At 43.6% G+C, this 256,313-nt stretch overlaps 1 protein-coding gene across 7 annotated transcripts; it reads right to left on the minus strand.

The window, feature by feature from the left end:
- Positions 1-26,300: 26,300 nt before the first annotated feature.
- ELAVL4 (ELAV like RNA binding protein 4) lies at positions 26,301-161,079 on the minus strand. Of its 7 annotated transcripts, none has more exons than XM_063939572.1 (8): positions 160,818-161,079; positions 100,095-100,335; positions 77,371-77,457; positions 41,995-42,098; positions 35,775-35,928; positions 33,385-33,610; positions 31,044-31,082; positions 26,301-28,710 (listed from the first exon to the last, which is right to left on the minus strand). In XM_063939572.1, exons 1-8 carry the CDS (start codon positions 160,863-160,865, stop codon positions 28,383-28,385), a joined length of 1,227 nt encoding a protein of 408 aa, XP_063795642.1. In that variant the 5' UTR covers positions 160,866-161,079; the 3' UTR covers positions 26,301-28,382. The 7 variants fall into 7 exon arrangements, with proteins under 7 accessions (XP_063795642.1, XP_063795639.1, XP_063795644.1 ...); XM_063939569.1 differs by lacking the exon at positions 160,818-161,079 and adding an exon at positions 160,272-160,777; XM_063939574.1 differs by lacking the exon at positions 160,818-161,079 and adding an exon at positions 154,689-155,060.
- Positions 161,080-256,313: the final 95,234 nt, after the last annotated feature.

The following is a 256,313-nucleotide window of genomic DNA, read 5'->3' on the forward strand; positions in this document are numbered from 1 at the left end:
TCACACCAGTAGGTGAGGCATTGTACTGGTAGGCAGTCACAGTACCAGCAGGAGGATCCTGTCACAGGAGATCAAACCAGTGGGTGAGGTATTGCACTGGTAGGTAGTAACAACAGCACCAGCAGGAAGATCATGTAACAGAAGGTGGAGATCACACCAGTAGCTGAAGTATTGCACTGGTAGGCAGTCACAGCACCAGCAGGAAGATCATGTCACAGGAGGTGGAGATCACACCAGTAGGTGAGGCATTACACTGGTAGGCGGTCACAGCACCAGCAGGAAGATCATGTCACAGGAGGTGGAGATCACACCAGTAGGTGAGGTATTACTCTGGTAGGCAGTCACAGCACCAGCAGCATCACAGGAGGTGGAGATCACACCGGTGGGTGAGGCATTGCACTGGTAGGCAGCAGTGGTGCAAGTAGAAATATTTTCTTATGGGTACTGAGTGACAAAAATGTTGTGATGGGACATGGCCACATGCTGCTAGTGGGAGTGGCTACATGAAACTAGCGGCGTGGCCACATGACACAGCCCCTTTTTTCGGGGATTCTGGAGGCAAGGCTAAAAATATATAGTAATGCCTCCAGTATAATAGAAATATATATGGGGCATTGCACTGGTAGCCAGTCACAGTATCTATGGTAGCTACACCCCTATATATATATATATATATATATAACATTTGTAACTGTGACAGGGAGGGTGGCCTCTCTAAGCTCTGGGCCCCATAGTAGCTGCCAGGGGCTGATTGGGATCGAACACCAGCCAGGGAAATTTATGGAAGCAGCCCTAATGAGGGCGGAGTCTGTTGAGGGGGAGGGGCCTGTCAAGAGGGTGGTGTCCTGATTCTGAGATAGACACAGTTGGGGCCTCCATTGCTTTACGTTATACTGTTGTTTACCTGTGACTGTGGCCCTCATTCTGAGTTGATCGCTCGCTAGCTAGCTACTTTTAGCAGCCGTGCAAACGCATTGTTGCCTCCCACGGGGGAGTGTATTTTCGCTTTGCAAGTGTGCGATCGCATGTGCAGCCGAGCGACACAAACACATTTTGTGCAAAACAAGACCAGCCCTGTAGTTACTTATCCTGTGCGATGATTCTAGCAACGGAGGTCCCGGAATTGATGTCAGATACCCGCACTGCAAACGCCTGGACACGCCTGCGTTTTCCCACTCACAGAAAACGGTCAGTTGCCACCCACAAATGCCTTCTTCCTATCAATCTCCTTGCGATCGGCTGTGCGAATGGAATCGTCGCTAACAGCATAGCACAACAACGATGCTCTTTGTACCCGTACAGCGTGCGTGTACATTGTGGCGCATGCACAGTTTTGCCGTTTTTTTTACCTGATCGCAGCGCTGTGAAAATCGGCAGTGAGCGATCAACTCAGAATGACCCCCTTTATGCATATGCTGCTACAATGCCCTTCCCTGATGCACATCTGTACGTCTAAATATACAAGGACTGATATGCCCACTTTCACTGTCTACTGACACTGCAGTCATGCCTTTAATCTACTTCTGATTTTATTGATTTTTCATTCTACAAACCCCTTTTTTCTCTAACGTCCTAGAGGATGCTGGGGACTCCGTAAGGACCATGGGGAATAGACGGGCTCCACAGGAGACATGGGCACTAAAAAGAACTTTAGATATGGGTGTGCACTGGCTCCTCCCTCTATGCCCCTCCTCCAGACCTCAGTTTGATACTGTGCCCAGAGGAGACTGGGTGCATTACAGGGAGCTCTCCTGAGTTTCTCTGAAAGAAAGAATTTTGTTAGGTTTTTTATTTTCAGGGAGCCCTGCTGGCAACAGGCTCCCTGCATCATGGGACTGAGGAGAGAGAAGCAGACCTACTTAAATGCTAGGCCCTGCTTCTTAGGCTACTGGACACCATTAGCTCCAGAGGGAGTCGGAACGCAGGTCTCCCCTCGCAGTTCGTCCCGGAGCCGCGCCGCCGTCCTCCTCACAGAGCCGGAAGATAGAAGCCGGGTGAGTATGAGAAGATAGAAGACTTCAGAGGCGGCAGAAGACTTCAGATCTTCTCTGAGGTAACGCGCAGTGGTAACGCTGCGCGCCATTGCTCCCACACACAACACACATGGCAGACACTGATGGGTGCAGGGCGCAGGGGGGGCACCCTGGGCAGCAATTTTAAACCTCTAGGATTGGCCACAGTATATATATAGGCTCTGTGGGCTGTATATAGGAAACCCCCGCCAGTTTTTAAAGAAATTAAGCGTGACCGAAGCCCGCCGCTGAGGGGGCGGAGCTTGATCCCTCAGCACTCACCAGCGCCATTTTCTCCACAGCACACCGCTGAGAAGCTGGCTCCCTGGACTCTTCCCTGCTGAACACGGTGACAGAGGGTTTTAAAGAAGGGGGGGAGCACATAGTTTGGCGCAGTGAATATATATAATAAAAGCGCTATATTTATCTGGGAATTTTTTCCAGGGTCTTTGGCGCTGGGTGTGTGCTGGCATACTCTCTCTCTGTCTCTCCAAAGGGCCTTGTTGGGGAACTGTCTCCAGATTAGAGATTTCCCTGAGTGTGTGGGGTGTCAGTATGCTATGTCGGCATGTCTGAAGCAGAAGGCTCTTCTAGGGAGGAGGTGGAGCAAATGAGTGTGGTGTCTCCGTCGGCAATGCCGACACCTGACTGGTTGGATATGTGGAATGTTTTAAATGCAAATGTGAATTTATTACACAAAAGGTTGGACAAAGCAGAGTCCAGGGAGTCAAGTCCTGCCTTTCACTATGTTGCAGGGACCTTCTGGGTCACAAAAGCGCCCACTATCCCAAGTAGCAGACACTGATACCGACACAGATTCTGACTCCAGTGTCGACTACGATGATGCAAAGTTTCAGCCAAAATTGGCTAAAAGTATTCATTATAAGATCATTGCAATAAAAGATGTGTTGCATATCACAGATGACCCCTCGGTCCCGGACACGAGGGTGCGCATGTATAAGGAAAAGAAACCTGAGGTTACTTTTCCCCCTTCACATGAGCTAAATGAGTTGTTTGAAAAGGCTTGGGAAACTCCAGACAAGAAACTGCAGATTCCCAAGAGGATTCATATGGCGTATCCTTTCCCGGCTAAGGATAGGATACGTTGGGAATCCTCCCCAAGGGTGGACAAAGCGTTGACACGCTTATCCAAAAAGGTAGCGCTGCCATCTCAAGACACTGCAACCCTCAAGGACCCTGCTGATCGCAGGCAGGAGACTACCTTGAAGTCAATTTACACACATACTGGTACATTACTCAGACCGGCGATAGCGTCGGCTTGGGTTTGTAGCGCTGTAGCAGCGTGGATAGATACCTTATCTGCTGATATTGATACGCTGGATAAGGAAACTATATTATTGACCATGGGTCATATTAAGGATGCGGTCCTATATATGAGGGATGCTCAGAGAGACGTGGGACTACTGGGTCCCAGAGCCAACGCTATGGCGATTTCTGCTAGGCGAGCCCTATGGACCCGACAATGGATGGGTGATGCCGACTCGAAGAGGCATATGGAGGTTTTGCCTTACAAGGGTGAGGAATTGTTTGGGGAAGGTCTCACGGACCTGGTTTCCACAGCTACTGCAGGTAAATCATCTTTTTTGCCTTATGTTTCCTCACAGCCTAAGAAAACGCCACATTATCAGATGCAGTCCTTTCGGTCGCATAAGTCCAAGAGAGTACAGGGATCTTCCTTTCTTGCCAGAGGTAAAGGCAAGGGGAAAAAGCTGCCAACTACAGCTAGTTCCCAGGAGCAGAAGTCCTCCCCGGCTTCTACAAAATCAACCGCATGACGCTGGGGCTCCGCTGAGGGAGTCCGCACCAGTGGGGACACGTCTTCGACTGTTCAGCCATGTCTGGGTTCAATCACAGGTGGATCCCTGGGCAATAGACATTGTTTCCCAGGGTTACAGGCTGGAATTCGAAGAGGTGCCTCCTCGCCGGTTTTTCAAATCGGCCCTACCGGCTTCTTCCCCAGAGAGGGAGGTAGTTTTAAATGCAATTCAAAAATTGTGTCTTCAACAAGTGGTGGTCAAAGTTCCCCTGCTCAGCAGGGGATGGGGTATTACTCAACCCTGTTTGTGGTCCCGAAACCGGATGGTTCGGTCAGACCCATTCTGAATTTAAAATCCTTAAACCTATACTTAAAGAGGTTCAAGTTCAAGATGGAATCGCTCAGAGTGGTCATCGCCAGCCTGGAGGGGGGGGGGGGATTATATGGTGTCCCTGGACATAAAGGATGCGTACCTTCATGTCCCCATATATCCTCCTCATCAGGCGTTCCTGAGATTTGCTGTACAGGATTGTCATTACCAATTTCAGACGTTGCCGTTTGGGCTTTCCACGGCCCCGAGGGTTTTCACCAAGGTAATGGCGGAAATGATGGTGCTCCTGCGCAGGCAGGGAGTCACAATTATCCCGTACTTGGACGATCTCCTAATAAAAGCGAGATCAAGAGAACAGTTGCTGAACAGCGTATCACTCTCCCTGAGGGTGTTGCAGCAGCACGGCTGGATTCTCAATCTACCAAAGTCACAGTTGGTTCCAACGAACCGATTGCCTTTCTTAGGCATGATTCTGGATACAGAACAGAAAAGGGTTTTTCTCTCGATGGAAAAGGCCCAGGAACTCCAGAACTTGGTCAGGGACCTGTTGAAGCCGAAAAGGGTGTTGGTGCATCAATGCACTCGAGTTATGGGAAAGATGGTGGCGTCTTATGAGGCCATTCCATTCGGCAGGTTCCATGCGAGGACCTTTCAGTGGGACCTTCTGGACAAGTGGTCTGGGTCACATCTACATATACATCAGATGATCAGCCTGTGCCCAAGGGCCAGGGTGTCTTTCCTGTGGTGGCTGCAGAGTGCTCACCTTCTAGAGGGTCGCAGGTTCGGCATTCAGGACTGGGTTCTGGTAACCACGGACGCGAGCCTCCGAGGATGGGGAGCAATCACACAGGGAAGAAACTTCCATGGTCTGTGGTCAAGCCAGGAGGCTTGTCTACACATCAACGTACTGGAATTAAGGGCCGTATACAACGGCCTTCGTCAGGCGGAGAATTTACTTTGCGACCTACCGGTTCTGATTCAGTCAGACAACATCACCGCAGTGGCTCATGTAAACCGCCAAGGCGGAACAAAGAGCAGAGTGGCAATGACAGAAGCCACCAGGATTCTTCGCTGGGCGGAAAATCATGTAAGCGCTCTGACAGCAGTCTTCATTCCGGGAGTGGACAACTGGGAAGCAGACTTCCTCAGCAGACACGATCTACATCCCGGAGAGTGGGGACTTCATCGGGAAGTCTTTGCAGAGATTACAAGTCAGTGGGGGCTGCCTCAAATAGACATGATGGCGTCACGCCTCAACAAGAAGCTTCCGAGATATAGCGCCAGATCAAGGGACCCTCAGGCGATAGCAGTGGACGCCCTGGTCACACCGTGGGTGTTCCAGTCGGTCTATATGTTCCCTCCTCTTCCTCTCATCTCAAAGATATTGAGAATCATAAGACGAAGAGAAGTACAGACAATTCTCATTGTTCCAGATTGGCCTCGAAGGGCCTGGTATCCAGATCTACAGGAAATGCTCACAGAAGATCCATGGCCTCTTCCTCTCAGAGAGGACCTGTTGCAACAGGGGCCCTGTCTATTCCAAGACTTACCGCGGCTGCGTTTGACGGATTGGCGGTTGAACGCCGGATCCTAGCTGAAAAGGGCATTCCGGATGAGGTAATTCCTACTATGATAAAGACTAGGAAGGAGGTGACGGCGAAACATTATCACCGTATTTGGAGGAAGTATGTTTCTTGGTGTGAGTCCAAGAATGCTCCTCCGGAAGAATTCCATCTGGGCCGTTTTCTTCACTTCCTCCAGACTGGAGTGAATTTGGTCCTAAAATTAGGCTCCATTAAAGTTCAGATTTCGGCCCTATCCATTTTCTTTCAGAAGGAATTGGCTTCTCTCACCCAGAAGTCCAGACTTTTGTGAAGGGAGTGCTCCATATCCAGCCTCCTTTTGTGCCTCTAGTGGCACCATGGGACCTTAATGTGGTGTTAAGGTTCCTTAAGTCTCACTGGTTTGAGCCGCTTCAAACGGTGGAATTAAAGTATCTCACTTGGAAGGCGGTCATGTTGTTGGCCTTGACTTCTGCCAGGAGAGTATCTGAGTTAGCGGCTTTGTCTTACAAAAGCCCCTATCTGATCTTCCATGTAGACAGAGCTGAGTTGAGGACTCGTCCTCAATTTTTGCCTAAGGTGGTTTCCTCTTTTCATGTGAACCAACCTATTGTGGCGCCTGTGGCTACGTGGGACTTGGAGGATTCTGAGTCCCTTGATGTGGTCAGGGCATTGAAAATTTATGTAGCCAGAACGGCTCGGGTTAGGAAAACAGAGGCACTGTTTATGCTGTATGCAGCCAACAAGGTTGGCGCTCCTGCTTCTAAGCAGACTATTGCTCGCTGGATCTGTAACACGATTCAGCAGGCTCATTCTACAGCTGGATTGCCGTTGCCAAATTCGGTAAAGGCCCATTCCACTAGGAAGGTGGGCTCTTCTTGGGTGGCTGCCCGAGGTGTCTCGGCATTACAGCTTTGCCGAGCGGCGACTTGGTCGGGTTCAAACACCTTTGCAAAGTTTTACAAGTTTGATACTCTGGCTGATGAGGACCTCATGTTTGCTCAATTAGTGCTGCAGAGTCATTTGCACTCTCCCGCCCGTTTTGGAGCTTTGGTATAATCCCCATGGTCCTTACGGAGTCCCCAGCATCCTCTAGGACGTAAGAGAAAATAAGATTTTAAACCTACCGGTAAATCTTTTTCTCCTAGTCCGTAGAGGATGCTGGGCGCCCGTCCCAGTGCGGACAAAATTCTGCAAGACTTGTATATAGTTCTTGCCTACATAAGGGTTATGTTACGGTTTTGATCAGTCTCGGGCTGATGCTGTTTTGTTTCATACTGTTAACTGGTTCATATATTCCATGTTATACGGTGTGGATGGTGTGGGCTGGTATGAATCTTGCCCTTGGATTAACAAAATCCTTTCCTCGTACTGTCCGTCTCCTCTGGGCACAGTTTTCTAACTGAGGTCTGGAGGAGGGGCATAGAGGGAGGAGCCAGTGCACACCCATATCCAAAGTTCTTTTTAGTGCCCATGTCTCCTGCGGAGCCCGTCTATTCCCCATGGTCCTTACGGAGTCCCCAGCATCCTCTACGGACTAGGAGAAAAAGATTTACCGGTAGGTTTAAAATCTTAATTTTAACCTTATATGTTTCAAAGTACAGGGAGGAGGAGCACACACTACATACAGCACAGTACAGGGAGGGAGCACACACTACATATAGCACAGTACAGGGAGGGAGCACACACTACATACAGCACAGTGCAGGGAGGGAGCACACACTACATACAGCACAGTACAGGGAGGGAGTACACACAAGTAGTGAAACACAGACACAGGGGACCAGCGCAGCAGAATCTGTCCCAGTGGCCAATCCACCCTGATTACATACATAGCCACCATATCATACTTGCCTACTTTTGAAAAAGCATTTCAGGGAGATTGTGAAAGTAGCACCAATCAGCACAGACTGCTACATCTGAGAGTCGCGTCATAAAAATTACTTACATCCAAACGTAAATGAGCCCCAAAGTTAGTAAAATCTACTTGTTGAAGAAAAGACAGTGACATTTTTCAGGATTTGTTTGTGTATTGTTTTTTACAAGAGCTTCCATATACTGTAAGTGGCCATGAGAAACCTTATTTAAAATGCATGTAGCCATAGGGATCATTGTGCTTTATAACCAATGCAGGGAAATGGCACTGATGAGCCCATTTGAATGTATGTATCTCTGATTTCTTTTTCCCCAAGAATGTAACGGCTACATAATGGGGGTAAGGTACAATGAGGGAGATTGCTGGACTATTCAGGGAGTGAGGGAGATTGCTGCTACTTCAGGGAGTCTCCTGCAGAATGAGGGAGGGTAGGCAACTATGCACCATATTACATGCATAGCCCCAACATTATTACATGAATACCACCACATTATACAAATAGCACTGCATTACACGTATAGCACCATATTACACGTATAGCACTGCATTACACAAATAGTGCCACATACTCTGGGATATACCAAAGCATAATATAGGGAGGGTAACAAATAGTCCAGCAAACAGAAATTCATGCTTAATTACCCAATTTTATTCATTCATCGCAATGCCCCTTCAAGGACATCACTGTCAAAGTGGGCGCCAGCCAAATCCAGAGCATAGTGACTAGAGAAAGTGTGAACAGATGGCCAGTTGGCTACTGTACATGTCTTTCATTGGTACCAAAGCGTCCTTAACCCAGGAAATTGTAACAACACTGGTTGAGTGTGCCTTCAGATTTTATGAAATTTTATGACTACTTTCTTCATACACAAGAATAATTAGCTCCTTGATCCACCTGGCAAAAGGTTGCTTCATGGCTGCTCCACCTTTCTTTATGCCTACATGTAAGGCAAATACTTTGTTTTCCAAAAGTTTTTCACTCCTATCCAAATAGACAAAAAGTGCTTGTCATAAGTTCAGCATATGCAACCTTTCTTTCTTCTCACTTTTAGGTTGTGGGAAAGGAGGACAAAAAAAAAACCTCCTGGTTTAACGCTGACACCATCTTTGGTAAAGAATCTGTATTTGTTCTTTGCACATCTTTATCTGGCAAATATTAAGATATGGGCAGAAAGGCCCATAACACTTGTAATTCACTGACCCTTCTGACTGAAGTTCAGTATCAGATTCAGATCCGATAGGGCTAGGACCATACTTGCCTACATGACCCTCTCCATGAGGGAGAAAATGCTCTGTTCCTGGACTTTCCTGGTAATGTATGATTGCCATCACCTGTGGTGAGCTAGCTAATTGAGGTTAATAAGGTGTTTCACCACGTGTGATGGCAATCATACATTACCAGGAAAGTCCAGGAACAGAGTATTTTCTCCCTCATGGAGAGGGTCAGGTAGGCAAGTACAGGGCCGGCAACAGAAATCTTGGGGCCCGGTACACTGATATCCCTGTGGGCCCCCCCGATATACAAATATAGGGGCGTGACCACAGAGCTCCTTTTACACATTACGTCAGGCAGAGTCTCCCTTTTTACACATTACAGCAGCAGAGTCCCATTTTTTACACATTATGGCAGCAGAATCCCCTTTTTTACATATTAGGCAGGCAGAGTCCCCCATTTTTACACATTATGGCAGGCAGTCCCCATTTTTACACATTATGGGAGGGGGAGAGAGTTATACTCACCTGTAACGAGCCAGCATGCCCCACCATAATGGCCATCCCTACCTTTTCTCGCCCTGCAATCTTCGCTCTTACCTGCAGTAATACCAGGTTTACAGGGCAGATGTAATGCATGCACATGCATCCATGATATGTGCCTGCACGCAGCCCATCCCAAACCCAAAGCCCCAAACTCCTGCTGGAGAGCCGAGTGCACCTGCAATGCAGACACTTGACTTACCAGACACAGCCGCCGGGGCCGTGAATCAACGAGGCTCAGCCTCCGAGTGACCAGCTTGATGCACCCCGCCGCAACAAGCTGCCAGCAGTCCCGCAATCCTGCTCCTGCCTGCTCACGCTCCTCACAGCAGAGACAGGGCGGGCGGGGATGACTGGGAGAGGAGGGGAGGTCCGGAGGTAGCGTTGTGTGACAGCTGACCTGGGGCTGGGCTTGGGGATGCTAAGTGGTGACCACAGATCATGGGGGTGGAGGAGCTGAAAAAAAAGGTCAGTTATTGATTACTTTTAACTGCACAGCGGGCGGCCCGCAGCTGGCGCGATGCCGCAATATATATATAATTATTTAGATCTGTTACATGCTGCCGCCGCTCAGGGGCGGATCCAGAAGAAAATGATAGGGGGGGCACCATGGAAGGGGCAAGTACATTTGCGTGCGGCTTCGGTGCATGGTGCAGTGTGCAGGGGCAGCGTTTGAGGGACAGGGGGCAGCGTGTGAAGGTCAAGGTGCAGGGGGAAATGTGTGTGGTGCTGGGTACAGGGGGCAGTGTGTGAGGGGCAGGGGGCAGCGTAATAATGCCCACAGTAGTAGCACCCCGTAATACACATAATGCCCACCACAGTAGCGCTTCTTATACAATGCCCACAGTTGTAGCGCTCATTATGCAATGTCCATTGTACTGGTAGTGCCCCTTATACAGACCCCATAGTAGTGGTGCCCCTTATGCAATGCCCGTATTTCCCCCAGTAGTAATGTTGCCTGTAGTAATACCCCCAGTCATTTAGCACCCTAGTAGTTATGCCCCCAGTGGTAATGCCCCTGCAGTTATGACCCTAGTAGTTTACCCCCCCTTTAGTTTAGCCTCCCAGTAGTAATGCCCCCAGTAGTTTGCCTGCTTGTAGTTTAGCCACCAATAGTAATGCCCCCCTGTAGTTTGCACCATTGTAGTTATGCCCCCCTTGTAGTTTAGCCCCCAGTAGTAATGCCCCCAGTAGTTTGGCCCCTGTAGTTATCGCCCAGTAGTTTGGCCTCCCTGTAGTTTAGCCCCCAAGTAGTAATGCCCCTGTAGTTACGCCACCAGTAGTAATGCCCCATGTAGTTACGCCGCCAGTAGTAATGCCCCTGTAGTTACGCCGCCAGTAGTAATGCCCCTGTAGTTACGCCGCCAGTAGTAATGCCCTCCTGCAGTATGCCCCCAGTAGTTAGCCCTTTGTAGTTTGCCCCCTTGTAGCTTACCCCCAGTGGTTTGCCCCCTTGTAGTTGGCCCCAGTAATAATGTCCCCCAGTAGTTTGCCCCCAGTAATAATGTCCCCCAGCAGTTTGCCCCCAGTAGATTCCCCCAGTAATAATGCCCCCAGTAGTAATGCCCCAATAGATGACTCCCCCCCAGTAGTAATGCCCCCCAGTAATAATGCCCCCAGTAGTAATGCCCCAATAGATGACTCCCCCCAGTAGTAATGCCCCCCAGTAATAATGCCCCCAGTAGTAATGCCCCAATAGATGACTCCCCCCCAGTGGTAATGCCCCCCCAGTAATAATGCCCCCAGTAGTAATGCCCCAATAGATGACTCCCCCCCCAGTAGTAATGCACCCCAGTAATAATGCCCCCAGTAGTAATGCCCCCCCAGCAGTAATGCCCCTTGCTGCTGCCCCCTCGTCAGTAGTAATGTCCCCCGTAAATTGCCCCCAGTAGGTGCCCCCGCTGCACTAAGAAAGATAATAAAAAAAGGACATACTTACCGATCCCCGTTCCCGCTTCCAGACATCCTCCTGGCGTCCTCTCCTCAGCACTATGAGAGAGACGTCATGACTGACGTCTCTCCCATAGCGCACGCAGCACACAGTGACGGCGCCGGAGGCCGGAGCTCAGTACTGAGCTCCTGCCTCCGGCTGCCGCTGTGCAGGGAGACGGGCGCCCGCTGGTAACACAATCTCAGCGGGCGCCCGTCATTTTCCTGTGCGGCGGCGCGGGGACGGACGACGGAGGGAGAACGGACAGGGGGGGCACTGCCGCCGCTGGACCTTGGGGCCCCTCACAACGTCGGGGCCCGGGACGGCTGTCCCCTTTGACCCCCCCTGTCGCCGGGCCTGGGCAAGTATGGCTAGGACTGATTTAACTTGAGGCCATATTCCTTTTCATAGCTTGACAGAATCCTTTGACAGAATTGTCTTCAGTTTCCTATGCAGCAACATGCTGAAGGCTGCTCTCTGTACCTTAATGGTTGATACAGTCAGACCCTTCTCAACCCATCATATAGAAACTGTAATATTTGGGGTGTTTCAACTCTCCTGACATCAAATTCAGATTCGGCCCATGAGATAAAGGTATTCCAGATCTTATAATAAATTAGAGGATAAATTCTTTCTTGCTTGAAACTGAATAACTTGTTCAGACAATTCTTTTTCTTAATAATTCACATTCAATATCCATATCATCAAATGAAAATTTTTTCAAGTTTAGATAGAATATTGCACCCGGGTACAATAGACCTGGTGTGAGTGGTAACATCCATGGACCCTCTGCTGCCATACTCACCACTGTTAGGAGCCACACTCTCCTTGGCCGGTAAGAAAGAATAATCACTTCTACTTGCTCTTTTCAGTTTTTTTTTCTTTCTTTCTTTCTTTCTTTCTTTCTTTCTTTCTTTCTTTCTTTCTTTCTTTCTTTCTTTCTTTCTTTCTTTCTTTCTTTCTTTCTTTCTTACATGACACAAGCAATAGTAGTAGGAATAAAGGAGGGAACATATATTCCAGTGTGAAATTCCATAGTAGGGAGAACATGTCTAATCCACTTGTTCACAGCAGGTGGTACCTAGAAAAGAAGAGTGTTTTTTTTTGTTTGTTTTGTTTTGGATGAGTGTCAATTAGATCCACCTGCGACCATCCAAACCTTATTACAATCTCTTGAAACATCTTTGCATCCACCTCCTATTCTCCTGGAAACACCTTGTGTCTGCTGAGAAAGTCTGCAACAAAGTTGTCTTTTCCTGGTACATACAGAGCTTACAGAGAACTGAGATGACACTCTGCCCAGTCTAAAAATTCTTGCCACTTCTAACAGCATTTGACTCTTGGTGCCATCTTGTCGATTTAAAGACGGTACCACAGCCACGTTGTCTGAGAATACTTTTAGACAGCTTTAGCGTTCCAAATTGCCCTTATTTCTCGCTGGTTTAAAGTACTCATCTTCTCTTGACAAGTCCAGAAACCCGAACAACCTTATTGCAATAGACGCACTACCAAACCTGTTGCACTTGCATCGAATGTAAATACCAAGCAGTGGTTTTCTGTCAAAGAAGTTCTATAATTAGATCCGGACCTGTTTATCAAGACAAAGTCTCTTTTAGCTTGACATAGCTTTAACTGGTAATTCAGGAAGGTTCCTTCTTGGCTGTACTTCAGCAAGATCTATTGTAACTTCCTCATCCTCCATCTTGCTTAAAGGATATGTCTATGTTTGAGGATATTATTCCCAGCAAACGTAGTCCAGTATGTAATGTCACATGCTTGTACCAATGTGGCCAGTTCTTGAATCTTTCCACATCTCTCTTGTTACAGAGGCAATACATACTGTAGTATCCACTTGTACCCTCAAGAACTGTATTTGTCGAAGTGGATTTAACTGAATTCTCTCCCAGTTTATTATCCTACTGTAATACTGAGGGATCTGTAAAGTTCTGTACACAGCATCATTTATTGTTTATTTTGACTTTTCAACAACATAGTAAGTTGTTCAAATACTGTCAAACCTCTATTCCTTTTGTTCTTCTAAGCATTAAGTGACACAAAGGAGGTTTGTAAATGTGAAGACGTGGACTGAAGGTGTTTTGCCTTGGATGCAGAATCTGAGATATTTTTGATATTGCCTGCATACCAGAACATGAGAATAGGCATCTCTTAGATGTATTGATACTACAGAATGCTCCTCTTGATAAATGACTTGATGGGTAATATCCACCCCATCATAAATGATCCCAAATATATATCATTTTTATTGTGAACAAAGTGACTTGTACAGGTTGAGTATTCCTTATCCAAAATGCTTGGGACCAGAAGTATTTTGGATATAGGATTTTTCCGTATTTTGGAATAATTGCATACCATAATGAGATATCATGGTGATGGGACCTAAATCTAAGCACAGAATGCATTTATGTTTCATATACACCTTATACACACAGCCTGAAGGTCATTTTAGCCAATATTTTTATAACTTTGTGCACTAAACAAAGTGTGTCTACATTCACACAATTCATTTATGTTTCATATACACCTTATACACACAGCCTAAAGGTCATTTAATACAATATTTTTAATAACTTTGTGTATTAAACAAAGTTTGTGTACATTGAGCCATCAAAACACAAAGGTTTCTCTATCTCACTCTCACTCAAAAAAGTTCGTATTTCGGAATATTCCGTATTTTGGAATATTTGGATATGGGATACTCAACCTGTACCACATTTATAACAAACAATAGTAAAGGGAATTGGTACTTTAATTTTAGATTTGACATCCTCAGTAAAACTTCTTAAAACAGTCAAAATAGATTTCAGTGTTTCCATAGGAAACCTTCTCTTCGCCAAGCTGTCTTGAGATACAGATTAGTTCTGAACCCCTGTATACTTTTCTAAAAAGAAATATGAGAGTAAAAACTTTAATTTATCTTGGATGACTTGACAAAATCTCCACAGCCTTTGAGCTAAATTCTGTATACTGTCATAGCACCGTGACTTTCAAATTCACAACTGTAACCATTTTTTCACAAAATGATTCCTTCTTAGAACCGCAGCAATTCCATCCGATACCTTTGAGATACTACATCCTGTACTCATCTGTTCTGCACAGATTCCTGCCAATGCCTGACAAATTTCAGAAGACTGCCCCCTATTGGCACAGATGCAGGAGACCCATAGTAGTTATCATCGATTGCCTCTTCTGAAGGTTTGGCAAAAGGACTGCCTCAGCATTCCTGTAGAATATCTACCACCGTAGTACCATGCTGGCACAAACCGTCTGGCTTCTAAAAAATTGCTGCATAAAAGATGGCATAGGATACCTACTTCCATCCTGAGGTAACTTTCAGCCTGCTACCAAACAGCAGGGAACTTTCATAAGCAAAGTAAGCAGACTATTCCTTCTATGCAGATCTGCCCATAAATGCACCACAGAGCTGTAATTCCAACACATTCTATGAGAAAACATACCGCCATTATATATCTGTATATAAAGTCTTGAAATTTTCTCTTCCAAGACTGTTCATTATAGTCCAAGTCTCAATGCACTAAACCTACAACACCTTGTAATTCCCAGATGGTCTCCCATCCAAATACTAACCATGCCCAACACTGCTTAGCTGCCAGGAACTGAAGAGATTGGGCATGTGCAGTGTATTGAAGCTGTGACAATGAAGCTTTAGCAACATCAGTTTTAGAAAAAAAACTTGCTGTATACAGTATATGTATATTATATTATATATATATCGATACACTTTATTTTTTTATGTTATTGATTTATTTATTTATTTCAATGCTACAATACAGCCCTGCTCTCTGTGGGGGACTGCGAGGACCAGTTGCTGGGATCGGCTCTCCCAGTAGTAGCTTATAAAACAACCTCTGCTGCTGCAGTTTCAGCTTTAGGTATTGTTCATCAGTTTAGGAACTGCTCATCATAAACAGATACATATTATAAATTCTCTTGGTATCACCCAGGCATTTATCAACATTCTGCCATCATAATCAAAGTCCATACTAGCAATGTAGGTTCAGACTTTTTATAATATATTGTACACTGCTTAGCTTCCAAGATCAGACAGATTAAGCATATCCAGTTTGGTATGGCTGAAGTTTGGCATATTTTACTTGATGGACTGTACACATACTGGTGCAGATAAAATTAACAAGTCCAGGGTGTAGCCCACAACTCCTTAATTGGCAATTATCCCAATTAGACAACACACAGAATATGAGGTGTGCTGAATGCACTATGGTGGTCATTCCGAGTTGTTCGCTCGTTGCCGATTTTCGCTATGCTGCTATTTGCTGCTGCATGCGCATGGTACGCAGAGCGCATGCGCTAAGTTTTTTAACACAAAATGTAGCAGTTTTGCTGGTGTTCGTACGACGCTTTTCAGTCGCACTGCTGATTGGTAAATGATTGACAGGAAAGGGGCGTTTCTGGGAGGTAACTGAGCGTTTTCCGGGAGTGTGCTAAAAAACGTAGGCGTGTCAGGGAAAAACGTGGGAGTGTCTGGAAAAACGGGGGAGTGGCTGGCCGAACGCAGGGTGTGTTTGTGACGTCAAACCAGGAACTGAACGGACTGAGCTGATCGCAATCTGTGAGTAGGTCTGGAGCTACTCAGAAACTGCAAAGAATTATTTAGTAGCAGTTCTGCTAATCTTTCGTTCGCTATTCTGCTAAGCTAAGATACACTCCCAGAGGACGGCGGCCTAGCGTGTGCAATGCTGCTAAAAGCAGCTAGCGAGCGAACAACTCGGGGGCCTATACGGAGAGGGACCTTTAACCACTTCAATATAGGTACAGCTTCTTGCATCCTGACTTCTATACACAACACAAATACATGAGGTTTCTTATAAGTTTTCTTCTTAGCTCCAATGCAGGAGACACAATGCAGCTAAGCCGCCGCCCTCTGGGAGTGTATCTTAGCTTAGCAGAATTGCGAACGAAAGATTTGCAGAATTGCGAATAGAAATTTCTTAGCAGTTTCTGAGTAGCTCCAGACTTACTCCTACACTGCGATCAGTTCAGTCAGTTTCGTTCCTGGTTTGACGTCGCAAATACACCAAGCGTTCGCCCAGACACTCCCCCATTTCTACAGACACTCCCGCGTTTTTCCCAGAAAAGCAAGCGTTTTTTCTCATATGCCCAGAATAACGGCCAGTTTCCGCCCAGAAACACCCACTTCCTGTCAATCACAGTACGATCACCTGAACGATGAAAAATCCTCGTTATGCCGTGAGTAAAATACCTAACTTTTGAGTAAAATAACTAAGCGCATGCGCTCTGCGAACCTTGCGCATGCGCAGTAAGCGACTAATCGCAATATAGCGAAAATCGGCAACGAGCGAACAACTCGGAATGACCACCTATATATCCTAACTAACACTATATTAATAAAGTGCCCTCTATGAGGAATTACCTCTTTTTTGGGCACATACAGACTTTTGGGGAGAAGGTACTCTTTCATATTGTCATAGGGGGGTCATTCTGACCCGTACGCTCGCTGCTTTTTGTCGCAGTGAGCGAACGGGTCTCTACTGCGCATGTGCCGGCGCCGTAGTGCGCCGGCGCATGCTAGATGGCCGAAGGCCGTAGCAGGGCTGCGATCGCCTCTGCCTGATTGACAGGCAGAGGCGGTCACTGGGCAGGAGGGGGCGGAACGGCGGTGTTTGGCCGCCGTTTTGTGGGAGGGGTCCGGCCAATGCAGGCGTGGCCGGACTGAACGGGGGCGGGCCGCAGCGGCTGCGTGATGTCACACGCAGCCGCTGCAGGCTGGGTAGCGATGAGTAGCTCCCGGCCAGCACGCTAAAGCTGTGCTGGCCGGGAGCTACTCTTTAAGAGCAAAGGCATCGCCGCTGTGTGGTGCCTTTGCACTTCTGCGGGGGGGACGGAACTGACATGCGGGCGGACTAGCCCTGTGCTGGGCGTCCCCCCGCATGTCAGTGTGAATGATCGTAGCTGTGCTAAATTTAGCACAGCTACGATCAACTCGGAATGACCCCCATAGGCTTGTAGCATAAATTGGAGGGACCAGCAGCTCCATTATTTCTCAGTGCATGGCGCCACTCTGCCTCTGACCCCTAACTTGGGGCGGGCGTACATTCGGACCAACTTCCTGGGACAGCCATCAGCCATCACCCATCACATGCACCTCTGCCGGCTGCTCTGAGGGCCAGGGAGCATAAAAACACATGTGGCTGCAAATGGAGAGAGGAAAACCAGCAGCGATCTGGCTCTGTAAAACATACAGACAGGCACTTACTTGACTGGCCTTAAAAACTGCCGTGCACCAGCCTCTCCCCAGGGTGCCACCCCATCCAGACTGCGGCTACCAAGAGGCACATACGCTGGGTATAGATAATGAGGTAAGCCCTTGGAACAAAATAACAACTACAATGTCCTGCCTAGAAGACAGGAAAAAAGACTGAGGAGGAAGAGGAGGAGTAGCTCTATATACCCTAAGTGGGCGGTCCCTGAAGTGTGAGAAAACATCCTGTCTAGAACTAGGGTAATGGCTGCTATGAAGTAGTGCAGAAGAAAGGTAAATATTTTTGCACAACACTTAAGTTCACTTGGAGAGCTCTCGGTAGCCTTTACACAGCAAATAAGCAGTTGCTGACTATTAAGCTTTCCTTTAATGCATTTAAGAGTCAAAATATATATCTCTGCTTTTCCCTTATTGCTCTCTGAGGGGTTCAGCAATGTTTAGTTCAAGTGACAGGTTAACCTCTGATAATTGAGACACTATCCTCTCCTGACTGGAAATCGGTTGGTTAAATACTTGTATCTGAAATAAATAAATAATATATATATATATATATATATATATATATATATGTATATATATGGCAAATATCACTGACTCATCGCAAATCTACTGAATCATAAGGCTGGACTTCCTTGCCAGTGGCAGTTGCAGAGCAGTCCATTATTTAAATAGGGGAACCACACCAAGCAATGTTTGACAGTGTTTAGGGGTAGCAGTTGATGTGGCTCCCATATTTTAATAATGGACTGCTCTGCAACTGCCTCTGGCAAGGAAGTCAAGGAACAGAGCATTGTGTCCTCCCCACTCCGTGACTTGGCATCGTCCGCACCATGCATTCTTTATAGTCCCAGTGGCCTGTCTTAACTCTCCTCTGTGAGGGGGGAATTCCCAATAATCATCTCACTCTTTTTACCCGTTTTGTGGGTGGAAATATAGAAAAAATCCCTCCTTAGTGAGTGCCTACGTCACAAAAGCAAGCTACTATCCAAATGTAAAGTTCCTAGTTCGTATGGTTCAGGATATTTTGTGATGAGTCAGTGGTATTTTCCTTTTATTATATATATAAAGAAAGTCCCTGGTGAGCATATGTCTGTCTGTCTGTTCATTCTGGCTAATCTCAAGATTCTCTGGATGAATTTTAATGCAGGTTTCACCATTTTATAGAGAATTTATCGAGGAAGGTTTAGGTGTATGAAACATTAATCTATGACAAAAGGAAGCTGAGCAGTGAGGATTTTAGAAAGAGTAACAATTTCAGTTAGAGAAGAATGATAGTGTTCTACACTGCACATAATGGCCAAGAGTGGTACTGCAGTAGCTGTGCTCTCAGAGAAGGCTACAGGCTTGAGAAAATCATCACAGCTCATCCTTCACATATGTCTCTTACCCCGATCTCTCCTTAATGCTCCTTGACCTGCTTCCATGAGTCATAAGTAATATAAGCAAGTCTTTCCCATGAGTGCCTCTGCCCCCTGCCTCCCCAAGTGTGCCTCTGACCCTGCTCCCCATGAGTGCCTCTGCCTCCTACCTTCCCATCATCTTACCTCCCCATGAGTGCCTCTGCCCCTTGCCTCACAAAACATGCCTCTGACACCCTCCCCATGATTGCCTCTGCCTCGTACCTCACCATGTGCGCCTTTCATCTCCCCTCCCCATTTGTACCTCTGCCCCTTGCCTCACCAGGCGTGCCTCTGACCCGCTCCCCATGAGTGCCTCTGGCTCCTACCTCCTCATGTGCACTTATCATCTCTCCTCCCCATATGTACCTCTGCCCCTTGCCTCACCAAGCATGCCTCTGACACCCCTCCCAACCATGAGGGCCTCTGCCTCCAACCTCCCCATGTGCACCTATTGTCCATGTGTGTCGTTGTCCATCCCCCCCCCCCACCCCCCCGCCGGAAGCCTATCTCACCCCAAATCTTACCCCTAGACCTATAGAGCTGAAAACAAATCTGTGAATACGGAAGTACCGTAAGGGCAGTTATACCCACAAGTAAATCACAGATTCTTTGAGTGACCCCACAGACTTATCAGCCACCTCACAACAGCTAAGACAGTTACCTACTGGATTGAGAATCCTCCCCCATTGATGCTTAACTGGATCAATAAATTGGGAGATTTGAAAAACAAACAGTGGTTGCTTGTAAACATAAATTTTAAAGACAAATGTTAACCACTTCATTAAAAGCAACCACTTGATCTATTTTAGAAATTGCATTTGATCTAGGGTACTCCCTTACTGAAATACTGTAAACTCTTTCATTCTTGGCAGCATTTTATAGGAAAGATACTGGAGTAAGTTTGGGGTTGCTGGAATAGGGTTGGCTTTCTGTGGCCTCATCCATGTGTTCCTAACTCTCAATACATCTTATCCTCCAGCCTCCTAGAGTTCTTCATGTCATCAAATGGCAGAATATAAGGGCATCGAGCAGAACTGCCATGATATTTCTGGTTGCAACTACTATGGGCCCTGTAGCTTGTGATGCTTCTCAAGTCCAAGCTCCGTGCAGAAGTAGTAGTGGATATACACAGTAATACAGGCAATTTCTCACCAAACGGGAGCATGTGAATGTTTTATAGTATAAGCTGCTTCCAATTGGTTGCTATAACAACAGAAACAATCAGATCAGTAGAGGGAGCTTCAGTAAGCAGGAGGTGAGTCTTTGTTTCATGTAAATTAGATAATTTCACTATTTGGCCCACAAACGTCTACTTCTACAGCTCAGTGGGTCAGAAACAAAATGACACCATAAGGCACAGCAAAAACTGTGATTAGATCAAAAGAAAAGTGGAACATAATAAGAATCTGCCGTAATTTGCCAAAGTTAAGGCCAGATCCGCCCAAAACGTGACCACATTCTCGGGAGCCTACACCCTTTTTGAGTCTGAGAGTTGAGCCAGTCCAGACGAAATAGGGACTGTTGGGAGTTATGTAATGTATGACTTTTCCAAATACAACAATACTGTATATCCAAACAGAAACTAGACTCTAATACAGTAAAGCCATGGCTTGATATACAGATGTAAGCCTCATAAACTCAATACATCCCAACTGTACCAATGGGACAGTCCCGATTTCAGGGTTCTGTCCCGATGTATCGCAGTTGGAATGCTTGTCCTGATTTGTACTAGGTTAGCAGGTATTTCCATAAACACCCCATAAAAATGTTTCTCTTTTTTTGTGAAGACTTCAACTATAATGCAGTTATGACCCAAGCCCCTACTGTCTGCACATGCTGGCCTAGCTCTATATGGCTACAGAACAGAAGACATGGGGCCTAATTCAGACCTGATCGTGGATGTGCAAGAAAACGCACATCTACAATCAATTTCTTTGACATGTGGGGCAAGCACAGGGCAAGTCCACTCTGCATGCCGAATCCAGCCCCCACCCCACCCCCGCACACATGCAAAACATGTACATTCCCACCATGACCCTAACTGGGTTTCCTCCGGGTACTCCGGTTTCCTCCCACAATCCAAAATATACTGGTAGGTTAATAGGATCCCAACAAAAAAATGATCCCTAGTGTGAATGTGTGTGCGTGTAAATGTGGTAGGAAATAAGCTCCACTGGGGCAGGGACTGATGTGAATGGCCAACTATTCTCTGTAAAGCGCTGCGGAATATGTGTGCGCTATATAAATAACTGCCAATAAATTGTAATAAGAATCACACAGCGGCGATGCTTTCGCATGTTTCGAGTAGCCCTCTGCCTGCGCAGCCTAGCTGCGAAGGCAGATGGCTACCCGCCATGTTAAGGATCGCAGCGGCTGCGTGTGATGCCACACAGCCTCCATGGCCCACCCCTCCAAGGGTCAGGACATGCCTACGTTGTCCACCCCGTGCCACTAAAACAGAGCATCTTCCCACTGCCTCCAAGTCTTAATTTGCGTTCTGAAGAGAACGCAGTTTAGGACCTTGCACATGCGCGTACCGGCAGATGTGCAGAAATTGCTTCATATCGATTTTAGCACATCTGCGACAGGGTCTGAATCGGCCCCATAATTAGACCTGTATTGGTTGTCAGCAATAAACACAATATGCTTTCAGCATGCATGATATATCAATGTAGAATACACTACAGCTATAGTTGGTAATCTGTTAAATAGTGCCAGAGGCTCCAGATTATAATCCAGATTAAGTTAAAATCAAGTCAAAGTAGTCTATGTGCCTATGCACTGAATTTGTTTAACGTCAAGGGGGCCTGTTTATCAAACAGTATTTGTGGCTATGTTCCCGAATATATAACTTTATATCTCATATAAAAGTGGCGGTTCTACGACACCTTTTTTAATTGATGTAAAATAAAAATTTTATACAACTCATGATCTTCTAATGAATAATAAAAAATAAAATGCTCTCTTCTAATGAGTGGTCATTGACCTATGTTTTGGGGTAATTTCTGGGGAGCAGGTATATTCCAGATCAGTATCGGACTTCCAGCCCGCAATAAGAGAATATGTTTGGTGACTCAATAAAGAAGAATAAACCACACGGAGAGACTTATTGAGAGAGATTTATTGGTTTAATTGATAATTATAGTAAAACAGATATTAATTGCAACATACTGGTTTTGTTACATAGCGACCTCTCCATTACAGATGGAGGATCTCTCACCTTATAGGACAATATTGGGGCAGATGTATTAAGCCTGGAAAAGTGATAAAGCAGTGATAAGTTCAAGGTGATAAATCACCAACCATCAACTCCAATATGCAATTTGACATTTAAGAGCTGATTGGCTGGTGTGTTATCACCTTCCACTTATCACTGCTTTATAACTTCTCCAGGCTTATCTACCAATGTCCTAGTGTGATCTGATGCAGGTCAAATATTTGATTCTGCAGGCACTTTAGTCATTGGGACATCACTGGTGCCCCCCTCCCCCCCAACTTATAAATCAACCCGTATAGTGTACTTCTAGAAAACAAGCCAGCCAAGGAAAATGGACAATGAAGTACACCCATGTAAGTGTTGTTTTGGATTTCATGGAGGTATGGGTAAATTAAGTCAATTAAGGTGGTTTCCAAAAGTGATAATTAAAAAGATTTTAACCTCCCACTGTGACATTGGTGCAAATGAACAGTCCCACCTGGGTTGCTGTTCTCCAAATGTATGCACAAAGTGCCTGCACAACGCCCACTCGGAGGTGCAGAATGTGGGCATATGTAAATTAGCCAAACAGGCGACACTAGGCAAAACTACATGTGCTCCTTTTCCACCCCCACAGTTAGTACATCGCTCTTATAAGTTCTTTAGTGAAATTGGACATACAACCAACAGCAGCTCTCCCTACTGATAACTAGCGGAAAGGTGGGGTGTCCCCTGATAATGGTTATTAGGTATCATATCCTCACATGTGTCCTGGTTTTCCAATCACTTATTTTACTAGAATTCTAAATCGCCAGAATTAGCATGATGCATACAGTAGCTAGACTTTCCCATAAATGTATTCTTATGTATGACTTCTATGATGCGGTCAAACGTTATGTCACATGGGTGTCACTGTCATACAGTCAATGATTATGTAAGCCCCGGTAGCCCTACACCCATACCATTACCAAGATGTGGTCCGGCAAATGTTCTATTTTCCAGGCATGTATTCTCTGCATGAAGAACGCATAGAGATGTTAGGATTTAGCAGTACCTGGTTTGATCGCTACAGCACTCGCACTTGCCGGTTCCTTCTCAAGACAGCGGTGCATGATGAACACATACTTCCCCTGCTCATATATCAGTTATGACTGGAGTTTCAAAACATGAATCCTATTAATCATACTAATAGTCAGTAACCACCCATTTAAATTTGAATTGCTGCCCCTCTACACAGTTAACACATAACTTACAACTGTTCTACAATCACACAAGCCCCCGACCCCTGTCACCAAGAACCTTTTACCCTTAAATCTGACTGGACCAATATGTAATACATATAGGGGCGTAGCCAGAACTTTGTGGGCCCCATAGCAACATTTTGAAGGGGCCCCTGTCCCAATGCTTCTAGAGAGACACTTCTCTGCAGCAGCTGTTAATTTTATGCCCTATTAATAGTGCCCTAGTTCATTTTCTGAACCATAGTAGAGCCTTATTTAATGTTATGCCCCATAGTAGTGCCCTAGTTTCTTTTATGAATCGCAATAGTGCTTAAGTTCACCCTATGTCACATTTCAGAGCTGCCAGTACACATTATGCCGCACAGTACCCCCAATTCACATTGTGGTATATAGTGCTCCCTGTTCATATTGTGCCTCATTACAGTGCCCCAGTTCATATTATATAACATTAAAATGCCCTCCAGTTCATTTTATACCACACTACAATGAACAGGTCCAGGGGCACACCTAGATATATTGCAGGCCACAAGGAAAAAGTTTGAAAGGACCCCTATGTACCACACAATGGCGAAAAATGGATATAACATATGTAACTGTGACAGGAATGGTGGGCCCCTCTCAGCTCTAGGCCCCATAGCAGCTGCACTGCCTGTACCTATGGTAGTTACTCCCTTGAATACATATAACAGTTATCCTCATGTATTAAACTCCTGCTATCTAGTGGAGTATCTGTAATAGGTGCAGGGTGTGCAGTACACATGGGCACTCAGGGCAGGTGGGGCCCATGCAGCACACCCAACACAAAAAGTAAACATCATTTCAGTATGTAGGGCAACTGGAACCCCCCTCCCTTCCCTCATATCTGCTACCAGCTCAGGAGATTGGAAATACTATTATATCTGCTGTGCATGCATCATCTTTCTGAAAATATCACCCAAAAGATGGACACCAACGCAGGTGCTGCTCCGATGCATGGAGGAGGACTCAGACTCCTGTATAGGAAAACTCAGCTGTTATCCTATACATTGTAAGTTTGTAAGCAGGGCCCTCTGAACTCTTTGTCTGATATCCAGTGTCGTTTATTACGGTTTGATGCAAATTGTAAAGTGCAGTGGAATATGCTGGAGGCATATAAATAAATAATTATAACATGGAGAGTTTGTGTTAAGAATGAAGAATCTGGATACAGAATTTCTATTATAAATACTACATAGAGTTGTTCATGCTAGATTAACTATTGCATAGCACACAATCTCAGGTATGGTTACAATATCTTAATATACTTGAATGCTTTGATAATGCTACATTTTTATTTTGCAGTTACGGCTTTGAAAACAAATGTTTTTGCTGTGTTTTGTACCGACAGAGTGTAATATGCATTTATTTAGCCACAACCATTCCTATACATAGCTATGCACTTAGTGTAAGAAGCTGATAATATTCAAAACATTTGAAGTTGGGATTTTCTTCCAGGGGGTATATTTACTAAAGGTCGATTTTGTTTGTTTTTGTTCGATTTTAAATCAATGTTGAATCGATTTTATTCAATGTTGGGCTTCCAGGGTAAAACACACATTTACTAGCAGATGATTTTTTATATTAATTTTTAAATGAAAGTAAATGTGTGTTTTAACCTTGGAAGCACAACATCAATTAAAATCGATTTAACATCGATCTAAAATTGAACAAAAACAAACAAAATCGACCTTTAGTAAATATACCCCCAGGTGTGTATTAGTAGAATGTAGCAACAGGGTCAGAATACTATATGTCCCCTTCTAGAAGAACTAAAATAAAAGAAGTGTTTAGTAATTACATAAATCTTCCAAGCATGATTTCCACACTGAGAACTAAAGAATCCAAAAATGATTTTGGTATGCCACTACAGTTTAGTTTAAAGATGTGCTCCACTCATAATATTTTGATCGATGTATGTTGTACATGTGCATTCACTTACTGTGTTATGATTCGCAGTCCCTTCGTCTCTGCAAACTATAAATGCTGAGATGGTCATTCACAAAATAGCACCATTAATTGTTGCATAAATACCATCTACAAGTTGATGAGTGCCACTGACTTCTGAGCTTGAGACTGTGGCATCACAAAATCAACTGATGGATTTTCAAAATTGTAATATTTTTTTTAAATGACAATTTCAGCAAAACTCCCCTATATTATCATATATTTGACTCAATATAAATCATATTTGTTACTATATGAATCTCACTACATTTGAAATGCATTTCTTAAAATTATAGTCTAGTTAAATGTAAAAAAAAAAAAAACTACATCTAAAGTGGCATTTGTAAATATATTTTGCTGTCAAGGGAGAAATATTGATCAAATTATAAATATTTCCATCATTTTAATTTGTATATGTATATATTTGTATATGTAATATATATAATAAATGTTGCAATAAAAAACAAAATTGTTCTGAATAATTATTTTATTACTAGTTACCAGCCCGTCAACATGACGGAACAACAAAGCCATAATGTTAGTGCCAGCTGCTGTGCACACCCGAATTGAATTGCCCCATTGTGCGCCATCTAGTGGCTGCTTGCGCGCAAAAAATTAATTCCCCTCATAGAGGTGAGGAGCAACATTAGCCGTTTATTATATAGGATGATGATGCTTATCATCTTAGTGCCTGTAGGTGTCGCTGCTGCTATTAGTACCAATCAAAAAAGTTTAGTCGCTGACTAAAGGCTTTCCAAAACAAATGATAATATCTACAACTTCATAAAACATATAATTGTATAAATAAAAAATAATTTAAACTATACTAATAAATACAACGTTGTAACGATGATTCTCCTTTCAAACATTAAACCAAATGTCTTTTTTTTTCCGTCTATTATAAAACTTTCTTTGTAGAGTAAAAACATTTGTCCTATTTTTATAAGATGGAATAAAAAAATACACAAAGTAAGCACATTATATATAACCATAACAACGTTTTATTACCATTAAGACTAAACTTGTATTGAAAAGATTTGATATAACAAGACAAGAAAAAGCAATAGCAAATTTTAACTATCAACTAGATTATGCATAGCGAGTAACTTTTCCTAGTACTCGGGGAAGAGCAGAACATTTTTTATTATGTTTTATTTTTTAAAATATAGAACGTTACAGAGCACAAACATACTAAAATTATCAGTGCACTGGATATGGGAGAGCCAATCCTTCCTTCCTCATTTAGACCATAGCTCTGTTCTTGTATCCATCAGGAGAACATTAAAAATAAAGACCCAGTTTGTTGTTTTTGTTTTTTTGTTGTTTCTACTGTGCATTAAGAAAAAATATTCACGACAAACATGACAACATATCAAACAATATTTCTACACAAGTTACCTTGATACGCTTGTCAATCAAGTATTATAAGAAAAACATTTTAAGACATATACAAACAGAACTAGCAAAGGAGTACAACTTAATAATAAATTAACAGAAATTAAAAAAAATAACTTTATATATATATATTTATATTATATATACACGTACACACACAAGAAATGACACAATAATATGCTTCTTCCCATAGTTTAAGTAAACAAATAAATAGACTAGCCAAACCTGCTATAATTGATATTGGCCAAATGCATTACATCAGCAATTAAATAAATACGTGTTGCAAGCAACATAAAACAGTGTTTTAAAATGTGCCAACGCAGCCCTGTTATATTGGAGTGGGCCATAAAGTGAACTCAAACTCTTTTAACAAATTTAAAGCAAATGTTTTCTTTTTATTATTCTAAACACATTACATTTAACTATGATACTAAGATATGTAAATGATTTTGTAGCACCTACTGCTCAAACTAAGGAAGTATTTGCCCCACCCAAAACAAAAAAAGTAAGTTTTCTTTTGTTCTGCAGATATCCCATACTGATGACTGAAAGAAAAAAATTGTCTTGCAATGCACCTCTTGCTTGATTTGGGTTTTGACTGTGGTTGTTTGGGGACCTGTGTAGAACACTCTCCCTTACTCAATAGAATAGTTTGCAATATGCTATGAAAAGATACGAAGACCAACTGTTTTAACCCATCTTTCAAAAAACATTCTACTAATCCAATTTAAAACATATCTTGTTCTCTAAAAAGTTACCAGTGCAGTATGAATGACAAAGTTGTCAATTTTCCCCTAAATTAGCCAGTCAAAATATTATTTTATTTTTTTCTCAAATCCAGATTCTCTTGTAAAAATTCTTTATATTTTATAAAAATAGATTTTTCTGGAAACCCATTTTCAGCAAAGAGACAAACTCTTTGGCAACATTGTTCGTTTATTTAAATTGTTTTGCGTCATCAGGTATTCTGACCAAAGCGGTCCCCTTAGGAATCTCCTTTCAACACTTAGTCAAGAAACAATACAATTAAATGCAAAAGTCATTATTTTTGTTCCCTTTTTGCAAATACATTACTATATTGTTTCTCTTTTTTTCACCCTTTGAGTGTCAGAACCTTTGCTACATTCCCACACTAAAAGGGCTACTGGGAAGGAGGGGGGAAGCAGGTCACCAATCTGAAAGGACTCATTTGTGAACAAAAAAGAAAGCTGAAAAGAAAAGAAAAAAACTTTTTTCTTTTCTTTATTGTGTTACATTTGTAAAAATTGTTTTTTTTTCAAGTTTTTTTTAATTATTTTTTTTATTTTTTACTTCTTCAAATGAACTCATGGTCATCTTAAAAACAGCCACCTTCAAAGAAGGTGTAAAACTAGCCGGCTGGGTTAAAAAAGCCCTGCTCATTGTAATCTATGTATATTATATTCAACGACGACAGCTATGAAAGAACATTCAATGCATCAAAGTTTTTTTTGTTATTTGTTTTTTCTAAGCATTATAAAATCCTTTCCGGTTTATCACAGGATATCCAATGGTAATACTCAGGCAACACTGGCTTATAAAGTCCATGGTTGGTTATAAGCCATTGAGAGTCTGTTTTTTTTCCGTCTTCTTTTTGTTCATGAACAGAATTTTTTTTTTTTAGGTTGATGTAGATAGGCTAGAAATTCAAGACTTGTGGGTTTTGTTGGTTTTAAAGGAAACCTGCAGAACTCTGTCTCCCAGACGGTAACCATTAAGGCTGGCAATAGCCATAGCTGCTTCGTCATAATTGGTCATTGTGACAAAGCCAAATCCCTTGCATTTGTTGGTGTTGAAATCACGGATGACTTTGACATTGTTGACTGCACCAAATGGGCCAAAAAGCTGCCACAGGACACTCTCATCTGAGTCAGGAGAGAGGTTGTAAACAAAGATACACCAGCCGGTACCCGTGTGGCCAGGGATATTCATTCCAACCAGACTCGTCATTCCATCAATGGTGATTGGAGAAAACCTAGGTGGAGAGAGATTGGAGATCGTCAACAACAAAAGAACAAATCTCAATGGAAAAAAGTTTTAAAATAGCAAAAGGAAAAAAAAATATGTTAAAAACATGATAGAACTTTTGTGATGGAAAACGTGTTAAAGAATTAAACAAAATAATAATAATAATAATAATAATAATAATAAAAACAACAACACAAATATAACATGTTTCCACATAATCCCAATAAATGGTCCATCTAATGTTGGTGTTGTATACTGTATGTCCATTGTTTGGCTTGCTGTAACACTTAAATATTTGTTTTTCTGTAATATGCTACAAATGTTTATGAAGTCCATTAAAACCTGCACATACATAGAGGGATATTCAATTGGTTGCGCTAAATTAAATTAATTGACTCCCCCAGGGTTACTCAATTGTCTCCGATGCCTGCAATCCTCAATAACCAGCCCTATAAGACCCGTTTTTTTTTTCCTCGCGAGAACACATTGGTCTGGATCCTTTGTGTTTTCACCCACAAATTTACAAGATTTTCAGGGAGCAAGTAGCGGTGATTAATTGAAATGCCCAAAGCTAAACAGCAGGCAAAAATTGTGATAAACCCCTGTTTTTTACTCCCAAAACATGATCGGGGTCAATTGAATATCCCCCATAATGTTGGATAGCTACATGTTTCTTTTTATCAAACAACACAATAATTTATGTACTTTAATTGGTTAGGCCAATTAAAGACACATCTGATGGGCTGATAAGGAATCAAATATGTATAATTTGCCCTTCACTGTTTGTATTTTCAATTGGATTTACTTAATGTGTTTTTATAGCCAAGTCCCTAAAAACTAAGTGAATCACTGAAATTCATTAATAGTTACAGTAATAAATTGTTTTATGCAGGGTGGATGTTGTAGGTCAAGGTCAGAGAACCTGTTGACCTATGGCGCTCATAACTAAACACCCCACCATGCCATGATATGAACACACATTCATTTATTATTATATAAAATGGACGACCAGCTTGATCGGCATGTTGGACACTATTCTGAGACCACAAAGAGGATATACTGCTGGTCAAAATTTGTGTGTCTCTCTTAAATAGGGTAATAGCAAAAACAGTGGTTTTGTCAGGATACACAGTAAGGTTGGATATATTGTTGTTATAAAGAAACGTGTAAAAAACAAAACAAATGAACCAATATAAAATGTTATAATCATTAAACCTGTAAATGAAAGAAAGCTCTCAGGCAGTTAAGGCACTCATATACACGGATCAAGGTATAGGACTGAGAAATATTTCTCATGTTGTGCTATGTGACAATCAGGGGGAAAAGGACTGTGAAGAAGATGTATCAACATTTGGAGAGTGCTAAAGTGGAGAGAGATAAAGATCTGTCTCCAAGGTTTGCTATATCTCTCCCTATTGGATTTATAGTATAGTGGAAAATAATGTTTTATTGTTTATCGTTATCATCATTATGCAGTAACTATTTATTTGTCTAAGAAAAGATTTATTGAAAAATTCTTATCACCCGTAACATAGATTAAGCACTGCCTGGTAAATAAGAAGCAAAGTAGGCGGTATATGAAACCTTCTAAAGCAGGCATTCCCAACCACGGTCCTCAAGGCACACCAACAGTGCAGGTTTTCGTGATATCCAGGCTGCAGCACAGATGGTTAAATCAAAATAACTGAGCTACTAATTAAGTCAGCTGTGCTGAAGCCTGGATATCACTAAAACCTGCACTGTTAGTGTGCCTTGAGGACCGTGGTTGGGAATGCCTGTTCTAAAGAGTGCAGGGGGAGAAGCTGCTCAAGCAACCAATCAGGTCCTATCTATCAATTTATAGAACCTACTTGATAAATGATTGCTTGATTGGTTGCTATGGGCAGCTTCATTTCTTTAGAAATAGGAATAGAGTGAAACTAGGAAAGCTTATTTTCTTCAACCTGTGCATTTTGGGATGATTCTTATACTCTGTTGAATGTACAGTAATGTACATAGTTATTTGTATATGAACTAAACTGCACAGAAATGCCTCTCAGCCAGTGTAACATATGCACCTTAACTGCAACTGTAGCCCACCTGTGGATAAAAAACAAAATGGTGAAAAAAAAGGAAATGAAACATCACAATGTATTGGCGTCCTCATAAAAGAAAACCAACAGTCCCAACTCAAAAGAACAGAACCTTGCATGCTGGTGGGAAAAAAAAGAGCAATTAAACACAAATAAAGTTAGTGAATTGAAAAAAAAAAAAAAGCAACAAAACAAACAGAATAGAAATAAATTATAGCACCAATCTGTGCCAACATGGACATCTGGCATTCTGTGAAATTCTAATTACCTCTTAACGCCATAGGCCATATTAAGCAAATTGTCCAGCCTGAAAGAGAAGGAGTGTCTTTGGGTTAATGTCTTACAGATGGTAAGAGCGCTCAATGGAGCTGTTATTAATGACGTCCCTTTTCAACAGAAAGACAAATCTTCTACCACTTGATTAGGCTGCTAACGCTTTAGCCTGTAGGAGTCAATCAAGCAGTATTTTATACTCTGACAAACCTCCAGAAATGTTACACGCTGTCTTTTATCTCCCGCTCTCCTCAAATACAGGGACAAAAAAAATCAGAATATACATGTGACCTGTGCCTAAAAGGTCTAACGCCTCTACAGTGTATGGGGAATTGTGATAAGAGCCAAAAAGTCTAACCCGGAATCAAGGACTGCCCCCACAACTGTAGTCAGTCAGTGACCAGTATATATCACCACGGTAGACTAATTAGTGATGGAACTGCATTGTGTCCAACAAACATGTTCTATTGGGAATACAGAAAAATGACAGGTATCTATTCCCTTCATCAATGGTTTGGGGGCGGGGGGTATCAGCCTTTTGAGAGAGATTGGTGGATGACTTTGACCGCCTTAATCAGCGCAATAGCAGCACTGTATGGCAGCCCGGTCTCGCACAAACCTGCTTGCACCCCATAGGGTTCCGAGAAGTGGCGACTCCAGAGATGAGGCCGCAGCACTGTCCAAACTTCAAATAGAGGAGCCACGCCTACTGCCACCAACTGTCATCCCAAACTGACTCACTGGCAGTTGGTGTGGCTCCTCAATTTGAAATTTGGACTGCGCTCAGCCCCACCTTTGGAGCCGCCACTGGTTGCAAGCAGTTTTGTGCGAATTCGGGATTTGGCCGGGTGGGTGAGGAGTGCGAGATGCGATGCAGTTGCATGCATGTAAACACTGCGGCAATGGCAATTTGCACCCTTCGCCTGCAACTGAAATCCCCCCACAGGTGGGCCATAGCACTAGAATTAAGAAAACAACCATCCGTAACCTTAAAGTCGGCAAGATCATCCCCCGTAAACTAAGTTATTAACTGAAAAATATAGTGCATTCCTTCCCCGCATAATTGGATTTGATCTTGGGGTAAGAGGATGATACGAAGAAATACATTGTATTTTCCGCTCAGAGTCCCATTAACAAATGATTGAACTCTGCCATGCATGTATTTGCCTTCCTCTGGAAATACATATTTTACTGTCTAAGCTGCCTTAGTCTTAGTGACACATAATACTGAGCGAATATGCAGAAATGTACAAAACAGACGCAGGATCTGCCATCAGTTTGTCTATTACTTCTCGCAGTCAAAAATGTTAATTATATGTGATGCTTGAATTGTTCCCTGACGGACAGAAAATAATGGTTCATTCATATGGGACCTCAGCTGTCAGGCATAAGATGGGTTAGCCAGTAGAAGGCATCTCTCTCTTTCTGGCACAGTTTCAGATTGCAGAATGTTACATTTTTGGAGGGTTGGAGGAAAATGCGCGAGAGCGGGGTAGGGAGGGGTGCTCGCCGAAAATAGTTATGCATTTAGAAAGAAGGCACGCAATAATTAATCTGTTTTCCCAGACAGTGCATCTACACGTATAAGAATTGCTGGTCAGTAAAGGATTTCAGCGTTTCTGCTCTGCCTAGCCGTCTCTGAAGCACCACAGGAGAATATTGGATAGAAGCTGATCAATACCTTCTGAAACTTGGCAGAAGATTAGTTCTCAGCCTTGAATAAAATGGGCCTTTGAGCAGTTTTGAGTGAATAATCAATCTATCTTACATAGAGATAAGGAGACACCCTCACTTATACTGTATTACCCCCTCCCCCTCCTTCCCCCTTTTTCCGCTGGAGAAAAAAAAAAATCAAAATGAAGCCAATAGCCTTTTTGGCATCAACAAAATTAACCCCTCCAACCCCGGCTGATGAGTGTATTAGCGCTGGGCAATTGTGCAGAGGAAATGAGCTTTTCCATCATATGACAGTGCATTGGCATTCCTTATTGTATAAATAACACGCATCCAGACATTCCGGCCTCTATTTACATATTTTCCAGCCAGCAGTACAGTAAGCAGCCTTTTACCATAAAGATACGGAAAAGAGCCAACTAATCAATGACAAAAGACACGGATAATGATATCAGCATAAACAATGTCTCCTACTGTCGCTACATATGTCTCGCCCAGCTCCCTTTGCTCTCAGACAGGATTTCACATTGCAAGTGATGAAAACAAACGTAACTGATTTATTATCTTATTTATATGTTAGAAAGGAAGAAAGGGAATTAACAAGGACAACACTATCGACGTAATAATAGAAGGGCTCCTTTTATAGACAGGTTTGTATTTACCTGAACCGCTGTGCCTGGTGGTGGAGTGGGCCGGGGTAACGCCTGTTTGGGGACTGATAGAGCTGAGAGAGGAGGGCTTGGCTGGTTTTCTGACTGGGGTTGTTGGCAAATTTCACAGTTATCGGTTCAGTTGCTCCACTTGGCTTTTGTCCATTCAGACCCTTAATGGCTTCTTCTGCCTCTATCCTCTTGTCAAAACGGATAAAACCGACTCCCCGAGACACACCTGCAGAGGAAACATTATGGCGGCCATTTGTAAAACCAGAATAGTTTCTCCCTTTGGCTTACAGTAAATAATACAATCAAAATAACTATTTTGAACTTAGCCTATTTAATGCCATTGAGGCATACATGCCGACATCCTGGCTGCTCTCTCTGGGAGAGAGCAGCCAGGTCGGCTCATCAGGGGGGCGGGGCAGGGCTATGATGCACAGAGGGGGCGGGTGGAGGCAGAATGGGAGCATGGCTACCACAATGCGCCATGGAAGACACGCCTCGGCTCTGTAATTCCGATATTACCGGCATTATACAGAAAGAATCGCGTCATCGCCTGCGCAGACCGCCCACTTTACTCACTAAATGGCCGGCCGGGGAGGGGGGGGGGGGACCGACACACCTTAAAAATCGGGAGACTTTCCTGCTCTTCCAGGGAGAGTAGGCAAGTATGCATTGGGGGTTAGTCAGGTTTGTAAGCAAAAAAAAAAAAAAAAAGAAGCAACTTGTCAAAACTGCAGGTGGGACATATGTAACATGTGCAGAGAGGTTCAGATGGGTGGGTTAAATTGTTTCTGTGCATGGTAAATACTGGCTGCTTTATTTTTACACTGCAATTTAGATTTCAGTTTGAACACACCCCACCCAAATCTAAATCTCTCTGTACACGTTACATCTGACCCACCTGCACTGCACATGGTTTTTCCCATTTGCTTGCGGTTTATTTTGGTTTGTTAACAAACCTGAATAAGTCACATTGTCCCCACAATGCCACTGAAAAGCTGTTATACTGAGTGGAACAGTAGAAAATCTCTTATACTGAGTGGAACAACAGAAAATCCAGCCCTGCGGTGGCTGACAGAAGCTGGGTGTCCAAAGGCAATTGACCTTTCAGGCATGCCCTAAAGCCATGCCCGTTGCGATAACAGATCACTGCGGATGGGAAGAACTTCTGAATGTTTGTTTGCTTCTAGAAAGCATCACTAAGTTTTAGACAATAGACTAAACTGAAATCAAGGTTATTATTTCCAGGACAATGAAGAAATGTAACAAAATATAGAACCATAGTGTCCTTGACAAAACTGAAAGAAAAGAGCTTTATCTGTACATTTTATGTGTTTTACTTAATGCGCTCTCCAGAATATTATACCAGAATATGATTCAATTATTATCTGAAATGAAACCAGTGTTTGTTGCTTGTCCTGCCCTGATTAAAGCTTGTGCAGAACTAAAAATATTTGGCATTAATAATATTTGACAGACAGATACATAATACCAGTGTGGTGAACAATTGGTATCTGGTCGACATGTCGACATTTAGAAAGTCAACATCAGAATGTCAACAGGCTCTGAATGTCGACAGTCACAGGTTGACATGGCCATTAGGTCAACAATCAATCATTTAGGTTGACATGGCAAACGCCTTCAGAATGTTGACATTTAATATGTTGATACCAAAATGTCGACATACGTTTTAGATTTTTAGGGTTAGGTTAAAATAACCAAAAAATTATATGTCAGCATTTTGGTGTCAACTTGTTAAATGTCAAGATTCTTACATGGCCCTATGTGGGCACTGCTATTATGTAGTGTTAGGACTGCTGATATCATAGAAGCCATGAAGTGGCTCAGCAGCTTAAACATGTGTTTGCAAACATGTGTGACTAATTCTCTGAATTTCTATTACCAGATAGGTTCAGGTATGGTTACAGGTAATTTTTAGTGTGCTGAAGGGAAATTTAGGGGTGGGGATTTGCACCCCCGCCCCTCTCTGTCTGTTGTTTGTCTGTGACCCCTCCCCCTTTCCAGCACCTGATACATAATTATCTCCAGGAATGACCGAGGAAACCACCATTGTTTGTGTGTCCTTGTAACCTGGTCGACCTAAATGCATGTCTTACATACGGATTGTTGACCTAATGACCACGCTGACATTCTGACTGTCAACATCCATGACCTGTTCTTACCAAATTCAAAATGATATAAAATGCTGTCACTTAAGCAACTGCAAGCTACTGTCCTTAGTATTTGGTGGATTTTTGGTTTAGGCACAAAGAAATAATATACAAGTTTCTATGATGGAGGAAACAAAACCTTAGTCTACGTAATGACATTTTAATATTAATCTGTTTTATACTGAATTATTATTAAACCTTAGGCTGTACCATCTCACCCACCTGTAACTTGATCCACTAAAATTCTTGAGGTGATGATGCGCCCATACTGCGAAAATAACTGCTCCAGTTCTTTCTGCGTCATGGTTTTTGGAAGGCCGCTAACATATAAGTTAGCATCTCGGATTGATGCAGAACTAGGACGGGCATAGGAAACCTGGCGAAAATTAGGAGCAAAATTGGTCATCAGATCAGTGACAAAGTTAGGACTTATGGGGGAGATGTATCAAACTGACAGGTGAATTTGACCATATTGTAGTAACCAATAAGCTTCTCCCTATCCTTTTATAGAATGTACTTGATAAATGATAACTAGAAGCTACGTAGTTTGTTGTTATTATAGGTAACTTTCCTACGTGTCCTGTTCATAATTTTTGATACACCTCCTCTTTCCAAACAATGCGCCTGAAAAGAAGCAGAAGCTACATGTAGCTTAATTAAGCTGTCAAAACCCAATTGCAATTGCTGGTCTTCTCTCATCATGAGCCTTGTTTAATGACCATACTTTGAAGGTAACAATCATTATACATTCATTGCATATGTTGTATTTTGGTATAAGAAATCCCTTTCCAATTGATTGCTTAATTTCTCAGCTGTAGCAGTATCAGTAAGTTTCATACCAATGGCGTGCGGTGAGGGGAGGCAGGTGATGCAGAGCCTTTCCTGTCATACTAACGTATACGCCAGAGATCTGACTATATAAAGTATATGAAAAATACAAAGAATATATTATAAAATTTCTTCTTTGCCTTATTGTAAACATTTTTATAGCAAAACTCTGGAGTATAAAGTCTATGGCAGGAGAGGCAGTGCCCCCCTGAACTACCTTTTGCTCGGGTTCACTACGATATGCCGGCGGTCGGGCTCCCGTCGACCAGCATACCGGCGCCGGGAGCCCGACCGCCGGCTTACCGACAGTGTGGCGAGCTTTGCTCACATCTCTGATCAAAACTTACCAAATTTCCAGCAGTATGTATTTTATTTATTTATTTTATTAACAGTTTCTTATATAGCGCAGCATATTCTGTTGCACTTTACAATTAGAACAACAGTAATAGGACAAACTGGGCAAAAACAGACAGACATGGAGGTAGGAGCACCAGCACCTGTGTATAATGCCTACATGTATATACTGCTGCACCTGTGTATAATGCCTACATGTATATACTGCTGCACCCATGTATAATGCCCACATGTATATACCTGCTGCACCTGTGTATAATGCCCACATGTATATACTGCTACACCTGTGTATAATGCCCCCATGTATATACTGTACTGTTGCACCTGTGTATAATGCCCACATGTATATACTGCTGCACCTGTGTATATTGCCCACATGTACAGCATACTTGCCTACTCTCTCGGAAGCTGCGGGAGGCTCCCATTTTTTGGGGTAGCCCCCTGCACCCCCCGGTCCGTGGAGGGGGGAAGGGGTTAAAATGACGCAAACCGTATAATTTTAGCCCAGTCCACACATCTGGAAAATGAAGATTCACGGGTCCGCGTGAAGGGGGTGGGGCTAAAATGATGCGATTCGCTTGATGATGTCACAGCCCGGCCCTGCCTCCTGAAGTCTCCTGCAGCGTCTCCTCTCCGGGAGACATTCAAAGTAGGTAAGTATGATGTTCAGTATATACTGCTGCACCTGTGTATAATGCCCGCATGTATATACTGCTGCACCTGTGTATAACATGTATATACTGCTGCACCTGTGTATAATGCCCACATGTATATACTGCTGCACCTGTGTATAATGCCCACATGTATATATTGCTACACCTGTGTATAATGCCTTCGTGTATATACTGCTGCACCTGTGTATAATGCCTACATGTATATACTGATGCACCTGTGTATAATGCCCACATGTATATACTGATGCACTTGTGTATGATGCCCACATGTATATACTGCTGCACCTGTGTATAATGCCCACATGTTTATACTGCTGCACCTGTGTATAACGCCCACATGTATATACTGCTGCACCTGTGTATTATGCCCACATGTATATACTGCTGCACCTGTGTATGACGCCCACATGTATATACTGCTGCACCTGTGTATGACGCCCACATGTATATACTGCCGCACCTGTGTATGATGCCCACATGTATATACTGATGCACCTGTGTATAATGCCCACATGTATATACTGCTGCACCTGTGTATGACGCCCACATGTATATACTGCTGCACCTGTGTATAATGCCCACATGTTTATACTGCTGCACCTGTGTATAATGACCACATATATATATACTGCTGCACCTGTGTATAATGACCACATGCACCCTTGAGCTCATATATTGTGTGTAAATCTGGCTCTAGTCAAGGGCGTATCTAGAGAGGAGGGGGCACGTGTGCAGTCTCCGGTGTGGGCCCCCTCCTCTCCCATCCCGTAGCGCACACACTGCACCCATTATAGATATGCCTTTGGTTCTAGTACTAGCCAGTGCCTCCTGAGCCATTCACAGTACCTCATTATACTGTATATGGGAAGTGTACGGCAGGATGAGGAGGGTGTGGCCAGCTCTCGATTTCACGTAAACCTTTTTGGAGGAGTGATTTCTATAGGGATCCTGCTGAAGTAGAGGAGTCCAAGGGACGGCCCATAAATATAAATACAGGCGCTTAGGTATTGATTCTTCCTATGAAATTTTTGAAAGTGGAAACATCCTCTGCGACGCTTAAAATGGAAATTAGTGATTGGAGTATAACTATTTAAAAAAAAATAAGATTAAATAAGAAATAATCAATTTGCCGCCCAGAAACGCCCACTTCATGTCAATCTTCCTGCGTTCTGCCGTGCGACTGAAAGCTTTGCTAGAACCTGTGCAAAACCACAAAGGCCTTTGTACCCGTACATCGCGCGTGCGCATTGCGGTGCATACGCATGCGCAGAAATGACAATTTTTAGCCTGATCGCTGCGCTGCGAACAACGGCAGCTAGCGATCAACTCGGAACGACCCCCATAGTTCAGGTAAACTATTGAATGGCTGGTTAAGTATAGTATGTCTGTTATTTTTAATCCATTTCCATGTATATTGTACATATATATATATATATATATATATATATATATATATTATTATTATTATTTTTTTATAGCATATAAATATTAGAATTCATTACTAAAAAGATGTACTGTATTTTCATGACATACATCATTTCCGTTCCCCCCAAACATGAATGCTCCGCTTCCTTCTATATCTCCTCTGTGTTTTAAAAATAGCTGTTGACTCAACGCAGAGAATGTGACTAATGTTATATTCAGCAGAATGGATAAAGAGAGACAAACTTGCAGTTTTGTGTGATTGGCTGAATGTGGGTCTTCTAATTCTCTGCTCATAGTAACTGTAAATATCGCTTGTGAAACTCAGTCCTGGTAACATCTATTTCAGATGTCATTTGTAGGTCAAACATTGCTCTGTAATTTCATTGCCTAGTCTGCGGAAATTGCTGCAGTATCAGAGGGCAACGAAAGCAGCAAGCGAGGAATGGGTTAATTTAATGCCTCACATACCGCATTCTTTGTTTAAATGAAAGATTATTGCTCCAGAATTATTGCACCCGCATAGAATTATTTTGTTAATGCATTTTTTGGTTTTAAATATTATTATTTTTTTGAATCATGTTTATTCGCTCTAAAAACTGGATTTGTGTCATAAAACAAAATTGGAACCTCAATTTGGGTTTGGGTTTTTAACATGAATGACAAAAAGGCTAGACAACTCAAATGGTCCTGTAGGCTTCTTAGAGTTCTTAAACTATGGGTTCAAATAACATGGATCATAAGGCCATTCGTACTGGGAACCAGGCTCAGACTGGCCCACAGGGGTACAGGGGAAACCACCGGTAGGCCCCTCTGCCTGGGGGCCCCTCCTCCTCTAGGTATCAGGTTCTAGACTGTGCACTTGAATTATATATTATACATATGTTACCTTATACTGCACAGGATTATGATGTATTCTCTACAGTACATTGCTGTCATTGATCTGGCACATTATCATGCATGCACTAGCATTAATTACTATATAAGTTATCAAGGAGTCCAGACCAGGTACTCTATAATGGTTAGCCAAACCTCTGCGGTGGCTGGCCACACCCCCTTTGGAGGCTGGCCCGGTGGGCCCTTCACACTCCAGTCCGACACTGCTTGGAACCCATAATCCTCTAGTTGAATTTACAGTTCACTGAAATCTAATGCCCTAATTATTAATAATGGTAACATTGCTACTTGCAGTCATATGCATTATATTGTATAACCTACTTAAGTTGCAGACCCGAATGATGTAATTAAAAATAAATTATTAATTAAACACATTAACAAAAGGCTTATAAATTTGTCAGAGCTTGAAATCCCCAAACCCCCATTGTGGTTTAGCACAGACTAGTATACTGTGTTATATAAATTGTACGTTTCATATAAAAGAAGCTTGTTCATTCCTCCTTAGGAACATATTTATGCTGACTAGTAATGATGATGGGCCCCCACAGGAAAATAGGCTTATCATTATGACAGCATAATGATGACCATACAGTCAGCCATAAATTATACATAATAACATTTATTTCAATTTTCTCTACAAAATCATGCAATTTTTCTCCTTTTAGGGAGACATTGGGGTTGATAATGTATGTGGTGTACACGCCCACATGGCATTGGCCACACCCACATGGCATTGGTCACACCCACACATCACTGGCCATACCTACTCTGCTTCTCACTATAGGCCCCGGAACAGTTTCAGCCCCAGGTCCATGTGGCCCTTAATACGTCCCTGCCTTGACTATTGCCAAATTTTTAAGTAAAAAAGGTATAAAGTAAAATAGAAAAATACGTTTCAAAGGTATTACAGTTGAGCCTTACAGAGATCCTAATAGAGACATTAGGAAAAAAATATTATTAATATTATTATTATCATTTATTTATATGGCAGCACAAGGGTTCCGCGGCGCCTAACACAGTACATAAACAAATGAGCAAAACAAGAAAATAATGACTTACAGTACAAGACAATGTAGGACAAATATGTACATGGTATATTAACATTGCTGTATCAGGGGACAGGACACTTAAATAATAAGTTATATTGGTGTAGATATATTAAACTTCGATATGGATGAGAAGTGTCATCTATCCTTGGGGGTCATTCCGAGTTGATCGCTCGCTAGCTGTTTTTAGCAGCCGTGCAAACACTAGGCCGCCGCCCACTGGGAGTGTATTTTAGCTTAGCAGAAGTGCGAACGAAAGGATCGCAGAGCGGCGACAACGTTTTTTTGTGCAGTTTTAGAGTAGCTCAAAACCTACTCAGTGCTTGCGATCACTTCAGACTGTTTAGTTTCTGTTTTGACATCACAAACCCGCCCAGCCACACCTGCGTTTTTCCTGGCACGCCTGCGTTTTTCCGAACACTCCCTGAAAACGGTCAGTTGATACCCAGAAACTCCCACTTCATGTCAATCACACTGCGGCCACCAGTGCGACTGAAATGCTTCGTTAAAACCTGTGCAAAACTACATTGTTCGTTGTGCCCGTCCGATGCGCATGCGCATTGCGCCGCATACGCATGTGCAGAACTGCCATTTTTTTAGCCTGATCGCTGCGCTGCGAACAAATGCAGCTAGCGATCAGCTCAGATGACCCACCTTATGTGCACCGATACCGTTTCTTCTTCATGTATGACAGCGGCAGTGCACGCAAGGTGACAGAGGCGCTATGCACGCCGGTGTGGCAGGCAATGTATGAATGCTCAGCAGCGCTGAATGTGTCGACACCTGCAGCTACCGATTTCAACAGATGCCGTTGCCTATACACCATAGCAGGGATAGTACCATAGCAGGGATGTCCCTGGCTGTGGTGGGTGCCTGGCTGCGAGATCTCGCACACTACCAGTGGAGCCGGCCCGGGGGAGAAACACAGCACTCAGCACTAGGCTGATCTGCTACGTGCACAGAGAGGCATCGCCGGAGGGAGGAGATTTCATTCCCCCTCTCCGGCAGCCGAGATGTTAGTACATCTCTGCGCTTGTGCTTCCCGCTTCCCCTCGTTAAAGAGGCAAATCGGGAAGAGTGATACCGGCACAATATGTACCGGTATCATACATCTACCCCATCGTTCCTTATAATACAGTTACTTTGATACTGCACCACTGTTAGTCCCAGTGTCATAGATGGCATCACTACAGTATGTTATCTCCCTAAATATTACCTCACCTTGATGGTTTTGGTTTGTAGTCTGAGTCCATTTAAAGTGTTAATGGCTTTTTCTGCATCCTTTGGATCAATGTAATTAACAAATCCATATCCTAGGCTCTGCCCTAGATGGGAAAAGAAACAGGCAAATTAAGGACCAATCATCTTATCAGCTGGTGCATGATTTACATAGAAATGATCTTCACCAAGGTCAAAACTGTTATGAAGGTCAGAGGACACTTTTGGTATTAGAGTTAAACAGACGGACACTCTGGCCTACTTATAATGTTATAAGTAGTCTGAAAATGCTGCAGCGATGCTATTGAAGATAAATACTGTATAAGCAATATGGACGTACCGAGCATGTCATATAAACTCAGAAATGATTAACACAATGTTGTCTTTTTCTATTTTGTTTTTATTTTTTTATTTTACTATCTAGAGATGGGGTAGACAACCTGTAGCACTACAGCTGCCGTGCAACTACATCTCCCAGCTTGCCCTGCCACAGTTTTATTGTTACAGCATGCTAAAACTGTGGCTGGGCAAGCTGGGATATATGGTTCTACAGCAGCTAGAGTGCCATAGTTTGCCTACCCCTGTTCTACAGAAAGCTTTCATTCATAGATTAAAATACCTCAAAGCAACCCAGTAGGAAAGCGGTTACATTACAAGCATTTGGACATCTGACAAGCATGCATTGCTGCACATCTTATAACATGACCCATTTCACGCTGCACACATTTCCCAGCTGCCACTGGGGTATATTTTCCAGTAGCTGCAACCGCATCAGAATTAATTGATTGGAAAAAACACCTTTCATGTGAATTAGTTCAGCACAGGTTACTGCAATCGATAGGAAGAAAGAAGTATGGGAGGGAGCCGAGCATCTCGGAGCTGACGTCTCGCTGAGGACCTGAGGTGCACACAGACCACACACAATGCCGAGGTTTACGTAGATGAATGATTGTTTGCTACGCCGCATGTGACAAAACCCCCAGAATACCCATACGACGCATGCAGTACCCTGAGTGTACACACAAAGGCGCTATTGTGTATGGAAAAGGGGTGTAGTATAATAGATCTATAATGTTATGGTCGACAGTCAATGGGTCGACACCAACAGGTACAAAAGGTCGCCATGAAAGGTCAACAGAGGTTAAGACAGTGGTTGATACAAAAATGGTCGACACCTGTTTTTTGTGCCAATTCTTGTATATTTCATGTTCTGTGACCACCATCAGTACAAACGTAGACCCGCTGGCTTTGCTCACCATGCTTCGGGCAAGGTTACAACTCCCAGTAGATGTCCACGTGGATATCAAATCAAGCAATTGTTGGGAAAACATGTGAAAGCCCCAAAAACATTTGTGTGTCAGCCAATTTGTGTGTCGGCCAATGTCACATCGACCTTTTGAACTTGTCAGCCGTAAGCACTGTCAACCTTTCATCTGTCAACCTTTTGTACCTATTGACTTTTTGGCCCTGTCGACCTTATGCATGTCAACCATATGGTGTCGACCTACTGACTGTCGACCAATAAATTGTTGATCTATCATCCGGATACCATTGGAGAGTTGGTATCAGAATTCACAAGGCAAAGTGATGGGCATTACTAGGCCTGAAGTGAATGGCAAAAAAGTCAGTCTCAAAGACTTGTTATGGGAGTGCGGCATGCGTGTCAGTGAAAGCAGATGCCATCTCTGATGCATAGAGGTCATGTTCAGTCAGAGAAACTGCAGTTGCCATAGTGTCAATGGTGCGCATGATGGTGCACAGATGATGTTTTGTCTAGGAACACAAGAAGTGCAAGAGCAGCTCTGGACTCACTATCGGCCAATGTATGTCTAAGTGCAACTGGATTTCCGCCAATGTGCATGAACCTACAGGGCAACATGGTAGCAGTGCGCCGTGAAGCAGTGTAGGCACAAGATTTCCCTTTGTACATGGCAGCAGTGCGCCGTGAAGCAGTGCAGGCACAAGATTTCCCTTTGTACATGGTAGCAGTGCGCCGTGAAGCAGTGCAGGCACAAGATTTCCCTTTGTACATGGTAGCAGTGCGCCGTGAAGCAGTGCAGGCACAAGATTTCCCTTTGTACATGGTAGCAGTGCGCCCTGAAGCAGTGCAGGCACAAGATTTCCCTTTGTACATGGCAGCAGTGCGCCCTGAAGCAGTGCAGGCACAAGATTTCCATTTGTACATGGTAGCAATGCGCCTTGAAGCAGTGCAGGCACAAGATTTCCCTTTGTACATGGTAGCAATGCGCCGTGAAGCAGTGCAGGCACAAGTTTTCCCTTTGTGCATGGTAGCAGTGCGCCATGAAGCAGTGCAGGCACAAGATTTCCCTTTGTACATGGCAGCAGTGCGCCGTGAAGCAGTGCAGGCACAAGATTTCCCTTTGTACATGGTAGCAGTGTGCTGTGAAGCAGTGCGGGCACAAGATTTCCCTTTGTACATGGTAGCAATGCGCCGTGAAGCAGTGCAGGCACAAGTTTTCCCTTTGTACATGGTAGCAGTGCGCCGTGAAGCAGTGCGGGCACAAGATTTCCCTTTGTACATGGTAGCAATGCGCCGTGAAGCAGTGCGGGCACAAGATTTCCCTTTGTACATGGTAGCAGTGTGCCGTGAAGCAGTGCGGGCACAAGATTTCCCTTTGTACACGGTAGCAGTGTGCCGTGAAGCAGTGCAGGCACAAGTTTTCCCTTTGTACATGGTAGCAGTGTGCCGTGAAGCAGTGCGGGCACAAGATTTCCCTTTGTACATGGCAGCAGTGCGCCGTGAAGCAGTGCAGGCACAAGATTTCCCTTTGTACATGGTAGCAGTGCGCCGTGAAGCAGTGCAGGCACAAGATTTCCCTTTGTACATGGTAGCAATGCGCCGTGAAGCAGTGCAGGCACAAGATTTCCCTTTGTACATGGTAGCAGTGTGCCGTGAAGCAGTGCAGGCACAAGATTTCCCTTTGTACATGGTAGCAGTGCGCCGTGAAGCAGTGCGGGCACAAGATTTCCCTTTGTAGATTTATATGTCAAATGAGATAAGAATATTTGTGAGGGGCGTTCCTTAATGTGCATTTTCCGCTCTATAGAGGGACGTATGTGTTGTACCTACTCTAAGCTGGCAGGTTTTCATGTTGTCCAAAACTATTAGACCTATTTTGGCTTCCATGCAGCACTGCGGCGAAAAAGCACATTTTAAACATATGGGTGCCTGATGCAGTGTTGAACCCAAGTTGGCTGCAGCCTCCTGTGATTGTTGCCTGTATGCAGAGGTGCCTCCACCTGTTCGGGCAACTGCCCCTATCCGTGCAGTTATTTTCCATGCGTATCATCTTTTCACAAGTGATATGGCTGGAAACAGCCATCTTGGGACTTCCATCCAACTATTCATAGCCTGTAGTTGCCCTGACAACGCCCTATTTGAACTTTCCTATATGAAAACTTACCGTTACATCACAGTTACACCTCGGTAGATACAGCTGTAGATGTAACTGAAATACATATGATTGTGCATTCTCTGTACTTGCATGCACTTGTTCCCGGAACACGCGCACTGAAAAATCACACAAGATGCACTCCGGCATACATTCAACACTCATCGGCCCTGTGCTGAGCGTAATAAAAAGCTTCATGAAAGTCCTGATGTCCCCACAGTCTTTACACTTATAATGGCCGTGAATGAGACAAATCTGAGCAATATGTGAGGAGTGAAACTGAATTTATTGAAAGCAGTCAGACCTGGATTAAGATTTGTGGGGGGTCCCTGGGCAACTAATTTGCCGAGACCCCGACCAATAAAACTGTCAATATGATATGCTAGCAATGTTATTAAAAGGTATGTGTTAAACACACTATAGTGACCCCAGTTCACATTATGCCACACAATAACCACAGTTCACATTATCATAGTGCACCCCCACCCCACCCCACCCGGGCGAACGCCAAAACTGTCTTTTTGTTAATCCGGCTTTGAAAGCTGTGGCAATATAAAGGGAATTTGACTATGATGGTTCATTTACAATGTTGCAGTGGGCCCCCCCGGGAAAACTTTGTGTCTCCCCACCAGCAGAGGTGCACTATCAGGTTGTGGAAGCACGCCTTATGCATAGACTGTAGGCAAGCCCCAATTCCCAGAAGCATTGTGCAAATCCAAGGCAGCACGATGTTCATAATGAATGTGATTTATAAATGAGCTCTAATGAAGTTAATTACTGTATCTGTGTAAACAAGGAAATACTTATAATGGACTTTTGAAAACATGTAGACGGTCAATTTGTATTATTATAAAAAAAAAATGTGTCAGTTACATGTATTTTTATTTTTCCTCTTATTTTACACTACGCTCCCTCTTTTTAAAATGATGGTGAATAGCCCTTAAGGTGGGTACACACTAGAAAGATATATCTGCAGATCAATTGATCTGCAGATATATCTATAGACGGATCGGGCAGTGTGTTGAGCATACACACTGCCCGATCCGTCGGGGACTGACGTCATGAACTGGGCGGGCGTGTACATACGCCCGCCCAGTTCAGCTGTCAATCACCGCCGGCCGCCGCAGCATGTGTACGGGCGGTCGGCTGACCACCCGTACATACACAGCGACGCGCCAATATATCGGTAGATATATTGGCCGTCGGCTGTGCTGCAGGGCCGACGCGATATGTCTGTGAACGACGGAGTTCACAGACGTATCGGCCGTACACACTGGCCGACGGTCCTGCGATATATCGGCCGTTCAAGAGAACGCCCGATATATCGGCCAGTGTGTACGGGCCTTTAGGCAAAACTGTGACATTTTTGATGCCCAACTTTGTTTACATAAAATGTATTTCCAAAATTTCAATAGACAATCTAAAGAGCATTAATAGAAGAGGACACGAATTAGACAACATTGAAAATCAAATATTTCAATTATGATTTAACAAAAGAAAAAGAAAAAAGAATTCCGATAAGTAAATGCTTGAAAGCAAATATTTAAGGGCTGTGCTCACCACCTTACTTGGGGGGTCATTCCGAGTTGATCGCACGTAGCAACTTTATGCAGGCCATGCGATCAACTAGACGCCGCCTATGGGGAAGGGTTTTTTTGCATAGCAAGGCTGCGATCGCTTGTGCAGCCCTGCTATGCAAAAAAAGTTTTGTGCAGAACAAGACCAGGGTATGAGTTACTTACCCTGTGCGATGATTCCAGCGTTGATGGTCCCGGAATTGACGTCAGACATCCGCCCTCCAAACACCCGGACACGTCTGCATTCGCCGCCCCACTCCCAGAAAACGGTCAGTAGACGCACCGGGACGCCTTCCTCCTGTTACTCTTCTTGCGGTCTCCGCTGCGACCGCTTTCTTCGCTAGCGGCGTCACTGCCTGGCAACGGCCGTCGCCGGGCAACGACACGCCTGCATCATGCGGCTGCAGCACATGCGCAGTTCCAACCCGATCGCACGGCTGCATCGAAGCGCAGCGTGCGATCGGGTCGGAATGACCCCCTTGATACGTTAGCTGCTATGGAGAAAGAAAAGGGTTTCCACACGTCCCTTGGTAAGTATATAAATTGTAAACAGAAAAGAATCTCCCAGCGCTTTTTGACAAGTACTGTAATATAGCCATTGATACTACTATAGATAATAATATTGTAAAAAAAAATTTAATCAATAGAGTAATTTATTTATCCAATAAAATTAAACAAATGGAATGCTCATACACATAAATTGTAAAATATAAAAAAAATGCATTATATTGTATCATATGTTATATTCTAAAAATAATGGCTGTGACTCCTAATACCGGAATACTACACACCACAATTGAAAATACATACATATAACATAAAACATAAAATAGAGTGAAACAGCTAAGTGAATTACTCACTATCCTGGATATCCTGATGAAGCCTGCTTGACAGGCAAAACTAGTTGATCCTCCAGCATACATCAAGTTCTGCCGGCAGACACCCAATGTTTTTTTTTCTCTTAAGCTGCAGCACTAAGAGGTGAGAAGTAAGGGTGTGTACACACGGTGAGATCTTTTCTTCCGATTCTGACTATATAGTCAGAATCGGAAGAAAAGATAGTGCAGATCGCAAGGTGACAGTTACCTTGCAATCACCTTGCGATGCGCGGCCCCGCGCGGTCGGCATCAGCAGAAAAAATAGACTGTGCAGGCAAGTCAATCTTGACTATAATAAGAATTTACTCACCGGTAATTCTATTTCTCGTAGTCCGTAGTGGATGCTGGGAACTCCGTAAGGACCATGGGGAATAGCGGGCTCCGAAGGAGGCTGGGCACTCTAGAAAGATTTATGACTACCTGGTGTGCACTGGCCCCTCCCACTATGACCCTCCTCCAAGCCTCAGTTAGGACACTGTGCCCGGACGAGCAGACATAATAAGGAAGGATTTAGAATCCCGGGTAAGACTCTTACCAGCCACACCAATCACACCGTACAACTCGTGATACTATATCCAGTTTGACAGTATGAAAACAACTGAGCCTCTCAACAGATGGCTCAACAATAACCCTTTAGTTAACAATAACTATTTACAAGTATTGCAGACAATCCGCACTTGGGATGGGCGCCCAGCATCCACTACGGACTACGAGAAATAGAATTACAGGGGAGTAAATTCTTATTTTCTCTAACGTCCTAGTGGATGCTGGGAACTCCGTAAGGACCATGGGGATTATACCAAAGCTCCCAAACGGGCGGGAGAGTGCGGATGACTCTGTAGCACCGAATGAGAGAACTCCAGGTCCTCCTCAGCCAGGGTATCAAATTTGTAGAATTTTGCAAACGTGTTTGCCCCTGACCAAGTAGCTGCTCGGCAAAGTTGTAAAGCCGAGACCCCTCGGGCAGCCGCCCAAGATGAGCCCACTTTCCTCGTGGAATGGGCATTTACAGATTTTGGCTGTGGCAGGCCTGCCACAGAATGTGCAAGCTGGATTGTACTACAAATCCAGCGAGCAATAGACTGCTTAGAAGCAGGAGCACCCAGCTTGTTGGGTGCATACCGGATAAACAGCGAGTCAGAGTTTCTGACTCCAGCCGTCCCGGAAACATATATTTTCAGGGCCCTGACAACGTCTAGCAACTTGGAGTCCTCCAATTCACTAGTGGCCGCCGGCACCACAATAGGCTGGTTCAGGTGAAACGCTGACACCACCTTAGGAAGAAATTGGGGACGAGTCCTCAATTCTGCCCTATCCATATGGAAAATCAGATAAGGGCTTTTACATGATAAAGCCGCCAATTCTGACACTCGCCTGGCTGAAGCCAAGGCCAATAACATGACCACTTTCCACGTGAGATATTTTAGATCCACGGTTTTTAGTGGCTCAAACCAATGTGATTTTAAGAAAACTCAACACTACGTTGAGATCCCCAGGTGCCACAGGGGGCACAAACGGGGGCTGAATATGCAGCACTCCTTTTACAATGTCTGAACTTCAGGTACTGAAGCTAATTCTTTTTGAAAGAAAATCGACAGAGCCGAGATCTGTACTTTAATGGAGCCTAGACTCAGGCCCATATTCACTCCTGCTTGCAGGAAATGTAGAAATCGACCTAGTGGAAATTCCTCTGTTGGGGCCTTTTTGGCCTCGCACCATGCAACATATTTTCGCCACATGCGGTGATAATGCGTTGCCGTAACATCTTTCCTGGCTTTAATAAGCACAGGAATGACTTCTTCCGGAATACCCTTTTCCTTCAGGATCCGGCGCTCAATCGCCATCCTGTCAAACGCAGCCGCGGTAAGTCTTGGAACAGACAGGGCCCTTGCTGAAGCAGGTCCTGTCTGAGCGGCAGAGGCCATGGGTCCTCTGATATCATTTCCTGAAGTTCCGGGTACCAAGCCCTTCTTGGCCAATCCGGAACCACGAGTATCGTTCTTACTCCTCGCCATCTTATTATTCTCAGTACCTTTGGTATGAGAGGCAGAGTAGGGAACACATAAACCGACTGGTACACCCACGGTGTCACTAGAGCGTCCACAGCTATCGCCTGAGGGTCCCTTGACCTGGCGCAATATCTCTTTAGCTTTTTGTTGAGGCGGGACGCCATCATGTCCACCTGTGGCCTTTCACAACGGTTTACCAACAGCAGGAAGACTTCTGGATGAAGTCCCCACTCTCCCGGGTGTAGGTCGTGTCTGCTGAGGAAGTCTGCTTCCCAGTTGTCCACTCCCGGAATGAACACTGCTGACAGTGCTAGTACGTGATTTTCCGCCCATCTGAGAATCCTTGTGGCTTCTGCCATTGCCATCCTGCTTCTTGTGCCGCCCTGTCGGGTCACATGGGCGACTGCCGTGATGTTGTCTGACTGTATCAGTACCGGCTGGTTTTGAAGCAGGGGTCTTGCCTGACTTAGGGCATTGTAAATGGCCCTCAGTTCCAGAATTTATATGTAGGGAAGTCTCCTGACTTGACCATAGGCCCTGGAAGTTTCTTCCCTGTGTGACTGCTCCCCAGCCTTGAAGGCTGGCATCCGTGGTCACCAGGACCCAGTCCTGTATGCCGAAACTGCGGCCCTCTAGAAGATGAGCACCCTGCATCCACCACAGTAGAGACACCCTGGTCCTTGGAGACAGGGTTATCATTTGATGCATTTGAAGATGCGATCCCGACCACTTATCTAAGAGGTCTCACTGGAAGGTCCTCGCATGGAACCTGCCGAATGGAATTGCTTCGTATGAAGCCACCATTTTTCCCAGGACTCGTGTGCAATGATGCACCGATACCCTTTTTGGTTTTAGGAGGTCTCTGACTAGAGATGACAGCTCCTTGGCTTTCTCCTGCGGGAGAAACACTTTTTTCTGTTCTGTGTCCAAAATCATCCCCAGGAACAGTAAGCGAGTGGAAGGAACCAGCTGTGACTTTGGAATGTTCAGAATCCAGCCATGCTGTTGTAGCACCTCCTAAGATAGTGCTACTCCGACCAGTAACTGCTCCCTGGACCTTGCCTTTATAAGGAGATCGTCCAAGTATGGGATAAATAAAAACTCCCTTTTTTTTGAAGGAGTATCATCATTTCTGCCATTACCTTGGTAAACACCCTCGGTGCCGTGGACAGTCCAAACGGTAGTGTCTGGAATTGGTAATGGCAATCCTGTACCACAATCTGAGGTACTCCTGGTGAGGAAGGTAAATAGGAACATGCAGGTAAGCATCCTTGATGTCCAGGGATACCATGTAATCCCCCTCGTCCAGGCTTGCAATAACCGCCCTGAGCGATTCCATCTTGAACTTTGTTATGTAAGTGTTCAAGGATTTCCATTTTAAAATGGGTCTCACCGAACCGGCTGGTTTCGGTACCACAAACAGTGTGGAATAGTAACCCCGTCCTTGTTGAAGTAGGGGCACCTTGACTATCACCTGCTGGGAATACAGCTTGTGAATTGCCTCTAGCACAGCCTCCCTGCCTGAGGGAGTTGTCGGCAAGGCAGATTTGAGTAAACGGCGGGGGGGAGACGCCTCGACTTCCAGCTTGTACCCCTGAGATACTACTTGAAGGATCCAGGGATCCACCTGTGAGCGAGCCCACTGATCGCTGAAATTTTTGAGGCGGCCCCCTACCGTACCTGGCTACGCCTGTGGAGCCCCCGCGTCATGCGGTGGACTCAGAGGAAGCAGGGGAAGAATTTTGATTCTGGGAACTGGCTGCTGGTGCAGCTTTTTCCCTCTTCCCTGCTTTTTTGAAGCCGAAAAGACTGTACCTGATAATACAGTGCGTTTCTTAGGCTGTGAGGAAACCTGAGGTAAAATATTTTCATCCCAGCTGTTGCTGTGGATACGAGGTCCCAGAGACCATCCCCAACCAATTACTCACCCTTATAAGGCTCTATGTGCCTTTTAAGTCAGCAGCACCTGTCCAGTGTCGGGTCTCCAATACCCTCCTGACAGAATGGACATTGCAATAATTAAGGATGCCAGCCGGCAAAATATTCCTCTGTGCATCCCTCATATATAAGACGACGTCTTATGTTCGCAAAATAGTATCCCTGTTTGAAAGGGGTACAGACCACGCTGCAGCAGTCTGCAGGTCTCAGTCTAGTACCTGAGTGTGTAATTACAGACTTCAGGATAGCCTCCTGCTATTTATCAGCAGGTACCTTCAAAGTGGCCGTATCCTAAGACGGCAGTGCCACCTTGACAAACGTGTGAGCGCCTTATCCACCCTAGGGGATATCTCCCAGCGTAACCTATCCTCCGGCGGGAAAGGGTACGCCATCAGTAACTTGTTAGAAATTACCAGTTTCTTATCGGGGAAACCCACGCTTTTTCACACTTCATTCACTCATTTGATGGGGGAACAAAACACTGCCTGCTTTTTCTCCCCACACATAAAACCCTTTGTTTTTAGTGGTACTTGGGTTAATGTCAGAAATGTGTAACACATTTTATATTGCCGGGATCATGTAACGGATGTTCCTAGTGGATTGTGTATATGTCTCAACCTCGTCGACACTGGAGTCAGACTCCGTGTCGACATCTGTGTCTGCCATCTGAGGGTTGATGGCCTTTGAGACGTCTGGGCAGGCGCGGGCTGAGAAGCCGGCTGTCCCATAGCTGTTACGTCATCCAGCCTTTTATGTAAGGAGTTGACACTGTCGGTTAATACCTTCCACCTATCCATCCACTCTGGTGTTGGCCCACAGGGGCGACATCTCATTTATCGGCATCTGCTCCGCCTCCACATAAGTCTCCTCATCAAACATGTCGACACAGCCGTACCGACACACCGCACACACACAAGGAATGCTCCAATGAGGACAGGACCCACAAAAGCCCTTTGGGGGGACAGAGTGAGAGTATGCCAGCACACACCAGAGCGCCACATAATGCAGGGACTAACTGAGTTATGTCCCCTATAGCTGCTTTTATATAATTTATACTGCGCCTAAATTTAGTGCCCCCCCTCTCTGTTTTAACCCTGTTCTGTAGTGTAGACTGCAGGGGAGAGCCAGGGAGCTTCCCTCCAACGGAGCTGTGAGGGAAAAATGGCGCCAGTGTGCTGAGGAGATAGGCTCCGCCCCTTTTTCGCGGACTTTTCTCCCGCATTTTTATGGAATCTGGCAGGGGTTAATATACATCCATATAGCCCTGGGGGTTATATGTGATGTATTTTTGCCAGCCAAGGTGTTTATATTGCTGCTCAGGGCGCCCCCCCCAGCGCCCTGCAGCCTCAGTGGCCGGAGTGTGTGGTGTGCATGAGGAGCAATGGCGCACAGCTGCAGTGCTGTGCGCTACCTTGGTGAAGACTGATGTCTGCTGCCGCCGTTTTTCCGGACCTCTTCTTGCTTCTGGCTCTGTAAGGGGGACGGCGGCACGGCTCCGGGACCGAACACCAAGGACTGGGCCTGCGGCCGATCCCTCTGGAGCTAATGGTGTCCAGTAGCCTAAGAACCCCAATCCGGCTGCAAGCAGGCGAGTTCGCTTCTTCTCCTCTTAGTCCCTCGCTGCAGTGAGCCTGTTGCCAGCAGGTCTCACTGAAAATAAAAAACCTAAATCTATACTTTCTTTCTAAGGGCTCAGGAGAGCCCCTAGTGTGCATCCAACCTCGGCCGGGCACAAGATCTAACTAAGGCTTGGAGGAGGGTCATAGTGGGAGGGGCCAGTGCACACCTGGTAGTCATAAATCTTTCTAGAGTGCCCAGCCTCCTTCGGAGCCCGCTATTCCCCATGGTCCTTACGGAGTTCCCAGCATCCACTAGGACGTTAGAGAAAGAAGAGATAGTCAAGATTGACACTTAGCCAAAATCGCACAGAACCAGGATGTGCTTGCGATACTGGCTAAGTGCCGACCCGGCCCCTGTCGCACAGTGAGAATCGGTTAAGTCCGAATCTCACCGTGTGTACACACCCTAAGTCTACACCTTCTATACAGTGTATAAGACTGTGATTATTTCAATAACTAAGTCCAAATTGAGGACTCTCAGGAATCTGTCGATCTAATTACAAACTATTTATGGATTCTGGATTAATACATCAAATTAGAGTGAGTAATTTGCTTAGATGTTTCACTCTATTTTATGTTTTATGTTATATGTATGTCATACTTGCCTACTCTCCCGGAAGCTGCGGGAGGCTCCCATTTTTTAGGTTAGCCCCCTGCACCCCCGGAAGAGTAGGCAGGTCCAGTGTCGGACTGGGGCATAAAGGGCCCACCGGGGGAATGCAGTGATAGGGGACCATACTTAGGGGTGTGGCCAGCCTCCACAGAGGCATGAATACACAATAGTCTAGTGCAGTTTAATGCAACATATCTACCATGTATAATACAAGTGCACAGTCTGGAGCCTGATTCCTAGAGGAAGGAGTGGGCCCTCAGGCAGTGGGGCCTACCAATGGTTTCCCTGGTACCCCTGTGGGCCAGTCCGACCCTGGGCAGGTCTCCCGCATCCTGCTTGCACCCTAGTGATGCGGGCAGGATGAAGAGATACACTCCCGTATTCGCGAGTCCGTGGGGTGCGGAAGGGGTCAAAATGACGTGAATCGGGGCTTAATGATGACACAGCCCAGCCCCGCCCCCCAAAGTCTCCTGCAGTGTCTCCTCTCCGGGCTTCTCCCGGAGATATTTAAAGTAGGCAAGTATGATGTATGTATTGTCAATTGTGGTGTGTAGTATACCGGTATTAGGAGTCACAGCCATTATTTTTAGAATATAACACATGATACCAATATACTGCATTTTTTTATATTTTACAATTATGTATACGAGCATTCCATTTGTATTATTTTACTGGATAAATAAATTACTCTATTGATTAATATTTGTTTTATAATATTATTATCTATAGTAGTATCAACGTCTATATTAATTGTCAAAAAGCGCTGGGAGATTCTTTTCTGTTTACGATAAGTAAATGCACCCAAGCCTATTTCACATTTACATAAACAATAATACCAATGTCATACAATGGTGCCCTGTTATATTCAGCTGATATGTAATCCGTAACCCACGGATGGGGAACCTTCGGCCCTGCAGCTGTTGTTTAACCGCACATCCCAGCATGCCCTGCAACAGTTTTAGCATCGCCAAATAGCAAAACTGTAGCAAGGCATGCTGGTATGTGTAGTTCAACAACAGCTGGAGGGCCGAAGGTTCCCCATCCCTGACGTAACCTATAAACCAGGCCTGGCCAACCTGTGGCTCTCCAGATGTTGTGAAACTACACATCCCACCATGCCCTGCCACAGTTTTAACTTTCCCTAATAGCAAAACTGTGGCAAAGCATGATGGGACTTGTAGTTTTACAACAGCTGGAGAGCCATAGGTTGGCCAGGCCTGCAGTATAAGGCATTACTACTGCAATGACACTGAGTCAAGCGCCCCCTGCTGACAAAAGCCAAAGTGCACAATACAGTTTATTTTGATGGTCTCAAGGCATACCTCCCAACTGTCCCGATTTTCGCGGGACAGTCCCGTTTTTTGGGGACTGTCCCGCTGTCCCACCCGCGGGCCGCAGTGTCCCGCGGGGGGGGGGGGGGGGGCAGTTGGGAGTCTCTGTGTCTCACTGCCCTGCTCAGCAGAGCAGCGGTAAATAGACGTTGTGCGCATGCGCACAGCGTCTATTCACTGGATTCAGAGGGAGAGGGGTCGTGCCAGCGGCTCACAGAGCGCTGGGCATGCCCCCTCAGTGACGAAAACGGGGGCGTGGCTCGCGATCGCGGGTCCTCTCGCGAAGCCACGCCATTTTCTTTCTTTTTCAGGAGCGCGCGCGCCTTCGCCGCGCGTATGTCCCTCTTTAGGGAACTGTAAAGTTGGGAGGTATGCTCAAGGGAAGGGCACATACAAAGTACTATTATTGAAAATAGAGAGGATTTAGTAAACTTTATATATAAAGTACAAACCCCTTTTATATACTATATTGTATCTAAATTCTAATGTTTTTAAAAGCCGTTGAGTGTTTCTGTATCTTACATGTTAGCTCCATATAAACAATGCACTGATGTGTAAATGTGTTATCTTGACAGTATAAACATCTTTATGAATTATATAGATTGTTCTTTAAAAAGAGGGGAAAACATCTTGTGTACATTATATTAATTCATATAATATATATATGATTCCTGTAACATTCCCGGCGTATATGAGGACTCAGTACAATTTATTGCAGTCTCCACATTTGTGTCTCATTGGCTCCTAGAGTTATCGGTTTCCTAATTAATCACTTTTCAATCAATAGGGACACATTGCTCTTGTCGGGTGAATATGTACATGATGTGTGCTGAACAATCTAAGCTGGCATAAAACATTTTACCCATACCTCCCAACATGACCCTCTCCAGGAGGGACAAAATTCTCTGCTTCTGGACTTTTCTCTTAATTTATGATTGCCAGCACCTGTGTTGAACAGGTTAATGGATAAGAAAGGTGTTTCACCACGGGTGATGCAATCATACATTAAGAAGGAAGTCCAGGAGCAGAGCATTGTGTCCCTCCTGGAGAGGGTCATGTTGGGAGGCCTGATTTTACCTACCCAAGCTGACATAACCACAGGCTATGATGATCATGAAAAGAAAATGCTATTGCATATTGGGGGTAATTCTGAGTTGATCGCAGCAGGATTTTTGTTAGCAATTGGGCAAAACCATGTGCACTGCAGGGGAGGCAGATTTAACATGTGCAGAGAGAGTTAGATTTGGGTGGGGTGTGTTCAATCTGCAATCTAATTTGCAGTGTAACAATAAAGCAGCCAGTATTTACCCTGCACAGAAACACTATAACCCACCGAAATCTAACTCTCTCTGCACGTTATATCTGCCTCCCCTGCAGTGCACATGGTTTTGCCCAACTGCTAAAAAATTTCCTGCTGCGATCAACTTGGAATTACCCCCATTATGCAGACATAGGCCCTCATTCCGAGTTGTTCGCTCGGTAAATTTCATCGCATCGCAGCGATTTTCCGCTTAGTGCGCATGCGCAATGTCCGCACTGCGACTGCGCCAAGTAAATTTGCTATGAAGTTAGGATTTTTACTCACGGCTTTTTCTTCGCTCAGGCGATCGTAGTGTGATTGACAGGAAATGGGTGTTTCTGGGCGGAAACAGGCCGTTTTATGAGCGTGTGGGAAAAAACGCTACCGTTTCCGGAAAAAACGCAGGAGTGGCTGGAGAAACGGGGGAGTGTCTGGGCGAACGCTGGGTGTGTTTGTGACGTCAAACCAGGAACGACAAGCACTGAACTGATCGCAGATGCCGAGTAAGTCTGAAGCTACTCTGAAACTGCTAAGAAGTTTGTAATCGCAAAATTGCGAATACGTCGTTCGCAATTTTAGGATGCTAAGATTCACTCCCAGTAGGCGGCAGCTTAGCGTGAGCAACTCTGCTAAAATCGCCTTGCGAGCGAACAACTCGGAATGACCTCCATAGCACACTACACCCCCTAACATGACCTGACTGCTGGACATGATCATAATATAATTCTATTACACTCTATACAGACATAGGACACTACAACTACAACATGACCTGACCGCTGGACATGATCATAATATAATTCTATTACACTCTTTACAGACATAGGACACTACACCCCTAGCATGACCTGACCCCTGGACATAATCATAGTACAATTCTATTACACTGTATAAAGACATAGGACATTACGGGTGTGGTTCATCAAATCGACAGTGTCTAGGTCGACAATGTTTAGGTCGACCACTATAGGTCGACAGTCACTAGGTCGACATGGATGGAAGGTCGACAGGGTTTCTAGGTCGACATGTGCTAGGTCGACAGGTCTAAAGGTCGACATGAGGATTTTTTTTGTGTCGTTTTCTTCGTAGAGTGACCGAAATCCCAAATTATTGCACCGCGTCCGCTCGCCATGCTTCGGGCATGGTGCCTTCGCTCCGCTACCGCTTCGCTCGGCACACTTTACCGTTCCAATCGTAGTCCACGTGGATCGTTAAGTATGAAAAAAATCAAAAAAATCTGAAAAACTCATGTCGACCTTTAGACCTGTCGACCTAGCACATGTCGACCTAGAAACCCTGTCGACCTTCCATCCATGTCAACCTAGTGACTGTCGACCTATAGTAGTCAACCTAAACATTGTCGACCTAGACACTGTCGATCTTCAGACCGGATCCCGGACATTACACCTCCAACATAACCTGACCCCTGGACATACTGTATGATGATCATTAAAATAAGATTTTAAACCTACCGGTAAATCTTTTTCTCGTAGTCCGTAGAGGATGCTGGGACTCTGTAAGGACCATGGGGAATAGACGTGCTCCGCAGGAGACATGGGCACTTTAAGAAAGACTTTAGACTCTGGGTGTGCACTGGCTCCTCCCTCTATGCCCCTCCTCCAGACCTCAGTTAGAGAAACTGTGCCCAGAGGAGACGGACAGTACAAGGAAAGGATTTTTGTAATCCAAGGGATAGATTCATACCAGCCAGACCAATCACACCGTATAACTTGTGATATACTACCCAGTTAACAGTATGAAAAACAACATAGCATCAGTCCAAGACCGATGAAACTATAACATAATCCTTATGTAAGCAATAACTATATACAAGTCTTGCAGAAGTAGTCCGCACTTGGGACGGGCGCCCAGCATCCTCTACGGACTACGAGAAAAAGATTTACCGGTAGGTTTAAAATCTTATTTTCTCTAACGTCCTAGAGGATGCTGGGACTCCGTAAGGACCATGGGGATTATACCAAAGCTCCCAAACGGGCGGGAGAGTGCGGATGACTCTGCAGCACCGATTGAGCAAACAGGAGGTCCTTCTCAGCCAGGGTATCAAACTTATAGAACTTTGCAAAGGTGTTTGACCCCGACCAAGTAGCAGCTCGGCACAGCTGTAGTGCCGAGACCCCTCGGGCAGCTGCCCAAGAAGAGCCCACCTTCCTTGTGGAATGGGCCTTAACCGATTTTGGTAACGGCAATCCTGCTGTAGAATGCGCCTGCTGAATCGTGTTACAGATCCAGCGAGCAATCGTCCAGGTGAGATATTTCCACTCCACTGTCTTAAGTGGTTCAAGCCAATGTGACTTAAGGAAACTTAACACCACGTTAAGGTCCCAAGGCGCCACCGGAGGTACAAAAGGAGGCTGAATATGCAGTACTCCCTTCACAAAAGTCTGTACTTCAGGTAATGAGGCCAATTCCTTTTGAAAGAAAATGGATAAGGCCGAAATCTGAACTTTTAATGGAGCCTAATTTTAGGCCCAAATTCACTCCAGTTTGTAGGAAGTGAAGAAAACGGCCCAGGTGGAATTCTTCCGTAGGAGCATTCCTGGCCTCACACCAAGAAACATATTTTCTCCATATTCGGTGATACTGTTTAGATGTCACGTCCTTCCTAGCCTTTATTAGCGTAGGAATGACCTCATCCGGAATACCTTTTTCCACTAGGATCCGGCGTTCAACCGCCATGCCGTCAAACGCAGCGGGGTAAGTCTTGGAACAAACAGGGACCTTGTTGTAACAAGTCCTGCCTTAGAGGAAGAGGCCACGGTCTTCTCTGAGCATTTCTTGCAGATCAGGATACCAGGTCCTTCGTGGCCAATCTGGAACAATGAGAATTGTTCTCACTCCTCTTTTTCTTATTATCCTCAACACCTTGGGTATGAGAGGAAGAGGAGGAAACACATATACCGACTGGAACACCCACGGTGTCACTAGGGCGTCCACAGCTACCGCCAGAGGGTCTCTTGACCTGGCGCAATACCTTTGTAGCTTTTTGTTAAGACGGGATGCCATCATGTCTATTTGGGGTAGTCCCCACCGACTTGCAATCTGCGCAAAGACTTCCTGACGAAGTCCCCACTCTCCCGGATGCTGATCGTGTCTGCTGGGGAAGTCTGCTTCCCCGTTGTCCACTCCCGGAATGAACACTGCTGACAGAGCATTTACATGATTCTCCGCCCAGCGAAGAACTCTGGTGGCTTCCGCCATTGCCACTCTGCTCCTTGTGCCGCCTTGGCGGTTTACATGAGCTACTGCAGTGATGTTGTCTGACTGGATCAGAACTTGTCGATTGTGAAGTAAGATCTCCGCTTGACGTAGGGCGTTGTATATGGCCCTTAGTTCCAGGATGTTGATGTGAAGACAAGTCTCTTGACTTGACCAAAGTCCTTGGAAATTTCTTCCCTGTGTGACCGCTCCCCAACCTCGGAGGCTCGCGTCCGTGGTCACCAAGATCCAGTCCTGAATGCTGAATCTGTGGCCCTCTAGAAGGCGAGCACTGTTTAGCCACCACAGGAGAGATACTCTGGCCCTGGGGGACAGGGTGATCCGCTGATGCAATTGCAGATATGACCCGGACCATTTGGCCAATAGGTCCCATTGGAAGGCCCTTGCATGGAATCTGCCGTATGGAATGGCTTCGTATGTTGCCACCATCTTTTCCAGAACTTGAGTGCAATGATGTACTGACACTTGTTTTGGTTTCAACAAGTTCATGACTAGAGTCTTGAGTTCCTGCGCTTTTTCCTTTGGAAGAAAAACCCTTTTCTGGTCTGTGTCCAGAATCATGCCCAAGAAGGGCAGACGAGTTGTAGGATTCAGCTGCGACTTTGGAATATTGAGAATCCAGCCGTGTCGCTGTAACACATTCAGTGAAAGTGATACGCTGCTCAGCAACTTCACCCGTGATCTCGCTTTTATGAGGAGATCGTCCAAGTACGGGATAATTGTGACACCCTGCTTGCGCAGGAGTACCATCATTTCCGCCATTACCTTGGTGAAAATTCTCGGGGCCGTGGAAAGCCCAAACGGCAACGTCTGAAATTGGTAATGACAATCCTGTACCGCAAATCTCAGGTACGCTTGATGAGGAGGATATAGGGGGACATGCAGGTATGCATCCTTTATGTCCAGAGATACCAAAAAATCTCCCCCTTCTAAGCTGGCGATGACCGCCCTGAGTGATTCCATCTTGAACTTGAACCGTTTTAAGTAAAGGTTCAGGGATTTTAAATTTAAAATGGGTCTGACCGAACCGTCCGGTTTCGGAACCACAAAAAGAGTTGAGTAGTACCCCTGCCCTCTTTGAAGCAGGGGAACCTCTCCCACCTTTTGTTGCAGACACAATTTGTGAATCGCATGTAACACTATCTCCCTTTCCAGGGGTTGTTTCGGTAGGGCCGATTTGAAAAACCGGCGAGGAGGCACTTCTTCGAATTCCAGCTTGTAACCCTGGTAAACAATTTCTATTGCCCATGGATCCACCTGTGAGTGGACCCAGACGTGGCTGAACAGTCGAAGACGTGCCCCCACAGGAGCTGACTCCCTCAGGGGAGCCCCAGCGTCATGCGGTGGATTTAGCAGAGGCCGGGGAGGACTTCTGTTCCTGGGAACTAGCTGTGTTGTGCAGCTTTTTCCCTCTGCCGTTACCTCTGGCAAGAAAGGACGGTCCACGTGCTCTCTTGCTTTTATTGGAACAAAAGGACTGCAATTGATAATGAGGCGCTTTATTAGATTGTGAGGGAATATATGGCAAAAAATTTGATTTACCTGCCGTAGCCGTGGAGACGAGATCCGAGAGGCCCTCTCCGAACAATTCCTCACTCTTGTAAGGCAACAACTCCATATGCCTCTTTTAGTCGGCATCACCTGTCCATTGCATGTTCCACAGGACACGTCTAGCAGAAATCGACATAGCGTTGACTCTAGAACCCAGTAGACTAACGTCTCTCTGGGCATGTCTTATATATACATATATATATATATATATATAAGACAACATCTTTTACATATAAATATATTAGTGATGAGCTGATCCGGTTTTACTCGGTTCTCAAAACGGCATCTTATTGGCTATCCAAAACACGTGACATCCGTGAGCCAATAAGATGCCGTTTTGAGAACCGAGTAAAACCGAATCCGCTCATCACTAATATATATATATATATATATATATATATATATATATATATATATATGGGACAATAACATGGTATCCTTATCTAGGGTTTCAATCTCCGCTGATAAGGTATCTGTCTACGCTGCTACAGCGCTATAAACCCATGCCGACACAATCGCCGGTCTGAGTAGTGTACCAGAATGTGTGTAAATGGACTTCAAAGTACTTTTACTGCATGCTATCTGCAGGATCCCTGAGGATAGCTGTAAAGTCAGCGCTACCTTTTTTTGGTAAACGTGTCAATGCCTTGTACACCCTAGGGGAAGATTCCCATCGTATCCTGGCCACATTAGGGAAAGGATACTCCCTGAAAATTCTTTTTGGGAAGCTGCAGCTTCTTGTCTGGAGATTCCCGCTCTTTTCCTTCATGAGAGGAGGGAAATTTACCTCAGCTTTTTTTCCCCTTAAACATGTGTATCCTCGTGTCAGGGACAGATGAGTCATCAGTGATATGCAAAACATCTTTTATTACAATAATCATATATTGAATACTTTTCTGCCAGTTTTGGCTGTACTTTGCATTATCGTAGTCGATACTGGAGTCAGACTCCGTGTCGATATCAGTGTCTATTATTTTGGATAGTGAGCGTTGTGAGACTCTGAAGGTCTCTGTGACATAGGGACAGACATGGGTAGAATCCCTGTCTGTTCTGTAATCTTTTGTGTAATAAATTCATCTTAGCACTTAATTTCACCACACACACACACACACACACACACACACACACACACACACACACATTTGCTCCATCTCCTTCTTAGGAGAGCCTTTTACCTCAGACATGTCGACACACACGTACCGACACACCACACACTCAGGGAATGCTCTTCTGAAGACAGTTCCCCCACAAGGCCCTTTGGAGAGACAGAAAGAGAGTATGCCAGCACACACCCCAGCGCAATATGACCCAGGAAAAACACAGCAATTTAATGTTTACCCCGTAGCGCTGTTATTATTATCTGCGCCGAATTATGTGCCCCCCCTCTTCTTTAAAACCCTCTCTTCTACCGTGGTATAAGCAGGGGAGAGTCCGGGGAGCTTCCTCTCAGCGGTGCTGTGGAGAAAAACATGGCGCTGGTGAGTGCTGAGGGAGAAGCCCCACCCCCTCGGTCAGAGCCGGATTAAGAGCATGGGGGGCCTGGGGCACTTAAGACAGAGGGGCCCCTATTCAAGAGAAGGGGTGTGTGGGTGTGTGGGGGGCGGGTGGGGGGGGTGTCACACATTAGCCACAGCACGATCACACTGCGCTCCTGTCCCCGCCAACCGCACAGACAGCTGAGCGATGGCTCAGCTCTCCAATCATGTATGAATGAAGCAGCCTGCCGCTCAGCCATTGGGGCAGACTACTTCAGTCATACATTATTGGACAGCTGAGCCGTCGCTCAGCTGTCCTGTCTGTACGGCTGCAGTGCGGACGAGAGCGCAGCACCACAGATCGGATCGGAAGAGAGATCCGATCTGTGGTGTGACAGGGGGCCCTTTTGGAAATGGGGGCCCGGGGTACATATCCCCAGGACCCCGCCTTAATCCGGCTCTGCCCTCGGCGGCGGGCTTCAGTCCCGCTAAAAGTATAAAATTGGCGGGGGCTCATGCATATATACAGTGTCCAGCTGTATATATGCTCTCTTTTGCCAAATAAGAGGTTTATATTGCTGCCCAGGGCGCCCCCCCCCCCCTGTGCCCTGCACCCTTACAGTAACTGCCGTTTGTGAGGTGTATGGGAGCAATGGCGCACAGCTGCAGTGCTGTGCGTTACCTCAGTGAAGATCAATGAAGTCTTCTGCCGCCTCTGAAGATCTTTTCTCTCATACTCACCTGGCTTCTATCTTCCGGCTCTGTGAGGAGGACAGCGGCGCGGCTCCGGGACGAACTCCAGGGTGAGACCTGTGTTCTGACTCCCTCTGGAGCTAATGGTGTCCAGTAGCCTAAGAAACAGAGCCCTGAAACTCAGAAAAGTGGGTCTGTTTCTCTCTCCTCAGTCCCTCGATGCAGGGAGTCTGTTACCAGCAGTGCTCCCTGAAAATAAAAAACCTAACAAAAATGCTTTCTTACAGGAAACTCAGGAGAGCTCCTGAAATGCACCCAGCTCCTCTGGGCACAGTATCAAACTGAGGTCTGGAGGAGGGGCATAGAGGGAGGAGCCAGTGCACACCCAGAGTCAAAGTCTTTCTTAAAGTGCCCATGTTTCCTGCGGAGCCCGTCTATCCCCATGGTCCTTACGGAGTCCCAGCACCCTCTAGGACGTTAGAGAAACTAAAATGCTATTACATATTGGGGGTAATTCCAAGCTGATCGCAGCAGGAATTTTGTTAGCAGTTGGGCAAAACCATGTGCACTGCAGGGATGGGGGGGGGGGGGGCGCGCGCAGATATAACATGTGCAGAGAGAGTTAGATTTGGGTGGGTTATTTTATTTCTGTGCAGGGGAAATACTGGCTGCTTTATTTTTACACTGCAAATTAGATTGCAGATTGAAAACACCACACCCAAATCTAACTCTCTCTGCACATGTTAAATCTGCCTCCCCTGCAGTGCACATGGTTTTGCCCAACTGCTAACAAAATTCCTGCTGCGATCAACTTGGAATTACCCCCATTATGCAGACATAGCACACTACACCACTAACATGACCTGAGCGCTGGACATGGCTATAATACAATTCTATTACACTCTATACAGACAGAGGACAGTACACACCCAACATGACCTGACCGCTGGGCATGATCATAATATAATTCTATTACACTCTGTACAGACATAGGACACTACACCCCTAGCATGACCTGACCCCTGGACATAATCATTATACCCTATACAGACATAGGACACTACACCCCTAACATGACCTGAACCCTGGACATAATCATAATACAATTCTATTACACTGTATAAAGACATAGGACATTACACCCCCAACATAACCTGACCCCGGGACATACTGTATGATGATCATTAAACTAAAATGCTATTACATATTATGCAGACATAGCACACTACACCACTAACATGACCTGAGCACTGGACATGGCTATAATGCAATTCTATTACAGTCTGTACAGACAGGGGACAGTACACCCCCAACATGACCTGATCACTGGACATGGCCATAATACAATTCTATTACACTCTGTACAGACATAGGACACTACACCCCCAACATGACCTGACCGCTGGGCATGATCATAATATAATTCTATTACACTCTGTACAGACAAAGGTCACTGCACCCCTAGCATGACCTGACCCCTGGACATGACCATAATACAATTCTATTACACCCTATACAGACATAGGACACTACACCCCCAACATGACCTGACAGTTGGACATGATCATAATACAATTCCATAACACTGTATTAAGACATTCCAGACCTCTAAACCTGACAAAGGACATTTTACCTACCAAAATTAACCTGACCAGCGGACACAAGCCAAATCTAATTCTATTGCATAGGTAAAGGACACAACAACTGACCAACATGACCTGAACTGTGGACATTACTATAATACTAATAGAAAGAACCAGCGCCGGCCTTAGGCATAGGCAATCTAGGCAAATGCCTAGGGCATTTGGTATGCTTAGGGGCACCAGCAGCTTCCGCTGATTAAAATGATATGCAGCATGCCTATATTGTGTGTGTGACTGCGGCTGTATCTACATACGAAATGCTATATTGCAGTGTATTCCTGGAAATCACTGTAATGTAGCATTTCGGATGCAGATACAGCCACAGTCGCACACAGAATATAGGCATGCTGCATATCATTTTAATCAGCAGAAGCTGCTTGTGCATCCTAGCCATATAGTAATGCTAATAAGATGCATTTTCATAAACAAAAGGCGCCCGACAGTAGCAGAGCTGCCAGCTGACTCATGCCAGGCATCTGCTGCAGAACTAGCGGCGGTGCTAGGGGGCACCAGCCAAAATCTTGCCTAGGACATCATATTGGTTAAGGCCGGCTCTGGATAGAACTGTTTTAGAGTAACTCACTACCAACTTAGAACATTACACTTCCCAAAGGCCTAAATCCTGGATATGACTATAATACAATTTTAGTATACTCTAAAAGGACATAGTAGCCAAACATAAGTGACTGCTAGGCATGACTGATGAACATTTGTTTAAAAAAAATAAACATTTTCCACTTTCAGATGACTAAAGATTATAGAGGTCTATGTACTAATATGTCTATGTACTAAGCCTTGAGAGAGATTAAGTGGACCGAGATAATGTACCAGCCAACCAGCTCATAATTGTTTCAAACACAGCCTGTAACATGACAGTTAAGGGCTGATTGTCTGGTACTTTATCTCTGTCCACTTTATATTTCTCCAAGGCATATAGTACATAGAACCCATAGGTTTTATGTACCCCATCCGAGAGGGGTTCACTACGATATGCTGGCGGTCGGGCTCCCGGCGACCAGCATATCGGCGCCGGGAGCCCGACCGCCGGCTTACCGACAGTGTGGCGAGCGCAAATGAGCCCCTTGCGGGCTCGCTGTGCTCGCTACGCTACGGGCACGGTGGCGCGCTACGCGCGCCACGCTATTTTATTCTCCCTCCAGGGGGGTCGTGGACCCCCACGAGGGAGAATAACTGTCGGTATGCCGGCTGTCGGGATCCCGGCGCCGGTATACTGTGCGCCGGGATCCCGTCATTCGGCATACTGAAGACCACCCATCCGAGAGAGTTAGGTAACCACAATTATAACAATATAATATTTTCAAGGAGGACAAATTTCAAACCCGAGACTGTCATTAGAAATCAAGGACTGTTGGTATTTAAATGGGGGAAATGTTTAAAACCTTCCATTGAGTACCTATCATTTATGATAAATGCTAGCTAGATGAGCAATTTCTCCACTCTTTAGAAGGTTTGACCCATTTCCCGCTACATACAGTATCTAAATTGTATAGGGGGAGATTTATCAAGACTTGGAGACAGATAAAGTACAAACCAATAAGATTCTGTCATTCATTTTACAGGCTGTGCTTGAAAAATAACATAAGTAGAAAAACTATCAGCAACTTCTCCAATATAGCACTCTCCAAGATTTGATACATTGCCCCCATAGGCAGGGCTGCCATCAGAAATTGTGGGGCCTGGGACTGACAAAATAGGCAAAAACGTCCCTCCCAAAATGGTCTCCGCTTCAGAGGAGACAGTTATTCAAGATACTAGAGGGCTCCTCTAGTATCTTGAATAACTGTCTCCTCTGTGGCGGCGGCCATTTTGGGAGGAAAGTTTTCTATACAGAGCTGCTGGTGGGGCGGCGGAGAGCAGTAGAACAGCGTGGACGACCGCAGAACGGCGGGGACGGCGGGGGGAGGGGGGGGGGGGGCAGGTGGCTGCATGAGCATCCCAGACCCTCCTCTCTCTGTCAGAGAGGCTGGGCCCGGGACAGCTGTGCCCCCAGCACCTCCCTGATGGCGGCCATGCCCATAGGGCTGTAATATCTAGGTATATAATTAGTGTTGTCCACATGACAAAATAAATAAATAAATTAATAATAATAATAAGTGGATGGAGACATATTGCAGTCATCATTTACTCACTAAGGTGTCTGTCTGTACCCAGCTTTGAAGAGCATAGGTGCCGCAAAGATGGCGCCGGAGTGCCTTAAGGGGGAGGGTCGCCAGGCGGCCCGCGGGCCGGTAGCATGGCGAAAGGGGGGGGGGGTATTCCCATCCCTCCCTTCACACACCGACCAGCAGACCAGCCAGTAAAGGCAGCGGGGGCGGAGCAGCGGGGGGGGGGGGGGGGGAGCATAAAGGGAAAGAGCAGGGGGGTAGGCAGCCTTTGTCCTGGAGAGTGCAGTGCTGAAAATAACGGAAATGTTTGGGTCATAACTGGTTATTTTGAATGCATGTTTAAGATGATGATATTTTCCTTCTTTTCTCTACAGTGTTATTGTATTATTCGAACCATTGGTATATGGTCCCATGTTTGTCACAGTTGGCGGGCAGCGGGAGATAGCGGTGCGCAAGGCATGGTGAAGGGGGGAGCCAGCTGAGGTATGCAGATTCACCCTCGGTGAATGGACGCACGCCCGGCTCCAGCCGTGGACGGTTGGGCCCGTGGGCTGCACGCCAGGCGAGCGTGATATGCACCGCAGGGGCTGGTTCCCAAGGGGGCGTTGCCGCGGTGCCTACTGGGTAGGCAGGGCACGCCCCAGGAAAAATGGAATGAGTGGGTAACACATTCCACCTTGCCCACCACTTTTCTGTCCATGCCCTGCAACCTTGTAAGGTGGTATATTAATAAACTGTGGCCAGTGATTTTACCCAAAGCTTTTCCTACGTGTCTAATTTATTTTAGATTAGAGTGCCGGTGCTTAGGGATGCCGGTAGGTCGACCTCTCCCCCTTAATGGTATCTCTCGGGAGATTGTCTTTGAAGGACCACGGTTGTACTGCAGTGTAGTTGGCTATAAGTCTCATACATACAGTATGTGCTTATATAATATACCTTCATGGTCCATATCACTTGTGTCCATAAGGGCTTGGCATCATATTGCAATGATCGTGTAACGTGTATGACTGTTAGGTCTGTGTCAGGGGAAGCTGTATGGGGCACGTGTTTTCCTACTAGCTCAAAATGTATGTAGCACAGTAGCACAGTAGCACAGTGGCCATTACTGGGATTCTGCTGCACAAATAGAAACAGTTCCTCATGCATAATGCAAACTCTAAGTCATGCAGGGGGAGGAAGCAGATGTGCCTAGAGAAGAGTCAGCAGTGTAATTCTAAGGTTAAAATAATGCAACCCACGGGGATCAAAAGGTAAAAATAACCCTGCACTAATGCAGAGACAGCAGAGTCAGAATCGTTCTGCTGTTCCCATGTATTCTGCTGATAACACGCAGCCCTTGTCCAATGTCACCCAGAGACTGGCAGCTCTGTGCGCTCAACTCCTGACGCTGATAAAGCCGAGGCTGGCCAACGTGACTGGTGCACACTTATTATCCTAATGTATTAGTGTAATAAAATGTCTTGTCTCACCCCTGCTGACCGCAGGACAAAGCCAGAGGAAAGGGGGGAAGGGCTGCAGACAAAGACACGTACCATAATGACTGAGAAGCCTTTACTGTATTAATGGCACTCTAACAAGATCTGCGGAGGGTTTAGATCTGGTTCTCTGGCTAGATCGGGCTGAAATAAATCAGGTTCTGGCTAATATGCAATTGATAATGGGGTCTGATTCTGCGTAGTACGCAAGAAGCAATGCACACAGATTTCAGCATGTGCCAAAGAAATTGGCTTCTGTGCCTGCACCAGATCAGATATTTGTCACAGACGTAAATCATTAGTGCATACAGAATGATCCATCTATTGGAGAACCATGCTTTCCGTGGGGATCCGGTCTGAAGATCGACAGTGTCTAGGTCGACAATGTTTAGGTCAACCACTATAGGTCGACAGTCACTAGGTCGACATGGATGGAAGGTCGACAGGGTTTCTAGGTCGACATGTGCTAGGTCGACAGGTCTAAAGGTCGACATGAGTTTTTCACTTTTTTTTTTCATACTTAACGATCCACGTGGACTACGATTGGAACGGTAAAGTGTGCCGAGCGAAGCGGTAGCAGAGCGAAGGCACCATGCCCGAAGCATGGCGAGCGAAGCGAACCATGCGCGGGGACGCGGTGCACTAATTTGGGATCCCGGTCACTTTACGAAGAAAACGACACAAAATAAATAAATAAATCCTCATGTCGACCTTTAGACCTGTCGACCTAGCACATGTCGACCTAGAAACCCTGTCGACCTTCCATCCATGTCGATCTAGTGACTGTCGACCTATAGCGGTCGACCTAAACATTGTCGACCTAGACACTGTCAATAAAACAAACCACACCCCTTTCCGTGAAATGAGCATTTATTGGCGGCAACCGTGCACAGAACTCTTCTGTATCATGGCAGTGTCATGGATGTATAAGCCGACTTCCTTTCTCGATTGTAACATGCGGACAGAGATAGGATGAGTCCCGATACTAATAAGGACAGTCGTGAAGCGCCTGCGTTTGATTCGCCACCCCCCTTGTTACCTCCCACAAACCCTCACTGGCTGTTAATCGCTTTGCCTCCAAATCTTTTCTACCATCGCCTTTAATCCATAATGGCATATCCGCAGTTCGACTCTGACTAAAAAACATCGGGCAACTGCAAAAACATTGGCAGTACGTCTAACTCTGAATCAGGCCCACAGTTTGCTACTGGCGAGATTGTTAACATACAGATGGAGCCCTGCTCATCTATCCCTCTAATAGGATTAACTGAGCCAGGGCAGTCGGATTTAATCCCCCGCTGTATTGTTCTCTCTGTATTGTATTGCAGCTGAGAACAATAGATGAAAGACAAAATGTAGGTAAGTCTGGCATAAGTCTTTCATAAATCATTGCGGGAGAGAGCATCCAGGTCAGCTCAGAGGGCGGGCAGGGGAGGCTGTGACATCGTGGAGGGGGTGGGCCGGAGGTGGGATGGGGCGGAGAAAGGGTGGAGCAAGGGCGGGGTCACGATGATGCCTCTTTTAAGCCACACCCCCGCTCTGTAATGCCTCGATCACCGGCATTACACTGCAGGGGGCGTGGCTATGATGACGCGATTCAGCAAGAATCGCGTCATCAACTGCCCGGACCGCCCACTTTACACACTAAGTGGGCGGACGGGCAGGGGGGTCCCCACAAATCGGGAGACTTGCCTGCTCTTCCGGGGGGCCGGGAGGGTCACCCGATTTTTGGGAGCCTCCCGGCCATTCCGGGAGAGTAGGCAAGTATGACTTATGCTAATAAGCCTTGGTGCACCATGGCGCAGCAGAGAAGGCTAGATGAGTGAGGATCCATCTGTACTGGTGAAATAAAAAAAAATAGCATTTTACTTTTCTGAATTAAATTAATTGTGAGTGGTAACAAAAAAAAACCCTCTATTGTACAGCCGACAGTGATACAGCGAGCAGTACAGCAGCTAAATTATGAGACTATCAATAGCATAGCATAGATTTCCCTAACTCTAAACTAACTGTACTAACCAGAGATGATTCATATTTACAGTCTCTTGACTGAAATACATAACTATGCTTAAGTCTGTATTTTCTACCTCTTTTACTAACTAAATATTTAATAAAAAACAGTCTATCAACTCATATTTTCTTCCTGCCTCCCAGCCTCCAGCCAGACAGTGAATGGCTGTCAGCATGCTGATTGGTGGATGGCTGCAGCTATCCACCAATCAGAGCGCTGACAGCTGCGGGCCGCAGGAGAGGTAAGATATATTTTTCTTTTATACCCGTGAATGGGTGAGTAGGGGCTCTAGGGGCTAATTTAGACCTGATCGCTGCTGTGCGTTTTCGAACAGCTGGCGATCAGGTCTGAACTGCGTATGCATATGTACCGCATTGCACAGGCGCGACAGTCCGCAGCGATGGGAAGCACCCGGAAGCCACGGAATGGTGCGAAAAATCCGATCGCACCGGCGATCGCAAGAAGATTGACAGGAAGAGGGCGTTTGTGGGTGGAAACTGACCGTTTTCAGGGAATGTCCAGAAAAACGCAGGAGGGATCCGAGTAAGTCCTGAGCTGTGCAGACACTGCACAAACTTCTGTTTGTGCAGCTCTCCTGCACATGCGATTGCACACCAGCACAGCGAATTACCCCTCCCCCTATAGGCGGCAACTACCTGATCGCAGGGATGCAAAATACGCACCCTTCAATCAGGTCTGAATGACCCCCCCTAGTTCATAGCTTTGCCCAAGGCCTACCCTGCAATGCTGCTATGGTGGCTGTGACTGTAAGGGGCCCTACACATTTCACGATGCGCCGCCGAGGTGCCCGACGGTCGATACGGCCGACAAGCGACCCGGCGGCGGGGGGGCAGTGACGGGGGGAGTGAAGTTTCTTCACTCCCCCGTCACGCGGCTGCATTGAAGTGCAGGCAAATATGGACGAGATCGTCCATATTGGCCTGCATGCACAGCCGACGGGAGACCAGCGATGAACGAGCGCGGGGCCGCGCATCGTTCATCGCTGGAGTCTCCACACTGAAAGATATGAACGAGTTCTCGTTCATTTATGAACGAGATCGTTCATATCTTTCAGAAAATCGGCCAGTGTGTAGGGCCTATAAGACACCGTGTGCCTGATGCCTCGGCAAAGTCATTTGTTCCTAGTAAATGGATAGGTTGCATTCAATTCTGTTAGATGCCTGATACTGTAACAGGGGAATTTAAGAATCCATGTTTTCCTAAATATGCATGTATATTTGTGATTTATGTTACCCAGTAGTCCAGTAAAACACATCCATGACATTGAATTGGAGTGAAAATGTTCTGTTTAGAAAAACTATTAGTTATTTCCAGCTGCAATAACTGCAATTTCGAAATTGCATGAAATGTAATTAACTAGCAGAGGCAGGAAGAGGTCTAAGCGGAGATCAGAGCAGGCATATTTAAACCAATCAAGCAGACTCTGTACAGGATACTGTCTGATCATCTGCTCTATCCTGTCCTAAACTTTGCTCTTGTGGCTGTGCACAAGACATAGACAATTAAGGGAGAATGTCACTCAAGAAACTATTTTCCCCCTTTAAAGCCTTGTACAGATGGAAGTTAAATGTAGGCCTTTAATGCACCATGTTAAAGCCTATTAAATGCACATTGACGCTGTACACAGACACACACACACACACACACACACACACACACACACACACACACACACACACACACACTTGTGTACCACCAATGTACATAGCAGTCATCTATTTTTGATTTTTGTTTGAAATTAAGAAATGAAAGTCTCGATAGCATTTAATGGGTAATCATTTTCTCAATCTATACCACATTTCTTGGCAAACTAATCAGCTCTTTCAGATTTCAGTGTATTGGGCTGAATGCCTTTCTGCCATTTCGTCTTGGATGACATCTCGCCACCTTTACACTTAATATTTCCAAAACAGAATTAATTATATTTTTACCGGCCAATAGTAGTTACCAACATGATATCTCTATCACTGTTGACAACTTGGCAATCATCCCTACCCCACAAGCTCGCTGCCTAGATGTCATTCTTGACTCTGAACTGTCCATTGTTCCCCACATTTAATCTGTCTCAAAATCATGTTACATACATCTAAGAAACATATCCAAAATACGACCATATCTTACACAAGACACAGCAAAAACACTAATCCATGCTCTCATTATCTCCTGCATTGATTATTGTAATAGTCTCCTGACTGGTCTTCCCAAACATAGACTCTCACCACTACAATCCATTTTGAATGCAGCTGCGAGGCTAATCTTCCTCGCTAAATGTTCATCATCTGCAGATCCGCTTTGTCAGTTCCTCCATTGGTTAATGTTTTAGATATAAAATACTTTTACTTAAATACAAGGCTATTAACCAAACTGCACCAACATACATCTCTTCACTCATCTCAAAATATCTCCCTACCCGACCTCTCCGCTCTGCACAAGATCTGCGTCTCTCATCCACATGTATTACTTGTTACCATTCAAAATTACAGGACTTTATCCGGGCTTCACCGACTCTGTGGAATGCCCTCCCACGCACAATAAGACTCACCTCTAGTCTCCAAACCTTTAAACGTTCCCTGAATACTCACTTCTTCAGACAAGCCTATCAAATTCCAGACCAACCCACATAACCTTCAGTGTTTCCCTATCTAATTACATCCTCTCTGTACAGTGGGGGTAATTCCAAGTTGATCGCAACAGGAATTTAGTTAGCAATTGGGCAAAACCATGTGCACTGCAGGGGGGGCAGATATAACATGTGCAGAGGGAGTTAGATTTGGGTGTGGTGTGTTCAATCTGCAATCTAAATTGCAGTGTAAAAATAAAGCAGCCAGTATTTACCCTGCACAGAAATAAAATAACCCACCCAAATCTAACTCTCTCTGCACATGTTAAATCTGCCTCCCCTGCAGTGCACATGGTTTTGCCCAATTGCTAACTAAATTCCTGCTGCGATCAACTTGGAATTACCCCCAGTATACATAACATCACATATCTTGTCTTTCTTTATTCTCACACCCTCCTGACCCTTGGCCAACATTGCTGGGTGATCATATCATACAACCCATTAAGAACCTTTGCAATCTGGTAGACTATGCAATAGGTAGCAACTATCCTTGTGTATCAATGCCTATTTACCTATAGATTGTAAGCTTGCGAGCAGGGCCTTCCTACCTCTATGTCTGTCTGTTTTCCCCCAGTTATGTTCTATAACTGTTGTTCTAATTGTAAAGTGCAATGGAATATGCTGCGCTATATAAGAAACTGTTACTAGAAAATAAATAAATAATGCACTTTTCAGTTGCTACTTAACACTGGAAAACTGTATGTACTGTAAAATGATGAATAGTTTTATGTTCCTATGTAGAACTTTAGAATGTTCCACAACAAAATGTCATTAAGGAGTGCTAATAATAGTATAATAGAGTGTACTTGGTAAAAGCACAAAGCATCAAGAGCGCATGAAAAACACATTAAAAGCACATCACTAAAGCACGCGTCCGTTTTCATGCATTTATATCCATTTTACAACGTGTGGCAAGCCGGACTTGTGAATTAGCTCATTTACTAAAAACAAATGAATTGGTCTGTTCATGAAACAGTGAAAAAAAGTGGAGAACTGAGACAGTGGAGAAGTTGTCCATGGCAACCAATCAGCTGCTCTGTATAATTTTATAGTTTGCAAATTATAAATGTTACATCAATGCTGATTGGTTGCCATGGGCAGCTTCTCCACTGGCTCGTTTATCCACACTTTTCACTGCTTCATGAATAGACCCCTAAGTACTTGTACAGTAGGTTTCAGAACTGACCTGGTTATAGTATAAACTAGAAAACAAAAGATCTTTGGAATTGTTAAATAGCGACTTCTTGTCAATCTTATAGTTGCCACATGGACTCCACCCAACAGTTGTTTTCAGTATAGAGGCCAACTTGGTTTAAATAGCATAAATGTGGTGTTTGCCGTAACAGCAAATGAAATATCAGTGCAATAGAAACTAGACAAATAAATCTTATTGGTTGCTAAAGGTTACATAACATTTGTGTATAGATGCTACTGAATCGTTATCAGAAAGTATTTTTAAGCATATTTGTGCTAAAAATAATTATTAATAATTTTCACTTTCTATCTGATTGAGAATTAATTTATTACCATCAAATAGAATATGTCTACGGCTATGTAGTTGTTTTATAAAGCTGGACATGTACTTTCCTTCCTATTTTAAGCATGTCCAGTGAGTGCCCCATATTATTAGATCAAATCTGCCCTAAACACATATTATTATTTTGGCCTATGTAATGTTAATCTCAGTACATTGTATTAAGTAACAGCCAAGTTTATATCTCTCTAAGGGCCCTATACACTAGAACGATAATGCCCAATTTCAGCCGATTTTGGGCATTTGGCCTAATATATATATCGGGGTGAAATTGGGCATTTTGGAGGTGTTTCTGATCCGATCTGATGTGCGTTCCCGTGAGCATCGGATCGGATCGTCCAGATTCGACAGTCAGACGGACATGTCACAGTAGCGCATGGGGCCCTTAATTCAATTTATGATGGCCGTGCCTGGTACAATCTGACTGGATTATTATTGTAACCTTTTCGGCTATTTCATTTTTTTTTTTTTAAATCCAAACCAATCTGATTAAAATAGAAACTATCCAAAATTCTAGGTATTAAATATTCCTTCTAGTACCTTAAATTATATTTAAATTAGCAACAAAAATACAGTACATAATAACTACATTATGTATGGAAGTTAAGGGGCACCGCGATTATGGGAAATTATAGGTAAAATATACTATATATATTTTATTTACTGTACTGCAATAATACATTTTAGGACAAAACTAGTAAACTAACCTAATAAAATCTCACTATTGCTATCGATAGATACCTATCCCCTACAATAATGAAATAAAAAAACAACAACATTAATAGCTAAAAAAAAAAAGACTCACATTTTTTCCTGTGCGTGTCCTAAATATTTTGTTCAGGGGCCTGTGATTGGTCCCTGACATGTGAATGCTCTATAGCTAAAATAAGCGGGTGTGGTTCGTTTTATCGACAGTATCTAGGTCGACAATGTTTAGGTCGACCACTATAGGTCGACAGTCACTAGGTCGACATGGATGGAAGGTCGACAGGGTTTCTAGGTAGACATGTGCTAGGTCGACAGGTCTAAAGGTCGACATGAGGATTTTTTTTTATTTTTGTGTCGTTTTCTTCGTAAAGTGACCGGGATCCCAAATTAGTGCACCGCGTCCCCTCGCATGGTGCCTTCGCTCCGCTACCGCTTCGCTCGGCACACTTTACCATTCCAATAGTAGTCCACGTGGATCGTTGAGTATGAAAAAATCAAAAATAAAAAAATGTGAAAAACTCATGTCGACCTTTAGACCTGTCGACCTAGCACATGTCGACCTAGAAACCCTGTCGACCTTCCATCCATGTCGACCTAGTGACTGTCGACCTATAGTGGTCGACCTAAACATTGTCGACCTAGACACTGTCGATCTTCAGACCGGATCCCAAAATAAGCATAACTGTCTTTCTATAATATGAGAGGCAATTACAAGCCAAGTGAATTATTTAATACATTTACACTAAAGGCATGATCTCAGTATGGTGCCCATGATTAGAACGCCTGAATTAACTCTACACTGATACATTATAATAATGCTGTAAATAGTCTAAAATAATCATCCCAAACGCCTCAAAATTGTACATAAATTGTATTTAATGATGTCTATTATGTGTTAACATTAGGGGGAGATGTATCAAACCTTGAAGAGAGATACAGTGGAGAGAGATAAAGGGGTCTATGCACTAAGCCTCGTTGAGAGATAAAGTGCACGGAGATAAGGTACAAGCCAATCAGCTCTCAGCAGCCATGTTACAGGCTGCATTTGAAAAATGGAGCTGATTGGCTGGTACGTTATCTCCTAGCACCTTATCTCTCTCCAAGACTAGTACATAGACCCCAGAACATCAACATATCTGCTCCTACAGTAACTGCCTGTAAAATGACAGTAGACGAAGCTGATTGGTTGGCACTTTATCTCTCTCTCTAAGGTTTGATACATCTCCTGCCCCCCCACATGGGAAACTCGTAAGAAAACTAGCATAAAGGTAAAAGTGGTGTTGGCCATAGAAGTCAATAATATATTTAATTTTCCAAACATTACTTTCCACCATTTTCTCTTTGCGCCAATTTCATACTTCTGTCTACCATCACAGGGCCTACTGCCAACAACCAGATGACTAGATTTCCTGGTATCCCAATAATACTGACACCTGCGCTCTTTGAGCATTATAAAGTGCCATTCTCAGTCCCCCCCCCCCCCCCCCCCCCACACATTGTCCCCTAAACCAATTGAGTGCCAGGGGGTCTGCAATGCATGAGACATTACGGACCCCTCTAGCACTGAGCTAGAGTATATCAAATAAGCAGTAACAAACACTACTGACCTTTCCCAAAGATAGGGCCCTCTTCAGTAAGGGGTTTCCATTTTGTGCCAGTGGCTAAATCCTTCAAGTGTTCCTCCAATTGTGTGCCTATGGCAAAAATCCTTAGTGAATAGGGCCCAATAATAATTATAGCTCTGTATATTATTTATATATCATACATGTACAATATTAAATTTAGGAGCACAAACCTACTCCTCAAAAAAAAAACACAAAAAAAAAACACAGCAAAATATAAAAGACAAGAGAGCATATTGCAGTAAAACAATTATATACCGTACTAAAACTGCAATTTTCAAAATTCATGCAACTTTAATTTTCTAATTTGTACATTTCTTCCTGTAGCTCATGCCAAATGCATTGCTTTACCACTACGGGTTCCTTCTTTATATTTCACCGACCTTTTCAGAACAATCAGGCAGCATTGTTTATTTTTACTGACGTTGAATATGTCACAGGACTGTTTTGTAATTGCAGAACTGTCCAGTGCACAAAGTGCAGATGATCTATGCCATGTTCAAGGGCAGTGAAGATAAGCAACTCTGCCAGGGTGATAAAAATGGGCTTCCAAGAAGGAAACTAGAGTGAAAAAGCAATGTATAATAGTATACATTGCGCTATATCCTCGGGTTCAGTATGATTTACCGACGGACACAATACCGATGGTCATAATCCCGACAGCCATTGATCTACAGTCAAAATACAGACACGGTCAAAATACCGCCATTCATTATGCCGGCATGTTGAAAATGCCGACATAGTCAGAATACCGACATTTGAAATGCCAGCATGTCAAAATACCGACATGAGTTTTTCTGGGGTTTTTTGTCAATGTCGACATAGGTTGACATGGACACTGTCTAAGTGTACTGCGTCCCCTCGCATGGCAAGTGCGCCACGGTGCCTCGCTGCACTCGGCACACTATTATATTCTCCTTCCAGGTCCACTGGGATGGTAAAGTATGAACAAGTCTGTTTTGGGGCAAAAATCCCTTAAAAACACGTCGGAATTTTGACATTTTGGCATTTCAAATATCGGTATTCTGACTATGTCGGCATTTTGAACATATAGGCATAATGAATGTCGGTATTTTGACCGTGTTGGTATTTGAACGTCGGTCAATGGCTGTCGGGATTAGGACCGTCGGTATTGTGTCCGTCGGTAAATCAACTGCTACCTCTATCCTCTATATGAAAGTTAAACATGAACCAATGCATGGTCTTAAATGTACATCTCACACCCAAAGAACATAATATAAATATATTATTGCATATTACAACGGACATTACAATAGACAACAGATGTGAGCTTCAGGCGTGGGGAAACATTAATTGGTCAAGGGACAAATAAAGAAAAGTATTTACAGACAATAATATCTAAATTCAGCGCATTTATGGGCTCATACAGTAAATTGAAGGATCTTTACTAATGTGCAGGAAGTCATGCACAATGCTACAATTTAAACAATATTGGCTACAATATTGGATGATAGTATACATATTTAGTACAGTTTAACACAAGCTAATTGTGACGCTTCCAATCCAGGAGTATCCAATCACGGTCCTCAAGGCACACTGAGGGATAAATTTACTAAGATGCAAGTTCTATTTAAGATGGGATGTTGCCCATAGCAACCAATCAGATTCCAGGTATTGGGGTCTATTCATGAAGCAGTGAAAAGAGTGAAGAAGTGAGCCTGTGGAGAAGTTGCCCATGGCAACCAATCAGCTGCTCCGTACATTTGTATAGTATGCAAATTATAAATGTTACTTCAATGCTGATTGGCTGCCAGGGGCAATTTCTCCACTGGCTCACTTCTCCACACTTTTCACTGCTTCATGAATAGACCCCACAATTTTCTAGAAGGTGCTAGATAAACGAGAGTAGTATTCCCCGAGGCCAGACAAAAACATTACTGGATTTAGTAAAATCTGCCAAAACTGTAGCCAATTAAGGTCAGATTAACCATTTCACCAGCAATATTATGCCGCAGACAAAAATCCAACCATTTCATATTTTCCCAGGCCCAGTTTCTGTTACAACACATAGAGGAAGATACTTACTGCAAAAGAACTGTTTGAAAAAAATTGACTAAAGTATTTATGCTTCTGCCCAACCATGGGCCTTAATTCTGTTGAAACACCCTCTCTGAATGCCCAAGTATAGCCCAATTCCACCCCTTCAATAGCAAGTTGGGTTGTGAATGCAATACATACAGTTCTGCATTGCACCCACTTGTGCATTCTTGGTTCCAGAGCATACTTGCATACCTGACCCTCTCCATGAGGGAGAAAATGCTCTGTTCCTGGACTTTCCTGGTAATGTATGATTGCCATCACCTGTGGTGAGCTAGTTAATTGATAAGAAAGGTGATTCACCACAGGTGATGGCAATCATACATTACCAGGAAAGTCCAGGAACAGAGCATTTTCTCCCTCATGGAGAGGGTCAGGTAGGTAGGCAAGTATGTTCCAGAGAGAAATAAATGTGTTCTGTAAACAGGTTTGCATTCAACACTGCATCCTGCATTATATACTGTTTAAATGTAAGTTTAATTATTTTGCAGACCTGTTTTATAAATGCTGTTTTATGTACTTCATAAAACAATGTAAGATGGCAGGAACACGCCCATAAACCAAATTCATCTGAATATGGTAAATCCTTTTATTAAAACAGCATCAATGGTAAACACAGCTAAGATATTAATGAATGAACTGTTTTGGGAATCTAGCCATCAATCCTGTTGTAGGATATGGTTTGCTTAGAATAAGGAGACTGTTTGGAGTATTTCTTGAAATAAGGAACATGTATTGCAGCTCTTCGAATTGATTGTAAGGAAGCAGATTCTAGACAGCTGCCACTTCCATTGCAATCCGCTCCGTGCTTTGTGATGTCCCACACATGGGAACAAAACACATTTGATTGTGATTAAGGGAAAAAAGGGCAGAATTTAAAATGCAGAAGAGGGAGGTGTGAGAGCAAGGAAAGAGAAGACGAGCATTCTGTCAATTGTAGCTGCCAATGTGGGCTTCAACGGACGATCATAAACAATACAGCGAGCCTTGCAGGAATTAATTCTTATCTGACGCACTAAGGAACAGATCAACTAGTTTAACTCTTCTGTGGAATGCTGATCTAACTCAGAATGATCAGATGTACATGCTGAACTACAGCAGAAGAGAATAAAAAGATAGATTTAGATCACAACTCTCCATTTCCCAGTTAGACATCGTAAGTACAGACGGTGTGGGGTTTGTATGCTCTCCAATATTGTATGGAGTTTGTATGTACTCTAAATACTGTGTGGAATTTGTATGACCTCTCCTTGTTTGTGTAGGCTTTATCTGGGTGCACCGGTTCCCTGCATTCTCCCAAAAATATAGGTTGGTTAACTGGCTTCTGATTGAAATGGACCTTAGTGCGTATATGTGGGGGGTGGGGTTGGGGCAATTTAGTCTGTAATCTCTAATTGGGCAGAAACTGAAGTGAATTACTAAATATTCTCTGTACAGCGCTGCTTAGTATAGTGGCAGAATATATAAATAACAGATACTTACAATAATAGTGAACTTATTGGTATTTACTGTATAATATACCAATAAGAAGAAACGTAAAATGCTTCATAATGTAAAGGACTTATAAGCTAATTATTGTGCCAGTGCTGTATATTAATTTATTGTTATCAGGCGCATGTTTGTTAATCATTAACAGTTATCAGTTATTTATATAGCACACACATATTCCTCAGCGCTTTCAGAGAATAATTGTCCATTCACATTAGTCACTGCCCCAGAGGAGCTTACAATCTATATTCCCTACCACATGTACACGCACACACATTCACACTAGGGTTAATTTTTGTTGGGATCCAATTAACCTACCAGTATATTTTTGGATTGTGGGAGGAAACCGGAGTACCTGAAGGAAACCCACGCATGTACGGGGAGAATATACAAACTCTACACAGTTAGGGCCATGGTGGAAATTGAACCCATGACGTCAGTGCTGTGAGGAACTAATGCTAACCATTACACCATCCGTACCGCCTGTTATCAATTGCTGATGTACATTTTCCCAGTGCTGGATATTAATTTATTGGTATCAGGTGCATGTTTGTTATTAATGGCTGACGTATTAGGAGATAATCGCTGTGTCTCCTCTAAATCTATAAATATATTCCCATCTAGATGAGCGCTCTGGCTGAATACAGCTCAGTTGTGAAGGGTTGTACTGAGCAGCAGATTCTCAAAATACCGATCTTTTTTCAGTTCCAGAATATGCTGTTTAGAAGGTGATTTTAATCGATCATCAAGCCAAACTATGCCCCTCATAGTTTGCATGCGCTGATATTTAGGCTTTGCCAATTGTGACTGTTTAATATGAAAGTGCAATTGTACAATTACCCACTGCCAGAGCAGCCATTTATGAGGCCTGGCAACTGTGTGTGGTGGTGGTGATGTGTGGTCAGTGTCGGACTGGGGCGTGAAGGGCCCACCGGGGAAATGCAGTGGGGCCCATGTTTAGAGGCTTGGAAAACCATTAGTGTATGGTATGGACCCCTTGATAAATATGTATATAGTAAATACTGCTAGCGAATACATGATAATGTACCAGATTAATAACAGCAATGTACTGTAGTGAATACACCATAGTCCTGTGCATATAAGGTAACCTATGTATAGTGTATAACTCAAGTGCTCAGTCTGGAACCTGATCCCTAGAGGAAGGGGTGGGCCCCAGGCAGTGGCCCACCGTTGGTTTCCCCTGTACCCATGTAGCATACTTGCCTACCTGACCCTCTCCATGAGGGAGAAAATGCTCTGTTCCTGGACTTTCCTGGTAATGTATGATTGCCAACACCTGTGTTGAGCTAGTTAATTGATAAGAAAGGTGTTTCACCACAGGTGATGGCAATCATACATTACCAGGAAAGTCCAGGAACAGAGCATTTTCTCCCTCATGGAGAGGGTCAGGTAGGCAAGTATGCCATGTAGGCCAGTCCAATCATGTGTGTGGTCCATCCACCATGGAGGCCTCCTTTTTTTTCAGCTTGCATGGAGGCCCATGTGAGCATACTGGAGCCAAATGTGGGCTTCCAGTTAACATGTGACAATAATCCATACTTGCCTACCTGACCCTCTCCATGATGGAGAAAATGCTCTGTTCCTGGACTTTCCTGGTAATGTATGATTGCCATCACCTGTGGTGAAACACCTTTCTCATCAATTAACTAGTTCATCACAGGTGATGGCAATCATACATTACCAGGAGAGTCCAGGAACAGAGCATTTCCTCCCTCATGGAGAGGGTCAGGTAGGCAAGTATGCAATAATCCCCTTCATTGCCAGATCTTGCTATGGTGCCAGGTGATTGTGAGTTACGCCCCTGCATAGCAACCTGTAAGATATGAACTTTGATTGATGTAGTCAAAATGAGACATCAACAGCAAATGTCGAATATGTTTGGTTGTCGTGGGATTTTGTAAATTTGCATTTTGTTAGTAAATAACAACATATGTCTCAAAGTGCGTGCAGTCATAGTTGTTTAGGACAAAAGAAACATAAAAAGGAAACTTTCATCAAGATACAAAAAATATCTATTTAATACACTGTGTAAAGTGAAATATGAATGAACTTTTAATTATATACATAAAGGAACAAAGACCAAACTTGTCCTTCTGAGGAGCTTGAGAGAAGCACTGTCAGTGACGCATACCTCCCAACATGACACTCTCCAGGAGGGACACAATGCTCTGCTTCTGGACTTTTCTCTTAGTGTATGATTGCCGACACCTGTGTTGAACAGGCTAATGGATAAGAAAGGTGTTTCAGCACAGGTGATGGCAATCATGCAGTAAGAGGGAAGTCCAGGAGCAGAGCATTCTGTCCCTCCTGGAGAGGGTTATGTTGGGAGGTATGAGTGACGTAGCAGTGTTATCAGTGCCGCCATACAGGGTTCAAGGCCAATAGGGTGCACCATCGCTACCCATTATCACCTGTGTTCACTCTGTGGGGTGCCTAGAAGAACACCCCGTAGCATGTAGAGGTCCACTGTGCACCCTTAGAAGATGCTTGGCTCCTAGCTTTCTGCTATCTGTACCCTCTTCCATAACATTCGGATGTCATATGTGCTGAGGGTGGCAGGGATTGGCACTGAGCCCTCTCACTGGTATGGTACTACAAAGAAGCATACCTCCCAACATGACCCTCTCCAGGAGGAACAGAATGCTCTGCTTCTGGACTTCCATCTTAATTTGATTGCCATCACCTGTGGTGAAACGCCTTTCTTATCAAGTAACTAGTTCAACACAGGTGAGGGCAATCCTACATGAGGAGGGAAGGCCAGGAACAGAGCATTTTGTCCCTCCGTGAGAGGCACCTCTGAATAAAATATGAACTATTATATAACACAAGACAGTTGTTTCCCCCGAGCGCGCACTGAGGAGATGGGGCAGACCTTCTACAATTATTCTATAGATTCCGATCATAGTTTAAAAAAAAAAAAAAAGCATTTTTTCTATGTGTTACAAAAACACCTGAGTTTATGAGTCACCATCACAATGCTATCTGCAGTATTTGATTACCTTCAGTGTAACAGATATGTAGGTCTGTGAAGCATAGTGAAGAATTCCCAGGAGAATTCCGTTATCTGCACCTCTCCTGTGATTATAAATAACCTCCTCGGAAAATCTCAGGTGACAGAAACCGGTATTGCAAAATCAGGACAGAGTGTGTATATATACAGTATGTATATATGTGTGTATGTGTGTGTGTGTATATATATATATATATATATATATATACACACACATATATATATAGCCGGACTGGCCATCTGGCACTTCTGGCTCAGCGCAGCTCTCGGCTCTCTGGTTTGTTCCCTGCTGCCGCCACCCATTGCTAAGCAATATGTGGGCGTTCCGCGAGTCCACGCCCCCTGACTCACGACACGCCCCCATCTGCAGTGTCCGCACGCACGTATGTCAGGGCCGGGTGGACTCCCCAGTCCGTCCCTGTCTACACATGTATAAACACAAAACAGGGAGGATGAATAAATCAATTTTATGTATGACAGCTATATGAAGATGTGCGTTTGATAACACAGTCCTCTTCCATCGGTTTGATATGAGCCTTACAACAATAATGGAGGACGCGACTCCTTCCACTCCGACTCATAGGCATGGTTTCCCTGTTGTCTCTAGTGCCCTCCTTATATCATGGCACTGCCCCTGTCACATGCTCTCAATCACAAAATAGGATAAGTAACCTCTTATCCACAAGATTGGTAAGCATTTCTCCTGAAATACTCTGTGTTGCTGTGGATATTCTATGTATCTCACCAGCTAGAGGTTATTCTATAACTGCCCACTTAAAATCTAATATGTAACAAAAAGCTATCAGACAAAATACAAAATAAGTTTAACAGAAAAGAGAACTAAGCATTAGGGTTGTATTTTTTTTTGTAGGACCTAAAGGGACATTTGTGAAGTGCTGAATAAACAGGAAAGTCTTGAGTCTGTTTTTGAAGGATTCTAGAGTGGGTTCCTCTCGTGGCAGTGAATACCATAGAGTCAGAGCGACAAAACTGAAACCTTGACGCCCAGATGAGTCATTCAACTACAGATAGTAGTAAGCAGGTGGGTCAACAAGGAATCAGAAGCTGCTTCAGCTACCTTAGGTCCTGTCTTGTAGGACTTTGAAAGCCAGTAAACCAATATTGGAATAGATTTACCCTCTTACAGGCAGCCAGTGAAGGGAGTAGAGAATGGGTGTTATGTGCAAGCAGTGCAAATCGTTTGCTGGGAAACCCAGGTAGAGGGCATTGCAGCAGTCTAGGCGTGATGACACAAATACAGGTATGAGTGTAGGCAGATTATTTTAGGAAATGTATTGCTTGATTCTGGCTATGTTCCTCAGATGAGAGAATGAGGATTTGATTGTTGCTGATACCTTAATTGTCAAGCCACTATCCAGGACAACGGCAAGATTCCGCACATGATCAGTGATTTGTAAGGTAGGAGTAGGATTAGGGTTAAAATACTTACCGGGATCCGCCAGGAATCGTATGTCAGGATTCTGACCACCGGAATCCCATAGTTCTATACCAGCCTGTATACTTTTAGTGAAATGCAAAGAAGGCCTTTGCACTGGGCACCTATCTCCATAGAGACTCTGTGGAGCTGGTACAGGTTGAGTATCCCTTATCCAAAATGCTTGGGACCAGAAGTATTTTGGATATCGGATTTTTCCGTATTTTGGAATAATTGCATACCATAATGAGATATCATGGTGATGGGACCTAAATCTAAGCACAGAATGCATTTATGTTTCATATACACCTTATACACACAGCCTGAAGGTAATTTAATACAATATTTTAATAACTTTGTGTATTAAACAAAGTTTGTGTACATTGAGCCATCAAAAAACAAAGGTTTTACTATCTCAATCTTGCTCAAAAAATTCCATATTTTGGAATATTCCGTGTTTCGTAATATTTGGATATGGGATACTCAACCTGTATACGTAATGCCACACATGAGACACACAATTGTGGCAGGTGCCAGCAAACAGAGCCCTTTCAGTAGATAAACTACTCTTATCGGTACTACCTTCAGCAGTCATTTATACAGGGCTGTCTTTTGGGGGGCAACCTGCACCATTAAACATGACCATTCCAATGGACTATGAGGGCACCACAATAAACACCATACATATTTCTGAAGTAATCAACAGGAAATAGAAACAGCTCCATTTTCCCAGAGATTTTGCACATGGACAGTAGATTCTGGCACTGTGTCCAACTGTCCATGTGTTCAGCTCATGCACCAGCGAGTTTCCATACCGGGAGACTGGACTCAGCCCCTTCCTGATAGGAAGCATAACACTGGCTTATTGTGTGTAGCTTTAATAGCTGTTACCTTATAATGCATAGGGCTTTAAAAATGGTATGTGTCGTGGAATTCACACAGTTAATGATTTATGTGATAAAGGCTTGTGGGCTGAGATAGTGTTGGATATACTGTACATCTGTTTGGGTGGCCGTGTTCACGGAAATGCAGGCTCTGCAGGTCTGGATAAAGGGCCTACAGTAATTCAGACCTGATCGTAGCAGCAAATTTGTTAGCAGTTGGGCAAAACCATGTGCACTGCAGGGGGGGGTGGGGGTGGGGGGGGGCAGATATAACATGTGCAGAGAGAATTAGATTTGGGTGAGGTGTGTTCAATCTGAAATCTAAATTGCAGTGTTAAAATAAAGCAGCCAGTATTTACCCTGCACAGAAACAATAACTTACCCAAATCTAACTCTCTCTGCACATGTTATATCTGCCCAGTGGCGGAACAACCGCCAGTGCAAGCAGTGACTCATTACATGCTGCTGTGTGCTGCGGGCCACTACCGCCCGCAGCACACAGCCGCCCCGCCGAGGAGAGGAGCGCAGCGATCACAGGGGAGAAGGAGGAAGAGGGAGATGGAGGAGGGAGCCGCAGCAGCGCTGTGTAATTGGTGGAGGCGCTGCTGCTGCTGTCCCTCTCCTTCACCATAGGCTGTCCTCCGCCGCTCTGCGCTGCTGCGGCTCCCTCCTCCCCCTCCTTCCTCCTCCTCCTTCTTCTCTGCTCGGGATCTCTGCCAGAAGAAGCTGCACAGAGGAGCCTGACTGCCAGCGGAGACGGTAAATATAATCTATTTTTCTTTCTTTCTTTCTTTCTTTCTTTCTTTCTTTCTTTCTTTCTTTCTTTCTTTCTTTCTATTCTGTCTGCCGTAATGTGTAAAAAGGGGGACGCTGCCTGCCGTTATGTGTAAAAAGGGGACGCTGCCTGCCGTTATGTGTAAAAAGGGGACGCTGTCTGCCGTTATGTGTAAAAAGGGGACGCTGTCTGCCGTAATGTGTAAAAAGGGGACGCTGTCTGCCGTAATGTGTAAAAAGGGGACGCTGTCTGCCGTAATGTGTAAAAAGGGGACGCTGTCTGCCGTAATGTGTAAAAGGGGCTCTACCTGGTGTAGTGGTGCTACTGTGCGGCGTAATTTGAATAATGGAGACTACTGTGCACCGTTATATGAATTGGTATTATTTTGTGGCCACACCCCTTCCCCAGGAAGCCATAACCCTATATTTTTTGCGCACTGCCCCTGTTTTACATAGAGGGGGGGGGGCTCCGATGCCGTTTCTTGCACACAGCGCTAAAATGTCTAGTTACGGCACTGTTGCTAGGTATCCATTTCTCTGGCCCTGAGCAGGTCCCCCTCACCAGATCCTCTCCAGGGGTGAGGGGGTGGACTTGGATGGGATGAGGGGGCCCGAAGCATTTTGTCGCACCTGGGCCCACCGCTCGCTAGTTCCGCCACTGTATCTGCCACACCTGCAGTGCACATGGTTTTGCCCATCTGCTAACAAATTTGCTGCTACGATCAGGTCTGAAGTAGGACCATAGAGTCTTCTGCACCTAGTACAGGACAGGTGCAATTACTGACTGGTGACGATAAGACATTTGCTGCACACCCAGATTTGGGCACACATCGAGATGCATACACCTTTGCATATAGGCGCATATAATATATATAATATGAACATTTTTTTCCAGCATCTTTTGACCAATGCACTCCCGATTTACTAACCGCACTGTATCAGGCCCTTTTGCCGGCAGGATTGCACCAATACTGTAAAAGGCTTTAAATAGAATCTGCTTACTCATTATCCAGACAAGAATATGGAACTATATTTTAACATAGAAAGGCTGGCACTTATTTATATACATTCATTTCTTCCCTGCTGCCTGCGAGTGCATCTTGCGGCAGGTACTGTACATGCAGACTGCTTATTAACCTAGATCAGACGTGACTTGCTTTCACTGTCTGTCAATTGAGCTGTTCACAATTTAAAGACTTTTCATCCTCACTGCCACCCCCGAGCCCTAGAGCAGCTCCCTGTCATGTGTGTTTGTGTGTGTCGGGGTTTGGGGGGGGGGAGGGAGAGGAAGGGGGGGGGGGGGGGTTAACAGCTGCCTTCCTTGCCTCCTCCTATGCAAATGATGCTGACTGGCACACATTGCATATTGCTTTATCCGCACTGAGCTAGCGTGGGCTCTCGCTATACGTCTATAGATTCCAATCCCCTGTGGAAAGCAGTTCATTACAAAAACATCAAATAGCTGCAGGTCACCTGTGAGATAATGATCCTGAGAAATGTAATCCAATACATTTGGAGAGGGATTCATAAAATAGTTGTGATTTTATCGAGAAATGCTTTAATGCGACGAGTTGCTCAGCTTTTCATGAACTATTCACAGCAATGTACAGTATAGACAGATAATTGTTAATGCATCTCTTATTGTATACTGTACTTGCCGTGTCTCCTGATATTTCCAGGAGACTGATGAAGATCTAAAAAGTAGACAAGTCTATCTTACCATAATTTATAAGGACATGAGCAGTTGCAGACGATTGCACCAAAGTGGGCATCCTGGCGGTACAATGATTAGTCAACTGCCTCTCAGCATTGAGGTCCTTAGTTCATTTCCCATCAAAGCCCTACCTATGTGGAGTTTGCATGTCCTCACCATGCTTACATGGGTCTCCTCCAGGTACTCCAGTTTCCTCCCACAATCCACTGGTGTATCTATAATGGGTGCAGTGTGTGCGGTGCACACGGGTCTCTGGGACCAGGGGGGCCCACATCGCACTCACTGTTTTAATACTCACCCCTCCGGAGTCCTGTGCCGACGTCACCGGCGCTGTAAAAACCCAGTGTAAACGGCGCATTGGACATTTTCACGGGAGTTCTGCGCATGCACAGTAGAGAAATCACTGGGAAAATGGCTGCTGCGCCATTTTCCTGGAGATCAGCTCATGCGCAGGAGAGTCTGAGCCCTCTAGTGCTCAGACTCTACAGCGCTCCCGGCAGAGAGCAGGGGGCCCGAATGGAGGAGGCTGGACATGGGCATCCTCCTCCTTTAAAGCGCCCCTGCAACAATCCAAAAACGTACTGGAGGATTAATTGGCTGCTAGCAAAAATTAACCCTAGTATGTATGTATGTGTGTGTACCTGTGATAAGGAACATAAGGCCTGATTCATGTTTGTAAGTACAGCAAAAAAGCAAGCAAATGGGCGAAACCATGTTACACTGCAGGTGGGGCAGATGTAATAAGTGTAGAGAGAGTTAGATTTGGGTGGGGTGTGTTCAAACTGAAATCTAAATTGCAGTGTAAACATAAAGCTGTGTAACATTTGTGGGCTACATGCAAAAGCAGTCAGTATTTATCCTGGACAGAAACAATATAAATGTATTTGTTCCTCTTACATGGCAATATGGTTTGTTCCAGATACAAAGTTACTTGTTTTTTTTGCTTTACTTACAAACATGAATCAGGCTCGTAGTTATAGACTGTAAGCTCCTCTGGGGAAGAGACAAGTCCGAGTGACTGAAGAATCTCTGTAAACTGCTGCAGCATATGCGTGTGCTATATAAATAACTTGTAATAAAAGACAGGAAGCCAGCTGACTTTTAACATCTGAGTCAGGTAAGTCCTTGACATGAATACTGTATGCTTTCACAATGAGTACTCATGTTATTGCATCAGAGCTCAGTAATTATAAGCATTAAGATTACAATGCAGGTTTTAAACCAAATGACAGTATACATGCATCAGCATTACTTGTGATTTATCTATCGAGATAAGCCTGAAATCACGATCATTTTAGCAATGAAAAATAAGCACAAATTAGTGATCTAAAATGAGTGACGACCTGATTGATCCCCATTACTGACCTACTTGACCATAGTTAGTACATGGGGTTGGTACAGTATATGAATTAGATTGTAGCTCTGATGAGCAGAGCTGATACTACTCTTTGTCTCACGCCTCTATCTCCTTCAAGGTTCCGGTATAAATGGTCGACCATGTTATGGTCGACAGTCATTAGGTCGACCACTATTGGTCGGCATTGACATGGCTGACATGGACACATGGTCGACACATGAAAATGGTCGACACATGAAAGGTCGACACATGAAAAGGTCGACATGCGTTTTTTTAACTTTTTTTGGTGTCGTTTTTTGCGTAATGTGACTGGGAACCCCAATTAGTGCACCGCGTCGCTTCGCTCGCCATGCTTCGGGCATGGTGCCTTCGCTCCGCTACCGCTCCGCTACCGCTTCGCTCGGCACAGATTACCGTTCCAATCGTAGTCCACGTGGATCGTAAAGTATGGAAAAGTTCCCCAAAAGAAAAAAAAGTTAAAAAACTCATGTCGACCTTTTCATGTGTCGACCTTTCATGTGTCGACCATTTTCATGTGTCGACCATGTGTCCATGTTGACCATGTCAATGTCGACCAATAGTGGTCGACCTAATGACTGTCGACCATAACATGGTCGACCATCTGAACGGATACCCTCCTTCAACGGCCTCTTTTATACGGTGCCTAATCTTATGGGGTGTGGATCATAGGGTCGACCACACTTAGATCGACAGTGTCTAGGTCGACCACTATTGCTCGACAGTAAATAGGTTGACACCCAAAATAGGTCGACACAAACATTAGGTCAACATGAACAAGGTCGACATGAGTTTAAAAATAAATTGGTGTTGTTTTCTCTGTACAGTGACAGGAACCCCAACTAGTGCACCGTGTCACCTCGCATGGTGAGCGTTCGGGCAAGGTGCCTCGATCCGCCACCGCTGCGCTCGGCACAGGTTACCATCCCCAGTTGTAGTCGACGTGGATCGTAATGAAAAAGTAAAAAAAAAGAAAAAAAAAAGTGAAAAACTCATGATGACCTTCTGTCATGTCAACCTAGAGACCATGTCGACCTAGAAACCATGTCGACTACCTACTTACGGGTGGTCGAACTAGAGACTGGATACTGTTCTTATGTTGGCATCTTGCCATTTTTTATATGTCTGTGATGTTACGTTATGTCTTGTTTTATTACTTTTTGTATCCCGTCGGGGTGGCGCAATGCAGTAAGCGGGGGGATGCTTTGCAAGAGGGCGCCAGGCTGGAGTGAGGTATCTTCAACGCCCTGTTGGCTATCCACTGGCTGAGACAACACCCCCAGGTCCCCTCCCCTTATCTATGCTCACTGGCCACTAGCGATGGTCATCGGTGTGTTCACTATCGATGGTTGCCATCGATGGTGAAACTGTGAGTGACCATCGATGGTCACCAACTATGCTATGGGTGACCATCGATGGTTTCACTCATCGATGGTCATCCCTGTTATTACAACTAATGATGACCCGCGGGCCAATCACAGCCTGGGGGCGGGGTTTCATAAGTCTCGGGGGCAGAGCTAAGGGGGATATTCCGAGTTGATCGCTCAATAGCAGTTTTTAGCAGCCGTGCAAACGCTATGCCGCCGCCCACTGGGAATGTATTTTAGCTTAGCAGAAGTGCGAACGAAAGGATCGCACAGCGGCTACAAAATAATTTTGTGCAGTTTCAGAGTAGCTTCAGACCTACTCAGCGCTTGCGATGACTGCAGACTGTTGAGTTCCTGTTTTGATGTCACAAACACGCCCTGCGTTCGCCCAGCACGCCTGTGTTTTTCCTGGCAGGCCTGCGTTTTTTCGAACACTCCCTGTAAACGGTCAGTTGACACCCAGAAACGCCCACTTCATGTCAATCACTCTGCGGCCAGCAGTGCGACTGAAAAGCTTCGCTAGACCTTGTGTGAAACTACATCGGCTGTTGTGAAAGTACGTCGCGCGTGCGCATTGCACCGCATACGCATGCGCAGAGTTTACTTTTTTGCATCATTGCTGCGCAGCGAACATTTTCTGCTAGCGATCAACTCGGAAGGACCCCCTAAGCTCTGTATCCCGGCACCTTGCAAAAAAAGTTTTAAAAAAATATTTGCTTATGCTAAGACATCGATGGGGGAAAACCATCTGGTTCTCTCCCATCGATGGCAAAACCATTCGACATAGACCTTAAACCATCAATGATTAGGAATCATCAATGGTCGGTGGCCATCCATACTGGCCTCCCACCTGCTCCAGGAATTGGGGATTCAGGGGGTCCCCTTATGCTTTGACTCCTAAGAATATATAAAGAAATGGGGCTCTGTTCATTTTAAAGGAAGGTGCAAATGTATAGTTTGCAGAGGGGTGCAAATTACCCTAGTACCAGCCCTGTACCCCGTTGTATGCTATATAATTAAATGTTGATAAGAGAATGTCTATAAATATTTGTGATTCGTATTGTGCATAATCTCTCATTCAGACAGACTGCCACTGTAGAGCTTGGTGACAACTTAAAAATAATAATGACTGTATTAAATGTCAGACTACTGTAGGTATTAGAGTAAGTCCCTATAATTAGCTATGGTACTGTACATCTTACAAAGGGAATGAAGAATGAGCTGTGTGGGGTTAGAGGTTTATGAAATTTTACACCTTGCACCCACTATGTAAAAGACCCTGTAGTTCCCATCCATGGACAATGTACATATAGTATGAGCGTCCGTACGATCCCATAAAGCAAGCTTTAGAACGCATTCTTATCACAGTGGCCTCATTTCACCACCTACTTTCTGCTGAACTGGCAATAAAGTTTCTTTTTCCATCCTGGCCTCTGCAGAGCTGCGATGGTTCAGGAGGGACCCGTTTTACAGTTAATTTAAAAAGCCAGAATTAATTACGATGTGGAAATAAAAGTTATAATAAGCTCACTTTATGGCTACGTTCTTTTTTTTTTTTTCTCGTTCCATCTCTATGTGGTTACAAGACAATAGACGATATGAGTCACATTTACCGACGTCCTATTTGCACAGTATATTTGGCATTATCCTTTGTATTAGTAGTCTGAACATAATGTTTATACGGTTTTGCTGGTGTCACGCTTAGATCAATAATTATGATATCAGTATATGTCTTTCGATTTGCAGATTGTGAATTAAAGGGTATTTATTTATCAATGGCATGAAAGACCAAGGGGCAATTGTAATAGGGTCTGAATTTGCTGAAGGTGCGGAATGCCAGATGGTCTCGGACGTTTTTTTTAAAGCGGCAATCCTTTACAAGGCATGGTTTTCTCTTGTAAATGGTTGCCGCTTTAACAAACCTCCAAGATCGGCCGGCAAGCTGCACCTCCGGCAAACTCGGACCCTTTTACATATGCCCCCAGAAATCATCTGTTTTTGCCAGTGATAGGCCTTCTCCCTGATAGTAAGCCAGCTGGCACTGACAATCGCTGAGCATCACTGGCAACAGAAGGATATTAACAATCCCATGTGGCTCTAGACAATCAAGATGATTTCCAACACTCAGTCCTTTGCTACTCCTTAAGCCACAGTGGACAGTCATCATCTGAAACCTAAATAGCTACACCTGTAACAGTGAAGGTACACCCTCTTCACAGGTACTATCCCTGCCCAACCCTGGATTCCTCGTCCTCTCTATCCGCCGCTGAGACGTAAGGGCTATAATGTTGGCATTGTTGTCATGGTTACGCTTAGTTTTGCTAAACAATGGCCACCAAAACTTCAGATTAGTATTATGTAAAACAGTTTTAGAATGGTTAGTTTATAGTGTGGTGGTGGTGGTGGTGGTGGTGGTGCTCCACTTGGGGTTAATGGTGGGAGGGGGCGGTTGTCAGGGGTGCAGACATAGGGAGATACAGGGAAGGGGCTGGGGATAGTTGGAGGCTACCTATCTGCAAGTAATGAACAGAAGTGTGAATATGAGGAAATATGTACGTCCATGACAGTGATGATCTCAGAGATGATGACTTGAGGCTAAGAGCAGCTGGGGAAGGGTGGAAGTGGGGGTAAATGACCTAACAATAGGCAGGTCTGTGGTTAGCAGGACTGGGAGGGATCTATTCTGGACACTGGTGGACACTGTCACTCAATCTCTCTCAGGCTTCCAGCACAGTGGGCATGCTAAGTCCATCAGTACAGGTCAGCAGGAGACAGCTCCCCTGCTCAGGTCAGCTAGCCCTGTATCACAAGTGTGTCTGGAAAGCCCCCTCCAAGGCTGAATACTCATCACCTTACACAACTCCAGGAACACTTGTAACGTCAATATCTCCCCAGAAGTCTACAACCAAAGATCCTAGGCAAAGATCCAGATTAAAGTCTGTTATTTTCCTGAAGTTCATAATTTCCCACAGGGCTGGTGTGACACATAGCCTCAATTAGATGTGGAAACGTCCTGCAAGATATGGAAACTCTTCCTTAAGCAGAAAAAGAGGGTGTTTACTGTGCAATGAGTTTATTCCCGTATTCTGCTCATAAACCCATAGCTCACCTGGGTTCACTTGCTCACCCGCATTGCTATTGCTTTCGTATATGATAAATGATCCGTGCCTGCCAGCTGTAGCTGGATGATCTCAGTCCCTATGCCTTCCTATGCCCTGGGGCTGGATGAGCACCAAGCAGCTGCCCATATCATCACATCATCAGGACCTGGTTGTGACTCTCAACATCGCGTTGAGAGTTGGCAGAGTGATGGAGCCACCTGCCAACTTTGGTACAGGTTGTAGTTCAGTGGGAGGGGAGGAGGGATGGGGAAAGTGCTTACACTCGGGGGAGATGTATCAAATCTTCAAGAGAGATAAGGCAGAGAAGTTGCCTTTAGCAACCAATCAGCTGCTGTCATTTCGTAGACTGTACTAGATAAATGTTATGCCAAACTTCTTCACTTTAACTCCCTCAGAGGTTTGAAACATCTATCTCCCCTCCAATCATGTACCGCGTCCTAACTTCCAGACTGGTTATAGTCCTTGCCTAGCCTGACATCTACCCAGATTCATAAAGGACGCAGTTAGCATGTACCAAGTTGTCCCAGTCTGTTCTGTCATCCCGAGCTGCCAATCACACAGCGAGTATCAATGCTGGATGAGGGGAATACTGACAGTTAGAACAGTGGACTGTTAGCTAGTTCCCATTGGATTGTTTGGGCTTTTGCCAGATTGTGGGAATGTGGTCACAGGGCCTGATTCAGATGTGGGTGGAAGAGCTATGGTTGCTGCTTACATGGAAGCAGCAGCGATAGCAGTAATATGATAATGCAGCAGAAGGCCTCTAGCATGCATTAGTGACCCGAGGTGCGTCCTAGCGGCAGATGCATCAAACAGGCCAGGAAATCTCCATCCTCTGACGAAGATCCTGGCCTTCTCCCTCCCCTGCAATGATGACAACATGCCTCTGTTTTGGGAAACGGAGGCCCTCGCCGCCCCTTCCCACCGGCAAAAACGGCAACAGACCCGTACTGCACATGCGCAGTATGTGTCCGGCGCATGCACAAAGAACCAAAAACCACAGTAACAACAGGCCTGACATCTATCAGCATTGCAGTAAATCCTAAACTCCTCACCTCAAGTGCAATCCTCACAAATTGACAAGATCAATGAAGGACTAGAACTAGAAGTAGGGGAACTGATAACATTGACCACTGCAGTGTAAACCATCTACAGTAACTGGGTTCTAATCCAATTTTCAAATTCATGTAAAAAAAAAAAAAAATAGGGGGGGGGGGCGGAAAAAAAAAAAGGGTAAGTAATAAAAACAAATCCTGTGTCCCTTCACTTTATGCCGGTTGTTATCAAGGAAATGTGGCTTAATGCATTTTTGTTTCTGGCTTAAAATGTTATAAATAGTTCTATTTCTTCACCCACCTTCCTCTAGCTATTATGAGACTCAACAGATAATTTAAGGGTCTCTGATTTTGGATTCCTCTTTTTCCAGGTTTTGGACCCAGTTTATGTAAAGAGAGCAGTGCTGGGAAACGCGGTCATGAAAGACTGTATTGCTTGCAAAAGCTTTCTGTAGAACTTACTTCCTTTAGGGATTTTACAGATGGATGCTTTTCTCTGTGCCTATGCTCATTCGATCTGAGGTCTGTTCATTTGCATCAAAATGCAGCTAGAACACACCGCCTAATAGGGAACAATTGGGGAGATTTACGGGGGGAAAAAAAGATCCACAGTTCAACTGATGTTGCCCATAGCGACCAATCAGATTGTGGCTGTCATTTTTCGCAACCCTGGTTAAAAAGTGAAAACAAAGACGCAATTGGTTGCTATGGGCAACAACACAATTTTTCTATGCACTAGTTTTCATAAACGTCTCCCATTGTTCCCTATGGAGATAAGCTGGTCTATACACAGCAGTTTTTAATGTTGATGTAGAGTGGCTGCATTCTCTCTTTTCATTGATCCATCACTCCGTATTGGCAATGAAAGCTGCTGTGTAAAGACCAGCTTATCTCCATAGGGAACAATGTTCCATTATTTTGAGGTCAGCATTTTGATGCAACTGAGCGCAAATTGACGGAACACAGATGCAAGCAAAGCACCTTATCCACCTAATATTGTGAATGTTAGATTCTATATTTGTGCACACACAGCATATAGACAATTGGTGTGTAATTATTTTGTCACCTGTTCCATTGTGCTACTAGGCCTTAAGGCGTAAAAAAAAGCAAGTACTGTAACTTTGCACCTGGAAAAAATCACGTTGCAAATGCAATGCAAGGGGTGCAAATACATTTATTGCTTTTGCATGAAGGGTAAATAATGGCTGCTTTAACATGTAGCCCACAAATGCTGGACTGCTTTAGTTTTATGCTGCAATGTAGATTTTGGTTTGGACACGCCCATCTCACATCTATATCTCTCTGCACATGTTACATCTTCCCCACCTGTAGTCATGCCTCCCAGTCTTATTTTTGGTATTGGGAAGGGGGGGGGCTGACATTGTGCCTGCTAGACCACGCCCCCTGCTGTGCAGTTTGGGGGCGTAACTGTGTATCACACTGGGGGCGAGCCCAACACTCCGGCAGTTGCTGGGCTGCCCCCAGCCTCTCCCACCACGCATGTGCACCCGGCATCCATTCACCTCTGCTCTGCATAGCAGATCAGTGGTGGTTGAGTGCACCACGCCTAGCCTGCCCCCAAGTCCTCCTCCCCAAGTGGACACTGCAGCCTGCAGGTAGGAAGATCGGACAATGGCTGAAAAGCATGACTGCCCACCCAAAAATCTGGACGGTTGTGGGGTGTGTGTAGTACAACATGGTTTTATCAAGGTGCAAAGTTATTTGCTTTGCTCTTTTTGTTTCAAAAACAAAACTTTATTTGTTTATGGTTTACAACGTCCCCAAGCGTGGCCAGTAGGCCATTCCTATTTTGTGTGACAGAAATTATGACTGTTGGCAGGTATGATCATTTTCATATTAATAATAATAAATAATGACGCCCCATTTGCTCTGAGAACACGCTAAAATCACAAGTAAATCTAGCCAAACCTTAAAGTAATTTGACATAAAGGGGTAAATTTACTAAAGCTTTTAAACCAGGGAAATCGTGATAATGCCTATAGCAACCAATCAGTTGCTGTCTATCATTTTGTAAAAGGCAATAAAGAAATGATAGACAGCGTCTGATTGGTTGCTATGGACAACGTCACCAATTCTCGATTTTAGAAGCTTTGGTTAATTTACCCCGAAATATGTTACTTTCAGTCCTTTAGGGAAGCAAGTTTCTCTGCACATCTAATTAAGGGGTACATGAACTAAGCAGTGATAAAAGTGGAGAAATGAGCCAGTGGAGAAGTTGCCCATGGCAACCAATCAGCATTGACGTAACATTTATAAGTTGCATACTATGAAAGTATACAGAGCAGCTGATTGGTTGCCATGGGCAGCTTCTCCACTGGCTCACTTCTCCACTTTTATTACTGCTTAGTACATGTCCCCCATAGTATTGGTGCTGGACTCTATTGAGAAAGTCAGTTGTGCAAAACCAAACAGGATTCACCATATGGATATTGGACAGAAAATCTAACTTTTGGGTTTTAAAGTTATATCTACATTAAAAATATGCTTATTTCAACTACAGTAGATATTTATTTCCAATATGCAAAGCTCTTCAGAAATATCATATAAAGGGATAGATCAGTATTTCCCAAATCCGGTTCTCGTGCACCCTAACCAGTTCAATTCTGGATATGTGTCTGGGGAAACAGGTAGTATAATTATAACCCTTTCAGACCACCAGCAATAACCCGGGTTATATCACTTGAATGCGTAGCAACCCGGGTTGCGACGTAGTCTGAAAGGGGCCAGTTGAAATAAACCAGGTTGAGTGACCTGGAATTGCAACTCAAATAGCGAGCAGGGTTGAACACGATTTCATCCCGGCTCTCGCTGCAGTGTGACAGAAAAGCAGGGTCTATGTGACCTGTCACCCGCTCACTGAATAGAAAGAGGCGGCGCTTGGAGAACAGTATTTTGTGCCACTGTGATATGCACAAGTCCAGATTGAGGTATGTGGGGGCCCCAGGGCAACTCATTCATGGGGGCCCATACCAATAATATTGTCAATAAAACGTGCTGGCAATGTTATTATAAAGTATACTATGTAAATGCTCCCAGCACCACAAATGTGTTAAATACACTGTAGCAGCTCCAGTTCACATTATGCTACACCGCATTATGCTACATTCAGATTGTGCCACTGTGCCCCCCATGCTGTAGCGATGTGTGGGGGCCCTTTATGGCGACTACACCAGCTGCCCTGATATTAATCTGGCTCTGGTGATACATACTACAGCCACTTACTCATTGATGATAAATAGAACCTTAAGGGGCAGATTTAACAACAAGTGATATTCTTGTTATCACTTATTACAATGCTCCTAACTGTAACATGTTTGAAAAATGACAGTCAGGAGCTGATTGGCTGGAGCAACATTTATCATTCCTAACGAATCATAACAAGAATATCACTTGTTGTTAAATCTGCCCCTTAGTCGCCAGCTGATTAAACAAATCAAGAAAATGTGAGAGGTTTGATACGTAAGGACTGGATTTGGGGAAAACCGTGCTGGATGAACATGCACGAGACAACATTATTAATTATGCCATTTTGTACATAGCTCCCTAAGGGTATCCGTTCACATGGTCGACCATGTTATGGTCGACAGTCATTAGGTCGATCACTATTGGTCGACATTGACATGGTCGACATGGACACATGGTCGACACATGAAAATGTTCGACACATGAAAGGTCGACACATGAAAAGGTCGACATGAGTTTTTTAACTTTTTTTCTTTTGGGGCACTTTTCCATACTTTACGATCCACGTGGACTACGATTGGAACGGTAATCTGTGCCGAGCGAAGCGGTAGCGGAGCGAAGGCACCATGCCCGAAGCATGGCGAGCGAAGCGAGCCATGCGAGGGGACGTGGTGCACTAATTGGGGTTCCCAGTCACTTTACGCAAAAAATGACACAAAAAAAAGTAAAAAAACTCATGTCGACCTTTTCATGTGTCGACCTTTAATGTGTTGACCATGTTCATGTGTCGACCATGTGTCCATGTCGACCATGTCAATGTCGACCAATAGTGGTCGACCTAATGACTGTCGACCATAACATGGTCGACCATTCATACCGGAACTCTCCCTAAGGGGGACATTTACTAAGCAGTGATAAGAGCGGAGAAATGAACCTGTGGAGAAGCTGCACCATCAACCAATCAGCAGCTCTGTATCATTTTATAGTGTGCAAATTATAGATGTTACTTCAGTGCTGATTGGTTGCCATGGGCAACTTCTCCACATGCTCACTTCTCTGCTCTTATCACTGCTTAGTAAATGTCCCCCTTAATTTGAAATTGATGTACACCACCACCACATTTTTTAAGTAAACCTATGTCTCGTATTTTCCTGCTCTAGATATACAGCTGAAATATTATTGAACAAACTGTATACATGTACCTGTGATTTTATCCCGCACCAGCTTGCAGGACTCTATCTCCCCAATGCTGCCAAACAGACTCCTGAACTCTTCCTGCGTCATGTTTTGCGGCAAATAATTAACTATGAGGTTAGTTTTGCTGTCATCTGTGGCTGCCCCTGTCTGCATCGGGGAAGGGCAGTTTCTACTGTTACTGGATGGTCCATTGCTCGTATTGGAAGTTGGGCCATTCGACACCTGAGGTTCCATGGTGCTAATTATCTGCAAAGCAAAATACAAAAGGATAAGTATTAAACAGAAAATAAAAATAGCCTGAGACAATGCATTTGGGAGACAAGACTCAGCAAATAACATGATAAGATATGACAGACTTATTCAATTTCATATTCATGGTAAAACATCCATAACAATACACACTTAAAGGGCCGCTGAAGTTTACATAAATATGAAGCATGAACGTGTAATACATAATATATTGTTTAGTGTCACTCTGAGTATTTACTGTGCTCAATTGCAGACAACTAAAGCCGTATTGACATCTTTAGGACTATGGGCATATTTATCATAATTTGCCATTTTAATGCGGATGTGAAAAATATTTTTTGTGCAAATCTGCAACATGAAAATGTATATGTTTACTTGAATTTACTATTGTTCTCTTGCTAGGATAAGAAACAATCCTTCGCAATATAGTAGCCCATGGGCTACTATAGGATAACGTCATCTGAAGATGGCGTTATTCTATCTGGGCCAAGCTCCGGAATAGTTTGGTAAATCCGTCAGCACAGCAGCCTCCATATTTGCGCACGACATTGTACAGACCACAGCAGATATTATATTTTCTGCTATCCTTCCATGGTACATCTAGGGGATCCTTAATATTTGTGGGCAGCCCCCTCACCAAATCAGCAAATATTTAATGATAAATAGGTTCCTATATCTCAACAGCAAAATGGCTGCTTCCACTTTGTGTAACCATAGAAACTACTTTAACAACTGTCTACTAGAGATTCACTTTTCCAAATTAATTCATAGTACGCACATGAGCCCCTTTCTAATGATTGAGTCAACACAGTTGTTTACTCATTTGCATATAGTGCTAATTAAGCCAAACAAAAGGAGCAAAGCCTGTTGGAACGGGGGGTGTGGTCTCGTCCGAATCCTTTGGAGGTATGCATTGGCTTTGCCCATGGAAAGTAATTAGTGCATAAACTTTACACTGTTGATACTTTACCGGTATTTGTAATGTAGGGGCCAATTCAGAGGTACATGCCAGTCGGCCACAATTAGATTAGCATTACACGCACGGAACAAAATGCATATGTTCATCTGTACAGTATGCAGAGGTTTATGCAACTATCTGCCTGCCTTGTCCTGACCCATATGCTGGTTTCATAGTCGTCATCAGTATTAGGGTGCACTTGCACCAGTACTACCCTTGGTGCAAGGGATCTGTCTGAAAACAGATGAATCGCCATGTATGCACAACTGGGCTTTGGTCAGAATTCCGTCTACACATACCCCAATGCACTGTCACAAATCTTATGTGCAAGCGCTATGTTACCACTCATTAACATCCATGTAGCCCAACTGGAAAAGCAAAAGGGACACATACAACTTGGAGTTGTGGAGATGCCTGTATTTGCGCATGCTCAGCTACAGCTACGAGATCAGTTCACATAATGGACCCTCGCGCAAACCTGCATCAGCCTAGTGTCGGACTAGGGCATTAAGGGCCCACCAGGGAAATGCAGTGGTAGGGGCCCATGCTTAGAGCCTTGGCTAACTATTAGCGAGTGCATGATCTGGACCCTTGATAAATAGATATAGTAAATACTGTTAATTCATGCATGATTAGGTACCAGATTAATAACAGCAATGCCCTGTGTTAAATACACCATAGTCCTGTGCATTATACTGTCACATAAGTATAATGAATCTGATCCATAGAGGAAGGAGTGGGCCCACAGGGGTGTGGTTCGTTTTATCGACAGTATCTAGGTCGACAATGTTTAGGTCGACCACTATAGGTCGACAGTCACTAGGTCAACATGGATGGAAGGTCGACAGGGTTTCTAGGTCGACATGTGCTAGGTCGACAGGTCTAAAGGTCGACATGAGGTTTTTTTTGTGTCGTTTTCTTCGTAAAGTGACCGGGATCCCAAATTAGAGCACCGCGTCCCCTCGCATGGCTCGCTACGCTCGCCATGCTTCGGGCATGGCGCCTTCGCTTCGCTCGGCACACTTTACCGTTCCAATCGTAGTCCACATGGATCGTTAAGTATGAAACCCCCCCCCCCCAAAAAAAGTGAAATCCTCATGTCGACCTTTAGACCTGTCGACCTAGCACATGTCGACCTAGAAACCCTGTCGACCTTCCATCCATGTCGACCTAGTGACTGTCGACCTATAGTGGTCGACCTAAACATTGTCGACCTAGACACTGTCGATCTTCAGACCGGATCCCGGCCCACAGGCAGTAGGGCCCACCGTGTGCCCCTGTGGGCCAGTCCAGCCCTGTATCAGCCCCATAATATACGTATCTGGAAAATTCTGATGTGGTAGGACCTTGATCCTTGATATTGATCCATAACCGCTCCTTTTAATTCTTCCTATTGTTATATAATATAAATTCAAAGGCCCCTATTTACCACAATTCACAATTTACATGCAACTGTGAGATATACATGCAATTGAGATATATTCACGGCTATTTGCATTGTGATATTGAAAAATATTGCATGCATTTATCAGCGATAGAAATCTGCCCAGCAAATGGCTGGTTGTTAAGTGATATCAACTTTCTGCTGGGTTTGGACCTGGCGCGTGTACTGTCCACATATTGCCATCGGCCCGTTCACGTGTCAGTGGGGGGCAGACGGAGGGGGATCTGGAGGATGCCTCTCTGAAAAAAAATATGTGATAGAGAATACCATAGGCTACTATAAGCTAATGCCATCGTAAGAACGGCTGTTTTTGCTGGATTTCCAACATTATAACTAGAGATGAGCGGGTTCGGTTTCTCTGAATCCGAACCCGCACGAACTTCATGTTTTTTTCACGGGTCCGAGCAGACTCGGATCCTCCCGCCTTGCTCGGTTAACCCGAGCGCGCCCGAACGTCATCATGACGCTGTCGGATTCTCGCGAGACTCGGATTCTATATAAGGAGCCGCGCGTCGCCGCCATTTTCACACGTGCATTGAGATTGATAGGGAGAGGACGTGGCTGGCGTCCTCTCCATTTAGATTAGGGTTGAGAGAGAGAGAGAGAGAGAGAGATTGACCTGAGGCTGTGATACTGTAGAAGAGAGTGCAGAGTTTAGTGACTGACGACCACAGTGACCACCAGACAGTGCAGTTGTTTGTTTTATTTAATATATCCGTTCTCTGCCTGAAAAAAACGATACACACAGTGACTCAGTCACATACCATATCTGTGTGCACTGCTCAGCCCAGTGTGCTGCATCAATGTATATATATATCTGACTGTGCTCAGCTCACACAGCTTATAATTGTGGGGGAGACTGGGGAGCACTGCAGTGCCAGTTATAGGTTATAGCAGGAGCCAGGAGTACATAATATTATATTAAAATTAAACAGTGCACACTTTTGCTGCAGGAGTGCCACTGCCAGTGTGACTAGTGACCAGTGACCTGACCACCAGTATATATAATATTAGTAGTATACTATCTCTTTATCAACCAGTCTATATTAGCAGCAGACACAGTACAGTGCGGTAGTTCACGGCTGTGGCTACCTCTGTGTCGGCACTCGGCAGCCCGTCCATAATTGTATATACCACCTAACCGTGGTTTTTTTTTCTTTCTTTATAGTCATACTAGTTACGAGTATACTATCTCTTTATCAACCAGTCTATATTAGCAGCAGACACAGTACAGTGCGGTAGTTCACGGCTGTGGCTACCTCTGTGTCGGCACTCGGCAGCCCGTCCATAATTGTATATACCACCTAACCGTGGTTTTTTTTTCTTTCTTTATACATACATACTAGTTACGAGTATACCATCTCTTTATCAACCAGTCTATATTAGCAGCAGACACAGTACAGTGTGGTAGTTCACGGCTGTGGCTACCTCTGTGTCGGCACTCGGCAGCCCGTCCATAATTGTATATACCACCTAACCGTGGTTTTTTTTTCTTTCTTTATACATACATACTAGTTACGAGTATACTATCTCTTTATCAACCAGTCTATATATTAGCAGCAGACACAGTACAGTGCGGTAGTTCACGGCTGTGGCTACCTCTGTGTCGGCACTCGGCAGCCCGTCCATAATTGTATATACCACCTAACCGTGGTTTTTTTTTCTTTCTTTATACATACATACTAGTTACGAGTATACTATCTCTTTATCAACCAGTCTATATTAGCAGCAGACACAGTACAGTGCGGTAGTTCACGGCTGTGGCTACCTCTGTGTCGGCACTCGGCAGCCCGTCCATAATTGTATATACCACCTAACCGTGGTTTTTTTTTTCTTTCTTTATACATACATACTAGTTACGAGTATACTATCTCTTTATCAACCAGTCTATATATTAGCAGCAGACACAGTACAGTGCGGTAGTTCACGGCTGTGGCTACCTTTGTGTCGGCACTCGGCAGCCCGTCCATAATTGTATATACCACCTAACCGTGGTTTTTTTTTCTTTCTTTATACATACATACTAGTTACGAGTATACTATCTCTTTATCAACCAGTCTATATTAGCAGCAGACACAGTACAGTGCGGTAGTTCACGGCTGTGGCTACCTCTGTGTCGGCACTCGGCAGCCCGTCCATAATTGTATATACCACCAAACCGTGGTTTTTTTTTCTTTCTTTATACATACATACTAGTTACGAGTATACTATCTCTTTATCAACCAGTCTATATATTAGCAGCAGACACAGTACAGTGCGGTAGTTCACGGCTGTGGCTACCTCTGTGTCGGCACTCGGCAGCCCGTCCATAATTGTATATACCACCTAACCGTGGTTTTTTTTTCTTTCTTTATACATACATACTAGTTACGAGTATACTATCTCTTTATCAACCAGTCTATATTAGCAGCAGACACAGTACAGTGCGGTAGTTCACGGCTGTGGCTACCTCTGTGTCGGCACTCGGCAGCCCGTCCATAGTTCTATATACCACCTAACCGTGGTTTTTTTTTCTTTCTTTATACATACATACTAGTTACGAGTATACTATCTCTTTATCAACCAGTCTATATATTAGCAGCAGACACAGTACAGTGCGGTAGTTCACGGCTGTGGCTACCTCTGTGTCGGCACTCGGCAGCCCGTCCATAATTGTATATACCACCTAACCGTGGTTTTTTTTTCTTTCTTTATACATACATACTAGTTACGAGTATACTATCTCTTTATCAACCAGTCTATATTAGCAGCAGACACAGTACAGTGCGGTAGTTCACGGCTGTGGCTACCTCTGTGTCGGCACTCGGCAGCCCGTCCATAATTGTATATACCACCTAACCGTGGTTTTTCTTTCTTTCTTTATACATACATACTAGTTACGAGTATACTATCTCTTTATCAACCAGTCTATATATTAGCAGCAGACACAGTACAGTGCGGTAGTTCACGGCTGTGGCTACCTCTGTGTCGGCACTCGGCAGCCCGTCCATAATTGTATATACCACCTAACCGTGGTTTTTTTTTCTTTCTTTATACATACATACTAGTTACGAGTATACTATCTCTTTATCAACCAGTCTATATATTAGCAGCAGACACAGTACAGTGCGGTAGTTCACGGCTGTGGCTACCTCTGTGTCGGCACTCGGCAGCCCGTCCATAATTGTATATACCACCTAACCGTGTTTTTTTTTTCTTTCTTTATACATACATACTAGTTACGAGTATACTATCTCTTTATCAACCAGTCTATATTAGCAGCAGACACAGTACAGTGCGGTAGTTCACGGCTGTGGCTACCTCTGTGTCGGCACTCGGCAGCCCGTCCATAATTGTATATACCACCTAACCGTGGTTTTTTTTTCTTTCTTTATACATACATACTAGTTACGAGTATACTATCTCTTTATCAACCAGTCTATATATTAGCAGCAGACACAGTACAGTGCGGTAGTTCACGGCTGTGGCTACCTCTGTGTCGGCACTCGGCAGCCCGTCCATAATTGTATATACCACCTAACCGTGGTTTTTCTTTCTTTCTTTATACATACATACTAGTTACGAGTATACTATCTCTTTATCAACCAGTCTATATTAGCAGCAGACACAGTACAGTACGGTAGTTCACGGCTGTGGCTACCTCTGTGTCTGCACTCGGCAGGCAGTCCATAATTGTATACTAGTATCCATCTCCATTGTTTACCTGAGGTGCCTTTTAGTTGTGCCTATTAAAATATGGAGAACAAAAATGTTGAGGTTCCAAAATTAGGGAAAGATCAAGATCCACTTCCACCTCGTGCTGAAGCTGCTGCCACTAGTCATGGCCGAGACGATGAAATGCCAGCAACGTCGTCTGCCAAGGCCGATGCCCAATGTCATAGTACAGAGCATGTCAAATCCAAAACACCAAATATCAGAAAAAAAAGGACTCCAAAACCTAAAATAAAATTGTCGGAGGAGAAGCGTAAACTTGCCAATATGCCATTTACGACACGGAGTGGCAAGGAACGGCTGAGGCCCTGGCCTATGTTCATGGCTAGTGGTTCAGCTTCACATGAGGATGGAAGCACTCAGCCTCTCGCTAGAAAAATGAAAAGACTCAAGCTGGCAAAAGCAGCACAGCAAAGAACTGTGCATTCTTCGAAATCCCAAATCCACAAGGAGAGTCCAATTGTGTCGGTTGCGATGCCTGACCTTCCCAACACTGGACGTGAAGAGCATGCGCCTTCCACCATTTGCACGCCCCCTGCAAGTGCTGGAAGGAGCACCCGCAGTCCAGTTCCTGATAGTCAGATTGAAGATGTCAGTGTTGAAGTACACCAGGATGAGGAGGATATGGGTGTTGCTGGCGCTGGGGAGGAAATTGACCAGGAGGATTCTGATGGTGAGGTGGTTTGTTTAAGTCAGGCACCCGGGGAGACACCTTTTGTCCGTGGGAGGAATATGGCCGTTGACATGCCAGGTGAAAATACCAAAAAAATCAGCTCTTCGGTGTGGAGGTATTTCACCAGAAATGCGGACAACAGGTGTCAAGCCGTGTGTTCCCTTTGTCAAGCTGTAATAAGTAGGGGTAAGGACGTTAACCACCTCGGAACATCCTCCCTTATACGTCACCTGCAGCGCATTCATAATAAGTCAGTGACAAGTTCAAAAACTTTGGGTGACAGCGGAAGCAGTCCACTGACCAGTAAATCCCTTCCTCTTGTAACCAAGCTCACGCAAACCACCCCACCAACTCCCTCAGTGTCAATTTCCTCCTTCCCCAGGAATGCCAATAGTCCTGCAGGCCATGTCACTGGCAATTCTGACGAGTCCTCTCCTGCCTGGGATTCCTCCGATGCATCCTTGCGTGTAACGCCTACTGCTGCTGGCGCTGCTGTTGTTGCCGCTGGGAGTCGATGGTCATCCCAGAGGGGAAGTCGTAAGCCCACTTGTACTACTTCCAGTAAGCAATTGACTGTTCAACAGTCCTTTGCGAGGAAGATGAAATATCACAGCAGTCATCCTACTGCAAAGCGGATAACTGAGGCCTTGACAACTATGTTGGTGTTAGACGTGCGTCCGGTATCCGCCGTTAGTTCACAGGGAACTAGACAATTTATTGAGGCAGTGTGCCCCCGTTACCAAATACCATCTAGGTTCCACTTCTCTAGGCAGGCGATACCGAGAATGTACACGGACGTCAGAAAAAGACTCACCAGTGTCCTAAAAAATGCAGTTGTACCCAATGTCCACTTAACCACGGACATGTGGACAAGTGGAGCAGGGCAGGGTCAGGACTATATGACTGTGACAGCCCACTGGGTAGATGTATGGACTCCCACCGCAAGAACAGCAGCGGCGGCACCAGTAGCAGCATCTCGCAAACGCCAACTCTTTCCTAGGCAGGCTACGCTTTGTATCACCGCTTTCCAGAATACGCACACAGCTGAAAACCTCTTACGGCAACTGAGGAAGATCATCGCGGAATGGCTTACCCCAATTGGACTCTCCTGTGGATTTGTGGCATCGGACAACGCCAGCAATATTGTGTGTGCATTAAATATGGGCAAATTCCAGCACGTCCCATGTTTTGCACATACCTTGAATTTGGTGGTGCAGAATTTTTTAAAAAACGACAGGGGCGTGCAAGAGATGCTGTCGGTGGCCAGAAGAATTGCGGGACACTTTCGGCGTACAGGCACCACGTACAGAAGACTGGAGCACCACCAAAAACTACTGAACCTGCCCTGCCATCATCTGAAGCAAGAAGTGGTAACGAGGTGGAATTCAACCCTCTATATGCTTCAGAGGTTGGAGGAGCAGCAAAAGGCCATTCAAGCCTATACAATTGAGCACGATATAGTAGGTGGAATGCACCTGTCTCAAGCGCAGTGGAGAATGATTTCAACGTTGTGCAAGGTTCTGATGCCCTTTGAACTTGCCACACGTGAAGTCAGTTCAGACACTGCCAGCCTGAGTCAGGTCATTCCCCTCATCAGGCTTTTGCAGAAGAAGCTGGAGACATTGAAGGAGGAGCTAACACGGAGCGATTCCGCTAGGCATGTGGGACTTGTGGATGGAGCCCTTAATTCGCTTAACAAGGATTCACGGGTGGTCAATCTGTTGAAATCAGAGCACTACATTTTGGCCACCGTGCTCGATCCTAGATTTAAAGCCTACCTTGGATCTCTCTTTCCGGCAGACACAAGTCTGCTGGGGTTGAAAGACCTGCTGGTGACAAAATTGTCAAGTCAAGCGGAACGCGACCTGTCAACATCTCCTCCTTCACATTCTCCCGCAACTGGGGGTGCGAGGAAAAGGCTCAGAATTCCGAGCCCACCCGCTGGCGGTGATGCAGGGCAGTCTGGAGCGACTGCTGATGCTGACATCTGGTCCGGACTGAAGGACCTGACAACGATTACGGACATGTCGTCTACTGTCACTGCATATGATTCTCTCAACATTGATAGAATGGTGGAGGATTATATGAGTGACCGCATCCAAGTAGGCACGTCACACAGTCCGTACTTATACTGGCAGGAAAAAGAGGCAATTTGGAGGCCCTTGCACAAACTGGCTTTATTCTACCTAAGTTGCCCTCCCACAAGTGTGTACTCCGAAAGAGTGTTTAGTGCCGCCGCTCACCTTGTCAGCAATCGGCGTACGAGGTTACATCCAGAAAATGTGGAGAAGATGATGTTCATTAAAATGAATTATAATCAATTCCTCCGCGGAGACATTGACCAGCAGCAATTGCCTCCACAAAGTACACAGGGAGCTGAGATGGTGGATTCAAGTGGGGACGAATTGATAATCTGTGAGGAGGGGGATGTACACGGTGATATATCGGAGGGTGATGATGAGGTGGACATCTTGCCTCTGTAGAGCCAGTTTGTGCAAGGAGAGATTAATTGCTTCTTTTTTGGGGGGGTCCAAACCAACCCGTCATATCAGTCACAGTCGTGTGGCAGACCCTGTCACTGAAATGATGGGTTGGTTAAAGTGTGCATGTCCTGTTTTGTTTATACAACATAAGGGTGGGTGGGAGGGCCCAAGGACAATTCCATCTTGCACCTCTTTTTCTTTTCTTTTTCTTTGCATCATGTGCTGATTGGGGAGGGTTTTTTGGAAGGGACATCCTGCGTGACACTGCAGTGCCACTCCTAAATGGGCCCGGTGTTTGTGTCGGCCACTAGGGTCGCTAATCTTACTCACACAGTCAGCTACCTCATTGCGCCTCTTTTTTTCTTTGCGTCATGTGCTGTTTGGGGAGGGTTTTTTGGAAGGGACATCCTGCGTGACACTGCAGTGCCACTCCTAGATGGGCCCGGTGTTTGTGTCGGCCACTAGGGTCGCTAATCTTACTCACACAGCTACCTCATTGCGCCTCTTTTTTTCTTTGCGTCATGTGCTGTTTGGGGAGGGTTTTTTGGAAGGGCCATCCTGCGTGACACTGCAGTGCCACTCCTAGATGGGCCCGGTGTTTGTGTCGGCCACTAGGGTCGCTAATCTTACTCACACAGCTACCTCATTGCGCCTCTTTTTTTCTTTGCGTCATGTGCTGTTTGGGGAGGGTTTTTTGGAAGGGACATCCTGCGTGACACTGCAGTGCCACTCCTAGATGGGCCCGGTGTTTGTGTCGGCCACTAGGGTCGCTTATCTTACTCACACAGCGACCTCGGTGCAAATTTTAGGACTAAAAATAATATTGTGAGGTGTGAGGTATTCAGAATAGACTGAAAATGAGTGTAAATTATGGTTTTTGAGGTTAATAATACTTTGGGATCAAAATGACCCCCAAATTCTATGATTTAAGCTGTTTTTTAGTGTTTTTTGAAAAAAACACCCGAATCCAAAACACACCCGAATCCGACAAAAAAAATTCGGTGAGGTTTTGCCAAAACGCGTTCGAACCCAAAACACGGCCGCGGAACCGAACCCAAAACCAAAACACAAAACCCGAAAAATTTCAGGCGCTCATCTCTAATTATAACTTAATAATATGTAACAACGGCATGCGTTCTGTAAATTCTTTCCCTCCCCGCAAATTCCTTCCCTCCCCTTCCTCTTAGCGAGGCCTGGACAGAAGAACAAGCTACAGAACGGCAAACTAGACACAAATACAAATACTAGGCTACAAGTACCAAGATATATATTTTTAGTTTAGATGTCCTTGGCAATCTGTGATATAAAGAAATGGGTAGAACCGAATACACAAACCTTGAAGAGTGCAATTGAAAATACCATTTCTAGTTATCTTGTAGCCTTTTGGAATTAAGCCAGAAGAACAGTAATAAGGTAAAATTATGTAAGAAGCAGCATGGGGTTGATTAAATGGTGAAAGACAGAGGGCAACAAATGACCTGCCTGTTCATCCTTGTTTGCAAGCAGCATTTGAGTGACATTTGCTTTATTTAACGTGATAAAGGGCCATGTTTATTTCAACTGCCACGCTGATGTGTTTTTAATACAGTTTTAGGGCTTTAAAGCAAGTAATTAGCCTACTGACAAGCAACACTACAGCATTATTTTAATCCAATTAAAAAAAATAATAATACAGCAAATGCATTTTAATTGTCATTTTATTAGATGCTCAACGGTAATTTTGGAGCATTCTTACATAATGAAGGGTAAATTCATAGACAAAAAAAACAGAAGAGCTGAAAACTATAACAAGCAATGAGATACTTGCTTTCACTGTCTAATTCACTACACTGATGAAAGCGTGTTGCTGATTGGTTGCTTTCAGCTTGGGCATTTTTTGCAGCAATGTTTGCTTATACCCCCATAGAGTGATCGGTTTCACCATAAGTACATACTGTTCAGCACACACAGCATTAAAAAGCTCTTATAGCAATAGGAGGCATCAATTGGAAATCATTTATACCCCTTTCACATCGCACAAATAACCCGGTATCGACACGGCATATTGCCGTGTCGAAACTGGTTAGTGTGCGATGTGAAAGCACTTTGGCCGAGTTAGTGGGTCGCCTGACCCGGTACTTCAACCCGGTAAAAAAGAAGGGTTATTTATTACCGGGTTGAATACCGGGTCAGGCGCAGTGTGAATGGGAGCCGTTTCGATGCGACATGGCTCCCATTCACAGCATAGGGAGAGTCGGCGCAGGAGATGAGCTTATGTCCCAGTGCCGCCTCCACCCCCGCCCCTGCTGCTGCCGCACCCCCCGGCTGCTATGGCAACCGACCCAGTATATTGCCGGGTCGGAAAGCCACCAAAGCAGAGCAAATGCCGGATCCCACCCGGTAAGGACACATTTCTCTTACCGGGTGGGATCCGGCATTTGCGATCTGAAAGCGGTATTAGTGATGACAATGTATCGATATTTCTGCTGAAGCGGATCATTTTAGAGGAAGATCGTATTTTAGATGGGAATTGTAAAAGTTTAATATAATGAAATGAATGTTTGCACTGTGCATCTTCTTAGATTTCTCTGGGGTCTATTCATGAAGCAGTGAAACGTGTGGAGAAGTGAGCCAGTGGAGAAGTTGCCCATGGCAACCAATTAGCATTGAAGTAACATTTGTAATTTACATACTATACAATTGTATGGAGCAGCTGATTGGTTGCCATGGGCAACTTCTCCACAGGCTCACATCTCCACTCTTTGTGAATAGACCCCTCTTTACAAATGTGGGTGTACTTTTACTCAGTGGAGGCGTCTCCTGTGTGCAGAGTAAGGGTCGCACATTCATTTGTGCTGGGTGGACCATTTAGACTCACCAGTGGAAAACCAAGGTGCTATGCGCTGTGCTTCATGAATGAGGTCCAGAGTATTCACAATTGAAGCTGTGTTTCCAGTTCTATGTAGCTGGAAAGAGTGGGGTAAATTTACTAAGGTGGGAGTCTTTTTAGAACTGGTGATGTTGCTCATAGCAACCAATTAGATTCTACTTAACATTTATCTAGCTGTTTCTGGAATAAACAGATAGAATCTGATCGGTTGCTATGGCAAAACATAACCAGTTCTAAAAAAAACTCCCACCTTAGTAAATTTATCCCTGTGTTTCCAAATGAGTGCTGTTATAATGAATATTTTTGCATGCATTACCCAAGTTGGGGCACTGGGACAGAGTTTCTCCCAGCGAAGGGCTAAAAACAAAGCTCTTAGCTACTGCTATCACTTTGCGTTCATGCTCAGGCTTGGCTAGCATATAGCGCTCCACGGACATCGCCATGGGGGATGTTGTTGTGGTCTGAAACAGAGGAACAGCAGCAGATATCGGCTGAGGAACCCCCTTCCTACATCCTAGGTATACTTCATTATTGCTGGTATTTGCAAGGGTATTGCTTGCAAAATTAGGCCCAAATTTACCAAGCCTTGGGAAGAGATAAATTGCACGGTGATAAAGTACCAGCCAATCAGCTCCTAACTGTCATTTTTCAAACACAGCCTGTAACATGCCAGTTAGGAGCTGATTGGATGGTCCTTTATCACTGTGCAATTTATCACTGTACAAGGCTTGATAAATCTGTGCCTTATGCCCTTATTTATCAATGAGTGATAAATTTCACTGTGAGTGGTAAATTGCACCAGCCAATCCGCTCCTAACTGTCATTTTGCAAACCCAGCCTGTGACATGGAAGTTAGGAGCTGATTGGCTGGTGCAATTTATCACTCACAGTGAAATGTATCACTCATTGATAAATAAGGGCATGTGTTTGAAATATTACAGTTAGGAGTGGATTGGCTGGTGCAATTTATCACTCACAGTGAAATTTATCACTCATTGATAAATAAGGGCATTAAGTTTCATAAATGTGCCCCTAAATGAAACTCTCGACGTTGTGTTCTTTGCCAGAAAACTGATTCCTGAATGGCCAGGTGACTGGTCTCTGAGCAAAATTGCTCAGTTATTTGTATTGTTCTAGATCGATCATGGAACTGAAAAGAAATTTTCAGGGGCTATTAAGAATATAATAAAAATGACTATATATCTAGATTATTTTAGTAGCAGCAATTAGCCCAGTCGTGTCTGCGTGAACACTGACTATAAACGGAACAGCTCAGAGGTCCAATTAAACAGATCTCTAGTTTCCTATCCTCTCTAGGTTAATCATGTCTAAGAGCTCTATTTATCAAGCACTTCTGAGCCTAATTTCCAACAAAACTATTGGAAAAATGCTCACTTACCACATTGTCACATTTGTGAAAGGGTTAATGCTGCCTTAAACTACATTCTGTACTTTACTTAACTGCGTAACTGTATTTATCAACCAACGAAAAGCCTAGATTTTCCCCAGTAGGTACAGCCATCTTGAGATGCTGAAAACCTATAATTTACCTCTTCAGCTCCACCAGGGTAAACAGCAATAGTGATGCCCACAGCAGGAAGGTGTACATGGTCACATGGTCACACATTGCTGGACAGGTGAGTATTGATGAATACCGGCAATACTTAGTCATGTATAGCTGTGAGAAGCAGTAATACAGCACAAAGGTACAGCCAGTTATAGTAAAAATAAATAGGGCCATTAGTACGAAGACTATGAAAATGTTTATCCAGAACACAGTAATAAAAAGATGGAGAGAGAGAGAGATGTTGACATTCTGCACGATCCAGAGGGGGAGGGTTAGAATAAGGCTAAGGGAGGGTAGGGTCAGAGTTAGGCACTAGGGGGATGGTTAGGGTTAGGCTATTGGTGAGGAGATTACTCAGGTTAGGGTTAGGCTATGGGAGGGTAGGGTCAGAGTTAGGCACTAGGGGGATGGTTAGGGTTAGGCTATTGGTGAGGAGATTACTCAGGTTAGGGTTAGGCTACGGGAGGGGAGGGTTAGAGTTAGGCACTAGGGGGAGGGTTAGGGATAGGATATTGGTGAGGAGGTTACTCAGGTTAGGGTTAGGCTACGGGAGGGGAGGGTTAGAGTTAGGCACTAGGGGGAGGGTTAGGGATAGGATATTGGTGAGGAGGTTACTCAGGTTAGGGTTAGGCTACGGGAGGGGAGGGTTAGAGTTAGGCACTAGGGGGATGGTTAGGGTTAGGCTATTGGTGAGGAGGTTACTCAGGTTAGGGTTAGGCTACGGGAGGGTAGGGTTAGAGTTAGGCACTAGGGGGATGGTTAGGGTTAGGCTATTGGTGAGGAGGTTACTCAGGTTAGGGTTAGGCTACGGGAGGGGAGGGTTAGAGTTAGGCACTAGGGGGAGGGTTAGGAATAGGATATTGGTGAGGAGGTTACTCAGGTTAGGGTTAGGCTATGGGAGGGGAGGGTTAAGATGGCCACACACTAAAATGATGTGTAGCGGGCCGATCCAACAGGCAATGGGACCCTGCATCGGCAAGTGCATACATATCTGCCGATGAAGGCGGGCGACGGAGCAACAGGGGATGCCATGCTGCATTCGGCAGCATGGCATCGCTAGCAATGTCTACTGGTTGACCCTGCAGCAGGGCCTACCACAAGACATGGCTATTGAACGCGGGAAGGCACACATTGTGGATACACAGTGAACCATCCGTCTTATGTCATTTCAGTTTGTCTGGAAACAACATACTGTATCGGGCGGAGATCGCTCTAGTCTGTGCCCGGCTTTACAGTGAGGGTTCAGGGATATACTTAGCGACTAAAATGCTGCTGGGAGCATCCAGACCCACTCTGAGAGGTGAGTCACAACTAGACCACCAAAGACATTTTATCGACATTCTAATCATGCTGACACTTCATCAATAGCAACATGATAAATGTTGATGTGATCAATATCAATGTACAAAACATGTCGGCATTACGACCATGTTGATATTCTCACGTTGACAAAATATACCACACCCCAGTCTGCATATGTACATACTGTACTGGGGATCCAGTCTTTAGATCAACGGCACTTAGGTCGACACTCAACAGGTCGACTACTATTGGTCGACATGCATTAGGTCGACATGGTTTTTATGTTGATATGGAAAAAGGTCTTTTTGGAACTTTTTCATACTTTACGATCCACGTGGACTACGACTGGGAATAGTAACCTGTGCCGAGCGCAGCGGTAGGGGAGCAACCACCTTGCCCGAAGTTCGCTCACCATGTGAGGGTACACGGTGCACTAATTGGGGTTCCCCGTCACTTTATGAAGAAAACAACACCAATTTTTTAAAACTCGAGTCGACCTTTTTCCATGTCGACCTTGTTCATGTCAACCATATGACCGTGTTGACCTATTTCAGGTGTCGACCTAGTCACTGTCGACCAATAGTGGTTGACCTAATGACTGTTGACCCTGTGATCCACACCAGAGCCGGCCCTAACCAATATGATGCCCTAGGCAAGAATTTGGCTGGTGCCCCCTAGCGCCGCTGATAGCGCCGCCGCAAGAGATGCCTGGCATGAGTCAGCTGGCAGCTCTGCTAACGTCGGGCGTCTTTTGTTTATGAAAATGCATTTTATTTGCATTACTATGTGGCTAGGATGTACAAGCAGCTTCTGCTGATTAAAATGATATGCAGCATGCCTATATTCTGCGTGCGACTGCGGCTGTATCTGCATACGAAATGCTACATTACAGTGATTTCCAGGAATACACATGGAATATAGGCATGCCGCATATAATTTTAATCAGCTGAAGCTGCTGGTGCCCCTAAGCATACCAAATGCCCTAGGCATTTGCCTAGTTTGCCTATGCCTAATGCCGGCTCCGATCCACACCCACTGTACTGATAACCATCCAGTAACTAAACAGCAGCAGTGTGCTTAATTCTGTGTGAAATCTCACAGTTATCTACAATTATTTTACAGTTTATATATTTAGAAAGCTGAACACACTTTATACACAAGTAACTGACAGCGATCCCTGGACTGATATCACACAAAGGAGATTCGGTACATTTCAGTAAATGTCTTCTTTCCCATAAGCCGCTGAGGACGAGGTTCTCTTGTGCCCGTGGTATGCTAAGCTGGTGGTGGTCCTACTGCTGCCTGTGTGTTTTACTGTACTCTTACAATGAAATCAATCACAATTATGAATATATTCTTGAACAGGTGTCAGAAAATGATACGTATAATAACATTCGGATGAATTTTTTAAATCATGTCAAATCCTATAAGAGGATGGAGTTTGAGTGGAGGCCTAAGGCCATATTGTATGAAAGCAAAGTTCCCACAGAAACAGACTGCTCTCATTTCCCAGAAATAGCAAATGTACTCCCCCTCACTGTAATGCCTTGCGCAGGGAAAAGCTTCCCTGGTGCTTCTCACACGATGGAATCTCGGTCAAATTTCCTTAGTTCCTCGGCAAGTCTATTCAAGCCGTTGTGATAATCAAACCTAATGCATACCTACCTGAAAGTAGGGCAGTCACCCCCCCCCCCCTCCCTGGTTCTCCCTTGACCAGCCTCAGTATTTACTGGCGGCCCGCAGTCCGCGTTAATGGCACTTGTGAGGCAACCTCCATTAGTGTGGAAAGAGAAATCTTTCAAAGTGTGTATGACACTGGGTGCCACTTCGCACCTGCTCTGCAGATCTGCTAATTTCACGCTTGCCGCTTCATATCAGGAATCCTCTCAGACAGATTGAGGTCCCTTATCTACCCGTGGTGTATACCAGAGTGGGTCACACGCCCTTGTGAATCCTTTAGTTGTTGCTTCAAATGTGGATTTTAGGTCCATCTTTTAACCCTTTCACTTGACTTGGGAAGCACAGCTTGGTGATGGAGAATATGTGGGTTTCGGATGCCTCTGTAAAATCTGGAGTAGGTTCTTTGTCAGATTGTAAAAGGCGTAGTGGATGAAAATGACAAAAGAGGAATATACAGAAAAATACTGTGAATTCCATAAAAAAAAAAAAAACACCATAATTCTCCTACTTTACATTAAAGTGCGCCCATCGCCTATTGCTGCTTGCGGGCTGAACCAATAAGCATGATATGGCAACCAATAAATTCTTGAGGAACTAGTGACACATAAGGCGCTTTGTGCCTCATACCTCAGTGATGTTACTAGATCCTTATGAATTGTGCTTCATGCCTAAAGATTCCTTGACAACTTAGGTGACCTTTAAAAAAGTTTTTATTAATGTGATTTTCTGTGTTTGCATGTTTTATGTAAATTTGTGTTTTAGCATAATTTGCCTTCTGAAACGTGGTATACTCAGATTGTAAAGTATGTTCCTGATCACCATAGTCCACCCTCTGATACTACTGTCAGCCATGTTTGCTAATTTTGCTCACAGTGGTGCCAAGAGGGGTGGAGAGCGGGTACTAATTACCTCCCCCCCATCCCACCCTCACCTGGCAGCAGCTCTTCTCCTCAGCCCAACACACGCTGCTGAGTGCTGGGCTGCCGTGTGGCCAGGGAGGCTGCTGCTCCTCTGCCTGTACTGGAGCAATCACATGGATGACGCACCCCCCTCCTACATTTTTTCCTGGCTGGGTCTCGACTCTCACTACACCTCCCTGACCAGAGCAAACAGCGTTACACGATGCTTAAAGTACTTTTTTCCTCATATAGGGCATGCCACACCTCCTGCAATTAGGCCACACCTACTAAAAGTACCTGGGCCCGGCTAGGCTCTTTACAGCCCTATTTGTGCAAATGGTACAAATTGATGCTCCAACTGTCATAAAATAAGTGGGTACATGCGTTGTATAATGCAAAATGGATAGAAAAACCATTTTACTCAACTAATCCATCCAGTATGTTTATAAAACACAGACACCTTCTTACCCGAAAAGAATGAAATACATATATATTTACAGTAGCATTAATTATTGTAGAATTGAAACACAGGATGTCTCTTTAAAACATTAGTGCAATGTAAAAGGACATTTAACTAACTTGGTAATTTCCACTTGGGGACCTTGAGAGAAATGAAGGTTCTAGACAATGATTAGAATAGGATGCCCATGTTAATTCACTCCATATGAACGTTCATGCACATATACCATAAAGGCATATTACAGTAATTAAGATTTCCTTCCACAATGAATATTACAGTATAAGGATTATTTACTCCAATTGCATTTAGGTACAACTATAAACTCAACTATAGCACCCGCTCCATGTGTAGAGTAACTTACATTCAGTGTCGGACTGGAGTATGAAGGGCCCACCGGGGGAATCCAGTTATAGGGGCCCATACTTAGGGGTGTGGACAGCCTACAAAGGGGGTGTGGCCAGCCTCCACAGAGGCTTGAAATACGCAATAGTTTAGTGCAGTGTAATGCAACATATCTACCATGTATAATACAAGTGCGCAGTCTGGAGCCTGATCCCTAGAGGAAAGAGTGGGCCCCTAGGCAGTGGGGCCTACCGGTGGTTTCCCTGGTACCCCTGTGCGCCAGTCCGACCCTGCTTATATTACACAGATAAATCTACTTGCTGATTGGTTGACCACATTTTTATTAAAACAATAGCACACGGGCGTTTTAACAGGAGGGTACCCCTGTGCAGACTCCGGAGGGCCCGCTCCCCTGTACGGCACAGTAGTCTCTGGCATTGTGCCAGAGTCTACTACGTATGTGCAGGTCTTTGGAAACATGGCGCCTGCCATGTTCCGGAGACCAATTTCACTACTGGGCATGCACTGTGGCCATTTTGGATGAGATTTTCACCGCTTCTGCAGCGTTCCGACGCAGAACTCCTTAAAGTTAAGTATTAAAATATGGGTGCAGTGTGTGTGGTGTGGGCCCCCCTGGACCCAGGACCCCATGTTCACCGCACGCATTGCACCCATTATAGAAACGCCAATGACAGTATACCGTTTAAACAGACTGAGCAGAAGATTAATGCCAAATCTGTTGGTCATGATGGACACTAGGGTTGAATATATCCCCCAACAGTAACGGACTACCCCATTGTGAGTGCTGCGTGAAAGTTCAAAACAAGTGCTTTGTAGGCAGAGTGCAATATATGACAATTACACCAGGGCAATAGGGAGGCAGGTAACGTTATCAATGTCTGCATGCATTTATTATACCATCGTTTGCCCATCATCGATGAAGATTAATCTGACTCTCCGGCCATAAGAGATTTTAGATTATAAATCCTCTGTAGAAACAAATTGCAGGAGGTCATTAGACCTAGAAGTCCCATATTACAGCTACCTTAGAAACACAGATATTTACAGCCCCGAATGAAGTCCTTTAGGTAATGCCCCATTAAATTCAACCCTTCCCTTAAATTACCATGCCCGTTCTGCATCAAAGAATTGAGAGTCCCTCTAAAATCAAGGGTTGAAGTGTATTCCATTTTTGCATAAGATCCTTGTGTTATCAAGAACTTCTCATTGTTTGTCGATTCAAACTAAAGCATTGTCTTGTCCGTAATATCATTTACCTGTTATCCTTAGAAAGGTTTCTGGGTGTATTGCTTTATAAGTCACTGTCAATACATCAGTTTAATTCCAGCGTATTAAACTAACCTGTCTCAACATTGATAAATTCTCATTCGTCTGCAGACAAAACATCCTCTGATGTGCAGTAATTTTAGTTCACGTTCTTGTTACCGTGATTCATTTGGCAAAATCTGTATATCGGTTAGTAACACTGAGGCACGTAAGCCTGCACGCTGTATACTATCATTACTATTCTCTTCTTTCCACTTTTCCGGGGAGAACGCTGCTTTTCAGACTGAAAGACAAATTATTCTGTGTCTGAATGCCTTTAAAAAAGCAAATTAATTCTAGCAGCTAATGATTTAAATTGTGGCGTGACCCCTATCTCTAATTTACACTTGAATTATTTATCCAGGAAACAGTACAGTCAGAAAATCTGAATCATACCTTTTTACTACTTAAAATGCTAGACTGATTAATTAAGATAAATAAATCAAAATGGAAAAAAAAAGTTACATTAATCCAATTTAGCTGTTGCCAGTAGAGTTTTACAAACAATAAATGCATTTCTGCTCACCCGTGAAACTTCGCAACTTCAGCACGAGAAAATATGGAAAAACAAAGCTTTATTTAGCTGATAAGCCCTTCTCATTGGGCACTGCCCTGTTCTCGCCCCACTTAACTCATGTGGATCAAGGGGCAGAGTGCACGTCCTCCTCTTGGCAGTCTGATGCAGGGCTGTGACAATATATCTCAGCACTGCACTCCCAGCTCGTTACCAACATGGTGGAACAGCAGCCCCATAGATAAGAAGCTGGCAACTGCTTCCCCACCGTGTCAATAGCTGATGCCTACTGACACTGGCGCAATGAATGGTATGTCAAAATGAATAAGGTCACCAGTCAATAGCTGGACCCCTTATGGTCAACATGCCTTAGGTCGACAGGCACAAAAGGTTGGTATGGTCAATATGTCGACACGTAAAAGGTTGACAGTTACAAAAGGTCAACTGGTTCAAATGACCAACATGCCAACGGTCGACACACATATGGTCGGTGCACTTTTTTTTTTCAAACTCTTTCATACTTTACCATCCACGCGGACTATAACTGGGAATAGTAATCCTTGCCTGAAGCATGGTTAGCGAAGCTAGCCATGTGAGGGAATGTGGTCTTTGTCAACGTTTTTTGTGTCAATCTTTTCACTGTTGACCTTTTGACTCTGTCGACCATGTGCATGTTGACCACATAGGATCGTCCTAGTGACTGTCGACCTCAGTTTGCTCTACCTAATGATCCAAACAAGCAATAAAGACACGGAATGAGTGGCATTATGGGGCAGATGTATCCAGCCTTCTAAAGACTGGAGTAGGGCACCAGTGGAGAAGATCCCCATAGCAACCAATCAGCTTAAATGTATCATTTTATAGAATGCACTTGATAAATACTAGCTAGAAGCTGATTGATGAGCAGTCTCTACTTGCCCACTTCTCCACTCCGTAGAAGGCTTGATACATGCTCCTCAGTCACTCATTGAGGGGTTCAGGCTTACCTAAACCATAATGCCTTAGGCGGGTGTGGATCATAGGGTCGACCAGACTTAGGTCAACAGTTTCTAGGTCGACCACTACTGGTTGACAGTAACTAGGTCGACACCTGAAATAGGTTGACCCAAGCATTAGGTCGACATGAACAAGATCGACATGACAAAAGGTCTACATGAGTTGTAAAACAATTTTTGGTGTCTATTTCTTCGTAGAGTGACCGGGAACCCCAATTAGTGCACCGTGTCCCCTCGCTTCGCTCGCCATGCTTCGAGCAAGGTTACCATTCCCAATTGTAGTCCATGTGGATCATAAAGTATGAAAAAGTTAAAAGAATGAAAAAAATTGTGAAAAACTCATATCGACCTTTTATCATGTCGATCTAGTAACCATGTCGACCTAATGCATGTTGACCGATAGTGGTCGACCTAATGCATGTAGACCTAAGTGTGGTCGACCTAGAGGACGGATACCGCCTTAGGCGGCAGATTAGGATCGCCTAGTGGTAGTGTCTGCCCTGGATGCAATACTAGTTAAGTTATTTAAATGCTGGAGTCTAAGGTCATAGACTATTAGAGTGGCAGGCCTATTTGTGTGACCACACCAAATGAAGGAATGGTTTAGGCAGATCTGGAATATTGTGGGCTGAGCAAAGGCATGGTCAATTTGAGAGTGGGAGTGATTCTCAATTGTCCAATGTCCATAAACTGGTCTCACATTACAACACACACAAGTCTCAGTAAGGCTCATGGCCCACAGGGAGGTGTTCTACAGTAGCTCTATATACTGTACAATCCTATTTTATTAGTAACTCTGGATTAAAGTGGACCTGAACATTTTAGAGGTTTCCATACTGTGGTATTGTGGACTGAGGGGTCCATTTAAACCTTGAACGGAGATAAAATGGATGGAGTGGACAGCTCCTAACTGCCATGTCACAGGCTGGGTTTGAAAAATGACAGTTAGGAGCTGGTTGGCTCGTACGTTATCTCTGTGCACTTTATAAACTTTATATAAATAGACCCCTAAATCACTTACAGTAAATAAGAAATTCAACCGAGACTATTCCACAGCGATGTCACAAGATCCCATTAAATTAGTAGGTTGCATTCTGCCCCCAAAATGTATATCTCTATTATATATAATCAGGGTCACTGAAAAGGGGTAGTGGGGTGGCCTCAAAGATGGCATGACCACACCCCCTTCAGCAAATGGCAAAGCAAGTAACGTGGCACCAGTATTCACAAAGCGGTGTGGCCACACACCACATGCATGGACAGTTTTGCACACCCCCCTCAGTACCTGGGATCCGAAAGGCCTTGTCTATAAGCACAATGTAGTAAAAATTGGGTTGTTTTAAAATATTATATATAATCAAAATGGAAAATTAATATGATTAAAAAAAAGAATAATGTGGACAAAGAGTGAGATTCACTTGTTTGAATAGTCAGTTGGATGTCTATCTAATCTGACAGGAAAAAAACACACACCCAACCGACTTTTCAAACATTTGAATTCCCCCTAAAGGGTCTTATTCAGGTTTGTTAGTAAACCAAAAATGCAAGCAAATGTGCAAACCATGCTGCATTGCAGGTGGGGCAGATGTAACATGTGCAGAGAGATTACGATTTGGGTGGGGTGTGTTCAAACTGAAATCCATATTGCAGTGTAAAAATTAAGCAGCCAGTATTTACCCTGCACAGAAACAATATAACCCACCCAACTCTAAATCTTTCTGCACATGTTATATCTGCCTCACCTGCAGTGCAACATGGTTTTGCCGATTTGCTTGCTTTTTTTGGTTTGCTAACAAACCTGAGTAACCCCCAAAGTTTTCTCTGTAGCAATAAAAGGATCAGTATGTCCACTGATCTATGTTCAAAATCAGCAAACACCGGAAACCAAAAGTGGATATTAGAGAGTCAGAAGTTCAGGCTCAGCCGCAGTACACACAATTACAGAATGTGACAGTATACATATTTGAAATGCATATTAAAAAAAGGGAAATACAATTGCGACAATTTTCTTGTAATAATATATTTCAAACCCTGTGGCTAATGTACCCAGTTTAGAGAGGTCCATTTATTACCTGTCTAATTCAATGACAGCACCATTTCATAAAGTCAATTTATATTTCTGTATTTCCTTTCCAAATCTGCAAAATTGTTCCAGAGACAAGTCAGTGGTGACCCAAATAAATGGAGTCATATGACTCCTCAAGCGGTGATCAAATGATTCAACTCAGTGCTACTTAAGAGACCCGGGGCAATCAGTGAGATATTGCAATCACACAATATATATTTGCCCTGATGAAAGTATATTCAACATGCTGAAACATCGGTGAGAACCTTACTGCACATCACAGATCTATGTGGGTGTCTCATTAACATATACCTTGTTAATGTGACCTTAATTGTCCTGAAAGGTCAGATTAAAACACATAAACTTGGTAAACTTGTGACTTGTGCTGGTTCTTTGTTTACAAACACAGATCTATATGGGTCTATATGGGACACATTATTCAGGATTCAGCGACATTTTAACCATTAATTAGACTGAATTGTCCCAGGAGCTCATAAGGGCTCCTGTGATGCATTGCAGACTCGCTGTCAATCACTCACTAGATTTGCTTACAGAGAGATCCACGGAGGAAGATTCTAGCTGAGATGTGAGACGCAGCAGCATTCACTTAACATCATTAAAAGTTACTTGCCTAAAGTTCCGTTAATTAAATGCGGCATGGTAACAATGGACAGGGGATCCTAAAAGTGAAACTAAAATTTTTTTTAATTGGCGTACTTAACAAGCAATCAATTCACTGCTGCATAAATTACTAAACAAAGTTTACTGTGCTGAAAATATATTCGACTGCCGATAAGCCACAAGAGCCTAAAAAACTCCCAAAAATCCATCTAATTGACACACCGACATCCCAGAAGTTATTTATGAAATATCATTAACTTGGATTAAAGTGCTAAAATATAACGATCATTAGTTGGTTCAACCATGTTTTTTTCTACTATCATGTTTTATTTATTACGGTGCCACGAGGGCTCTGTAGTGTCATACATGGGGACTAATTTATAGATGTACGCAGACCGATGGTTTCCGTACATCTCCGATGTTAGCTGAACTGCGCGTGCGCAGGACATGTACTGGGCATATGCAGAAGGAGTCCTGCATCGTCGGATGCAGTGCCCGCTAAGCCGCAGCATGACTGATTGGCTGCGGGGGGTTGGGTGTGGAGAGGGGGCGGCGATGAGAAGCATATCCCAACATGGAGGCGTGTCTTCCGACGCAAATTTACTGGCCATAGCAGCATGAATTCCCCGGCCATCCTGAGTAACCAAGGATTCATCAGATGACGATGTTTACCCGGAGTGATCCGATGACACATCTTCGGGCACAGCAGCGACTCACACAAGCATGCAGAAGGCGTCTATCGACATAAGACGACTCCTGCAGCATCAACATATTTTTGCAAAGCAGCTGTGTCCAAAGATGTCACTATGTGCTGCCGGGTCCATCTCTGAATCAGGCAATTAGTCAGTGGCGTCACTATGGGGATGGAGGGGTGTGGGCCGCACTCCCAGGGTCATACTGGCCCACAGGAGTACCAGGGAAACCACCGGTAGGCCCCACTGCCTGATGGCCCACTCCTTCCTCTAGGGATCAGGTTCCAGACTGTGCACTTGTATTATACATGGTAGATATGTTGCATTACACTGCACTAGACTATTGTGTATTTCAAGCCTCTGTGGAGACTGGCCACACACCCTTTGTAGGCTGGCCACACCCCTAAGTATGGGCCCCTACAACTGCATTACCCCGGTGTGCCCTTCATGCCCCAGTCCGACACTGCGCACCCCTCAGAGGGGTTGACAACAAATTGCCAGCTCCTACGCAGTGACAGGAGCCGAGTGCTGCAGTGTGACATTCTCCTGAAGGCACTTGGGTCCTGTCACAGAGGGGGAGCCAACAGTGCAAGCACCGGTCTCCATGGACAGCTATCATCTCTAGCGATGCTAGGCACTCCCCCCAGAGTGATGTAATTGGGATTCCCCGCAAGGCCATGCCCCCTTTATGTTAGGCCACACCCCTTTTTGGCTATAGAGTGCACACCGGGTGCCACCGGACCCGGTGATGCCTCTGCCCTTAATGTCCGCCATGTTGTATATTTCTTTCTTTCTGATTCAAATAGCTATGCACACAATTTGTTCAATGAATAATGGAATTTCTACAATCGTAAATGTGTCAATAATTTAATAACACTTTCAGTGTCTTAGATGGAAGTAGTGAAGAAAAACATGCAGGAATTATGGCAGATAACAAGAGTACCATAGCGGTTCCGCCCAGTGAGCAAATCGGTTTGATCTGTGATAGATTATAGATACAGTACTATAGTTCGCTCATCTATACCGCAGCCCTAATATGCATTAGACATTTTACTTGTTGAAAGTAAACCGTTCGATAGTTATGTAAATATGGCTGGAATGTTGCACTGTGATAAGAATGAGGGTTCTGGGTATTAAGAAAATCAAATGAAAGTCTTTGTCTGTATAGGATGCAAACATGAAAGGAAATAAAAGATACTTTGCAATCCCACTTGTGGTCTTATCACACAGGTTACACACCTTTACACTAGGCTATGAGCAATCAAAAATGGTAATTAGACTTAAGATAGCTACACACTACACAATTGATGGGTCACTTTACCAATAATTGGGTGATCAGCCCCTTTTATCGTGTAGTATGTATGTATGAGCGTTTTGAAAAACACAGATAAAATGGTCCAAAAACATCCACAAATGGCTCTCATTGTCCGATCGGTCAGTCTTGACAACAAATATCGATCAAGAGGACCTCATAAGGTGCAGTGTGTGACCATTCTCAATCATCTAGCCATATTTCCTATAGTTTATCCTGATTACCTAAACTTCCTTGTGGGTGGGCATATGCAAATTCAGTGTTATGTGGCAGAAAATCGGTACTTATATATACAGATATCTATCTATCTATCTATCTATCTATCTATCTATCTATCTATCTATCTATCTATCTATCTATCCATCTATCTATCGCAGAGTGCCCCTAATGCCGTGCCGATTAAAATATCCAATAGTATGCAGCTAGCTTTAGAGGCATATTTACTAAGGGGTTTTGCAAAAAGAGCTCCCACCACTTATGCTAATCTTAGGGGAGGGGGAAATAACTTTTTTCAAAATGTTGTGGGTTAATCGCCTTTATCCTGAATGTTTTTCTTTGACAACTGGTCAATAATCTTTTGGACCTTGTCAATTGGTCAACTATATTAGAGCTCCACAAAAATCAACATGGACTTATGTTACCAAATTGAGTACTAAAATGTATGCAATTTATATTATTATGTATCTGATATATTTATAGAACAACTTCCATTCTGAATAGGAAATAGACACGTCTCAAATGTGGTGGCCAATAGAACATTTTAGTTATACAAAATCACAGCGTGTGTAGGCCTACACAGACCATCAATTCTAATCAGTGCCAGATGTGGTTGGAAGCTGATGCAATCATACAGTCGTCATGGTAATATAGTAACATAGTAACATAGTATTTGAGGTTGAATAGAGGCAAATTGCCCATTGTGTTCAACCTGTTTTAAGTTGTGATGATTCTACATACTTGCTAAATAATGTTTTATGACTAGTTAGCTACTATAACTCATGTTACCCCCGGATTAACCACGTTGATATTTTAAGTATTATAACCTTGGATAGCTTTTTCATTCAGAAATGTATCCATTCCTTTTTTTTAAATCCAATTACAGAGTTCGCCATTACCACCTTCCCTGGCAGGGAATTCCACATCCTGATTGCCCTAACAGTGAAGAACCCTTTGCTCTGTTGCGTTCGGAACTTTCTCTCCTCCAGTCGCAGCGAGTGCCCACATGTCCTAAACTGTGTTCTTTTAATAAATAATTCCTCTGATAACTCTTTGTGATGTCCCTTTACATATTTGAAGATATGAATAATATCTCCTCTTAGGCGCCTCTTTTCTAGTGTATACATATTCAGCCTAGTAAGTCTTTCCTTATAGTCCAGTCCCTCTAGTCCTTTAATCAATTTAGTAGCTCGCCTTTGAACACTTTCGAGTTCACTGATGTCTTTTTATACAATGGTGCCCAAAACTGAACACAATATTCCAGGTGCGGACGTACCAATGCCTTATACAGCGGCATGATTACATCCGAGTCCCTTGTCTCAATTCCCCTTTTTATGCATGCTAGCACCTTACTTGCCTTCTTTACTGCATGTTGACATTGTGTACGGTTATTAAGCCTATTATCAATGAATACCCCCAAATATTTTTCCAACTCTGTTTTCCCTAGGCGTTCCCCATTTAATATGTAGGATGCAAGTTTGTTTTTAGTCCCAAAATGCATAACCTTGCATTTGTCTGTATTGAACCTCATTTTCCACTTAGACGCCCAGAGTTCAAGTTTAGATAGGTCATTCTGCAAGGACTCCACATCCAATTCTGAATTAATTACCTTACACAGTTTAGTATCATCTGCAAAGATTGACACTGTGCTTTCCAGGCCTATTTCTAGGTCATTGATAAATATGTTGAACAGTAGTGGTCAGAGTACGGACCTTTGTGGTATTCCGCTGACTGCTGAGGACTTTCCGTTGACCACTACTCGCTGTACCCTGCTATCCAACCAGCTGCTTATCCATGTGCAAATAGTTTTTCCTAGGCCAATCTCCTTTAATTTGATCACCAGTCTCCTGTGAGGGACTGTATCGAAGGCTTTTGCAAAATCTAGGAAGACCACATTCACTACTTTTCCTTGATCAAGATTATTGCTCACTTCCTCGTAGAAGCTAATTAAGTTAGTCTGACATGACTTGTCCCTCACAAACACATGCTGGTTCTTGCTAATAATCCTAGCGGACTTTAGATACTCCTGTATGACGTCCCTTAGAATTCCTTCCAATATTTTCCCCAATATAGATGTTAAACTAACTGGTCTATAGTTTCCCGGAAGTTTTTTGGATCCCTTTTTAAATAATGGCACTACCTCAGCTATACGCCAATCCTTCGATACCATGCCTGATCTAATTGAACTATTGAAAATCAAGTATAGGGGTCGTGCTAGTTGTGAACTAAGCTCCATAAGAACCCTCGGGTGAAGTCCATCAGGACCAGGTGATTTATTAATTTTAATATTGCTTAGTCTCTCCCGGACTACTTCTTCGCTTAAACAAGTATCTAACCATGAATCATTACTGTCACAATTGTTATGCTCTGCTCCCACCATCAGTTCTTCACTGGTGAATACTGATGAAAAGAATTTGTTCAGTATTTCCGTTTTTATTTTGTCATCATTTATCAATTCTCCTTATTCATCTTTTAATGGACCTATATTCTCCTTTTTTAACCTTTTACCGTTTATGTATTTAAAAAAACATTTTAGGATTGGTTTTACTCTCTATAGCGATTTGCTTTTCATTTTCCATTTTAGCTGCTCTTATTGCTTTTTTGCGTTTCTTATTACACTCCTTGTAATACTTGAAAGACTCCTCCTTTCCATTAGATTTAAATGCTTTGAAAGTCCGCTTTTTTTTATCCATTTCTGCCTTAACGTTCTTGTTAAGCCACATCGGTTTGAGTTTAATACTCCTGCGTTTACTGCCCATGGGAATAAAGTTATGAATATTGCTATCCAGCAACCCTTTTAAAACATCCCACATTTCCGGAGTGTTCTTGTTATTAAACTCTATGTCGTTAAGTGCACATCTAAGCATACTGAAATTAGCCTTCCTAAAGTTAAAAGTTTTGGTGGAACCCCTGTAGCTACAGTATGTTTCCTGAAACTGATGTGAAAATGGTGCCCTTATGGATATAAATGTGTGGCAAAGGCAGCGTCGTTGTACGAAGCAGCTGTGAGAAATTATGCAAAAGAAGCAGGAGGCGTGGGAAGGAAGAGGGAAATGTCACCTCCCCGGGGGCGGAACGCAGATACCATGGCCAATAAGCTATGAGAGATCTCACAGTGTATGTCCACAATATCTGCAGGGTCTGAGGCATTGATGTTTCTATAATGGGTGCAATGTGTGCAGTGCACACAAACCCCTGGGTCCAGGGAGGGCCCACACCGCACACACTGCACCCATATTTTAATACAGTACTACCTTTCCGGTGTCCCGCGTCGGGTGCTGTATCCGATGCAAAAATCACATCCAAAATGGCCGCCGCGCATGTGCAGTAGTGAGATTGGTCTCTGGAATTTGGCTGGCACCAAGTTTCCGGAGACCTGCGCTTGCGCAGTAGACTCTGCCACATTGACGGAGACTACTGCGCTGTGCAAAGGAGGGGGCCCACCCAGAGTCTGCACAGGGGCCCCTCCTTTGTTAAAACGCCCCTGGTCTGAGGCTGTCAGATAATTTTCGGTCTGACAGGCCTTTTATCTGCATGTGTATGACTAGCATTAGTGTTTTGTAATATAAAACAGTTAGTGAAATATAAGATAAGGCATATTAGGTAACATTCTTCTTGAATCTAATTATAAAGGCAGGAACAATAGATCGATGGAAACATAAAATGAGGAAACATTTAAATAAAATAAACAAAAGTAATATGCATGCCTACTGAATTAATCTTAATATTGTACCTTAATTTATAATGCCCCGGGTGCAGGATTTCAGTGGGTGCCAAGGAGTTACAGAGGAGCAGGGGTTTTTTTGTTTTGTTTTTTTACTGGCAGTGCTGTACTGCTCCAGTGAGACAGCTCCTAGGGCAATGTATCTGACCCACCTGTCTGCCCGCAGCTGGCTTCCGACACTGTGCGGGTGAGCTCCAGTACCTGGGATCTCTCCTATGTCGGCTACTGTCTTAAACTCTCTTCTTTGCCATGCAGTGATGTGACTAGCGTGCGGTGCACCGTACAAGCTATAGAAGCGCACTGTGCTCCAAGTTAGCAGTATCAACCTCCATTTTGCCTCCCAGATGGGGGGATTTTGATGTAGCTTATAGGGTGGTGTAGTGCAGTGATGTAGTGTACCATATAGAGTATGTAGTGTGGTCATGTATTGCAGTATATAGGGGCATGTAGTGCACTTATGTGGTGTAGCATTTAAGGGGATGTAACATAGTGATGTAATGTGGCATATAGTGTATGTAGTACAGTGCATAGGGGCATGTAGTGTAGTGATGTAGTTCAGCGTGTAGGGGATGTAGTATACATAGTGATGTAGTGAAGTGGATAGGGGAATGTAGTGCAGTGATGAAGTGTTATGATATAGTGCAATGTATGGGGACACACAGAGGAGCATGTAGTTGAACACGCTGGCGGGGTATGTGACGCATAGGGCATTTTGAGGCACATAGGGGATATTGTCCAGTAGTATAAAAACGTTTGTTATCTGATTATTTTAGTCTGATAGGGGTTTTTATTTTTTTTGGGGGGGCCCAAATTACTGCCTTGCCCCGGGTGACGAAAATCCTAGTTTCGGCCCTGCAATGAAGCACCCATTACAGTAAGGCCATGCTCTGGAAATTGGGCCATTCTTTACATTACGTTGGTCATTAATGCTTCCATGATAAAATAACTATTTATTCAGTAAGCCAGGGGCAAACGTAAGATTTCTAGAGGGGGGTCTCCAAATGCTTGAGTTGGCCACCCATGAAGAGAGCATAATTTGCTGAATGTTTTTTTTCTGAATGTGGGCACCATTCCACAATGTAAATCCTCATCGCTGCTGATCGTTGAAGTGGCTGAAGAACCTGGACATACACTGTATGTGTACACATTGGTCTCCTTATACATTGAATAGAGTATTTTATACAGTATTAATCATTAACTATATTAATGGTCTATAGAAGTGCACCCTTAACAGTGCATGTTTTCCAGTTGTCCTGGTTGGTGCACATATGTATTCATGAAATGCTGACACATTTTAAAAGATTCACAGGAGGTGCTAATTATTTCATTCGTGATACTGAGGAGAGCAATAAAATATTCGGCTCTAGTAAAATAATAACTATACTATTGTTATTATGGTCATGGTATGGGCTGGATATGGGGGTTTCCAGGCAACTGGAAAAAAACCCCGGCATTTGCCTTTGTAAGCAGCATATATTTATGCAGATGGAGTAATTTGAAATACTGTGGGGATGTCTCCACAGTCAGTACTAGACAGACAACAGTTTTTTTTAACCTTTTAATCATTTTACAACTTTATTTTTACTAATACAACATTTTAGGAGAAATTGGGAGGTATCCAATTAGCCACGATAGTGCCGTGGCAGCGAAACACGGGAGTTTTTCGTGATTTTCTTTTCACCCCTATCCAATTGCCTCTCACAAAAAAACACTTGTTTTTCGTGTGAAAATACATAGGTCCCACAAAAAGTCATGGACCTATGTATTTTCATGCCACTTATCGCCGATTATGCTTTACGTGCTAGAGGCACACAAAGCATAATCCCCGATAAGTGTCAGCATCAAGGATAAGCGCTAGCTTATCTGGGCTAATTGGATAGCCCCCGGTGGGACAATTACCTGCAGTAATTGGATACCCCCCTTAGAATTCATGAATCCCAACTGAACATTACGCCTTGATGACTGAATATTTTTAAATGTTTACCAAGCAGTGACTTTTGAATAAATCACCTCTCAGATGTGGGGTAACCATGTATCAATACTATGTCTGACAAAACAACTGGGTGCAAAAGACAATGGGCCTAATTCAAGGTTGATTGCAAAACAACATTTTCCTCTAATGGGCAAAACCATGTGCATTGCAGGGGGGGGGGGGGGCCAGATATAACACGTGCAGAGAGAGTTAGATTTGGGTTGGTTATACTGTTTCTATGCAGGGTAAATACTGACTGCTTTATTTTTACACTTCAATTTAGATTTCAGTTTGAACACACCCCACCCAAATCTCTCTCTCTCTGCACATGTTACATCAGCCCCACATGGTTTTGACCATTAGAGGGAAATGTTGTTTTGCAATCAACCTTGAATTAGGCCCAATGTGTTGTAACCTATACCAACCAATCAGATTCTGACTATTTTTCTAGCAAAATTTGGAAAACATTTCAGCTCAGTTGCTACGGGCAACCATGCATTTTTCTTGTTCACCAGCTTTCTGTAATGTCCTATGGGGATTATTCAGAGATGGACGCATATCTTGCTTCTGCAGCAAGTTCTGCGTCCATCTACTCACATGCTGGGGGCAGCTTAGCAAAGGGCAAGGCCGCCCAGCATATGTGTGGTGCTGTCCCGCGATGCGTTCACAATGTAATTGCGAACGCATCTATTTGAGGTCGACCACTGCCTGCGCAGCCTGGCAGGCGGTCGGCGACATTTTTGTCTCAGAGCAGCTGCGCGGGACGTCACGCAGCCTCCCCGAAAACTGTCCGGACACGCCTGTTTTGTCTGGACCGCACCCACTAAATGCCGCTTTAACACCCCAGTGATGTCCGCCACTGTCAGTTACCTTGCAGGATGCGTCTGCATGGTGAAGGATGGCGCACTGCGACTGGTGCACATGCGCAGACCTTCTGGATGCTGGTCTGAGTAAGACCCCATATGTTTATACATAAGATATTGTGGGGCAGATGTATTAAGCCTGGAGAAGTGATAAAGCAGTGATAAGTGCAAGGTGATAATGCACCAGCCAATCAGCTCCAACATGTAAATTTACAGTTAGGAGCTGATTGGCTGGTGCGTAATCACCTTCCACTTATCACTGCTTTATCACTGTTCCAGGCTTAATACATCTGCCCCTGTATTCCTTAAAAGCACATTTTAACTTCACATAGTGACATTGTAGACCAGCAGTAAGCAGCCACTGTGGAAAAAAAGATCAGAGCATGAGGATGGCAGGGCATGCTGGAACTTGTAGTTCAGAGCAGTTGCCAAGTCACAGAATGGCTATATGTCTTTAGCAGGGTACTATTATGATCGAATATTTCAGATTTCTCATCCTTTAGTCTTGATTCATGCATCAAAGTTGCCATCAGAGTTATGACAAGGAGATGAGTATTTATAGGTGTCCAAGTGTCGTGTGTATGTAAAACATCACTCTAACAGAATTCCAAGGAAGTTAAATATTAGGGGAAAGACAGAAAACATGCTGTTACCATCCGATTCTGAGAACAGATTGCTATTCCTAGCAGCCTGGAGAAGTCCAAAATATTATCTATGCATAAGGAACTGTTCCCTGCACCTTTGTGCCAGGAAAAGAGATTGTGGTAAATTGCACTCATGAAGTATTCATGAGTTCTGATTTCATATTATTCTGCTATTCATTAAAGAAAACACAGCCTATATACTGCCAAAAAGGAGAGGCATCCACATATACAACGCATATATCGCAACGGTATAACAACGGTTTCAATCCCATATTGCAGTACAGTGGAATGTGTGTCTATCTATCTGTCTTTCTGTCTATCTATCTATCTATCTATCTATCTATCTATCTATCTATCTATCTACATACTGTGTATATATATATATATATATATATATATGTGTATATATATACATATAATATATATAGCATTCCAAATCAGCCGGCACTCCACGCTTCAATACATCTGGTCCCGGTGCCTGGTGCAGATACACATACCCCTCCAAAATGGCACGGCACTCATTGCCATTTTGGAGGGGTGTGTATATATATATATATATATATGTATATATATATATATATATATATATATAAATAACTCATCACACATACATCTATATACACAAACACACACATGCACACACACATATGCATTTTATTGATAATGCAAATAGAAATGTCATACTGTATATTCCATCTGTAGATGTGTGTTCTTATACTTCTCCCAATTCTTAGACTGGATCAATAGCTGCATATTGAGGGTGATACAGAGTTGACTGCAAGTCTGTTCGCAATGCGCAACCTGCGTGTTTTTGCACAGTGTATGCCCCAGAATGGAATTTAAGCACGTATGGGATATTGCATTTCAATCTCGTCTACACTTGAGGCTTCAGCGCGGTTTTCCCATATAGGGAAAGTGTAGTTACAGCTTGAAGATGCAGCTGCAGGCTATGCAGCGTTGGATTTAAGCGCAAAAGCGCCTGTTGGCCAGGAATGGGAAACTAAACAAATTAACGCAGAGAATAACAGTATTCTACAACATTGCTACCCCCCCCCCCTAATTAATGCAGTTTTCTTCTGTCTAAAAAAAACATGCCAACCAGATGACGCCCAAACTTAAACTATTCAAAAATATAAAAACATTTACAAATAGACCTGGATAATCAGGAACCAATAGGATTAGGCATTACATTTAGTTCATTCACACCTACGCTACATTAACTAAAACCTAACTCTGACCAAAACTCTGATTTACTGAAATTTTGCATAATCTACAAGTTGCTTCTGTTCTTAGTTTATGTGAAATAAAAGTGTACACAGTGACACAGTGACATATCTATAATGGGTGCAGGATGTACGGTGAAACTGAACCCTTGTGTCAAGGGGGGCCCAGGCCGCATCCCCTGCATCAATTTCTGGAACACTTAACCCTCTGGATTTCCATGTCGGTGGCAGCAGCAATGCCCGTTTTCCCTGTGTTAGCGCTGGTGCAGTAGGAAAATCACTGGGAAAATGGCCACTGCGCCATTTTCCCGGAGTCCCGTGCATGCGCAGTAGTTTCTTGAACAGTGCTAGGGTGTCCTCGTGACCCTAGTGCTCAGAAACTACTGCGCAGCCAGCTAGAGAGAGGGGGGTCCAGTCGGAGACTGCACACAGGCACCCTCCTCTTTCTTAATACGCTCCTGGGTGTACAGATAAAGAAAAAAAAAATTAAATAGAAAGTACAGGTTTAACAGCATTAGGCCTGGTTCAGAGATGCATGCATTTACATTCACAGTAAAAATGCAGGTGTGTCGTGACCATTTTCTGGGCGTGTCTTAGCCAGCAACTGCGATCCTATACGCAGCTGCAACGGCTTCGACGTGTTGCTTCCTGCAGTCAAGCTGCGCGACCACAGGGATTCTCAGTAAATTTGATAATCAACTGTTCTGCGGGCGTTTGCCACGACATTCTTAAATGAGCGCAAGATGCGTTCTGAAAATCAGAAGGCAAACGGTGTGAAATGTTAGCGCTGGTCTAGCTGCATTTTTTTAACTACTGTTTTTGCTGCAATTTTTTTTCATATGTTTTGTGTCTGTTTTATTGGTGTATTACAATTTACTATGATGTGTCTTATAATCATTTAAACTAAATGAAGAGCCCTCCGTGTTCCCGACAGACTTAATATATGCACAGGGGCACTTTTAATTCACTTGTCAATTTTTCATGCATATAAAAATAAATAAAATGAGCTTTGGGCGGGCCATGCGGGGTGGAACGTAGGTCCGTCTGCAGCTTATCCTGTGTCTGTTTGCTCTGCGGATGCCAATAAAATGGGCGTACGCAGATATGGCAATGCAAGGTCAGGGGCATTTAGATCACATCTAAATGTAGGCAGCGAAAGACAATGGCGGCGTGAATGAGCGTTCGCATTTAAGCAAAGGTCAGGGTGGGTGCATTTACTCAAATGCATCTTATTCAGACCTGGAAGAAAGGGAATATATGCCTGTTAGGAGGTGTAACATTTGCACCCAGTGTAGGGCAACTGTGAGTACTTGATGATGATGACTTGAAGCAAACCAGGTGTACAGTATATTATAAATACACCGATGCAAGTGCATCCTGAGATACATATAGCTTTATACATGTACAAAAACACCATTTTTTTTCGGTGCATGTCAATTTTGAGTAATGTGCCGACAAATTAGTTTTTCAATATTTTGGCATATTAATACTTCAAAAAACACACAACTGGGCCTATTTTTAAACACAGTTTGGATTAACAACCCCCCCCCCCCCCCCCACACACACACACACACACTGGGGGGGGGGGGGGGGCACACTGGGGTGCTCCAGTAAATAGCTACATCCCCGCCATGGGGGGCACTGTGGCATAATATGAACTGGGGGCACTACAGTATGTTTTACAAAGTTATAGTGCTGGGAGTATTTATTATACAGATTCATATTTACATCCCCAGTATGTTATTGACATATTGGTAGGGGCTCACACAGCTGCTCACAAACCTTAATCTGGCCCTGACAGAGAGAATCCATCCATATCTTGGAGAAAAAGGGTGTTTCCCCCAAAGGTAGAGCTTCCTCCTGTCTATCAGACAGTAACTGTCAGAGATACTGTAGCAGTGCTGAGTATGGATCGTCAGATCTACATAAAAAAGGTCTACAGTCAGTAGGTCGACCACTAATGGTCAACATGCATTAGGTCGACAGGGTCAAAAGGTCAACACATGAAAAGGTCAATATGACAAAAGGTAGACAGTAGGAAAGGTCGACAAGGTCAAAAGATCAACACATGAAAAAGTTGACATAACAAAAGGTCTACACAAATAAGGTCGACGCAATATTTTTACAGGGGTTTTTATTTCCACTTTCGCTGTCAAAGTAGGTGGAATCCCAATTAGTGTACCATGTCCACTCGCAGGTTACTATTCCTAATCGTAGTCCACGTGGATGGTAAAGTATGAAAAAGTTTATTATAATGCTAAAACCCCAAAAAGCTGTGTCGACCATATACATTGCCCATTTGAACCTGTAGACCTTTTACATGTCGACCTACTGACCATGTCGACCATTTGACCATGATGAACTAATGCATGTCGACCATTAGAGGTTACCTTTATTAGTGTTGACCTTTTCATGGTCAACCTATAGCCCGGATACCAGCAGTGCTATCACAGGAGGTGACCCCCACCAGAGAAAGATATGCCTGGTTCCAAAGCATGGTGACGACAAGGATCACTGTCAGTACAAATTTTTTCTATCATTAATAGCTCAAGATGGTGACAGCATAAGATTTTCAGTTACTGTAAAAGTGTTTTGTTATTTAAAGTTTTACTAAATATTTTACATTCTATTATCTATGCATAGGTTTTAAATTTATCTTTTTTTTTTTTTTTTACTACAAAGGGGACTGAAAGCCCAAGTCTGAGCTGTCACTTCCATTTGACAAGCATTAGCCAACTAGCCAGTTTAGGAATGCGCATATCCCACTATGCCGTATGTTAGGCTACGGCCACACATAGCGGCCAAGCGGGTTCCGTTTAGCGCAAGGGGACTGCACATGGGTGCCTATGCAGGCGCCCACACATGTGCGTCAGTCCCACCGCCGCCGGATCCAACTGCAGCATGCTGCGGTTGGGCCGGATGGCAGGATGACGGGACTTCAAAATGAACACATACATTTTCAATGTATGTGTGTTCACACAGTGCGGCTGTGCCATACTGTGTGCTCTTGAAATCCCATGTGTCACTGGCCGGATCCTGTTCTGCAGGATCCCGCAGAACAGGATCCGTGTGCACACAAAACCCCCTTCCGGCCAAGTTGGTTCCGTTCAGCGGGACCCGCTTGGCTGCTATCTGTGGCCGTAGCCTTACCTCTTACCACTCCCGGCCAGTATCTGCTGGCCACTAAGTATAAAGATCTCAGACATTTTTTTTTTTTTAGTTACTCTGTACCATAGTTCGTCAATGCTGTATATTGCTCTGCACACTGTGGTCCTAAGATAAATTAACATATTAGAAGATTCTGATCACATTTAAGACATGTTTGAACATGTTAAGACTCATTGCTTGTTAGTAGAATATCTCAGAATAACTAAATAAGCAAATAGAGCACAATTTTCCTGGAAGATCATTTTGGTTTTATGTTTATATAATACTGCTCTACTTTCTGCTTTTATTCCATGATATATAAAACACAAAACTCAATACCCGACAAACAAAATTTAAAAACAACAATTTATGGCACAGGCAATTGTTCTCTCCTCGTACAATGGACCTAAATATGGAAAACTGCCTTTGCTTCTTGTTTTTAGTCTTGTTTTTTAATAATTTAAGAAAAAAAGCATTTCTATCTCAGACAAAGAACATAACGCTGCAGAGATTCTGTCTCCTAAAAGAGTCAGTGTGAGAAATTGACAAAACCAATTATTTTTTTCAGCTTCGTTGTTATTTTTTATTTAGTGTCTCAGAGTGACTCATTTGATACGGGTATCATGCAGCACAATTCTATGTGGAAATAAAAGCAAACTACAAAGCAAAGGTTCAAGGTCAAATACAATACGTGAAATAAGTCAAAACATGCAAATAACTAAACTCGATAATATTCAGCCATTTGGTGCCTAGGCCGGACCGGCTGCCGCCCTCTTCTAGTGTCACTGAGGTCAGTAAACAAGGTTGGAAGATAACTGATACCAAATACAGTCAATTGCCATTAAATATAATTTATAATACTTATACAATACAATGGCAACATTGCAAAATAAAGTACAAATACTAGTAAAAGCATGGAAACAGGTAGAGAGATGAAACTAGCAATTCCCAATGGCCTTATCCATACATGATAAAACCTTTGCATGGTGGTGGTTCACCGGTGTGCTTTAACCATTCGTAATTCCCATCTTTTGAAGCTGGGGGATTGGGACATACAGTATGCAAGCATGAGAAGGGGCATGGTCAAAGGTCACAGGCTCACGACCCACACTCCTGATGCAATGGTTCCTTCCCCTTCTTCTAAAACTATCTCTTTAATGCAGTTTTCCCTACAGCTGGTACACGTAGCACCCGTTACATCATAACCGTTGGGAAGAATGGACACTGCATGCTCCATTCACTCACATTCCCAGTATGTTATGTCATTGTGGTCCTACACTGACATCACCTAAACCTAAGCCAAACATCTTTCTGGCAATGGGTAAGATGTATCAAACCTTGGCAAGAGATAAAGTGGAGAGAGATAAAGTATTTTCTAGCACATCCTGTAAAAGTCAAGAGCTGATTGGCTGGTACTGTATCTTTCTCCACTTTATCTCTCTCCAAGTCTTGATACAACTCGCCCATTAAATATCATAAATGATCAACCACTCTGCCAACTGTGCTTTGTTTTCCTTCCGGAACATGAACATCTAGAAAGCTTAGTGAAAGGCATCTTGTACATGGAGTGATGAGCAGCTGAGTACGTACAGTATCTTTAAATTTAAAAATTACTAGAAAGATTCTAGCTAATGCCAACAAAAATTAAATACATTACTGTTTTTACCAAACTCTATGGCTCTCCCAGTACATAACTGGGTTCAGTATGATATACCGGCGCCTGGGATGCCAGCTGTCAGTATACCGACAATGGCATCCTAGCTGCCAGTATGCCGGCAGCATGGCGTGCGCAAACAGTCCCCTTGTGTGCTCGGTGGCTCGCTGCGCTTGCCACAGGTTCTATTCCTACTCTATGGGTGTTGTGGACACCCACGAGTGGGAATAGCCCCTGTTAGCCGGGATGCCCGTTGGCGGCATTGTCAGTGGTCAGGATTCCAGCATTGGTATCCTGACCGCCGGGATCCCGAATGCCGGCAACCTAACTGCATCCCACATAACTGCATAATGCTTTGTGCTTTGGTCATCCATATAACTTGGAAGCGGCCAGGTGAAGAAGTTGCACAACTGTTCTTTTTTTTTTTTTTTTTAGTAAAGTTTTTACCAATTACTTAACATTTATCTAGCACATTCTAGAAGATAATAGCTAGAATCTGATTGGTTGCTATGAGCAACATCTTCACGTTTAAAAACTTGCTCTTTAGTAAATAAATACTCAAAAGCTCAGCAAACACATTTATTTAAACGGGTAACTTGAAACATAAATGCCCTATGAATTCTTTGCCTACGCTCTCAAATTTTGGACTCCAGGGACACTAGATCATCCTTCAGGATCCTGCCCCCTTCCCCAATCTTGAGACTTTAGGATGCAATTTGTGGTGATTTGCGTTCTTAGCACCATTCTCCACACTGGGGGCGGGATGTACTAAAGGGAGAATGCGTACTAACCCCCGGCTGCCACGTTTTCGCCACTTAGGGTATCGCCATCTTTTTATGGCGATACCCTATAGAAGCCTATGGGCTTCTTACCATGGCTGCCGCATCCCGTCGCTGCCCCGCGCCGCTTATGACCCCTCTCCCCCCGGCATACCTGTGTGTCCTGTGACGGAGCTGCTGCTGGTACGGCCCCCCTCCTCCTTCTCCCCCACAGCACAGCCTTGTCTCCTTCCGGCTGCAGGTGGGAGGAGGAGGAGCCCTGGGACTCCCTGTACACGTCATCAGGTGACGGAGACCCCCGCCGACTCCTGCAGACATCATCGCGGGGGCCTCCTATACCGCATTGCGATACTAATCGCATATGTTAGTACATATGCGATTAGTATCGCTGCGGTAGGTGGCGAGGAGCAGCGATGACTTATAGCGCATCCCGCCCTGGGAGTGGGGCTATGATAGTGCAGTTTGTGGAGCCTTGCACTCCATACCGCCCATCAGGACTACCCCTTCTGGATATGTAAAAAGTAAGCAAGCATGTTATATATTCATTTACAAAGCACAAAAGAAAAAATAGGGATAAAAATGTAATCGATGTTTAATACTGTTATCATTTTTTCTGTTTTGAACTAAAAGATTTATGAATAGAGATGTACCTCATCTGCATATTTACAATGACAGGCTATTATGGGATTGTTCCACAATACAGGGGTAGCAACACATAATGGGCCAATAGCTACCTCCGTTGCATGGTAATTATGGCTTCAGCCAATGCATAACCTTGATTTATTTATTTAAACTTTTAATTAAAGCATCACATCACAAACATCACATTTATAATTTCAGCGCAACCTTGATTTTAATATTACCCACTGATATTCGGTGAAAGCAAGAAATAACTAAATTAAAATTAAAAAAAACTAGCATGAAAAGAACCTTGGAAAAATACATAAAACATAGAAATATTAGGAACACAGTGCTAATTAAACTCTCAGGGGGTGATGTTTAGCATAGTGCAAATGCGTTATAATTGTATAACTGGAGGATGTAATAGAATATTAAGTTGACAAATCACTTCCTGTTTGAGAAAATTTACATAAAATTTACACAGTGACCAATCAAATTGCAGCTTTTATCCATTGGGTGAAAGTCAGTCAAGGGAATTTGTTTTTTCCCCCAATCTGCTTTTTCATTAATCCATGGGTTTTATGACGGCAAAACCATGCCTTGTAAATGACTGCCGCTTAAGGAAAAACTCCAAGATCATCCGGCATTCCCGCACCTACGGCAAACTCAGACCCTTTTACATATGCCTCATATGTTTCACGTTTCCACAGCAAAACCATTTGCTTTCAAGAACTTCTAAAATGGTTTTATAATACGGTATATATCCTGTGCACAGTGTTCTGCTTTTGAAAGTGGGTACTATGGTTTTTCCAGAGTATCATAACAGCTACATGTGAGGAGAACACTACATTTGTGGAGGCTCTCCCCTATAGTGTGCATCTTCATCACTTTCCTTAACATCTGCTGTTTTTAATGAATACAGTAAGGGCGAGCTAGGAGTTGATGAGGCCAGGAACATACTGAGTGTTATTTATTTAGAGAAAAAGACTAAAAATCAGAGACTCAGGCTTCCGTTCCACTCCTGCCTCGTCTTACTTTCCTGTGAATCCTAGATATCCTAATTAGTACTTAGTAAAACATCACATACTGTGAGAAGCTGTCTTTATACACAGCCTTTCAAAATATAAAGATGCGCTTGCACTTATAACATTATATAGCACTTTAGAGAAAATATTACAATAAAAAAAATATTTGGGGTTTAAACCACAATATTTACACAGAGTACAATATGCCAATTCCAAACAAAGATCTCTACTAAAAACGCTCACATTCTAGGTCAGAGACACAAGGTGTAATCAGCAACAACAAAAAAGCAACTGATTGCTCAAAGCGCACACATGTGCATGGGTTTTTGGGCATCAATGGCGTTTTTAGGCTATAAGAGGTAGGTTGTAACTTGTAATAGTCCCTTGATTGACAGGTTGGGTATTTTGCAGAAGCCTAATTTCAGGTTCTTCACTGATTGGCTGGTAAGCAGGCTGTATATTACATTGGAGGATTGTGAGCCACCTCCCTGATGAAGTAAGGTGTCCTGCTGTTGAGAGGAGACCTGGGTGAGACCATTAGTTACTTTGAATCTAGCCCAGTAAGGGAGGGGGATGGGAGGGGGGGGGGGGGGTCGCGACGACACATTCACACAACCTAGTTCCAGTTCGGGGCAGAGGATTGCACCTATATTTTTATGACACATGCATGCTGGGCTGATTGCCTGCAATGCTTTTTCAGTCATTCCTTATTTCATCCCATGGCTTTACAATAGACCATCTAGTAGGTTGGTTGGAATTAATATCTGGCAATGTATGGGAGCAAATGACAATCAGCAATTTGCTCCCAAATGCCAAAACAGACAAAAATGGTTATTCACACAAATTGGTTAAATCTGTTTGATTTAAACAACTCTTCTGAATTTCTGGCTAATTGTCATTTGCTCCCATACATTACTAGATTTTTATTGCCAGTTTTAATGACCTTTAACAGCCAACTATGTTGTTGTGCCATTATTTCGGTGGGGGGTAAAATGGATTTGTCATATTATGTGTTATGCCAGGACTGCTTTGAGCCCAACAGTCCATATGTGGGTAATATAAATGTGGGGGTCTATTTAAGAAGTGGAATCCAAATCAAAGACTCTTTTGTTGCTTCTCTCAATTTAAGAATAGGCTATCCCTAAAGAAATGAGGGATTTCTCTGGTGGTGACCTATTTTGTGCCACTTACTGACATACACATAGACCTCTTCTGTATGGTGACCTTAGGCAATTTATCAAATGGTAATAAGCCTTGGTATCTCCAAATCAGGATGGCGTTGGCTATATCTGCCAATGAGGACCAGTGAATAGGGAGCGCTTTTGATGATTTTCTGGGTCAGATCACTATGTCTAACCCTCAGCATATATGCGCATATACCGTTAACCTGTTTCCAGAAGTGTTCAGGCTCCTCTCTAACCTCTCTAAGATTTTTGGCCAGGTCTCCCAGAGCACCTCCAGCATAATAAATACTGTAGTGAGATCCGACCAGGATCCCGGTGTTCGGTATCCTAGCAGTCAGAATACCATTGGCGGAATCCCAACACTATTTGGAATACCTATGCTGGAAACCCTACATGGATCGCAATGCCGGCGCCGAGATCCCAAACGTCAAGATCCCGAAGGAAGGTATGCCAGGACTGCTGAGAGGTAAGCCATGGGAGGGGGGGGGGGGGGGGGAGGAAGGTTTAGGCTGTGGAAGCAGGGTTATGGTTAGGCTGTGGGGAGGGAGGGTTAGGGTTAGGCTGCGGGGAGGGAGGGTTAGGCTGTGGGGAAGCAGGGTTATGGTTAGGCTGCGGGGAGGGAGGGTTAGTGTTAGGCTGCGGGGAGGGAGGGTTAGGGTTAGGCTGCGGGGAGGGAGGGTTTGGGTTAGGCACCACCGGGGAGGGTTAGGGTTAGGCTGCGGGGAAGGGAGGGTTAAGTTTAGGCTGCAGGGAAGGGGGGTTAGGCACCACCAGGGAGGGCTAGGGTTAGGCTACGGGGGGGAGGTTCAGAAGGGTTAGGGGCAGCATATTTACCTAGTAGGTGTCGGGATCCTGAGCGTCAGGATGCTTTGTCAGTATTCTGACTGCCGGCACCCCAAGCGCCGGGATCCTGATATCATCCCATTGTAGCTGTGGTGCAACATGCTGTATTGCTTAGATATGATACAAAACAAAATATGACTTGCCACAGTTCTATAATAAATAGAGCCCTCAGTTTGAATAGACCACATATAGCTGTGGGACTGGATATTACAGATAACATTTCAATACATCTACTGACAGTCATGTGATAATGTTAGGGTTGCTCCCACAAAGTAGACGCCTTTTTCTTCCACACCTTTTCTTAATCAACCAATGGAAAAGGGCTCTGAAGGATTGACAAGACAGTTTGGCAGTACAGTAATGGCATACATTTAAAATAGCCATGCACACTACAATCTGATCAACCAATTAGGCAGTTTTCAACCAAACTGTCCCGGCGCATGCTCCCCAAACAATCTTGGTTTGGACGCAACATTCTATCTTGGAATGTTACATTATTGGCCATTCAGTATAAACAATTCCCATGCCACATAGTCACTGCCCTAACCATGAAATGACTGGACTGGTGAAATTTGGTTCATTTCACCGTATGTGGCCATGCAGACACATTAGCACATAGCTAGCATTAAGCCTTTCCTACAAATCCCAAAACCCTGCTATGTTTTTATTGCAGAATAAAAACCAGTACAAAATTTTAACAGGCTTTATAAACTATTTAGTTGTGACTGGTTGGCTTGACGGTCCCTTTGAATTAACAATTATTGGCTCATTTAGCATTATCCATTTATCTGTGTTGTAAATTAAGTAAGAGATTTTCAACCATGTTCATCAGGCAATTATTCAGTGGTGCTCTCCTCTGCAAGTTCTAACATCATCTACTAACATTCAGACTCTCCAGAACATAACCATCAAGGCACAGCATTAAAAGGAGTTTGCAGTTTTCATTTATATTTGGAAGACAATTAAAAAAAAAAAACATGCATCACCCTTGATTGACCAGACAGCTTGACTGGTTATAGGGTATAAATATATATATATATATATATATATACACATAAATCTATATATAGAAAAAAATATATAAAATGCAAGTATTTGTACATCGTGGAGAAATGTCAACGTTCGTACAACATAAAATAGGATTTGCTATTTTTGATGTCAAATAACCCTAGTATATTTGTACTGACAGCAGAAAGTTGCCACGTCATTAAACTGTTGACGCTGAGGATCCTGTTACTCCATGTTGTGTTAGTACATGACATCTTTGTGGCCAGTGGGGTTGGAAATCAAGCTCAAATTTCTTAAACTGTTTAAAATAGATAAGTACTGCATTTGTGGGGAGTGATTTACAGTATGTAAACTGGGACTTGTATGTGTGTATATATATATATATATATATATATATTATACAGTGTCTATATATATATATATATATATATATATATCTCCATACCTACCCAGTGCTCTTTGCAGTTCAGTGTCTTCCTATACTGTAGATTGCAAGCTCTAATGATGAGTCGGGCACAACATGCACCTGCACACAAGCCAGCACCCCCACCCCCACCCCCAATTTCCTCCTACTAAGATAAGTGCAGGGTAAATACTGGCTGCTTTTGCAAGTAGCCCAAAAATGACACACACCTTTATTTTTGCACAGCCCCACCTGCAGTGCAGCATGGTTTTGCCCAGTTGCTTGCTTTTTTGCTTTGCTTAATAATAACAACATTTCTATAGAATTGCAATGGAGAATGAACTTACATGTTTAATGACAAAGGTCTTATTATATAGCTGGAAACACAAAAGGTATGTAGAAAAATAAAATAAAAGTAATGTGTGAAATGAATGCAGAAATTACGTAAAGGGATAAACTGTATATGCTGGCTCCACTGTTAAGGAAAGGGTTAACGTCTCTAGCAGGAGAGGCTGTGCAGAGCAGCGTTCTGTTAGCCAGCTCTGCATTTTATACTGTGCTGCAGTCTCATCTTTTGCAAATATGCGTGCACATCCATTTAACTGACCTTATTACCCCCACCCCTTCAGCACACACATTCACACTCGCCATGTCTCCATCCAATTTAATGAAAGATTCTATGTGCTTCCAAACACTTCCTTAGCCTTCCAAGATCACCTGATCCTCTGGGGATACAGAATATTGAAAGATGGTGGAGAAGAACAGGAGGACTGCAAGCTGCCAGCTCTTTAAGTCTTCCAAACAAGTCTGGGTGGAAAATATTGTTGGCCAAAGTATATTAAAGGCTCTTTAACCTTCTCACCAGCAGTAGTGTCCTGCAGTGTAGTACATTGGAGTGGAACGTCTAGGAAAGATTTGGCTATAGACAGGTGCCTTTGTACATTTGTATTGAATAGTTTATAGAAAAAGTGGGGTGCAACACCTCTAACATGACCTGATTAAGGTGCATCTCAATAACGCATCTGCTCATATATAATGTAAATAGGGAACATTAAAGCATCTTTTGTAATAAAGTGACTGATAACACCTAAGCATCATCATGGAATATTCTGTAGACAAAAACATAAAAATGTTCTCTCTCAATATAACTAAAGCATGGATATAAAAACACATGGACTTCTCTTACTGTGAGTTCTAGATCATTATTATTTCACCTCTACATATTTATAGTAGAACGTAGATTATCCAAACTAATTGGGACAGAGGGTAGTTCAGATAATCAGTTTGTGCGGATAATTGGACTTATTCAACGATCTATGTATGTTGATTTGTTTGTCATTTTCTGATCCAATTCAGTTTTTAGGGGCTAATATATCATGATACTACTTTTGTTCACTGTTTGTGTTTGGGTAATTAGTGCCCAGATAATTAGGCTTTTACTGTACCAGCTATGCCTGATTTCCAAGAACTCTAAAAAAAAATTAGTGAAATGGCAATTTTTTGGTACTTTTTTATTTTTCTTGGTTCTCTACGCTGGAGGTAATGCCCAGCATGCATTAATATCCAGTATGGCATATAAATTAATATTTTATTATACATATATAGATTCATATGCCCATTGTCCCTTGAAATACTATATAGTCCATAATAGACACTCAGCCAGCAGCTGAATACTGTGGAAGTGAGGAGCAATGAATGCATTCTGGAAATTCTTTTTGGACACCTGATACTATTGTATAGCTTATGATCTAGCTGTGCATTCTATACAATCAATAACACATGATTACAGTTGAAGACACGGGATTAAGGAAAGTGTGACCTCCAGAAGACATACTGCACATGCTTCTACATGCAAGTGACTTGGGTTCGCTAACTCAAACCACTTAAAATATCAGTTATCCCATTTGAAAAATAATCCTAATTGTAATGAGATGCATTAGGAAATAAGTTACCTAAACAAGTCCGCTGATTGTAGGAATGCATTGTTTTCTTTTTTTTCATACATCTGGTATAATCTTTACATTCCGTGAAACAATGCAAGTAATGAAGAGTAGAAAAAAAATATGCTCTCTATAGAAAAGTTTTCTGGGTTTATTAAAGCGACACAAATGCTATTTGGTTGTCTCCATCAAAGCAGATGTTTCCACCATGACTATTCATTTGACTATCCATTTGTTTATATACGGGATTCGCTCTCGTCAGCCACATTACACAGACATTCACAGATATACTTAAATTTTATTTTAACTTTTTGTTTTGTTGTGTCCCATCCATCACCTGATCTTCTATTCTCATGTGATATTGCTGACCGATCTACAGCTTGCCTTTATCGTGGATTCCAGACCACCTACAGGAGAACTGTTCTTCTACAGTCATACAGTATGTCCCTTATATAATGGATAAAATATTATAAAGAAATATTTTTGCGGTGAGACTTTCTCCATTGAAATAGAGGCCTTAGCTAATCTTGGGGACCATTCATGAAGCAGTGAAAAGAGTGGAGAAGTGAGCTAGTGGAGAAGTCACTCATGGCAACCAATTAGTTGCTACGTATAATTTTATAGAATGCACTTGATAAATGTTACTTCAAAGCAGATTGGTTGCCATGAGCAACTTCTCCTCTGGCTCACTTCTCCACGCTTTTCACTGCTTCATGATTATTCTCCCTCATCTTCGAACAGAGATTAATCAGTTTGCTCCTGATACAGGGGCCAACACAGTGCCATTGCTTACTCCACTAGGCCGTATAAGAATATGGGGGACATGTACTAAGCAGTGATAAAAGTGAAGAAGTGAGCCAATGGAGAAGTTGCCCATGGCAACCAGTCAGTGTTGACATAACATTTAAAATTTGCATACTATAAAAGTATAGAGAGCAGGTGATGGGTTGCCATGGGCAACTTCTCTACTGGCTCACTTCTCCACTTTTATCACTGCTTGGTACATGTCCCACTATATACAGTTTACAAATAATCAACAGAATGCAAATGTTTCATTTGCATCTTAATCATTCCTATATGCTTGGGTTCTTTTCTGCTTTCTGGATGGCTGGCCTCTCCAGTTTACCCTTCATGCAAGAGCCTTTCCAGCCTCGCGCTGATAGCTAATTTTTTTTATAGTTTTGTTTTATTATAGCTGTAAGCGTTCAGCATATTTTTTTTTAAATTTACCCCTTATAATGAACGCTTAAAATGCTCTGTGGGACCGTGCCTGATAAAATATGATGTATCTCAACTGGAGAGCGTTTTCTTCTGAGCGCTGAGGACACTTGTCCAAAACGCAACTGTCAGTGTTTAAAAAAACCAAACACATTTGTGCGATTGAAGCGTGTGACATCCACTCCGTTTTGCTGATAGAAGTGACTGATTTCAGTGTGGAGCGATACAACGTTTCCATTTAAACATGGAAAGAAAAAAAGTCAGCGGTGCACTTACAATGTGTCACAGCCCTGGGTCAGAGGTCATTGCAAAAAATGCACATTTAGAGGTCTCTTGAAATCAATGTAATGGGCAAAAAACTTGACTATGAAATCTTTACATACAATCTGTTCCCAAACAATTGCTGAAACCAGAGATCGGGCTAAAACTAAACCGGATTCTAACAGGATGACTTTATTGTGTATTGTTTATTCAATAATGCATTTATTTCATTGGTACGTTGTCATAGAGGCATTGGGGCAAGAATGTAAGAAATGTGTCATATATCATTTATCCTCTCTTTTGTTAATATTAGCATGGCTTTATCTTATAGGTCGTCTATATATTTACAGCAGTCTTCAAGGATACGTGGGGGAGGTGGATGGACCAATGAAAGAGCAGGTATTGAATTCTGTTGAATACAGTACATAATTCTATTGTCTATTGACTTATTCTGCAAATTCCCTTTATTTATATATTTAACATACATACTTGGAATATATATACATACAAGCTCTGATGTATGATATTGTAAGTGCACACAACAGTACATATAAAGTATATAAACGCACACATGTGCATAATTGTATGACAATAATTATAATAATCAAGTAATATAAAACTATGAAACTTTTTTGATTGACGACCCCAAAACTACCATTTTGCACTTGCACTCCTTCATTTTGATATATATTTCTGTAACTACTTATGAAACTGGTGATAAAAAGACTATTCATGAACAGTAGCTAGTTGCTAGGTGCATAAGTTGTGTTTTTTATTTAAAAAAATGTATTATCCTGATGAAACGTAATATATTTGTTTTGTCAAACATCGAAGCGATGGCACATTCACTGGTTTGTTGGGTATATCTACTTTATGCCTACTTCATGCCTTTTAGGAAATCCAAGGAATCATTTCTACGAGCAGATGAACATCCCAGAGTGAAAACAAAAAGGACAGATCTAGCTAATCGTTTAACCTTCACATGCTTTCACCTTTGTGGGTAATTAGTCTTGAACACATTTGAGAACACAATAACAGGGGGAGGAGTAAATTGAGGATTGGTTCCCCTGTTCATCTAACAGGGAACTTGGCATTAAGCATGCTTTATAATGGTACCCAGCAAATTGCAATCTCTGCCTAACCCTAAACAACCCTAATGACATTGGAAAAAATACTGCATTGCAGTAGTTATTGTACACATCTATATACCCAACTGTCCCACGGACATATACATGTGTGAAAGGTATATTGCTCAGCGAATGAGCAAGTCTGGTGTTATGATGTCTTACTGGGGGATTTATCCCTTTTTTTATTTTATTTCACAGTCCCATTCATATCACTATAAGCCAAGCTAGCTAAAGACACAGGGTGAAAGGACACTTCCTCAACTCAACAGTCCACCAGGCAGGCCCGAGACAATTGGTTGAGGTGCTTAGTGTAGGACATATAAAGATTACAGCGATGATGCTCCATGCATTTGGCAAACAAAGAGGTAACGGAGAAGAAGGAGGGGGGTGATCCATGCAAATCAGCGGCTGCTGAGATACACTGATCTTTTCAGAACAAAGAGAATGAAAGAAATTGGATTTTAAATTCACAAAAGATGACAGATCCTGATCCTATCACTGCCAACAGAATGTCTGTATGTAAGTCTTGGGGCTCAGTAGGAACAGCTATGGTCTGATTGGGCCTTTACAGCAATGACCTAGTTGCTGGACTGTCTGAAACGAGCATCATTCTATCCAGATATAAAAACATTGCTTTATAGCCATGTCCATAGGAAAGCCATTGATACATATATAGTATCGCTTCACATACTGTAACTTGTTAAGGGTGTTCATGGAAACTGTGAGTCTGTTACACTATATAACAATTCACAGGTACTAGAGAACTCGGTAGTAATGTCATATACAGTACATAATGTCCTGGAATTCTTTGCAACAATGTATCACAGTGTCAAACGGACAGTGGGAATTCGTTTTGAATCCGCATAGAGAATACGATGTTACCAAAATAACTGTATGCTGCACAACTGCTAGTACAAGGCACTGTGTATACTGTATAGTACTGTATATCGCACAGTAACAATTCAGATGTATTCTATAGCACACGTATGGCATGCATGGATGGCGGCATTTCTCGCTGTTTTGTTTTCCAGGTTTTCAACTATTCTCCAGTTCTCTAATGGTAAATCCAATGATCAGACCCCATATGGAGCCTGTGATTGAGTGTCCTTTGCACTGGCTGTACACCACAATTATGAGCACACTAACACAGGAGCCAGAGCTGGAATCAAGCAAGCAATTTCCACACAATATCCAATCTCATTTTCAGAGCCATAAAAAACAGCCCGCAATCTCCTGGAAGTAGCCGGTTTTCTTATTACAAAGCGGTGATGTTTCGTAATAAGCATTTCAAGGTATTAAAATAACAGGGTGTCTTTTTTTTTATAGATCTATGTGTTCAAAAGGGAACATAGATCAACACTAAGGATGTATTGGTTATTTTAGCCCAATCTCAGGAAGCTTTGGGCAATGTGCTTTGCAAAAGGCAAACAGGAAGTATCAGTTCAGACATAGCCTGAATAGTAAGTTAATCAAAGCATCATTAAGTTTTCCGGCTTAAAACTGCAAGCGGGGATAGCATCATGCATAATTATCAGCATGAAATAGTCCAAAACACACCTGGAATAAATTAGTTTAAAATAGGAATTGCGACGGTTCTGTTTTTCTCTTCTACTCCTAGAAAGGTCATATAATTTGAAATATTGCAAAACACATCATTTTGTGTGTTTTTTTGTGTGTGTGTGTGTGTGTATATATACACACACACACACACACACACACACACACACACACACACACACACACACACACACAAATTCTTCAGTTATATATCATACCTACAATCACAATCACCAACACACATAACTGCGCAACCATGTGTGAACACACAATTATACTGACACACATCACACACAGTATGTATGTTGGATGTGGCAGTAGCTGGCATGGCATGTATACGTACAGTACCTATTTATTTAATATAGCCAGCTGTATTGTTAACACATACTGTAATGTATCATACATTGCATTATTCACTTCGTAAACAAGATATACACTGTATTGTGTGTGCGCTTCAGTCAAACATGGTTTGATTACAGGGCTTATAAGTCCCCCTATACTGATGTCTGAATGTATTATTTGTTTTCTACTTAACAAAAGCGCAGAAATACAACCATCTAATCACATTTTCCTAACTTTCGACAGCGCAGATTCTACTGCAGTTCAACATCTAAAGCACATGACACATCTTCTTTGCATTGTATAAACTAAAAAAGGTAGTGGAATATAGTACAATATATCAAGTGTTACAACAGTCATCTATAAATGTAGGTTGTGTCGATGGACCAAATGCACAGAATCTAGAACATTTTAGCCATAATGACACTAGGGTGAAAAAAGAAACCTTGGTTCAGTATGGACATTTATACAGCTCCTGGGGCCACATAAATTAAAGTGTAGCCAAACATTGGGCAAAAGGGAATATGAAATGTCCTTCTAAGAAGATAAGAAGGATGGTAACAAGAAGGCTTGTGGGGTTGTTCATTCTCTTTAAAACCAACTGGGATTTTGTTTCATCCCAAATCACTGATCTTAACTTCTATTCTGCATGTATCTGTTTTTTTTAAATATACACTCAACCTAATCCCACTTTGGTTCTGGATAAGACGAAGAACAGCACTGATCAAGAAATCAAGAAAGTAGCTCAAATATATATATATATATATATATATATATATGTTCTATTGTCATTCAAGGTTTTGCTTTCCTTCTTTAGTATGCATAACCGAGATACAGCCTTCTTAGTGAGGGACAGATGCTTAAAAATAGTGTTTAGTAATTCACCATACACCTGTGCCATGTAATTAGCACCTATATGAGAAGGATAATTAAAGTTGTGACTGCTATAAAGAAGAGCAGATAATAGAGGTAACCCCAGTCTTTATTTTTTTTCACATCGCTTGCTATATTCCCAAATGATTGCCACCTGCTCCCCTATCTCGGCTCTTTCCCTAGTTGTTTCCTCGGCAACCTTTCTCTGGCTTCCCCTCGGAGCGATAGCTTTCACTTAGAATGCTCCATCTAATTTTGTTTGTTTTACACCCATCAAAACAAGCAGACAAAGACAATCCCTTAAGAATGAAAGGGTTGGGTGGGGATATAGAAACATCATTTTGAAGGTATGGGGAAGTATGTACAGGTTTTTTGTGTTGTTTTTTTTTAAGGTCCGAGTATACAGCAGGATTAAGGGGTTATATGAAATTGTAGGTACATCGCTCCCCGTGTCCCTGCAGTGTTCCATCAAATGTCATGCAGGTCACGACTGCTAAGAATTCAAGTGAGGCACTTTACACCCATTGTGACAAAACCACACAAAAGGAGAGTCAAGTAGCTACACAGTCTATGTTTTGGGGTATGAAAGGAAAGACAGCTGTACTTATTTAACATATGTGTATTCTGCGGCAAATGCTTTTTTGGGGGGCGGGGGGTGGGATTCTGTAATTTTTTTTTTTTTTTTTGCTTTAAGGCAGAAAGCATTCAGCAGCGGCGTAAAGAGAAGCACAGAAAGGCAGTGACAGAGCCAAATACTCATGTAATTCAAATGAAGATTACACAGCATCAAGTAATTCTGTGGTAGATGTACATTGACATTATAGTTGTCAAGGTACCCTCCTAGATTGGATGTAACAGAGACTGAAGGAAGAAGAGAAAGCTGTTCCAGAAGCTACTGCCTGGAATTCTTATTATTCTCTTTAAAAGCGAGAAGGAGGAACGTCTGTATAATGAAAATAATTGCTTACAGTCAAATGAAAAGATTGGGGGAAAAAATGAGAGAGAAAATTTACTATAATCCACTTACCATCTTCAAGCCATTCCACTCCATCTGTGAGTATTGAGATGGAGCCTTGTAGCTTGTCACAGTGTCAAAACCAAAAAGAGCGTTATGTAAAAGCTGACATTCCTTCTTACAGTACTGCTGGCAAGAGATGCTACGAAGGACACACATGCACACACACTCACAGACACACACACACACACACACATACAGAGTGCGCGCTGAACCACAAGCCAGCCTCCTCCTCTTTTATGAGGTCATGGCAGGGAACTCTGAGATACAATATGCAGCATTTACCAAGCCCCTATATATTAGTCTCATAAAAGATTACCATACTGACCGCTCAGACCAACCAAAATTAGAAGAGAGAACAAAATCATTTCTCTTTCTTTTCTTAAAGGCTTGATCTTTTTTTTTTTTTTTTTTACATGTTTTTCAAGGTTCCAAGAGTCTTTGTGCAGGAACACAATGGCAGAAAAGAGACCTCACAGTATCACAGGTTAGATGAAGACAAATGGACGGAATGCTAAACACAGCATGTGGGGTGTTTTGGGGATTTTTTTTCTCCAAAGGTTGTATGGATTGTTCTATCGTGCAACACAGAAATGACCTTGAAAATAATATGCATTGTAATACAACAGATTTGCATGTGACAAATCACTTAAGAAACAAGAAAAGAAAAAAACCAGCCCATCAATACCATCACTGAAACAACGGAACACACTAACATCCATACTAACGAGAGATGCAGACACAACAGATTTACGAACCGAATGGAACTTGAAAACATGGGGAAAAAAATGGGATACCTACCATCACCATTCTTAAGGGTTAATATTGTCTCGCTGTGTGCTCCGACTTTTCTTCTTGTTACAGTTATTTTTCGGGGGGAAGAAAAATGCTTTATTATATTATTTTTTAGTAAAAAAAAAAGTTTTCGTTTATTATTTTTGTGACGTCTCTTTCCAATCCACGGACTGCCAGTTTAAAAAAAAAAATCTCCACAAATGATTAAAAATAAAATAAATAAATAAATAGTGTAAAAAAAACCTGCGTATCTATAACAAAGCAAATAAATACAAAGAAATAAAAGTATAAATAAAAAAATAAGGAAAGAAAAAAAAAGAAAAGAAAAAAACTGAGAGAGAGAGAGAGACTGTGCTGATGCCTCTCGAAAGTAGGGTGTAGATATGAAAATTGGATAGAGCCTTGCTTGAAAATTGGCTAGATGCATTTATGGGACTATCTGTCAGATAAAGGCTGCATCTGATTGGCTAAGTGGGCTGGAGAAGGTGGGGCTATGCAAGGTGCTATTGAAATTGGCTTCTAACAGACCGGGGAGCTTAACTCCTTGTCTGCTGCACAGGATTTTGCGTCGAGTTCCTTTAACATATGTTGCTGCTGGAGCCTGGGGGTTAAAGGCTTGGTGATGGTCACTGAAATGTCCTTTGTATTTTGCCATTAATGACCAGCTGGGCCATTCTGGCTGAACAATATCAGTTCACAGGTCATTCCCAAGATACAAACTGTACTAATCCAAATTATTGATTTTAACATTACACTCTAAGTTGATTGAAAGGAAAAAAAAATCAGAGCAATAGCTGTATTGCAAGATAGGGAGTCTTTTAATACCATTTGATGATTTCCTCATATGCTAAGTAATATGTACAGAGATCTGTGGACAGCATCAAAACTGTAAATAGATGACCAAGAGTTGGAATGAGACATTAATTACTTTTTTTCTTTTTTAATCATTAACTAGTTATTTTCCAGTACTTTTCTCTGTTTTGGCCTGATTTTGAAGGTTTACTTCTTAAACCTGGGAGTGATCAGCGTGGTAACTTGTGACCATTAACGGGGCGGTTTTGTGGCACCAGGACGATTGATGTCTTGCCTTCCCAATAGGTTCTGCATCAGCCTCCATTCCCATCAAAAAATGTAACCAACCTGGAAGGACCTTGTCCTTATGACCTTGAGGTTTATCTTTTGCCGATCGGAAACGTTGCTAATTAAATAGACTCTAAATTGTACACTACTGCAAGTCCCAGTGGGGCACAAACCGTCCAACTTGTTTCTTTCTCATCTACGGTTTGTATAGGAAAATCAAGTCAGTTTTATTTTAATAAGGTACAAAGAAAAACTGACACTTGACCGCTGCCCACTTTCGTCTTTTCTATAGCGCAATTGTCACCTTCCACTTAGAAAACATAGTAGTCGTATATTCTGTTGAACAAAACAAGAGTTTACTACGTTACACCCTGCTATTTAAAGTTACCTAGATCATACCTGCATTGGTTTAATTGTCTAATTATGGCATTTAGCTTTGTCCTCTTATGCAAATAGTACTTTTTTTTATAGAACCTTTTCCCATGGGTTCTGTATTCACATTCTAAGTTATAATATTCAAATATTCACTAGTTATATAGGTACCAATCTATGGTATCTACTGTGACCTCATTAGGGATGTAGGGACATGCGGTGAGGTAAATAGCTGAGGAGGCACTATTACCAGAGCCAGATTTACGCACAATATATGAGCCTGAGGGCTTATGTGGGCATTATACACAGATGCAGCAGTATATACTGCTGGAAATTTGGTGAGGCTTGATCAGAGATGTGCGGACATGGTAGGCAGGGGAGGCACTGCCTCACCTACCATAGACTGTTTACTCCAGAGTTCTGACTATAAAAATTATTAGAATAATACAAAGAAGATATACTGTATATATGTTCTTTATATATATTTTTCATATACTATATATAGTCAAAACTCTGGCGTATACTGGAGTATGACAGGAATGGCTCTGACTCACCTGCCTCACCTCACCGCACATCACTGGTAGAGATATATGTGTATTGTTTCCCCTGGACTCTGTTAATTCGTCATGGAACACTGTTTTTCAACCAATGATCTTACAACAGTGGGTGTGGCCTGTTTGTTGCATACATATGGATGGACAAACAGTTTATGAAACCCTATAAGTACATCTTGATTTAGACAGGCAACATCTAATTGTAATATAGAAGTGTAATAATTAGCATGTATGTTGGGTTGTGTTTATTGGATGTGTTTCTGCTAAGTCATAGACTCTGTACATCCAAATACAACTCTATATGAGGGAAGCTCTCTGTAAGGTTAGTAGAAGAGCAGGTAGCTTTGCTTCCAGCCTATGCAACATGCAGCGGACGATGGGTGCAGACCATCTTGTTTACAGCAAGCAACTTGATCAGTGAGTGATGTGGAGATCAATAGCATATTGCTTACCAGAAGAGGAATTATAACATTCTCAGCAATTGCTTCTCCTCGTTTCCTGATACATTTGTATTTCATATTTTCCCTAGAGGATCAAAGATAGGAGATATTCCATAATGTGCAGGAAGCATTTAAAGGGATTTTGTCCCTATTGATTAATGTAAACACAGAGAGTAGTTATTACTGTGCAGACATGCTGAGAGTACAGAACGCATCAGCTCAAAAAGTGAGTCCAGCCTGATTGGGAGATACATAAAGCAAATTGCAAGGATTTGTGTACACTGCTATGTCTAATATTCTTGGACCAACATAGGGGGAGTGGTATAGGAGGTAAAATGCTTATTACCCAGTTATTATGGACGGGAAGGGGAAAAAAAAACACCCGCTTTGGGATACAATGGAGATTCTTGCTATGTTTTTTATACTCTTAAAGGTAGCAAGTATTCTTAAACACACCAGTAATCTCGGTCAGCCAACCCATGTTAGAGTAAAGGCTTGAGCAGCCGTAAATGATGTTGATATTTTGTATATATATATATATATATATATATATGTATATTTATATATATATATATATATTATATATATATAAATGCAAGAGACGGCGCCCAGGGTCTTATTGGAAGGATGCATATGTTGTAATCCAAAAACCAGATACATATGATGTTGACATTCCACTGCCGACACGCACCATCATCAGGGCAATTCCAACAGCAGCCTTAACATGTGGTGACACCTGGGTATTGTAGGAATATATATGTGAGTGCCGGTACCAAAAGTAAATATATATATATATATATATATATATATATATATATATTTTATTTATTTATTTTGTATGTTTTGTATTATTTATTTATTTATTTATGTATTTTTCCTGGAGCCGTACATGAATTGGAGCAGTTATTATTAGTTTGTCTTTAAGGAAAATTACTTCTATAGCTGATATATCTCAAAATAACTATATTGAGCGCCGTGATGAACTATTAACTTCACATATAATTGAAATGTCATAATCCAAACAATTCCTAGGCCTGAGACAGTCTATTGATGAATGACATTCCAAATGATCCTACAGTACATCAAAGTGTAAAGTGTAATGGTGGAGTCACCTAAAAGTAAAGTCACATCCAACATTGACTACCGTGGAATTTAGGTGCAGATTTTATTTTGTACTGCACCAACCAATCAGGTACTTGCTTCACCGTCTATCTTGCGCCAGAAAAATAAATGCTAATTGATGATTGGTTGCTGGCTTCCTAATTTGCAGATTCTATTGAAGAAAGGCTTTGGAAGTTTTCCTTCTGAATATTTCTTTTTAACTTCATTAACTATAGAGGACCTATTCTCCATTGCGCATGTTGAGTGCAATATTCGATAACTGTCTTTATTCTGTATGTCAAGTGCAATTCTCATTACCTATCTTCATTTTGCATGTTGTATAATTAAGAATTTATTGGTGGGCATTTAAGATATTTTGGGATATTATATAAACACTACTAGTGGCCACGCAATAATGAAGGTGTATAATTGCCAAGAGAGTGTCTAAACAACACCAACAGTGGCAAAGTAGCCACAGTAATCATATTAATGTGTTGCCAATAACGCAATTATCACATTTCACACAGCTGTTTTTTTATACGCCTTGCTATTGTCTTTTGTTGTTACATGTTGATATTTTAGGCATCCCTGAGTGCCACAATTGCTTTAAGCTCTAGGATTTCAGTCCCTGAATGTGGTCAGAGGGGGCGCTATCTGTCCATTGTCAAAGTTAACAGTTAACCCTAAATTACCTGATAAGCTTATGAAAAAAAATAAAAAATACAATACATACTGTAGTTAGTACAACGTGTGCCATTCCTGGTTATGGAATATCGGCCAATAGATATGCCTGGCAATTCTAATGATCCCTTACATAATGCCACTAGACACATAAAGCCAAGGTTATCCCAAGCAGAAATGATTTTGTCTTGAGCGTATTACGTACACATGCTGCCAGTAATAATACCCCAAAGGTATTTATTTTGTCCTAAACCATCAAACTATAATTTTACATAAGCAATCAGCTTAGTAAATGCTTTCAGTGGTAATATTGTGGGTTTGCCTGAAATGTCACTTTAGGATAATGTGGGCTCCACTTGTAAAATGTATCAGTACAAAATATAGGGGTATAACAAAAAAGTGTCCAAAAAAAAAAAGAAAGTAATGTAATATATACAATATTAATTAATCAGAAAGCAGAAACAATCATTTTATTCTTTTTACCGGTTTACCATTCCCACAAGCATTTTCGTGGTATCCAGTGTCAAAGTTAAATTCACAGAATGGTGTATATAAACAGTTGTATACATGTATATTTAGCTTGCATATATATGCATGGTAATAGAATCACAGCAAGACTATATGTCTTTCAAAATTGAATAAAAAACAAACCAGAAAAGCAATCCAACCTCACAATATTATGAGATTGTTTACTAATTTCAAGGATGTGAAACAATACTGCTCATTGACTGTGAACCATGACAGGCTGCTAACGATCAGTTGAAGTATAAGTATCATAAATGAGGCAACATAGAAAATATACTACTTTTCGTCCTTGGAGCATGCAAATCCATGTGAAAGTTATCTGCAAATCATTTTTTTTTAAATGTCCAACTTTTACCAACAATATACACTATCTACTGACAGTATATCCAGTAAAAATACACAAATCTAGAAAATGTTGTAATGCACAACGCTTTTATTATGCACTATGCAGTAAACCCAACTTAGACCATTTTCAGTGCTACAGTATCTATACCTCACCTTGAATTGCTGAGGTAATCGTCTAGTGCATAATGCATGTTTTGTGGCTTTTGCAAGCCAAGAAAAAACTAATAGGACCAAAATACTCTAAATATTTGCAAACTTGTAACATTCAAGAACCAAAACCCTACTTCTAAACTGAGGGTTCCCCTCTACGTTTGACACTGGTGACAGATTATATATATAAAAAAAAAAAAACTGTTAGGATTCTACACTTGCCAAGATGAGCAATGCTCCAAAACACTGCAAGGTATAAATAGAAGGAAGACAACAAAATAAAGACTCGTGCACAGCCAATTCCTCCAAAATCAAATCAAAAGGTGATTAGATTGCCTTACCCTAAATGAGCAGCCTTGTAAGTCATTAGCGGCAGCAGATGTATGCAAAAGGGACGGATTCATAGTGTATCTCTCAGCCTGTCTCCAGCAAACATCCTTTCCAAACGGTATGGACATCTTAACATCACAAGAAATCTGCAGCGTCTCTTATAGTCCAGATGGGCTACACCACAAGCCAATTCAGCATTAATAAACACCTACTCTGGGCAGCTTGCAAGTCATACTTCGTACTACCATAGGCAACAGCAGGCGACTGACGCACTCATTAACCTCTATGCTGTCAAAAGGACTAGGAACGCAATACACTGGAAGCCCCCTTTGGCTGCAAAGAGGTTTTTAAAATCACAGGAAGGAAGAGAAAAAAAAATCTTGATTTTTTTCGCAAAAACCACAAAACAACAAACCTTTTTTTTTTTTTTTTAAATGTCAAAATCAGGTAAATTTTTTCTTCATTTAGGAAAAAAATTGGAAATAATTCTTCATTACAGCAGTTTAAAGTCAGCACGAAAAATTTTAGCCTCGCATAAGAAAGTGTCAAATTGTTACCTCATTATTTAATAAAGCAGCATTAAGGGTCCTGGTGATTTCAAACATCTTGCCAGAGAGTAACAAAAAGGAGCCTTTGCTATGCTACTTCGGCAAAGGGTCTGTCCGAATTGTTCTTTTCCAAGAGAGTCAATAGGAAGATTCCCTAGAGTTCACACATCAGAGCTCCCGTTCTGCTTGCTAGATTTTTCCCCTGATCAAGCACACACAGTACAGATGGATAAAGCTGCATGGACTGCTCCCTTGCAAGGTTACACTGCTACAAACATGGCTGGTGTTAAAAGTATTCTTTCAAAGTAACAATTCAAAGCATCACCACCAGGTGGTTTGTGAGCACAAATGCAAATAACCTTGGGAAGCACAAGAGATCTGGAGCTTCTCGGTTGGATGTTCTAAAGCAGGTATATTAACAGCTTGCACCCATGACTGCTGTCCCTCCAATCACCCCTTGTACACTCTGTTCCTTGTCACTGCCCACTAAAACCCCCGTTCAATCAAGAAATTGCTCACAGTCCCAATAGATTCTGGAGACTACTTCTATGGAGTGCATAAATGCATCTCATAATATAGCTGCATTCTGCTGCTCTCCACTATTAAACTGATAAAACATTAAAGCCAAACAAGAACCCAAGAACCAACAGGCTATGGCGTTACTTCGCCCTACTTCGTAACGTAAAGCGATGAATGCATTAATAGTGCTGTTAACGGAGGAAATGCTGTTTTTATTCCCTCCCGCATTTGTTGCAGTCTTATATTCCATGCAGGAATTAGGAGAGCATGTTTGTAATACAGAGATGCAGTTCTTGCCCGGACGCAGATAAAGCGTTCTATCGGCTGAAGTGCTGCTTCGGATGGATGCTGAGATTTCAAGTTGATATCATGAATGGTATAAATAAAGCTGGGAGATGAAACCGTGCATTTTACCACTTCACTTTAATGGAATGTTTAATTGAAAAAAACATTCTGCAAGAGCGCTCAGTAAAACACATACAGGGAAGAGGTTATGGAAATACTGAACTGAGATGCAGATATAAACTGTTGTGTTAGAGCAGTAAAGCCCATTTTCCTACCAGCTTTAAAAGTTGCACTCCGTATTAATCTACAGAGCACTCTAAAAGGCTGGATACCATGGTATCAGTATAGCCGCAGCACTCTAATTAATTATAGCACTGTGGCGCAATATATAGTACATAGCTAATAAAAATCACAATTACCGGGCTATTTAAATCCCAAAATGAATGAATTTCCAACAAGCTAACATTAGCAGTATTATACTAATTTCATTTCTGTGATATTACACAAGTAGGATGTGTAGACTCTGATGCGGAAACAACCGCATGTTGGAAACCACATCTTCTGCATTCGTTTGATGGGACTCTTGCATCACCAGTCCGTGGATCCATGGCCTCACTAACACGAAGACACAAGTGGACAGGTCACTGCCTTGCACAAGAGCAGCACAGTTGTATCCTGCTGCTGTGAACATACTGATGGTTTGATTTTTAAGGCAAGATTGTATCTGCACACACTCAACTTTTTAGATAGAGAAATGGAACTAAGGCTCCAATAGAACCCCAATTTAATTATTGGTATCTACCATTTATTGTGGGGGTGCTACCAACTACAGTTATGGTAAGTACAGTAGAACAAGAAAAAAGGCTGTATTGTCGGTGCACAAAAGGAAGAGTGACCTGATACTCACATCTACCTCAATACTCATAAAATTTAACTTTTAATATTATTGAATTAAAACAGTGTGACAATGACTAACACACAGACTACAGGTATAGGCGAAACATAGAGGTTAAAATTTAGACACATACAAAACATTGAATAAGTGCATGAAAGAAGTAAATGTGATTAAAGATTTAAAAATGGTTTGATTTTTAAAAAGGGAGGGCATATAATGCACAAGCATTGGATGAGGTTTGAATATAGTATGTTAATGTTCTTAATCAAACGCATTACAAAGACCAATTTTTTTTAGGATCAGGCAAATAGCAAAGCCCTCTAAAAATGGTTTGGCTGAACACTGATGGAAATTGATCTCTAACATATTTCAATTTAGCAGAACAGAACTCAATGATCTATCTCATATGTGAGTACACCTCTTTTAGAAGCGATAACTTCATACCCTCTGCACTAAAATTGATGGGAAACTTGCTGGGACTTGAAGTAAAATTACTGGGTTATTTAACAAACAAACAAAAAAACACACAAAAACTTAAATCCTGCACCACAACGCGTTGATATGTATAAATAAATAATAAGATAATACAACATAAAAAATCCTGGAGATATTTACAATGGGTGGTAGCAGGTCTTAAAGTGGTCCTGGTGAGGTGGAACTCATGGAGGAGGACCATGGAGGCACCAGGACCTGAGGAAGGAGTAGGTGGCTGCAGCTCATCAGTAACACTAGTGCCGCCTGTATCATCGATTGACGCAGATGATGGGGCGGGCTTTTCTGTTAGAATTACTGTGCAGGGCAATGGAGATGGTGGAACTAGTTCCCCCTACCATTACAGGTGGTGGAACTCAGTTCCACCTCGTTCCCCGCCACTTTAACCCCTGGGAGGTAATCAATTTACAGGCCTTCAGGATCCCGGCTGTCAGGATACCGATGCCTGGAAACCTGACACCTGGTGAAATACCAGCTGTCAGAATCCTGACCGCCAGCTGGAATCCCCACTTGGGTGGGGTCCACGCTACCACCTGAGGGGGAATATTACTCCGTGGTGACCGAAGGTCGTCACCGGGCCAGAAGCGTGGCAAGCACAGTGAGCCCACAAGGGGACATGCTGCGCTCGCCACTGGTATCCCAGCTGTAGGAATCCCAGTGTCGGCCTCCTGACCACCAGGATCCCGACAGCCAGGATATCATACTGATCCCATTTACAATACCCATACTATTTTGCTACTATATACTGTACATTACAGTGTAGCAACAGACACACAATACCACAGCAAACGTATTTTTTTATCTTAGACAAACTTATCTTACAGGAATACTGTACATTGCCCTACGCACAAAGGGGGACATTTACTAAGCAGTGATAAGAGAGGAGAAGTGAGCCAGTGGAGAAGTGGCCATGGCAACCAATGAGCACTGAAGTAACATCTATAATTTGCATACTATAAAATTATACAGAGCTGCTGATTGGTCGATGGGGCAATTTCTCCACTGGCTCACTTCTCCACTCTTATTACTTTTTAGTAAACGTCCCCCCAAGTGTCCAGTATTTTCTCCAGTCTGGCAGGACCCTAATGGTTTCAATTATTCAATGACAATCACATCAATGAAAATTAATTGAGGAGCGGATAAAAAACACTACTGCCTGTTTGAAATGGGCTGGTGGTAGTAGAAGGGAAGGCCTTGTTTGGGCCATCAAACCTTATCTGGCACCTTCACTTTGGAGTGAATCCTGGACCTTATATACTTAGAATTTTGTGTTCTATGATAAATTTACTGAGTTTCCTTTTGACAACCACAAAGAAGAATTTCCAACATCAGTGCATCCTGCTTCCCAATGAATCCTCAACAATATTAAGGGATGCAAACTGTAAGGCTGCATTTCATTGACCATGGCAATTTAAGCCCCTATACTGTGAATAATTCTCCTGACAGAAAGAATCACATGAACAGTATGGCTTCCCGGGAAATGACTAAAGTATGATGCTGGCGGTGGCCACTTCCCTATGTAAGCTATAATTATTATATGACATAAGCTATATGCCTCTAGTCAGCTCAGACTGTTACAGATTCCTACCAGTACTTACCACTTGAAAGGTCCAGTAAATACTGGGCATGTAAAATTAGAAGAACTGTTGATTAGATTAGGGGTAAACTGTACCGATCATTTGAATATTTTGTATAACACGATTTTTGTCCAGCAAATATGATATGATTCAACTTGTATAGTTGGGCTGTGTGTTCCACATGATCCTAAACTAAGGACTGTACATTATGCTGTTTTATTATATGCAAAATAAAAATGATCAACTGTGTAAATTTAAGCTTGAGAAATTGCTATTGGGTGATGACTAGTTATTACTACAGACAGACTAGAGGTTAATAACCAATAATTATATAGGGAAGACAGATAGGCACAAGCAATCTGCAAGTTTGTTAGTTGAAGAAGACCAGCTACTATAATTCCCATATAATATGGGACTACTGTAAAGGCCATGTGGAATGTATTATAAACGCTGTATGAAAGATCCTATTCACACAATAACACATTTCTCCTGGCGAACAATACAATATAAGCAGCAGCATCACTGTGATCAAGGACACCAGGTGTTCCGCATAAACCCCCCGCAGGTGCTGAAGACGCACGTGTCTGGGAAGGGGGTGTGACATTTGGGTCTATTCATGAAGCGGTGAAAAGTGTGGAGAAGCTAGCCAATGAAGAACTTGCCAATGGCAACCATTCAGCATTGAAGTAACATTTATAATTTGCATACTGTACAATTGTATGAAGCAGCTGATTGGTTGCCATTGGCAACTTCTCCACAGGATCACTTCTCCACACTTTTCACTGCTTCATTAATAGACCCCATTGTGTGAAGAGGGTGTTGCCTTGATGGCACATCCTAGTTTTTATCACTCCATGGGCATGCCCAACATTCCTGAAGATGCCGAGCAAGCCCCAGGAGACTCTGCACTGTCTGCTTCATGATAATGTTACACTACAGCACCAATCTCACTGAGCTGGAGCCGCATCTTTGTGTCACCCCCTGAAAGGGTGACAATTGGGTGAGGCCTGCACCCATAGTGATGCCAGTGCAACTCCGGGTGAGGATATAAAGTGTAACCATATGATAACCACACTACTGCAGCATCTACAGGCTACAGTGCACTGATCATTGACCTGGAAACAAGGCTTGAGGTCCGATTATCACTAGACTTTGTGAAAAGCACTTTTATAGATGAACACCAGGTTATAAAGGAAGCAGCAGATTGGACCTTATATAAAATCACACTATAGGAAAACAAGCATTTTTTAGATGCAAGAAACAGGAAAACAGACCCCTAAAGAAAGATGGCTCAATAATAAAAACCGAGCAGCGGAGAAACATTCCAAAGAGAATGCTGATATCAAACTGACTTGTGCAGAAATCAGTGGCATAGTATTTTCTAAAGAAACAGAAGTTTATCCATCCCATTGCTGGTGCATACATTTGTTGGCAACAAGTCACATGACAAGTGATGGAAACTTTTTCACAGAACTTTACCTGCATCACAAAGAGATCATTGGTCTAATACAGCAGGCATTCCCAACCTCAGTCCTCAGGGCATTCTGAGGAACTAATTCATGCTCAAGCATGGATATCATGAAAACCTGCACTGTTAGCGTGCCTTGTACACCGTGGTTGGCAATACCTGCTATACAGGCTACTCATGTACAATACAAATGGAAACAACCTGACAGTACAAATAAAGTATGTGCTATAGTAGAGTGACCATTTTATTCCTTTTACCTGGGATGCTCATGGATTACACAGGTTCTGTGGCTGATTAAAACCAGCTGAAATGTAGGCTTGAAGTCAGCCAGCCACAGAACCTGTGTAATCCATCAGCGTCCCAGGTAAAAGGGATAATATGGTCACTCTAGCTATATGTTTCTAGCTTAGAAGTTGGACTCCTGTCTGTAAGGTGCATGTTGGCTGAAGTACTAAAGGGTCTATCTACTAAGCCTTGGATGGTGATAAATTCGCTGGAGATAAAGTACCATCCCATCTGCTCCTAACTGTCATTTTTCAAACACAGCCTGTGACATGGCAGTTAAGAGCCAATTGTCTGGTACTTTATCTCCAGCGACATTATCTCCATCCAAGGCTTAGTAAATAGACCCCTAAATTCCAAGATGGCAGTGTATTATCTTTAATGGGAGAAAGGTCAGAGTCAGAGAACAACCATACTTGCTGACTATTTGGGGGAGATTCAAATGTTTGAAGAATCAGTTGGGTGTCTGTTTTCTCCTGTCTATTAGATAGGAAAAATCAGACTCCCAACTGACTTTTCAAACATTTGAATCTCCCCCAATGTGTCTCCTGGAAAGGAGAAGCCCGGAGAGGAAACACTGCTGGACACTTTGGGGGGCAGGGCGGGGTTCTCAGGTCATTATGCCATGCCCCCACAACAACATTTATATGTCATACAGATACCTAGACCGCAGACACCTGGAACGTATACAAGAACTTCATTCCGTACATTGTCAGTATAATTGTGCCCATGGTTGTCTTTAACGAGGACCTCCCTCGTTTGTACATGTTGAGACGAGGAAGGGGGTCGTTAACGATGCGCGTAAGTGCGCATCGTTAACAATAATGAGTGTACACACTAGGCCAGGCATTCCCAACAGCGGTCCTCAAGGCACACCAACAGTGCAGGTTTTAGTGATATCCAGGCTTCAGCACAGATGGTTAAATCAAAATAACTGAGCTACTAATTAAGTCACCTGTGTTTAAGCCTGGATATCACTAAAACCAGGACTGTTAGTGTGCCTTGAGGACCGTGGTTGGGAAACACTGCACTAGGCCCTTTCGGAGTGATATTGTTCACAATATCGCCTAGTGTGTATGGGGCATAACACAGGAGATATCAGAGATATTGCCTGCTATAGGCTAACTAACGGGGCAGTTCCCATTATTCGCAATGGGAATACAGTTTGGCTATGAACCCCTCCCCCAGCAAACCCCACTCATACAGTCTTCATTATTATAGTTCAGCTCTGCTCCTTTAGGCTACAAATCTGCCTTATGCAAATACTGGATGTCTGGCTCTAAAATACTAGACCACGTATTGATATAGCAACACTGATGTCAGACAAATTCTTTATCCTCAACACAAATATCCAACTTTCTTTCTTTACAAATATTAATAATATTGCGTCTTCAACAAGCACATTAAGCACAATGAAATATGATGTTAGTGTTGCAAACAAGCTAAAGAAGTGAGTTAAAGCATTGCCATGCTATTCATGTAATAACTAATGTATTAGGTTCAGTCCTAATAATTCATTTTGGCAGTGGGATTATTATCGCAGGGAGCAAAGAGTTACTACCCTTTGATACAAAAACACACACACACGTACACACGCAGTCTTCCACTGTTCCACACCAGTCCACCCCTAGGATGCTTTATCTAATCAATAATAACCATTCCCCATTGACATTACACCATCTGCCTTGCTGTAGTGCTAAGTGCAACTCAACTGTTATAAAGAGACTTTTCTCAGCCTCTTAAAGTCACAGCCCCACTTAGCAAATTGTACGTAAGATACATCAGTTTGAAAGGATGCCTCCCTGTGACACCAGGGTCATGGACTTATGATACTGTTAAAAACAGTGGCACCCCATCCTTTGTCATTGTCTTTCAAGTCTAATGGAAAACTTGCTTGACTTGTAAAAGGCTCCAGCTTGACAGTTACATTTCTGAATACAGTAGCATCTGGCAAGGTAGCATGAAATTAGCTAAATGAATGGCTTATATTGGTAACTGACTTACGATTATTTTATATATATATATATATATATATATATATATATATATATACACACAAAGAACCCATACTCCAATTTTAGTATAACCATTTTCATTTTGTTTTATTAATGTAGCACAAAGACTGACATCACAACACTTTCAGCCACAGTATGATATGACGTTAGCTAGAGCATGTTCAAGTTTACTTCTTTAAACAAATAATTATTATTGAAAAATGACATTTACATATAAGTTAGCAAAGATGTATTTTCCATAAGGGTACAATAAAGCACACATTAGGAACATTTATCCAATCATAACAGAAAGTATTCACATCATGTTGTTTCTAGAAGTGACCAGTAGGGAGGCCCATCCATCCTTTTGACTCCCATCTCCACTCCTTTTTCAAATGTAATATTTTTAATTCCCTTTATTTGGAGCTGGCCAATTTGTTACATTGCTCTGGGCCACAGCCGGGACCCCCATTTGTTACAAAGAAACATAGAAACATAGAATTTGACGGCAGATAAGAACCACTTGGCCCATCTAGCCTGCCCCTTTTTTTTTATCCTTTAGGCAATCTCCACCCTTTTTGAACCTTAATTCTTTGTAAGGATATCCATATGCCTATCCCAAGCATGTTTAAATTGCTCTACAGTCTTAGCATCTACAACCTCTGATGGGAGGCTATTCCACTTATCCACTACCCTTTCTGTGAACTAATTTTCCTTAAATTTCCCCTAAACCTCCCCGTCTACAGTCTCAGTGTATGTCCCCCCTTTCCCTTCTCTCCTCCAAACTATACATGTTGAGATCTTTTAGCCTTTCCGGGTAAGATTTGTGATGTAGGCCATGCATCATTTTAGTCGCCCTTCTTTGTACACTCTCTAATGTATTTATATCCTTCTGGAGATATGGTCTCCAGTACTGGACACAGTATTCCAGATGGGGCCATACCAATGACCTATACAGTGGCATTATCACTTCTTTTTTCCTGCTACTGATTCCTCTCCCAATGCTACCAAGCATCTGACTTGCCTTTCTCATTGCTTTATTGCATTGCTTTCCTGCCTTCAAGTCACTTGAAATAGTGACTCCTAAATCCCTTTCCTTCTCTGTAGTTTCCATTATAGTACCCTTGATGCCATATTTAGCCTTTGGGTTTTTGAGACTTAAGTGCATGATTTTGCATTTTTTAGCATTAAACTGTAGTTGCCACATTCTTGGTCACTTCTCAAGCTTACCTAGGTCATCAATCATTTGTTTTACCCCTTCCAGTGTGTCTACTCTGTTGCATATCTTTGTATCATCTGCCAAAACGCATACTTTCCCTTCAACACCATTTGCAATGTCACCAACAAAGAAATTACAGAGAAGTGGACCAAGTACAGATCCCTGGGGTACTCCACTGGTAACATTTCCCTCCATAGATTGCACTCCATTTACTACAACTGACTGTTTCCTATCCTGCAACCAGGTTCTTATCCATTTAACTGTTTTGTTCAGATTAGATATGTTAAGCTGGGTAAACACCTATTTGATCCTCAGCTTAAATGCTCCTGATCAACCGAGCAATATGTTTCCAGCCGTAAAATACTGTGAGGCAGCAGTAGTGAGGTTAAGAGGCTCCTCTATGGGGACCAGGAGGTTGGCTGTGTAGCGCATAAGATGCGACATCCTGGTACCGAATGTTGCAGGAGCATTATAAGCCATTTATCAGCTAACGTACCTGCATCGGCACCATAGGCGTTTCTATAATGGGTGCAGTGTGTGCGGTGCACACGGGCCCCTGGGTCTAGGGGGGCCCACATCGCATACACTGCACTCATAGGGTGTCATTCCGAGTTGATCGCTCGTTGCCGATTTTCGCAACGGAGCGTTTAAGGCTAAAATGCGCATGGTACGCAGTGCGCATGTGCTAAGTATTTTAACACAAAACTTAGTAGATTTACTCACGTCCGAACGAGGAATTTTCATCGTTGAAGTGATCGGAGTGTGATTGACAGGAAGTGGGTGTTTCTGGGTGGAAACTGGCCATTTTCTGGGAGTGTGCGGAAAAACGCAGGCGTGCCAGGATAAAACGCGGGAGTGTCTGGAGAAACGGGTGAGTGGCTGGCCGAACGCAGGGCGTGTTTGTGACGTCAAACCAGGAACGAAACGGCCTGAGCTGATCGCAATCTGTGAGTAGGTCTGGAGCTACTCAGAAACTGCTAAGAATTTTCTATTCGCAATTCTGCTAATCTTTCATTCGCTATTCTGCTAAGCTAAGATACACTCCCAGAGGGCGGCGGCCTAGCGTGTGCAATGCTGCTAAGATCTGCTAGCGAGCGATCAACTCTGAATGACCCCCATAGAGTATACTTACCCCTCCGTAGTCCCGCAGCAACAGCCCTGCAGTGCGGGCACAATTCACTTGGAAAATGGCTGCCACAGCCATTTCCGAATGATATGCGCATTGGAGATATCTGTGGGAACAAGGTGCCATATTCCTGGAGACCTGCGCTTGTGCAGTAGACTCTGTAGAGTCTACTAACTGCCAGAGAGGAGGAGGCCCGCAATGGAAGCTGCAAACAGGTCACCTCCTCTCTTGAAATGCCCCTGATCGGCACTGCATACACAACTATACTATCGTCAGCCATTCACTTGATATCTGGAGAACGGGCTGACGATTGTATAGTTGTGTACCCAGCTTATAGAGCAGTCTTCAGTGGACCAACATTGGACCAACAGCTGTATATTGCCATTTCTAGTAATGTCTATGTGCAAAACATTTTTCACTTTGCCATGTATGCATTGGTTTTTCCTAACTGTACTAAATGTTTGGATATTCCAATAAAAAATAGTTTTAAAAAATAAAATAAGTGACGAGTGCGGTACAAGGGCAAGTCTAACTCCTGAGACTCTCCTCACAGCCCATTCTCCCCCAGCACATATGACATCATAATGTCCCCACAGAGGAGGCTGGAATCAGGAGGTTGGGCACCCAGAGCATCCTATGCTCTCCAAGTATTGCTGTACCCATCCAGGTCCATCACAAACTGGAGACAGGACAACTGGAAATATATACAGTAGCATATGTGCAGAAGATAACAACGGCATGCGCCAGCACCACACTGATGCACATTATATCAGTATCTTTGGGATCTCCCCCAAATGGGGCAATTTAAAAGCAATAAGTATAACAGGTTGATGGATGGAACCCTCTTGGATAAATGCATGGTGCATGTCCAAACTCGCACCTATATTTCAAAAGCTGTCAGAGAATCTCTCCACTCAGCAGTCACAGAGAATAGTCAGATATGTTTGCTATAACGTATAATGCTTGTTTATCATGCTGTATATACTGTATAGTCTGCTGATATGTTATTATAGATCATTGTTACTTTCTTTAATTAGATATGTTGTTTTCACTTCTTACTGAGATCAAGAGTAACATACTGTATGGCCACTTTGAAGGTTAGAGGACCCCACAAATGCGAAGCTTGAAGTATGGGGGTCATTCCGAGTTGATTGCTCGCTGCCGATTTTCGCAGCGCAGCGATCAGTTAAAAAAATGGCAAAACTGCGCATGCGTATTCACCGCAATGCGCAGGCGCGTCGTACGGGTACAAAGAGGATCGGTGCTGGGCAATGGATTTAATGAAGAATCCATTTGCGCAGCCGATCGCAAGGTGATTGACATAAAGAGGGCGTTTATGGGTGTCAACTGACCGTTTTCTGGAAGTGTTTGGGAAAACGCAGGCGTGTCCAGGCGTTTGCAGGGCGGGTGTCTGACGTCAATTCCGGGACCAAAAAGACTGAAGTGATGGCAAGGGCTGAGTAAGTCCAGAGATACTCTGAAACTGCACAAAATGTTTTTGCACCGCTCGGCTGCAAAGGCGTTCGCACACTTGCAAAGCAAAAATACACTCCCCCGTGGGCGGCGACTATGCGTTTGCACGGCTGCTAAAAGTAGCTAGCGAGCGATCAACTCGGAATGACCCCCATGTCAGGTAGGTTGCCCATCGCGGAATTAGAGCATACATTTATAAAAAGACAACAATATAGCGTTACTGAAAAGAAACAAGCATTCTTGGCAACTTAATAATAATAGTAATAATGATGATGACGATGATAATTATAGTAACAATAATATATAGAAAGCTTGACTTTATCAATTAGTAAGCAGCCCACCACTGCCCAGATTCACACTCTCACACCCTGTTGTTTCTGATAGTAACCCTTGCACAGCCACTGTACGAGTCTCCTGCTGGAAGATTAACTATGCTCCATGCACATACTAATGGCCTATCTGTGTGGTAACTAGCAAGTCAATAGCCTCTCTGTAACAAACTATGATAAATAGCAGCACACTTTCTGTCTTAGTGTTAATACTCAAGGGGGCATGTTTTTATTCATGGAGAATTTCATCTGTATGGAGAAAAATAGCAGCACACTTTCTGTCTTAGTGTTAATACTCAAGGGGGCATGTTTTTATTCATGGAGAATTTCATCTGTATGGAGAAACAAAGAAAGTAATTCTTCATTCTTAATTTTCATTGATTGTTTAAGGATAGCAACTTGTGAAGTGACATGGAGAAAAGGTGTAAGAAGGACAGGTGAACTTTTATGTAAGCCGTGGAATGTACTTACTGTATAAACCCATGATATCAGGGCAGGTCCCGTGTGCCGGCTCTGTGTGGGTCCCTCCTCTAAGGAGGCACAGTAGACTCTAACTTTGGGCCATAGTCTACTGTGCATGCACAGGGCTTCAGGAACATGGCGCCTGTGCTATATCTCTGGAGACATCTCTATTGAACATGCACAAATGTTTGGGAAAATGGCTGCCGTGCTCTGGAGAGGTAAGTATGATTATATGGGTGCAGGGTGTGCGGTGTGGGCCTACCATGGACAGAGGGGCCTGTGTGCAGTGCACACCTTGCACCCATTTTAGAGATGCCAATGCATGATATATAGCCAGACTCAGAGGTGTCCTGTGATAGCACACACTGTCCTCTACCTTTGGTGAATGTGATTTCATGATCTCACAGTACAAATGCTGGAGTGAGCAGGAAGAACTGTGCTAGGCATGTTCTAAGGGCATGCCCTGCACATTTCTATGTAGCAGGGTGCCTCCTAAGGCTCGATGCAATCTGGAAATGGGTACCATTGGGCAGCTGCCCACTTGGCTTTGTGCAATGGGATGCAACATCGAATGCCAGGGTTGGATTGGCCCACAGGGGTACAGGGGAAATCCCGAGTGGGCCCTACTGCCTGAGTGCCCAGACCCTCTTCTAGGTTTCAGGTTCCAGACTCTGCACTCAAATTATACAGTGCATCCGGAAAGTATTCACAGCGCTTCACTTTTTCCACATTTTTTTATATTACAGCCTTATTCCAAAATGGAATAAATTCATTTTTCTCCTAAAAATTCTACGCACAATACCCCATAATGACGTGAAATTTTTTTTGTTGAGATTTTAGCAAATGAGAAATCACTTGTACATAAGTATTCACAGCCTTTGCTCAATACTTTTTTGATGCACCTTTGGCCACAATTACAACCTCAAGTCTTTTTGAATATGATGCCACAAGCTTGGCACACCTATCTTTGGGCAGTTTCACCCATTCCTCTTTGCAGCACCTCTCAAGCTCCATCAGGTTGGATGGGAAGTGTCGTGCACAGCCATTTTCAGATCTCTCCAGAGATATTTAATCTAATTCAAGTCTGGGCCCTGACTGGGTCACTCAAGGACATTCACAGAGTTGTCCTGAAGCCACTCCTCTGATATCTTGGCTGTGTGCTTAGGGTCGTTGTCCTGCTGAAAGATGAACCGTCGCCCCAGTCTGAGGTCAAGAGCGCTCTGGAGCAGGTTTTCATCAAGGATGTCTCTGTACACTTCTGAATTCATCTTTCCCTCTATCCTGACTAGTCTCCCAGTTCCTGCCGCTGAAAGACATCCCCACAATATGATGCTGCCACCACCATGCTTCACTGTAGGGATGGTATTGGCCTGGTCATGAGTGGTGCCTGGTTTCCTTCAAACATGATGAAAAAAAGTGAGATTTCTGCGCTAATTATGACCCAGGTATGGGATATGGTTGAATCAACATACACCACTCTTATAGTTAGTAAAAAAGGTTCATTCCTAAATAGCTATAATTCAATACATAAAACATATATCTAAAATGCAGACAACACAGCTGTATTAATAATTAATCACGAAATGTCAGTTGTAACAATGAGTATCCAATGCGAATGCCAGAAAAATAAAACTGAAAAATTTAACAAAAAAATGAACATAAAGCTAAAAAATGAGAGTAAAAAATAAAAAATAAAAAATGGAGAAGAAGTAGACAAGTGCAATATCCCTTTAAGAGATCCCTTGTACTGATGTACAGTACTCGTTAATGGTATGCCTCCTTTAAGAAATCTAACCAGTGTGGAGACCAAAATGCTTTATCTAAATAAGTACAGTCTCTGTTAAAAAGCTCTGCTTAGTAATACTGTCCATCGAGGGCTTAATTGCAAATACGCTTTGAATAAACAGCGTGTGTACTGTGTAAGGGTCTTACCCATACGGCATCAAATGCTCCAGCTACCGCTCACAGGCAGTGTCAGACTGGGGCATGAAGGGCCCTCCAGGGAATGCAATCACAGGGGCCCACTTAGGGGCATTGTCATATGCATGAAGGGGTGTGGCCACGTGACCAGAGAGGAGTGGCCAGCCATTATAGGCACCACCTAGCATAGTATATAAAGAAAAAGAGCTCTTCCTCTCTGCCCACTTCAAGCTGTTGTGTATGTGCCTTGGTTACACCGGGAGAGAACAGTAGTATACGTGCCTGGGTTACATCGGGAGAGAGCAGAAGTATATGCACCTGGGTTACACCGGGAGAGAGTAGTAGTATACGCGCCTGGGTTACACCGGGAGAGAGCAGTAGTATATGCGCCTGGGTTACACCGGGAGAGAGCAGTAGTATACGCGCCTGGGTTACATCGGGAGAGAGCAGAAGTATATGCGCCTGGGTTACACCGGGAGAGAGTAGTAGTATGCGCGCCTGGGTTACACCGGGAGAGAGCAGTAGTATATGTGCCTGGGTTACACCGGGAGAGAGCAGTAGTATACGCGCCTGGGTTACACTAGGAGAGAGCAGTAATATACGCGCCTGGGTTACATCGGGAGAAAGCAGAAGTATACACGCCTGGGTTACAGCAGGAGAGAGCAGTAGTATACGCGCCTGGGCATGTTTTTATTTATGCACAGCTTCCATTTTATAACAAAATATAACCATTATAATCATATTTACAATTATATACATAATAAATAAATAGAGATCATTACATCATGATATTTACCGTTTACATAACTCAAATATGTTTTTCATCACTTTATCATACTTTAATTTTAAACATTTTCCTTGATCCACATAATTTCTGTGAATCCATTTCAGGGAGCCCCCCCAACATTTCCCACTTAGCTGACTCAACATTTAACACACATTTATCCATCTATCATAAACCCTCCACCTCCATACACTCCCACATTTATCCACAATCCTACCTTCATTCATACCTTTCACCCTCCATACATACCGGACTACCAACAAATAATTATAACTAGAGTAACATATCTGCATATTTTAAGGTGTATGCAAACCCCTTCTTTAAAAAAATGAAACAACAAAACCTAATCAGCTGAGAAAAAGTGACCAGGACAGAAAAGAACCTGAGACTGAAAAGAGGATATCTTCCACCACCCACTAAGGGGGTTTCAACTGGCGCCACAATCTGGACCAGCTGACAGTGTCCAATCTATTCTTCTCCAGATCCATCATCCGACTCACCTCATGAAGAATACGACCCACCACCTCTTCACAGGGAAGGACTTTTCCTCTCAAACTAACCAGACACCGTGCCTGCCACGCGTGGAACCTAACCGCTAAGCTGACTAAAAAAATTGTGCCTAAATCAAAGCCCCCATACCCTTTGAATGCCCCGTAGACCCATTCCGGGTAACTGAGCCCCGAAAGGCAAGGGTTCCTATGGCACCCGACACTGTTTTGTAAACCTTTATGTTAAAGGGACATCTACAGAAGAAGTGGTCCATGGTCTCCTCCTCCCCTTGACATTCCTCCCGTGGGCAAACACGTTCATCGGCACTTCTAAATTTGATGTTTCCCTAACATAAAGCCTCCCTTGAAAAGAGAACCAGGCAATATCCCTAAACTTCAGAGGTACCCTCTGGGAATTTACCAGATTCAATCCTTCTGTGAGAACATTACCTGGGCAGTCTTTCAGGGCCAATGGGACATAAAAGTGGGAACACAAGACCCTCTTCCCCAACTCCTTTCTCGAGAGATCTCTTATATCACCCACCTGCAGGCCCCATCACCTAATCACTTTCAGACACTGGATCACATAGATCGGGAGGTAGCCTCTCTGAGCCCGAAAAATTCTCAGTCTGCCATCCTGTAACCATACTCTAATAAAGGGAGACACCCATTCCCTAAAGCCATTTACCCACCGAGGGGGCGTCTCTAAGCAGAGACCACCGACATTTAGCTTTAAAAAAGCTGTTACAAAGAAGACTACGGGGTTTACCATATCCAAGCCCCCTTCTGCCCTCGGTCTGTAAGTGATACCTCTTTTCACAATGTTCATCTTGTTCCCCCACAAAAGCAGAAAAAACAAGGAATTCATTCTAGTCCACAAAGATTGTGGCAAAAAACATACATAGCTGACATACAAAAACATTGGGATCAGGTAAGTTTTACACAGGTCCACCCTTTCCCTCAGAGAGAACTTCCATCCTATCCAGCTCTTTACTTTACGGGTTGCACCATCCAGTTTCCCGACCCAATTTGTACTTGCATAGTCACCATGATCAAATTTGATGCCCAAGATTTTTATACATTGACTGGCCTTGGGGAGGCTGTCCGGAAGATCAAACTCGTTGCCTTCCTCCCCCATCCAGAAAACTTCACACTTGTCCTGATTGATTATGGAACCCGAAGCACTTGAATATTCCATGATCAGTTGGTCTACATCACGTGCCTCTGCCACCTCAAAGGAAACTCTGGGTTCAGCTGCACCCCTTCAAACATGCCGCCCTCAACCCTTCTTATAAAAGGATCGATTGCGAACACGTACAAAAGAGGGCTCAGGGGACACCCCTGACGAACACCAGAGTCTACTGGAAATGCAGGCCCTACCCAACCATTCACAAGTGGGAAGCTCTTGGCCTTTTTATACAAAACTTTCAACCAATTTACCGCCCTTATAGGGAAACCATACCTTTCAAGTAAGGCCCACAGGTACTCATGATTGACCCGATCAAAAGCCTTAGACTGATCCAATGCCAGCAGAAATGTATTCAACTTTCCAGCCCTGCACCTGTCAAGAGCCTCCCGGACACCAAGGACAGCAGTAAAGGTACTGCGGCCCTTTACAGTACAGTGCTGGGAAGGTGAAAGTACAAGCTCTGAAAATTCCCTTAGCCTGTTGAAAAAGATTTTTGCCAGAATCTTTCTGTCCGTATTGAGAAGAGCGATGGGGCGCCAGTTCTCAATATGGACCGGGTCCTTACCTTTGGACAGCAAAATAAGAGCTGACTGTCTCATGGAAGGAGGGAGTTCACCCTCACCCAGGCTAGTATTATATACTTCCGTAAGACGAGGAGCCAGTATATCTGAGAATTCTTTATAGAATTCAGCTGTTAAACCATATGGTCCTGGAGATTTTTTGGGAGTTAACCCGCCAATTGCCTCTCTGACCTCCTCCACACCTATTTTGCTGTTCAAACAGTCAAAAGAAGCATCTGGCTCCACAAGACCAGGTGTCTCCCTCAGAAATGCCTCCATCGTTTCTCTGTCAAGTGCCTTCGCAGACAAGAGTTCAGCGTAATAGGACCTGATGACTTTTAGGATGCCTTCCTCACCCTTCTGAAGCACACCCTCTCCATCAACAAGCCCTCTTATCTCTTTAACATCAATCCCCCTCCTACAACTCTGGTAGGGATCCGGCAAGTGGTACTTTCCGTAATCCCTCTCCAAAATCAAAGATGATAGACGGCTATACTGATGTTCTCTTATCTGTGATTTCACCCGGGAGATTTCCCCACTATCCCCCTGTTCAGAGATCAGGAAATCTAATCTCCTTCTTAGAGTATAGTAGGTATTTTTTTTAAGCAAGTTTCTTTTGACTACTAGCCTCCTGAAAAGACTTCGGGCTCTCTTTTTTACTTCTTCCCACCACTCCGATCTACTCCAACCAGCCTCCAACAGTGACTCCTGCGCCTGAAAAAACTCCCTGAAAGACTGTCTCACTTCCTCTTCCTTGAGAAGCTCAGCATTCAGACGGCACAGACCCTTTCCTTTCTGGAAGGATTGCGAGGCATTCAAAACAAAACTTAAGTACCCGTGATCTGAGAACTCTACAAACTTTACCTCTGAAGGTAAAGTGCTTGAGGACTCCTTAACAAAAAACCTGTCTATTCTAGATCTGCGCTGACCACAAAAGTAAGTGTAACCCGTGAGGTCTGGTTGATGTTTAATGTGTACATCAACCATACCTGCCTGACTAGCCATACTAACTAAAAAATTCTCATCATAGCCCAGCCTCAGTCCTCTGGAACCTCCCCTGTCTTTTGGCCTAATGATGGCGTTGAAATCGCCCCCAAAGATGACTTGCTGGGCCGTGAAAAGAAAGGGTTTAACCATTTCAAAAATACATTTCCTATCCCAGCGAGACTGGGGGCCATAGATATTAACAAGCCTAAGGTTATGTCCTCTTAAAGTGACATCCCAAATCATACACCTTCCCACTTGTAACTCAACAACCTTGCGCACGGATACCATGTCGGTAAAAAGTACTGCCACCCCACCGTACGGCTCAGCAGCAAGAGACCAAAAGAGGGCCCGCGCCTCAACTCACTTTTAGCTTTGTGAAGGGCTGCTAATCTGTTGATCCGGGTCTCTTGTAAGAACAAGATGTCCACGTCCTGGTTGTCAAAAAACTCAAAAGCCAGATACCGAGCACGTACGGATAACACGGAAGCCACATTCATTGTGGCACATCGAATAGGATGGGGATCCATGGTTCCAGATTGTTGAAATGGACTATGCACATACATTACTCTAGTTATCTCCACCACCCCCACCACCAACACCACAGTCCATACATGCCACCCCATTCACTTCCTCAATCACAACCACATCCACACCCGCACCAGCCACTTTAGGACCAGGGTCAGGGGGTTCCCTTGCATCCAGTGACCCAGGGCCAGACTCATTATTTTGATTGATCTCACTCTCAGATTCACTCTCTGCTTCTTTCCCTATCACCATCACTTCCTCCTCAGCAGCAACCACCTCCACACCTACCTCCTCATCCTCAAACAGTGGCTTCTCAAACTCCACCTCCTCTTTTCTTTGCTCCAATTCAATCCTATTAGATCCCACTCTAAACTTTCTGCTGCAACATCCTCTATTTCACTGTCTGCATTCCCTTCTCCCTCCTCCCTCCTTCTCTTCCCTACCATCTTAATTACTTCTTTCCTTTCTTTGTTCTTTCTTCTCTGTCTTCTAGGTTTAAGTCTTGGTTCCCCTTTTTCTAGAACCACTTTTCCCTCATCTTCCTCATCTGTCAATACTCCAAACCTATTTGAAAGAATCACCTCTTCCTCCACTTTCCTCTTTGTTGTTTGTACTCCTTTTTTTCCCACCTGAAACCAGGATTGGGACTGGGATTGAGGCTGGGATTGGGCCTGAGGCTGAACTTTGCTTCCTTCTGACACTATTTTTCCAATTTCCCATAACATTTCTTTCTCTTTGTTCACTTTAACTACTCCCCCCTTAGTAATTCTCATTTCTAAACTACTACCTTCCTCAAAATTCACGCAACCCCTGTTGTTATGATTTGCCATGGGGCAACGACTGTAGGGATGTCCCATCTCATCACAAAGGTTACATTTCACCTTATTACATGTTCTAGATGTATGTCCACTCTCCCCACACATCGAACATTTCACACCCCCACAGTCACCACTGAGGTGGCCAGCCTCACCACACTTAAAACATGTCCTTGGTTGACCAGTATAAAATATCTGCACCCGGTCTCGACCTATGTAAGCAGCAGATGGAATATGGTGCACACCGGTCTCCCCAGGATACAGACGTACACTGGCCAACCAAGCACCTCCCCACACTCCCATTGTGTGGTCCATTTTCCTAATGTCAGATTGCAATTCACATTGCCTGCTTAACCAAAACCTGATATCTTCCACAGGTATGGATTCATTGCGGACAAGGATGGTCACTTTTATGTCATTTTGCTTCTCCATCAAATCCGCCTCATACTTACAGTAACCATTCTTGTCCTTGTTTACAGACCACTTTCTCCAAAAAATAAACAATGTTTCCTTATTATAAAAGCTGACATCATACTCAACAGATTTTATAGGGTGAATACAGGCATATAAATCTCTGTAAGTAACCCCAAGAGAAAAAATTAACCTTAGAAAATCAGTCTTAGGTGGGGGGGTCCCCATCACCCACCCACCTAAACTGTACTAGGTTTCGTCTCACTCTTTGGCCACCACTACCACCACCAAATCTTGTATCCTTATTTCCAGAATTTTTCCCCATATCTGTCGCCTTCTGTGCATAAGACATTTCATCAGGGTTAGGCTTGCCCGCACTCCCTCCACCCTCTGTCACTGAAAAAGAAACAAGAGGAGCTAAATTTACATTTTCACTTTGCAGTTTTCCCCCCACATTTTTATCCTTTCCTTCTGGAATGTCTTTAGAATTCTTTTTCATTACTTCTGCACTGATTAACGACAATGCTTCCTTCACCCTGGCAGGAGCTGGAATGTTCCCATACATTGACTCTGCAACTACTTTCTCACCAGCATCCAAAGTCTCTGGATCTAGAGCTGGCAGACCTTGAGCCAAACTATCAGTTATTACAGTTTTCCTTACTGCCATTCCCACACCTCCCTGCACTTCTTTGGACACAGCCTGCACAATTACACTAGGACCTGCATCAGATTCAAGCAAAATGTTAACAGGCTCATCCTCCATGCCACCCTGCGCCCTACATAGACCTGACACCGGATCCTACCCTCCGGTCCTCACCGGCCTGTCGCCTATAACAGCATTTTCATTACTGCTACCATTGCCCGGCACCTTGGAAGCCACGGGTAACCTCCGGGAATCCCCTCCTGACAACACCTGCACAGATCTTACCTTGCTTGGTGCGCCACCAGGGATTCCCGTGCCGCCATCTGCTCCCCTCGCCTCTGCTTCCTTCTCCATAGCAGCCGATGATGTTGTATCCAGAAAAACCACAGCTTCTTCCTGGACAGGCACACTCTGGAGCTCATCAATAGCTGGGGATTCCTCCATCTCCACACCCTCTTCCTTCTCCAGGTGAATCAACTCCTTTGACGAGGGTGTAACCTGAATTCTATGCACTGCAGTTAACTCCTTCCCTGCTGGTATGGAAGCTTTTGCCTTTTTTTTTCTTTCCTTCAGATTCCTTTAAAGATGTTATTCTGGCCTTTATATTGCACATGGTTGCTTGTATTTCATCCATTTCACCCTGGATCCTGACCCGCTGCAAATTGCCAATTGTATTACACTTTCTCTTGCGAGCATAATACCTGGATTTAAGTTTAGCAGCTTCTGCCATTAATTCCTTTAGGCCTAAATGGACCCAGTAATCTTCCTCTGAAACATCATCATCACAGTCTGAGTCCTCTGCATCTGAGATATCTTCTGTTATATTGACATTAACCCCTTCCTTGCCTGGAGGCTCAGCCGCTGCGGTGACTGTACCGTCCCCACCAGTAATCTTACTGGCAGAGGTGCCTTCCACAGGCTTAGGGGTACACAATCTTCCTGCCGATCCCTGCTGCTTCACAGGGGCTGCGGCAACACTGCTGGTACTCCTTGTAATCCGTGGCTTGCTGGCTGATTCCACCGTCTCTTCCTGTCCCCCAACCCCTACAGCTGGGGAAGGGGGTGGCGTGAGGGATGCCTGCCCCTTCTTCATACCTCTGGGACCCGAAGGCAGCAGCCCTGGGCCCGGGCCTTCCACCTGCTGAAACTTCCACTCTCCCCCTGCTAAGAGCAGCAACTCCTGCCCAGGAATCCTGCAGGGGGGCGGGCACTCTCACTCTGCGGCACTGCTAGGCTCTGGAGCTCAGGAGCTCCTGCACATATGTCTGCCCACCAGGAGAGAGCAGTAGTATACGCGCCTGGGTTACACCAGGAGAGAGTAGTAGTATATGCGCCTGGGTTACACCGGGAGAGAGCAGTAGTATACGCGCCTGGGTTACATCGGGAGAGAGCAGAAGTATATGTGCCTGGGTTACACCGGGAGAGAGCAGTAGTATACGCGCCTGGGTTACAGTGGGAGAGAGTAGTAGTATATGCACCTGGGTTACACCGGGAGAGAGCAGTAGTATACACGCCTGGGTTACATCGGGAGAGAGCAGAAGTATATGTGCCTGGGTTACACCGGGAGAGAGCAGTAGTATACATGCCTGGGTTACACCGGGAGAGAGTAGTAGTATATGCACCTTGTTTACACCGGGAGAGAGCAGTAGTGTGGTAGTGTGAGAGCAGTAGTGTGGTTACGCGCCTGGGTTACACCGGGAGAGAGCAGTAGTATACGCGCCTGGGTTACACCGGTAGAGAGTAGTAGTATACGTGCCTGGGTTACACCTGGAGAGAGCAGTAGTATATGTGCCTGGGTTACACTGGGAGAGAGCAGTAGTATACGCGCCTGGGTTACACTGGGAGAGATCAGTAGTATACGTGCCTGGGTTACACCGAAAGAGAACAGTAGTATACGCACCTGGGTTACAGTGGGAGAGAACAGTAGATACACATAAAGACCCCAGTATAGTGCCAGAAACAGATAATGACCCAGTATAATACCAGATACAGATAATGACCCAGTATAATGCCAGATACGCCACCAGCTGTGCCGGATACACATACGCCACCAGCAGTGCCGGATACACATACGCCACCAGCAGTGCCGGATACACATATGCCACCAGCAGTGCCGGAAACACATACGCCACCAGCAGTGCCGGATACCCATACGCCTCCACAGTGCCGGTTACCCATACTCCTCCACAGTACCGGTTACCCATTTGCCTCCACAGTGCCAGTTAGCCATATGCCTCCACAGTGCCAGTTACCCATATGCCTCCACAGTGCCAGTTACCCATATGCACACACAGTGCCAGTTACAAATATGCCCCCACAGTGCCAGTTACCCATATGCCTCCACAGTGCCAATTACCCATATGCCTCCACAGTGCCAGTTACAAATATGCCCCCACAGTTCCAGTTACCCATATGCCTCCACAGTGCCAGTTACCCATATGCCTCCACAGTGCCAGTTACACATATTCCTCCACAGTGCCAGTTACCCATATGCCTCCACAGTGCCAGTTACCCATATGCCTCCACAGTGCCAGTTATTTACCGCACTGCCCAGGTTCTGCTGCTGCTCCCATTACTGCTCCTGTGTCTGAGGGCCGGGGAGGAGATCGTATCATGCGCCTCTCCTGCCCCTTAATCTGACACCGAGCACAGATACACTTTGCAGCTGACGGCTGAAGAGGAGCACCAGTGGCTCAGAGCAGCTAGGTGAGGGATGCCGATGCAAGTGATCAGTGACACATCCGCTGGTCTCACTGGGGGCAACTCAGGCCGGAACTTCGAGCACAATGGATGGAAAACAGGCAGCAGCCAGCCCCCCCCCCCCCCCCCGACACCCCACACAGAGTCCAACGACTTCTCCATATGCCGGTAAATTGGCTTGAGGGGAAGGAGCATGGCCAGGTGGGATATAATCAGCGCTGCCGCCGGGCTCTCCTTCCGCTGCTGCTCCAGTGTTGAGGATGGGGAGGAGAGCACAGCGCACGCCTCTCCTGCCCCTCAGCTTACTATACCCAGGTGGTTCCTGAGTTCTCGCACCACTGCTTCCCCGGGCACCACACTATAGTAGGCCCGCCCTCACACAAAAGAGGGCGTGGCTAAGAATAGCTGGGGCCTACCCGTGGTTTCACCGGCTCCCTGGTGGCCCAGTCCGAGCTTGCTCACAGGTGCTGTTTCTCTTATTCACTGGGTCGGTCTGAGGCTCAAGGAGAGTGGCGTGCTCTCACTGTGCCGTATTATGTCTGCTGGCTGTGAAGCTCAGTAGGCTGACGATCTTATTTGTTGAAATGTGGCGGTTCACTATGGAGACGGCCGCACTCCTAGTGTGATATCCCGCTGGAGGTGTTTAGACAAATAGGTGATATCCACACATATCCTTGTTGATGCACAGGTATCCTTCTGACCATTTTCGCACCAAACCTGGAGTTTTTTTCAAAGAAACTCCACACATGACGCCTGCCATTCTTTGTCTCATCAGACAGAGAATTTTGTTTCTCATGGTCTGAGAGTCCTTCAGGTGCATTTTGGCAAACTCCAGGTGGTCTGCCATGTGCTTTTTACTAAGTAGTAGCTTCTGTCTGGCCACTGTACCATACAGGCCTGATTGGTGGATAGAGATGGTTGTCCTTCTGGAAGGCTCTTCTCTCTCTCCAAAGAGGAATGCTATAGCTCCGGCAGAGTGACCATTGGGTTCTTGGTCACCACCCTCACTAGGGCCCTTCTCCCCCGATCGCTCAGTTTAGACGGCCGGCCAGCTCTAGGAAGATTCCTGGCTATTGTGCTCATTGGGACCTTCAAAGCAGCAGATATTTTTCTGTACCGTTCCCCAGATTTCTGCCTTGAGACAATTCTGTCTCAGAGGTCTACAGACAATTCCTTTGACTTCATGCTTGGTTTGTGCTCAGACATGCACTGTCAAGTGTGGGACCTTATATAGACAACTGTATGCCTTTCCAAATCATGTCCAAGCAACTGAATTTACAACAGGTTGACTCCAATTAAGCTGTAGGAACATCTCAAGGATGATCAGTGGAAACAGGATGCACCTGAGCTCAATCTTGAGCTTCATGGTAAAGGCTGTGAATACTTATGTACATGTGATTTCTTAGTTTTTTTATTTTTAATAAATTTGCAAAAATCTAAAAAAAAAAAAAAAAATTTCACATTGTCATTATGGGATATTGTGTGTAGAATTTTGAGGGAAAAATTAATTTATTCCATTTTGGAATAAGGCTGTAACATAACAAAATGTGGAAAAAGTGAAGCGCTGTGAAAACTTTTTCCGGATACACTGTACATTGTTACTCTATTAGATGGTCAGTTACTTGGTGGAGCAGGACCACTGAAAAACATGGGTGCTTGGTTCAGTTCTATAGAAAATACACAACATTTGCCTAATGCAGTGATGGCTAACCTTGACACTCCAGCTGTTGTTGAACTACACATCCCAGCATGCCCTGCATCAGTTTCAGCATGGCCAAATAGCAAAACTGTAGCAGGGCATGCTGGGATGTGTAGTTCAACAACAGCTGGAGTGTCAAGGTTAGCCATCACTGGCCTAATGGTTAGTCAAGTGTCTGTGTGGCTAGCCACAGGACTCTGGCAGCTGGCCGCACCCCTTAAGAATAGGCCCCAACGACTGCAATCTCCCTGGTGGGCACTTCATGCCACAGTCTGACACTGCTAGATGCACATCCCTTGTTATGATCCTGATATAAACTACACATCCATTGCCACATATCCACCCTGTCCTTTCTGACTAAAGGACTGCAAAAATGTGTAGCAAAGCTCTATTAACAACAGTGAGATTGCTTATTTACCAACTTATTTTCACACTAGATGTATTTGGCTTGTGGAAATACCAAAGATATTCAACTCTTGACCATGAATCCGAGGGACAATCAACAGGAGCTGTCCCAGTGCTGAAAGAGACAACTGCAACTGCTAAATTCCTACATTTATCAATCCAGTGACACGATGATGTAGCTTCAGGGTATACAATCAACCCTCCAAAGGTTCTTTGACATATTTAATATCTTGCTAAATGAGAGAGCAGAAGATACATTTCTTCTTTTTTTTTTTTTTTTTTGTCAATCATCATAGAAAGTGCAGATTTGTAATCTACGAAGCACTTGGAGTCATCAGCTAATTTCAAGCATTTTTCCATGGATTTTATGCTCATGCATGTGACTTCAGAAATGAGTCTTATTAGTGTGCTGTAATCATGTATTATTGCATTATATTAGCAGACAGCTCAGTGATGTGATTACAGCTACACAATGAAGCCTATACTGTTATGCAAGTCTGACATGCACAATCTTGTCACTGTTTCTGCTCCAAGACAGGAAGTAAGAACTATTCTTTAATGCAGTAAACACAAACATTATCATTACAGACTGGAATACCGTATTTGCTATTTCTTATATATAATTTATATATGCTCATGTTTGGATTAGTGATGAGCGGATTCGGTTTTACTCGGTTTTACTCGGTTTTACTCGGTTCTCAAAACGGCATCTTATTGGCTCACGGATGTCACGTGTTTTGGATAGCCAATAAGATGCCGTTTTGAGAACCGAGTAAAACCGAGTAAAACCGAGTAAAACCGAACCTCGCTCATCACTAGTTTGGATCATATGTTAACAAATATGTAGTACTTGGCTTTCTGTGTAATGTCAAGCCTGTGATATGTCTTGCTTAAATGTAGCTGCTTTGTATAGAATAGCATAACTTTTTTTTTACTTGTCCACTAGAGGCACTGTTACACTGGTTTATATTTAGGGGCTCATTTAGAGGTGGAAAGGAAGTGTGTGTATTTTTAAGCTACACATTTGCATTTACACCACAAATGAGTACATGTATGTCCATATATAGGGTCTGATTCTGAGTTGGGAATAAAGTAAGAAAGAGCAAGTAACTGTAACTGGGTACCTGGGTAAAACTATGTTGTGCTGTAGGTGGGACAGATGTAAAATGTGCAAAGAGAGTTAGATTTGAGAGGGGCGTGTCCAAAATCAAATCTCAATTGTAGTGTATAAATAAAGCTACCCAGCATTTGTAGGCTGCATGCAAAAGCATCCAGTATTTACCCTGCATGCAAAAAATATAAAATAATAATGTACAGTATTTGCACCCCTTGCATTGCTACATGGTTTGTCCAGGTGCAAAGTTACTTGCTCTATCTTACTTTATTCCCAAATCTGAATCAGGCCCATAGTTTTTGCGTATTGTTGAATTGCATTTACTTATGCCTGGGAAAGTGGAATGGCAGCAGGAGCAGGTGCGGCCAATCATATGCTGAGTACAGAAAAGGTTGCAACACTACTGGGCATGAATGTATCAGCTGATGCGCATTATAGAAGACGAATGTGTATCAGCTAATATATCTCTTATGGGTTCTAGAGGGCCAGAGCGAAGATACACAGTGATAACGATGATGATCAGTAACATTATCTAGCTCTTTCTGATTGGATGATTGCGTTATGGCCTCCTACAATTGATAACACAGTAAATGATTAACGTTGTGGCTATCTATTCCAATTTCTGGTTGTTTATTTGTATGAATTATTCCACAATTCCAGTTTAACTGTGGCATTAAAGATGATTCCTATTTGACCATAAAAGGGAAAATAATAGATGTTTATATTTGAGTTGATTTAATCTAACTTATATTTATGCTGAAGTTTCCAGAATTTTTATATTGAATATAGGCCTATGATATTTATTAATAGCTCAAGACATTATTCTCACTTGGGTACATGACACTTACTTTAAGTATTATATTGTACATAAACAGGGTAATGCAACTTTAGCATGTGCTACTAAAACTGTTAAGCAACTTTTCTATGCGATTTCTTCATCATTGTAAGGTGTAAGCAAAAACGCTCCACTTATGAAGTATGCCTGTTACGGGTATGGGTCATTAGGTCGTCAAGATTTAAGAATCTTGTTGACAGTCATTAGGTCGGCCACTATTGGTCGACACGGTCATTATGTCAACATGAACAAGGTCGACATGAGTTGTTGTTTTTTGTGTCGTTTTCTTCTAAAAGTGATGGGGAACCCCAATTAGTGCACAAGTCCCCTCGCATGTCTTGCAAGCTTGGGGCAGGTTACCGTTCCCAATCGTAGTCCACGTGGATAGTAAAGTATGAAAAAGTTCAAAAAATGTAAAAAAAAGTGAAAAACACATGTCGACCTTTTTCCATGTCATGTTGTTCAAGTCGACATAATGGCCACGTTGACTTTTTGACCATGTCGACCCAATGCCATATCGACCAATAGTGGTCGACCTAATGACTGTCGATCTAAGTCTTGTCGACCTAATGACCGTAAGTCCCTGTTACACATGGTCTGGTTTCAAAGTATCTTTAAACATACTAAGAATATACAGGTAAATACGCTTTGTGTATGTATTTTCCTGTATGCTGCGACTTGTAGTTTCACAATAGCTGGACAGCCTCAGGTTGGCCTGCTGTATACATTCAGATGTGCCCACTAATCATACTTACTGACTTTCTGGCTGCCCCATGTGGGAGGGGGCAGCCAGGTCGGTATTACAGAGGGCGTGGCCTTGTCACAGGTGGGCAGCATTGGGGGCGTGATCGCGTTATCATAGCCCCGCCCTCTGCTAATCTGATTACCTGCATTGACTAGCGAGGGGTGAAACTACAAAGACATGATTCAGCGAGAGTCGCATCATTGGCGTCCCCGGACCGCCCACTATGAGAGGGGATTGCGGGGGGGGGGGGGGGGGGGGGCGGGGAGGTTTGGGCATGCGGGGTGAGGCCATATTCAGGAGACTTGCTTACCTTTTTGGGGCCAGGAACAACACCCAATTTTCGGGAGCCTTCTTCCATTTTGTGTAATTCCTTACATTTTTCCTATTGTTCAACAACACATTAACCAATATTTATTTATATTTAGTGTTAAACATTTTTATTGCACAACAAAAAGAAGACATTTTTGGAACAATTTTATAGACAGCCATGTCTAGCCTCCATTTTCCATAATGCTCAGGCACGCTTATGCTGAAGGACTGAGCTCGTCTATCCCTGTTCTAGACAGTAGAAGTTTATTGGGAAACGTTATATAGTTCAGGAATAGCCGGAAGGCTGAATATTGCCCATCCTCATATCTACTGACGCACAAAAGGTCACTCTGTTGCTTGAGGCAAATAATGAAATTGTGCCCATTTTCATTACTTACATAAACCAATATGAGTGATCTAAATCTTGTTTCATTTTGTAACATATTTTTATATCATATATCATTATAACATGTGACCCGTTAAACACAACACTAACTTTCAGCAGGAGCAATGAATCATACGACAAGTGTTTCTTTTTGTGTACCGTAGATCTAATGAACCTTGTAGAATACGGGATTATAACATACTAAAATATCCAAAATAAACAAATATTGCTCCATCTAATAATTTGATCACAATAACCCAAAAAGTTCATAATTATAAATCCTGTACAGGAATAAATTACATTAAGTTTTTCCATTTTATTTATCTTGCTTATTCCGAGTCAGACGCAAAACAGCTGTAGTTGCAGGCAGCCACAGAAGACAGATTTACTACCATATGCTGCTAAGAGATCCTGTTCGATTTAAGCCAGGGTTCATGTGTCTGAAAGTGTATACACATGCCACACATCGGCTACCGCAACCGCCATCCATAGCACTTGCGCCACTATCATAAACAGGCTCTCCTTCCCCGTATAAACGTCTCAGAATCACACACAGCGTTTGATACAGGCCCATGCCCCGCCCATAAATTAGGATGGATATATGCTATCGCATTGTCACTGCCCAGCTCCTGCCCTGAAATGATTCCCAATGGCGAGTTCTCTCTGTGGCTGATTAAAACAAAAGTGAAATACAGGCTTCAAGTCGGCCAGCCACAGAACCTGTGTAATTCAAGAGTGTCCCAGTTTAAAGGGATAATATCATACCTCCCAACGGGTTGGGTATGTGTGACCAGTGGTCAGGAGATCCCTGGTCACAATACCGACGCTGGGATCCCGGCTGTGAGATGGCAGGTGGGGGTGGCGGGGGTGGCATAATCACAGGAGGTGTGGTCATGTACTTTTAGTAAAAAATACTGAAAATTGTTTTATTTTAAGCACCTCCATGGCCACACTGCAGCCCAGTACACAGTAGAGTGTGCTGGGTTGAGGAGAAGAGCTGCAGCTGCTGCTGCCAGGTAAGGGGGAGGGGGCATGGGCCCATAGTGGACCCTCACTGGGCCCCTCCATCAGACCTGGGCCCGGGTAATTTGTACCCTCCCCCCCTCTCTCGACACCACTGATCACCCCTCACCCATAGGAGTCCTCATTTTGGTGCTCCTACCCTCTTATTTTAAATAGGAATAGTGTGCACATTCGGTGCACAGCCCAAAAAGGGCAGTGTTTTTGCTGGGAAGGGGCATGGCCACAAAAAAGAACCCCCAATTCAAATTGCGCCACGCAGTAGAGCTACTTTATTTACATTTTATCATGCAATAGTGTCCCTAATTCACATTACATCATACAGTAGTACCACTTTACCTTATATACATCACTCCTTACAGTAGTGCCCCTTATTCACATTACATCACACTGAATTGCCCCTTATTCACATTACACCACACCATATTGCTCTTAATTCACATTAGACCACACAGTAGTGCCCTTTCTATGTTACGCCACACAGTAGTGCACCTTATACACATAATGCCACACATTAGTAATGCCTTTATACACATAATACCACACAGTAATGCCCCTTACACAAATGACACACATTATTAATGACCTTATAAACATAATGTGCCTTACACATTATGCCAACCTTTATTAATGCCCTTATACACATAATGTCCCTTACACATATGCCACACATTATTAGTGCACTTATACACATAATGACACACATACAGTAGTGCCCCTTATACATATGCAGCACATTATTAATGCATTTATACACATGACACACATAATGCCCCTTACATACATGCCAAACACTATTTCACAACCAACCCACCCACACACAGCACTCACATGGCCGCTAACACCGTGACTTCTGCTTCTGCTTGGATACAGATGTGTCCTCATACATCTTGCTTCAATATGCCATGCAGCAGGAGGCATGCCTATATTCTATGTGCGACTTTGGCTGTATCTGCATACGAAATGCTATGTTACAGTGATTTCCAGGAATACACTGTAACGTAGCATTTCATATGCAGATAAAGCCGCAGTCACACACAGAATATAGGCATGCTGCATATCATTTTAATCAGCAGAAGCTGCTTGTGCCCCTAGGCATACCAAGTGCCCTAGGCATCTGCCTAGTTTGCCTATGCCTAGGGCTGGCTCTGCATGCGCAGTAGCGAAAAAAAATACCTTATTTGCGTAAAAAAAAAAATCAACATCGCCTCCATCTCTGAATCAGGCCCATACTCAATTCATTAATATTGTCCATCAAAGAATTTCCTCTGAAGGTTAAGTTCCCTCCGCAGCCTGCAGCGCTGAAAGGGTTAAATGAGATTTATCAAACTACCATTTCTCTCACCATATTTACTACTAGTAAGTGTCCTTTGTGCATAAACAATACATTCCCCCTGGGTGGAGAAACAAAAATACATTTCTTCACAAGAGCACTAATTACTAACAAGATCAGCCTGTATTAAAGCTGATCAGTGAAAATGTACAGAAGACAGAGAGGAATCCACCCACCAGCGAGTGAGAATTGCTATTCAATTAAAAAAATGCGGGAGGTGAACGGTTTACAAAACATGCATTGCAGACACAAATACATTTTAATTATACAATTATTGCTCAAAAGTAAATTATGGGCCTTTTACGCCTGCAGACACATTATAAATCATAGGCGCATGACATAAATTTCAGCTTTTAGGTTCCTTTATTAGCAAACTGTCAAAACGAGGAAAGGTGGCTCTGGAATTGTGTTGTTTTTTTCTTAATATTATTTTTTTCCTAATTGCCTTTATTATAATCATGGTTTATGTATTACTTGGGTTATCTGAAATAATAAAACAATGATGCAAATACTTAGCAACAGAGAAAATGCTCGTAAATGTATTTAATGAGATTCACAAACATTTTGGATGCATTCTCAGGCTTACATCTAATCCTATTTGGATTCCCTATAAGATGCTTCTGCATACTATTCAAGAGCCCTATAATACGTTATCTTGAATCATCTTAGTTTCACGGATCCAGTGGCGTCACTAGGGGGTGCAGGGAGTGCAAATTGCACCGGGTGACACCCAGGTCCGAACCTATAATTATGCGTGGTACGCACAGGGCCGGTGCAAGGTCTCTTGGCACCCTAGGCAAAACTTCTGCCTACTGCCCCTTCCCCCTACCTGCCCTTCAGGAGAAAGGCATACTGCTGCTCACCTCCCACCCCGTCTGTTGTATGGCTGCTCCCTTCTCCTCAGTCTGTGTGGGCTCCTGCTGCCCCCCCCCCCCCACCCCCCACCCCACTCTTTTAAATGTTGTCTGTTCTATCCCCTCCACCATCTGTGTGCATGCCAACTGCTCCTCTCCCCCCCCCCCCCCCTTCCCCCTCCCCAGACTGCTGCTCTCCCCCTCTTTTCTTATTAAATGCAGAGAATGCACTGTGCAGCCACCTTACCTGCAGGCTGCAGTGCAGAGTTGGAAACGAGTAGTCTGTGAAAGTGCCTGGAATGAAGAGCAGCGCTGCATGTCACCCCCAGCCAGGACTCCAGGAGCTGTCAAAGTTACTGCCTGTGCAAGGTGGAGCTGGAGGCTGCAATACAGGAGCTTAGCAGTTGCAGTTACTGTAGAAAATTGTGCCAGGGGGATTGCGGCTGCTATGAGAAGTAGGACCTCACTACCTTTTTCATGCAGCTGTAGCAGGCCGCCCCTTCAGGTCCCGGCGCCCCTAGGCAGCTGCCTAAAGCTGCCTAGTGGAAGCTCCGGCCCTGGGTACGCGGCAGAGTAGGGCGCCACACACATAGAGGGCAGTCTGGCCGTAACAAGTCAGCAAGTAGTGTCCATCTTTAACATAGCAGCAGCTGCCAGCCTATTCAGTGCTGGTGCTGCTGTTCTCCAGCTCAGCAGACGCAGCTCTTTTAGATGTCAATTAGCAGTGTGATGTCATGACGTCACTCCGCTCACCTTGAAACGTGCAAACTGTGCTGGGGACAGACGATGCCTGCTGAGGATGGAGACATATTTGAGAAGAGTGCGGGGGCCGCCTGCCCACCGCCCAGTCGCCAAATGGGGCAGCCTGGATGTCTAGTGGTGTACCCAGAAAGTTAACCCAAATGGGACAGCTTTGTCCTATTGCGCCATACGCTTGAGGTGGGTCCCGTTAACTGCTGATATGCATAGCTGCAAACAAGTGCAGGTGGGCATGGCATTTTAGCGGTGTCTTTAGAAGAGAAGCACTGGGCTTTGATGTGGATTAGCATGTTGACCCGATTTCACCACCTTCAAAGTTGGGAGGTAACCTTTGATAATATGCTGACTGAACTTGTCCTGCTTTAGAATAGCTTGGTTCGCTGGTCAGAAAATTGTGCTATAAAGTTTCCCTTAAAATATTGTAGCAGAGTTTCTTCAACAGTATAAAAGCTAGGCTGAACAATGGAGTTCTGTCCTGCAGTGCTTTATAAAGGAGGAAACATAACATACTGTATGTATTCATGAAAGTGGCATTCATCAGCCAGGCAGTGCTCACCTAAAGGACAGATAATCCTAAATTACAAAAGGCCATTAAATAGCCATCAATAACATTTGACAATATGTTAATATGAATATATATATATTTATGCACGCAGAAACCCTACTGGTTTCACATATATATGTGTGTGTGTGTGTGTGTGTGTGTGTGTGTGTGTGTGTTTATAGCAAACCAGGGAAACTGGCATGCTCGCCCCCTCCCCCAACATTCCGCGTGTGATAAATGCCTAGGTGCCTTCAAAGTGGCTATGAACCACAAACGGGTAAATGGGTAGTACTCACAGGACTGTCATACTAATATAAATAAGGACACTGGAGTCACCCCTATGATAATGTTTCAGTTATATTAACCTTCATCAGATCAAACAACATACAGAGCAGAGCATACCTTTATAACACCCCATCACCATGAGCAAAGCATCCCCCATGCCATCTGCCAGGTACTCTGACATCACCCACTATCTCCCTGCCATCCCTGCCTCCCCAGTTACCTACAATCTTTCTGTCTCCTCTGCCTCCCCAGTCACCCACTATATACCTGTCACCCCTGCCTCCCCAGTCACCCACTTTTTCCCTGTCACCCCTACCTCCCCAGTCACCTACTATCTCTGTCACCTCTGCCTCCCCAGTCACCCACTTTCCCCCTGTCACCCCTACCTCCCCAGTCACCTACTATCTCCCTGTCACCCCTACCACCTATATCTGCCTTTCACCCTTGCCTCCCCAGTCACCCACTATATACCTGTCACCCCTGCGTCCCCACTCACCTACTATCTCCCTGTCACCTCTGCCTCCTCAGTCACCCACTTTCTCCCTGTCACCCCTACCTCGCCAGTCACCTACTATCTCCGTCACCCCTGCCACCTATATTTACCTTTCGCCATTGCCTCCCCAGTCATCCATTATCTCCCTGTCACCCCTGCCTCCCCAGTCACCTACTATCTCCCTGTCACCCCTGCCACCTATATCTACCTTTCACCCTTGCCTCCCCAGTCACCAGTTATCTCCCTGTCACCCCTGCCTCCCCAGTCACCTACCATCTCCCTGTCATCCCTGCCTTCCCAGTCACCTACTATCTCCCTGTCACCCACTAGCTCCTGTCATCCATGCCTCTCCAGTCACCTACTACCTGCCTGTCACTATCTTCCTGTCACCCCTGCCTCCTTAGTCACCTACTAACTTCCTGTCATCCCCTCCCCAGTCACCTACCTTCTCCCTGTCACCCACTATCTCCATCAACCCTGCCTTCCCAGTTGCCCACTATCTCCCTGTCACCTAATATCTCCCTGTCACCTGCTATCTCCCTGTCACCCACTATCTCCGTCACTCACCTCTGCCTTCCCAGTAACCCACTATCTCCATATCACCCCTGCCTCCCCAGTCAGCCACTATCTCCATGTCATCTTGTTCCCTGTCACTTCTGCCTCCCCAGTCATCGACTATTTCAATGTAATCCCTGCTTCCCAGTCGCCTACTATCTCCCTATCACCCCTGCCACCTATATCTACCTGTCACCCTTTCCTCTCCAGTCACCCACCTTATCCTGGTCACCCCTGCCTCCTCAGTCACCTACTATCTCCCTGTCACCCACTAGCTCCCTGTTATCCCTGCCTCTCCAGTCACCTACTATCTCCCTGTCACCCACTATCTCCCTGTCACCCCTGCCTCCCCAGTCACCTACTTTCTCATTGTCACTATCTCCCTGTCATCTACTATCTCACTGTCACTATTTCCCTTTCACCCCTGCCTCCCCAGTCACATATTAACTCCCTGTCACACCTGCATCCCCTGTCACTTACTTTATTCCTGTCACCCACTATCTGTGTCACCCCCGCCTCCCCAGTCACCCACTATATCCCTGTAACCCACTATCTCCCTGTCACCCACTATATCCCTGTCACCTACTAGCTCCCTGTCACCTACTAGCTCCCTGGAAACCCTGTCTCTCCAGTCACTTACTATCTCTCTGTCACTTATCTCCCTGTACCCTTCAGGGTACTATTGTGTGACCATTGTCCTTCCTTGTGAGACCACACCCTTTTTTACGCACACCTTCGGTACGTGCAGTCCCTTTATAAAGTTTATCCATCAAGGGGTGCCAAAATCTATATTCACTTACCAATAAAATAAAGCTTGGGCCGGCCCAGGTGAAATCATCCAGGGGAGTGACACCAGAAGCAGAGAAGCCCACAGCATCTCTGGGTGCAGAAGGTGCATATTTATTTATTACCAGTTATTTATATAGCGCACACATATTCCACAGCCATTTTTATTTGGGCATTCACATCAGTCCCTGCCCCAGTGGAGCTTACAACCTATATTTCCCTATCACACGTACACTCTATGGTTAATTTTGTTGGGAGTCAATTAGACTACAGTACCAGTATATTTTTGGATTGTGAGAGGATACCAGTTACCTGGAGCAAACCCACGCAAGTACGAGGAGAAGATACAAACTCCACACAGTTAGGACCATGGTGAGAATCAAACCAATGACCTCAGTGCCGTGAGGCAGTCAAGTTAACCATTACACCATCCGCACTTCCCAACACTGTTGAGAGCTGCATGAGCATGGCATCACCTGCAAACAAAGTGGAATAAAATGGCCATTATATTTTATGTTGCTCATATAGCAAAACACAAACTATGAGGGGGCTTAAATTTTTTTTATTTTATCATAAGTGGGCCACAGTTAAGATATGTTCATTGAGCCACACATGTACAGCGTGGAGTAGGCTGAGCAATGGCAATCTGTGAAGGTGAATAAGCAAGCCATGTAGGGATATATTGGCCATAAATCTCACCAGGAGAATTTCCAAGTGGCCTGAAGCTCTTATAACACAGTGGGTATTCTAAAAACTTAAATTTGTCTATGTTTGTGCTTAGGGGTTGCTGGCTTGGCAAATAGTGTGCAACCCTAAGCTTATGGGGCTATCGATGGATTATTTCTGGTCTGTGGCCTCCGGTCCCTCCTCCCCATGGGGCTAATGCTGAGTTTGAAAAAATTTGACCAGGTACAGAATTTGCAAATGCATAGGTTTTATTCTCTGCATGGGACAATTACAGCATGCCTTTTCAGGTGGTACAAATAGAGGTCATGTGGAGTTTAATGCAAAGTTGATCGCAATTGCACCTACTGTAAATTGCATGCACAGAATTTAATGCATATCAGGTGTATGCATCTGTATGTCTGCACCACCACTATCCATATACATGATTTCATAGCATCATCATTATCAGTGTACACTTGCACCAATGCTAACATTGGTTAAAAAGATGCATCCAAAACAAAGCTCTGCATATCCTGCTTAGTCTACTAATACCCCTTTTCCACTGTAGCATCCCTTCCACACAGTGGTGACACTGCTAGTGACGTGGCAGGGGTGACGCTGGGAGATCACACGATCTCCCAGCGACGCCCTCCCATACACTGTGAACGGGAGCCGTGTCGCCTCAACACGGCTCCCGTTCACACTACACAGCTTACCAGGTTGAACACGTGTTCAACCCGGCAAGCTACCCGGGTAGGATTCCCGGATTACTTGATCCGGGAATTTGCAGGGGGACCCTTTTCCACTAGGGAAAAACACGGGTAAATGCGCGCCCCCACGCATTTACCCATGTTTTTAAAAGCTAGTGCAAAAGGGGTATTAGCCTATGTGCAAACATACTGTTACAAGTAATTGACTTCCAGCCACAATAGGAGATATGACTGAGTATGAGTCACCAGGAGATGCATGTGCTTTTTTCCAGACAATGGGGTTCATTCAGAACTGATCGCTGCTGTGCTTTTTCGCACAGCGGACGATCAAGTTCAAACTGCGCATGTGTATGCACCGCAATGCGCAAACGCGCCACACGGATACAAAGTGGATCGCCGCTCAGCGATGGGTTTGTGCGATGGATCCGTACGCACAGGCGATCGTTAGGAGATTGACATAAATTCCGGTCCCAGACAGGCTGATGTGATCGCAGCGGCTGAGTAAGTCATGGGCTGCACAAAATCTGTTTGTACAGCTCTGCTACACATGCGTTCGCATGCTTGCACAGCTAAAATACACTCCCCTTGTAGGCGGCGGCTATCCGATCGCAAAAATCGCTTGCCAGTGATCAGTTCTGAATTACCCCCAATGAGCAGTGCAAGGCATGCAAGATCATCCCCAACTCTGCATCAGACCCATGCCATCAGCTCTATTTCCCTCTGCAATTTAAAGTAGGTCTAAGTTGTGCTGTCCTCACAACATTAAATCAGATTATGCATTTATTTCCACACCTGCACGGCAGACCGTGATGTACAGATACAACATTTGCACCTAGGAGCTGGACTTTCTTCAAACTGTAAATCATTCCTCATATGTTTTCCTTGAGCGGTGAACCAAATGCTCTAGTCTGGTGTTTGTTTGCATTATACCTTGATGGTTTTAGGAATAGGGGACTGATTCAGAGATGTGCACAAATGCATTCGCAGCTGCTGTGTGTGCAGCACCTGCACACAAAATATACAAATGGCGCAGCCACGAGGAGTTGTATAGAGACCATCATAATGTTGACATCCATGTCATAATATTGACATTGACCATAGCAACCAGTGGTGTGCAGTGAGGTCAGTGGCTGGTGAGGCATGCCCACTAAAGCCGCCGCTATGGCCGCTGCCAGAGGTGAGTTTAGACCTCATGGGGCCCTAAGCAACACACCGATTTGGGGCCCCCTTCCTCATGCAATCCTGTCATCATCGCCCCTGGCTGTGCCTGCTGTGCTTGTGTCTCCTTCTACCTGCACTACAGCAGTAGGGGGTAAATTCTGGAGCCTCCTTTTGGGCAGCATGGGGACAGACTCTGCTCACCTCCATTCTCCGCCAGCAGCAGCAGGTCTCCCACCAGTTGCGCTGCTGCTGGGAGAGCTGCTGCTTGTGGTGGAGGCTGGAGACAAGCAGAATCATCCCTGGCCAGCAGTACCAGTTTAGGAATGGGCTCTACCTGGCACAGTTTAGGAACAGGCTGCAGGCAGGGAGGGTTAGGGGGGGGGTTGGAGATTAGGGTTTTCGGGATCCTGTACATAGGGATGACGCTGTCGGTATTCTGACCGTCATTATCTCAAGCACCAGGATTCTGATACCATCCCTCACAGTGGTCGAAGTGGAAATTTTGAAGTGGTGGTATGGAAAAGTGAAGGTTGCAATTATGTGTGCGCCGAAGGCACATGCAATCCGGATAAGGGGGCATGTCCTTCAGTGTACTTTACCACACCATATACCCCTTATACACAATAGTAGGACCCCTTATACTGTCTAGTACTGGTGCCCATTTCACATTATACCACACAGTATGTGCGGAAATTCACATTAGAGCACATGGTATGAGCCGAAATTCACATTATAGAACACGGTATGAGCCGAAATTCACATTATAGCGCACTTAATGAGCTGAAATTCACATTATAGGACACAGAATGAGCCAAACTTTACACTATAAAACACGGTATGAGCCGAAATTCACAGTATAGCACACGGAATGAGCCAAAATTCACATTATAGCACACGGTATGAGCCGAAATTCACATTGTAGCACACAGAATGAGCCAAAATTCACATTATAGCACACGGAATGAGCGGAAATTCACATTATAGCACACAGTATGACCCGAAATTCACATTATAGCACACAGTATGAGTCGAAATTCACATTACAGCACACAGAATAAGCCAAAATTCACATTATAGCACACAATATGAGCCGAAATTTACAGTATAGCACACGGAATGAGCCAAAATTCACATTATAGCACACGGTATGAGCCAAAATTCACATTATAGCACACGGACTGAGCCAAAATTTACATTACAGCACACGGTATGAGCCGAAATTCACATTATAGCACACGATATGAGCCGAAATTCACATTATAGCACACAGAATGAGCCAAAATTCACATTATGCCACATGGAATGAGAAAAAATTCAGGGAGAGTGACAGCAGGGACATAGGGACAGGGAGAGAGAAAGAGGGACAGGGAAAGTGAAAGCAGGGACATAGAGACAGGGAGAGTGACACAGAGAGGGACAGGGAAAGTGACAGCAGGGACATAGGTAAAGGGGGAGTGACAGAGAGGGACAGGGAAAGTGACAGCAGGGACATAGGGACAAGGGCATACAGTAGAGACTAGGGAGAGAGAAAGGCAGCAGAGTAAGATTACCTCTTTAGCAGCGGCGGTACTGAGGATGCTGTGGTCTGCGGTGCGGTGGATGAGGAGGCTGTGGTCGGCATGGTGCGGAGGAGGCAGAGGTGCAGAGAAGGACTGAGGGCAGTAGCGGCGCAGCTGAGGGTGGCGGAGGTGTAGCGAGGAGAAGGCAGACGGCGGCGGCAGTGCAAGGAGGAGGAGGAGGCTGTGGTCGGCAGCACTGCAGCTCCTATGACCGCATCGCTACTATTTCAAATCTGCCGCAGACCAGCAGCCAATCAGGAGCGGTACACCACAGCAGAGAAGCTTATACACGTTACACCACAGAAGAGATGCTTACACACATCACACCACAGAAGAGACGCTTATACACGTTACACCACAGAAGAGACGCTTATACACGTTACACCACAGTAGAGACGCTTATACACGTTACACCACAGTAGAGACGCTTATACACGTTACACCACGGAAGAGATGCTTATACATGTCACACCACAAAAGAGACGCTTATACACGTTACACCACAGTAGAGACGCTTATACACGTTACACCACGGAAGAGATGCTTATACATGTCACACCACAAAAGAGACGCTTATACACGTTACACCACAGTAGAGACGCTTATACACGTTACACCACAGAAGAGCCGCTTATACATGTCACACCACAAAAGAGACGCTTATACACGTTACACCACAGTAGAGACGCTTATACACGTTACACCACGGAAGAGATGCTTATACATGTCACACCACAAAAGAGACGCTTATACACGTTACACCACAGTAGAGACGCTTATACACGTTACACCACAGAAGAGACGCTTATACACGTCACACCACAGAAGAGACGCTTATACACGATACACCACAGAAGAGACGCTTATACACGATACACCACAGAAGAGACGCTTATACACGTTACACCACGGAAGAGATGCTTATACATGTCACACCACAAAAGAGACGCTTATACACGTTACACCACAGTAGAGACGCTTATACACGTTACACCACAGAAGAGCCGCTTATACATGTCACACCACAGAAGAGACGCTTATACATGATACACCACAGAAGAGACGCTTATACAAGTCACACCACAGAAGAGACGCTTATACACGATACACCACAGAAGAGACGCTTACACACGTCACACCACAGAAGAGACGCTTATACACGATACACCACAGGAGAGACGCTTATACACATTACACTACGGAAGAGCCGCTTGGAGGGTGGGATGGAACTGAGGGGAGAGAAGGCAAAATAGCAGTATGGGGGGGTGCTGCCGATGGGATGGGGGTGGGGGGAGTTTACAAGCTACTCACCAGTGTCTGTCAATAGTGGCTGTGGTCTCTCACACATTCCCAGATGCTGCGGCCAAGCCTCTGCAACATCTCCAGCTGACAGGTGAACAGCGGGCAGCAGTGAGCGGGGAAGGGGGGGTGATGAGCATTGAGCGGCGGTGAGCTGGGGGTGATGAGTGGCGGTGAGCGCGCGGGGGGGTGATGAGCAGTGAGCTGGGGGTGATGAGCTGCGGTGAGTGGGGGGTGATGAGCAGTGAGCGGCGGGGAGCTGGGGTTGATGAGCGGTGGTGAGCAGGGGGGGTGATGAGCAGTGAGCGGCGGTGAGCTGGGGGTGATGAGCGGCGGTGAGCGGGGGGTGATGAGCGGTGAGCTGGGGGTGATGAGCGGTGGTGAGCGGTGGGGTGATGAACAGTGAGCGGCGGTGAGTGAGGGGGGTGATGAGCAGTGAGCGGTGGTGAATGGGGGGGTGATGAGCAGTGAGCGGGGGGGTGATGAGCAGTGAGCGGTGGTGAGCAGGGGGTGATGAGTGGCGGTGAACGGGGGAGGGTGATGAGCAGTGAGCGGCGGTGAGCTGGGGGTGATGAGCGGCGGTGAGCAGGGGGGTGATGGGCAGTGAGTGGCGGTGAGCTGGGGGTGATGAGCGGCGGTGAGCGGGGGGTGATGAGCAGTGAGCGGCGGTAAGCGGGAGGGTGATGAGCAGTGAGGGGGGGGTGATGAGCAGTGAGCGGGGGGGTGATGAGCAGTGAGCGGTGGTGAGCTGGGGGTGATGAGCGGCGGTAAGCGGGGGAGCGTGATGAGCAGTGAGCGGCAGTGAGCTGGGGGTGATGAGCGGCGGTGAGCGGGGGGGTGTTGAGCAGTGAGTGGTGGGTGAGCTAGGAGTGATGAGCGGACAGCGAAAGTAGGCTGGACCCCAGGGTGAGCTCAAAATCTGGTGCCCAATCATATTTGCATCAGTGACATATGGGCTGAAAGCACGCCCCTGTCACTGAGGCACTTATACTAGTGCCGCTTATCCTGCTTTTTTTAATGGGCTTTTACAACCCTCACCTTGCCCCCCCCCCCCCTCCCCGCTTCTTGCCCTTTGTCATTATCCGCAGGAGGCACCGCTCTCGGTGCCTCTAAAACAAATTTGAACCTATTTTATCATGTAAAAATTATTACAATAATATACAGCATATACTTATGACACAGGATATTATTTATTTATTTATTATTTATTTATTAACAGTTTCTTATATAGCGCAGCATATTCCGTTGCGCTTTACAATTAGATGTGTCATAAGTATCTTCTTTATATTATTGTAATCATTAATGACAGGGGAGAATGACAGGGGAGGCACTGCGTCCCCTGCCTCCCCTGACTGCACGTCCGTGATAGCAACAAGTTATAATATTGAGCTATAATATCAATATTTCGTCCTGGTGGCCCAGCGGTGACTTACTTTTCCTATAGCGGATTCAGCAGTGTTTTCTTGGTCCTGGTGGCCATGTGACCGTCACTTCTGGGTCAGACCTCTAATCCTCCATTATTCCTTTAAGTATAAAAGTATTTAAGTATCCCTAACCCTAATCTATATTCCTCACCTTTATACTCCCTCAAGTGCCTAACACTTGGGTCTCCAGGACAGCATTCTCAGAAAGGTTTGATGGGGTTGGCTTTAACACAGTCCATACAAAGGAAAAGTATAGAATTAACTCAACAGGTATGAGACAACTGGTAAGCCGAGAAAAATGGACACTTTGTAGTAAATAGAAAAAAAGAAACCATTTGCTTCTGCAACAAACCAATGTGTGACGCAAATGCAGTAATTTTTTTGCACGCAGGAAAAATACTGGCTGCCTTTGCACAGCGCAAACAAATACTAGACAGTTATGTTTTACACACTGAAATCTAGAATAAAACTACAGTAGGACACACCCTTTCACAGCGCTAAATCTTTCTGCATAATGTAAAACTGTCTCATCTGCTGCAGTGCCATATGGTTTTGTCAAGGTGCAAATTTGCTCTTCGTTTCTTTACTCTTAGTTCCACATAAATCCCATTATCTTAATCAATGATGAAGATAGCAGGTTTGGTAGATCTATGGAGACTTCACCCATTTGATGGTAAAGAATACGAACAGTATTCTCATGTTCAGAAATCAATATCACCTATTGATTATGTATTAAGTGCACATCCCTTACGCAGGAAAGTTAGAAAGTAAATATCGCTGACATGATGATATTAGATTATTCTCCAGTAGAGGTGATAATACCCAAAGGTCAAGATATACCATTACATTTCCAATACTACCTTATAGATTAACATTTATCAAGTAGGATGTTAAACCATGAAAGAATTGTAGGTGATATATAATTCAAGCAATAACAACATTTTTATGAACCTATATTAGGAGATTATAATGGAGAATTTGAGTTGCACCATATCAAACAAGTATTACCATCTCTATGTATATTCCAGCTTCCTGACCCTCCGTAGGTGCATAAAGTTCAGTAACTCTCAATGCCAAACTCTCAATGCCAAACTGACCTTGGGGAAATTGGCATAGCTTAAGTCGCCAATAATAAAAGAAGAAACACAAACACAGGTGTGGAAAAAATACTGCAGTAGGAATACTTTAAAAAATAGAAGTGTTAATAGTTTATTTTTATCAATTAACAAAAAGTAAAGTGAATGAATAGAAGATAAATCTAAATCAAATCAATATTTGGTGTGACCATCTTTGCCTTTACAACAGCATAAATTCTTCTAGGTACACTTGCACACAGTTTTTGAAGGAACTTGGCAGGGAAGTGGTTTCAAACATCTCGGAGAACTAACCACAGATCTTCTGTGGATGTAGGTTTGCTCAAATCCTTCTGTTTCTTCATGTAATCCCAGACAGACTCGATGATGTTGAGATAAGGGCTCTGTACGGGCTATATCATCACTTCCAGGACTCCTTGTTCTTCTTTATGCTGAAGATAGTTCTTAATTACATTGGTTGTATGTTTGGGGTCCTTGTTCTGCTGCAGAATACATTTGGGGCCAATCAAATGCCTTCCTGAAGGTTTTGCATGATGGATAAGTACCTGCATTGTGGACACCATTAATCCTGACCAAATCCCCAACCTCACTTGCTGAAATGCAGCCCCAACGTGCAAGGAACCGCCACCATGCTTCACTTTTGCCTGCAGACACTCATTATTGTGCTGCTCTCTAGCCTTTTGGTGAACAAACTGCCTTCTGTTACAGCCAAATATTTAACATTTTGGCTCATTGTTCCAGAGCACCTGCTCTATTTATCTACGCCCCAGTTCCTATGCTTTCATGCACAGTTGAGTCACTTGGCCTTGTTTCCCCATCAAAGGTATGGCTTTTGGCCCCAATTCTTCCATGAAGACCAGTTCTGGTCAGACTTCTCCAAACAGAAGGTGGGTGTACCTGGGTACCACTGGTTTCTGCCAGTTATGAGCTGATGACACTGTTAGACATCTTCCTATTTTGAAGGGAAGTAACCATGATGCAAGTTTCCTTGGCCAGCCACTGCGTCTATGTTCCTCAACGTTGCCTGTTTCTTTGTGCATCTTCAAAAGAGCTTGAACAGCACATCCTAAAAACCCCAGTCTGCTTTGAAATCTTTGCCTGGGAGAGACCTTGCTGATGCAATATCACTACCTTGTGTCTTTTTGTTGTGCTCAGTCTTGCTATGATGTGTGACCTGTGACTTGAAACTGTCTTTCACAACCTCATCTTTGTAGCAGAGTTCGGCTGTTCCTCACCCAGTTTTAAGCCTCCTACACAGCTGTTTCTGTTTAAGTTAATGACTGTGTTTCAACTTCATATGAAAATGATGATCATTATCACTTGTTTGGTATGATTGGTTAATCATACACCTAAGTATAATCCTACAAAATCCCAGACTTTGTGCAAGTGTAGAAGAATTTATGCTGTTTAAAAGGCAAAGGGTGATCACACTAAATACTGATTTGAAATAGATGTCTCTTCTGTTCATTCACTTTTCATTTTGTCATTTGACCAAAATAAACTATTAACAATTCTATTTTTGAAAGTATTCTTACTTTGCAGTATTTTTTCCACACCTGCCTAAAACTTTTGCATAGTATTGTATACATACAGATGTAGCCATGCTCATCGTGTAGCCATGCTCATACTTCCTATGTTCGACACAAGTAGAATCTTTCAGTAGATCACACAGGGCTGGATTAAGGCTTGTGGGGGCCCAGGACAACTAACTTGTGGGAGCCCTTACCAATAAAATGTACTGTATGTAAAGAAGAATAATGTGTAAATATACTGACCACTAATGTTAAACACACTGTACTGCCCCAAGTTCACATTATGCCACACAGAAACCCCAGTTTTCATCAAGTCACAGTGCCCCCACAGTGTTGGTGAACTATATGTGGGGGTCCTTACAGTGTGTGGGGGTCCTTGGAGACTGCCTAGGCTGCCCTGTTGTTAAACCATCACTAAGATCACATAAAAGCTTTGTCCAGACATTCAATATATTCAGAATAGATTGTTAAGATATGTAAAAAGACAATTACAGGAATACAATAACCTAAAGATCCAATGTTACTACCAATTATTGTACCTCAGAGCATACTGGGGAGGTGTCATCATTTGTTTTTTTGTCTCTATTGGCAGCTAGAAAATATATCACAAATAAATGGTTGCAAAACCTTCCCTCTTAGGAAATAGAATTAAATGAGATTCTAAAGATATTGTAGTTAATGAGTAAGAAATAGAAAGATCAACTTACAAGAGCTGCAACATTCTATGGCTACATTTACACAGAGAACATGGCAGGTGACAAAACAGGTTACTGGAATGTTATGGCAACTGGCAGGAGTGGGAATGGCAGGGCCACAATGTGAAATGATGAATTCCTCTACAAGAGGACATAGCCATGCATATAGGGCATGCTTGTACTTAATAAATAAATCCCTCCTCTCTGCACCCCTGGGTATGTAACAAGCCTAATAAAAAAGATTTGAGGAGACTCTGCAAACAAGGGGATAGGTGGGCGGGGAGGGGGGGGGGGGGGTTGTTTTCATGAAAGACTAGGGCCTGATCCGGATTTGGAAGCAAGACAGAAAAAGCACACAACTTTTTGTATCTGGAACAAACTATTTTGCCATGCAATAGGAGGAAATACATTTAAATTGTTTGTTGTGCATAGTAAATACTGGCTACTTTTGCATGTAGCCCACAAATGTTAGACAGCTTTATTTTTACACAGCATTTAGATTTCAGATTGGACACCCCCCCATCCAAATCTAACTCTCTCTGCACAATACATCTACCCCACCTGCAGTGCAGCATGGTTTTGTGACTTTTGTCCAATTGCTTGCTTTTTTGGTTTGTTCCACATCTGACTAACCCCCAATATGTATACAATATAACAGACATGTATTTGCAATTCTTCAACAAGGGAACATTGATATAATTGTACAGTATATTTATCTGACTATGTTCCAATACTGTCCACAGTACACTCTAAAAATAATGCAAACAAATATGTATTTCCTATGTCTTATGTATAAAGTAAAATATAGAGAAAAAGCCAATGCACATCAATTACATTCTCTATATCGGAGGCAGGGCAATTATTTCAGCCCGGGGGTCACTTGACAAGCTTAACTAAAATGTCATTTGTGATCTTCACGGAGGGGAGGGAGGAGATAGGTGAGTCGAAGAAAGGTAAAGAGGGGTATACATACAAAGTTGGGGACAAAGGAAACATGGGGGGTAGGAGTCCAGGGGTGAGAGGGGGGGATGCTTGGCAGTGAAAGGTCAAGGAATATAATAGATGGTACCTTGAGAGCCGGGATGGCTTGTCAGAGCCGGCCCTAGGCATAGGCAAAGTAGGGAACATTTGGAATACCTAGGGGCACACGCAGCTTCAGCTGATTAAAATTATATGCAGCATGCCTATATTCTGTGTGTGACTGCGGCTGTATCTGCATACGAAATGCCTTACTAATGTGCGCCATTATGTGTATAAGGTGTACTGGTGCTGGGAAAGGGGTACAGGGTCAAAGGCGGAACTAGCGTCTGTGCAAGGGGGCACCAGCCAAAATCTTGCCTAGGGCATCATATTGGTTAGGGCCGGCTCTGTGGCTTGTAGTAGGTGTAGTCGTTAGATTGAGGAGGCTGTCAGGCAAGGCAGCATATATATGTGCAGCAAAAGACCTATCATTGCACACGACATGGCTGCATGCTGCCACAATATGGAAACAGAGAGCATTCAGCCCATGCCCTCAGTCTCTTCCAGAGAATGGGCTAAGCTGTAGAATATTCAGAGGCAACCACCTGCGTTAGCTTCATATCTTAAGTGAGACAATGGTGAAGGCTGAGGTGCAAAAATGAACAACTTATTTTCACATCCTGCTGCTTGCTTTACACTGTACACACACCAAGGGGAGATCTGTCAAGTATCCAATATTTAATGATTGACATGGTGATTTGCAATTCACCTTGTCTTTTAAAGGCAAACCTCCATACAATTTGCCACCGTTTCATACCTCCCAATATGAGCAGAGCCATTGAGAAGTCAACGGGGCCTTGGTTGGGCTTGCCCGCGCCTGGGTAATGAGTGCCTGCTACATTCTCTCTCTGCACCCCTGAAAATGAAATTGCCATACCCCTCACAACCACTGAAAGTATTGATCTTGGTGAAGTTTATGGCAATGGAGTCTATCAAAGACGATATGCAATGAAAATACATACAAAAACCTCAAGCTTGCACTCAATACATTGAGCTATTATTTTTATAATTAAATTTATAAGGTGCCACAAAGTGTCTGCAAAAAACTTTTCACAATACACTTTTTAAAGCATAAGTACAATACACGACGGCTTACTATAGCATATGTATCAAACAGGGGAGGAGAGATAACTAGGTCATGGGAAAGGCAATTTGCTGAAGCTAGCAGAAGGATGCCATGGTGAGTCTTGGGTGGAAATGGATGCAGAACCCAGTGACAATGCACCCAACGTGTGGGTGTGCAAACAGTGTCAGAGTCACTGAAGGGGAGAGAAGCTATGGTGACGTAGAAAGTGCAAGGGAAGAACAGGTGGGGAGATATGGATGATTTCCAATTTCTATCAATGGACAATACATTTCAATGGGTGCATAAAGCAAACAGAAAGGCATTGCTGATTGGAAAAATCTTGTGTTACTAAATAATTTTTATATAATTTAAAACACAAAGTAAAAAAATAAATAAATACTATTGTGGAACTTCAGGTCTATAAGCTTTGTTTGTCAGGGCTTACTGAAACTTGTGGACTATGAGAACCAGGGCCTTTCCACTGAGTTCTTCCCTTATCCTGACAGGTCACCCACTGACACTCCACTGTGGTACCAGGGCAGAGCTCCCCATTTTGTCCTCTACAGCAATCTTGGTTTCTCTCCATAGAAGCCTCTCTCATACCCCTTTCACATCGCACAAATAACCCGGTATCGACACGGCATATTGCCGTGTCGATACGGGTCAGTGTGCGATGTGAAAGCACTCTGCCGGAATTAGCGGGTCGCCTGACCTGGTAATTCAACCCGGTATAAAAGAAGGATTATACCCGGGTTGAATACCGGGTCAGGTGCAGTGTGAATGGGAGCCGCGTCGATGCGACACGGTTCCCATTCACAGCATAGGGAGAGGCGGCGCAGGAGATTAGCTCATCTCCCAGCGCCGCCTCCACCCCCGCCCCTGCTGCTGCTGCGCCCCCCCCCACTGCTATGGCAACCGACCCGGTATATTGCCGGGTCGGAAAGCCAGCAGAGGGGAGCAAATGCCGGATCCCACCCGGTAAGTACACGTTTCTTTTACCGGGTGGGATCCGGCATTTGCGATCTGAATGCGGTATCACTTTGGTGAGTTTCAGTTATATCCACTCTGAGCCTGATTCATGTTTGTAAGTAAAGCAAAAAAGCATGCAGCTGGACAAAACCATGTTCCACTGCAGGTGGGGCAGATGTAACATGTGCAGATATTTGGATTTGGGTGAGGTGTACTCAAACTGGAATCTAAATTGCAGTGTAAAAATAAAGCTGGCTCACATTTCTGTACTACATGCAAAAGCAGCCAATATTTACCCTGCACAGAAAAAAAATCTATAAATGTATTTGCTCCCCTTGCATGGCAACATGGTTTGTTCCTGACACAAAATTATTTGATGTTTTTGCTTTACTAACAAACATGAATGAGGCCATCTGCTCCCATTATTACTGGTGATGCAGCTTTTGGTGCAAAGGACAGCAATCCCACTGCCATCATTATGGGACATTTTAAAGGTGGACTTGTGATACGGAGACTTCTCTTTCTTTTAATACAATTAGTGCTTTAACTAGAGGGGCAAATTCAGTAAGGATTGCAAAAATTACAAATTAGCAAAAATCGCGAGCAAAAGCAAAATTGCGAAAGCACGCCCAAATGGAAAAACTGCACTAATTTAATTTAACAAAAAGAAGGTGGCCTTGTGAAATGTGCAAATATTGCGAAAACCATCCTAGTAATCCCAATTTTTGCGTACATATTACAAATGTACGCAATTTTTGCGTACATGTTTCTGATGTTGCATTTTTTGCTAACAACAGTGGGGGTAATTCCAAGTTGATCGCAGCAGGAATTTAGTTAGCAATTGGGCAAAATCATGTGCACTGCAGGGGAGGCAGATATAACATGTGCAGAGAGAGTTAGATTTGGGTGGGTTATTTTATTTCTGTGCAGGGTAAATCCTGGCTGCTTTATTTTTACACTGCAAATTAGATTGCAGATTGAACACACCCCACCCAAATCTAACTCTCTCTGCACATGTTAAATCTGCCTCCCCTGCAGTGCACATGGTTTTGCCCAGTTGCTAACTAAATTCCTGCTGCAATCAACTTGGAATTACCCCCAGTGTTTTTCCCTTAAAAATTGCACATTCTACTTTCCTGCACCCAAATTAAAGAAAATACTCAACAATTGTAAATCAATTCAATCATCACTTAATTGGTCAAATGATCTTGTGGTAATTTAGCAATTATTATCTTAAAGACACCATAGTGTTTTTCTTCAAACATTGACTAATGCCCACAGGGTTGTATCTACCCATTGGCCAGGATGGCACTCGCCAGGGGCACCAGCCGAGCAGGGGGCGCTGCCCGACGGTGACACCCTCGGCAATGGGTGGAATCCCTTCATCCGTAGTGTCTGGAAATACCTGCTGTGCTGAGCTGCCTGTGCATTGCCTGGAGTGGAGAGTGGAGGATCGCTCAGCAGGCAAGAGCTAGCGCTGGTGTCCGGCACCGCAATGCACTACAGGGAATAAACTGAAAATAAACCCTTGCTGTCGGGAGCTCCCGGCGGCAAGGGCTGCTGGAAGCTGTAGTTTATTTTCAGTTTCTTAACGTAGTTTGGTACGGTGCCGGACACCGGCGCCAGCTCCTGCCTGCTGAGCGATCCTTCAGCCTCCATCCCATGCAGCTCAGCACAGCAGGTATTGCCAGACACTACGGCTATCTGCTGGGATGTTTTGGGGTGGGGACTAGGGCTATGGGCTATGTGAGGAGGCTATGTATGTGCTGGATAGAGGCAGAACTCTGGGAGGCAACAGAGTCATCTGCCGCCGGGCTCCTGCTCTGAAGGGGGGCACCTCTCCTCCCATTCTGTGACACCATTGAATTAAGTTAATTGATAGCTGCTGCTATCATTTCAGTGGCCAACTTCCTCACTGGTCCCTGCACCTTACATATCACACCCTTTTTATTATACTGTACTAGATACACATTTTACAAGTATCACACCCAGGATTAGAAACCACACCCTCTTACACTGGAAGCAGACACCTTACTGATGAAGCTGTTTGCTCCTGTATAGGAAATATGAGAATTTTAACTATATGAAGATACTTCTCTGACAATTACACGTAACTTCATATAGTTAGAATTCTCATACTTCCTGTACAGGAGCAAATAGCTCCATCAGCAAAGTGTCTGCTGTTAGTGTACCAGGTCATGGGTTCTAATCCTGGGTATAACTGCTAAGAAATGTGTGATTTAAAATAAAAGACAATTAAATGTATAAATACAGTATATAAATTTTTTTCAGAACACTCCACATACATACATACATACATACATACATACATACATACACACGCACGCACACACACACACACGCACACATACATACATATATTTATCTTAATATAGGAAATAGGGGGGCACCAATATTTATCTTGCCTCCGGGCAATTGTGACGAACTTACGCCACTGGTGCTGGGAGTGGGGGAGACTACTACCATGTGCTAAGGGTGGACTATAGCTATGTGCTGGGAGGCAGATGGGGACTATGGCTATGTGCTTGGGGAGGTGATGGGCTATGTGCTATTTATGCTGGTTGGGAACTATTGTTATGTGATGGGAGGGGGATGGGGACTACTGTATGACTGTGTTGGGAGAGGTGGAGACTACGGCTATGTGCTGGGGGGACTACGGCTATTGCTTGGGGAGATGGGGGCTATGGCTATTTCCTGGGATGGGACTATGGCTATGTGCTGGGAGGGGGATGGGAACTATGACTATATGATTATGGGGGCTTATCTGGCACTGTGGGGGCATATGTGTATCTGGCACCATGGGGGCATATCTGGCACTATGAGGGCATATCTGGCACTGTGGGGGCACATGTATTTAGCAATGTGGGGGCATATCTGGCAACATGGGGGCATATCTGCCACTGTGGGGGCATATGTGTATCTGGCACTGTGGGGGCATATCTGGCCCTGTGGGGTCATATGTGTATCTGGCACCATAGGGGCATATCTAGCACTGTGGGGGCATGTCTGGCACTGTGGGGGCATATCTGTATCTGGCACTGTGGGGGCATGTGTGTATCTGGCACTATTGGGGTCATATGTGTATCACGCCCCCATTTTCATTGGCCATGCCCCATGTGGCATGTGGCCACACCCATTTTTAGCGTGTGCATGCCAAAGGTCCACGCACACAGTACTACTAAGATTTTTTTTTCTACTTGCACCACTCGGTAGTGCGCTGCACTGCATTTCTTTGCACTACTATTTGATTATACTACCTGGCTTTGGGTGGCATTGCCTCCTCAGCCAGGCCAGGCACTACTGATGTCTCCTCAGTGTTATAAGAATTACAGTGTGTGGGCATAATGTGTAAAGGGAACTGCTAGTGTGTGGGCATAATGTGTACAAGGGTTACTACTGTGTAACATAATTTGAATTGGGGGAACTATTGTATGGTCATGCCCCTTTCCCACAAGATCATGTCCCTTTTTTGCACATGCACCTTCCCTACTTCAAATATGGGGGGCGCCAGTCCCTTACTTTGCCAGGGGCACCTGGACCCCTAGATACACCCCTGAATGCCCATAACTGTGTTCAGATATATTCAACTAGAGAACAGGTTCTCAAACTCGGAACTCAGGACCCCACACAGTGCATGTTTTGCAGGTCTTCTCACAGAATCACAATTGAAATAATTATCTCCACCTGTGGACCTGTTAAAACGTGTTAGTAAGTCATTTATACACCTGTGCACCTGCTGGGTTACCTGCAAAACATGCACTGTGTGGGGTCCTGAAGACCGAGTTTGAGAACCTGTGAACTAGAAAGACTGTGAATTCTAGCCTCTAAACCCTACACAACAGCAATTATTGGGATATGTTTTAACAAACACACTTTTTTTTGAGTCAACATGTTTTCATTCGGAAGCAGTAACATTTTTATATAAAAAAAAAGTGTTTTTTTGATTGTGAAGTGGTCAAACATTACATATTATTGTTTCTTTGCTTTTATTTACATACCTTATTTTAAGGAATTGTGGGGGTATATGCAATTGCGGTCGAATTGCCGCAAATGTCGAAAAACTGGGCATTTTTGACAAAAAAAACCTGTCGAATTGGATTCGACAATGCAATACAGTACTTTTCGTCCAAAAACCTGCCGTTTCAGATTCGACTTTTTGCAATTCGACACTTTACAAATTCGACATATCTGCAATGCGGTCAACCGCTGACCGCAAAGTTCCCACCATTGGATACAATGGAGCGCCTATGCGCTACAGTGTATCTCGAGTGCGCCGCCTGACAGCTCAGACGCGCACAGTCAATCAGGAGAGTGCCACAACGTGGCGCTCCCTGATTGGCTGAAGGGACCCTCTTTGACAGCAGTCACGGGGGGTCCCGGCAGTCGGGGAAAGGGGTCCCATGTGTAAACCTGGAACCCCTTTCAGTGCGTGGTCCATGGTTTCTGTTTTTATTTTATTTTGCCAAGTACGTGGATTACAAAGTATGAAGAGGACCGATCTACCCCGGATTGTTGTGAGTATAATTTTATTTACAGGTACCCCGTGGATTCTAAGTGGACAAGGGGACCGACACTTCATGTCAACATAGGTAAGTATGTGTGTATGTTGGTGTGCATGTATGTAATAAAGTTATACTATCACGGTGTGTGTGTACTGTTTTTATTTGGGTATTTTTTTGTAGTAGAACTACAGGTACCAGCGGGCCCGTTTCCCCCCCGCATGCTGGTACTTGTGATACTCCGAGTACCAGCTTGCGGGGGAGGCTTGCTGGGACTTGTAGTTCTGCTACAAAAAACAATATTCTTTTTTTCTGACACTTGGCTATCAGCCACCCAGCCGCAGCCCTTGGATGGGGGGGACAGCCTCGGCTTCATCCCTGGCCCTTGGGTGGCTGGAGGGGGGGACCCCTTGATTTAAGGGGTCCCCACTCCTCTCGAGTACCCCGGCCAGGGGTGACTAGTTAGTGATTTAATGCCACGGCCGCAGGGACCTATATAAAAGTGTCCCCCAGCTGTGGCATTATCTCTCTGACTAGTGGAGCCTGGTGCTGGTGTTAAAAATACGGGGGACCCCTACGTGTTTTGTCCCCCATATTTTTGGCACCAGGACTGGACGCAGAGCCTGGTGCTGGTTGTTAAAATACGGGGGATCCCATGTTATTTTTTCCCCATGTTTTTACAACCAGGACCGGCTCAAAGAGCCCGAGGCTGGTTATGCTTAGGAGGGGGTACCCCACGCAATTTTTTTCAGTTTTTTTTTAACACTTTTGTCTATTGTCAATTGGTCCGTTTTTCGACAGCGGGACTGTCAAATCCATTTTTTATTGAATATGTCGAATTTGGGTCCCGACGGGAGGGTTTGTGACTGTCGAATTGTGTCGAATTAAAAAACGGTCGAATTCCAGCCGGAATTCGGCCACAATTGCATATACCCCTATGTGTAAATATTTGTTTCAATAAGTATACAAATGGAGCAGAATTTGCAAAACTTGAAAATAAAAAGATGGTGTTGCTGTTCTTCAACATATGTCTATGTGTGTAGCGCAAAAATAAAATTTAAAAAATGAAAAAAAAGGTAGGTGGGTATGTTTTGTTTACCAAAAAAATGTTTGTTGTTTAAAAAAAAAATGTTAGGATGCTAAATGTCATTCAGCAGATACTACTTAGCAAACTGCTTGTAAAGGTTATTTTACATTTGTTTCTATCAAATAGTGTGGTTGTCAAACCTCTATTGTTAGTAAGTGTAAACACAAATTGGCTAGTAACATATATTTTCACAATCAACATGTGTTACAGAGTTATAGGCCCTACACACTGGGGGTGATTCCGAGTTGTTCGCTCGCTAGCTGCTTTTAGCAGCATTGCACACGCTAAGCCACCGCCCTCTGGGAGTGTATCTTAGCTTAGCAGAAGTGCGAACGAAAGATTAGCAGAATTGCGAATAGAAATTTCTTAGCAGTTTCTGAGTAGCTCCAGACTTACTTAGCCATTGCGACCAGCTCAGTCCTTTTCGTTCCTGGTTTGACGTCACAAACACACCCAGCGTTTGCACAACCATTCCCCCGTTTCTCCAGCCACTCCTGCGTTTTGCAACTCGAACGCCTGCGTTTTTCCGCACACTCCCATAAAACGGCCAGTTTCCGCCCAGAAACATCCACTTCCTGTCAATCACACTACGATCAGCACAGCGATGAAAAAGCTTTGTTATGCCGTGAGTAAAATACCTAACTTTTGTGTAAAATAACTAAGCGCATGCGCTCTGCGAACCTTGCGCATGCGCAGTAAGCGACTAATCGCAGTATAGCGAAAATCGGCAACGAGCGAACAACTCGGAATGACCCCCACTGACCGATATTCCTCAAAGATATGAACGATCTCGTTCATTATTGAACGAGATAACGGGGGTAATTCTGAGTTGATCGCAGCAGGAATTTTTTAGCAGTTGGGCAAAACCATGTGCACTGCAGGGGAGGCAGATATAACATGTGCAGAAAGAGTTAGATTTGGGTGGGTTATTTTGTTTCTGTGCAGGGTAAATACTGGCTGCTTTATTTTTACACTGCAAATTAGATTGCAGATTGAACACACCCCACCCAAATCTAACTCTCTCTGCACATGTTATATCTGTCCCCCCTGCAGTGCACATGATTTTGCCCAACTGCTAAAAAAATTCCTGCTGCGATCAACTTGGAATTACCCCCTTTGGTAGCAGTTGGGCAAAACCATGTGCACTGCAGGGGGGGGCAGATATAACATTTGCAGAGAGAGTTAGATTTGGGTGGGATATTTTGTTTCTGTGCAGGGTAAATACTGGCTGCTTTATTTTTACACTGCAATTTAGATTTCAGTTTAAATACACCCCACCCAAATCTAACTCTCTCTGCACATGTTATATCTGCCTCCCCTGCAGTGCAAATGGTTTTTCCGAACTGCTAACAAATTTGCTGCTGCGATCAACTCAGAATTAGGCCCAACGTTCATATCTTTGAGTGTGGAGTCACCAGCGACGAATGATGCACGGCCCCTACGCTCGTTCATCGCTGGTGCCCCGTCGGCTGTGCATGCAGGCCAATATGGACGATCTCGTCCATATTTGCCGGCACTTCAATGGAGCCGGGTGACGGGGGGAGTGAAGAAACTTCACTCCCCCCGTCACTGCCCCCCTCCCCCCCCCGCCGGGTCGCCCGTCGGCTGTATCCGCCGTCGGGCAGCTCGGCGGCGGATCGCATAGTGTGTAGGGCCCTTAATACAGCAATTTTTGCATACAATACACATGTATCAGTTGTACCAGTAATGCATGCTAGTACTGCTTCAATTATTGATATTTTCTTGGTAATTTCAATTATAAATGCGTTTTTAAAAACAAGTCATACATGTAATTATTAATGAAATAAACATTTAACATTTTCTTTCAATGTTCTGCTTCCTGAGGGGCCTGTATCATGTTTTTTTTTTTTAACCCCAAAACGCAATGGGTAAATTCACAATTCTCAGCACAAGTTTATCTGAGCTATTTATGAAATTTTGCTTGCCAGGGTGATGCTTCCAAACATTGCGTCAGTAAAAGACCTCCCTTTCCAGATGATGTTAATGTGCATACAGAGTCATCAGGCCACATGTGCAAAGTACAGCCGCCAAAGAGGGCATTAGCTATTGGGGCCAAGTTCTGAAAACATTTTTGGAGCTTGGTAAATTGACGTAAACCACAGCTCGGATCATTAATGCATGCAGGAGGGGTGACATCTCCTGCTGCATTACCATATTAGTGCTATTGCTGCTGCTTCCATGTAAATAGGGAAACAGAGGCCAGATTCACACAAACTACACCCCGATCTGATCATACAAATTCCCATATCAGGTGAGGACATGCACCCGTTCCAAATGTCATGCATCTACATTGTCAAAAAAATGTTAATGTTGTTAACAGCTACTGGATGTACTGTTTTAGAGAATAAGGGCAAACTTTCTCTTGATCTGTATCCGCCGTCGGGCAGCTCGGCGGCGGATCTTTAAATGTGTAGAGCCTATTTAACAATACCTTACATGTTTCTAAGTTCCAATGCAGCTGAATGAAGTGATTTGTGGTCTGAGGTGTGAGCTTCTTCAGCTGGGTGTGATGAAGCAATGATTGCAGTATACATGCAGTCTACAACTGAGGTCAGCTTGTGCAGTTTTTAAGGTAGACCTGTAGTCACTCAGAAACTGCACATCAGAAATTTGCGATCTGTTGTAAAAATTGTGAATGCACCGCCCACCGACCATCAGCATACGCCCACAACACACCCTACAACACGCCCCTGATCGTAGTTTTTGCGAGTCCAGTCCTTTAGTACACCCCCTACACACCTATATTTCGTAGTGCATACGCAGTTTTTGCTAAGTCTCAGAAATTGTTTTTTTTTTCTCAGTTTTTGCTATTTAAGTTGCAGAATTTGAGTTTTTACGCTTTTTTTGGGGCTAATTTTGCTGATTTGCGATCCTTGCTGAATTAGGCCCAGAGTATGCTAACATGGGGCCTCCTGTTTGCAGAGGGCATAACGCCTCTCTCATAACCCACATTGTCACACCTTGGCTTGAGCCACATAAACCACTGAGCACCGGGGAACTGCGGGTCCTCCTCTCTCCTGTCCCATGTTCCCAGGAAAATGGTCAAACATTTATAGATTTATAGATCTAGGACCCGATTCAGTAAGGATTGCAAATTCTGCTAAGTAGCAGAATTGGCAATCCTTTTGATCGCATGCTGGGGGCCACCCATCACAGGGCAAGGCCGCCCAGTCTCCCCCCCTTGACTACGCTGAAACTGTGGTCGCACCGCAATTCCAGTGTGATCGCTAAAAGTAAGGAAACCTCCTGCCGGCACAACCTGGCTGCAACCACTGGAGGCCCGCCGCCATATTTTTGATTGTGGCGGCTGCATGTGACATCACGCAGCCATCCCAATCGTGCCCACGCCATGCAGTAAATGTGGGCACATGCGCAGGACAGGCCTTGCGCATGCGCCTGCAGGGATTTAGCATTTTTTGTGGTTGGATCGCTCTTTGCGATACAACCTGAATAGGGCCCTTAGGACGCATCTGTGTCAACCACTCTGCTCCGCAAACCAACCTAGAGCCTAATTCAGAGATGCACGCAATGCTGATAATTATGGAGTTGAGTGATTATTGGCTGACTGCACACGCATCAAGGTCACACTGCGAATATGCCAAGGATCCTTAGCAATGTCACTCAAAGAAGTCTATTTACTAAGCCTTGGATGGAGATAAAGGGGGTCATTCCGACCAGTTCGCATGCAGCGGTTCTTCACTGCAGTGCGAATGGGTTGTAAATGCGCATGTACGGCGGATGCATTGAGTACATGCGTCTTTGCGCCGGGCCGCGACGCCTCCAGCGAGAAAAGTGATCGCAGCTGCGAACGCAAGAAGACAGGCGGGAGGCATTCCGGGGGCAGATACTCATCGCTTTCCAGGTGTTGTGAGTCCAACGCAGGCGGATCCAGGTGTTTGGAGGGCTGATGTCTGACGTCACAGCCGGGACCTTTATCGCTGGATCCGTCGCACAGGGTAAGTAGCTGCAGGGCTAATCTTGTTTTACTTGAAACTTTTTTAGCATAGCAGGGCTGCACAAGCGATCGCAGCCCTGCTATGCTAAAATACACTCCCCCATAGGCGGCGTCAGGTTGATCGCATGAGCAGCAAAAAGTTGCTACGTGCGATCAACTTGGAATGACCCCCAAAGTCAACGAAGATAAAGTAACAACCAATCAGGAGCAGATTGGCTGGTACTTTATCTCCGTTGACTTTATCTCCATTTAAGGATTAGTAAATAGACCCCTTAATCACAAAGTGATTGTCAGTAAGGGACTGTTTGGGGGAAGTAATAGGGAGTGTGATCCTGTACTCACAAAACATGGATTCCCAATTCCTGTGCCCATTCAGAGTGACCAGAGTTATGTGGGAAGTAAATTATCAAAGGATCTGCAACCGCTGCTGTATATTTCCACAGTTTCTTGGATTTGCGGGGCCTCCTGTGGGCATCTCAATAAATTTCCAGTCGGCAACAGCATTACAACAAAGGGAAAGAGAGCGCAAATAATAATAAATTCACATTTAATTCTATATATTTAAAAAAAAGTTTAAAAGGTTCTCATAATAACCAGAATACAGAAATATATTGGTTCTGAGGGTGATAGTAGATGCAGTCCCGCTGATCAAATAAGATATAAGGGGCGGGATGTATTAACATACATCACAGCCCCTCTCTGCCCATCACAGCGATGTTGATTGCATATGTACTAACATATGCGATTAACATCGCAATACGGTGACGGAGGCCCCCCGCGATACCTGTGAGGTGGTGTGTGGGGGGTCTCCGTCACATCCCTGAGGTCTCCACCAGCTCACCTACCAGGAAGCAGGCAGCGGGCTGTCCCTGGCAACTCCTCCCTGCAGCCGGAAGGACCTCCGGCTGCATTGTTAGGGGGAGGAGGAGTTTAGCTTCCAGGACCAGGACTGCCTGGAAGAAGGTATGGTGGGGGGAGGGGGAAAGGCGTCTGTGGCGGGGGGTGGCGGGTGGCGTTAAGAAGCCCATAGGCTTCTATAGGGTATCGCCACCCAAAGATGGCGATACCCTCAGGGACGAACACGCGGTGGACGGGGGTTAATACATACGAAAATGTGATAAAACCCCCCAAAACAGGGGTTTTATCGTATTTTCCCTTTAGTACATCCCACCCAAGTTCATTAACATTAAATTCAGTTCCAGCTGGCCAGTTTATGAGTAGGTTCACAGTGAAGTATTCCGTAAGGATTGGTATAACAGCTCATTAGGGAAAGTCCTACGCTATGCTACTATCTCTCACCAGAAGGTAGATTTCTCACCGCTCGCTGGTATGTAGAACTCCCCATTGTGCTGGTAACCGGCGTGTGTTGTAGCTCTCAGTATCCAGCAATGGATCACACACTTCTGTTGTAAACAGGTCCCCAGCGCTGAACGGGAGTCTGCGGTGGAGGTGTAGAGGGAGGGCGCGGCTCTCGATGTTACATGTAAACAATGAAGTTGAGCTTATAATGGGAGCTTCTACTGTGAAGGGCAAAGCGTAGCCTTATAGTTACAGTGTCCTGTGATCACCCAAATGTCCTTGACGCGTTTCTCCACTATTATAAAAGAGCAGTTTCATCAGAAGGTTATTTCAGGTGTTCTGAAGTGTCCAGTATTTAAACGTAGGTCCTCCAATGAGGTCAGAGTAGTAATTAAGTCTCAGATGGAGCTAATTAGAAGCACAAGTTTTGGGGTGTAGTATGTAATGCCGGCACTTGGGATCTCGGTGCTCAGCATACCGGTGCTCGGATCCCGACTCCTGGCATGCAGGCAGCGGGGTGAGCGCAAAAGAGCACCTTACGGACTCACTGCGCTCACCATGCTGCGAGCACGGTGGCACACTAGGCGCGCCACGCTATTTATTCTGCCTCCAGGGGTGTTGTGGACACACCAAGAGGGAGAATAGTTGCGATGCTTTTGCACTTCTGCGACGGGGCAGGGACTGACATAGGGGGCGGGCTAGGCCTGTGCTGGGCGTCCCCCCGCATGTCTGTGTTCCTGATTGTGGCTGTGCTAAATTTAGCACAGCTACGATCAAGTCGGAATCACCCCCACAGTACTAAAGTTGGGTGTTTCACATATATCTAGACTGCGCCCGAATAGTATATGTAGGCTACAGCATTAGCATATTGTCACACATCCTCTCCGCATCATGCTGGAGTGAGACTGGCACCTCTCTCTTCCTCCCAATGAATGATAGCTAATATCATCAGGAAGCGGGGCTACCCATGACCCCAGTGTTGCGAGACAGCAGTGTTAACCACTATGTTACTTTTAACACATATACAATATACTAATTTTATTTATGTTGTTATATTCTCTACTAGAGATGTGCACCGGAAATTTTTCGGGTTTTGTCTTTTGGTTTCTGCGGCCGTGTTTTGGATTCGGACGCGTTTTGGCAAAACCTCCATGAAATTTTTTTTGTCGGATTCGGGTGTGTTTTGGATTCGGGTGGTTTTTTTTCAAAACCCCTCAAAAACAGCTTAAATCATAGAATTTGGGGGTCATTTTGATCCTATAATATTATTAACCTCAATAACCATAATTTCCACTCATTTCCAGTCTATTCTGAACACCTCACACCTCACAATACTATTTTTAGTTTTAAAATTTGCACCGAGGTCGCTGGATGACTAAGCTAAGCGACCCAAGAGGGCGACACAAACACCTGGCCCATCTAGGAGTGGCACTGCAGTGTCAGACAGGATGGCACTTAAAAAAATTGGCCCCAAACAGCACATGATGCAAAGAAAAGAGAAAAAGAGGTGCACTGTGGTCGCTGGACGGCTTAGCTAAGCGACACAAACACCTCAATATCACAGGAATTATTTGTTCTAATCAATGGTATTATTGGTCCAAATCACTGGAAGAAAATGACAAAATCACAGGAATTATTCATTCTAATATTTGGTATTATTGGTCCAAATCACTGGAAGAAAATGACAAAATCACTGGAATTATTCGTTCTAATCAATGGTATTATTGGTCCAAATCACTGGAAGAAAATGACAAAATCACTGGAATTATATGGCAGTAATGTCGGGAATTATATCAAATGGCAGTACCATTTGACATATACGGAAGTCTCAGACAGGATGGCACTTAAAAAAATAGTCCCCAAACAGCACATGATGCAAAGAAAAGAGAAAAAGAGGTGCACTGTGGTCGCTGGATGGCTAAGCTAAGCGACACAAACACCTCAATATCACAGGAATTATTAGGTATAATGCAATCTTAGACCTGGTATTAACAAACAATGGGAATTTGGTATCAGGTATTATAGTAGGGGAACCCATAGGAAACAGCGACCACAATATGGTCACATTCAATATCAGTTTCCATAAACAGCCCTATACTGGCTCAACTAGGACTCTGAACTTTAGCAAAGCAAATTTGGAAAAGATGAGGGTATTTTTCAGGGATATTGAATGGGAAGGTTGTTTTTAGGAAAAAATACTACGGAGAAATGGGAGGTACTAAAATTCCTGCTAGCTAAAAATACACTCAAATTTATTCCTACGAGCAGCAAAAAAAGGAATAAAAATCATAAACCGATGTGGTTTAACAAAAAGATTAAGGAACTTATGGGCAAGAAAAGGCGAGTATTTAAAAAATACAAATCTGACGGGGAAGCAGAGTCATTTCAGCACTATAAGGAATGTAACAAAATTTGCAAAAAGGAAATAAGAGCGGCTAAAGTAGAAACTGAAAAACTAGTAGCAAAGGAAAGCAAAGCGATTCCCAAAAAATTATTTAAATACATTAATAGCAAGAGATTAAAGAAGGAGAGTATAGGTCCTTTAAAAGACAAGTTGGGAGTCTTAAGCAAAAATATTAATGACATAGCGGACACACTAAATTAGTTTTTTTCAACAGTATTTACTAGAGAGGACCCAATTCAGGGACTAACATATAATCTCAATAATGAGAATATCCCACTGATAGGTACTTATTTAAGCGAGGAAGTAGTCTGTGACCGATTAAAACATTTAAAGATTAATAAGTCACCAGGTCCCGATGGTATTCACCCAAGGGTTCTAATGGAGCTTCACTCTGAAATGGCAAAACCGCTATTTTTGATCTTTAAGGATTCAGTAATATCAGGTATGGTTCCCAAAGACTGGCGTATAGCGGAAGTAGTGCCTATATTCAAAAAAAGAAGTAAAGCTGAACCAGGTAATTATAGACCAGTTAGTCTTACATCTATAGTGGGGAAAGTATTGGAAGGTATTCTAAGATATAGTATTCAGAAGTTCCTTGAAGTCAATAAGGTCATTAAAAGGAATCAACATGGGTATATGAAGGACAGATCCTGTCAAACCAACTTACTTGGCTTTTATGAAACGGTAAGTGCAAACCTAGATCAGGGTAAAGAGGTGGATGTAATCTTTTTAGATTTTGCCAAAGCGTTCAATACTGTACCACACATGAGACTTATCTACAAGCTACAAGAATCAGGGCTAGGAAGCACAATATGCACTTGGGTCAAAAACTGGTTAGATAATAGGGAGCAGCGCGTTGTGGTTAATGGATATTTTTCAACTTGGACTGAAGTGCTAAGTGGTGTGCCGCAAGGCTCAGTATTAGGACCGCTATTGTTCAATATTTTCATTAACGACCTAACAGAAGGTCTAGAGAGCATGGTGTAAATTTTTGCAGATGATACCAAATTGTGTAAAGTTATAAATGCGGAGGGGGATGCTGAGTCGCTTCAGAATGACTTAGTTAAATTAGAAGCTTGGGCAGCGAAATGGAAAATGCGCTTCAATACAGACAAGTGTAAGGTAATGCACTGTGGTAACAAGTACAAAAATAACACCTACCTACTAAAATTAGGGGATTCTGTACTGGAAAAGGACTTAGGTGTCCTCATAGATAGCAAACTAAGCAGTAGTACCCAAAGTAGGACTGCAGCAAAGAAGGCTAATAAGATATTAGCATGCATAAAATGGGGAATTGATGCTAGGGACGAGAGTATTATACTCCCGTTATATAAATCACTTGTGAGGCCACACCTTGAATACTGTGTACAATTCTGGGCACCTTACTACAAAAAGGATAACCTGGAGCTAGAAAAGGTTCAAAGGCGGGCGACTAAACTAATTAAGGGTATGGAGATGCTGGAATACGAGGAAAGGCTTGCAAGACTAGGCATGTTTACACTGGAAAAGAGGAGATTAAGAGGGGACATGATCAACATTTACAAATATATAAGAGGACAATATACAGATCTTGCGCAGGACCTGTTTTTGGTTAGATCAACACAGAGAACTCGTGGACTCTCGCTCAGGTTAGAGGAGAGGAGATTCCACACAATACGGCGTAAAGGCTTTTTTACGGTAAGGACGATACGTGTTTGGAATTCCCTGCCTGAGGGAGTTGTAATCGCCAACGCAGTCAACTCCTTTAAGAATGGGTTAGATAAATTCCTAATGGATAAGGATATCCAGGGTTACGGGGCATAGTCACGCACTATGGTTATTATAAAAAAGAGGAGTTAATCGGAACGGCAGTTAGCAACTTCAGTCAAAATTTTATACAAAATAAACCTGCATAGGAGACCACAAATGGGTTGAACCCGATGGACAATTGTCTTTTTTCAACCTTAGATACTATGTTACTATGTTACTATGTTCTAATCAATGGTATTATTGGTCCAACTCACTGGAAGAAAACGACAAAATCACAGGAATTATTCGTTCTAATCAATGGTATTATTGGTCCAAATCACTGGAAGAAAATTTAAAAAATCACAGCAATTATTCGTTCTAATCAATGGTATTATTGGTACAAATCACTGGAAGAAAATGACAAAATCACTGGAATCATTTGGCAAGATCACTGTAATTAATAATTAATTATAAATCACTGATATTAATTGATAAAATCTTGCTATCGCCTGCCTAGTGAAGTGGAATCTAGATGGTATTTTGTACCAGGGACACAATAACTTCATCAATTGTCTAAATCCCCATGCAGTAATTGCGGAAAAGGGGCGCACGTCTAACAGCGCACTGATCATACTGAGAACTGATTATACTGATCAATCACTGATTATACTGAGCACTGATTTTACTAAGCACTGATGATACTACGGAGAACTGACACTGAGCAGCGAGAACAGCACTGGACTATTGTATTGTAGTATACTGGTCACCACAATGCTGCACTGTCCTACTATATACTGCTCACAATAATGCAGCACAAAGATGGTATACGTGACACAGAGCTGCAAGATACAGCAATGGCCTACTGTACTGTACTATATGTATACTGCTGGTCACCAAAATGCTGCACTGTCCTACTATATACTGCTCACAATAATGCAGCACAGATATGGATACTATACTTGACACAGAGCTGCAAGATACAGCAATGTCCTACTGTACCGTACTATATGTATACTGCTGGTCACCAAAATACTGCACTGTCCTACTATATACTGCTCCCAATAATGCAGCACAGAGATGGTATACTTGACACAGACCTGCAAGATACAGCAATGGCCTACTGTACTGTACTATATGTATACTGCTGGTCACCAAAATGCTGCACTGTCCTACTATATAATGCTCACAATAATGCAGCACAGAGATAGTATACTTGACACAGAGCTGCAAGATACAGCAATGGCCTACTGTACTGTACTATATGTATACTGCTGGTCACCAAAATGCTGCACTGTCCTACTATATACTGCTCACAATAATGCAGCACAGAGATGGTATACTTGACACAGAGCTGCAAGATACAGCAGTGGCCTACTGTACTGTACTATGGGGGTAATTCCAAGTTGATCGCAGCAGGAATTCTGTTAGCAATTGGGCAAAACCATGTGCACTGAAGGGGAGGCAGATATAACATGTGCAGAGAGAGTTAGATTTGGGTGTGGTGTGTTCAATCTGCAATCTAATTTGCAGTGTAAAAATAAAGCAGCCAGTATTTACCCTGCACAGAAATAAAATAACCCACCCAAATCTAACTCTCTCTGCAAATGTTATATCTGCCTCCCCTGCAGTGCACATGGTTTTGCCCAATTGCTATCAAAAATCCTGCTGCGATCAACTTGGAATTACCCCCTATATGTATACTGCTGGTCACCAAAATGCTGCACTGTCCTACTATATACTGCTCACAATAATGCAGCACAGACATAGTATACTTGACACAGAGCTGCAAGATACAGCAATGGCCTACTGTACTGTACTATATGTATACTGCTGGTCACCAAAATGCTGCACTGTCCTACTATATACTGCTCACAATAATGCAGCACAGAGATAGTATACTTGACACAGAGCTGCAAGATACAGCAGTGGCCTACTGTACTGTACTATGAATTCCAAGTTGATCGCAGCAGGAATTCTGTTAGCAATTGGGCAAAACCATGTGCACTGAAGGGGAGGCAGATATAACATGTGCAGAGAGAGTTAGATTTGGGTGTGGTGTGTTCAATCTGCAATCTAATTTGCAGTGTAAAAATAAAGCAGCCAGTATTTACCCTGCACAGAAATAAAATAACCCACCCAAATCTAACTCTCTCTGCAAATGTTATATCTGCCTCCCCTGCAGTGCACATGGTTTTGCCCAATTGCTATAAAAAATCCTGCTGCGATCAACTTGGAATTACCCCCTATATGTATACTGCTGGTCACCAAAATGCTGCACTGTCCTACTATATACTGCTCACAATAATGCAGCACAGACAGAGTATACTTGACACAGAGCTGCAAGATACAGCAATGGCCTACTGTACTGTACTATATGTATACTGCTGGTCACCAAAATGCTGCACTGTCCTACTATATACTGCTCACAATAATGCAGCACAGAGATAGTATACTTGACACAGAGCTGCAAGATACAGCAATGGCCTACTGTACTTTACTATATGTATACTGATGGTCACCAAAATGCTGCACTGTCCTACTATATACTGCTCACAATAATGCAGCACACAGATAGTATACTTGACACAGAGCTGCAAGATACAGCAAGGGCCTACTGTACTGTACTATATGTATACTGCTGGTCACCAAAATGCAGCACACTGAGCACAGATATTTGCAGCACACTGAGCACAGATATGGAGCGTTTTCAGGCAGAGAACGTAGATATTTGCAGCACAATCAGCACAGATATTTGCAGCACACTGAGCACAGACGTTTGCAGCACACTGAGCACAGATACAGAGCTTTTCAGGGAGAGAACGCAGCCACGTCCTCTCCGTTCAATCTCCAATGCACGAGTGAAAATGGCGGCGACGCGCGCCTCTTTATATAGAATACGAATCTTGCGAGAATCCGACAGCGGGATGATGATGTTCGGGCGCTTTCGGGTTAACCGAGCAAGGTGGGAAGATCCGAGGCTGCCTCGGAACCGTGTAAAATAGGTGAATTTCGGGGGGGTTCGGATCTCGGAGAACCGAACCTGCTCATCTCTATTCTCTACCATGTTTATTGGGAGATTGGCAAATCTTTTTTTTTTCATTGAAACCACCAATTTAAGCAAGACATTTCCTTGGGCACGTGTCTATCTTAAACTTAATAGGCTGCTTGCAGCATACAAAACCAATAATTGCTTTTATGGCTTATGCCATCTCAGGGCTGAACATCAGATTTGATCACAACCAAGAACTGTATTTATTTCCCGTTCTTGTAAAAAGAGGATTTGTAAGACCACTTCTCTTTCTGAATTGAATCTAAAAATGTTACCCCAGCCTTTGTATTATGTGACAAGACATCAACAAATGACATCCACATAATAAAACCAAAGCACCAACCTGTTAACCAATGCATCTGTGCAAAAGCACCAATTTTTGAGTCAAAAATTTGTATTGAATTTTATTGATTTTCCTTCATTCCCTTCTAGATAGGATTCAAGAGGTAGGGTTCTGTAGGGTGGGTGCACTGGGATCTAGCGTTATGATCCATATTGAATTGGTTTCGGGAAATGGATAATGCGAAGGCAGGTGTCGAAGGAATGATACTAACTTTTCCATACTGATATCCTGGTGATATATATGCAATATAAAAAGCATATAAGTATATATACAATGTAGAAAGCATCCTAGTGCCCACCATACAATACAGGGCGCATCCTATTTACTACTATATAATTCGAAGAACATCCAAGTGCTCACAATAGAATGCAGAGTATTCTACGTACCTATAAATGTGTATATTTGCCCATCGGCAGAGTTGCACAATTCTCTGAAGCTGGACCACCCCTATTCGTAAGCTTGGTTTCATCGCTGTCATCATTATCAGTGCGCAGATGTACCAGCAAAATATCACTCTGAAAACAGGTAAATACCAAGCAATTTCATTAATACTGAACTGTGCATACCTGCAAATACCAAAATGCAGCCCAGATACGCTTGTTCAGTCACTAGTGGAGAGGTGGCTGACTCTTCATCACCCGCAGTAAGGGCTGCCACCAGAAATGATGGGGCCCGGGACGAACCCTCACAAGTCAGCCCCCCCCCCACTGTCTGCCTCCGCTCCTCCCTTGCATCCCCCAATCTGTACCCTTTGATAGGGCCGGGGTGGTTGTAGTCGGGATTAGGGGGCCAGGTCACAATCGGAACTCACGGACCGGTAGCCAATCAGGAGCTGCGGAATGGCAGCTCCTGATTGGCTGCCTGTCCGTGAGCCCCGATTAGATCACGGCCGGCTCTGTATTAAGAATATGGCCGCTGACCGCAGCTCTGCCTCTGTCCCTCCATTGCTGTCTGTCGCTGCGCAGGCAGGCAGCTGACCTGTGTCCCTAATCCTGAGTCCTGACTACAAGCACCCGGGCCCCATCTCATTCCAGGCCCGGGACTGCAGTACCCACCGTCCCCCCTTGATGGTGGGCCTGCCCGTAGATGCGCCTGTTCAGTGGCACATGCGCAGTGCAAAACACTCAAGATAGGCTCAGCGAGCAGACTTGCATTCAACTTTGCATCAGCCCCATAGCATACCTCCTAAAATTGTGATGGATGGTGTCAGGGCACTTGCGTGCATGCCTGGGAGTGACCTCATGATGACTGATGTCCCATTTTCATCACGCTGAGGCTTGACCAACACTCCTGGAGCTGCTGGGCATCCCCCTGCCTCGCTCATCACAGGCCTCTAATCAGGTCCTGATGCATGTGTGACGCATGCTGCAAAATACCAATTCTTTGTGCATGAGCCAGACCCATACTGCACATGTGCTGTATGGGCCTGCGATGTTGGAAGTAGATTGGCAGCAGACTGTCAATCACTGACACTCTGCTGTTGTTTGGGGGTGGGGAGAGTCTTCTTTTCTCAAAACAGGGGGGGGGGATCACCACTGTTGGTGTGGGAGTGATGGGGCCAGGATCTCCGTCGAATGGAGTTGTTCTGGCCCTTTTAATGGATCTGCGCCAGAAGATGTTGTTGCAGATGATCCGATGCTGCATCAGTAGCATATTTATAATGGGTGCAGTGTATACAGTACACACAGGCCACTCAGATCCAGGGTGGAACACACAGCACATGCTGCACCCATTTGTCCATTTCTTGAGAACTCACATCTCCGGAGTCCAGGTACGCTATGGCAGCCCTGCAAATTCTCAGGGAGAATAGTGCACCGGCCCCATACTGCGCATGCACAGTAGGAGAAATGTCAGTTGAATGTCCACCGCACCATCTTCCTGAAGTCTTATGCATATGCAGTACTCTTTAGCACAGCTCTAGAGTCTACTACGCCCGGCGCCATCACTCAGAGTGACTACGCTGCCAGCCTGCAGGCAAGAGAGAGGAAGGGGCCCAGTTGGAGACCGCACATGGGCCCCCTGCTCTCTTAATATGCCCGTGCGCTGCGTCCTAGGGCGATTACTAAGGCAAGCAGGAAGCGTCTTCTAATATCAGTCGCCTCCTGCTGCATTAACATTCCACGTAAGCAGCAGTGATAGCAATACCAACCACACCTGGATCAGACCCCCAAGTGCAAATGATGAACGCATACGCACATCAACCATTTACCGCTGCTCTGCTCTGCAAGACATAAGGACAGCTGATGCCTTAGACATCAAGTAAAACTGATGATATCTGAAAATAAGATATATCATATATGAATATATAGTAATATATTGCATAAGAAAGTAGAAGACATGCTTTGATTTTTTTTAGGTACGAGTCAAGTTTTTTAGCCATTGTACCTATCAGCCAGCAGTGTTAAGCCTAACAAAGATTCCATGCTGCCTGTTATTCTTCCTGAGCTGAGGCTGACTCTGGAAACGGTATGAGCTATCTGTGGATTACAATATAAAATTAACTGGATGGAGAATAATCTCTGTAACTCTCTCTAATGCAAACTTTAATCCACTCTAAAAGTGCATCCTCCAAAGCTTTATATCCCCCCCTCGGATCATTAAACAAAACAAACAGATAATATGGTCTTAACAAAGAAATACGTAAATCACATAAGATCATTTGTATATGGGGAATCAGACTTATTTAATGGATAATCCCATTCTTTCTAGCTCCATATTTTACAATTGTTCCTTTTTTTTTTACAAGTGGGATTATTACTTTTTTGTCTCTTTATTTTGTCTTTTTTATTTTTTTATTACCACTTAACTGGCATGGTCAGATTTCATGCAACTACGTCGTCCCATCCTGTCTCCCCGTTTTTGACGAGGAGATCCGTTCTGCAGATGTACATAATAGAATGTTTAAATATTTAAAAAAATACTTTTCAACTTTATTAAATAAAATACATTTTAAAAAACAATGTTTTTAACGCTTTTGAAGGGAAAAATCGTCAGTTAAGTGGTTTAAATTAAAGACTAATAATTTATGTACTGTATAATGAAATGGTTAGCAAAACATAGCACATAGTATGTTTTCTACATGCAAGACCTCCCATAATGTAACAATCCGGCAAATGTAACAGTTGTCTTTGCTCAGGGATAGCAACAGTGCCACCATTGTAAAAGATCAAGAGAAAGTTTGCCCTTATTCTCTAAAACAGTACATCCAGTAGCTGTTAACAACATTAACATTTTTTTGACAATGTAGATGCATGACATTTGGAACGGGTGCATGTCCTCACCTGATATGGGAATTTGTATGATCAGATCGGGGTGTAGTTTGTGTGAATCTGGCCTCTGTTTCCCTATTTACATGGAAGCAGCAGCAATAGCACTAATATGGTAATGCAGCAGGAGATGTCACCCCTCCTGCATGCATTAATGATCCGAGCTGTGGTTTACGTCAATTTACCAAGCTCCAAAAATGTTTTCAGAACTTGGCCCCAATAGCTAATGCCCTCTTTGGCGGCTGTACTTTGCACATGTGGCCTGATGACTCTGTATGCACATTAACATCATCTGGAAAGGGAGGTCTTTTACTGACGCAATGTTTGGAAGCATCACCCTGGCAAGCAAAATTTCATAAATAGCTCAGATAAACTTGTGCTGAGAATTGTGAATTTACCCATTGCGTTTTGGGGTTAAAAAAAAAAAACATGATACAGGCCCCTCAGGAAGCAGAACATTGAAAGAAAATGTTAAATGTTTATTTCATTAATAATTACATGTATGACTTGTTTTTAAAAACGCATTTATAATTGAAATTACCAAGAAAATATCAATAATTGAAGCAGTACTAGCATGCATTACTGGTACAACTGATACATGTGTATTGTATGCAAAAATTGCTGTATTAAGGGCCCTACACACTATGCGATCCGCCGTCGAGCTGCCCGACGGCGGATACAGCCGACGGGCGACCAGGCGGCGGGTGGGCAGTGACGGGGGGAGTGAAGTTTCTTCACTCCCCCCATCACCCGGCTCCATAGCAGTGCATGCAAATATGGACGAGATCGTCCATATTGGCCTGCATGCACAAGCAACGGGGCACCAGCGATGAATGAGCACGGGGCCACGCATTGTTCATCACTGGTAACTCCACACTGAAAGATATGAACGGTATCTCGTTCATTAATGAATGAGATCGTTCATTTCTTTCAGTAATATCGCCCAGTGTGTAGGGCCTATTAGACTCATTCAGCACCATGGACAGCAAAATAGTATATTTGTGTAACTTTATAAAGTACGATATATTGTATTTTTAAGTCAACATTCATATCTACTTTATCTTTATTTTGTGGCTTAGTACTCTGTGGCTTGTACTTAACAACATGAGTGTGCTATACTAGTGGTGCTGAAATCCAGACCGCCAGCATTTTACCAATTACTGGAACACCGACACCTGCATGTAATTCCCACTCAGTTGGTGGATCCATGACAGCAACTGAGTGGAAACCGAACCTGTGGCGAGCAAAGCTTGGCGAGCACAGCGAGCCCACAATGGGACTCGCTGCCGGTATTCCGGAAGACAGGATGCCACTGTCTGTATACTGAAAGCCGGCATCCCGTTTGCCGGTATATCATACCGAATCCCTATATTATGTGTTATAATAACATAACAGATAAAGGGCCACAGTATGCCAAAAGTAGTAAAAAGGCAACATGGAAGCTTGTGACATTCCTTTTTATATACATTATTACTGCCCAAGATATTGTTAGGCACAATTGTTATTATTACTTACTGTAGTATTACGTACTATTATCCAAGGATTTTTGAGGGATTGTTGGTTTATTACTAACTTGTAGGCATTATTAGGTGCATTGTATTATTACCTATTACTAGCTATTATAACTATACAGTACAAGCTTTGTGAGGGAGTTCTGTATTATTTTCTATTATTACCTAAGGTATTGTGGGGGGTATTAGAAGCATTGTATTATTACCTATTATTAGATATTATTAGAATATAAGCTTTGTGAAGGAGTGTTATATTATTATTATTATTATTATAATTATTATTATTATTATTATTGTACAAGGTGTTGTAAGGGGATGCTGTTTTATTACTTATTGTTAGATAATATTATTGGGAGCATTATTATTATACAAGCTGCGTGAGGGAGTGTTATATTATTATTATTATTATTATTATTATTATTATTATTATTATTATTGTACAAGGTGTTGTAAGAGGATGCTGTTTTATTACTTATTGTTAGATAATATTATTGGGAGCATTATTATTATACAAGCTGCGTGAGGGAGTGTTGCATTATCTATTATTATGTATTATTACACAAGGTATTGTGAAGGGTGGTATTCATGTGACCGCCGGTCAGCTGACCGACAGTCACATGACCTCCTCCGTGAGCCCGACGGCTCACTATCCCGATGGTCGGCATGCCGACCAACAGGGACTATTTCCACTCGTGGGTGTCCACGACACCCATAGAGTGGGAATAGAACCTGTGGCGACCGCAGGTCGCCACTGAGCCCGCAGCGTGGCGAGCGCAGCGTGGCGAGCGCAGCGAGCCCGCAAGGGGCTTGCTGCACTCGCCCCTCCCCGCCGGGATCCCGGCGTCGGTATGCTGCCGGGATCCCGGCGTCGGTAAGGTGACCGCCGGTCACCAGTACTACACCCATTGTGAAGGATTGTTGACTTATTACCTATTAGTTGATGTATTAGGAGCATTGTATTATTTTGTAATTCTAGATATTATTATACATGCTTTGTGAGGGAGTGTTGTATTATTATTATTATTATTATTATTATTATTTTTATTACACAAGGTATTATGAGGAGATGTTATATTATTACATATTTTTAGGTAATCTTAGTTAAAGCATTGTATTATTACCTGGTATTAAATATTATTATTATTATTATTATTAGGAGCATTGTATTATTACCTATTATTAGATATTATTATACAAGGTATCATGATGGACTGTAGTATTACTGCCTCTTATTGGGTATTACACAAGATTTTGTTAGGGGCAGTTGTGCCTGCCCTTGTTGTAACAGACATTGGAATTTCCTTTGTGGGATTCTCGGAGCTATGCTTATTTAAATCCAAATATCTGGCATATATAGACACCTGTAACTTCTCATACTTTATTCTCTCGGCTCACTGAATCTCTTTCTGTGCCTCATAGCACCTCATGAGTCCCAGGGCCGTCTTTTCGTATGGGCTCAATGGGCTCTTGCCCAAGGGCCCCAGGAGTAAAAGGGCCCTAGGCTGATAGCTGAGGGTCCTGGGGAACCGGAGATATCCAACTTCAAAGCAGTGGTCCCCATCCAAGCCTGTTAATTGTTCTTCCCAGCCAGATATCTCGTGTTCTGTCTGACTTAGAGTTTTTCTGAGTGTACACTCCAAAAGTTGTGACTCTCCCCTTTCAGTGGACACTGCCAGCTTGTCTCTAGTATGCCCAGAACCAGAGATATCAGCCTTCAAGCAGCTGGTCCCTGCTACAGCTCCACACGCCTAATATGCAGTTTAATATTTTTGTTGGTGGATTGCTCTGGCTACTGAGGTCTGATCCCCAAGTCCCCAGTACCTCCTGAAAGGAACTGGAAATATCTGCAGGAAAGCAAGCTGCCCTAACCCCCGGAAAATGATGACTATTAAGCTCATTCCACTATCCACCCCTCCCCTGTGTATTAAACACCCCATACCACCTTGGAAGTCATGTACCAGGGCCCCTTCATTCAGCACAATGTCCCCTTCTACAATTTAGCGTTCTCCTTCCCGACCCATTTGTGCAGTAAAGGAGTAATTAACAGAAATTATTTCTCCAGGTCCTACATGCTGAGCGAAAAATAGAACCCCCCTACCCCCCGCGGGACATCAAAGCTGCCGCTGATAGCACCCCCCACCCCTACCGCTGATGGGTGGGTAGGGGCCCCAGTGCATTGCTGTGATCAGGGGCCTACACTGCTGTTAAGATGGCTCTGCTCATGACTGCATTCTGGTGACTATTTGTTCAAGCATCTAAAGGATATTCATACACCTTATCAAGACACATTGGAGCCAATTCAATTGTTTTGGGCATCTAAAAATTCTGTCTAAACAGGACTTTTTAGATGCCCAAACAAATGTCACAATTCAATTGTGTTTGAGTGCCCATGCACATTGTTTGCATGTCATGCCCAAACAGACAGGGTTTAGCAACCTAAAACAGCTAAAACCCATCTAAACTCCCTGCTTTGGGGTGTCCAAACTCTAGTTTGGACGCCCAAAGTGCATAGTTTCCACACATTTTTTATTGCACCTCAGGAGGCTGCAAGAAAAAATTCAGCCAGCAGCTACTTGGCACCTAAATGTAGCAGCGATTGAATTGCTCCATTTTACACCCCTGGTGGTAGCCACGGGGTACAACAATTGAATCAGCCCCATTAAGTGAAAGTAAGACAAGTAGAAGGACTGTATTAGTATATATAGCAAACTAACAAGGTAATAAAAACTTTTATAATCTGCTTGAGCCCTGTCTATTTAACAAATACACTCGGATATATTGTAAGTTTTGTGATATTTAAAACATCAGTTTCAACCATCTTTCTATTGAATAAGAGTACAAGGTTGGGGTTTAAATCTGCTTTTATAGCACTTAGCTTCTTCATAGGAGTAAGTAGTGCAAATCCTCTTATGATCAAAACACCCGATTTGCCAACAGTAATCTTAAGCGCAGAACAGGTTTTAATGTGAAATTATTTTGTTTTTCTGCAGTTTAATTCAAGGTGCCCCTGACAAATGCTAAGATAACAGGATTTAAATAAAATATAAGAAAATTGAGTACTTAAAGGATAATTCACAGTAACCCAGGGTGACCATTGACTGTTTGCTTTCTTTAGTCTGGCTTGGGCTAAACTGATCAAAGCTCCTGTCAGGAACGTTGTTATGTGTATTTACAGACAGTTTAAAAATAAAAAAAGACGGCACCTTGTTGCTAAAGTTTCTTCTTTGTCTATATTTGTGCCAGCCTATAGAAATTGGGTTTCCACCTACTGCATATGTGGAATTTGTAATGAATGATGCTTTTTGAATTTTACATTTTCATGGCAGGAAAATATCTTGCTATTCCCTATGTTCCCAGATTACTTAATTCTGTAGTATAAAAGAGGGATTAGAATATTGGTTCTGGAGAACACAATCCAGGCAAATAAATTTAAAACATGACAGTACTGAAGATACAGCCACTGAAAGTGAAAGTAGGGATTATTAACATACAGCTTTCCTACAGGAAGACTTGGTAGAGATACACAGAATAGTAGTTGCGAAGTCTAGTTTATTGATCCATCACAGGTGCATGTAAGGGAGGTGTTAATCTAGATTAGATATACTAATAATCCTACATGATAATAGTAATGCAGAGATCTCAGTTACATACCTTTGAAAACATATAATAAGGCAGTAGCCATGGCTTATGCTCTGGTGGTCCTACGCTACGGTATCCGGACTCCAGCTCGACAGCAAAAAGGTCGACAAACCTTAGGTCGACGCCAATTGGTCGACAAACCTTAGGCCGACATGGACAAAAGGTCAACATGGACAAAAGGTCGACAGGAACAAGGTCGACATGGAAAAAGGTCGGCATGAGTTTTTCACGATTTTTTTCTTTTTTGGAACCTTTTCATACTTAGCGATCCACGTGGACTACGATTGGAACAGTAATCTGTGCCGAGCGAAGCGAAGGCACCATGCCCGAAGCATGGCGAGTGAAGCGAGCCATGCGAGGGGACGCGGTGCACTAATTGGGGTTCCCGGTCACTCTACGAAGAAAATGACACAAAAACAAACAAACTCATGTCGACCTTTTTCCATGTCGACCTTGTTCCTGTCGACCTTTTGTCCATGTTGACCTTTTGTCCATGTCGACCTAAGGTGTGTCGACCAATTGGCGTCGACCTAAGGTTTGTCGACCTTTTTGCTGTCTATCCTGAGTCCCAGACCCCTACGCTACATGATAGGCAGAGATTGGCAGAGATACAAGCTATACAAAGTATGAAGAATGTTTTCCAAATCGCACCCAAAACAGTGGAGAATCTATAATATGTTCAAGGACCGCAGTGAACAACCTACATCTTGGACAGGTTTTCTGTTGTGCCAGTGTGGTGGGTCCTCCTTATACTTGCTGTTAGTAGATCCATACTTCCAACGATGTCTTTGTAAAGATGGTTCTGACACAGGAGACTGCAAAGACTTTGGCACTGTTCTGGAGTCATTGCTAACATCTGCACACTCGGTAAATACGTTGCTGGAAAGATGGCGTCACCTGCAAACAGCTATGGGGATTCCTAACCATACTGTATCTTAAAATGCCCCTTGCCCAACAACATAATAAAAAAGTCCAATATATTAGACCTAGCTGTGATAGGTGGCATTACCTTTATTGCATGCAGTTTGAGTAATAGGACTACCAGAATGGACCAAAAAAAAAAAAAACACCCTATCACTAACCCCAGTCCTCCTGGGCTCTAGGTGCTAGAATAATGACAATGTTTGTGACCTCCTGGAATTAACCTTGCTACCTCAGTGGGGTCATTTTAAGGATTCCTGAAGATCCCAGCCCATCACACAGAAAAGGTATACATAGCTAAACAATACCACAACACTCATTTATAAAAATGAATATTAATTGAAAAAGAAAAACCTCATCAAAACCCCTCATTTATCACAATATTATAAAACAGTCTCATAATCCAATGGGAAATCTTTCTTCGTAAATCAATTGAAATAGGTAAAACATAATAGATGCAAACTACTAGCACGGGCCAACGAATTACAAGTTTGTTTCAATGTTGGCTGTAATGTGATTGGTTAGGGCATGTGTAATGCTTGAGATTGGCTGAGCGGCTAATGACAGTCCCGGTTAATTAAGAAGAGCATGTCTCCTGACAACAAGATCCTCAAGATATCTTTCAAGAGCAAGTACTTTTGTTGGGTGGCCAACAACAAGCCAGACAACATCCCTGCAGATGTAAGCTCTATACATTTTATTTTGAATTTCAATATTTTGTTGCACAAAAAAAAAATGTTTGAATATAAAAACAATTGAATTGAAGGGGATAATACACTTCTCTATAGCAAGCTTTGGAACATGGACTATAACTTACAATAGCTCTCAAGTAAAACTCCCTGGAGGATCTTACACATTGAAGAACTATTGTATGGACAGATTGTAGTGTGCTACTTTCAAGGGAGGTCCATACTTCCACTTTGAAGAAGAAGTGTATGTTGTCTAAAAGTGGACATGGTCTTTACATAAATATGTTGACCAATGTTCTTTTCTACTTCTGCTGCAGTAGACTGCCATGTCACAAAGAAGGTTCTTCTCAGCCAAAAGAGGGCTTGATTCTGAGTTGTACGCAATTCCCAATTTGGCCGCTTCTAATCATTTTTAGCAAGTGGCGCACGTGTTGCAGGCTCCATGTGTCTTTGCAAATGTTGCATGTGATTCAGAGTCACAGGCATATCAGCTGTTTCTCTGCAGCTGCTGAATGAGAGGTGTCATTTGGGCAGCAACAATATGGACTCATGTAAGAGAACTAGAGAGAGGTATATACAGCGCTAATAACTGGATATGAAAAAAAACTTGTATTTTATTACATAGAAAATTGTTGCAACAAATAAACAACTGGTTTTAAAAGATAAAAATTTAAATTAAAAATAGAAATTACGATAATAGGGCAAGCACAGCAATTTCTTTGGTATATTACCACATGCAGAAGCCGGACATATTCGCCTGAAAAGTGTCCATGGAAATATGCCACAGTCCTGGGGATAAGTTCAAAGCTGGCAGGTAACAGTCCACATTGAATTTGAAAACAGACCTTTGAGTGCTTGATTCCGGACAGAACTTAGTCCTATTGAAAGCTAGGTCTTATGCACCTTTGTGGACGACTGCAGGTTCCCCCTTTGTGGATGATGATGGACTTCTAGGCGTATTACAGGTTTAGACGAAGGACCAGTGATGCCCGGCTCCTCTGTGCCAACGCGTTTCGCTGTACCAACAGCTTTATCAAGGTACCTTGATAAAGCTGTTTGTACAGCGAAACGTGTTGGTGCAAAAGTGCATAAGACCTAGCTTTATTTGTTGCAACAAATTTCTATGTAATAAAATACAAGTTTTTTTCCATATCCAGTTATTAGCGCTGTATATACCTCTCTCTATTTCTATTTCTAGGGACTAACTATCCCTTTAAACAGCTGCTTAAGGTCAAGCATCTCATTTTATTTAGCGCCGGGTCTATTACCTAGGTAATTATTTTCCTCATGTAAGAGAACCATTCTGTATGTCTTCTGGGCATGTAGCCATTCAAGGTCCTCGGTATGCAATGTGGATGACACAATCAGACGGGCCTCCAGCACCCATTATGGGGTAGGTGTAACTGCCGATGACAGTGATAACAGCTGCTCTCGTGGATGGAAAACTTGGGTAGTGTGAATGCAAAGACTACTGTAAGAATAAATGGCATCTAGAACTGCATTTGCATTACATTTGACTCTGAATCAAGTCCAGACAGTGTGGTTGGAAAACTTGCTTTGTACAATTTAACTGTGTGAGTGGCTTCATGCAGTGACAAGAGTAGGGACACTGAGAGCGGCCATGGGCTCCGGTACTAACAGGGGCATGGCCAAATCTGGAGAAGAGTGACTATACCTCCTAAAAATGGGAAAATCGATTTCGCAGCACTGGTGGCCGCACATAGGACACCAGCGGTTGCACAGAGAGTGCTGGCTGGCGGCCGTACAGGGCCTCAGCAGTTCTGCAAATGGGGACAAAGTACCTCTTTACAGGTAACACGTGCCTGAACCAGGCCCCTAGCACAAGCCCAGGCCCGGGTAATTAGTACCTGCTCCCCTTCCCCTCTAGGCACCCCTGGACAAGAGAGGAGATAAAGTGGAGATGTTCCCCAAAGCAACCAATCCAATTCTACCTGTCACTTCATAGACTATACTAGATAAATGATAGCTAGGGTCTGATTGGTTGTTTTGGGCAACTTCACCACTTTATCTCTCTCTAAGACTTGATACATCTCCCCAAGGGTCTTAGTTCTCACAGCATCTTAAATTACCGCAATTCAACTTATTTAATTTTTTTTTATCTAACCCATTAGATCACTGTGCTAAATATGTGTGAGAGCTGAGCCCCTCCCACATAATGAGGACTGGAGTGCCACCATTTCTATACTGCACATTGTGTGTGTTGTGTGTGTGTGTGTGTGTGTGTGTGTGTGTGTGTGTGTGTGTGTGTGTGTGTATAAGTCTTCAGTCATTCCTATAGTTGGTACAGTGAATTCTATATCAATGTGGGGACTTCAGAAGAAATATATCCCAGCCCAGCACTTTTGCTGAAGAAACCCCTACTATTTATCAAGCCATTGACCATATATGTGCTCCAGGCATCCCGCCATCTGCTCCTTACCCCCCCCCCCACACACACACACACACACACACACACACACACACCCGCCCGCCTCACACAGTGCAGCTTCATACAGGCTGCAGGCACTCCGAGTCTTCACCTGCAGCTGTCAGGACGGCCAGCCCCGCTCTCAAAACCCGATGTAATTTGCCTTGGATTAGCTGCGTGCTGATGCCGCTATATAGCTATAGCTGATGCTGCATCTATAGCTAGCTCCCCCTAGCTATAGATGCAGCCTGATGCTAGCCCAGCCGTCTTGGTGTATGTGTGAAGGCAGCTGCCGCATCAACACAGCTTCTCCATCTTCCCACAAAAATATATGAAAAACCTGAAAGCTGCAGTGGTGGATCGGTGGCAGGGGGAGGGGGAAGGTTCTAGGTACTCAGAAACCCCCCCTGCGTGCGCTAGTGTCTATTCATGAAGCATTGAAAAGAGTGGAAAAGTGAGCCAGGGAGAAGTTGCCCAAGGCAACCAATCAGTGTTGAGGTAACATTTATAAAGTGCATTCTATAAAATTATACTTGGCGGCTGATTGGTTGCCACGGACAACTTCTCCACTGGCTCACTTCTCCACACTTTTCACTGCTTCATGAATAGACCCTTAGTATTTTCACGCTGGAAGTTGCTCTAGCACAATAGGTTTACAGGGTTTTTTTTTTTTTTTTACATCAAATCAAAATGTAATATATACAATGTTTTGCTTTTCATTTTGTATAAAAAAAATAATGACAAGAGAGCTAAATAAAAATCAAATAAAAGTCACATTCAACTTGGCAGACTCAGTATGTTGCACATAATTCTGGCTTATTTTGTGTTATTTAATTAGAATGGGATTGCAATGCCAGATAAGACTCATCGCAGAGAGCGGTTAAAGTACCCGTCATCTGGGTACAATGAGGGCAGTGTTCTGAAGTAATAATCGGTCTATATATTTGGAACAAGTTAAATTGCTGAGGTATGAGGTCTGAAGTGCCTCCCCGATTTCACTAATACACACTGAAGTGGTAGAACTGCCCAAAGCGCAGACTTCACGATGTACACTACATATCATAAGAACAAGTTATGATTTTATGACCACACAAGGGCTGCAGAGGTGGGGGCAATGGGCCTAATTCAGACCTAATCGCTGTGCTGCAAATTACACTGTCCTGTGATCAGATAGTCCCCACCCAGGGAGAGTGAAAATTTGTCCCATGCAAGTGTGCGAAAATTCTCCTCAGTCAGCGGGCAGCTGCAAATCTGACGCATCACACTCACCATCGAATGATTCTTCCATGCTGTGCAGTGTGTGCACAGCCCAGGACTTACTCCTACAGTGCGATCCATACAGGCTGATCGGGTCCGGAGCTGATATCATGCACCTGCCCTGAAAACGCTTGTGAACGCCTGTATTTTTCCTGACACTTTCAGAAATCGGTCAGTTACCACCCACAAACGGCCTGTCCTCCTGTCAATCACCTTGCAATCGAAATTTTCGCACCATTCTGCTGCAATTTGGCGACACACGTGCGCATTGCGGTGACGCAATTGCAAAAACGCACAGCAGCGATCAGGTCTGAATCGGGCCCACTGTCTTCAAACCAAAAGTGCGATCCTGTGACATTACTGCGATGCTGTTATGTCATTTTGAGCAATGAATATTTCTGTCAGTTTAAGATGTTCCCATGTACAAGCATACATACATATTCATATATGACTGACTACAACATATTCCCATAGGGCTAATTTTTTTGCAGGATAAAGGTCTGTTATGACAACTAATCTGCAGCTGCCAACAGCAACACCAAGGGATTATGGGGATTTATACATTTATACTCCCAGGTCTGAACAGACTGTTGGTGGCGGGGAGGGGAGGACGCCCCCTTCACAGTGAAAGAAACAAAACAACAAGTAAGTGACATCCCAGAGTAATCACACACCACAGTCTATATTCTACCTCGGAAATCAGGAGTTACAAAGTGTCACATAATCTTGGCAGCAAAGCATGGAGAGGATTAGAGCATATGGAAACGATTTAAAGTCACCAGCTGGAATCTCCTGCCATGTGGGCACAGTATATATTTTGGGTCCAAGATTTGCAAGCTAAAATAAACAAAAACTATATTTTATAAAGGCCATTTACATCAAATAAGGATGAATTGTGGTTAGATAGATAGATAGATAGATAGATAGATAGATAGATAGATAGATAGATAGATAGGATAGATATGAGGCATATATGAGATAGAGCGAGAGATAGATATAGATAGCTAGATAGATACATGATATATGAGAGACAAAGATATGATATAGATAGATTATAGATTAATATGAGAGAATAGATATGAGATAGATAGATAGATAGATAGATAGATAGATAGATAGATAGATAGATAGATAGATAGATAGATAGATAGAGGTAGATAGGGATATACAGTATGTAATATCGATATATATATATAGTATATATCAAATCTAGCTATGTCTAGTAGTTTGTACATTAGATAGATAGATAGATAGATAGATAGATAGATAGATAGATAGATAGATAGATAGATAGAGGTAGATAGGGATATACAGTATGTAACATCGATATATATATATAGTATATATCAAATCTAGCTATGTCTAGTAGTTTGTACATTAGATAGATAGATAGATAGATAGATAGATAGATAGATAATGAGATAAGAAGCAAATAGATATGAGATAGAGCTAGAGATAGATGGAGAGAGGGAGGGAATGTTCACCCCTCCGGAGTCCCGCGTCGACGTCAGCAGCGCTGTTAAATCACTGTGAAAATGGTACGGTGGCCATTTTCATGGAATTCTTCTCATGCGCAGTAGAGAAATCACTGGGAAAATGGTCACTGTGTCATTTTCCCGGAGATCTGCGCATGCACAGTAGAGTATGAGCCCTCTAGTGCTCAGACTATCAGTGCTGCCGGCAGCAAGGAGGGGGCCCGAATGGAAGAGGCTGCACAGAGGCCTCTTCCTCCCTTAAAGCGCCCCTGGATAGAGTGATAGATACATAGATAGATAGATAGATAGATAGATAGATAGATAGATAGATAGATAGATAGATAGATCGATAGATAGAGAGAGAGAGATAGAGGTGTAGCCATGCTCATCTTACTGCGATGTGGCATGTTGCATCACAGCTTGCTGCACGGCTTGCCAGACTGCGACTATTCGCAGCCGGTGATCACTTCATTAATTCCTTTAGGAATTAATGGAGCGATTGCCGGCTGCAAATAGTTGGAGCCTGGCACGCTGTGTTGCAGCATGCTGCATTGCAGCAAACATGAGTATAGCTACATCTGTAGATAGATAGATAGATAGATAGATAGATAGATAGATAGATAGATGAGATATGACAGAAATAGATAAGATATATATAGATGGATAGATAGATAGATAGATAGATATGACAGAAATAGATAAGATAGATAGATAGATAGATAGATAGATAGATAGATAGATAGATAGATAGATAGATAGATAGATGAGATATGACAGAAATAGATAGATATGACAGAAATAGATAAGATAGATAGATAGATAGATAGATAGATAGATAGATAGATAGATAGATAGATAGAGAGATAGATAGATAGATAGATAGATAGATAGATAGATAGATAGATAGATAGATAGATAGATAGATAGATAGATACATAGATAGATAGATAGATAGATAGATAGATAGATAGATAGATAGATAGATAGATAGATAGATAGATAGATAGACAGCACACTTACAATCATTGGTTGGAGAAATAGATTTTAATTGAATAGCACAATAGCACAAATAAGCAACATTTTGGATAATGGTCCTTTAATTCTTTTATTATTATTATTATTATTATTATTATGATAATAAAAGAGCTTTTCCACCTGAGGTCTACAGCGTGTCTACCAAGTAGGACTGTTTTAGTGTCTCTAAATCTTTCTGTCATCTCTTGGGACAAATATCATCTACAGGGAAAGGATACTGGTATATGGGGTATCTAAAATTACATAGCGTCAGCCAGCTTGTAAACACTGGAAAGTTGATATGATAATTGTCTTCAATACAAATCTTTGCTTATGTGTTATTTTCCGCTTTCCTCTGGGATGACTGATAATGAGACAAAACTCTACCAAATGAAAGATTTGCATGTTGGTTTAAAAAAAGAAAAAAGAAAAAGCTTTCTTTTTATGTAGAGTAAAGCTTCAGAATATATTATTTTTCATAGCAAGATAGACAGACAGATGGACAGATGTGCTTGCTTCGTAGTAAGAAAATTATATTGTTATCTCAAGTGGAGCATGGACTGGTGTCTGACTAAAGAAAGGCAATGATTGCACAGTACTGCACAATCGGAGTCATTCCGAGTTGTTCGCTCGTTGCCGATTTTCGCTATATTGCGATTAGTTGCTTACTGCACATTTGCAAGGTTCGCAGAGCGCATGCGCTTAGTTATTTTACACAAAAGTTAGGTATTTTACTCACGGCATAACGAGGATTTTTCATCGTTCTGGTGATCGTACTGTGATTGACAGGAAGTGGGTGTTTCTGGGCGGAAACTGGCCGTTTTCTGGGCGTGTGCGAAAAAACGCTGGCGTTTCTGGGAAAAACGCGGGAGTGTCTGAAGAAATGGGGGAGTGTCTGGGCGAACGCTGGGTGTGTTTGTGACGTCAAACCAGGAACGAAACTGACTGAACTGGTCGCAATGGCTAAGTAAGTCTGGAGCTACTCAGAAACTGCTAAGAAATTTCTATTCGCAATTCTGCTAATCTTTCGTTCGCAATTCTGCTAAGCTAAGATACACTCCCAGAGGGCGGCAGCTTAGCGTGTGCAATGCTGCTAAAAGCAGCTAGCGAGCGAACAACTCGGAATGAGGGCACATCTACTAATCATATCATCATCCCCCATCCCCTCCGTGCACTTGCTTTCCAGAGAGGAGGTCCAGAAAGTAACAAGGATGGTCTGCCATCCATTATACGAGGTCGAGTCACATTATTATGACCGCCTCCTACATTTAATGTGCGCGTAGCCCATGAAGTACGTCACGTGTCGTGCGCTGGCTTGGTGGGTATATAAGGTGTGCGATAGGCCGTCTGCACACATATCACTCATTGCTGTCATGGGTAAAAGGGGCGATTTATCCGAGTTGCAAAAAGGAAAGATTATCGGCTTTCGGGACAAGGGTGGCAGTATTTCTGAAACAGCGCAGTTTGTGAACTGTTTGCGTGCTGCTGTGGTGAAGGTGTAACGTGACTGGACAAATGGCACCATTGCGAATAACCGATGTGGAAACTGCGGCGCACAATGTGCCATTGATGTGAAAGGTGAATGTGCGTGAGGGCTGACCAACATACTACAGTGGAGCAGCTCACCATCAAAATGAACCTGGGGGCTAGCAGACGCGTGTCTAATATTACAGTTCAGCCCGTCTAGCTACTGTCCATGCTGCACAAGGCTTACTCTGACTATTAGCTGGTGGTTATAATAATGTGACTCAACCATGTATAACATACAGTTACAGTATATACACCCAGGGCATGATTCTGAGTCAAGCGTAAACCACAGACGTCTGCGGCTGCCAGAGTTCTAATTATGTAATGTACAAACTACTAGACATAGCTAGATTTGATATATACTGTATATATCTATATCACATATATCCCTATCTACCTCTATCTATCTATCTATCTATCTATCTATCTATCTATCTATCTATCTATCTATCTATCCACATACATCTTTGCTATATCCCGCCATGTATGGCACGGTTTTGCATGCCATAGACTCAGAGATTTAGCCATGCCTTGTGATTTTTCTTAATTTGCTTCTTTAATATGTTACTTTATACATATTCCTTCTATTATGGCAAACAAAAATGTTAAAATACATCCACTCGCTACTCGTGAAAAACAGTTTAGCCGTGTTTTGCATGTTGTGCCAAAGTGAGCAAAATAGCAAAGATGTAAGTGGACACATCTGTATCTATCTATCTATCTATCTATCTATATATTAGTGGTAGTTCTAGGGGCAGGCAAACAGGGCTACTGAGAAATGAGCCTGGCTGCGGTGGCACAGCACTAGTAGTAGCAGCAATAGCTGTGCTAGTAGTTGTAGTATTCGGGAACAAGGTATAAATGGGGGTGTACATGGGGGTCAGCCTCTCACAGATATTAGTTGTGTCTGCTCACACTTTCTCCCCCCTCCTCTGACTGCATGGCTAATGGCAGCACAAATATGGGAGCTGGTATCCATGGTGTTGGCAGCAGTATGTAGTGGAACAGGCCAGATTGTGTGGCAGTGTGTCTGCAATAGGGGGACCAGATACTGTACAATACTAAATACCATTGATGTGTAATAGCCACTTAGTGCATCTTGTGTATAATGAGTACTACTACAGTGTGGCATGTGTATGATGGGTACTACTACTACAGTGTGGCATGTGTATGATGGGTACTACTACAGTGTGGCATGTGTATAATGGGTACTACTACAGTGTGGCATGTGTATAATGGGTACTACTACAGTGTAGTATAATTTGTATAATGGGTACTACTACAGTGTGGTATAATGTATACAGTATAATGGGTACTACTACAGTGTGGCATGTGTATAATGGGTACTACTACAGTGTGGTATAATGTATACAGTGTAATGGGTACTACTACAGTGTGGCATGTGTATAATGGGTACTACTACTGTGTGGTATAATGTATACAGTATAATGGGTACTACTACAGTGTGGTATGTGTATAATGGGTACTACTACTGTGTGGTATAAATTGTATAATGGGTACTACTACAGTGTGGTATGTGTATAATGGGTACTACTACTGTGTGGTATAAATTGTATAATGGGTACTACTACAGTGTGGCATGTGTATAATGGGTATTACTACTGTGTGGTATAATGTATACAGTATAATGAGTACTACTACAGTGTGGTATGTGTATAATGGGTACTACTACTGTGTGGTATAAATTGTATAATGGGTACTACTACAGTGTGGTATGTGTATAATGGGTACTACTACTGTGTGGTATAAATTGTATAATGGGTACTACTACAGTGTGGCATGTGTATAATGGGTATTACTACTGTGTGGTATAATTTGTATAATGGGTACTACTACAGTGTGGCATGTGTATAATGGGTACTACTACTGTGTGGTATAATTTGTATAATGGGTACTACTACAGTGTGGCATGTGTATAATGGGTACTACTACAGTGTGGTATAATGTGTATAATGGGTACTACTACAGTGTGGCATGTGTATAATGGGTACTACTACAGTGTGGCATTATGTGTATAATGGGTACTACTACAGTGTGGCAGGTGTATAATAGGTTATACTACAGTGTGGCATAAAGTGTATAATGGGAACTACTGTTTGGCATAATGCATACAATGGGTACTACTACTGTGTGGTGTCATTTGTATAATGAGTACTACTACAGTGAGGCATAATGCGTATAATGGGTACTACTACAGTGTGGTATAATGTGTATAATGGGTACTACTACAGAGTGGCATAATGTGTATAATGGGTATTACTACTGTGTGGTATAATTTGTATAATGGGTACTACTACAGTGTGGCATGTGTATAATGGGCACTACTACAGTGTGGCATAATGTGTATAATGGGTACTACTACAGTGTGGTAGGTGTATAATGGGTTATACTACAGTGTGGCATAAAGTGTATAATGGTTACTACTGTTTGGCATAATGCATACAATGGGTACTACTACAGTGTGGTATAATTTGTATAATGGGTACTACTACAGTGTGGCATGTGTATAATGGGTACTACTACAGTGTGGCATGTGTATAATGGGTACTACTACAGTGTGGCATAATGTGTATAATGGGTACTACTACAGTGAGGCAGGTGTATAATGGGTTATACTACAGTGTGGCATAAAGTGTATAATGGGTACTACTGTTTGGCATAATGCATACAATGGGTACTACTACTGTGTGGTGTAATTTGTATAATGGGTACTACTACAGTGTGACTTGTATAATGGGTACTACTACAGTGTGGCAGGTGTATAATGGGTATTACAACAGTGTGGCATGTGTATAATGGGTAGTACTACTGTGTGGTGTATCATGTACATGCGGTGGTACTACTACTGTGTGGCATGTGTATATGAGGTATTACTATGGTGTAGCATATGTATTATGGGCACTACTATGGTGAGGCATAATGTGTATATGGGGTACTACTACTGTGTGGCATAATGTGAATTTTGGGCACTATTGTGTGGAATGGGAATTTTGGACACTCTGTGGCATAATGTGATTTGGGGCGTTATAATACAGTACATATAATGTAACATGGATCTGACTTTTTCAATGTGTCTTAAGGGAAATTGGCTTTATCCATGCATTTTATGTGTATCATGGGGTATATAAACCTAACGTCTAAACTTGTAATATAATTATTTTTACTTTTTTTTTTTGGGGGGGGGGGGACGCCATTTTTCATTGTGTCCTGGGCACCAAAAACCCTAGTTACCCCTCTATTGTGAACACTTTGCATCCATCAGGCCCACTGCACCTCCTACCTGGGCACCCTCCTCCAGCGTCTCTCAGAGGAAACCTTTAAAAAAGTCTCCAATTATGCTTTAATAGTGTAATTGACATACAAACATGCTATACTAAGGGAATGGGGGTTATTCAGATCTGATCGCTAGGCAGCGATTTTTGCAGTCCTGCGATCAGATAGTCACCGCATACAGGAGGAGTGTATTTTTGCTGTGCAAGTTTGCGATCGCATGTGTTGCAGAGCTGCCCAAAGTGATTTTATGCAGTCTCTGCACAACCCAGGACTTACTCAGCCGCTGCGATCACATCAGCCTGTTCGGGACCGGATTTGACATCAGACACCCTCCCTGAAAATTCCTGATCCCGCCTGCGTTTTCCCGGTCACTCCCTGAAAACGGTCAGTTGCCACCCACAAATGCCCTCTTCCTGTCAATCTCCTTGCGAATGCCTGTGCGAATGGATCTTTTGCAGAATCCCGTCGCAGGGCGCCGATGCCCGTTGCAGCCGTGCAACGCACCGGATCTGATCGAATCTGATCGCGCGCTGAGAATCGATCAGATCTGAATGACGCCCTATATCCACTTATTCATTTGCAAATTACAGTACTGCCTGAATTTGATGCCACTGTGCAATGCTAAAATTGATGATGCAGATAACGACCAAATTAAAATCACTACATTTGCCACAGCGCTTTGCAATGAAATATATACTGTATGAGTATATGATGTGGTCAGTAAATGAAACTCCGCTTTTTTTTTTTTTTTTTATCAGCCACTGATACTATGAAAGTTGCTAAACAAATATGGCAGCTGCACATACTGTATACATTTTTACATTAACTAAAAAGGAAACAACATAAAAAGGGAATAACAATAAGGTAAAAAAACATCTAATCCATTGAAAAAACAGATGCTTCTACTGAAGATTGAACACTTTGTTAACAGAATAAAATGCACTGGATTGCCCTAAATTTTCTGCCTTTTCCATGTCAACATCATTCATGTTTTCCACACATCACATCAACTTATTATCACATCAATATATCAAATCAACATATCAAATGGACATACAGTATCACACCGTTAGCCCAAACAGCTGCACAAACAGTTGCATTTTGGTAATACTAGCTATTGTTTCCTGTGGAAGGCAAGGTGACATCCCAAAGACACTCCAGAAAAGAAATCTGCAACAATTTACTTATGACCGTGCCAAATTCCTAATAAGAATCTGAAGCAGAGAATCATACACAATCCTAATATCTTGCTTTCAGGGTCTACCCATCAGAACTGACGGCCTGATTCAGAGATGTATGTAAATGCGGTCACAGATGTGAATTAGTGTGCAATTGCTATGCAAAATTATGCAAATGTGGTAGACGCGGACTGTATTGAGATGGCCCATTGTATTGAGAAGCAAACCACTGGACCCACATTGGGTTAAACACTGGCCAGTTGAGTAACCAGGATGTAATCACGTTACTGGCGGTTGGGATCCCGGCAGTCAGTATACCGACGCCGGAATCCCGACCGCTACAAACGCCGACAGTCGACATGCCGATTTACAGGGACTATTCCCAGTTGTGGGTGTCCACACCACCCATAGGGGGTAATTCCAAGTTGATCGCAGCAGGATTTTTGTTAGCAATTGGGCAAAACCATGTGCACTGCAGGTGGGGCAGATATAACATGTGCAGAGAGAGTTATAGGCCCTACACACTGGCCGATTTTCTGAAAGATATGAACGATCTCGTTCATAAATGAACGAGAACTCGTTCATATCTTTCAGTGTGGAGACTCCAGCGATGAACGATGCGCGGCCCCGCGCTCGTTCATCGCTGGTCTCCCGTCGGCTGTGCATGCAGGCCAATATGGACGATCTCGTCCATATTTGCCTGCACTTCAATGCAGCCGCGTGACGGGGGAGTGAAGAAACTTCACTCCCCCCGTCACTGCCCCCCCGCCGCCGGGTCGCTCATCGGCCGTATCGGCCGTCGGGCACCTCGGCGGCGCATCGGGAAATGTGTAGGGTCCTTTAGATTTGGGTGTGGTGTGCTCAATCTGCAATCTAATTTGCAGTGTAAAAATAAAGCAGCCAGTATTTACCCTGCACAGAAACAAAATAACCCACCCAAATCTAACTCTCTCTGCACATGTTATATCTGCCTCCCCTGCAGTGCACATGGTTTTGCCCAATTGCTATCAAAAATCCTGCTGCGATCAACTTGGAATTACCCCCATAGAGTGGGAATAGAACCTGTGGCGAGTTCAGCGAGCCACAGAGCCCGCAGAGGGACTTCGTTCCGCTCGCCACCTCGCTAGCATTCTGGTGGCCGGGATCCAGTCATCGGTATGATGACCACTGGGATCCCGGAAGCCAGCATCACATACCCAACTTGAGTAACCATATGAAAGCGCCATATGGGATCACAGTCGCATACTGTGACATGCTCCAGAAACGGTAGCGACACGGCTGCATTGGAGTCGTCACTTACCTGTTACCTACCTCAAATGTACCCTTACTGTCGGTCACTTTGTGAATAAATCCTGCCTGCGACATTCATCGCAATACCATCCTGACGACTTAAACAAAAGCGCAATGGAAAAACATCGCTCCCCTGCCTACAATGTTGACATTACATACATCTCGGAATCAGGCCTTCATTTGTTACTTCAGTCTTGTTAAAACTGCAAACTTTAATGCGAAGACAACCGGCAGATGATGCATATAGCACTTGCTCAAATGTATTAAGTCTTAAAAAGTGATAAAGTGGAGGGTAATAAAGGGGTACATTTACTAAGCAGTGATAAGACCGGAGAAGTGAGCCAGTGGAGAAGTTGCCCATGGCAACCAATCAGCACTGAAGTAACATCTATAATTTGCATACTATAAAATGATACAGAGTTGCTGATTGGTTGATGGGGAAATATCTCCACTGGCTCACTTCTCTGCTCTTATCACTGCTTAGAAAATGTACTCCAAAGAGAGATAAATGACCAGCCAATCAGCTTCCTAACTGCCATTTTACAGGATGTGTTTGAAAAATTACAGAAGCTGGTTGGCTGGTCATTTATCACTCTCCACTTTATCACTTCTTAAGGCTTAATACATTTATCCTGAAATGGTTTAGTATACTCACAATTAGAGATGAGCAGGTTCGGATTTACTCGGTTCTTAACGCCAGAATTATCGCAAGTTCTTTTTTTCTGGATTTTTCTTATTGGCTAACCAAAACACAGGACGTCCGTGAGCCAATAAGGAGATTCGGGTAAATCCGAGTAAATCCAAGTAAAACCGAACCCGCTCATCTCTACTCACAATGAGAAACCTTGACAAAAAACTAGATATACAGACAAAACTGTTAAAATAACCATCTGAAAGCATTAAAAAAAAAAAAAGAAACTGCATAAGGCATTAACATTTCCCACATGGAAAGTGTTAGTCATAATGATAAGCAATTACCATGTGTTCTCTTTGCTTTTCATGAAAACAACGGATGGGATAATCATTCTGTCAACAAATACAACAAGTCCAAATTGAACGTATGTCATCTACGCCAGTAGCATTACAGTAAAAGGAAATCAACGTTACTTACATTGTTGCTGCAGAAATTCTCTGGTTGGGAGCTATTGAAATAGTTCAGAGTAATCAGTGACACCTGCCTTCAGTCTCTCTTGCAAGTACACCTGTTTCTTTGTCTACTATGAGCCCGCCTGTAACTGTACATGTAAGTTAGTCATGCTCCGCCCGCTACCTGCCTCTACATAACTGGATCACCAGACGGGGATTTGGGAATTCTCAGCAACTGTGAATTACAAAGTTCAAGATTTTACCTTATAACGCTTCATTAAGTGTCAGGGAAATTATAGAATTTACCCACAGAATGTATTTATAGTATTCACAGTGAAAGACGCAGATTTTTTTTTCTTAGTGAATGGAGAACTCTATAATACAGAGATAAATTATACTTCTCTTTTCCTCTTGGGATCCAGACTATAGATCTACAATGTCTAGGTCAGTGGTTCTCAAACTCGGTCATCAGGACCCCACACAGTTCACGTTTTCCATGTTACCCGGCAGGTGCACTGTGTATCACCAACTGTCACTTTTTAAAAATCTACAGGTGACCTGCAAAACATGAACTGTGTGGGGTCCTGAGGACCGAGTTTGAGAACCTGTGGTCTAGGTCTACAGTCAACAGGGTGACACCATATTGTCGACAATGACAAAAGGTCGACATAGGAAAGGTTGACACCGGAAACAGTCAACATGTACAAACTGTTGACGGGTTCAAATGGTCGACGTGACAATGGTCGACACACATATGGTCTTGTATGAGGAAATGGCACTCTGTACTGTTCTTGTTTGAGGTGAGGTGACACCTCATTTTTGAGGAGGAGGCACTCCATATGGGCTGCTGTGGTGCTCACTTCTTCGAATATACAGAAAACTTTTCTCTGTCAACACACATATGGTCGACACATGTTTTCTAGGAGTTTTTTATGTTTTTTTACTTTTTCCATCTTTGACTATCCATGTCACAAATCATAACCTTTAGTAACAACGTGTCGAGCGAAGCGGATCGAGACACCACAACCGAAGCGTGTCAAGCGAAATGAGCTCAAATGGTTTACAATGGTGCTCTCAGATGAACAACAATAATCCCAAAAATGCAAAAAAAAAAAAACAACAACCGGTGTCAAACTTTTTTGTGTTGACCATTTCCATGCTGAACTTTTGTATTTGTTGACCTTTCCTATGGCGACCTTTTGCTAATGTTGACCTTTTGTATGACGACAATATGGGGTCGACCAAATTACTGTAGTCCTAATAACTGTACCACCCCCATTTCCTCTTTTGATGATCTCTGTAGGTGTCCCCCCCCCCCCCCCCCCCCCAAAAAAAAAAAAACTTTTGTGCTTTTAAAATGATTCCCCACCTTATACCTTTAGAGGGGATTGGTTATTGCCCATTGCCCCTAAAATATGTAATGTGGTGTAAACCTCCTTTGCTGATGCAGCGTTCAGGGCAAGGACGTTTAGGATAAGGGCATTATTTGGCAGGAAGCTATAGTGTTTGCTTAAAGGTTGTTTCCTATCTTTTCATTTGCTGGGAACTAAACTTGAGGATTAGGAATAGATTATGTCGATCCAATGTGTGCACCCTTACAGTATGTTAAACATTTCAGGCTGTTTACCCGGTCTTCCATTGGGTGACTTGTATGGAAATCAATCATTTAGGAGCTTGCCATTAACTAATTTTTTATTTTTTTTTGCAGATCCTTTACTATCCAGTCTATGGCCCTCATTCCGAGTTGTTCGCTCGCTAGCTACTTTTAGCAGCATTGCAAATGCTAGGCCGCTGCCCTCTGGGAGTGTATTTTAGCTTAGCAGAATAGCGAACGAAAGATTAGCAGAACTGCTACTAAATAATTCCCTGCAGTTTCTGAGTAGCTCCAGACCTACTCCTAGATTGCGATCACCTCAGTCCGTTTAGTTCCTGGTTTGACGTCACAAACACGCCCTGCGGTCGGCCAGCCACTCCCCCGTTTCTCCAGCCACTCCTGCATTTTTACCTGTCACGCCTGCGTTTTTTAGCACACTCCCTGAAAATGGACAGTCTCCGCCCAGAAACACCCACTACCTGTCAATCACACTACGATCAGCAGAGCGATTGAAAAGCTTGGTTCGCCTGTGAGTAAAATAGCATAGTTTTGTGTAAAATTGCTTAGCGCGTGCGTCCTGCTGTGCATACGCATGCGCAGAACAGCCGGATTTTAGCCTATATGCAATTCCGCTAAAATTAGCAGCGAGCGAACAACTCGGAATGAGGGCCCATATGACTACTTTCATTGGGATCCATTTTCACTTATAGCAAATTTATTAAGTTGTCCGTGCAAACTCTAATATGCATGATGTTTGGTTAAACTACAGTAAAGGTGCATACACACTGGGTGTTTTTGCTCAGTGTGTATGCACAGCGATGATGTGAAGATCGCTGGCAGGAAAATAGCTCAGTGCATACACACTGAGCGATTTTCCCTGTGCCCAGCAATGTTCAGTGGTGTCGAGAGAGGGGGGGAGGGGGTACAGATTACCCGGGCCCAAGCATTATTATAAATCAGTGGGCGTGCGGGCGGGCAGTGGGTCGGGCCGCCGGGAGGGGGGATGTATGTGTGTGTCACCTGGCTGTTTGTTCCTTGTCATGGACGCCCCTCACAACCACTTCCACCGGCCGATATCATCTCGCGAGTCAATCTCTGCAGCCGGCTCTGGATGGTCTCTTCAGAATCAGCAAGTCAGCAAGCTCCGGGAGGTGGGCAGGGACTGGGAGGTGGGCAGGCATGCAGCTGGCTGGGCCTGGCCTGTGGGTTTAAGAAGTCGCTCAGCTCAGCTGTAAGAATCAGCAGCAGGGCTGGTCACCTTGTCAGGAGATAGCCTGCTAGGCTGCGACACTGTGAGCGGAGAACTGTGACAATGAGTGACAGACACAGCACTGTGTCTTATAAATTCTATATAAATATTCTATAATACATGCATCCATACATTACCATTAGTGTTAGTAATAAATATATATATATAGATATAGATAGAACTATATATATATATATATATATTGTAACACTGTAGGGGAACAGGTGCCGTCTCCTGGGGCAGACAGCAGTGTGCAGCAGCTGAGAGATCATACAAGTCCAGTTTTGTGGTGCAACTGGCCGGGAACAAGTTTTATTAAGCAGAAGATAAAAACAAGCATCAAAAGAAAATGCCTTGCCTGTCCGGCACTAACTATACACAAGATGTACCTGACTGTCTCTAAACAAAACACAGAGTTTCCAGTAAGTACTGTGTGGCTCACTTGTATAAGGACGCAGGTTTCCCTCACAGAGATTCTGCAGTTTCTCTCCAGGCAGTCTGCCCACACTGATCAGGCTAGCGGCCCTATAACACTCTTACACAGTTGAAAGCCCTGATTAGCCTTTTCTTCCACAATAGTGTGAGAGGTGCGGTTGGACTGCGGTGCGTGTGGTGGTGCCTGCTGCCGTGCAGGTGTAGACTCGGTACTCACCAGGCGCCGCTCTCTCTCACCTTCAGGTACCGGAACCTTCAACGGACCTGGAATTCTTCAGTCGGATCCGGACACGGCGATTCCCTCTTGGAGCTGACCGTCGACCGAGCTGAGGAGAGAATGGTCTACATTAAAGGGGGTATCGACCCTGCTTCCGGTGGAACAGGGGATACCCCAGGGGTGGCTGCGACCTTCACCGGCTGGGTGAATGGTCATCACCGGCACAAAGCCTCAGCTACCCAGCTTTCACACACTCGCACTTTCGCACGTAGTGTGATGAAAGGGATTCTCACGTCCGTGAGCAATCCTAACTCCGGCGCTCGGGGACAAACAAGGGACAGACGTACACGGATGTTACTCACCGTCACAAGTCTTGCACTCCGATCTTCTCCACTTACAGGTCCCTGTAAGGAGGCAAAGAGAAACAGCCGTGCAGGGCCTAACTCTAACCTAGTGTCACACCCTATACTATCTACAACAGCAGAGCCCTCAAACTAGCTCTGTGGGTGTGGTGCAACACAACTATGCACAACTTACACAACACATACACTTTGCCCTGCACGGTAACAA

The sequence above is a fragment of the Pseudophryne corroboree genome, chromosome 9 (genome assembly GCF_028390025.1).
Source record: "Pseudophryne corroboree isolate aPseCor3 chromosome 9, aPseCor3.hap2, whole genome shotgun sequence".
NCBI lineage: Eukaryota > Metazoa > Chordata > Amphibia > Anura > Myobatrachidae > Pseudophryne > Pseudophryne corroboree.

What these genes read in the sequence shown, in the direction of transcription:
- ELAVL4 (XM_063939568.1), bottom strand. Translation starts at nt 154,046, where the DNA reads ATGTGTGTCCTTCGTAGCATCTCTTGCCAGCAGTACTGTAAGAAGGAA. An exon ending in TTTAGTGGATCAAGTTACAG is followed by an intron (nt 33,611 to 35,774) that starts GTGGGTGAGATG and finishes TTTCCTCTGCAG; the next exon opens with GTGTGTCTCGGGGAGTCGGT. An exon ending in ATGGCCTATGGCGTTAAGAG is followed by an intron (nt 28,711 to 31,043) that starts GTAATTAGAATT and finishes CTCTCCACCTAG; the next exon opens with GTTTTCTCCAATCACCATTG.